The 278,211-nt window shown below is 50.0% G+C and overlaps 6 protein-coding genes across 12 annotated transcripts; 2 read left to right on the top strand and 4 right to left on the bottom strand.

Annotated features, from left to right (window-relative positions):
* Window positions 1-21,662: 21,662 nt before the first annotated feature.
* LOC122384697 (protein Star-like) lies at window positions 21,663-38,291 on the bottom strand. 7 transcript variants are annotated; one of them, XM_043372344.1, is made up of 8 exons: window positions 38,209-38,261; window positions 31,919-32,233; window positions 31,624-31,760; window positions 29,462-29,673; window positions 26,554-26,631; window positions 24,872-24,988; window positions 23,732-23,950; window positions 21,663-21,925 (listed from the first exon to the last, which is right to left on the bottom strand). In XM_043372344.1, the coding sequence occupies exons 3-8, from the start codon at window positions 31,715-31,717 to the stop codon at window positions 21,743-21,745; spliced, it is 903 nt and encodes a 300-aa protein (XP_043228279.1). In that variant the 5' UTR covers window positions 31,718-31,760; window positions 31,919-32,233; window positions 38,209-38,261; the 3' UTR covers window positions 21,663-21,742. The 7 variants fall into 7 exon arrangements, with proteins under 7 accessions (XP_043228279.1, XP_043228282.1, XP_043228281.1 ...); XM_043372347.1 differs by lacking the exon at window positions 38,209-38,261 and adding an exon at window positions 38,158-38,201; XM_043372346.1 differs by lacking the exon at window positions 38,209-38,261 and adding an exon at window positions 38,025-38,156.
* An 8,137-nt stretch (window positions 38,292-46,428) lies between these two features.
* On the bottom strand, window positions 46,429-164,748 carry LOC122384680 (protein Star-like). Its single transcript, XM_043372318.1, has 5 exons — window positions 164,743-164,748; window positions 53,839-53,847; window positions 48,485-48,601; window positions 48,018-48,236; window positions 46,429-46,620 (listed from the first exon to the last, which is right to left on the bottom strand). The coding sequence occupies exons 1-5, from the start codon at window positions 164,746-164,748 to the stop codon at window positions 46,447-46,449; spliced, it is 525 nt and encodes a 174-aa protein (XP_043228253.1). The 3' UTR covers window positions 46,429-46,446.
* Window positions 164,749-166,495: 1,747 nt separating this feature from the next.
* On the bottom strand, window positions 166,496-173,375 carry LOC122384693. Its single transcript, XM_043372336.1, has 4 exons — window positions 173,210-173,375; window positions 172,952-173,061; window positions 172,338-172,549; window positions 166,496-167,508 (listed from the first exon to the last, which is right to left on the bottom strand). The coding sequence occupies exons 2-4, from the start codon at window positions 173,049-173,051 to the stop codon at window positions 167,494-167,496; spliced, it is 327 nt and encodes a 108-aa protein (XP_043228271.1). The 5' UTR covers window positions 173,052-173,061; window positions 173,210-173,375; the 3' UTR covers window positions 166,496-167,493.
* A 9,567-nt stretch (window positions 173,376-182,942) lies between these two features.
* On the top strand, window positions 182,943-190,638 carry LOC122384692 (lysine-specific demethylase 3B-like). Its single transcript, XM_043372335.1, has 3 exons — window positions 182,943-183,090; window positions 183,328-183,415; window positions 184,221-190,638. Exons 1-3 carry the CDS (start codon window positions 182,992-182,994, stop codon window positions 189,689-189,691), a joined length of 5,658 nt encoding a protein of 1,885 aa, XP_043228270.1. The 5' UTR covers window positions 182,943-182,991; the 3' UTR covers window positions 189,692-190,638.
* A 242-nt stretch (window positions 190,639-190,880) lies between these two features.
* LOC122384679 (iporin-like) lies at window positions 190,881-208,747 on the bottom strand. Its single transcript, XM_043372317.1, has 9 exons — window positions 208,544-208,747; window positions 203,123-203,318; window positions 202,449-202,707; window positions 200,019-201,737; window positions 199,651-199,737; window positions 199,209-199,388; window positions 195,038-195,143; window positions 193,561-194,793; window positions 190,881-193,121 (listed from the first exon to the last, which is right to left on the bottom strand). Exons 1-9 carry the CDS (start codon window positions 208,672-208,674, stop codon window positions 192,956-192,958), a joined length of 4,077 nt encoding a protein of 1,358 aa, XP_043228252.1. The 5' UTR covers window positions 208,675-208,747; the 3' UTR covers window positions 190,881-192,955.
* LOC122384685 lies at window positions 207,257-231,196 on the top strand. Its single transcript, XM_043372323.1, has 5 exons — window positions 207,257-207,472; window positions 215,596-215,656; window positions 222,378-222,543; window positions 222,751-222,878; window positions 229,689-231,196. The coding sequence occupies exons 3-5, from the start codon at window positions 222,382-222,384 to the stop codon at window positions 229,999-230,001; spliced, it is 603 nt and encodes a 200-aa protein (XP_043228258.1). The 5' UTR covers window positions 207,257-207,472; window positions 215,596-215,656; window positions 222,378-222,381; the 3' UTR covers window positions 230,002-231,196.
* The last annotated feature ends 47,015 nt before the right edge of the window (window positions 231,197-278,211 follow it).

Raw genomic sequence — 278,211 nt, 5'->3', positions numbered from 1 at the left:
TGCCAGGGGCACACAGACCTGCCAGAGGCCCCACCGGCCTTGCAGGGCGCCACCTTGGGCCTGTCAGGGATACCACCACAGGCCGCCAGGGGCACCACAGGCCTGCCAGAGGCACCACAAGCCTAGCAAGGGTACCACGGACCTGTCAGCGACACCACGGGCTTGTCGGGGGCACCTCAAGCTTGTCAGGGCCAAGGGACACCACAGGCCTGTCAGGGGAACCAGAGGCCTAGCAGGGACACCACATGCCTGGCAGGGGCACCACCGGCCTCGCAGGGACATCTTGGGCCTGTAAGTGGCACCACGTGCCTGTCGGGGACACTCCAGGCTTGTCAGGAGCACCACAGTCCTCTCAGGGCCCAGAGGCACCAGCGGCCTAGCAGAGGCACCACCGGCCTAGCAGGGACACCAACGGCCTCGCAAGGGCATCATGGGCCTGTCAGGGGCACCACGGGCCTGTCGTTGGAACTTCAGGCTTGTCAGGGGCACCCACAGTTCTTTCAGATGCACCGGCGGCCTAGCACCATGGCACCATGTTTGGCCGGGATTGCGATTCGGCGCATGTCGCCTCGCATTAGCCGCTCGTTTGCAGTCTTTTCGTGATTTCAAACGTTCAAACATGGGATATGATGTTGCTCCCATGCATTAGGGTGGGTGTCAAGGTCACCGGAAGGTCAGGTCAGGTCATTTACCTTTGATGACCTCGGTTCACATTTTCGAGTTCTATAAGATTCTAGGCTAGTTTTTGGAGCTAAATTCGAATTTAGCAACCATTTGACCGTTTGCGAAGTAGTTTTGGTGCCTTCGTAACATGTTACGAGGCTGTCAGAGGCGGTTGCCACCTACTACGAACACCCGACAAAACCCTTACTGGTTGACCTGACCTGACCTGACCCGACCTGGCCTAAATGCATGAAGACATCATCTATTATCATAACTAACATGATATTCGTGATCATCACCCCGAAAAAACATAGCAGCCACCCTTTACGATGCTCTAACAGGTCTCGATTTTCCCGACTTTTGGGTCATTGACCTGACCTGGAAGGTCAAGTGATGACGACCTAGGACCTTAACACTCGCCGGCACAGGCCATTTTGCGTCCTTCGACGGCACAAGGGGGGGGGGGGGGTTGGTACGACCCCCCTCGCGTTTGGCCCCTGATCGAGCTAGAGCTTCGCGGAAAAAAACGAGCGTGCTGCCCGTCACGAGAGGAAGCCGATGATATCCAATTTTAATGTCCTAGGTCATCGGGTGACCTTCCAGGTCAGGTCAATGACCCGAAAATCGGGAAAATCGGGACCTGTTAGAACGTCGTAAAGTGTGGCTGCTATGGGGTTTTTCGGGGTGCTGATCCGAATGATATCATGTGAGTTTTGATCACAGATGAGTCTTCATGCATTTAGTCCAGGTCGGGTCAGGTCAGGTCAGGTCAACCAGTAGGGGTCCTGCCGGGTATTCCTAGAAGGTGTCAACCGCCTCTGACAGCTTCGTAACATGTTACAAAGGCACTAAAACTAGGCTTCGTAAATGTTCATCGGGTTGCTAAATTCGAATTCAGCTCCAAAAACTGGCCTAGAAACATGTAAAACTCGAAAAAGTGAACCGAGGTCATCAAAGGTCACTGACCTGACCTGACCTTCAGGTGACCTTGACATCCACCCTAATGCATGGGAGCAACATCAAATCACATGTTTGAACGTTTGAAAGCACGAAAAGCTTGCAAAAGCGCGGCTAATGCGAGTCGACATACGCCGAATCGTGATTCCGGCCAAACATGGTCTCGGAAAGTAGGTCACAGGTCAAAGGTCATTTGGGTCAGGGTCATGAAATTTTCAGGGTAGGTGTAAAATTGATAAATGCGAGGGTACTGAAAGTTTCGTTGCAATCGGCAGCTTTTTACGCGAGTTATTCGCGAAAAAAACCTTAGGGGGTTGCATCAACCTCAGGGGGTTGCCCCCTGTGTCGGCGAGGGTCGGCGAGGGTTAAAATTGGGTATCATCGGCTTCCTTTCATCACGGGCAACACGGTCGTTTTTCCACGAAGCTCTAGCTCGAGCAGGGTCGAAACGGCAAGGGGGAAGGTCCAACGGACCCCCCCCCCCCCCATATACGTGTACGTTCGCAGCTGGAAAATACCAATACGGGCGAGGGTCGATGGATTATTAGAGACAATTTTCCAGGTTGCCCCCCCCCCCAGTCAAATTCCCTTAAAATAGGCTCTGCGTTTCACACCATTCAATCAAAGTTTTTCTTTTCCTTCAGTCAAGCCACAAAATGCGGAGGGTAGGTACATTTACGCTTTGCACATGCACCATTTACACAGACTAGGTCGGGTCTGGTAGGGTAGACCGGGGCAAGTCGCGTCGGCGAGATAAAACGCCTCCCCAGTCCCCGGACCCCGATGTTTCTCGGAACTGGCAAAGTTCTGAGGAAGCATTCTTTGTTCTATAAACCGTATACTATATGATCATTCAATGAGCAGACTGGAAAGGCATTGTAGTACCTTTTTGCTAAGATATTGCCAAAAATGTGCATGTGGAGTGACTTTTATATTTTGTTGTCTGATTTTGCATCATAGCGTTCTTTCATGGTGCAATATCAGGCTAACGACTTTTGAGTATTTTAGACAACTATTGTTTAACGCTTATAATGCCGGGCTGGTTCACGCTTGATTATAGCTTGCTTGAGCGCACGACGTTGTTTTCTGACCGAGCTTCGTGGCGGAGCAAAACGCCCCAGTATGTCGCAATGCAAAAAGCCCCGTGGGCGTTTTACCTCCGGTGTTGTTCGAACCATCCACTTCCTAATGTTCGGCAGCTGGCGAACAGTAAGTTTCTATGCATTCATATATATATATATATATATATATATATATATATATATATATATATATATATATATATATATATATATATATATATATATATCAGCAACTGGATGGCAAAGGAATAATTTTATTAGCATTTGCTTTGCAATGATACATTATTTGGCCTTATAAGGCCGGTGAAAAAACCTGATCATACAAAAGTGTCACAGCTGAACAGCTGCTGGGATGGGCGGTGCTAACTTCAGTGACGTGCCTCCAGATATCTAACGGACACAGGGGTGTCGATTTTTCAAAATGGTTGGGGGTGCTCAACCGCTGCACCGGGTGACAGATTGGGCAGCTTTGCCATGCGGCACAACCGTACAAGGCGGGGTTGGTTATCCCCATAAGGTACTGATAATGCCGGGATTTCTATATACTAACATTTCCCAAGGGCAGAACGTTCTTCTTGAAAATCATTCTGCTCGTCCTAGTACTTGGCTACCTGATTACATAAACATCTTTCCGAAAAAATATATTTGCCGGCAGCATGGCAGCAGCCCCGACACCTCTGTAATAAGGTGACAGAAACCAATGACGGTGATTAGCACCGGTGCAGCAGCCGCTGCGGTCCGCAGGGGCGGACATTGCGCGGAGGCAACGGTAGCTACGAGGCTCTGGCGGTAATCAGACGATCCCAATATCGATGAAAAATGACAGGTGATCGCATTTGGATATTTACGGGTTTACGATTTTCCCCAGTGGCGTAGCCAGGTGGGCCGTGAAGCACGTGCCCCCCCCCCCCCATCAGGTTCGGGCCTCCGGGTCCCCTCGGGTTATTCGGGCCTGAGGGGCCCTGAGGCGCCAATTGGCCGCTAAGGGATGCTGGCCATATTTGGACATAGAAGGGATCCACGGGGCTCGTAAAAACCCCTCATGGGCCCACAAGTACCAACACTAAGATCTCCACAAGGGCCCCAAGCCAGTCTCTGAGGGCCACTTGGCGGCCTCTGAGGGCCCCTTACCGGCTTCGGAGGGCCACATGTCGGACTATGGGGGTCTTAACCGGCCTATTCCCAGCCAGCAAATTTGGTCCTGGCCGTAGCTGGTCTTACTCTGGCTAGCTCCGGCATTTGCTCCGGCTAAAGTACGGGCAAGGTCTGGGGCTCTACTGGAGCTGACACACGATACCGGAGCTCGCCCGCATCACAGCCGGACTTATGCCGCATCAGCCGTGCCGTACCTCCACCGTACTTCAGCAACAGTAAGCCAGAGCAGCTATGAGGTGCAGCCGGACCTGGTCGTAGGGAGCCGGACTTGAGCCGTAGCAGGGAGTCTGACTTGAGCCAGACTTGGTGGTTCGGAACCATAACAACCCGGGAGCGGTACGGCATATACTGGCTAGCCGGAATAGAGCCGTATCGACCCAAACCCCGGATCTGACGGCGATACCCTCGTCAGTTACCAGCGACCCTGACGGTCCCACACAGGTGACTCGGAGGGTCACAGCGGCGTCTGAGAGCACCATGTCCGGTCTCTGAGAACCCCACAAGGCTCCTGAAGGCACCGGTGACCTCTTGATATCTTCTTGTCGGCCTATGAAGGGTCCGTTCCGTAACAGCAGTTCTGAGGGCCACACGCGCGCCTGTGATGGCCCTAAACCAGTGTCTCTGAGAGCCCCCACAACGGCGCCTGTGAGGGCCATCACCGGCAACTGTGGAGCACCTACACCGGCGCCTCCGAGGGCCATACATTGCCATATCTGAGGGCCCCGCACTAGTGCCTCTTAAGGCCCTATATCGGCGGCTCTGAGGGCCCAACACCGTCGCTTCTGAAGGCCCCACAAGCAGGGATGCGGAGCCGGAGCCGGAGCTGGAGCCGGAGCCGCCGGAGCCGGTATATTTTGCCCGGAGCCGGAGCCGGAGCCGTGAAACAACACAGCCCGGAGCCGGAGCCGGAGCCGGAGCCGTCAAAAAAAGGGGCGACTCCGGCTCCGAGGAAAAAAATATTGACCTAACTCGGTTTGACAGTACAAAGCAGTAAAACATGTGGTATTCCAAATATCCTTGTTATGCAAATACAGAAACAACGTGTGCCAATCCAATCGCCTTTTTTCTTCCACCCGTATTTAATTAATCGCATAGGGTAGGGAATGTACTGAGTAGAAGCCGGAGCCGGAGCCGCCGGAGCCGGACCATTTTACTCGGAGCCGGAGCCGGAGCCGGAGCCGTATTGACATTTCACCCGGAGCCGGAGCCGGAGCTGGAGCGATTTTTTATCCGGAGCCGGAGCCGGAGCCGTCTGAAATTTCCACGGCTCCGCATTCCTGCCCACAAGTGCAAATATGACGGCCACCCACCGGTGACATTTGAAGGCCCCACACCGGCGACTCTGAGGGCCCCATCGGCGTCTGAGTCCGTGCCGGTCTCTAAAGACGACCCCACAGGGTTTCTGAAGGTACCACCGGCATCTGATGGCCCTTTGCCGGCCTCTGAGGGCCCGTCGCCGGTATCTGGAGCCCCCTGCCGGCTTGTAAAGGGTACGCGTTATCAGCTCTAAGGGTCAGACACTCGTGTACGACGGACCCACACCAGTGTCTCTGCAGTCAGCAACTTAACGTCTTTTTTCGCCCTTCTTCTTAAGACTAACTTTTCTTTTCTTTACATTTTTATTTCATGCATTGTAAATTGCGTAATTGTTTTATTTTTAGTAGTGAAAGACTGCGGAACCAATTATTTTCCTCAAGCAGAGTTAGTGGGAGTTATTGTCGAGGGACAAAATAATTGGGGGTGCTGACTGGAACATTTGGGGGTGCCCGGAAAACCATTGGGGGTGCTCATTTGAGCATTGGGGGTGCTGCAGCACCCCCAAAAGTATACAAATCGACACCCATGAACGGACATATCATATAAGATTTAGCCAAGATTTTTGAAGGTGGGAGGTTCCCTTTAATTTTTAATCTTGAGTATCGGGCTTCTTGCTTCAGGCTGTGGAGTGTTTTGCCCTTGGTTGGGCCAAAATGCCCCATTTGTAGTTGTTTCACAAATCACTTCCTAGCTGGGAATCCGATCACATGTCAAAGAATTTGAGGGATGAAATATAAAGTAAAATGTCCAAAGAACGCACTGAGCACAAATTTGACCTTGCAGGCGATGTGGGACATGGTTTATTTAGCAAAATAAATCATCTGGGGCGTCTTGCCCCACCCCACTGGTCCAGTCCACTGTGGTCCAGTCTGATAACGGTCCAATCCACTGTGGTCCAGTCTGATAACGGTCCAATCTACTGTGGCTCAGTCTGGTAACGGTCCAGTCCTCTGTGGTCCGGTCTGGTAACGGTCCAGTCCGCTGTGGTCCGGTCTGGTAACGGTCCAGTCCACTTTGGTCCGGTCTGGTAACGGTCCAGTCCGCTGTGGTCCGGTCTGATAAGGGTCCAGTCCACTGCGGTCCGGTGTTTGGGATTCGGTTCGACGGCGTTCCAGTCCAGTGGCCCGGGTGTCCTCTGCGGTGGCGGTCCGGTCCAGTCCGGTGGTGGTCCGGTCCAGTCCGCGGCGGGTAAGGAAGTGGTCATAATGACAGGTTTATTCCAACCGCCGACCGCGGGAATTGATTGTCTCAGTCTGGTGCCGGACCGACAGGCACCGGACAGGTCGGTGCTCGGCTCCATGTCACTGAACCCGCGGCACCGGTCATTGGTCACTGTCACCGTGTCACTGTTCCCGTGTCACTGACCCCGTGTCAGTGTCACGTGTCAGTGTCATGTGTCTCCGGTGACGGGTCACCGGTCACGGGTCATGCGCCATGGATATCGGTCCAACGATTTACGTCACTAGGGGGGGGGGGGGGGTCCAACGAGGCCGGCTCGATGACACGCAGGTAAAGACCTGGACTTGGGCCCGTATTTGGATGTGGGAGATCATTTGAGCGGATGGCCGCCACCCGATGACTGCGGTCGATAGGCAGAGGGCTCCGCTCCCACAGGCACGTTAATACGCCCGGTAACTGGTTCTTTGGAAGCGGCGTTTATTTCCCGACGGACCGGGTGCACGTCATTCTGTGTACGGTCGGTCGGAATACGGTTCATTGACTTAGCCGATTAACATCCCTGTATTTTTCGTGCGCAGTTAGTCTGGCTTTTGTTGACTTGACCCTCGCCGAGCCTATTGGTTTTCTATATGCGCCCTGTCGAGGGGTGCGACCTCCCCGCTGCTTCGCCCCTTATTGAGCTGGAGAGCCCCGAGGAAAGAAACGGGCGCTTACGCTGCTACAAGATGCAGCAGCCCGATTTTACCCGATTTTAAGGTTTCCAGTCAACCGGTGACCTCTGAGGTCAGGTAAAGTACCCCAAGGCACTGGTATTTTTTCGTAACTTCTTTGCCAGATAGGGTCGCAAAGTCACGAGTTTGACATTATCACGTTCTCCATGCTCAGGCACGTCGAATGATATACTTTTTGTTTGTATGAGGTCAATTTGAGGTGTTCGCTTCAGGTAAAGACCAGTTCAGAGTTACTCGGATCACAAAGCTGGCCGAGGCAGCCCATATATCGCAATATCGCATATGACAGTTCTTTTTCAGTCCATTGGTGACTTTCCCGACTCGCTAGCTCAGTGGATCGAAATTTATTGGCGAAGAACTCCTAAGACCTTATATGACGTCACGCAGGGTCAGCGATGCAAAAGTGAAACACTCATGTGAGATTTAGCCACGGATCACAGCCATCGTGCATTTCAAGGAGTGCATGAAATCACTATTTAAATTAATGGTGTGAAGTGCTTTTGCGAGGAACATAGCGAGTATCAAGATGTGCAGAATCACTGACCTCTTCCTCGAACAAATCGAAATCAAAGCCAAAAGTTATATTCAATACGGTGAGCTTTTGGCTTCAAGCCTTCGTCAAACCAAGAAAATGGCATAGTACAAGGTTGTATACAAGATTGTATCGCAATGCAAGAAAGCTTACCGTATTGAATATAAGTTTTGGCTTTGATTTCATTTGTTCGAGGAAAAGGTCAGTGATTCTGCACATACAGGGTGATCCAAAAAAATTGGAACCCCTAACGTAAAATGTCTGTAAGTCAGGAAATTTTCACTTGATTGATAAATTGCAAACACCATTAGAAAGAGCGTTCAATTCTCTATGAAACCAAGTTGATTGTACTTACTTATCGTTATGAATATTGCCCTAGACATATGCCTATAAAATTTGTGTCACGAAACTCAGTGAAACGGTTTTGAACATTATGCGCAAATCAGTGATTGACGGTTTGCTGTTCTGACCATGTCGCTTGTTGAAGGTTCATCAATAAAAATAGCTCATTCACGTGCCATTGTAAGGAAAGGAAAGGCTGACAGCCTCCTGGGACCAGTTGTCCCAGAGACTGCTGGCCCGCGCAGTCGGAGCTGTCCCCAAGCAACTGCAGGCCTGCGGGACGGCCCCCGGAGCTCGCGTTGAGCACATGCTGTGATGAACAGCGGAAGTTAGGACGCGTGTATCTGTTCTACTGTGTGCTTCTGTGTTAAATTTTATGAAATTAAATTGAATTTGGAAGTGGTGTTATTCACAAAAATGCAACAGAATATAGAGTGCTAACGGATTTCAGCGCATTGTTAAATTTGAAGATTTCGTTTCACTCAGTTTTCTGACGCTCATTCCAAAAGCTAATAGTGTGCAAATGCTTTACAACAAACATGCACCAATTTGACGTGAGTTTATAGAGAATTTAATGCTCTTTCTAATGGAGTTCGCAATTTGTCAATAAAGTGAATACTTTCGGACTTAAAGACATTTTAAGCCAGGGGTTCCAAATTTTTTGGATCACCCTGTATTTTGAATCACGATTTCATATGTTTGGGTACCTAGGTTTTGGATATTCTCGGCACCAAAATAACAGTTTCCATTTTCCTCATTAACTTACAATGGTGAGGTGTTATAACCGACCTGACCTCAGGTGACCCTGAAGAATAATCCGATATAAAAAGCTGTGAGACCTCTGAAAAAAAATGCTGGGTCCTGTAAGTTTTAACCCTGTGAAATCTCCTGCTTGCACTAAGGGCATTGCGAAGTTGTTATAGTCACTTGTCGACTGTCGTAGGTTCATGACCTGACTTGACCTGAAGATGCGGTTAGTGTCACCAGATCCGGTTTGAATCAAAGATCAGGTGTGCTGAGTTATCGTCAGAAAACGTAGGGGGATGCAGCAGTCCCCCCCCCCCATTCCCTCGGCCGACTGGGGCTAGAACCAGTGAAAATATATGATTCATATTGACTGAACAGTGGTAAATTCCTGACCCTCCTGATGAGTGAGCAATTCTTCGAATTTTGCCAGCCCAACTTAAATTGCATTTTTCGGCATAATCGTGTATTTTACCTCATATCACTTCGCTTGACCTTTCAAGTAAGCACTGGCCAGCAGCTTCCATGGTCATTTCAGTAAGAATGAGAATGTACGAGTATTTTCAGAATGACGATTAATGACATCATATATCGGCTCGTTATTCGAAGCAGGATGTATTTGCGCTTTGCATCGTTGCTTTATTACGGGCAGTTGACGGATCTGTCCTGACTTCAGTTCACAAATAAAAATTCGATACATTCGGAGGAATAATGCGAATACCCACATGCAATATGGCGTCTTTTCTTAATCTGACATTCATTACTTGACGTTGAATGGCCATGTTCGATATGGTAGGAAGTGCTTGTATTGGTGAAATACTGACCGTGTCACCATATTGGTGGCGTATTTTCCATCCAAGTTGTGCGAGCCGGCGTTCCGAGGCGCGGCGCGGCGACCTTCCCCCCGGCGCCGGACGTTCCCCTCCGCTGACGTCACAGACCAGCAGCGCGAAACGGGCCAGCTGATCGCCCAGCTGACGCGCGCCTGACGCGATATCGCCAGCACTCACACTCGAACACTCAACGAAACAGGTCATGTAAAGCTGCAGTGCAATGCAGCTATTTGTATTACACTTTCGAACCGTCAAACATATTTCCGTCTTGACAATTTAATACGGGACTGCGACGTTCCTGATTCCGCACACAGAGGCCCAAGCATTCGTTCATTGGGAGATGTGGAAGTGGTGTGCCGCAATGTAAGGAGTCCGAGATCGACAGCGTCATCCTGCAGACCAAACGGCCTACTGAGTGCCGATCCATCCGTTCAGGCAGATCCAGTCTCATTGGCTGACATGAGACGGGCAGCTCCCCAGTCCTGGGGTCGGCGCCCTCCCCAGCCTGGGAGGAGCACTCCCTATTCTTGTGCCCGGCACGAACCCACGGCACGAACCCATCCTGTGGGCCGGCTCGTGCCGCACCCTCCGAGCTCTGTGAACCGCCTCGTTCGGCAGTTACCGTGGACGGGCAGCTCCCAGCCGTCTGACCGGAGCTCCCGGCGTCTGACCGGCACCCCGCTGCCCCGGCCGAGCGGTCCGGTGGCGCCGCGCTGGCGCGTGCCCTCAGGTGAGCCTCTGCGGCGCGCCGCCGGGATAATTGGACCGGCCGACCGCTCCGCAGCCAGCGAGGGTCGGTGAAGAGAGGAGGGTTAGAGGTTGGACGCAGTTCTGTGGCGGCAGGCCCGGCCTGGTACGGGATTCTGCTCCACATTGGGCGCGGAAATAGGTTAGCGGCGCGCCAACATCTCATCTCCTCACGAGGCGGTTGCCACCCTAACGCCGTCCTCTCGTCTCCTCATGGGGTGGTGGCCACCCTAATGCCACCCTCATGGGGCGGTGGCCGCCCTGTCGTCTCATGGGGCGGTGGCCACCCTAACGCCGCCCTGTCGTCTTCTCACCAAAAGCTACCGAAACAAAGGTTCTCGATTCAAACCATAATTTATGTACAAAAGCGATAAATGCTTTAGAAATTCATGCCTATCTTATGACGACAGAGCGCGCAGCGCACGTGCCCCACCGTAAGTGCCAAATGCAAAATGAAGAGGCTTCAAGCTTGTTCCCGTTAAAATAGTTCACCAATTACTGCAGGGGCGATTGCACTGAAACTTGGCATGCATGTAGGCATTCACCGGGCAATGCATATCTATGTCACAGTTGGGGTGCTACTGAACGTGATCGCGTGCAGGGGTCGTTCCCAGATCTCGAGAACGGCTGGGCCAATAGCATTCAAATTTGAAATACGGTATGGACCGGCGAGAAGGGTGACATGCCAAAGTCAGATGGGACCCAGTTTGCACGAGCGCACGTGCAGGGCTCACCATCTCGCTCGCCCGTTTGTAGCCCAAAAGACGTCTTGCTGGTTTGTAGCTTTGTACTAATTGTTTTCTTGGGTTAGCCCCCCCCCCCCTCGGTCTGAGAAGACCCTGGTTAAGAGACAGTATGTGATGAGAGGAAAAGGTGAAGACATTTGGCGCGGTCGGCCATCCGCATCGGCTGGTAGCGGGCAAGCCTATCCCGCTGGGACGAGAGCCCCTCTGAGGCCAGGCACCCAGCCGCCCAAACGGTCACTCCGGAGGGGTATGCCCTTTTTGGTGTTTGTCTTTCGTCGGTTGTCTGGTTGGCACTCCGCCCGTGCGCGCGGCAGGCGCTTCACGGGTGCGCTGTGACGCAGTGTTGGCAGATACGATCGGCCGACGGTGTGAGTCATCCCTGATTCAGCCAGTTCTCTGTCGGGGCGCTGACGGCTCCCGGGATCGGGGCGTCGCGCGGTGAATCTGTAAAGAATGCCGCGCCGCCCGGGGAAAGGCCGCCTGCCTGGCCGCCAGCCAAGAAGGTCGCTGCGAACGGACCGACCCGGCCCGACCCGGCCGACGGGGTCGACACTGACAGCAGGGCGCGTCTCCTGCCGCCGCGACCCGGCGGCCCCTCCCAGCACAGGCGCACGTGGTTTGTCCTGCTCATTGAACACGGTATTCCACGCTAAATGGCCAATTCATAAGTGTTGGGATAGGTATATGCAGCTTTATTTGGCCCTAACATAAGCTCACGTATGCATAGAGCCAGTGTAGAGCATGCCCTTGAGGCTGTAGCCGTACGGCATACTAGCTCAATCTTTTGTTATGAGTGATTACCTTCATAACCGGACAATACCTGCAGAAGTAACTGGTCCATTATACCAATAATTTAATTCTTGGTTCAATTATATATCTCGAACCATATCTATGTTATCCTACCTAATTTCTGACAATGCTGTGTTAAATTACAAAAGAAGGCACTGTGTGGTTAATATAGGTCCAAATGTAAAGTGGTTGGTTAGCCTGTGTGCTTTTGGTGAAATAACTTTAAATGACAGAGACACTGCTGTAAAATGACTCAATAGAAATGAGAAGAGAGTTCGTGCACACATTTCGGCAGTGGTTTTCAACAGCCATTAGACGTATTCATCAATGCAGATCAATTATTGTGATGTTTGCAACCAACCACTTAACACGCGCAGTGCGCACTGCAGCGGGTCTGAGCCGAACACGAACTGCAGGGGGGGGGGGGTTGAAAACAACCCCCCCTGAGATCTCGAAAACGGCGCAACGTAGCGACAAGCGGTAAACGGCGTTGGATAGGTTGAGATGAGATCTACAAGAAATACAAAGATCATTTTTGGGTCAGGTCAAAAACGAGGTCACCAGAGGTCACCGAAGACAAAATGTTACGATTTTCACAACAGGAATTTCGCGGTAGTTTTTCTTGAATAACTTGTCTTGCACACAAGACAGAGGATCGATTCGAACGCCATCGTTCTTAGCTCGTCAAGGCGCATCGAATGATATATAATATGACCTCGAAAGGTCAAGTTGAAAATTTGACCTCAGGTCAAGGTCATGACCTGACCGAAATAGGTCATGTTGCATATCATTCGATCCGCATTGACGAGAAAAACACGATAAACGTCGAACGGAGTCTCTATCTCTATTCAATCTCAAGTTATTGAAGAAAAATCGCTGGTGACCTCAGGTGACCTAAGATGACCTGGAAATCACCTTCCAAAGGTCATAAGTGATATGTTTCGGTGAAATCACCAACAGGGACCTGTAATACTATGATCCTGAGCGTATTGAAGTCATAGGATGGCATTCAGAGTAAGTTGAAATTTCTCCCATTGACTTATAATGGGCCGGTCGCAAAAATGACCTGACCTTAGGTCATCGATATAAAAATTCCGAGATATACAAGTTGTAGCTCGTGATGACTTTACTATTTCCTGTGGGTTTCAAGATCATATCTCAACAACTGTGGGCTTGGTGGGATTGCAAACTTCGAAATTTACGTTTCGAGGTAGGGTCACTTGACCTGACCTGGTGACCTGACCATAGGTCACCTGGGGTCAAAATTTTTACTCAAGGTGTGCAAAAGTTGGGAGAACAGGTATGCAAAATTTGGCGGCGCTACGCGCCGCCGTTTTCTCGCGATTTGCGAAAAACCACAGAGGGGGGGGGGGGGGTTGAAAACAACCCCCCCCCTGCAGTGCGCGTGTTAATACCTGGAGGGCCGTACATACATAGGTTATCATGACGTGTATTTCTGAGTCACTTTGTGACTGTGTCTCGATTATTGCTGGTTCACTAATCCGTCGGCTTTGCACTGCGCTACGCACTAGATGCTGGCTCAAACGGTGCACTTCCAATTCCACTTCCGGAGTGGGGCCGCGGTGCACAGACCGCCCGGGCTCGGCTCCAGAAGCGTTCCACATGACTGGCCTGATGGCCGTCATTAGGCGAGCTGCAGACTGCCATTGTGAGCTCCTCTGCCCTGCGCTAATAAGCCGCCAGAAATGAATATGACGCCAGTCGGTCGCGCCAAGACCTCCCCGCGGCGGCGGCCGTGGCGCCGTGGCCGGGGGGGGGGGGGGGGAGGGCTGGATGACAGGTATCGAACACGGGCCTCTGAAGGCCACCACTTCCGGGCCGGGCCGCCGCGCCGGTGGCCGGCCCACCGATGATCCAGCGAGGGGGCACACACAGATGCCTGTTAGGTATGCCAATAATCGAGCTGTCAACGCGCCGAGTGACGTCGCCAGCAAAGCTCAAGGCCTCGGTCAAGGCAGTGAGCCAACAAAAGGCTGGGTCCACACGCAAAGCGCTTAGCACCTGGCACCTACCCACATGGGTTGGTAATTGGTATCATCTACGTGTTACGGGCCATGTGCTGATTTTGGCAGTATGCAAACTACCCAGGCAGTATGCAAAGTACCCAACCGCCCGGGCAATAGGTATGCATACCTCCCGGGTAGTATGCATACTACCCGACCCCTTGGGCAGTATGCATACAGTCCGGGCATTTCGCATACTGCCTGGGTTGTATGCATGCATGCTACCCACCTTTCATCTGACAGGCAAGATGTTCACTCACGTAATATGCTGACCGCGGATCGTCAGGCTATTTCATGCAATAACTCGCACACATATGTCAATGATAGACGTTTTAACCCGCGCCGGACCAGCGCTCGACGCCAACCCCGCCGGGCTGGGAAGAGTGGGGGGGGGGGGGTGTTCGAACACCCCTAACTCGGCTCCTGGGCCACGTACCGACATGCCTTAATTTTTTAGGTCAGTCAAAGGCCAGGTTACCAATAGGCGATCAAGGTCAAATTTCCCCTTTGTTCATTCATTCCCTTGGTCTCAGCGGACAGGCTGGTGTCCGCCGGGGGGGGGGGGCTGTGGGGTGCCAGTGGATCGGGTGGTGTCCGCCAGAGTGGGGGCTGTGGTTCTCAGTGGACAGGGTGGGGTTCGCCGGCCATTACTGGGAGGCTCCCCCGTTAATGGCCGCGTACGCCAGCACAGCGCCTATTGGAGAGGAGGCCGCCCGGCCGGCGGCCGCGGGCCCTGACCCGGCCCGGAGGTGCCCGCTCAGCACGGTGACCCGGCCGGCGGCCGCGGGCCCTGACCTGGCCCGGAGCTGCCCGCTCAGCACGGTGACCCGGCCGGCGGCCGCGGGCCCTGACCCGGTCCGGAGCTGCCCGCTCAGCACGGTGACCCGGCCGGCGGCCGCGCCATCAATGGCCTGCTGTGTCTGCCACTGACGGCGCCGACCTCGTTCCCCGTGTGTGGGCGTGGCGGCTGAATAGGGGGTCAGACGAGCTGCATGCCAGGCGAGCGGAACCCGGTGGACGGTCTCAATCGCTGATGCAACTTGCAAGTCCGGTATAAATCAATGCCTGTGTGGAGGCTGAGAGAGAAGAGTGGCTGCTCATGTCAACCCGGCACCGCCTGGGCCATTTCCCTACCCACGACAGCCGGATCGAGGGGGAAGTTCTGACACCCCCCCCCCTGCTATTATCTCGAGAACCAATGGTCGTTTCGATCGAGCCCTGCGATGCGGTGTTAACAAACTCTCCACAAGGCCTTTCCAAAGCGTTCAAGATTTAGGTCAGCTTTCTGGTACCTAAATATCAGGTCGAAGGTCAAATTCTCAGGTATGTACCTGCATGACGAGACCTATTAACGGCGGAATCAGTTCTATCTGACCGAAACTCAGCCAAAGTTACCTCAAGTGCTCTGTGAAGATACCCTTTGAGCATACCTATGTGTCATACTAACCACGATCCAAGGTCAAGGTCAGGCTGCCAAAGGCCAATTTGAGCAGTAATCAACAGAAGTGGCGATGCCCCTCTAGAAATAGATTTTTGCGCTTGTTTCATGGTAGTGCTTATTCTGCATCCTCATCTTAGTTATAGAAGCATTAATTTGAGGTCAACGTCAAGGTCAGGTCAGATAACGAAATGTCACCTTATGCTACATAAATATGCGATACATGACTTAGGAGTTATTTTTCACGCCTAATCCGATGGTCATACCTACTTATATCATCCCAAACCTCACCTCACTCGCCCGATGTTCCAACTTCTGCGAATATCTATGACGTCATCATACCACACACATACTGGAACAGTTTGTTCTATTTGGGGGTTAAAACCCGCGACCGCCTGGGGGGGGGGGTCGGATCCGACCCCCCCTCCGTTTTTCTTGAATAACTCATGAACAACTTTCGCTATCTACTTGAAACTTGGCATACCTTCTCCCCCATCAATTTGACGTCTCCTGTGCAATTTTTAAGAAAACATTTCTAAAACTTTTTGAGATATATCGATTTTAGTGATGTAACTACATGGCGTTTTTAGTCAAAAAGTGGTAAATGTTTAAAAAATCGCCAAAAATCAGGGTTTGAAGCAAATTGTAAATTAAGGACATGAAAAGTCGCAACTCAACGCGTTCTTTAAAATGGCTATCTCGGATTTTCCATAAAATGCGTTTTTACCCCAAAAATTCAAAAAACTATATTTTTTGGAAAACAGCTAATAAAATCCAAAACTTTGGGAATTTCCAAAAAAACCGGAATATATGTTGTAGAGCTCTATTAGAAAATTAGATGCCCCAAATTTCAACTTTCTATCTTGATTTTTGACCCCCAAATTGTAAAAAATAGCTCCAACATGCATAGGGCATGGTGACGTCATAAGCATTTTCGTGAATTAGAGGCACTTCTGAACATCGCATGTGAAAATAAATGGCACCACTAGATTCCTGGGACAAAGCTCGTCGAGAAAAGTGCATTTTTATGTCAAAAATAAAAAGTTGAAAAATTGACTTTTTTTCTTAGCCCTCGTTTAGTTATGTATAGTATAAACGATTTTTTATGCTTTCAGCTTTCAATGCACACTTATCACCAGCACAGTGACTTGGGGTCACATATACCCATTACCATCGGATTCGGCTTGAAAAATAAGCCATAAAACATGTGTCGCACGCCCATGTAGCAGAAAGTGAAAACCGTGACCTTTCGTGACCTGACCTGACCTTGACCTGTACTTATTATGACCCCTATACGCACATGGTACCTTCACTAGGCCTTTGAGGTCATTTTTGGTGAGTTTCGAGCAGCAGCTATCGATTCCGCTGTTTGTAAGCCGATTCATGCAAAACCCCTGAATTTGACCTTTGACCTGACCTTGACCCGAAAGTTGACCTCAATCTTAAAATCTTAAGAGTGCTTTGGGAAGGTCTCGTAGAGACCTTTCGAACGCCGCCTCGCGGGGCTCGATACGACCATTGGTTCTCGAGATAACAGGGGGGGGTCGGATTCGACCCCCCCCAGGCTGTCGTGGGTACGGAAATAGCCCAGGCGGTGCCGGGTTAAAACCCTTGAAAGGTGAAACTTAGCACACCCGATGTACAATTATGTACATACTCGTACGTAGGCACATTTTGTTAGTGTTTTTTTTTTTTTGAAAATTTGCAAATCTTATATTTTTTACATAAATCGAACAGCCGCTTTTTTGTTTTGGGGATGAATAAAACAATTTTGGGATATTCCGAGATAACCATTTATAAGAGATGATGTTGACGAGTCTTTTGACGTCTTTAGGTATATGCAATTTGCTTGTTAACTATTTTTCCTTCAAACATTTACCTTTTGTGACGAAAAAGTCCTGTAGTTGGGTCAATAAAATGAGTAGGTATATCTAAAAAGTTTTGGATCAACTTGCAAACCATTTCTACAAAAAACGTCAAGCCGATATATGTAGCTACGAGTACACGCCTAAGCTCGCTGGTCCAAGGCTACTCCATTACTCGATACCTATATTAGTCTCCCTGACCCGACTCGCTCGTGAGGTCGAGCGAGGAAGCCTTCCCAAACTCTGGAACCGCGCGCTCCACTGTTTGCGAAGTCTCCCTGACTCGACTGGCTCACTTAACCCTCGCCCGTAAACGGTGTTTTGCCACCTTCGCCCATGCAGGGGGGGGGTTGGTGCGACCCCCCTGGCGTTTGAAAACGGAGCGTCGTAGAGCTTAGCGGAAAAGACCAACGGATTGCTCTCAACGAGATTTCGCGATTGGTGGTATATTTTTTGGTCCTAGGTCAACATTTGACCTACTTATGACCGGTCAAAGGTCAAATTTTCGGAAAAATCTTAACTTTTTTCAGATTTCCGCGCCGATTGCGGCAAAACGGTAAGAGATATCGACTTGAAACCTTCACTATCGTGATCCTTGATCAATTCTCTATCGTTTGGTGTATAGTATATTTCGATGTCATAACTCTAAAAATGATGCGTTGGGAGCATCGGAAGTCTGCAAGGTTATTTGTGCATTGGGTCACGTCAGGCGTGTGACGTCACTGACCTGACCCTGACCCAAAATGAACTACAAGAAACAACCGACGATGCCTGAAATGGATAGCAAATTCGAATTCAGGGCATCAAAATACCCCGAAAAGGCATACAAGTGCAAGAAGTCATTACAGGTCAACTGAGGGCACTGACCTGACCTTGACCCTTAGTAACCTTCAAAATGTCAACGGACATTGTGCCAATGTCAAATCAGCCAGTTGTGATTCTAAAACAATCCATCAGTGTGTCAGGTCAGTCGGCATTTATACCAATGTGAAGCAATCTCCAATTTAGCGTAAATCTGGCCGGAGGTTGTTCCCTTTATGACGTCATAACTCCGTGACCTGACATGACCTTGACAAATTTTTTTTTACCAAAAGTTGCGCAAAGGATGCCCCAAAGGGTACTGAAAATTTGAGCAGGCTATCTGAAACGGTTCGGCGTGTAGCTAAGAAAAACCTCAGGGGGGGGGTTGCACCCCCCCCCCTACATGGGCGAGGGTTAAAGGAAATAGTTCACTTACCGGAAAATAGTTTTTGCTATGGATTTATGCTTTTTGTGCTTAAAATGATCAGAAAATAAAATGAAACTTTTTTACAAAAGGATTATTTTCTGTATTTTTAAAAGGATTTTTTCTATGTTCTATATAGAAAATATTTGACGCGGAAACTTCCTGTTCAAACCAACCTACGCATGCTGCATTGGCTGTGAGCAGCATGCTGATTGGCTGAAGATGACGTGGCTGCGTTCCTCAGCAAGGCACTCATTTTTCTGCAAGGCACTCTTTACGCGGAACGGGAAATGGAATACCTATTACCTATAGGGTGATCGTTTGCCCGATAAAAGCTCCTGATTTGTGCTATAGCCTCAGCTCAAGCTACGAAACTGCTATTCCAGTTCAAAACCCCATGTTAAAAGTGAACTATTTCCTTAAATCCACTCTGGGCCAGCGTGGCAACAAAAATTGCGCTAGAACCGGCGCGCTCAGTCGGCGACGCTCGGGTCGCCATTGGTGACCTCTGGTGTCGTCCTATCGGCCCCGTATAAGTAACGTGCATCAGGTGTCACGTGCCCGACTGGTAGCGAGGTGGCCTTGGGGACTCTCCTATGTCGGTCACCTGTGGGCCCGCAGATTATGTAATAAGGCTGCCCCTCGTACTGCCAGCCCATGTTCGCTCAAACCCTTCTGCTTTATACGCTCAGCATTATGACCATTTGCATTTTAAGATGACATGCAGCGCTGCTACATTTTAATGATTGGCTTGTGAAATCGTGGCTACGTAGAAGCTGGCAGGGATAAGCTACTAGTATGTTGAGATTTGAGCGATAGAGGGTCTTACTCTGAGAACAAAGTCTATTCGAAATGCTGTGTGGTTAGTCGGGCTGATGCGTTTCTTGTTCGCAGTGCTCATCTCATTTCCATCAGCACAGTGGGTATAAATGCATTTGTTTATGGGTCATTGGAAAGGCGAGCTAGCTGTCTGTCTGAGGGCTGTTCGAAAGGTAATATTGTGGTGCTCCAGGACCATTGAAAAAGCCATGGTGTGGTTCTCCAGGACCAATATATACGGACCAGTGTATGTTACGAAAGTCCGGGGTCCGAAGCGCGACGGGAGCTCGATAGTTCGATGTATGAGCCTCCTGTCGGGTATGGTGTCGGTTGGTGGCAGGCCGTATAGCCAGTCGAAGAGTGAGGGGATCGGCCGTGCGCAGCTACAGAGGACATACGTTAAACTTCGGACTCTAGATTCTGGCATAGACCAGGCATTGAGCGATCGGAGGGCAGTGGGCGAGGTCAACGCTGCCATCTGGTGCTGGTCGCTCGAACTGAGGTGAGACGGACAGTAGCTGTGTGCTCTTCGGCTAGGTGTCGCTCGACACACTGCTGTTGTCTTTTCGATGGTGCTAGTGCCTCATGTCTAAGGATTTTTATTTTATTTTTGTTGGGGGAGGTGAGGCGTAATGAGACCTAGATCTCCTTGCTTTGGTGCGAGAGCAGCCGAGCCACCGAAGCAGAGCAGGGTCCGGATAAGTGACCGACCCCCCCCCCCCCACCCCGCAGCGCTGCTCTAAAGCCCTTGTTACACTGCCGAATTTTGGTACACGAATGTGCACGAATATGCAAGTCATCCTATGTCGCGGACCCATTCGGGATCTTTCTTCCACGGTCTTGGCATTTCGCAGACCAGTCGTTGTCCACCGCGCGACTTTTACGGTACATCACGACCGCCACGAATATTTCATGAAAAATGAAAATTTCGTGGCCGTTCGCCGAACTTATAATAAACAAACATGATCGCCAAACAGTCGCCGAGTCGCCGCCGACATGTCGCAGCGTGCGCCGACTTGTTGCCAAGGTATCGCCGACTATTCGCAACAGATTCGCCATTCATTCGCGATGTTCGCCGAATCATGGATCAGCTTCGACCCGCGCACGATTAGGGGGGCCCCACACCCGTTTTCTGCAAATCGGGCTCTGTCGGCGAACTGTTCGCCTCTGTCGGTAAACTGTTCGCCGATTTCCTACACGACGTGATTCGGCGACAGGGTCGTGGCCAAAATTCGGCAGTGTAGACAGGATGTGAAACTTCTTCGCCCGCGATAACACATCTCGATACCCTGGAAACACCACAGGTATAGGAAATCTGCACTTGCTGGCAATTTGTGGCGTTATGAGCCTAACTGGTTGGGATCAACTTAGGCATACATTATTTGTTTAAAACCGATATGTTTCCTGATAGGTCCCTACCAACTACCTATTTTATTTTTATTTCCAAGATAAAATGTGTAGGTACGCATAACGCGCACCGACGGGGGGCGGATATCCGCCCCCCTGAGGTTTTTCGCGAATAGCGGGAAAACCGCGGCGCTACGCGCCGCGAAATTTGGTATGACAATCCTCTCATCAATTTTACACATGGTGTGCAAGTTTGAACCTCCTAACTTTTAAGGTCAGGTCACCAGGTCACTTTGAATGACCCGACCTCAAGTCACTTTTTTGCGAATTTGTTACCGTGGCTGGTGGCAGAGCTACAGTAGATGTCGGAGACCTTTGAAAGTCGCAGGATGTTATAAGCTCATTAGTAGCTACAATTTGTTTACCTCGGAATTTTGATATCGATGACCTAAGGTCAGGTCAATTTCTCGACCTCCCCATTATGTCAATGGGGGAAAAATCAACTCCCTGTTTTTACCACTAAAACGGGTCGGAATGGCCCCATAAACCATACATGACCTCATATACGATCAACCTTCACTACCTTGAGGTCTGTTTTGCTGTTGGGCAGCTGTAAGGTCATGTGACGTCATCAAAGGTCACCAGCGTTTTTTGACAATAACTCCGTACAGGAACAAGATACAGCCGCGCGGATGGTCTAATTGTGTTCAGCTCGTCAAGGCACATCGAATGATATACATGATGAGCTCGAGGTCACGTGACCTGAGGTCAACCTTTGACCTTGACCTTTCGAGGTCAACATTTATATAATTCGATGCGGATTGACGAGAGGATCACGATGCTGCCCTTAGTTTGCTCCTATATTGACTAATTCGAAAGTTATTCGAGAAAAAAAACTCCATACCTAGCGCCGCCATTTTGACTTTTTTGACCCCTGTGACGTCATCTTTGACCTGACCTGAAAATGACCTTAGTAAAAATTGTAGACCTTGTCCGTGCGTATCTTTTGCCGTTTACCGCTTGTCGCTATCTTGCTTCGTTCTCGAGATCTCAGGGGGGGGGGGGCGGTCATCCGCCCCCCCCCCCCGTCGGTACGAAGTTGGCGCAAACCCCCGTCGGTGCGAGTGTTAAGACTGCGTCGCAATATTTATTCGTCATACATGATAGAACATCGCATTTCACAAGCATACGAAATGCACACGAAACGTCAGGTATGGACAGTTGTGTCATATTCACTGCCGCTTTTAACAAATATAAGATCAGTATCTAGTCTGTGGACAAGGTGATATGAATTATCCGCCATAAGTTTGCGTATGGGTTCTTCCAATATGGGATCATAGGATCCATTTTCAAACTGAAAGTCTGGTTTCACGTAGTCCACCATCACGACCTGAAAGACAGCAGCACAGAGAATTGATGAGACGGATGTGATAAGCAGAGTCCTGCATGCCACAGCGAGACGCTTTGATCGCCAGCAGCTCGAAAGTCTACTCGAAAGCAGTGCGTTACCGCAGTCATCCGTTAGGCATTTATTATTCACGAGATACACGAGATAGATATGATTACCTAGACATGGCTGCGTTAGAATTATTGGCGTGCATACCTATTTATTATTTGATCCTGGCGTTAGAAGGGTAAGTACCCGAAGATCAAGAAAAAAAAAACAAATAACTTTAGGCTATAGGTAGAGCTTCAAATGACGAATGGTGCTAAAAATGGCCTTAAAAACAAAGGGAGAGTTATTGACGAATCAAGAGTGTAGGTACAGCCCTCAGCAGACTGCGTGGTTACGAGCGAGCGAGCGCAGCGAGCGAAGCGAAGTCTTTTCAATATAACGGAAAAATCTCAGTATGAGCGGCCCGGCCCGAACCGGCCTGTAACGCTTTTGAGAGGCTTATATCTCAGCAACCGCTGGACCGATTGGCCTGCGGTCTTTTTTGCTGGGTAGCCCCTTCCCTTCTACCCCGTAATTGACTACTTTTGATACATCTCAGACTCTCAGTGACCGTCGGGGCACGTGCCACGTGAAAAGTCAAGGATGTTCAAGCTGTTTTGCAAAAGTAGTGATTTTGAGAGGCCCATATCTCAGCAGCCGCTTGGGCGATTGTCTTGCGGTAATTTTTGTAGGGTAGCTGCATCCCTTCTACCAAAGGTCGGATACTCTTGATCTATGTGAGTGACCCCCACTGCACATGCAAATGCAAAAAGAAGAGGTGCCAAATTTGTTCCCATTTCAATAACTCGGTAATTACTGGGGCGATTTCGCTGAAACTTGGCATACAGGTAGGCACCCACCAGGCAATGCATTCCCATGTGTTACGGTTAGGGTGCTACTGCACGTGCGCACGTGCAGGGGGCGCTCCCAGATCTCGAGAACGGCTGGGCCGATTGCGCTCAAATTTGATACACGGTTGGGGACCAGTTAGTAGGGTGCCGTGCAAAAGTCAGTTTGGACCCCGTTTGCACGTGCGCACGTGCAGAATGCCGCTTCCAGATCTCAGGAACGGCTGGGCCGATTGCGTTCAAATTTGGCACACCGCTAGCGACCGGTTAGAAAGGTGCTTTGCACAAGCCCGTTGGAAGAACCCTCTCGTCTTTCCGCACGTGCGGGGCTCACTATCGCGCTCGCTCGTTCTTCGCCCAAAAAGCGTTTTACTGGTAGGCATTCTTTTTTTCGATAGAACCGATAATTACTCAAAGGCCCGGATGTCAACAGTCGGTCGGAACTCACTGCAAGTAGCTGCGCCATGCTCATCTCCTTCGATTGGGTCTATCATTAAACAAAGTATATGGCTTGTGTGGCAACAAAATGCAAAAGTTTGTTTTGGGGGCACATATAAACTTTTGGGTCGTGTTGCTAAACTGGATGGAAAATGAATACAATGATAATGCCAATCTAAGGTGCGGAGTCTCGCGCGTCTTGCTGTTACGATTTTCGAGTGACCGATAGCATAGTATTCGCGTTAATCTCGGTTTTGTCGAAAAAGAGAGAAAAAGAATAGCTACCAGTTACTACGCAGTTTGCAGAGGGCTGTACCTAAACATTTAATAGGTACCGATTTTAGACTTAGGGTAATGATGAATTTGCAAAAGAACGCCGCACATTGTTGTCGTGAACATCCCCTACTTCAACCCGTTTTCATTTAGCAGGTGTCATTTACTGTCGGTTTGAGTGGCGGGCGGTGTTGGGCTTCACCTTGATGTCGACCAGGTGCCAGGGCAGTGAGTGGAGCACCAGGTACTCGATGCCCTCCACGTCCAGCGCGAGCAGGTCCACGGTGGTGAGGCCGGCCGCCAGCAGCACCGAGTAGAGCGGGAAGCAGCGGCGCGGCCGCCGCTGCCGGTCCAGCTGCGCCTCCGCCGAGCCTGGCTCCACGTAGGACAGCGGAGAGCCGGGCATGCCCTCGAACCCCAGCTGCCACGGCCGGAAACACACCCACATCAGACCGTACCGGGCAGGCCCTCGAACCCCAGCTGGCACGGCCGGAAACACACCCACATCAGACCGTACCGGGCATGCCCTCGAACCCCAGCTGCCACGGCCGGAAACACACCCACATCAGACCGTACCGGGCAGGCCCTCGAACCCCAGCTGGCACGGCCGGAAACACACCCATATCAGACGCTACTGGAGCACTTAGGGCGGTGGAGCAATTCAAACATTCATATCGCACAGGTTCACCTGACAGTTGTGAGGTGGATGAGTAAGACTCACCTGACAGACGACACCAGCTCACCTGCTGGGGGGGGGGGGGGGGGGGGGGACGGCATCACCTGCTGGCGTACAACACCAGCCCACCTGCTGGGTACAACACCAGCTCACCTGCTGGGGGGGGGGGGACATAACCAGCTCACCTGCTGGGGGGACGACACCAGCTCACCTGCTGGGGGGACGACACCAGCTCACCTGCTGGGTACAACACCAGCTCACCTGCTGGGGGGGGGGGACATAACCAGCTCACCTGCTGGGGGGACGACACCAGCTCACCTGCTGGGGGGGGACATAACCAGCTCACCTGCTGGGGGGACGACACCAGCTCACCTGCTGGGGGGACGACACCAGCTCACCTGCTGGGTACAACACCAGCTCACCTGCTGGGGGGGGGGACATAACCAGTTCACCTGCTGGGGGGGACGACACCAGCTCACCTGCTGGGGGGGGGGGGACGACGACACCAGCTCACCTGCTGGGGGGGACGGCATCACCTGCTGGCGTACAACACCAGCTCACCTGCTGGGGAGGGACATCACCTGCTGGGGGGACATAACCAGCTCACCTGCTGGGAGGTACCTACAACACCAGCTCACCTGCTGGGGGTGGGCAGCACCAGCTCACCTGCTGGGGGTGGGCGGCGGGCGCCAGGCAGGCGTTCAGCGTCCGGGCCTTCCTGTGCGTCAGCAGCAGCTGGCGGTAGCTCCAGTTCTCTGCCTCCACCAGCAGGCCGGTCCAGTCCTGCTCGGCAGCCGCACGGCCCCTCCGGTCACCGAGCGGCGGCGCCCCCGGGGGGGGGGGGGGGCAGCGCCCGTGGCCCCTACGGCCGTTAATGGGCATGTACTATTGGTCTTAACCCGCGCCCCGCTGGGCTATTCAGCCATACGCGCCCTGCTGGGGGGGGGGGGGGGCAGATTCTGCCCCCCCTGTCTAACTTCCGAACCGATGGTCGTAGAAAGACGGGGAAAACGGCAATCGAAAGCTCTCAACAAGGCGGATCTCAAGAGCCCAATTTTTTTTGCTTAAGTAGGTCAGAGGTCAAGTCAAGGTCAGGTCAAGGGTACAAAATGCAAGTTTCTACAGTATCGGCCTTGCACCGTAGTTGCCGAAGAATGGACTGAGACTGATTGCCCAAAACGTGTTCTTAGACTACCAAGACAATATTCGTTGCATACAATGTCATTCAAAGGTCAAGGTCAAGGTCAGGTCAGGTCAGGTCAGGTCACCAAAAACAAAATATAGTAAAGGGCATGTGCGACACATGTTTTATGGGTCATTTTACTCATAGAATTCAATAGGCACACTCAATAAGTGATATGGACCACCTCTGGATGAATTTCAGGTCGAGGTCAGGTCAAGGTCAGGTCAAGTGAGGTCAAATTTTGAAGTTGGTTTTTAAGGCCTAAAAAGGTGTCTATCTGATGCAGTTTTTCACGGAGAATCGAATGGTGCTATTTTTGTTTCCGTACGAGGTCTAGAACTTCTAAAAAAAGTCATTTTTCAAAAAAATTGTGTGTCGTGACGTCATAAAATTTTGAATAACTCCCACATTTTTGAACCGATTCTTCTCAAAATTGGTATGTAGGTGCACATAGACCACTTCTCTGACATATATTCCGTTTTTTTCGATACACTCAAAATTTTGGATTTTATAATTATTTTCCCAAAAAAGTCAGTTTTTTGAAAAAATTTGGGCCAAAGTCCAAAATTTTCAAAAAACCGAGATAGCCATTTGATAGACAAAGTGGAATTACGCATAACCTTTTTTGTTACGTCTTGATTCCTTTAAAAATGAAGATGTTAGCGGCGTTTGAAATTTTGCCGTTTTTGAGGCGAAAATGGCGAACATGACGTCACTAAAACGTCAATTTCTCAAAAAATTTCCGACGGATTTCGCTCAAATTTTCAGGGAATGTGTCAAATTGATGTATGATAAGGTACCGAAAGTTTGACGTCGCTGGCGTAACGCGTTTAGAAGTTATTGGCGAAAAACGGGAGGGGGGCAGATTCTGCCCCCCCCCCCAGCGGGGCGCGGGTTAAGATAAGGGCCCAGGCGACCTGTAGTTCGGATGCGGTGAATACCCTCACCACAACTCGAGTGGGGGGGGGGGGGCACTGGGTGGGAGGAGGGATGCACTCGGCCCGAGCTGTGGCGAGGGTAAGGGTATTCACCGCATCAAAATTACAGGTCGCCTGGGCCCTTATCTTGAGACCAATAGTACGAGTAGGATCATTGCTTTCACAGAGACTAGTGGCCATCAAATGGCATGACAAACAGTATATCGCTGCCAGGATGTTGCTCGTACCATAAATCTTTCTAAGAAGAGTGTGGTGCTGTGCGTTTCCCCGTCAAATGCGCCGGCCTCCACGAACGTGCCTCCTGTCTGAAAAGAAGGGGATGATAGGCGCAACGTTAGTGGACCGTAATCCGTAATAGAACTCCCAATTATCCCATCAAACGCAAGTAACCCGCGCGGGGCCGGGGAATGTTTGAACATCCTCCCCTGCGGTTTTTCGCGGATTTGCGCCGCCGTTTTTAGCACACCTGTTTGTGCATCTTTTACGCACATGTTGTGAAAATTTCAGACCCAGGTCTCTCCAGGTCAGGTCACCAGGTCACGCCAAGTGACCTTACCTCATAAAAAATTAGAATGCTCGTCATAGCTACACCGATTGGTCGATTGCCTTGAAACTTTCAGAGATTGATAGAGTAACAGTATCTATAAAATGTATATCTCGGAATTTTGATATCGGTGACCTAAGGTCAGGTCAATTTTGCGGCCTCTCCATTATAAGTCAATGGGAGAAAATTGAAAAGCGTCTCTTTTGCACGAACGCCATTCTAGACACTCTCAAACATCGGGATGCAGGTAAAATTGACACACTGAACCGGAAAATGGCACCTGTGACTCCTCGTTATGTCCCCGAGGTCATCTCAGGTCATGATTAGGTACCTAGTATCTAACAGTTTTTCGCTAGTAACTTCTGATGGAGGCATGCTAGAGCATTGAAAACGCCTTAACCCTCGCCGGCCGAGGGGGCGGGTGCCGCCCCCATATGTTTTTTTTTCGCGATAGCTCCGAACACGCTGGAGATAGAGAGCTGAAACTTGCATACCTGACCTTTGATTCAAGCCGGATCTTTTGACACCAACCGCATTTTTGGGTCAGGTCAGGTCACTGACCTATGACGTCATAAGTGAACCTCTGCACGGTCTTCAGATGTCGCAATTTCGCAACGCCCTCACTGCCAGAGGAGATGTCACAGGGAAATGAAACTTGCAGGATCTAGTATCCATTATGAGTGTCACAACTTGTATATCTCGGATTTTTCCTTAAGGTCATATGAGGTCAGATAATTTTCGTGACCTCACCATTATAAGTCAATGGGGAAAAATGAAAACTGCTATTCTGGCGCCGGGAACGATCTCCAACTATCTCAAGCACACAGAATTGTGATTTGATGCACTCCTTGCAAGGTTAGACGCGTCACTTTTGCAATGTTGACCTTGTGTGACGTCATTTATGACGTCATCAAGGTCATATTAGTTTTTCGTCAATAACTCTTGATCAAATTGAGCTAGCGAGTCGCGAAAGCCACCAATGGACTCAGGAAGACCTGCCGAATCGAATGATATGCGACATGACCTCTTTTGGCCAACTATGTGACCTGGGGGTGCTGACCTGACCTTGACCTGAGGTCAACACCCTAAGTTGACCTGACCCGAACAAAAAGTATATCATTCGACGCGCCTGAGCAAGGCAAACACGATACTGTCAAAATCGCGGCTCTGCAGCCGTTTTTTACGAAGTTATTCACCAAAAACTGAACCGTGCCTTGGGGAACTTGACCTGACCTCAGAGGTCACCGGTTGATCTAGGACCTTAAAATCGGGTACCAATCTCTGCGTCTCGTAACGGCGCACACGTTCGTTTTTTCCGCGACGCGCTAGCTCCACCAGGGGCGAAACGGCGAGGGGGGTCTTACCCGCCCCCCACCCCCCTCGGCCGGCGCGTATGTAGAAAACCAATAGGTCCGGCGAGGTCTAAGGCTGAATCAGACTCTTTCCGCGTTCAGGAAATCGCATGCGAGAGCCCATTCAAATACAATATAATTTTCCCGCATCAATCGCACCGGGAGGTGCGTGCGATTGATGCGAGCGTGCTTCCATATATTTGGATAGGCTCTCGCATGCGATTTCCTGACTGCGGAAAGTCTGTTTCATGGCATAAGATGTGTTCGGCCTGACGATGCGGATCGACTGATATGCAACATGACCTTTTCCATCATATTTGGCCTATTTTACAATAAAAGTTTTACATTTCTGCCATGTTATTGATCATTTTCACATATTTATATCTATTCATCATGGCAAAAAGCACCATCTCACATATTAAAAGATGACCTTTTCCAGTCAGATCATGATCTTGACCTAAGCTCAAATTTTCAAGTTGACCTTTCAAGGTCAAATTATAGTTCATTCGAAGCGTCTCGACGAGAGGAACACGATGCTGGCAAAAGTAATGTCGTGGCTCTTTTGAGTCAAAAGTTATTGCCGAGAAAACACTTTTCGTAAATACGGCTATTTTTTTAGTTTTTGCCCTCTGGAGGCTAAACCATTAACCTGAGGTCAAATCTGAGGACATATTGGCGAAAAAGCGTTAAAAGAGCTACCGAATACGCCTTTCCGCGGCTCTGTAGCTCTATCGGTTCCCGAGTTAGCCGTTGGCAGTTTCCAAAGTGTTCAAATAGCCAGCATTTTACCTTTGGTGACCTCTGGTGACCTGACCTTTTGGCCTGACCCAAAAAATGACCCAGTGTTTTCGTCCTTATTATGGACGCTCTTTTCATTGCCGCTTACCGCGTGTCGCTACGTGGCCCAGGAGCCGAGTTAGAAGGGGGTGCTCAGACCCCCCCCCCCCCGGCCCGGCGCGGAAGTCTCGGAGAACCGCCCCGGCGCGGGATAAGAAATTGGTTGCAGTGAACAAAAAGATAATTGGTAAACTTTTAATATATTTCATACTGAATGTTCATGGCGAGTGTATATCAATGCTCTTCCATTGGTAGATGACCGCTACGTGTTGTATACTCGAAGATCCCTCGCAATAGAGCTGTAAGTGCCGATATGAGTGGACCACTAAGCGAGCTGTATGTATGTAGGTACTATAAACGACGATGCTCGGCTGTTTTTCCTTTTCGTGTGACGGTGCTGACCTTGCGGCCGACAATGTGCGTCAGGCTGGCGAGCTGCTCCAGCTGCGAGCTGTCGGCGGCCCCGGGCCGTCTGAGGCGGTACGGCTCTGCGGAGGGCCCGTCCAGCATGGCCCGCACGATGCTCACCACGGCCGGCTCGTCGGCGGCCAGCACCAGCGGGCCGCGCAGCAGGTCCCGGTACGTCCACGGCACCGGCCATGAGCCGGGCTCTCCTGGCCACACACACGGCGCCAATAGGCAGACCAGTGTCAGCAAACCCTCCCAATGGGCCATAGATCATAGCTCGTAGTTAGTTCATAGATCATAACCTATTAGTTCAATCTTAAACCAATAAAGATTATCAACTTTTTTGTTCTCTCTCATAACCTGCTTAATTATTTTGTTTTCTTTATTCAAATGATGTTTCACTTTAAATTCAATAATATGCTTTTATTTGAATTTATATAGGCACTTACCTACTGTTTAACTATTGCACCGCTCGATACCCAAACAAGATGCGTCAAGTTACCGTCGTATTCGTATTCGTTTTCAGCGTCGAGTTCAAAACTTCACAAAACTATGTGAACCGATAGATCTTCACACGCTGGTTCCCAAAATATCATTCATTTTGACCTAGGTCGAATACTTTGACCTCAAGGGGCTAAAAACTGTTTTTCGACGGGGTACGTATCATATAAAAAGTTTATTTACCGTCCGATCGCGCTCAAAATTTCACCAAACGACGCGCCGAGACGAAAGCTATCCGCAGTCCGCACACTCCACAAAATGGCCGATCGAGGTCAAAGGTCAAGGTCATATATGCAAAAAACCTTACTTTTAACCCTCGCATGTGTAGGGGGGTCGGATGGACCCCCCATGGTTTTTCGCGAATAACTCGCGCAAAAAGCGGCCGATCGCGATGAAACTTTCAGTACCCTCGAGTTGATCAATTTTACACCTACTCTGCAAATTTCATGACCCTGACCCAAGTGACCTTTGACCTGTGACCTATTTCTCGAGGCCATGTTTGGCCGGAATCGCGATTGGGCGTATGTCGGCTCGCATTAGCCGCTCGTTTGCAAGCTTTTCGTGGTTTCAAACGCTCAAACATGTGATTTGGCGTTGCTCCCATGCATTACGGTGGATGTCAAGGTCACCTGAAGGTCAGGTCAGGTCATTGATCTTTGGTGACCTCGGTTCACTTTTTCGAGTTTTACATGTTTATAGGCTAGTTTTTGGAGCTGAATTCGAATTTAGAAGCAATTTGAACATTTACGAAGTAGTTTTAGTGCCTTCGTAACATGTTACGAAGCTGTCGGAGGCGGTTGACACGTACTACGAATACCCGTCACGACCCCTACTGGTTGACCGGACCTGACCTGACCCGACCTGGTCTAAATGCTCAAATACATCATCTGTGATCAAAACTAACACGATATTCGTGATCAGCACCCCGAAAAAACCCATAGCAGCCACACTTTACGGCTTTCTAACTAGCTCGATCACGGGCGAAACGGCAGGGGGGTCCAACCGACCCCCCCCCCCCCTACACATTTGAAGCTGGCAAACGCCGCACACATGCGAGGGTTAAAAACCGAAGCTTTTTATCTGGTACCCCGTCAAAAATAACTGTTTTTGGCATACATGACCTTCACCTTTGACCTCGATTGGCCATTTTGTTGAGTTTGCGGCTAGCCGCTAGGTTTCGTCACGGCACGTCGTTTGGTGGCATTTTGAGCGTAATCAGACGGTAAATAAACTTTTTATCTGGTACTCCGTCGAAAAATAGACGTTTTCTTGCGATATTACCATGAACTTTTACCTCGATCAGCCATTTTGTTGGGTGTGCGGCTAGCTTTCGTCACGGCGCTTCGTTTGGTGGCGTTTCAAGCGCGATCGGACGGTGAATTAACTTTTTATCCGGTATCCCGTCGAAAAACGGTTTTTAGCCTATAGAGGTCAGGGTATTTGGCCAAGGCCAAAATGAATGATATTTTTGGAACCAGTGTGCCAAGATCTATGCGTTTACATAGTTTAATGAAGTTTTGAACTCGACACTGAAAACGAATACGAATGCCTACTGACTTGACGCACATACCCAAACAGCGATGTTTGGTACCAGTCACAAGACTAGTGGCTGGTAAGTCACCATGTTGAGACGATGGTGATTGAGCGAGGCCTACCTGAGCGGCTGTGCACCAGGAGCAGGGAACAGCCGAGCGATATCAGCACGGCGCCGCCGACCAGATGACGCCTGCTCCCGAGCGGCGGCGCCATCCCGAACCTGCACAGCTGAGAACTCCTGACCGTCTCACAGAATCTGCACACAAAAAATAGTCTAGTGAAACGCAGAGACATTCACCAACGTAAGAACATTTTTAGAGCTAATTGCGTGTCTTATAGGAATCTATTTTTATAGGAACGATGCCTGATTTAATCGTAACATACAAGTCTCTCCTCGAAGGTGAATGACCTTACCTAGTATAGGAGGGTGTCCCAGTCCGTCAGGCGTTCTGTCAGCATCTTCCACGCTCCATGAGCACTATAAGTGTCCTCTCACCCTTCCATCGTCGGGGCGCCCCGTGCGACTGCTAAGGTATGCACTACGCAGCGCGCGTCACGGCCGGCGCCGAGCCCTCCGCTCGGCCGCGGACCGGCCACCGACCCCGCCCTCGGCAGAACTGCAGCGGTGCACCGCCGCGCCGGCCACCAGTGCAGTGGCCGGGCCCGCCGCGCCGCCGCCGCACCGGCGGGGCTGACTGCCCACCTGTCACCTGGCTGCCCACCTGACTGCTGTCAGCGGCGACAGGAGAAAACGAATCTCTTTAGAACGGAACTGTTAGGATCTGGGGGATATTAAAGCCTGTCTTATCACTTTGAGAGCTTAATTCGCGAGTTGCTGGGGGGGGGGGGCACCTTTTAAGTGCCCCACCTTTTTCCGTCGTGTTCTAGCTTAAAAAAAAACGTATCGCCGCAAGCGCGCCAACTTTTTAGTACCTGTAGGGAATAGCTTGAAGTTAAGTATTATGAAAAGTTTCAAAAGAAATGGTTGGATTTTTTTAGATATCGAGGCTTTAGGACCGTCATGATTTCTTAGTTTTCGACCAAAATCGGCATATGATCAAATATCATATAAACTCACAACAGATGACAAACATGTCTTAAACGCCATCATACTGCCAATACCATAAACAATCAAATGGCTACATAGGCGGTGGAACGGGGGGGGGGGGCACCGGGGCACCGTGCCTCCCCTTGATTTTGCCATTTTAATATTAGCCCTATGGGCGTTGCATGGAAAGAATGGGACCAAAAGTCGGCAGTTCCCCCCCCCCCCTAATTGAAGGTGTTCTGCCGCTACTGATAATGGCTATCCTCGATTTTTTATTATCATTCCACCTTCTCCAAAGACTTGAATTGTTCCTTGGCAATTTCTCGTGACTACTTCAATACCATGATGCATGCGTTACTTTAAAGGCAGTGTGCCACCTTTGAAAGATTTCCCATTTTATTTTTCCTAGGATAAGATGCTTCTGTTTTTACCTAATATCGCAAAAAAAATCAAAAATGGGCCTGGAATAGTGCCTTTTTCGCCTAAAAGTTTATCGGTTTTTCGATATGTATAACAACTGTAGTGGGCTGACCTGCAAACATGCGTCGGCAACAATCGCGAATGCGGCGCACATATGACAATAAGCAAAGGTCATTATAGAGTTACGACGTACGGGAATGAGTTATCAGCTGTCTACTCGTAGACAACACAATGTCGAGCCTTAAACTGTAAGCCTGTATTGGTACCTATTGTTTCTTTTATTTGGCTGTCGAACATTATTTATGGTTTGAAATATGATTTTATGTAGAATAATTGATATGAAAAAGCCGTCTCTTAAGTTATGACCCCATTTCACCACACGCAAGTGGCAGAAATGACAATGATCAGCTGACGCATTTTTCTTGGCCGAAGCCAGAGCGCGCGGCCCGACGCACCACCACCGGACCACAAAGTATGAGCAGAAGCCGCGCCCAAAGCCAGGGCCCCGGTGACGTGAGGTAGCCGAATCGGGGCAGCGTGCGCTGACCCAAGCCGGGGCCGCAGCTTTGGGCGCGGTCTACCGCATCCCCGCGGGCAGCCCACAGTGATGCAAATGGGGTTCACGAGTGGCCATAAATACGAAAAAGGCCCAAAATTCAAGTTCACTAAATCGAATAAATCGTAATATGGTCAGTCAGGCAAATGTTTGGGGTGTCTGAAAAAGTATGATTTTAATGTTTTTGTCAAAACCGGCCTTGTGTAGGATTGTCAGAAGTCGAGACATTTTCGATGTCGTAAAATGACTGTCAGGTACTTGAAATTCAATTGCCGCTAGCGTGCGTTCATGTCATACCTACAAACTGCAAAAATTATACATGAAAATGATCCCCGAAACCTGCTGCTTCTAATGCCACGTCATAAAAAGCCGTATATATTTTGGTTTGGCGGTGAGCTAACTATTTGTAATCATGTTGCAACCGCAGTTTTTTACCAAAAATATTTGCTTTCAATTCACCTACAGCACTTCACACAGTGTGTGCCCGTTAGTGCACCATATCATAGCATTCCCTAATCATTTCTGAGTCGCATCGTGAAAGAATTAAGGCGCTAGCACAGGGCTGACCGGCGCTACAGAAGTTTTCGTCCGGCACGGTCGGGTGCCGCGGTGCAGCGGGCGGCCCGGGGGCCGCGCCGCCGCGCCGCCCGGACGTCACGCGGCGGCACCCACCCGCCCACTGCGCGCCCACTCCGGCACCCGACCGCCTGGACAAAAACCTCTGTAGCGCCGGTCAGCCCTGTGCTAGTGCCTTAACACGCGCAGTGGAAGGGTTGCGAGTACTACGCCCAGTGGAAGGGGGGGGGGCGGATGTCGCCCCCCCCCCCTAAGATCTCAGCTCCCACTGGAGCTAGAAAGACGAAATTTGGAGGGTAGGTGGGGGCCCAGGGGAACTCTGTTGTGTGTGAATTTCATGACCCTAGATCAATATCTTCAAGGTCAAATGAGGTCAAAAGTGGTCAAATCTGCCATATTAGCGACTTTTTTGCGTTTACACGCCGATAACTCAAAAAGTTACCGGCCGATTTTCTTTTTTCTTTCACTATACGAAAGAACATACATTTGTGAGTATGTATGATGAATTTCTTGTTAATCCAACAATAAATATGGCAGTTAGAAGCCTGCTAAGCGTAAGATGTCGCCGGCTGAAGCGGGATCGGCGGACGCGGAAAACGCGGCAATCACAATTTTGTGTTTACACACTCAAAACTCAAGTTGTTACCGGCCGATTTTCAAAATTCTTTGACCATAAGATTGCCTGTACATTTCTTAGTCTTCTCACAAAATTTGACGCGAATCGAATATAATCAGCGGTAAGGAGCGCGATGTAAAGACGGAACCGTCCCGCCCCGGCACAGTCTACAATTCAGGCGGCGCGTAACGGCTAGCGCCGGCCGCCGCGCCGCCGCGCCGCCGCGGCGGCAGGATGTTTGACTTTACACCGCTATTACTAGAAAAGTTGTGACCCGATTTTTTTATATCTTGCACGAGAAGATCCGCAGTTCAATTCTGGACAGGTAGCCAAAATTTCACTTTAATATCATGTTTGCAGCGCGAGTTATTGGCGAAAAACAGGAGGGGTGGGCGAAATCCGCCCCCCCTTCCACTGCGCGTGTTAATTCTTTCACGATGCGACTCAGAAATGATAAGGGAAGGCTATGGTATGGTGGACTAACGGGCACACACTGTGTTAAGTGCTGTAGGTGAAACGAAAGCATTTTTTTTCTTAGAAAAAAACTGCGATTGCAACATGATGATAAATAGTCAGATTACCGCCAAAGCGAATGAGATACGGCTTTCTGTGACCCGGCATTAGAAGCAGAATGCTTTGGGGATCATTCCCATGCATAATTTGTTCAATTTGTACGAAATGAACGCAAACCAGCGGCGTTTGAGCTTGCGAGCATCTGACCGTCATTTTACGACCTAGAAAATGTCACGACTTCTGACGGTTATACACGAGGCCGGTTTTGACAAAAACATGAAAACCATGTGATTTCAGATGCCCCAAACATTTGTCTACTCGGCCATATCGCAATTAACTCGATTTGGTAAACTTGACTTTTGGGTATTTATGGCCACTCGTGAACCCCATTTGCATCACTGTGCAGCCCCAGGCTATCACATGACACCGGGAGGACGCACGGCCCCGGCTTGGGTCAGCGCACGCTGCCCCTACTCGGCTACCTCACGTTACCGGGGCCCTGGCTTTGGGCGCGGTCTACCGCACCACCTAACAGGCGTGTTCGAAACCGCAGGAGATGATGATGAACGGGTTTATCGAAGCTTGATTGGATGAGCATATCGGTAATAGCGATTTCAGTGTGTGCATTTATTGTTCATAGTGGTGTGAAATGTGGTTGGGGTACGACCGACAACCCGTCGGGACGAATTTCGCACTGGGGTACTCAAAATTTGAAGAATTTAAGACGTTTCCATGAGTTTTGAAGGTATGGATAAGTTCTAAAAATCCGGTTCTCCTTATCTGGGCCATTAACTCCATACGGTCCAGGAAAGCTGGCACACTACCTTTAAGTGCTCTTTTCCGACCGAATACGTACCTACTCGTATAATAAAATGAATGTCACCATCATATTCTACACTAAAAAGTACCCGTAAAACATGTGTCATATGCCGCGAATGCCACTTTTGGTTTTCAGGGATACGTTCTTACCTGACTGACCTGAACTTGACCCGAACCTATACTTGACTGATCTTTACACAGATCTGGCACTCATGTAGCACTTATATGAAGGATTGCAGACTATATAAAGGACGAGAGACGCCCGGTACGAGGTTCAAGTCCATGCTACTGAAAGCCCAATTTCAGGTGTTTGACCTGACCTTGACCCGACCTGTGACCTCGAAGCTCAACTATCATTTACTCATCCGAAGCGTCTCGTCGCGTTCCTTCGTTTGTCACCTCGTGCATTGCGCTGCGCCAATTGGTTCTCGAGTTCTCAGCTGGGAACGCTTAATTCCCGCGCATGACTGGGGGGGGGGGGGCTTTACAGAGCCCCCTCCCATTTTCTGCAATATCTTTTAAACCGCTCGACGTACCAACATGAAACTTGCAGTTCCTTCAGCGGCATAAATTTGACATCTTGCACTCAAATCAAAACTTTCTAGCTACCATTGGTGGGCCGGAAATGACGTCACAGTGACGTCAGGTCGGCCGATTTTGCTACAAAACATTGAACTACGGTAATGCCTCTCAAAGGCTCAGTTTTTAAGCCACAACTGATTTCTTTGCGCGAGTGGACTGAGAATACACGTGGCTATCAAAATGCTATTTCGGACTTAAAAATTTTGAAAATTTTGTAAATAATACGTATAAAACTACATAAGAATAATTTTTTGATTTAACCCTCGCCCGTATAGGGGGGGGGGGGTCGAACGGACCCCCCCCCCATGGTTTTTCGCGAATAACTCGCGTAAAAAGTGGCCGATCGCGACGAAACTTTCAGTACCCTCGCGTTCATCAATTTCACACCTACCCTGAAAATTTCATGACCCTGACCCAAATGACCTTTGACCTGTGACCTACCTTTCGAGACCATGTTTGGCTGGAATCGCGATTCGGCGTATGTCGGCTCGTATTAGCCGCGCGTTTGCAGTCTTTTCGTGGTTTCAAGCGTTCAAACATGTGATATGATGTTGCCCCCATGCATTAGGGTGGGTGTCAAGGTCACCTAAAGGTCAGGTCAGGTCATTGACCTTTGATGACCTCGGTTCACTTTTTCGAGTTTTACATGTTTCTAGGCCAGTTTTTGGAGCTGAATTCGAATTTAGCAACCATATGAACATTTACGAAGTAGTTTTGGTGCCTTCGTAACATGTTACGAAGCTGTCAGAGACGGTTGCCACCTACTACGAATACCCTTACTGGTTGACCTGACCTGACCTGACCCGACCTGGCCTAAATACATGAAGACATCATCTGTGATCAAAACTAACATGATATTCGTGATCAGCACCCCGAAAAACCCCATAGCAGCCACACTTTACGACCTTCTAACAGGTCCCGATTTTCCCGCCTGTGGGGTCATTGACCTGACCTGCAAGGTCAACCAATGACCTAGGCAGACTTGTAAACGACTCTGAGTTGATTCGTGAATCGACTCAGAATCAAACCGTTTTTCGATGAGTCGTGAGTTGATTCGAATCACTTCATTGAGGAACTTGATGAGTCATGAGTTGATTCGAATCGATTAAATTTAGCATCATGAGTCATTTGATGAATCGATTCAAAATTTCCGACTCAAACAAAGAATCGACTCAAAAAAAATTTGAGTCGTTTACAAGTCACCATCAACACCCTAATAATCAATGCTAGATCAATCTCTCAGCTTTAGCCATCACTTAACTCCATATTTCAGACTTACAAGAGCCTCAGAGGCTCAGGCACAGGCGCCTAATGAGCCAAAAGCATTTGGCAGTTGGTAGGTACTTAGTCTTACCAAGCCAAGTGCCTGCTACACTACCTAGGTACCTACATTTTACATGTCAGAAGTCAGAATTGACACCTGCGGCTGCCTCCCCTTCTCCCAGTCCCAATTTGGTCCCAATAATCAATCAACAGCATAAGAGTTAGCCGGGTGTCTATAGAGTCAAATACGTCCAAACTACCTATAGCCTATAAACTACCTATAGGCTATGCTATAATATAAATAAACTCACCTAGGTCGGTAAAGCTTGCGTCACCGTCGCCTTCCCGCCAAGGTAGGCCGTAATGACCAAGGTCACGTATGTCAAACTAGTGACAGCTTCAGATCGCAGTTACCGTGCGATCGTACTAACTTACTGCAAATTTGTGCTAACCTGCTGCAGTGGAAAACAAGTAAGTATTATGTCCGTGAAGTTAGCGTCAGCAACAACAACGAATACAGCGTCGGATTCAGAATCGCTCAAAAAACTCTTATTCGGTCAATTGGGGGACGGGGAGCAAGAATATGACCTTTATTTGGCCCTAGCTTTTACCCCTTACCCCTGAATCGGCCCTTAAAGGAAGGGGCGCGTCAAAAGTGCCTCAAGGGTTCGTCTGATCGCCAAAATAAGGGTCGCAATCGATTCCCCGGGTTAATATCTAGCCGCAGCCTTGGGTTCCAGATGTGTGCAACTTACCCCTTACCCCTTAATCGGCCCTTAAAGGAAGGGGCGCGTCAAAAGTGCCTCAAGGGTTCGTCTGATCGCCAAAATAAGGGTCGCAATCGATTCTTCGGGTCAATATCTAGCCGCAGCCTCGGGTTCCAGATGTGTGCAACTTACCCCTTACCCCTTAATCGGCCCTTAAAGGAAGGGGCGCGTCAAAGTGCCTCAAGGGTTCGTCTGATCCAGGGTCGCAATCGATTCCTCGGGTCAATATCTAGCCGCAGCCTCGGGTTCCAGATGTGTGCAACTTACCCCTTACCCCTTAATCGGCCCTTAAAGGAAGGGGCGCGTCAAAAGTGCCTCAAGGGGTTAGGGGTAAGTTGCACACATCTGGAACCCGTGGCTGCGGCTAGATATTGACCCGAGGAATCGATTGCGACCCTTATTTTTGCGATCAGAGGAACCCTTGAGGCACTTTTGACGCGCCCCTTCCTTTAAGGGCCGATTAAGGGGTAAGGGGTAAGTTGCACACATCTGGAACCCGAGGCTGCGGCTAGGTATTGACCCGAAGAATCGATTACGACCCATATTTTGGCGATCAGACGAACCCTTGAGGCACTTTTGATGCGCCCCTTCCTTTAAGGGCCCATTAAGGGATAAGGGGTAAGTTGCTCACATCTGGAACCCGAGGCTGCGGCTAGATATTAACCCGAGGAATCGATTGCGACCCTTATTTATGCTATCAGACGAACCCTTGAGGCCCTTTTGACGCGCCCCTTCCTTTAAGGGCCGATTAAGGGGTAAGGGGTAAGTTGCACACATCTGGAACCCGAGGCGGCGGCTAGATATTGACCCGAGGAATCGATTGCGACCCTTATTTTTGCGATCAGACGAACCCTTGAGGCACTTTTGACGCGCCCCTTCCTTTAATGGCCGATTAAGGGGTAAGGGGTAAGTTGCACACATCTGGAACCCGAGGCTGCGGCTAGATATTGACCCAAAGAATCGATTGCGACCCTTATTTTGGCGATCAGACGAACCCTTGAGGCACTTTTGACGCGCCCCTTCCTTTAAGGGCCGATTAAGGGGTAAGGGGTAAGTTGCACACATCTGGAACCCAAGACTGCGGCTAGATATTAACCCGGGGAATCGATTGCGACCCTTATTTTGGCGATCAGACGAACCCTTGAGGCACTTTTGACGCGCCCCTTCCCTTAAGGGCCGATTAAGGGGTAAGGGGTAAAAGCTAGGGCCAAATAAAGGTCATATTCTTGCTCCCCGTCCCCCAATTGACCGAATATGAGTTTTTTGAGTGATTCTGAATCCGACGCTGTATTCGTTGTTGTTGCTGACGCTAACTTCACGGACATAATACTTACTTGTTTTCCACTGCAGCAGGTTAGCACAAATTTGCAGTAAGTTAGTACGATCGCACGGTAACTGCGATCTGAAGCTGCCACTAGTTTGACATACGTGACCTTGGTCATTATGGCCTACCTTGGCGGGAAGGCGACGGTGACGCCCAAGGTGACGCCACTTTCGAGTCTCAACTCAAGATCATATCTGATTCTGAGGCCTGAGCCACCCATGCAAGGTCATGGCCTCCTCGTTTGCTCCTCGTGGCCCATGGAGTCCCTGCTGATGCTGAATGTGTCACAGGTGGGATTAATCCTATTTTTGAGGTTGTACTGTTTGAATAATTTTATGTGATAAGTAAGAAGTAGTAACATTTGTTTCATTATCATGTAGAAAAAGTTTGATTAAAAAAAAACATGAATGCCTCTCGGAACTTGTGCTTTTGAATTTTCAAAAAGACTTTCTAGGTAATAATAAGAGATAGGTTACTATGCTACTCCTTAGTCCTCACTTATATTATAATTGTCTCTCAGAGTTACTTACAAATTTATCTGATATTGCACTGTTGACTGTTGAGTGTTGAAGATAGGTAGGTGTAAGGTAGGTACCTATGTACCTACTACCTAGTCCTACTAGGTAGCTGCTTGAATCTTTGGTCAAGGCTACTATGCTGCTTAATACAATTGTGGTATGCGGCATATTCATTTTGTCATAGCTTTGAGTCAAATAATCAACAAATGCCTATAGTGAGTCATGGGTTGAATGAAATAAGTTCAATAAAAAGGTCGTGTGAGTCATGAGTTGATTTGAATCGATTCATCAAAATGTGAGTCATGAGTTGATTCGAATCATTCCGTTGGCTAGTTGCTCGAGTCATGAGTTGATTCGAATCATTTTATCGAGGAACTTGATGAGTCATGAGTTGATTCGAATCAATTAAATTTAACATCATGAGTCGTTTGATGAATCGATTCAAATTTCCAGACTCAAACAAAGAATCGACTCAAAAAAAATTTGAGTCGTTTACAAGTCTGGACCTAGGACCTTAAAATTGGGTATCATCGGCTTCCTCTCGTCACGGGCAACACGCTCGTTTTTTTCCGCGAAGCTTTTTTCTTCCACCCGTATTTAATTGATCGCATAGGGGATGTACTGAGTAGAAGCCGGAGCCGGAGCCGCCGGAGCCGGATAATTTTACTCGGAGCCGGAGCCGGAGCCGGAGCCGCCATGACATTTCACCCGGAGCCGGAGCCGGAGCCGGAGCCGATTTTTTTCTCCGGAGCCGGAGCCGGAGCCGGAGCCGATTTTTTTCTCCGGAGCCGGAGCCGGAGCCGGAGCCGTCTGAAATTTCCACGGCTCTGCATCCCTGCTTAACTTTTTTGCTGGCGTTACCTTAGCTGCCACGCTGAAAGGACAAACAGTTGAGCATTTTATTGTGAATAATTTAGCCGGAAACGGGGTGGCCGGGCTTCCCCCGGCTTCCCCTACTTTCCATTTATTCCTATTGCCCGTCTCTTGCCGCACTTGTGCAATTACCTAAAGCGATCCGATGGACTTAAAATCTAAATATGGACTGAAAAATTAAAAAGATATCAAAATTAGGCTTCGTTGTGTCCTACATGAACAGTGCTGATATCTTCCGTACCCTAGAGAGGTAGCTCAGGTTGCGATTTTCAATAGAAAATCACAATTCTTAAGGATAGTGCCAGGGGCGTAATCACTCCTTAAAAATGGGCTGGAAATAACTCCCTGGGGGCGGCATCAAATGCGAAGGGAAGGGCGGCACTTATATTTTGGGCGCCAGAGGTGAGTGTTTGAGGGCCGTCGTGTTTGTGTATTAACCCTCGCCCGTATGGGGGGGGGGTCGAACAGACCACCCCTCGGTTTTTCGCGAATAACTCGCGTAAAAAGCGGCCGATCACGACGAAACTTTCAGTACCCTCGCGTTAATTAAGTTTACACCTGCCATGAAAATTTCATGACCCTGACCCTAATGACCTTTGACCTACTTTTCGAGCATGTTTGGCCGGAATCGCGATTCGGCGTATGTCGGCTCGCATTAGCCGCGCGTTTGCAGTCTTTCCGTGGTTTCATGCGTTCAAACATGGGATATGATGTTGCTCCCATGCATTAGGGTGGGTGTCAAGGTCACCGGAAGGTCAGGTCAGGTAAATGACCTTTGATGACCTCGGTTCACTTTTTCGAGTTTTACATGTTTCTAGGTTAGTTTTTGGAGCTAAATTCGAATTTAGCAACCATTTGAACATTTACGAAGTAGTTCTGCCGCCAGAAGTTGTCGACGCCAGTACACTCAACCAGTTCAAGACCCACCTAGACACCCACTGGGCAGACCTCGTACACGCGATACCTTACACAGACCAGTAAAACCCACACTAAGCAGCTCGACTGGAACGGACGTAAAGGCCAAGTAGCCTATCAAAATTCTGTACTTCTAAGTAGTTTTGGTGCCTTCGTAACATGTTACGAAGCTGTCAGAGGCGGTTGCCACCTACTACGAATACCCGACAAAACCCTTACTGTTTGACCTGACCTGACCTGACCCGACCTGGCCTAAATGCATGAAGACATCATCTATGATTATAATTAACATGATATGCGTGATCAGTACCCCGAAAACTCCATAGCAGCCACCCTTTACGACGTTCTAACAGGTCCCGATTTTCCCGACATTTGGGTCATTGACCTGGCCTGGAAGGTGACAAGGTCTACCGATGACCTAAGACCTTAAAATTTGGTAGCATCGGCTTGTTCTCGTCACGGGCAACATGGTCGTTTTTTTCCGCGAAGCTCTAGCTCGATCAGGGGCGGAACGGCAAGGCCCCCCCCCCCCCCCTATACGTTCGCGGCTGAAATAAAAACACCAATACGGGAAAGGGTTAAGAACTTTCGCTTTGGGAAATAAGAGCAATAATCAGCAGTCAACTGACTACACGTTATGAGGCGTAGACGTAGATAACCCGCCACTCCGCCACGGCTCTGGTGTTTGAGATATTGATACTTTATGAGGTAGATATGCATGCGTAAGATGGGCGGTCAGCCCGTTGCTAGCAGTTTGACTTTGCTACTACGCACCGGATTGATAAATGATAGGTACACTCTTAAATAGTTCACTTCATTCAGGGTAGTTTAATTGCAATGGGATCTGAGTTCTGACTGGTTGGCGTCAAACCCAGCTGACAATTCTAGGGCAGCCATGCAGGTAGTTAGCTATCCTAGTTAAAAGTTTACATAATAGACAGCGGCGTATTTAGAAAATTGCGAAGGGGGGGGGGCAAGGGTTAGGAAAGCGCCACCTCACCCAAGGAGGGCGCCATACGGTCACGAGATAAAAATCCGTAACGATCGCTCAGGAGGGGGAGGGGAGGCGTTTTTTTTTTTTACCACGCCACCAGTTTTTCTTCGCGTGTGTAAGGAAAGCCGCGACGCGCAGTGCTGCAAAACTTGGTAGGTATTGGGTTAATCTCACAGTGGCAAAAAGGTTGCAAGTGATTGGCATAAGTACTGAGTTCCTATTGACAAAGTGTTCTTGAAATGCTGCGCCGAAGGCACGCGATATTTTCGAAAACAAACCCTTTCTCCGCTTTTTAAGCACACCTGATTTGTTCTCTGTTCAAAGCTCTTCTCACTCTTTTAGCAAAGTTGCTGGGGCAAAAATAAAGATTGGTGGGGCCACTGCCACACCAACTGTACAGGAAGCTCCGCCCATGAGTGACGGTGTAGAAAAAGTTAATTGGTGGCGGCATCCACACCAGATCACCGTATCGGATTGATACCGGAGCACGAGATGCGTAAATACAAGCTCACAACAAGAAGCAGCAGCGCAGCAACAAGCATCAGAAACATAAACCGAAACGGGACTGCTCCTCATGAGAGCGGGTTAGCCTCTTCGGGCTTCTCACCTAAATTGCCTCAGACCAGCCCCTATAGCCTTCTCACAGATCCATCCAGTGTTAAGCACATAACACATAACCAATTTCAATCGCCGAAATTTCAAACGTTTGTTGTTGCGGCCGTGCCCATTGACTTCTTTATCGTGATCCCTGTACCTAAATGTCATTATTGTAAGATCAATCTGTTAAGACCAAGACGGGTTTCATGCATAGAGCGTGGAGTTTTGGTTTACTTCATTCATTGTGATGAATGCACGCTCATCTGTGGCAGTTTCGACAGGCAAGGCATCAAATATGTGAAAGAGAGCCGCTACGCTGGGAAACGTAGGTAAATGAAGGGCAGCGATCAACAGCGGTCGCCAATGAGTAGAAGGGCTGCGATCGACAGGAAGGCGCCAATGGCTGAGAGGGCGGCGATCATCAGGAGAGCGCCAAATAGGAGGACCCCCGATCAGCATGAAACAGGAGGGCGCCAAAAGATAGGAGAGCCCCGATCGACATTCGACAGGAGAGCACCAATAGGTAGGCTAGTGGCAAGCAGCAGCAGGGCGCCAATGGGTAGAAGGGCGGCAATTAACAGGAGGGTGCCAATAGGAAGGAGGGCCCCGGCCAACATTCACCTGGAAGGCGCCAGTAGGTGGGGGAGCACCGAAAAACAGAAGAATGTTAATTATCTGGAGGGCGGTGATCAGCAAGAGGGCGCCAATGAGTAGGAGGATGGCAATCAACAAAAGGTCGCCAATAGGTAGAAGGGCGGCGATCAACAGGAGGGCGCCAAAAGGTAGGAGGGCGGCGTTTAACAGGAGTTCACCAATAAGTAGAAGGGCGGCGATCAACAGGAGGGCTCCAATAGGACGGAGGGGCCCGATCGACAATCAACAGGTGGGTGCCACCAGGTAAGAGGGCGGCGAGGAACAGGAGGGCGCCAATAGATAGGAATGTGGCAATCAACAAGAGGTCGCCAATAGGCAGAATGACCATGCAATCAACAGCAGGTCGTCAATAGGTAGGAAGGCGATCATCAACAGGAAGTCGCCGATGGGCGCAAGGTTGACGATCAAAAGGAGGGCGGCAATGGTGAGGAGGGCGCCTTTGCCTAAGAGGGTGACATTGAACAGGAGGGCGCCTGCATGAGTAGGGCTGCGATCAACAGGAAGGTACCAGTGGGTAGGATGGCGCCGGCGGCGATCAACAGAAGGGCGCCAGTGGGTGGGAGGGAACACGAGGGTGCCAAAAGGTAGGAGGGTTCCGATCAACATTCAACAAGAGGAAGCCACGGAGGGCGCCAATGGGTAGGAGGGCGGCGATCAACAAGAGGATGCCAGAACGGAGGACGGCGGCAATCAAAATTCTACAGGAGGGCGCAGTTGGTAGGAGGGCGCCGACCAGTCGAAAGGCGCCAACGGATAGCGGGGCGGCGACCTACAGGAGGGCGCCTTTGGGTAAGGGCGCCGATTTATAGGAGGGCGCCAATAGGTAGGAGTATTCTGATCAGAATGAGGGCGCCAGTGGGTAGGACGGCTGCGGTCAACAGGCTTAACTTGGCGACTACCACTACGATAAGAGCGCTACAGCCTACACAGCGGTTGGAGGGCGCCTTCCAACCGCATTTTTCCTGTAAACATATTCGCGATTGGAGGGCGTCTTCGGCGCCCTCCAATCGCAAAGGAGGGGGGGGGGGGTGGGCATGATCCAGTGGCCCCCCTGCCTACGCCCCTGGATAATAGATATGTGAAATAATACAGCGTTATAGGGAGGGGCGAATCATAAAACAGGGGCGGCACGTAGCGGTGGCAAGGTGCCTTGGGAGGGCGACGCCGACTGCTGGATAGAGCATTGTGGGGAGGGGCGGCTTATTGAGGGCGGCGGGAAGCTGTGGCGAGGGCAGCACATAGAGAGCGCCGATGTACTCTGGGGAGGGGCGGCAAGTCATCTGGAGAGGGCGGCACAGACGGCGATAGAGCATTATGCGGAAGGGCGGCACATTGAGGGCGGTGGGGTTCTGTGAGGGGCGGCACATAGACAGCTCTGAGGAACTTGAGGGAGAGTCGGTGCGGAGGGGCGGCAGAGCATCTGGGAGGGGAGGCATGTATAGAGGTTGCCTAGGTATTTTAGTGAGGAACGGCACGTTGAGGCCAGGCGTATGTAGTGGACCGAGCAGTGCCGTTTCTTTTGCTTCGTTTTGAAGTCCCTAAACCCCCCAATTGCAGACTTCCTCTACCAGGGGCGGCATTTCAGCATCCAAAAAAAAAAAAATGGGCTGGAATTTCCAGCGTTCCAGCGCGGTGGTTACGCACATGGATAGTGCTTGTCTTAATTGAAAAGTCCCAACCTTCGGATACTCCGTATTCGCTTGTTGGGTTTCTCATTAAACATTCAATCGCTGAAAACCGTCTGCCCAGCTTGTCTGATAAGTGATTATCTCAAGAAGACAGAGTTCGTTCTCAAGAAAGAAAAAAAGATAAATTTCACTTTGTTTCATGCAAAATTATTTACAATGCAGTTCGTCAGAGCTTTACAAATACTCATGTAAATAGAGTCATGTACAAATTACTATGTATTATGATCTATCAAACACACTTCCATTCTTCACAAATATCATATCGGTAGGTAATTGTTTTGCCAGCACATAATCATTGGCGAACATAATGTCCTTGATGGGCTTCTCGAACTCTGGATTGAACGACCCGTTGGGAAAGACGGTCCCCGGAGTTACGTACTCGACCATCACCATCTGCAAAAGGGGGCCACCGTGAGGACAAACTGTCCAACAAATACATCATGGGGGATGGCACGGCGAGGATGAACTGTCCAACAAATAGGTACAACAGGGGGCCACCGTGAGGACAAACTGTCCAACAAATACATCATGGCGGGGGGGGGGGGGGGCACGGCGAGGATGAACTGTCCAACAAATACAACATGGGGGGGCACGGCGAGGATGAACTGTCCAACAAATACATCATGGGGGGCACGGCGAGGATGAACTGTCCAACAAATACAACAGGGGGCCACCGTGAGGACAAACTGTCCAACAAATACATCATGGGGGGGGGGGCACGGCGAGGATGAACTGTCCAACAAATACATCAGGGGGCCACCGTGAGGACATGCTGTTCAATAAATACATCAGGGGGCCACGGCGAGGATGAACTGTCCAACAAGTACATCAGGGGGCCACGGCGAGGACGGACTGTCCAACAAATACATCATGGGGGGGAGGCACGGTGAGGATGAACTGTCCAACAAATAGGTACAACAGGGGGCCACCGTGAGGACAAACTGTCCAACAAATACATCATGGGGGGGCACGGCGAGGATGAACTGTCCAACAAATACATCAGGGGGCCACCGTGAGGACATGCTGTTCAATAAATACATCAGGGGGCCACGGCGAGGATGAACTGTCCAACAAGTACATCAGGGGGCCATGGCGAGGACGGACTGTCCAACAAATACAACAGGGGGACACGGCGAGGGCAAGCTGGCCAACAAATACAACAGGGGGACACGGCGAGGGCAAGCTGGCCAACAGATACAACAGGGGGACGCGGCGAGGGCAAGCTGTCCAACAGATACAACAGGGGTGGTGATGAGGACAATACGGCCACCAATCTAAGGCCATCTACAATGCCACACACAATTCCGCCGCAGCAGCCGAGCCCGACGTACTCGTATGTACGGAGCCGACTCAGCTAGCTAATCATAGTTATTAGACAATTGATCTCTACCACCACCGTCATGTCGCCAACCAAGATCAAATCAAATTTACATATATTAGCCGCTTTCACGACGGCTATCTGGTACACATTTGGTGTATATTTTGTGCACATTTGGTGCACATTTGGGGCAGATTTGGTCAAATTAGGTTCATTCTACCTATTTCTCAGAAGTTATCAGCTTCCATCACACAGTTCCTTAATTCTTATATACCTGCTTTTCAAATTATCATGCATTATTTTGGATTCAAACACTGAAATTAGTGATATGAATATATGTGTTGTAAAAGAACTTTGGTGCAGATTTGGTCACATTTGGTACATTCTCCAGATAGCCCGTCGTGAAAACAGCTAATAGGTGACACTGAAGTCTTCAGACTGCGTTTTATATCCATTTTACATCACCAAGTACCTTTATATCGACCTTTTTCCATGGCAAGCTCTTGAGAACGAGGTGATCAATGCCCTCGATATCCAGACTGAGAAAGTCCAACGAAGTCAGTCCCGCAGCCGCCAAAATCGAGTAGAGCGGGTAACACTGCTTCAGACGCATTTTGTCATCCAAGTCTTCTCTGGTAAACCCGGGGAACACATATGATATTAATGTACCCGGGATATGTTCAAACGCCAGCTGTGGAGGGGTAGAGTATTGTTACCAGCAGAACACCCTTTCTGTTCAGCAAATTATACCTCGGTTACATCCACCAAACAAAAAGCAGGTACCGTTTTGTCCGTTTTGCCCAAGGTTCCGTTGGACATGCTTACAGTCGAGTGAAATGGTCATGCAGCAAAGTCCAAATTCTGTGCAAAACCGCTGAACCAATGCTTGGTTCAGCGGTCACCGAGCTGCCGCTGCGGTCAGCTCGGTGCGCCACTCGCCTGCTGCGGGTATGGCGTCGGTGCGAGGCAGGCGTTCAGGAGGCGGGCCCTCCTGTGCTTGGCCAGCAGGCGCTGATAGTTGGTGTCCTCCGCCTCCACAAGCACCCCGGTCCAATTCTGATGGCAAGACCGAGCCGCATTGAGCAAGCACCCATCAGCGGCCATCTGTGCTCTGGTAAAGATAGTCAAAGAGAAATCAGACAACAAAATATTAAAATCCCTCCAAAAACTATTATTGGCTATATCTCCATACAGAGGTATCACAATATACTTTCCAGTCTGCTCATATAATGATCATATAACTACAGTGTAGGTCTTATGGAAGTAGGTCTTATGGAAGAGAGGATGTTTCCTCAGAGCCTTGCCAGTTCCGAGAAATACATAGCCCGGTGAAGGACCGCTCCGGTTGTTTTTCAATAGAAAAACACAATTCTAACGAATAGTGTTTGTCTAATGAAGAAACAACCTGCGGTTATCGGTGAGGTGTTTTACCACGGTGGGGCGACTTGCCCCGGTGTGCCCTAATCAAGTGCTGGTGACATTGGGTCATGTCCACTGGACACAGAGGCAGCCACACAGGCGCCATCAAATCAAATGCTGTTTATGCAACCGTCCATTGCGCAGTTTTTCACCGATTCCTTTCGACCTGTAAGCATATTCTACACTCACCTATTTTCATAGCGCATTTCAATTTCGAATTTAGCAATTATTTGAACATTTACGAAGTAGTTTTGGTGCGTTCGTAGCATATTACGAAGCTTTCAGTGGTGGTTGACAGTGACACCTACTATGAATACCCGGCAGGACGCCTACCTACTGGTTGCCCTGACCTGACCTAACCCGATCTGACCTAAATGCATAAAGACATTATCTGTGATCAAAACTAACATGAAATTCGTGATCAGCACCCCGAGAAACCCTGAACATGCTCGCTTTACGACGTTCTGAGTTCTGACAGGTCCCAATTTTCCCGACTTTTGGGTCATTGACCTGACCTGGAAGGCCGTGCAATGACCTAGGACCTAAAAGCTGGATAGGTATCCTGGGCTTCCTCTCGCCACGTGCAACACGCTCGTTTTCTTTTCGCCGAAGCTCTAGCTCGATTAGGGGCCGAACGTAAAGTGAGGGGGTCCAACGGATCCCCCTCTCCTATTCGTTCGCCGTTCGCGGCTGGCAAAGCACCAATATACGGGCGAGGGTTAAATTAAAAGTGCCACAGATGTTGCGCGCAAGGCAGCATATAGGTACCTACCACCAAACCAACAATTGTCTTTTACCAAGATTTAGTAAAAGATTAAAAAATCTGAAAACTGCAGGCTTCGAAATAAAATATCGCCGAGTTAAAGCATTTCTCGATGTTGTGAGTGGCCAAACCGGTAATTGCAAGCCAGGGACCCCAATTTTGCTACCTCAACTCAAAACTAATAGTTGGGATACAAAATTAATAGTAAAACCTTCCAGGCGGTGGGGGGATTTTTGTCCCCCGTTTAGTTTTTTTTTTTTATATATCTCAAGAACCGCTGCGCCGATCGTCCCCAACCTTTCAGTACCCTCACGTGAATAGCTTTTACACATTGTGACCAAATATTTTTTCCAAATATTAAAAAAAAGATAGGCCGGCCGCTCATGACGTTGGAGTGACGTCATTTCTACCATTTTTGACCCCAAAAAGGTTTCCTGACCTGATGTCAAATCTGAGAACATTACTCAGAAAGGGGGCATTCACGATAGATCGACCAAAGCCGTACACCCTCATATTTTATTTTTTGCTTAAAATTGGTCTAATGGGTTGTTATGCGCGGGGAAGCCAGCTGTGCCAAGGATTTTTTCTTCGAACACCGGTTTCCGAGATATAGCCTCAGGCAATTCCTGGAGGTCACGCTGCAACCCTATGTTTGGCGGCTTATAACTCAGAAACTATTGGTTTTCAATGGTAAAAACTTCTTATGGTTCAACTTGCAATCAACCAGCAAACGTTTTGGCTATCTCGGATTTTCGATTTTTGAAAATTTTGATCACGTGACATCTTCATCTTTTTTCGAAGAGTGACCTTGATATTTTCCCAACTGAAAGTCGCAATTTTGTCTGATGACGATTAAAGCCTTATCAATTGTCATTCATATGCGACAATAAAAAAGTGGCTTTCGGCCTGCATTGACCTGAGATCAGGTCATTTTTATGACCTGTCCATTATTACGAGCGGGAACGACAGCGAGATCTCGAGACTAAAGCAAGGTAGCGACAAGTGGTAAACGATACAGGATTCACACGGATAAGGTCTACAATTTTTACTGAGGTCATTTTCAGGTCAGGTCAAAGATGACGTCACAGGGGTAAAAAGGAAGTCAAAATAGTTTTGGCTGTACCTTTTGATCTAATAAAGAAAGAGACGTAGAATAGGCACCAATCCGTTTGCTTTCGCCTAGCGCCAGTTCGTTTTGAATTTCGATACCGATAACCTGAGGTCAGGTCAATTTCTTGACCACCCCATTATAAGTCAATTGGGGAAAATCAGCTCCCTTAGTTATTTTTACACTAAAACGCGTCGGAATTGCCTAATATACCAGAAGTGACTCCATAAGCGACTAACTTTGACTACCTTCAGACCTTTTTTGCTCTTGGTCAACTGTGACGTTGCTCTTGGGTCATGTGACGTCATTAAAGGTCACCAAATGTTTTTTGCTAATAACTCCTTTCAGGTTTGAGATACAGCCGCGCGGATAGGCTCATTGTGTTCAGCTCGTCAGGGCCCATCGAATGATATAACGGGTTACAAATAAAAAATGAGACTTTTTTAAAAAGCGTATATTTCAGCATTCTGAAGCCGTGTCTCATCCGTAATAGCCTTGTTCGAAGCACCGAAGCTTTGCGTGTCAGCCTCAGAGACGAAGAAGCGTTTCGTGACCGCCGTCCGAGACGCGACGCACCTTGGTCTTGACACCTCTCATGAGGTTCTGGACGATGTTCAGGTCGAGCTTCTTCAGCTTGGCGCGGATCCGTCGCTTCAGGGCACCTGCTGTCTCAGCCTCCCAGTCGCCTTCGTACACAGCCTGCTTCAGGTGGCTCCAGAGCCTCTCAATTGGCCGGATCTGAGGCGCTGCTGGTGGGTTATGGGCACGTGCAACCGTTGGAATTTTGAGCTCCTTCAGCTTCTTGGTGACTGACGTCTTATAGTGAGCCGTGGCGAGGTCAGGCCAAAATATGACCTTTTTTCCACGATGGTGGGTTGTTATGAACTTCTTTACAATAGGTATGCAGTTCTTTTCGTAGAAATCTCCGTTCATGGCATTTCCTTCTACGAATACTGGTTCACTCATTCCTTCGCTTGAGATGGCCAGCCAGAGCATCACTTTTTTGGGGAACTTGCCTTTCTTCGCAAACCGGACTGCGGAGGGCGTGTTCTTCTTATCGCTTGTATAGAAGCCCTTATTGGCGACGCAGCTGTTGTTTTTTAATGAAAAATACGTCTCATCGTCCATGATAATAACCGTTTTTCCACTAGGTTTCATTGCAGTCTTTCGAAGGATAGTGCAAGCCGTCTTCTGGCGTTTTTTCTGCTTTTCAGTAACGTCCGGAACGGTCTGTCGCTTTCGGTACTTTAGTGATGTTTTACCCTTGAGTATCCATGACACATATTGCTGGCTGATACCGTATTTTCTTGCGGCACGTGGCAGTGACGCCCCTATTTTTTCCTTCATGTCTGTCTGGAGGCGTTGACATTTTGCAGGGGGCATTTTCTTTGCAGGACGACCATTCCCGCTCTTCCGCGACAATGGCACACCTTCATCACACTGTCGCATGATCCTGTATAGTGTTGATTTAGGAACGTGCATGTTTTTGAAGTGTTTGTATGTAAAAGCTTTGCCCTTACTCCAGTTCTCCATATAGAATTGTCCAACGACCTTTCGACGTAGGCCACATGATATTGCATCAAAGGGTGGCATGGCTGCACTGATATTTTTTTTAATTTCATATCATAAAAAACAACAATCACGCGCATCCACACATGCAAGATTTGCGGTTGCACGAGCTTTTCATGCGGAGAAATAACGCAAGCAAAAAAGTCTCATTTTTTATTTGTATGTCTATATATGATGACCTTAAGGTCACGTGACCTAAGGTCAACTTTTGACCTTGACCTTTCGAGGTCAACATACACATGTTTCGATGCGGATCGACGAGAGGATCACGATGGTGCTATTAGTTTGTTCCTAGCTGGAATACTTTGAAAGTTATTCGAGAAAAACTTCATATATATGTAGTGCCGCCATTTAGACTTTCTTTTTACCCCTGTGACGTCATCTTTGACCTGACCTGAAAATGACCTGAGTAAAAATTGTAGACCTTATCCATGTGTACCCTGTGCCGTTTACCGCTTGTCGCTATCTTGCTTTGTTCTCGAGATCTCGCTGTCGCTCCCGCTCGTAATCATGGGAAGGTCATAAAAATGACCTGAACTGAGGTCAACGCAGGCCGAAAGCCACTTTTATATTATCGCATATGAATGGAAATTGATAAGGCTTTAATCGTCATCAGACAAAATTGCGACTTTCCGTTGGGAAAATATCAAGGTCACTCTTCGAAAAAAAGGTCAAGATGTCACGTGATCAAAATTTTCAAAATTCGAAAATCCGAGATAGGCAAAACGTTTGTTGGTTGATTGCGAGTTGAACCACATCAAGTTTTTACCATAGAAAACCAATAGTTTCTGAGTTATAAGCCGCCAAACATAGGGTTGCAGCGTGACCTCCAGGAACTGCCCGAGGCTATATCTCGGAAACCGTTGTTCGAAGAAAAAAATCCTTGCCACAGCTGGGTTCCCCGCCCATCACAACCCATTAGACCAATTTTAAGCAAAAAATAAAATATGCGGGTGTAAATTTTAAGTTTTTTTTTGGTCGATCTATCGTGGAATGCCCCAAAGGTCTGTAAAAGGGCTATCGAATGCGCTTTTCCGCGGCGCTGTAGCTCTATCGGTTCCCGAGATAGCCTTTGGCAGTTTCCAAAATGTTGAAATAGTCAACATTTTACCTTTGGTGACCTCTGGTGACCTGACCTTTGACCTGACCCAAAAAATGACTGAAGTGTTTTCCTCCTTATTTTGGACGTTCTTTCGATTGCCGCTTACTGCGTGTCGCTACGTGGCCCAGGAGCCGAGTTAGAAGAGGGGTGTTCAGACACACCCCCCCCCCCCCGGCCCGGCGCGGAATCTCAGAGCACCGGCCCGGCGCGGGTTAAGAAATTACATTTATGACGGTAGCACACTAACCGTGTTACCGTCATAGATGGTGTTGGCTAGTGTTGGCTCGTTAAACCGTGTGTTGGCTCGTTAAAGATTAGGTGCCGAATCTTACCTTGTCTTCCTATGAAGGATCACCTTCGCAAAATGTGTGGCAAATTCTTTAACTGAACATTGAAGCAATCGCAGTGTATTAACGATTAAAAGTATTACCTTAATGCGTTATTCACTGCATTTTTAAATTATTCCTACCAGAAAACGTTCCAAGTAGAGGGTGTTGCTGTGTATTTCGCCATCGAAAGCTCCGGCTTCCAGAAACGTCCCGCCTCGCTGAAACAAGATAGGTAGTAACTAGTAGGTACGAACTACCTGTAACAAACGACACGAACAACTAGCGAATCAAACATCTTTTGCACATTATCAATTGAAATTATGATTTTAAGAAAGAGAGAGAGGAGGAGGAGGAGGAGGAGGAGGAGGAGGAGGAGGAGGAGGAGGAGGAGGAGGAGGAGGAGGAGGAGGAGGAAAGAAAAACAAAAGAAAAGAGCGCGAGAGGCCTGGCCCTCCCACCTTCAAAAAAGTTAATGAATTGGATGAATGATGTCGCTCGCTTCAGAAAGAGCGAAACCAAATAGGTATCTACCAAATTTCACCGAAAAATATTCACCGGTTTTCAAGAAATTATATTTTTACTTTTGTTTACTTTTTGGGATCTCCGCTGTTCCTAGAGACGTTATTTGGAAGCAATAGTTTGGCAGCTGAAAGTAAATTTAGGTCTTTTTAGCTTTTAACTTTAGTAAGTAACCGGCTGCTCTATAACATTAACCCGCGCCCCACTGGGGGGAGGCTATTTATAGCCCCCCTCCCGTTTTTCTGCAATAACTTCCAAACCGCTTGACGTATCAACGCCAAACTTTCAGTACCTTAGGCTGCATCAATTTGACACCTTGTGTCAAAATTTGAAATTCGTACCTACTATAGGTCGGCCGGAAATGACGTCAGAGTGACGTCATGTTCGGCCGATTTCGACGCAAAACATTGAACCACGGCAATCGCTCCCAAGAGCTCAGTTTTTAAGCTAGATCCAATTTCTTTGCATGAGAGGACTCAGAATAGACTGCGCTATCAAACTGCTATCTCGGATTTTCGAAATTTTGATAATTTTGAAAATTTTATATAATAATATCCAAAATTTATGTTTTTGCGCTTTTTTTCAAAAAAGTTTTTGACTTTTCGAAAAAAACCGGAATATATGTGATAGAACGCATTATCATGACTAACTCTAGCAAGTTTTAGCTAAATATCTTCAAAAATGGCCAAGTTTTACGCATTGTTGCAAAAAATTCACAATTATTAATTTTTCAAATCAATTTTTCAGCACGTATTTGATATCATACGCCAATATAAATAGCACCATCGTGTTCCTGAGCTCAAACTGCATCCAATAGACACCTTTTTTTGTTGAAAAATTTTAACTTCAAAATTTGACCTTTTTTGACCTGAAAGTGACCTAACATAAGCTAAATTCGACTCAAAATGACCTCGAATGACATAGACGACATCAAATTCGAAATCTCTGACCTAAATGGACCATAAAACATGTGTCACGTGACCGACGCATGATTTAATATTTTCGTGACCTGTGATGACCTGACCTTGACCTGAAAATCAAACTACAAGTTTGGTACCCTCAGGGTAACTACAGGGTGTCCCATAAGTTCCTTCTCACCTAAATTTTTCTTTTAGAGGCTCTCTTATTTAAAGCCACGCTTAATTTATTTTGTAACTGAGCTTTTGGGGTTGCCATGGCAACTGTGAATGTGCTCCACGGTAACTAGTTCGTCTAGACAAAATATTTTTTGTCAGAGAGTTCACTTCCTGTGGAGACGGCTTACGCCGCAACATAGAGGTCTCCAATACGGGTACGTCTCGGTATTTAGTCCGCACTGGGCCATTCACAACGGTTGAGGGTGATTGAGGCCATCCAGTATGTAGCCAATGTTTGTCGCTAACTGGACGCACAGTCAACAAGTGACGCCGATGATTTGTCGGGAGTCAATCGCTGCAAGTTTATGCTCTTTTTTGTGAGCTTTCACGAGTGAGCCATGTGGCCAAAACTGTGTGGCGCCAAAATGGCCGTCAAAAAGGTCTTAGCGTTAGAAAGTTGGTAAACATGCTTTTCAGGATGCATTAACAGCTGTCTAAGAGTATCATTTCAGGGTACCTAACTCAAGGTGACTTAAGCTCTACTTACCGGAGGGCTCAAAACAGTCAAAAACGTCTTAAAATGGCCAAGCATGTGTTTCGTTATGCCCGAGGCTAAAAAAACTGGAGGGCCGATGACATCAATGTGGTCATCTGGACTACCTAGTCCGTGCTCGAGATAAAACACCCGTCCAAACCCCAAAACGGTCCCATATGGGCGACGGAAAAGGCCTTTGTGTCATCCCGCTTTATTCCTATGCAAAAGGCGAGGGTCACGGTAATGTGGGGTAATATGCGTCCAGACACTGATCACGTTGCGATTGATACTCCAGAAACAGTCTTGGGACGCAGAATGCTTCTCCAAGAAGATCTAGGAAGAATTTCAGCTTTCTAGCTTAACTCGAACCGCAAGTATGGCCACATTTTTTTTAGGAGAAAATGGCATCCGGGAGGTCGTAGGCCCATCTTCAAGCAAGACAGTGCATCAGTGCACAGGTCAAGCAAAGCTTAGAAGCAGTGCCAGGAGACTGTGATAGGCGTCTGTGGCAAGATCACATCCCAGGCAACTCATCAGATCCAAATTTCATAAAAATGTGTTGGGAATCTTGAAATCGAGGCTCGTCGAAGCGAAGCGGTGTTCCAGCATTGAGGAGCTCACGGCCCATGCCAAGTCAGTCTGGGCTAACTTCAAGCCTGCTATGCTGCCAAACATGCCGGTTGGCATGTCGCAGCATGTATTCATGTGTTTGCCTATGAAATGGGGAGCACATTGAGGGATTATAAACATATCAAAACGCAATGTACTCTGTTTTACATGCAAATATAAGGTGAGAACGAACTTATGGGACACCCTGTAGAGCATCTGCTCCCGAGTGTGTGATCCAAAAATGAGCCTGATCTGACTTGTAAGGCGGCGGCCAGAGCCCAAAACGTGAACAAGCCAAAGTGCTAATAATTTTTACTTTGACCTGACCTGTGACGTCATCGGTGACCTCGAGGTCAATGAAATTAGGGTTCGCTCGACAGTTTTTCCGGGGCTATCAGACGCCGTTTGAATTTTGACGATCGGCCCAGTAGTTTCGGAGTTAGGAGGGGGGCTATGAATAGCCCCCCCCCCAGTAGGGCGTGTTATACGCAGACCCCAGTGGGGCGCGGGTTAACAATAGGTATACAATTTTTGTTAGCGTTAACTTCTACGTTGGCGTTACCTCAGCTGCCACGCTGAAAGGACAAACACTTAAACACTTAAGCATTTTATTATGAATAATTTAGCCGGAAACGGAGTGGCCGGGCTCCCCCCGCGCCCGGGGTTACCCCGGCTTCCCCTACCTAACTACCTACTCGTACATGTTCGAAGTGCTGATTAGCTTTCTCATGGCGCGGCTGCTTACATAGTAAGCTCGCGCCACTGTTTTCGCGAGTGATATACCTAACTGAATTTTGATTTTTAACCCCCCTGGAAAGCCGGGGGAGCAGCCGGTGTCGATGCAATAGATATAGGTATGAGGACGAGTCAATGTCATCTCTTCCTGCAACGTTTACGTCTGGTCATAGGCCCGGGCAGCGCTTGTCGAACAGCACTGCGGATCCGAAGGTTGGGACTTTAATTGTGAAAAACCGCCCGCCTGCGCAAAACCGCAAAACGCGCAAAACGCACGCCCAAAACGCCAACGCAATTCCGCAAAAAAAACGATCGCCCGCTCGCCGAAAACCGCAGAAAAAAACGCAAAAAACGCCGCCAAAAACCGCCCGTCCGCCGCAAAACGCAAACGCCGCAAAACGCAAACACCGTCGCCGCAAAAAGAAACCGCATCGCCCGCCTCCAACGGCGAAACGCCGCAAAAAACGGCCGCCCGCCGCAAACCGCAACACCGCAAATAATGCCCGGCCGCCGTCAACCGCAAAACGCCGCAAAAAACGGCCGCCCGCCGCAAACCACAAAAACGCCGCAAAAAACGGCCGCCCGCCGCAAACCGCCGCGAAAAAAACGGCCGCCCGCCGCCAAACGCAAACACCGCAAAAACACCCGCAACGCCCGCACGCCCGCCGCCAAACACAAACACCGCAAAAAACGCAAAACCCGCCGCAAAAAAACGCCCACATCGCACGCACGCCCGCCGCAAACCGCAAACCGCCGCAAAAAACGGCCGCCCGCCGCCAAACGCAAACACCGCAAACATGCAAAAACGGCCGCCCGCCGCCAAACACAAACACAAAAAAAAACGCAAACACCGCCGCAAAAAACGCCCGCCGTAGGCAAAACGCAAACACTGACGCATTCAGACAGATATGGCGCAGTGCGGCAAATGTGGTGCATTCATATCTGCCGTTTAAGCAGCCATCCCTCAATCAAAGCGCATCCTAATCGTCGCATGTTCGACAAAGTTACGCATTTTCTGCAATTTGCGGCAAAAATGGCGCTTTGAGACAAACATGGCGCACTGCAACAAACGTGGCGCACTCGTTTCTGTCGCTAAACGATTCATCCACCCACCAAATTCTAGCCCAATCGGACTTAAACTGACAAAGTTTTGTACATTTGAATATTTCACTATAAAATATATCCGCAACGGAGGTGCCCAATTTTGCACGTGTGCCACGTGAGCACCAGTGGTGAAATCAGGACTTGTCCCGTCACCGATTGCATTATTTCAGGCTTCTTGACTGGTGCTGTTTACGTGCTATAAGGCCACAAATCGGCAAACACACGACAATCTGGGAGGTACGCGACTCAAACACGTGGCCACGTGGCACGTGCCGGACCTCTGATAGCTAGACCGTTCACGCAAAGTGATGACCCATCGACGTGGCCATTAGCATGTAAAAGATGACCCCGGCCGGTGACTCCGTTGATAAACGGTGGGCAGCTTAACTTGAAAAATGGGAAAATTTAGGGAAATTTTACGTTTCGGAAATATAATGTCCCCAGAATTTTGAAATTTTCAAAATATAAAAAATCCGAGATAGCAGTTTCTTAGCCCCCTTCATTCTGTGTCCATACCCGTTTTCAGATCGACCCTATCATAAAAACTGACGGCCTGACGGATATTTCCCCCCTTCTTTGCATTTTACAATGTTGCAGCATTTAAGCACAAAAATTGACCCCGTGCCACGGCACGTGCAATAGCACGTGCGCCACGTGACCACCAGCGCTATAAGGTGGACTCATCTGCTCACCGGCTGCACTGATTTGGTGTCGCTAGGTGAAGTGGTTTCGGAGCCATAGGACCCCAAGTTGGCCAATGTCTGATTTTACACGAGGTTCCCCCATCAAACACGTTTGCACGTGGCACGTGCTTTTCAATCGCCCCATATCTGACCCATACCATGTGGTAGCCGACACCCCGGGGCACAATATATTGGAACGTTTTCAAAATCTAACGTGGAAATTTTTTGCAAAATCGATTTGAAAATAATTTTTCGAAATCGCCATAGGCTCAGCATGGGGTAACTGTCCGTCACGATTACCCGAAACTGTACCCTATGATTTTTAAATAATTACCCCCAGAAGGTGAGGTGCCAGCCGAAGAACTGACCCTAAAAAAGTGGACAAATATTACTGAACAGATTTTGCTCAAATCGAATTTTAAATTTTTCCCCATGTTAACCCTATGGGAAAATGCACGTGCCGATTACCCCAAAACGTGTCAATTATATTTTTTGTAACTTTGCCAGCAGGTAGCTCCCCCACACGGGACCAAACGCTGAAAATGACAAGAAAATCTAACTATCCGTTTTTGCCCCAATCAAAATGACCCAAATCGCGGCCGAAACGCTAAACACCCCCCTAGAGAGGTAGCTCAGGTTGGGATTTTCAATAGAAAATCACAATTCTAAAGAATAGTGATTGTTCTTAATTGAAAAGTCCCAACCTTCGGATAGGCCCGGGCAGCGCTTGTCGAACAGCTCTGCGGATCCGAAGGTTGGGACTTTAATTGTGAAAAACCGCCCGCCCGCCGCCAAACGCGAACACCGCCAAACGCACGCCCAAAACGCAAACGCAAACTTCGCAAAAAAGCAATCAACCGCCCGCCGAAAACCGCAGAAAAAAAACGCAAAAAAACGCCCGCAAAAAACGCCCGTCCGCCGCAAAACGCAAACACCGCAAAAAAACGCAAACACCGCCGCCACAAAAAACGCCCGCATCGCCCGCCGCCAACGGCGAAACGCCGCAACAAACGGCCGCCCGCCGCAAACCGCAACAACGCAAATAACGCCCGGCCGCCGGCAACCGCAAAGCGCCGTAAAAAACGGCCGCCCGCCGCAAACCACAAAAAACACTGCAAAAAACGGCCGCCCGCCGGAAACCGCAAAACGCCGCAAAAAACGACCGCTCGCCGCAAACCGCAAAACGCCGCAAAAAAAACGGCCGCCCACCGCAAACCGCCGCTAAAACGGCCGCCCGCCGCCAACCGCAAACACCGCAAAACACCCGCATCGCCCGCCCGCCCGCCGCCAAACACAAAAACCGCAAAAAAAACGCAAATACCGCCGTAAAAACGCCCGCACCGCACGCCCGCCCGCCGCCAACCGCCGCAAAAAACGGCCGCCCGCCGCGAAACGCAAACACCACAAAAAACGCAAAAACGGCAGCCCGCCGCCAAACGCAAACACAAAAAACGCGAACACCGCCGCAAAAAAACGCACGCCGTCCGCAAAACGCAAACACTGACGCATTAACCCGCGCCCTGCTGGGGGGGGGGTGTTTGAACACCCCCCCCTGTGGTTTTTCGCGGATATCTCAAAAACGGCGGCGCGGAGCGCCGCCGTTTTTGGTACACCTTATCATACATCAATTCTACACATGTTGTGAAAATTTCAGACCAAGGTCATTCAAGGTCAGGTCACCAGGTCACTTGAAGTGACCTCACCTCATAAAAAGTTTCAATGTCTGCCATAGCTACACCGAGTGACCGATCGCTTTGAAACTTTCAGCGATTACTAAGAGCAATAGCATGTACAAAATGTATATCTCAGAATTTTGATATCGATGACCTAAGGTCAGGTCAATTTTGCGACCTCCCCATTATAAGTCAATGGGAGAAAATTGAAATGCGCCTCTTTTGGACGAAAAGCATTATAAACACTCCCAAACACTGAATTACAAGTGGTTTAGACACACTGAACATGAAAATGGTGTCCGTGACCCCTGGTTATGCCCCTGAGGTCATCTTAGGTCACGAATGGTATCTAACAGTTTTTCGCAAATAACTTTTGATAGAGGCATGCTAGAGCGATGAAAACACCTTAGATGTGTTCAGCTCGACGATACGGATCGACTGATATGCAACATGACCCTTTCCGGTCAGGTCATGACCTTGACCTGAGGTCAAATTTTCAAGTTGACCTTTCAAGGTCAAGTTATAGTTCATTCGATGCGTCTTGACGAGAGGAACACGATGCCGGTAAAAGTAAGCTCGTACAAGGTTTGGGTCAAAAGTTATTGCAGAAAAACTGTTTCCGAAAAAATCGGCTATTTTTGCAGTTTTTGCCCCCTGCAGGCAAAACCGTTGACGCTAGGTCAAATCTGAGAGAATTACTCAGAAAGAGCGCTAATAGGGCTATCGAATGCGCTTTTCCGCAGCGCTGTAGCTCTATTGGTTCCCGAGTTATGCGTTGGCTTCTTGGAAATTGTCGACATTCGACCTGGAAATCGGCGAAATTTCGCCTTCAATGACCTCTGGTGACCTGACCTTTGACCTGACCAAAAAATTGACCGAAGTAATTTCGTCATTTTTTTTTATGCTCTTTCGAACGCCGCCTTCCGCGTATCGCTACGTGGCCCAGGAGCCGAGTTAGAAGGGGGGTGTTTGAACACCCCCCCCCAGCAGGGCGTGGAAATCCAGGACCCCCAGCAGGGCGCGGGTTAAGACAAATATGGCGCCTTGCGGCAAGTGTGGTGCATTCATATCTGCTGTTTAAGCAACCAACCCTCCATCAGCGCATCCTAATCGTCCCATGTTCGACAAAGTTACGCACATTCTGCGCTTTGCGGCAAAAATGGCGCTTTGAGACAAACGTGGCGCACTGCAACAAACTTGGCGCATTCGTTCCTGTCGCTTAACAATTCGTCCACCCATCAAATTCTAGCCCAATCGGACATAAACTGACAAAGTTATGTTTATTCGAATATTTCACTATAAAATATCTCCGCAATTGAGGTGCCCAGATTTGCACGTGTGCCACGTGTCCACCGGTGGTGTAAACAGGACTTGTCCCCTCACCGACTGACCCAATTTAGTGTTCTTGGCTGGTTCTGTTTCCACGCTATACGGCCACCAGTTGGCCAAAACACCAATATGTGGGAGGTACTTGGCTCAAACACGTGGCCACGTGGCACGTGCCGGACCTCTGACAGCTTAACGGCTCACGCCACGTCATGACCAATACAAGTGGCCATCGGCATGTAAAAGATGACCCCGGCCGGTGTCACCGTCCCTGAACAGTGGACGGCTAAACTCGAAAAACGGGAAAATTTAGGGAAATTTCACCTTTCGAATATATAATTTCCCTAGAATTTTAAATTTTTCATTTTACCAAAAATCCGAGATAGCAGTTTTTTAGCCCCCTTCATTCTGTGCCTATACCCGTTTTCAGATCGACCCTCTCATAAAAACTGACGGCCTGACGGCTATTTCCCCCATTCCTTGCATTTCACAATGCTAGTATATTTAAGCACCAAAATTGACCCCGTGCCACGGCACGTGCAATAGCACGTGCGCCACGTTACCACTAGTGCGACAAGCTGGACTCATCTGCTCACCGGCTGCGTTGATTTGGTGTCGCTAGGTGGAGTGGTTTCCACGCCATAGAACCCCGAGTAGGCCAATGTCGGATTTTCCCGGAGGTTACCCCATCAAACACGTTTGCACGTGGCACGTGCTTTTCAATCGCCCCATATCTGACCCATACCATGTGGTAGCCGACACCCCGGGGCACAACATATTGGAACATTTTCAAAATCTAACGTGGAATTTTTTTGCAAAATCGATTTGAAAATAATTTTTCGAATTCGCCATAGGCTCAACATGGGGTAACTGTCGGCGTTGATTACCCGAAATTTTGTCATTTATATTTTAAATAATTACCACCAGAAGGTGAGGTGCCAGCCCAAGAACTGACCCTAAAAATGTGGGCAACTATTACTGAACAGATTTTGCGCAAATCGCATTTTCAATTTTTCCCCATGTTAACCCTATGGGAAAATGCACGTGCCGATTACCCCAAAACGGGCCCATTATATTTTATGCAACTTTGCCAGAAGGTAGCTCCCCCATAGGGGACCAAACGCTGAAAATGGCAAGAAAGTTGACCGTGCCGTTTTTCTCGGAATCAAAATGTCCTAAATCGCGGCCGAAACGCTAAACACCCCCCTAGAGAGGTAGCTCAGGTTGGGATTTTCAATAGAAAATCACAATTCTAAAGAATAGTGATTGTCTAATTGAAAAGTCCCAACCTTCGGATAGGCCCGGGCAGCGCTTGTCGAACAGCACTGCGGATCCGAAGGTTGGGACTTTAATTGTGAAAAACCGTCCGCCCGCCGCCAAATGCAAACACCGCAAAACGCGCAAAACGCACGCCGAAAACGCCAACGCAAACTTCGCAAAAAAACAATCGCCCGCCCGCCGAAAACCGCAGAAAAAACGCACAAAATGCCGCAAAAAAACGCGCGTCCGCCGCAAAACAAAAAAACACCGCAAAAAACGCAAACACCGCCACCGCAAAAAAAAAAAACGCCCGCATCGCCCGCCGTCCCGCGAAACGCCGCAAAAAACGACCGCCCACCGCCCGCCGCTAACCGCAAATAACGGCCGGCCGCCGGCAACCGCTAAACGCCGTAAAAAACGGCCGCCCGCCGCAAACCACAAAACGCCGCAAAAAACGGCCGCCCGCTGCAAACCGCAAAACGCCGCAAAAAAACGGCCGCCCGCCGCAAATCGCAAAACGCCGCAAAAAACGGCCGCCCGCCGCAAACCGCCGCTAAAACGGCCGCCCGCCGTCAAACGCAAACACCGCAAAACACCCGCATCGCCCACCCGCCCGCCGCCAAACACAAAAACCGCAAAAAACGCAAACACCGCCGCAAAAAACGCACACACGCCCGCCGCCAACCGCAAAACGCTGCAAAAAACGTCCGCCCGCCGCCAAACGCAAACACCGAAAAACGCAAACACCGCCGCAAAAAACGCCCGCCGTAGGCAAAACGCAAACACTGACGCATTAAGACAAATATGGCGCCCTGAGGCAAATGTGGTGCATTCATATCTGCCGTTTAAGCAGCCATTCCTTAATTACAAATACAGCGCATCCTAATCGTCCAATGTTCGACAAAGTCACGCACATTCTGCGCTTTGCGGCAAAAATGGCGCTTTTAGACAAACGTGGCGCACTGCAACAAACATGGCGCATTCGGTTCTGTCGCTTAACAATTCGTCCACCCACCAAATTTTAGTCCAATCGGACATAAACTGACAAAGTTATGTTTATTTGAATATTTCACCATAAAATATCTCCGCAACGGAGGTGCCCGGAATTGCACGTGTGCCACTTGACCACCGGTGGTGTAAGCAGGACTTGTCCCCTCACCGATTGTGCCATTTCAGGCTTTTTATCTGGTGCAGTTTACGTGCTATAAGGCCACAAATCGGACAACACACGATAATCTGGGAGGTACGCGACTCAAACACGTGGCCACGTGGCACGTGCCGGACCTTTGATAGCTTCACCGTTCACGCCACGTGATGACCCATCGACGTGGCCATCAGCATATAAAGATGACCCCGGCCGGTGTCACCGTCCCTGAACAGTGGACGGCTAAACTCGAAAAACGGGAAAATTTAGGGAAATTTCACCTTTTGAATATATAATTTCCCCAGAATTTTAAATTTTTCATTTTACAAAAAATCCGAGATAGCAGTTTTTTAGCCCCCTTCATTCTGTGCCTCCACCCGTTTTCAGATCGACCCTATCATAAAATCTGACGGCCTGACGGCGATTTCCCCCATTCCTTGCATTTCACACTGTTGGTGTATTTAAGCACAAAAATTGACCCCGTGCCACGGCACGTGCATTAGCACGTGCGCCACGTGACCACTAGTGCGACAAGCTGGACTCATCTGCTCACCGGCTGCGTTGATTTGGTGTCGCTAGGTGGAGTGGTTTCCACGCCATAGGACCCCCAGTTGGCCAATGTCGGATTTTCCCGGAGGTTACCCCATCAAACATGTTTGCACGTGGCACGTGCTTTTCAATCGCCCCATATCTGACCCATACCACGTGGTAGCCGACACCCTGGTGCACAACATATTGGAACTTTTTCAAAATCTAACGTGGAAATTTTTTGCAAAATCGATTTGAAAATAATTTTTCGAAATCGCCATAGGCTCAACATGGGGTAACTGTCCGTCACGATTACCCGAAACTGTACCCTATGATTTTTAAATAATCACTCCCAGAAGGTGAGGTGCCAGCCCAAGAACTGACCCTAAAAATGTGGACAAATATTACTGAACAGATTTTGCGCAAATCGCATTTTCAATTTTTCCCCATGTTAACCCTATGGGAAAATGCACGTGCCGATTACCCCTAAACGGGTCAATTATATTTCTAGCGACCGGTACCAGCCGGTAGCTCCCCCATACGGGACCAAACGCTGAAAATGGTAAGAAAATCTAACGAGCCGTTTTCGAGGGTATCAAGATGTCCAAAATCGCGGCAGAAACGCTAAACACCCCCCTAGAGAGGTAGCTCAGGTTGGGATTTTCAATAGAAAATCACAATTCTAAAGAATAGTGATTTGTCTTTATTGAAAAGTCCCAACCTTCGGATAGGCCCGGGCAGCGCTTGTCGAACAGCACTGCGGATCCGAAGGTTGGGACTTTAATTGTGAAAAACCGCCCGCCGCCAAACGCAAACACCGCAAAACGCGCAAAACGCACGTCGAAAACGCCAACGCAAACTTCGCAAAAAAAACAATCGCCCCGCCCGCCGAAAACCGCAGAAAAAACGCACAAAATGCCGCAAAAAAAACGCGCGTCCGCCGCAAAACACAAACACCGCAAAAAACGCAAACCCCTCCGCCGCAAAAAAAAACGCCCGCATCGCCCGCCGCCAACCGCGAACCGCCGCAAAAAAAGGCCGCACGCCGCGAACCGCAGAACGCCGCAAAAACGGCCGCCCGCCGCAAACCGCTAAACGCCGCAAAAAACGACCGCCCGCCGCTAACCGCAAATAACGGCCGGCCGCCGGCAACCGCAAAACGCCGAAAAAAACGGCCGCCCGCCGCAAACCACAAAACGCCGCAAAAAACGGCCGCCCGCTGCAAACTGCAAAACGCCGCAAAAAACGGCCGCCCGCTGCAAACCGCAAAACGCCGCAAAAAACGGCCGCCCGCCGCAAACCGCCGCTAAAACGGCCGCCCGCCACCAAACGCAAGCAGCAAAAACACCCGCATCGCCCGCCCGCCCGCCGCCAAACACAAAAACCGCAAAAAACGCAAACACCGCCGCAAAAAAAACGCCCGCAACGCACGCACGCCCGCCGCCAACCGCAAAACGCCGCAAAAAACGGCCGCCCGCCGCCAAACGCAAACACCGCCAAAAACGCAAAAACGGCCGCCCGCCGTCAAACGCAAACCCCGAAAAAACGCAAACACCGCCGCAAAAAACAACCGCCGTAGGCAAAACGCTAACCCTGACGCATTAAGGCAAATATGGCGCCCTGCGGCATATGTGGTGCATTCATATCTGCCGTGTAAGCAGCCATCCCTTAATTACAGCGCATCCTAATCGTCCCATGTTCCACAAAGTTACGCACATTCTGCGATTTGCGGCAAAAATGGCGCTTTGAGACAAACGTGGCGCACTGCAACAAACATGGCGCATTCGTTCATGTCGCTTAACAATTCATCCACCCACCAAATTCTAGCCCAATCGGACTTAAACTTACAAAGTTATGTACATTTGAATATTTCACTATAAAATATCTCCGCAACTGAGGTGCCCAGATTTGGACGTGTGCCACGTGACCACCGGTCGTGCAAGCAGGGCTTGTCCCCTCACCGATTGTTCCATTTCAGGCTCCCTGACTGCTGCTGTTTTCGTGCTATAAGGCCACAAGTTGGCTTACACACGATAATCTGGGAGGTACTCGACTCAAACACGTGGCCACGTGGCACGTGCCGGACCTGTGACAGCTTCACCGTTCACGCCACGTGATGACCCATCGACGTAGCCATCAGCATGTAAAAGATGACCCCGGCCGGTGTCACCGTCTCTGAACAGTGGACGGCTAAACTCGAAAAAACGGGAAAATTTAGGGAAATTTCACCATTCGAATATATAATTTCCCCAAAACTTTTAATTTTTCATGTTACAAAAAATCCGAGATAGCAGTTTTTTAGGCCCCTTCATTCTGTGCCTATACCCGTTTTCAGATCGACCCTATCATAAAAACTGACGGCCTGACGGCTATTTCCCCTATTCCTTGCATTTCACAATGCTAGTATATCTAAGCACCAAAATTGACCCCGTGCCACGGCACGTGCAATAGCACGTGCGCCACGTGACCACTAGTGCGACAAGCTGGACTCATCTGCTCACCGGCTGCACTGATTTGGTGTCGCTAGTTGAAGTCGTTTCCACGCCATAGGACCCCCAGTTAGCCAATGTCGGATTTTCCCGGAGGTTACCCCATCAAACACGTTTGCACGTGGCACGTGCTTTTCAATCGCCCCATATCTGACCCATACAATGTGGTAGCCGACACCCCGGTGCACAACATATTGGAACATTTTCAAAATCTAACGTGGAAATTTTTGGCAAAATCGTTTTGAAAATAATTTTTCGAATTCGCCATAGGCTCAGCATGGGGTAACTGTCCGTTCCAATTACCCGAAACTGTACCCTATGATTTTTAAATAATTACCCCCAGAAGGTGAGGTGCCAGCCCAAGAACTGACCCTAAAAAAGTAGACAAATATTACTGAACAGATTTTGCGCAAATCGCATTTTCAATTTTTCCCCATGTTAACCCTATGGGAAAATGCACGTGCCGATTACCCCAAAACGGGTTAATTATATATCAAGCGACCGGTACCAGCCGGTAGCTCCCCCATACGGGACCAAACGGTGAAAATGGCAAGAAAATCTAACGAGCCGTTTTCGAGGGATTCAAAATGTCCAAAATCGCGGCAGAAACGCTAAACACCCCCCTAGAGAGGTAGCTCAGGTTGGGATTTTCAATAGAAAATCACAATTCTAAAGAATAGTGATTGTTCTTAATTGAAAAGTCCCAACCTTCGGATAGGCCCGGGCAGCGCTTGTCGAACAGCTCTGCGGATCCGAAGGTTGGGACTTTAATTGTGAAAAACCGCCCGCCCGCCGTCAAACGCGAGCACCGCAAAACGCACGCCCAAAACGCAAACGCAAACTTCGCAAAAAAATAATCGCCCGCACGCCGAAAAACGCAGAAAAAAACGCAAAAACGCCTCAAAAACGCCCGTCCGCCGCAAAACGCAAACAACGCAAACACCGCCGCCACGAAAACGCCCGCATCGCCCGCCGCAAACGGCGAAACGCCGCAAAAAAAACGGCCGCCCGCCGCAAACCGCAACAACGCAAATACCGCCCGGCCGCCGGCAACCGCAAAACCCCGCAAAAAACGGCCGCCCGCCGCAAACCACAAAAAACGCCGCAAAAAACGGCCGCCCGCCGCAAACCGCAAAACGCCGCAAAAACGGCCGCCCACCGCAAAACGCAAAACCCCGCAAAAAACGGCCGCCCACCGCAAACCGCCGCTAAAACGGCCGTCCGCCGCCAAACGCAAACACCGCAAAAACACCCGCATCGCCCGCCCGCCCGCCGCCAAACACAAAAACCGCAAAAAAAACGCAAACACCGCCGCAAAAAAAACGCCCGCAACGCCCGCACGCCCGCCGCCAATCGCAAAACGCCGCAAAAAACGGCCGCCCGCCGCTAAACGCAAACACCGCCAAAAACGCTGCGGCCGTCCGCCGTCAAACGCAAACACCGAAGAAACGCAAACACCGCCGCAAAAAAAACGCCCACCGTAGGCAAAACGCAAACACTGACGCAATAAGACAAATATGGCGCCCTGCGGCAAATGTGGTGCATTCATATCTGCCGTTTAAGCAGCCATTCCTTAATTACAGCGCATCCTAATCGTCCAATGTTCGACAAAGTTACGCACATTCTGCGCTTTGCGGCAAAAATGGCGCTTTGAGACAAACGTGGCGCACTGCAACAAACATGGCGCATTCGTTCATGTCGCTTAACAATTCATCCACCCACCAAATTCTAGCCCAATCGGACTTAAACTTACAAAGTTATGGACACTTGAATATTTCACTATAAAATATCTCCGCAACGGAGGTGCCCAGAATTGCACGTGTGCCACGTGACCACCGGTGGTGCAAGCAGGGCTTGTCCCCTTACCGATTGTTTCATTTCAGGCTTCCTGACTGGTGCTGTTTTCGTGCTATAAGGCCACAAGTCGGCAAACACACGATAATCTGGGAGGTACTTGACTCAAACACGTGGCCACGTGGCACGTGCCGGACCTGTGACAGCTTCACCGTTTACGCCACGTAATGACCCATCGACGTAGCCGTCAGCATGTAAAAGATGACCCCGGCCGGTGTCACCGTCACTGAACAGTGGACGGCTAAACTTAAAAAACGGGAAAATTTAGGGAAATTTCACCGTTCGAATATATAATTTCCCTAGAATTTTAAATTTTTCATTTTACAAAAAATCCGAGATAGCAGTTTTGTAGCCCCCTTCATTCTGTGTCTATACCCGTTTTCAGATCGACCCTATCATAAAAACTGACAACCTGACGGCTATTTCCCCCATTCCTTGCACTTCACAATGTTGGTGTATTTAAGCACAAAAATTAACCCCGTGCCACGGCACGTGCAATAGCACGTGCGCCACGTGACCACTAGTGCGACAAGCTGGACTCATCCGGTCACCGGCTGCACTGATTTGGTGTCGCTAGCTGAAGTCGTTTCCGCGCCATAGAACCACGAGTAGGCCAATGTCGGATTTTCCACGAGGTTACCCCATCAAACACGTTTGCACGTGGCACGTGCATTTCAATCGCCCCATATCTGACCCATACTACGTGGTAGCTGACACCCCGGGGCACAACATATTGGAACATTTTCAAAATCTAACGTGGAAATTTTTTGCAAAATCGATTTGAAAATAATTTTTCGAAATTGCCATAGGCTCAACATGGGGTAACTGTCCGTCACGATTACCCGAAACTGTACCCTATGATTTTTAAATAATTACCCCCAGAAGGTGAGGTGCCAGCCCAAGAACTGACCCAAAAAAAGTGGGCAAATATTACTGAACAGATTTTCAGTAAATCGCATTTTAAATTTTTCCCATGTTAACCCTATGGGAAAATGCACGTGCCGATTACCCCAAAACGGGTTAATTATATTTCAAGCGACCGGTACCAGCCGGTAGCTCCCCCACACGGGACCAAACGCTGAAAATGGCAAGAAAATCTACCGAGCCGTTTTTGCGGGAGTCAAAATGACCCAAATCGCGGCAGAAACGCTAAACACCCCCCTAGAGAGGTAGCTCAGGTTGGGATTTTCAATAGAAAATCACAATTCTAAAGAATAGTGATTGTCTAATTGAAAAGTCCCAACCTTCGGATAAGATCCGAAGGTTGGGACTTTAATTGTGAAAAACCGCCCGCCCGCCGCAAAACGCAAACACCGCAAACCGCGCAAAACGCACGCCCAAAACGCAAACGCAAATGCCGCAAAAAAAAACAAAAAATCGCCCGCCCGCCGAAAACCGCAGAAAAAAAAACTCAAAAAACGCCGCAAAAATAAACCGCCCGCATCGCACGCCAAAAAACGCCCGTCCGCCGCAAAACGCGAACACCGCAAAAAAAACGCAAACACCGCCGCCGCAAAAAAAACGCCCGCTGCCAACCGCAAAACGCCGCAAAAAAACGGCCGCCCGCCGCTAACCGCAAAACGCCGCAAAAAACGACCGCCCGCCGCAAACCGCCGCTAAAACGGCCGCCCGCCGCCAAACGCAAACACCGCAAAAACACCCGCATCGCCCGCCCGCCCACCGCCAAACACAAAAACCGCAAAAAACGCAAACACCGCCGCAAAAAACGCCCGCAACGCACGCCCGCCCGCCGCCAACCGCAAAACGCCGCAATAAAAACGGCCGCCCGCCGCCAAATGCAAACACCGAAAAAACGCAAACACCGCCGCAAAAAAACGCCCGCCGTAGGCAAAACGCAAACACTGACGCATTAAGACAAATATGGCGCCTTGCGGCAAATGTGGTGCATTCATATCTGCCGTTTAAGCAGTCATCCCTTAATTACAGCGCATCCTAATCGTCCAATGTTCGACAAAGTTACGCACATTCTGCGCTTTGCGGCAAAAATGGCGCTTTGAGACAAACGTGGCGCACTGCAACAAACATGGCGCATTCGTTTATGTCGCTTAACAATTCATCCACCCACGAAATTGTAGCCCAATCGGACTTAAACTTACAAAGTTATGTACATTTGAATATTACACTATAAAATATCTCCGCAACAGAGGTGCCCAGATTTGCACGTGTGCCACGTGACCACCGGTGGTGCAAGCAGGGCTTGTCCCCTCACTGATTGTTCCATTTCAGGCTTCCTGACTGGTGCTGTTTTCGTGCTATAAGGCCACAAATCGGACAACACACGATAATCTGGGAGGTACGCCACTCAAACACGTGGCCACGTGGCACGTGCCGGACCTTTGATAGCTTCACCGCTCACGCCACGTGATGACCCATCGACGTGGCCATCAGCATATAAAAGATGACCCCGCCCGGTGTCACCGTCCCTGAACAGTGGACGGCTAAACTCGAAAAACGGGAAAATTTAGGGAAATTTCACCTTTCGAATATATAATTTCCCCAGAATTTTAAATTTTTCATTTTACAAAAAATCCGAGATAGCAGTTTTTTAGATCCCTTCATTCTGTGCCCACACCCGTTTTCAGATCGACCCTATCATAAAATCTGATGGCCTGACGGCTATTTCCCCCATTCCTTGCATTTCACAATGCTAGTATATTTAAGCACCAAAATTGACCCCGTGCCACGGCACGTGCAATAGCACGTGCGCCACGTGACCACTGGTGCGACAAGCTGGACTCATCTGCTCACCGGCTGCACTTATTTGGTGTCACTAGGTGGAGCAGTTTTTGAGCCATAGGACCCCAAGTTGGTCAATGTCGGATTTTCCAAGAGGTTCCCCCATCAAACACGTTTGCACGTGGCACGTGCTTTTCAATCGCCCCATATCTGACCCATACCACGTGGTAGCCGACACCCCGGGGCACAACATATTGGAACATTTTTAAAATCTAACGTGGAAATTTTTTGCAAAATCGAATTGAAAATAATTTTTCGAAATTGCCATAGGCTCAACATGGGGTAACTGTCCGTCACGATTACCCGAAACTGTACCCTATGATTTTTAAATAATTACCCCCAGAAGGTGAGGTGCCAGCCCAAGAACTGACCCAAAAAAAGTGGGCAAATATTACTGAACAGATTTTCAGTAAATCGCATTTTAAATTTTTCCCCATGTTAACCCTATGGGAAAATGCACGTGCCGATTACCCCAAAACGGGTTAATTATATTTCAAGCGACCGGTACCAGCCGGTAGCTCTCCCACACGGGACCAAACGCTGAAAATGGCAAGAAAATCTACCGAGCCGTTTTTGCGGGAGTCAAAATGACCCAAATCGCGGCAGAAACGCTAAACACCCCCCTAGAGAGGTAGCTCAGGTTGGGATTTTCAATAGAAAATCACAATTCTAAAGAATAGTGATTGTCTGATTGAAAAGTCCCAACCTTCGGATAGGCCCGGGCAGCGCTTGTCGAACAGCACTGCGGATCCGAAGGTTGGGACTTTAATTGTGAAAAACCGCCCGCCCGCCGCCAAATGCAAACACCGCAAAACGCGCAAAACGCACGCCGAAAACGCCAACGCAAACTTCGCAAAAAAACAATCGCCCGCCCGCCGAAAACCGCAGAAAAAAAACGCACAAAATGCCGCAAAAAACCGCGTCCGCCGCAAAACAAAAAACACCGCAAAAAACGCAAACACCGCCACCGCAAAAAACGCCCGCATCGCCCGCCGTCAACCGCGAAACGCCGCAAACAAACGGCCGCACGCCGCGAACCGCCAATCGCCGCAAAAACGACCGCCCGCCGCAAACCGCTAAACGCCGCAAAAAACGACCGCCCGCCGCCCGCCGCTAACCGCAACTAACGGCCGGCCGCCGGCAACCGCAAAACGCCGTAAAAACGGCCGCCCGCCGCAAACCACAAAACGCCGCAAAAAACGGCCGCCCGCCGCAAACCGCAAAACGCCGCAAAAAACGGCCGCCCGCCGCAAACCGCAAAACGCCGCAAAAAACGGCCGCCCGCCACAAACTGCCGCTAAAACGGCCGCCCGCCGCCAAACGCAAACAGCAAAAACACCCGCATCGCCCGCCCGCCCGCCGCCAAACACAAAAACCGCAAAAAACGCATAATTACCCCCAGAAGGTGAGGTGCCAGCCCAAGAACTGACCCTAAAAAAGTAGACAAATATTACTGAACAGATTTTGCGCAAATCGCATTTTCAATTTTTCCCCATGTTAACCCTATGGGAAAATGCACGTGCCGATTACCCCAAAACGGGTTAATTATATATCAAGCGACCGGTACCAGCCGGTAGCTCCCCCATACGGGACCAAACGGTGAAAATGGCAAGAAAATCTAACGAGCCGTTTTCGAGGGATTCAAAATGTCCAAAATCGCGGCAGAAACGCTAAACACCCCCCTAGAGAGGTAGCTCAGGTTGGGATTTTCAATAGAAAATCACAATTCTAAAGAATAGTGATTGTTCTTAATTGAAAAGTCCCAACCTTCGGATAGGCCCGGGCAGCGCTTGTCGAACAGCACTGCGGATCCGAAGGTTGGGACTTTAATTGTGAAAAACCGCCCGCCCGCCGCCAAATGCAAACACCGCAAAACGCGCAAAACGCACGCCGAAAACGCCAACGCAAACTTCGCAAAAAAACAATCGCCCGCCCGCCGAAAACCGCAGAAAAAAAAACGCACAAAATGCCGCAAAAAACCGCGTCCGCCGCAAAACAAAAAACACCGCAAAAAACGCAAACACCGCCACCGCAAAAAACGCCCGCATCGCCCGCCGTCAACCGCGAAACGCCGCAAACAAACGGCCGCACGCCGCGAACCGCCAATCGCCGCAAAAACGACCGCCCGCCGCAAACCGCTAAACGCCGCAAAAAACGACCGCCCGCCGCCCGCCGCTAACCGCAACTAACGGCCGGCCGCCGGCAACCGCAAAACGCCGTAAAAACGGCCGCCCGCCGCAAACCACAAAACGCCGCAAAAAACGGCCGCCCGCCGCAAACCGCAAAACGCCGCAAAAAACGGCCGCCCGCCGCAAACCGCAAAACGCCGCAAAAAACGGCCGCCCGCCACAAACTGCCGCTAAAACGGCCGCCCGCCGCCAAACGCAAACAGCAAAAACACCCGCATCGCCCGCCCGCCCGCCGCCAAACACAAAAACCGCAAAAAACGCAAACACCGCCGCAAAAACGCCCGCAACGCACGCACGCCCGCCGCCAACCGCAAAACGCCGCAAAAAAACGGCCGCCCGCCACCAAACGCAAACACCACCAAAGACGCAAAAACGGCCGCAATAAACGCCCGCCGTAGGCAAAACGCTAACACTGACGCATTAAGACAAATATGGCGCCCTGCAGCATATGTGGTGCATTCATATCTGCCGTTTAAGCAGCCATCCCTTAATTACAGCGCATCCTAATCGTCCAATGTTCGACAAAGTTACGCACATTCTGCGCTTTGCGGCAAAAATGGCGCTTTGAGACAAACGTGGCGCACTGCAACAAACATGGCGCATTCGTTCATGTCGCTTAACAATTCATCCACCCACCAAATTCTAGCCCAATCGGACTTAAACTGAAAAAGTTATGTATATTTGAATATTTCACTATAAAATATCTCCGCAACGGAGGTGCCCAGATTTGCACGTGTGCCACGTGACCACCGGTGGTGCAGGTAGGACTTGTCCCCTCACGAATTGCACCATTTCAGTGTTCCTGGCTTGTGCTGTTTTGGTGCTATAAGGCCACAAATCGGCAAACACACGATAATCTGGGAGGTACTCGACTCAAACACGTGGCCACGTGACACGTGCCGGACCTTTGATAGCTTAACCGTTCACGCCACGTGATGACCCATGGACGTGGCCATCAGCATATAAAAGATGACCCCGGCCGGTGTCACCGTCATAGAACAGTGGACGGCTAAACTCGAAAAACGGGAAAATTTAGGGAAATTTCAACTTTCGAATATATAATTTCCCTAGAATTTTGAATTTTTCATTTTACAAAAAATCCGAGATAGCAGTTTTTTAGCCCCCTTCATTCTGTGCCTACACCCGTTTTCAGATCGACTCTATCATAAAAACTGACGGCCGGACGGCTATTTCCCCCATTCCTTTCATTTCACAATGTTGGTGTATTTAAGAACAAAAATTGACCCCGTGCCATGGCACGTGCAATAGCACGTGCGCCACGTGACCACTGGTGTGACAACCTGGACTCATCTGCTCACCGGCTGCACTGATTTGGTGTCGCTAGGTGGAGTGGTTTCTGAGCCATGGGACCCCAAGTTGGCCAATGTCGGATTTTCCCGGATGTTCCCCCATCAAACACGTTTGCACGTGGCACGTGCTTTTCAATCGCCCCATATACGACCTATGCCGTGTGGTAGCCGACACCCTGGTGCACAACATATTGGAACATTTTCAAAATCTAACGTGGAAATTTTTTGCAAAATCGATTTGAAAATAATTTTTCGAAATTGCCATAGGCTCAACATGGGGTAACTGTCCGTCACGATTACCCGAAACTGTACCCTATGATTTTTAAATAATTACCCCCAGAAGGTGAGGTGCCAGCCCAAGAACTGACCCTAAAAATGTGGGCAAATATTACTGAACAGATTTTGCGCAAATCGGATTTTAAATTTTTCCCCATGTTAACCCTATGGAAAAAAGCACGCGCCGATTACCCCAAAACGGGTTAATTATATTTCAAGCGACCGATGCCAGTCGGTAGCTCCCCCATAGGGGACCAAACGCTGAAAATGGCAAGAAATTCTACCGTGCCGTTTTCGAGGGTATCAAGATGACCCAATTTCCGGCAGAAACGGAAATGTCCCCCTAGAGAGGTAGCTCAGGTTGGGATTTTCAATAGAAAATCACAATTCTAAAGAATAGTGATTGTCTAATTGAAAAGTCCCAACCTTCGGATAGGCCCGGGCAGCGCTTATCGAACAGCACTGCGGATCCGAAGGTTGGGACTTTAATTGTGAAAAACCGCCCACCCGCCGCAAAACGCAAACACCGCAAAACGCGCAAAACGCACGCCCAAAACGCAAACGCAAATGCCGCAAAAAAACAAAAAATCGCCCGCCCGCCGAAAACCGCAGAAAAACTCAAAAAACGCCGCAAAAAATCAAACCGCCCGCATCGCACGCCAAAAAAACGCCCGTCCGCCGCAAAACGCGAACACCGCAAAAAAACGCAAACACCGCCGCCGCAAAAAACGCCCGCTGCCAACAGCAAAACGCCGCAAAAAAACGGCCGCCCGCCGCTAACCGCAAAACGCCGAAAAAAACGGCCGCCCGCCGGCAACCGCAAAACGCTGCAAAAAACGGCCGCCCGCCGGCAACCGCAAAACGCTGCAAAAAACGGCCGCCCGCCGCAAACCTCAATACGCCGCAAAAACACGGCCGCCCGCCGGCAGCCGCAAAACGCCGCAAACCGCAAAACGCCGCCCGCCTCAAACCGCCGCCCGCCGCAAACCACCGAACACAAACACCGCAAAAAACGCCCGCCCGCCGCCAACCGCAAAACGCCGCAAAAACGGCCGCCCGCCGCGAAACGCAAACACCACATAAAAACGGAAAAACGCCCGCCCCCACCAAACGCAAACACCGAAAAAACGCAAACACCGCCGCAAAAAACACACGCCGTCCGCAAAACGCAAACACTGACCTATTAAGACAAATATGGCGCCGTGCGGCAAGTGTGGTGCATTCATTTCTGCCGTTTAAGCAGCCACCCTCCATCAAAGCGCATCCTCGGATTTTCCACGAGGTTCCCCCATCAAACACGTTTCCACGTGGCACGTGCTTTTCAATCGCCCCATATCTGACCCATGCCATGTGCTAGCCGTATAAAAATGTCTGATTGTATTGCCCGGCAACGATCTGTCCTGGCACGTGGCATAATTTTGGAGATAGGTATATCCTGTATGCTATTTTCGTGTAGTAATGAATACAACAAACACTAAGAATAGCTTGAGATAGCGGGATACGTTTAGTGAGATGGTTGCGTGCGAAAGTTATTTTTAACAACAGTTAGCTGCTAGAAACGTGCTGGGTATCAACAATTATCAAGCGTCAAGAAGTCTCATTATACAGCGCAATACAAGTCGTACATTTATGATCGTATGAGACGTTCTGCATTGATCTTATAACCACTTTTCAAACAGACAAAATAGAAACTAAAAAAGTAACTATGCAGCGAACTAGGTGAACTTCATTCGACGTCAGGCAACCATCTCTCCGGGGGCGCCACGAGGAGGCATCCCACAGTGTGGCATATCGGCAAACACAGATCTGCTGTAGCAGGTGAATAATATTTACCCTGCCGATGGCATTGGCAGCAATAGCCGATATTCCCACTGTCCGCCCCCATAAATTTTGCCTGTGGCAATGCAAACCACTCCATTCATTATGAATGGTTTACCTTATTGTTCAACATCAAAACTAATAATGGGTCAGCTACTCAGGACGAGTCAGCACCACCTAGCCTTACGTAACATACATTGCTTTTTTGCGAATAGTTGATGAATGCGTCTATAGCTTCAATTTAAAATTGGACGTCATTTACCCCAAGAAAAACTTTTAAAAGAATATTACTCAATTAGATAGTGACTACTTCAAATTTGGCGAAAAGTTTGCTGAATGGATGCCAATGAGATAGGTCATTAGAACGCTTCTTTGAAGTTTCAGATTTAGACATTGCAGCCACTAAAAACAGTTATATCGGGGATCAGAACCCAAACGGAGCTAGGAATCTGATGCAACTCGCTTTTGTACCTTTCTTGACGTAATTACACTTAGTTTGCATAATACGCTCGTGGAACTGGTTAAGATAAACTTATTATATTACTGACACGTTTATATTGGGGGATCAAAAGCCGAACGGAGATAACAGCCTGATGCAGCTGGTCATTGTACGTTTCTTGAACGTAATTAGGATTAGCTTTCAAAAGAAATGGAACTGGTTCAAGTGTACATTTTTGCCCAAAGTCCAAGATATTGACGTCCCAAAACCTGCCATAACCAACAAATTTAACTAAAGAAGAAACGAGGTACATGCATTCTCAAATAGACCATGCGAGCACACATGCAGTACATGCAAGCACGTAAGTTTTTTTTTTGAGGGTGGCATGCAAGCACGGAAAGTTTTTTTTTGTGGAAAATGGCATGTGACTCAGGGCTGCGGAGTCGATGGATTTTCGGCGACTCTGACTCCAACTCCGACTTTCAAAAACCAACTCCGACCCCGACTCCGCGCAGAACTGTCGACTCCGACCGACTCCAACTCCCGACTCCGACTCCGCAGCACTGCCAGGACAGCGGAGTCGATTGATTTTCGGTGACTCCAACTCCGACTCCAGATCCGGTTTCCAAAATCGACTCCGACTCCGACTCGACTCCGGGCAGATCTATCGACTCCGACTCCGACTCCGCAGCCCTGCGAAGCACCAGGGCTGCGGAGTCGATGGATTTTCGGCGACTCTGACTCCGACTCCGACTTTCAAAAACCAACTCCAACCCAGACTCCAACTCCGCGCAGAACTGTCGACTCCGACCGACTCCAACTCCCGACTCCGACTCCGCAGCACTGCCAGGACAGCGGAGTCGATTGATTTTCGGTGACTCCAACTCCGACTCCAGATCCGGTTTCCAAAATCGACTCAGACTCCGACTCGACTAAGGGCAGATCTGTCGACTCCGACCGACTCCGACGCAGACTCCGCAGCCCTGCCGGAAGCACACATGCAATGGTACACGCAAGCACACATGCAAGACATGCAAGCACGGAAAGTTTTTTTTTGTTTTTTGTTTTTTTTTTATGGAAAATGACATGCAAGCACAAATGCAATCTCTGAGTGTTGGAATTGGAATAGATTGCTTCATGTCGTTTCGTTTTTAGCCTACCTAAGGTTCAGTAAACCCCCTCATTGGTTAAGTAAGGCGACAGGGTGGGGGATAGCAGTCTCCAGGCAGAGTTTAGTCACCTCCCCACTAACCGCCTACCTATTTCCGTTGACATGCCAGCACAAGCATCACCTGACACACTCGGCGGACCAAGCTGCTCGGCTAGCCAGCTGCATGTCACATCTAACGCACGTAGCGCCACCTAACGCATCTCCCACGCCTGGGCAAGGTTCCGTAAGCTCACACCTTGGAGACTGCTATGGGAGAAGAACAATGAGCGGGGACAGTGCAGCCTCGAGATTTTTCACCTATGTACTTATTTTCAGGCTCTTTACATCCTCCTACCTAGGTATAATAGAATGAACGCCTAGCGACCTAGTACCACTTTTTTGACAGCTTCCTACCAGTGACGCGTATTGACCAGCTGGTGCATACACCATGAGCGTTATTAATGGCACCGGACCAGCGTAAAAATGTGCAGTTGTGCACTGCTGATGGGTGTGTTAAGGAAAGAAACTCCGGAAGCTCCTACGGTAGAAAGGGCTAAGGGCAGAAAGAAAGAAATACCGGTTGGCCTAGGCCTCCCAGACCCCGAATTCAACACCGACCTAACTGTGTGATATTCTGCTTCCGAACACGTAACGTAACCACCTTGTGGAGCCCATTGACACGCGCGTGACATAGTGTCGGTCGTATTCTATCCGATGAAAAGATAGCATTACTGTGCAGGCCTACCAGTTTTGCGACCCCTCTTGGCGGGTCGTCCGCGACTAACTGAAGTGGACGCTGACCTTTTAGCCCCGGTTGAAGACCGCTTACGCTTGGGAACACTCATCTCTAGCTGTCTGTGTTTGGACTGAGTCAAATAGATGGGCCTGGCGAGTATCAGGCTTTCTTCTGTAGCTAACATTTTGTTTATAACCGCTACGACTTCCACCATTTCTACATGTCTGCCGGAAGCAGCGAGACATTGCAAAACAATTTCACCTACGTCCTGAACATGATGCTGTCTCCACGCCCTGTGTACGTAATCTGCAATCAAATTTTGCTCCCGTGACCATTCAGCTCCGCCCTCTATCTCAACGTATAGACGCCACGTTTTGGCGGCATTAATGCGCATTTGGCGCTCAAAAATTTCTGCTTCAATGACGTCATCATTAAGACGCTGAACATTTATTTCCTGCGCGGTGGGCCATTCTGTCTCAGGAATGTACATGTGCTTTGGATGTTTAACGCGCGAAACTACGACAGTCCAAAAGCCCGGATTGCCCACCCATTCCTTTACTTTAACTTCTACCCGAGACAAAGTGGCACCCTGACCTTTAAAGCCGGTAAACGCGCTGCCCCCCTCGAGCGGAAAACCTACGCGAAATTCAGAACAGTTACCTTCAGAAACAGCGCTACCCTTTTTGCGAGATGCGCGGCCGCGTTTCACTGCACGGATGGGAACAAGATCATCTGCGTCTTCTATGCCTAGAACGTTTTGACCACCGTTGGCGGTATAGCCAGGAACACGAACGACAATAAACTCGGGCAAATGAGGCGCACACTTTGGTGTGCGCAAAACTAGCTTAACAGGGTCCGCGGTGGCCACTAGTTCATCCAGACAGTTACCCTCTAAATCATTGCCATTTACTTTAACGATGACGCTTCCCACCGGCACCTGATAAACGTTTTCCCTATCTGAATGGGGCGTGTCGATAGGCTCCACAAGTGTCACACCTTCAACACGTACTTTTTCCGCAAAGTCGCGACGGCTAATAGTCACGAGCAAATCATCTTCTAGATATAGGGGACCCACAAACTCTACCTGAGACCCGTTAAATAGCCCGAAGCTGGGTGCTACATTTTCTAGCAGCATCAGCGGCAGACCCCTACACGCAAAGAGAACCGAAGGCACCGCGCGAAACTCTTTTGCCGATAATTTTTGTAATTTCTGAGCCTTCCTGGCTGGCATGTGCTGTGAATTTACGGCCATGACGTGAGCGCTCCTATCTGCAGCAAAATTAACCAGAGCACGAGCATTATCAGATTCTACTGTTGAACGGTTTGCAGCCCACTCACTAAACCAGTGATACCCATGTAACGTTATAGCACATTTCCACGCAGGATCAGCAGACAAATCCTCAGTTGTGGCACAGTTTTCCTTGAGCCACTGAATTTTCTCCGGGGTGGCCTTACCGTATCTCATAGACGGAAGAATCTCCTTAGTAAATTTTGCGGCTACCTCGTCATTTTCAACAGTACGACGCACCTCATTTAAATAAACAGTTTCATAGTCGCCGTCGTACGCGGCGGCGCGAAAACGAGCTACTTCCGCACGTACGCGGTCACTAAGATCAGCGCGGTTTACACCTAGCGTTTTTCTCCACGTTTCATACCCTGGCAAAGTGTCAAGCGCCGGCATTCTGAAAAGTTCACGGAAAGATGCCATACCCAAAATAGAGGCCTCACAGCATGCATTACCGTCGTCCGAGCGCTGACGCAAGCTCCAAATAGGAACATCCCCGATTGGAAAAATTTGCGCTGGATCACCGACAAACAGGACACCTATGTGATCCATGTTAACACCTGCCTGACCGAGACGCTGCATTACCCAACGTATCATGCGACGCTGAATCATTGAAAATTCGTCAAAAATTATCAAACCTAGCTCAGTACTAAGGCTATCACAAAGCTGCAAAAAGCGACGGCTATCCTCGGCCAGCGGCTCGTCCCCTGTTTGGCCCACGCTGATGGCGTATAAGCGGTGAATGGTAGTGGCGCCATGCGCCATGTGAAAAGACGCACATCCTGTCGGCGCCGACAATTTAACTACATCCGTCCACTTGGCAAAATCATCACCTAACATTTCACTGAGCTGATGCACGGCCGAACGCAAAGTAAAAGATTTGCCGGCACCGGGATCTCCTAGCAAGAACGCGCGCAGTGCCTTCGGCGGCGTTTGCCGCAAGTCTACGATATCCGGTCTGACGGGTGGGACCTGACGCGATGAGCCCGCCAGACGCCACTGTTTAACCTGCCTATCGTATGTATCCCACTGGCGACGCGAGGAAGCAAATTCCCTCTGTTGCGTTAAATAGCGCTTTAAAACCGCCGACAGCACGCGCTGACGCCCTGAGAGGGCAGCCAGCGGTGCGTGTGCGACGTCTCCTGTACCGCTAGCGACTAGCCTACGATAATTGCGACGCACTAGGTCGGGATTAACTGGCCTGTCTCCTAGCCAGTCTGCCTGAAAATCAAAACCAGCCGGATTGGCAATGCCGGCCGCGGCCACCCCTGGTACGCAATTTGCTTCCCCATCATCCGCCGACCTATCATCTCCCCGATTACCTAGCATGGCGTCTAGAGCCGTCTGATAAAAACGATCGGGCAAACGCGTCGCATTCGCCTCCGGCTCCACTGGTTCATTTTGTTCTAAAACAACTTGATCTTCGGGATCGGGGTCGTCGCTATCCGACGACTCGGACGCACTCGAATCGTCGTTGGCGTCAGACGGATGAAAATGATTATGATACCGCCGCACAAAAGCCGGAACGTCTAAGCCTGTTGACAGCAGACGATGGTACCTACAGATCCAATGGATGCACACCTCAGCCGGTGAAGCCTGCTGGGACGGCATCAGGTCCTCTGCGAGCAAGCAGGGTTCACACCAAAGAACAATATCGCGGGCGTATTTCCAGAAGCCCTGCCTGGACGGATTGGCGCTACTTTTACCGTAGTGTGGCGTCAGACGGACGCACACACGTGACCCGCAAACCTGGTGACGCCGACGGCCAATTGTCATTACCTTTTGATCACCTATCTTTTTCTCAGAGACTACAAAAGTATCAAAAAATTGACGAACCGACATAACGCGCTGAAACTCGTCGGCAGCTATGCCGCCATGATGCACATTATCATTTAGACGCGCGTTGAAATGCTCCAGACGGCTAGCAAACACATACTCTCCGGCATCTTCCGCAGAAATTGGCCGCAGAAGGCGAGTACCACTAAAGCCGAAACCGCGCGCGCGAATATTCCTATACAGCAGAGGCAGCTGCCAATTTTTGTGCATTGCCTGAAAGATTGATTGACACCTAGCCGACGAAACTGCATTATACATTCTCATAACTACGCCAGCGTCTATATTTGCGGTGGCGCCGCGCGTCTCCAGAGCCGTAAGAAGAACATCGGCCGGAGTTCGCACGGGAGCAACTGGCTTAAAGCCGTACTTTAGCGCGTATTCTACGTTAGCATCACCTGACCCAATTGCCAACTGCATTGTGAAAGAAAAGGCTACACCATCGTCTGTAGTTACGCTTTCCCAAACGACAGACGGCGGCCGCGCCAGCCACGCCGGCACGACCGCTTTATCGTCTACGTTATTCAAAATGTGCAAGACGGCGAATGGATCATGCCCTCCCATCCACACGTCATTGCACGCCGTTTCACACTGTTTTATACGCCTATCGTGAGAGTCTGACGCAACGACCGATTCAGTCCGAAGACGACGAGGCATCCGCCTTTTGCACCGAACAACCTCTTTCTTCACTGGTGCCGCGTTAGGATTTACTCTACGTGCTTCCGCGGTGGCTGCCTTGTCGACTTTCAGACGTTTAACTGCACATCCGTCTTTCAGCGACGGTGCTGTACCCCTACCGCTGTGACCCGTGTGGCGAAGTGTGCCGTTAATTACGCTCACATACAGCTGGTCAATATAAGCAAAGTCACCGGAGGACATGGCCCTATCGAGCTCGGCGGCCATTCGCGCGCGACAAACGGTTGTTTTCCTATCGTAGGCAAATTCAAATGTGCGCCGACCACCCTTAGTAAAGCCCGCGTTCCAATTTGTGTACATGTTCTCAATGCGCCTAATGTAGGACTGCTGACAAGACTGCCACGCCGCGCGCACCTGTGTCTCGACCGCGCTGCGGGACGTGTCCCGTGCCAGCGTTGGGTCCTCGTTGCGCGCCGCGCGGTCAATCCTTTCAGCCTCAATGCGAAGCTGAACCTGAAGACGATGCAAGAAAGTAGAAAACGATTCACTAATTATATTACGGTGAATGTGAGGATTGGCGTTCGCGCCCCACTCCGCACGCACAATATGGTACGTGGCGGAGTAACGCACGCGCGCCAACGCAAGGGTGTCCATTTCCCCAATGAACGCTGTGACCCACGAAACGATGCCCGGATGCTTAAGGGTGTTGGCAAATCGAGCGTGTAAATACTGCTCGTCACTAAGTGTTTCGCTGGCGGCTGCGCCGTCAGACAGACGATGAATAGCGGGATGGTGGTTATACGGGACGGCCCTAGTTTGCCAAAGATGAACTACGAGCGGAATGTCACCAACCCGCCATGACGGCGGGTCTTCTAGATCACGAATAGCGCCTATCATTTCGTGCTTGTGTGCACGCCAAAATGCATCCGAATCATCCAATTTTGTTTGAAAACAGAGCAGAGAGCGAGCCAGCGTGCGGCACAATTGGGGATCGTCTACTAGCTGCTGTTTTGTGGGGAGACCATCTGGAAAATCGGTCAGATTTAGAGCGACGGTGGCATCGCGATTTGAAGAGTCCCTACTCTTTTGGTTGCTTATTACAAATTGTAGCTCAATGTTACCCTCGGATTCTGGCTGCTGGGCTAGCCAGTGCAAATACGTCTGACGCCAAGTCGTTATCGGTTGGCGAATAAGAACAGGCCGCTCCTGAAACGGGTCGGCATCACCAGTTAAAAAGACGTCTGGAAAACAGAGCTGAAAATAGCCGGGCGTCCACTCCGGCAATGGATGTTCGCGGTCGGCCGGAGGCATGCTAATACGGTGCAAGGCTGTCTGTGCCAGTCCTCGCTGACGAATGTCCTCCGGCCGTTCACTTTCGGGTGCGGCAACGCCGCCTACCGCCACGCCGCTGGCTCCGCCCTCGTCATTACCAAATTCACGGCTTAGAATTTCGAGTTCCTCGCAGCACATCAGCAGAAGCGTAGAACCGCGAGGAACAGTGCCTGCCGCCTCGTCTTCGACGGACGGCGCTAACAACCAGTGACGCTCCACCGCGCACTGAACTACGTGTCGTATCGTTACGTTAACATCGTCATCGTCTTCCGACCCGTCGTCCCGTGACTCCCTGACAGCATTGCGAATTTCATCCCAAAGATTTTTCAAGCAAGTCTCGCTCGTGTCCGCGCCCTCACCCCCGTGCTCCAGTGAGTAGCTGGTGCGGAGTATGTCCGCCATCGGAAAGCCCGACTCTAGCCAGTTAACAAACTGATTAAAATGTAGAGTTTTACCGACGCGCGCGTGAACCTCATCTACGTTAAGTACGCGCAGACCGTGTGGCTGGCAGGGACGGTTGCGTTCGGGAAGGCGACTCTGAAGCTCCCGCAAATTTTCATTGGAAAATGGCACCCACTGCTCGGCCACGAAGCGATAGAAGGGCCGCGTGTTTCGCGGATTGTACTTACACGGCATTAGCCTTTCCATGAGGTGCCTAGCTTTTAGGATTGTCTCCATATTAACCATAGCCTCGCAATGGGTGCCGTCACGCCTATTTTGCTGAACGACAATGAACGGCAGCTGGGCAAAATCGTACCAAGGCAGACGCGCGGCTTGGACGGGACGCTTCATGGGATAGCAAATTGATCCGTGCTTTGAGAAAGGTACGTTATTGGCCCTGGATCTGAGCACGGCAACAGTAAGATGAACGGGGCGCAGAATCATGGTTTCCGCACGGGTCCAAGAATTAACAAAGAGACGGTACTCATCATCACCATAAACGTCAGTAGACATTAAATTTCGTGCAGAATAGGGGCAAATGTGAGTACGGGGACCATTTAGCTCCTCAGAATCCTGACTATCGCCGGCAACGTCTGCCATATCGGCAGACGCACCGGCCTGTGAAGACGGCAGCGACTGGTCCGTGTCGGACACAAGTGGTCGCGGCACGATGTTATTCAAAGGGTCAATTTGGAATGAGGGGGAACACGTTACGCAGACGCCTAAGGCGTCGCGGTCGGTTAAAACGGTGCCGTTGGCACCGAAGAATTCCGGATCTAACCTAACCGTACACTTGTTATCTCTACGCAAAATTTCTGAATTTGACAGCGCGTCGTCTACGATACCTCCCGGCACGAGCTGGACCATGTTGCCGCGTTCCGGGACACGAACTACCCAGCCCGGATGCGGCAGCCCTGGCGTTTGTTTTTTACAAATGATACAACGAACTTGACGAAGCGAATCATACACGGCATGCAAGTCTCTGAGCACCTGCAAAGAGCCTACGGTTAACTCTACCGACGGATCCTCGTGGTCAATGCCGTCCCCAATAGGATCGTGCCAAGCCTGACAACACTTGGCCTCGCGCGGAGTGGCCACCGTGAAGCGAGCGGCCGTGAAAGGTAAGTTCCGCATTGCCTGAAAACGTTTACGGCGCGACATTAAACCTACAGTTACTTTACCTACTGGTGAGGTCCGCGTCACGAGCGAGCCGCGGTCACGCCACACGACGGATCCCGAATCCCCGCGATGGCAGTAGGAGCCCATAATTTGATTTTCCTCCTTACAATCCCCAGAGTCCAGTACCCGCAATGTCTGTAGCCGGATGACGGCCGGCGGCAAATGGTCACCGAGCTCGCTGACAGCTAACGCTACCCATGTTGAGGGTTTCTCTTGGCGGCTGCACTGCGCAATGTCTATGGCTGTGCCGCAGGTAGTACCTACCAGACGGTCACAAGTGAACTTAATGGTTTGTTTCCCACCGGCGTACGTATAGGAGCCTAACGGATATTTGGCGGCGGCTCTGCCGTCTATCACGCGAAGTTTATCACATTCACAGCAGCGACGAATGAAAAAGGTTGGGAATTCACGACCTACATCGTCGCTGCTGACGTCTGCGGTCTGCTGAGAACCGGCGAGCGGCGGACGGTTGCGACCGCCGCCCGGCGCCCTACCCTGATGTGATGTGAATTTAACGTCATACTCTACGCGAGCACTGTAAGCCCTATCCTCATTGCATTGGGGACCCGCAAAAATTTCAAAGAGATGCGTGTGCCGGCCATGATTTTTCCCTATCTTTTCATGAACCTGCCTAAGCAGCTGCTCAAAGTGCTGCTCAGACACTGTGTCCGTCTGAGGATTGGCCTGAAATTGCTCCCACCCGTCCCGGCCGTACATATTAGAAAATTCTTCCTGGAGTGTAGTCTTTCTATAGTACATATACCACCCCCTACCGTAATAATGAAGTTTCAGCAAATTGTAGGCGTCCTCCCAACGTTGTGGACCTCTGTGCGGTTCAAGACCCTCCTGCTCCACATAGCGGGCGTGTACTGAATAGTAACGATTAACTTCATCAAGAATTTTCATGAAAAGATATTCGCTGTCAAGGACGTCTGCCACTGAGTGACCAGACTTCTTCACGAAATCTTTAAACCTCAACCATGAATAGAACCTAAAGGTAACAACACTACCATAAGACGGATCACAGAAGCCCCGCTTACAAAGGTTGCTCCACAAAGTCCGGCGTCGCTGACCCATCTCACCGGTTAGATAGGTGATAACCACCTTTTTACTGTCCTTATATGCCCAGGGACCGTTAAGATCGGATGTGGTACTTACGAGATCTGTCTGAACAGATTCTATGACAACGTCGCTAGCACTGCGCTCTTCCAGCTCTTCGAGCATGGCGCGCGTCAAGAATGATACTCTGTTTAGGTCTAAGGGGTTGATTTGCCTAGATGAGAAGAGACGATCTACATCCCGTTCACTGTGCACTGATGGTGCACTTTCCCCATCGGACCCTACCTCGGGGGGTGCCTGACACGCGCTGCTATTTGAACCCGTACCCTCCACGATTTTGTCTGCGGGTGTCTCCCTGGCAGCGGCCACCTCTTCATTTGAAGGAGCGCTGCCAGTCGAGGGGCGCCTAGTAAACCGCCCACGTTTCCTTCCCCCTCCCCTACCTCTAGCACGTGGGACGGTATCATGTGAGGCCGATTGTTTATCAGCCGGGGAAATAGTTAGAACGCTACCGTCGAAAATATCTGGACTTACACTACGCGACGGCGCCCGCTTTCCTGTTTTCCTACCCCTGTTTCCCCTACCGCGACCCCCGAAGACTCCACGGGCCCTTCCCCTACTCGGGGGCTTGGCTACACCACTCGATTCCGGCTGAATCACTACTGCCCGCGGGGGGAACTGGATCTGCGGGGCGCCGTCTTCAAGAATATCTACAGTTACAGCACGATTGGGAGAAAGTCCGCTTTGTTCAGCCCTCCCACCCCTGCCACGGCCACGCTTAACCCTACCAACCTCTACCCATGGTGCGTCAGCCGGCTTCTGAGCCTCGGAGCCGACAACGGTGCTAGCTTCTGGCTCTTCTACTGGCAAGGGTGACTGTGCACTGTGTGCAGACGGCATCGTCGGGACTGAGCTCGACACTTTTTTCTCTGGGACCGCTGAGGTGGAAACTACAGGGGAAGATGCGACAGGCTCAGATGGAGCCGGGGCCGCCTGACCGATACCTACACTACCTAGCACGAGATCGAACGCCTCCTTATGGGAAGCGAACGTTCTCTTGCCCCTACCACGCATCGTCTTACCCGTCTTTGAGCGTTTGGGACGGCGTGAGGCGGACACTGCGGGGGTCTGGGCGCTATCGGTGGGGGGTTTCTTGACCTGCGTTTTGCGGGTCACCTGGGACGGGTGAGGGGATGATGACCTAGGCGGCACAGCATAGAGGTCATAGTGACCACCGTCCATTACCCCCGTGTACCGCACATGAATTTCGGGGTGATCCGGGTTCCCATGGCGCTGCATAACCTGCCCATTGCGCCAGACGACGATGCGGCGCCTCACGACGGCAGCCGCCGCGGTCAGCTCCGGCTCCGCGCCCCACTCTGCCCTTGGAATCACCCTTCCATACAGGTACTCTTCAAAATCTCCTACGATGAACCCCTCAAAGTCTGCGCGGTTAGCCCACATGTACGTCACTACCATGAAACGCAACATTTCCGCGTCGATGACCCCACCTCCGACGCCGCGCGAGATAGCATGAAACATGCAATCCCCATCCATGGGCATGTTGACGATGTTTTGGCTTTGGGGCCCACCTCCCGTTTTAACAACCTCCGCATAGGTGCTTCCAGCCATGTTTTTTTTTTTGTGTGTGTGTGAGAGTGTAGAAATACAACCACAACAAAAGGCCAACTGGCTAACTGATCTGCGAACCAATGCAGATCCAAGCAAGGAGATGTTTAAACAAAAATCAAGATGCGTGCAGGAAAGGAACTACAAACTGGCGCAACAGGCGCAAACAACAAGAGGAAGTTGGCAGTTGTGTCTGGCCGTGTGCCGCTCAGAACTGCTCGGCAGACAGGACAGGACAGGCCTGGAAAAGGAAACATCCCATCAGATGTTAGGATCGCTGTGGGGCGACATCCGAGAAGGGACACGGGTGGGGACACTTATGAGTTGTAGGCACAACTGCAAGGTAGGAGGGGGGAGGAGCAGTGGAGGCGGAACACCTTCAATTAAGGGGGGCACTGCCGACCTTTGGTCCCATTCTTTCCATGCAACGCCCATAGGGCTAACGCCTCTAGGCCTAATGGCAGCGTGCTGCTAGCGCATTTCGACTCCAGACTGTGGCAGTGTTGGAGATACGAATCTGTTGATGTCTCCATAGCAGGGCTGCGGAGTCGATAGCGGCGTTTAAAATTTTGCCGTTTTTGAGGCGAAAATGGCGAACATGACGTCACTAAAACGTCAATTTTTCAAAAAAATTCCGACGGATTTCGCTCAAATTTTCAGGGAACGTGTCAAATTGATGTAAGAGAAGGTACTGAGAGATTGGCGGCGCTGCGCGCCGCCGTTTTTGAGTTTTTGCAAAAATTCGCGAGGGTGGGTAAAATTTACCCCCCAGCCCCGCGCGGGTTAAATACTGATAACCCCAGCTGGATACCCATGACATATCCATCTGGGTCTGTGGTGGGCAGCCCGGATGGCCCCACTTTCGTGCACACTTGGGGTCTCAAACAAATCACATTTTTTAAGAGCAGATACATGGCAAATTTAATAAATGCCATTTTCCATAACTCATATGGAAAAAAACTTTTGAATAGGTAATAGCAAAGATTTCAAATACTGCTTCACTTGACAGAGCTAATGCTAAACAGAAGTTGGGAGGTATTGTATCTGATGATTCAATGGCTAAACTTTTTTGTCAGACTCCAGCTGCAAAAGCCAACAAGGCTCTAAGATTATCAAGGATGACTTTCAGCAATTTTACCATAAGGAATTTTAAAATGCTATAGGGGAAGCGGGGGTAGCACCGCCATGTGGGAAACACCGCCATCCTCTCTATCGGCAAAACTCTGAATTGTAAATGTAAACACCCGCCATTTCGGTGTCCGAACGGAAACGGGACGCCGCGTGAGGTAGGTTTCGCTAAGACTTATTTGATTTTGAGATCGCAATTGCCCATTTTGTGAATTTCAAACCATCGTTGTAATCATTTGGCATGTTTGAGCAGCAAGTAAGTGGTCATTTCAAGTCAAAATGCCTTGATTTTTACGTTAAATTTGAGGGCATGAAGTGCTCTTTGTTGAGAAAGGAATTACAGAAGAATCGCATCCCGGCTTGTTTTGCTGTCGGGGCGTTGTCGGTCCTTGACTGTGAGTGGGGTAACACCGCCATACTCGGCGGTGCTACCCCAAGGGGTGGCAAAATGGATAAAGCCGCAATGATGATTCACTCAGCTCGGAGAAGAGCTTTAGTTAGGCCGCAAACGTCGTCTGTTTTTTAACCTCACGTTTGACTTCACTGGATGTTTCGAAATAAACGTGAATTTGTCATGCTTTGTATGCATATTGTCCGCAACAAACAGTCTGATCTGTGACAAACTAACAACCAACTCTTGTGTGTCTTATATGAGTTTGAGTTACTATTTCAGACAGCAGTAACGCTTCCAAGGGTGGCTGTCACCGTAAGGCCGATCTGTGGATAACATCGCCATCAGTGGCGGTGCTACCCGCACATTTTTTTGGAGGACGAAAAATGCAGGACTTGTTTTTGACGTCTGTAAAGTAGCGAAATTTTATAATGGAGCGCTGGAAACTATGCCAACATGTAGGAAAACATTCCTACTTTCACATGAATGCAAAAGAGCTTCGTTTTTACTACGCATATCAGCTCGGTGAGCAGAAATGCTTAAGGTGGCGGTGCTCCCCCCGCTTCCCCTACACAGCTTATGCTCGACCACATTTGGATTATTGCATACAGGCAGAGGGGCCACATATGGCACAAGGTGTACACAAATTTGAAAACGTGTAAAAAAAGTCAACAAAATTGTGCCAATCCATAGTCTCTCTTGCATCAAGAACCACACAAAACTGAGCCTATTGAGCCCAAACAATAGATTACAATGACAAGATCTAATTGAGGTGTACAATAGTATGACTGGCAATGCGAACATTGACAATCATCAAGTCTTTGAATAGGTAATGAATTACAAATACATCAAAAAACAATAGGTCAGCTGTTGAAACTTAGGAAAAGGAGAACTTTGTGCCAATGAAAAACCATGCACCATGGATTTGTCATGAATATATTATCTGTATCTGTATCTGTATCTTTGCATCATTTCAGAATATGTATTTCTGAACAGCTCTGGGAAATAAAAAATGGAAACCGAGGTCCATAAAATTTGTTGGCTTGAGGCGTAGCTGAGTGGTTACCAGATACTTTTTGAAAACCAAGGTTTCCATTTTTCTTCCAGAGCAAGTTCAGTAAGTTATTTCCAATACGTCATTTGGCTATCCATTCACAAACTCATAACTGTATTGTTTCCATCACCTTTAAAGGTATTTCATTATGAAATCACCAGTACTGTAGCCAGTTCATCAACCCTTTCCAGAAGACAGTGCGGGAAAGATCACTTGCAATGTTTCATGCATAGCTAGGATAATGCTTCAGGGATATCTCATCTCGGCATATAGGAAGCAAGTTTTTCACCAACAGAATTGTGGAATCACATCATGTGGTCAGTGTGGATGCATCTATCCATGCCGCTTGTGCTACACAGGGTTACAAAACTAAGCGTGGTTATACTACATCTTATATCATATCTATGCTGCAACCCACTTGTGAAAAATTGCTAGAGCCTTAACTCACCAATTCTTGAGACATTTATGTGAAGTTCATTGGTCAACTCACTGGCAGCTTGCAAGGCAGACATAGCACATGTGTTTATTTGGCATAAATTGCTACTCACCAACTCTTGAGAATTAAGATATTTACACAAAGTCCGCAAAGCCATGGCGCAAGCTACCATATGCACGGAATTGCATCTTTCCCACCAAACCAAAAAGGATGGTGTTTCACTGTTGATAGCAGCACGTTGCTATTACACACGTCAAATTTGGTTTCCATGGAGACGTCCACAAGCCCATTGCTCCAACACTACCATAAGTGTGACATCAGCTCGCAAAATGGAATGGCAGCATGCTGCTACCACCAGTGAAACACTACCAAGAAAACAAATCTAACCAAACCTAACAGTGAACTGCTACCTACAGCCTACTTTTTAGAACCTACAACCAACATATCACAAATGGCAGCTCGTGCCGTCTGCCCTGATACCAAATGCCTTACAAAAAGTTATGAGCCTAGAGCCCTTTCTCAAATCTATGACAGAACACGTGGACATGCCATGAGTACATGCTATAACAATACCCAGCCCTCCAGGTATTAAGTGGTTGGTTGCCAACATCACAATAATCGAGCTGCATTGATGAATACGTCTAATGGCTATTGAAAACCACTGCCAAAATGTGTGCACGAACCCACTTCTCATTTCTATTGAGTCAGTTTACAAGAGTGTCTTGTCATTCAAAGTTATTTCACCAAAAGCACATAGGCTAACCAACTCTTGCTGGAGGGCCGTACCTAGCCTTAAAATTTGTATTATATGGCAGCACCTGAAACACCCACTATGAAACTACCCTAAATGCTTTATCTCAGCATTTTACATCAGCATCCAGCATGTAGGCAGGAAAATGATTGTTTTCAGCTTCAAGCGCGTTATATATGCGTCGGAATTGCCGCATCATACACTCCTAGCCAGCCCATAAATAGCTTCAGCATGGGAGAAAAGTAAAAAACAACACTCTCCATATTTTCCACAACCAATACCATTAATTTTGGCAGTATACATACACTTCATAATGTCAAATTTCCACTTAATATCTATCCGAATAAAATGTCAACCACCTACCTTCTAGCTCATGCCAAAGCAGGCCGTTAGAAGTGGCGGGAACGCCGAGAACGATTACTTTACTGCGGGAACAAGTGTACTTTTTAATTATTCAAATTTTGGGCTGCAAACTGGAAGGACAGACCCTTATTTGTTTGTATAACTTCTTTAATTTTATTATATTTTTAATAACATGGCGGGAAATAAAAATCCTTCACATATTTTCAATGAAAGCTATGGTTGCAAATAATTATGTTATTATTTTAGTCACTTGATATAAATATGAGCTACAACTTGGCGCATATGTGTCAATAATGATTATTTGAAGCTTTTTGTAAACACTTTTGAAGTGTGCATATTTTTATCCCCACCAGAAATCACAAACAAGGTCTGCAAAACCGGGCGAGTATTCAACAAGCAGATGAGAAAAGCAGACATGCCGCTGCTCCGAAAAAGTTTGACCAATTTTAATAATTTCTGCACGATTCGATATAAATATGAGCTACAACTTGGCGCATATGTGTCAATAATGATTCATTTGAAGCTTTTTGTAAACACTTTTGAAGTGTGCATATTTTTATCCCCACCAAAAATCACAAACAAGGTCTGCAATACCGGGCGAGTATTCAACAAGCAGATGAGAAGAGCAGACATGCCACTGCTCCGAAAAAGTTTGACCAATTTTAATAATTTCTGCACGATTCGAGAGCGGAGACCGAGGATCGTTGCCGTTTTTCGGTGATAGATTACTCTGGGCGGACCAACAGGCAACAAGAGTTAGGACCAAATCGGTCAAGATTCCAGCCCCCCCCCCCCCGCTAAAAGCAGACGAGCCCATAGGACTGTTCGGGTCCCTGCAGCATAGATCTGTGTACTGCGTGCGTCATACTTGGGTAACTTCAGCCGCCCAGCTCCACCCACCCTCCGCCGGCACGCCGGGCCCCAGCGCCGCTGCAGCCTGCAGCCTATTCCAACCGTGGCGCTTCCCTAAGCGCCACGGTTGCGCCACGTTCCCTAAGCGCCAGTGGCGCCTTCCCTAAGCGCCACTTGTGATTGTCGTTCAAATAACGATTAAAATGCGTTCATATATGGTCAATACCAATGTGCCATTGAAAAGAGTGAAAATGAGTGGTAATGAGTAAAAGATGATAAAGAGTAAAAGAGTGATAATGAAAGGGCATGACTAACACATCTGAATCCACCAGGCCCAGTCTAGCTCTATAAATGTGGTAGCATATTTAACCCTCGCATGTGAGGGGGGTCCGATATGGACCCCCCCCCCCTCGGTTTTTCGCGAATAACTCGCGTAATAAGCGGTCGATCGCGACGAAACTTTCAGTACACTCGAGTTGATCAATTCTACACCTATCCTGAAAATTTCATGACCCTGACCTAAATGACCTTTGACATGTGACCTACTTTTCAAGACCAGGTTTGGCCGGAATCGCGATTCGGCGTACAGGGTGTCAGTGGCGGATCCAGGGGGGGGGGGGGCCAAATGGGCATTTGCCCCCCCCCCCAAACGGAATAATTTTAACATTACGCAATCGCTCCCAAGAGCTCAGTTTTTTGAGCTAGATCCAATTTCTTTGCATGAGAGGACTCAAAATGAACTGCGCTATTAAACTGCTATCTCGAATTTTCAAATTTTTGAAAATATCGAAAAGTATATACAAATGTTGTGCACGGTGGGATCCACTCAGATCATAGATCAATGTTCTTGGTTTATCGTCAGATCCTATGAGATCATAGATTCAGATTAAATTTTTCACGCTGAATCCGGTGGGACCATAGATCCTAACCTGCAGTTTCCTTCGAGGTTCACAAAGATCATAGATCCATCACTCGGACCCATGCACGTGTCTGATAGGGGGTCCCTTTGAAAAAGCGAAACGGGCACGTCAGTTCCCTTTTTAGTTCCTTTGTTTACTCCCATGTGTACCGACGGATCGGCCAAGTCTGGAACCAAGAACAGATGAGGTGAAGCGCTACTCCAGCTCCACTGAGATGGCCGCGAGCTGGAGACGACGTTGCCGGCGGGCGTGGTCTGCTGCCATAGAGCTGAACTGGCGGCGATGCTGGCCTCCCCCACGTCTGCCTGCGGCGAGCCGATCCGCATTGGTCGGACTCCCGCTCAGGAGTCCAGCTCCTGCAGCGCAGCCCGGATGCTCAGCAGCTCATCAGGGTCGCACCTTTGCAGTGATGATGATCGCGATGGAAAGGCATTCAAATATACATGTTTTAATCATAAAGCGTTTATTCACAGAAAGGATTTCGTAGACTGATCACAGTAGGTAATATTTGGACATTACTTTCCGAAATCGAACCGAGACAGGGCATCATCCCCCCGCGCCTCAGACACGTATGGCCAATGACCATGCATCCGCGCAGCTCTGCGCCGGCCGTTACTGGGGTCACCGGTAGACTGGGGAGGGAGCTGCCTCTGTTCAGGTGCATTGCAGGGGCGCAGCCAAAGGGGGGGGGGCACACTGGTCTTAACCCTCGCCCGCACATGGGGGGGGGGGGTGGTTGCCACCCCCTCCCCCCCCCAGGTAGTCTTTCTGCTCTGCGCTCAACATTTTTAGAGCTAGAAGGCTGATTTTCCGTATAGCTGCTCCTCTATCCTTTCTTGATGTCCACTGAAAATTTCAAGTTTCTGTGATTTTTGGTTTCGGAGATATGACCTTGTTTGTCAGGTCATGTCATGACCCAAATGGCCAATTCTCAACATATTGCGTTTGCCATGGGCCTTATGAGCTTTTGACACCCTGATTTCGGCCTTTTTTGCCAGTCTTACCTACCTCCCACCTATCATGGAACATGTTGTTCGACGATGTACAGGGGTCAAGGTCAGGGTCAAGGTCAACCTAGGTCATCTAAGATAATTGCGTTTTAGGCAAGCTGAATTTACTTTTTTGAAGTTTTTTGACTGCATTTTTGGTAAAAGCTTCTCAGATCATGATTGCATGTAATATGGACCCAAAAACAATCGGTGCACACATCAGTATACACACAGACACACACAGACATACAAACACATATAATTGACCTTGACCTAACTTGACCTGAAATGACCTCAGCAGCAAAATTCTGGTAGGGTAGTGTGACAAAGAGGTTCTAGCTGGCTTGGCACCAGAAAACAGCATCGTCATCGGTATTTGATAAGCAGCACACTTGATATCCAACGGTGACCCAAAACAGCAACATTTTTTAGTTTGACCTGACCTGGAAGGTCAATGACTGACCTGAGAAGGTAAAACTGGGTATCATTGGATTCGTCTCTTCCCAAAGAATCTTTTTGGTCTTTACCGCTAAGCTCTATCTCCAACAGGAACGAAATGGCGCGGGGGGGGGGTGGCACCCCCCCCCCCCCCATGTGCGTTCTAGGATGGGAAAATGGCATGTGCGGGCGAGGGTTAACCCGCGCCCCACTGGGGGGGGGGGGGCTATTTATAGCCCCCTCCCGTTTTTCTGCAATAACTTCCAAACCACTTGACGTATCGATGCCAAACTTTCAGTACCTCAGGCTGCATCAATTTGACACCTTGTGTCAAACTTTGAACTTCGTACCTACTATAGGTCGGCCGGAAATGACGTCAGAGTGACGTCATGTTCGGCCGATTTCGACGCAAAACATTGAACCACGGCAATCGCTCCCAAGAGCTCAGTTTTTAAGCTAGATCCAATTTCTTTGCATGAGAGGACTCAGAATAGACTGCGCTATCAAACTGAGACCTCGGATTTTCGAAATTTTGAAAATTTCGAAAATTTTATATAATAATATCCAAAATATATATTTTTACATTTTTTTCAAAAAGTTTTTGACTTGTCGAAAAAACCGGAATATATGTGATAGAACGCATTATTATGACTAACTCTAGCAAGTTTTAGCTAAATATCTTCAAAAATGGCCAAGTTTTACGCATTATTGCAAAAAAATCACAATTAGTAATTTTTCAAATCAATTTTTCAGCACGTATTTGACATCGTACGCCAATATAAATAGCACCATCGTGTTCCTGAACTCAAACTGCATCCAATAGACACCTTTTTTGTTAAAAAATTTTAACTTCAAAATTTGACCTTTTTTGACCTGAAAGTGACGTAACATAAGCTAAATTCGACTCAAAATGACCTCCAATAACACAGACGACATCAAATTCGAAATCTCTGACCTAAATGGACCATAAAACATGTGTCACGTGACCGACGCAGGATATAATATTTTCGTGACCTGTGATGACCTGACCTTGACCTGAAAATCAAAGTACAAGTTTGGTACCCTCAGGGTAACTAGAGCATCTGTTCCCGAGTGTGTGATCCAAAAATGAGCCTGGTCTGACTTGTAAGACGGCGGCCAGAGCCCAAAACGTGATCAAGCCAAAATGCTAATAATTTTTACTTTGACCTGACCTCTGACGTCATCGGTGACCTCGAGGTCAATGAAATTAGGTTTCGCTCGACAGTTTTTCCGGGGCTATCAGACGCCGTTTGAATTTTGACGATCGGCCCAGTAGTTTCGGAGTTAGGAGGGGGGCTATGAATAGCCCCCCCCCCCCCAGTAGGGCGTGTTATACGCAGACCCCAGTGGGGCGCGGGTTAAACCCCTCCCAAATCTAGCAGGCGCCCTCTGCGAAGACGATCATTTCCGGGCGCCGAAGGCGCCTTTCCAGTGTCCAACATCGACGGTAAGCCATTGCGGTACACCACGCGGCACTGGCGCTAAGGCTTGCAATTTTATATCTTTTATGAGTGAAGATGCGATATTGGCGCCCTTCCAACCCGAAATTGGCGCCCTACTGAGCCAAAATTGGCGCCCTCATCAATTCAAGCCCCCTCCGAATTTTTGCCCTGGCTGCGCCCCTGGCGCATTGATGTCCTTCGAGCCGATCAGAGGAGCCTCCAGCGCCAGCTGTCTTCCGCTTGTCAGCCAAGAACCCTGAGCAGACCATTTGAGTTTAACATTCCTTGGCTCGGATCAGGATGCCGTCAGCCCACTGCACCACCCTGATCGGCACAGCACCGGTCCTCTTTCCAGCTGCAGCAGCCGCCTCCTGCGGGCTGTGACAGCCAACCGACACCGCTGTCTGAGGAAGTTTTTGGAGCTGATTTCGAATTTAGCAACCATTTGAACATTAACGAAAAAGTGCTGGTGCCTACGTAACATGTTACGAAGCTGCAGTGACAGGTGACACCTATCCTAATCGGACCATATTTGGCAAAGTTGTTGACATATTGCGTTTTGCGGCATAAATGGCGCATTGGACAGGGGTGGTGCATTGCGGCAAACGCGGTGCATTGTTATTGTCGTTCCGCGCTCGACTCAGAGGGTGCTTCTCCCAATTTCCAGTAGGGAATTGGGACCTACCAATTAGTTCCAAATAATGTTGAACTCAATGGGCAGTGCCAATTGCAGTTTCAAATCAATCCCAAGTGATACCAAATGCATTGCCGCGCGTGTTAACATTTGGAACTATTTGGGCCGCATTTAGGACTCATTGGTACTCGATTGGGACTGCCGGCCAGAGCATGCATCATAACGCCAAATCGCATCCTAATCGGACCATGTTCGACTAAGTTATGGACACTTATCGACTTGCGGCGAAAATGGCGCATTGTGACAAATGTGGCGCATTGCGGCAAACGCGGTGCGGTTGTCCTTGTTGCTTAATAATGCATCCATCCACCAAAATCTACTCCAATCGGACTATATTTGACAAAGTTATGCATATTTAATATTTCGCTATGAAATATCTCCGCCACGAAGGTGCCCATCTTCGCACGTGTGCCACGTGACCACTGGTGGTGTAAGCAAGACTTGTCCCCTCACTGATTGCACCATTTCAGGCTTCTTAACTGGTGCAGTTTACGTGCTATAAGGCCACAAATCGGACAACACACGATAATCTGGGAGGTACGTGACTCAAACACGTGGCCACGTGGCACGTGCCGGACCTCTGATAGCTTCACCGTTCACGCCACGTGATGACCCATCGACGTGGCCATCAGCATGTAAAAGATGACCCCGGCCGGTGTCACCGTCTCTGAACAGTGGACGGCTAAACTCGAAAAACGGGAAAATTTAGGGAAATTTCACCTTTCGAACATATAATTCCCCCAGAATTTTTAATTTTTCATTTTAAGAAAAATCCGAGATAGCAGTTTTCTAGCCCCCTTCATTCTGTGCCTATACCCGTTTTCAGATCGACCCTATCATAAAAACTGACGGCCTGACGGCTATTTCCCCCATTCCTTGCATTTCACAATGCTAGTATATTTAAGCACCAAAATTGACCCCGTGCCACGGCACGTGCAATAGCACGTGCGCCACGTGACCACTAGTGCGACAAGCTGGACTCATCTGCTCACCGGCTGCGTTGATTTGGTGTCGCTAGGTGGAGTGGTTTCCACGCCATAGGACCCCCAGTTGGCCAATGTCGGATTTTCCCGGAGGTTACCCCATCAAACACGTTTGCACGTGGCACGTGCTTTTCAATCGCCCCATATCTGACCCATACCATGTGGTAGCCGACACCCCGGGGCACAACATATTGGAACATTTTCAAAATCTAACGTGGAAATTTTTGGCAAAATCGTTTTGAAAATAATTTTTCGAATTCGCCATAGGCTCAGCATGGGGTAACTGTCCGTCAAGATTACCCGAAATTGTACCCTATGATTTTTAAATAATGAACATCAAAAGGTGCGGTGCCAGGCCGAGATCCGATCCTAAAAATATCAGCAAATATAATTGACGAAATTTTTCGCAAATCGAATTTTAAATTTTTCCCCATGTTAACCCTATGGGAAAATGCACGTGCCGATTACCCCAAAACGGGTTAATTATATTTCAAGCGACCGATGCCAGCCGGTAGCTCCCCCATACAGGACCAAACGCTGAAAATAGCAACAAATTCTACCGTGCCGTTTTCGAGGGTATCAAGATGACCCAATTTCCGGCAGAAACGCAAATGTCCCCCTAGAGAGGTAGCTCAGGTTGGGATTTTCAATAGAAAATCACAATTCTAAAGAATAGTGATTTGTCTTAATTGAAAAGTCCCAACCTTCGGATAGCCCGGGCAGCGCTTGTCGAACAGCACTGCGGATCCGAAGGTTGGGACTTTAATTGTGAAAAACCGCCCGCCCGCCGCCAAATGCAAACACCGCAAAACGCGCAAAACGCACGCCGAAAACGCCAACGCAAACTTCGCAAAAAAACAATCGCCCGCCCGCCGAAAACCGCAGAAAAAAAACGCACAAAATGCCGCAAAAAACCGCGTCCGCCGCAAAACAAAAAACACCGCAAAAAACGCAAACACCGCCACCGCAAAAAACGCCCGCATCGCCCGCCGTCAACCGCGAAACGCCGCAAACAAACGGCCGCACGCCGCGAACCGCCAATCGCCGCAAAAACGACCGCCCGCCGCAAACCGCTAAACGCCGCAAAAAACGACCGCCCGCCGCCCGCCGCTAACCGCAACTAACGGCCGGCCGCCGGCAACCGCAAAACGCCGTAAAAACGGCCGCCCGCCGCAAACCACAAAACGCCGCAAAAAACGGCCGCCCGCCGCAAACCGCAAAACGCCGCAAAAAACGGCCGCCCGCCGCAAACCGCAAAACGCCGCAAAAAACGGCCGCCCGCCACAAACTGCCGCTAAAACGGCCGCCCGCCGCCAAACGCAAACAGCAAAAACACCCGCATCGCCCGCCCGCCCGCCGCCAAACACAAAAACCGCAAAAAACGCAAACACCGCCGCAAAAACGCCCGCAACGCACGCACGCCCGCCGCCAACCGCAAAACGCCGCAAAAAAACGGCCGCCCGCCACCAAACGCAAACACCACCAAAGACGCAAAAACGGCCGCAATAAACGCCCGCCGTAGGCAAAACGCTAACACTGACGCATTAAGACAAATATGGCGCCCTGCAGCATATGTGGTGCATTCATATCTGCCGTTTAAGCAGCCATCCCTTAATTACAGCGCATCCTAATCGTCCAATGTTCGACAAAGTTACGCACATTCTGCGCTTTGCGGCAAAAATGGCGCTTTGAGACAAACGTGGCGCACTGCAACAAACATGGCGCATTCGTTCATGTCGCTTAACAATTCATCCACCCACCAAATTCTAGCCCAATCGGACTTAAACTGAAAAAGTTATGTATATTTGAATATTTCACTATAAAATATCTCCGCAACGGAGGTGCCCAGATTTGCACGTGTGCCACGTGACCACCGGTGGTGCAGGTAGGACTTGTCCCCTCACGAATTGCACCATTTCAGTGTTCCTGGCTTGTGCTGTTTTGGTGCTATAAGGCCACAAATCGGCAAACACACGATAATCTGGGAGGTACTCGACTCAAACACGTGGCCACGTGACACGTGCCGGACCTTTGATAGCTTAACCGTTCACGCCACGTGATGACCCATGGACGTGGCCATCAGCATATAAAAGATGACCCCGGCCGGTGTCACCGTCATAGAACAGTGGACGGCTAAACTCGAAAAACGGGAAAATTTAGGGAAATTTCAACTTTCGAATATATAATTTCCCTAGAATTTTGAATTTTTCATTTTACAAAAAATCCGAGATAGCAGTTTTTTAGCCCCCTTCATTCTGTGCCTACACCCGTTTTCAGATCGACTCTATCATAAAAACTGACGGCCGGACGGCTATTTCCCCCATTCCTTTCATTTCACAATGTTGGTGTATTTAAGAACAAAAATTGACCCCGTGCCATGGCACGTGCAATAGCACGTGCGCCACGTGACCACTGGTGTGACAACCTGGACTCATCTGCTCACCGGCTGCACTGATTTGGTGTCGCTAGGTGGAGTGGTTTCTGAGCCATGGGACCCCAAGTTGGCCAATGTCGGATTTTCCCGGATGTTCCCCCATCAAACACGTTTGCACGTGGCACGTGCTTTTCAATCGCCCCATATACGACCTATGCCGTGTGGTAGCCGACACCCTGGTGCACAACATATTGGAACATTTTCAAAATCTAACGTGGAAATTTTTTGCAAAATCGATTTGAAAATAATTTTTCGAAATTGCCATAGGCTCAACATGGGGTAACTGTCCGTCACGATTACCCGAAACTGTACCCTATGATTTTTAAATAATTACCCCCAGAAGGTGAGGTGCCAGCCCAAGAACTGACCCTAAAAATGTGGGCAAATATTACTGAACAGATTTTGCGCAAATCGGATTTTAAATTTTTCCCCATGTTAACCCTATGGAAAAAAGCACGCGCCGATTACCCCAAAACGGGTTAATTATATTTCAAGCGACCGATGCCAGTCGGTAGCTCCCCCATAGGGGACCAAACGCTGAAAATGGCAAGAAATTCTACCGTGCCGTTTTCGAGGGTATCAAGATGACCCAATTTCCGGCAGAAACGGAAATGTCCCCCTAGAGAGGTAGCTCAGGTTGGGATTTTCAATAGAAAATCACAATTCTAAAGAATAGTGATTGTCTAATTGAAAAGTCCCAACCTTCGGATAGGCCCGGGCAGCGCTTGTCGAACAGCACTGCGGATCCGAAGGTTGGGACTTTAATTGTGAAAAACCGCCCGCCCGCCGCAAAACGTAAACACCGCAAAACGCGCAAAACGCACGCCCAAAACGCCAACGCAAATGCCGCAAAAAAACAAAAAATCGCCCGCCCGCCGAAAACCGCAGAAAAAAACTCAAAAAACGCCGCAAAAAATCAAACCGCCCGCATCGCACGCCAAAAAAACGCCCGTCCGCCGCAAAACGCGAACACCGCAAAAAAACGCAAACACCGCCGCCGCAAAAAACGCCCGCTGCCAACCGCAAAACGCCGCAAAAAACGGCCGCCGCCGGCAACCGCAAAACGCTGCAAAAAATGGCCGCCCGCCGGCAACCGCAAAACGCTGCAAAAAACGGCCGCCCGCCGCAAACCGCAAAACGCCGCAATAAAAACGGCCGCCCGCCAGCAACCGCAAAACGCCGCCCGCCTCAAACCGCCGCAAAAAACGGCCGCCCGCCGCAAACCGCCGCCCGCCTCAAACCGCCGCAAAAAACGGCCGCCCGCCGCAAACCGCCGCCCGCCGCCAAACACAAACACCGCAAAAAACGGAAATACCGCCGCAAAAAAAAACGCCCGCCCGCCGCCAACCGCAAAACGCCGCAGAAACGGCCGCCCGCCGCGAAACGCAAACACCACAAAAAAAACGGAAAAACGCCCGCCCGCCACCAGACGCAAACACCGCCGCAAAAAACACACGAAGTCCGCAAAACGCAATTACTGACCTATTAAGACAAATATGGCGCCGTGCGGCAAGTGTGGTGCATTCATTTCTGCCGTTTAAGCAGCCACCCTCAATCAAAGCGCTTCCTCGGATTTTCCACGAGGTTCCCCCTTCAAACACGTTTCCACGTGGCACGTGCTTTTCAATCGCCCCATATCTGATCCATACCATGTGGTAGCCGTATAAAAATGTCTTATTGTATTGCCCGGCAACGGTCTGTCCTGGCACGTGGCATAATTTTTGAGATAGGTATATCCTGTATGCTATTTTCGTGTAGTAATGAATACAACAAACACTAAGAATAGCTTGAGATAGCGGGATACGTTTAGTGAGATGGTTGCGTGCGAAAGTTATTTTTAACAACAGTTAGCTGCTAGAAACGTGCTGGGTATCAACAATTATCAAGCGTCAAGAAGTCTCATTATAAAGCGCAATACAAGTCGTACATTTATGATCGTATGAGACGTTCTGCATTGATCTTATAACCACTTTTCAAACAGACAAAATAGAAACTAAAAAAGTAATTATGCAGCGAACTACTATGTGAACTTCATTCGACGTCAGGCAACCATCTCTCCGGGGGCGCCACGAGGAGGCATCCCACAGTGTGGCATATCGGCAAACACAGATCTGCTGTAGCAGGTGAATATTATTTACCCTGCCGATGGCATTGGCAGCAATAGCCGATATTCCCACTGTCCGCCCCCATAAATTTTGCCTGTGGCAATGCAAGCCACTCCATTCATTATGAATGGTTTACCTTATTGTTCAACATCAAAACTAATAATGGGTCAGCTACTCAGGACGAGTCAGCATCACCTAGCCTTACGTAACATACATTGCTTTTTGCGAATAGTTGATGAATGCGTCTATAGCTTCAATTTAAAATTGGACGTCATTTACCCCAAGAAAAGCTTTTAAAAGAATTTTACTCAATTAGATAGTGACTACTTCAAATTTGGCGAATAGTTTGCTGAATGGATGCCAATGAGATAGGTCATTAGAACGCTTCTTTGAAGTTTCATATTTAGACATTGCAGCCACTACAAAACGGTTATATCGGGGATCAAAACCCAAACGGAGCTAGGAATCTGATGCAACTCGCTTTTGTACCTTTCTTGACGTAACTACACTTAGTTTGCATAATACGTTCGTGGAACTGGGATAAAACTTATTATATTACTGACACGTTTATATTGGGGGATCAAAAGCCGAACGGAGATACAGCCTGATGCAGCTGATGCATTGTACGTGTCTTGACGTAGTTAGGATTAGCTTTCAAAAGAAATGGAACTGGTTTAACCCGGCAGGCGGTGGGCCTACCAGCCACCTTCCGCGCGGTGGGGGGGGGGGCACTTTTTTGCCCCCCCCCGTATCTCCGAAACTACTGGACGGATCCGGAAAATTCAAACGGCGTTCGATAGCCCTGTCAAATTTGTCGAAGGAAACCAAATTTCATTGACCTCGGGGTCACCGATGACGTCACAGGTCAGGTCAAAGATAAAATGTTTCACCGTTCACGGGGCTTCTAGGGAAAGCGCTATAACACCGAGTAAAACGCATTTTGTCGAAAATCAGCGATAAGGCGCCAGTTGTCTAGTACATATGTTGCTATTAGAGGTCACTGGTCATACCAGGTCAGGTCACAGGTCAGGTCACCAAAGGTCACCAAGGGTCACCACATGAGCCCAACTTTACTAAGGTAATGCGATGCATGTTTCATGGCCAGTTTTTCATTTCCAACTCAATGGTGTTGGTTATAAGACCATCAGGTACGTTTTAGGTCACTTTCTGGTGGAGGTCAGGTCAAGGTCAGGTCAAAAAAGGTCAAATTTCAAAGTTGATATTTTTGCATAAAATGGGTATCGATTCGATGCAGCTCGTCACGGGGAGTCTAATGGTGGTCTTTGTTTTGCGCTACGAGGTCTAGAATTGCTAAAAATTGAGTTTGAAAATTTGACGTCATCAATTTTGAACAGTTTTTTCGCTATAACTTGGCCAAAAAAAGAGGTATCGATCTCAAATTTGGTATGTAGATAGAAGGCGGTAGGGGCTATCACATATATTCCGGTTTTTTCGAAATTCAAAAAACTTTTTGGATTTTTTGGCTATTATATTCAAAAAATCTATTTTTTTATTTTTGGGGGTCAAAATCCAAAAAATTCGAAAAACCGAGATAGCAGTTTTGTAGCCTTGTCAATTCCACACCTTTTATGTCAAAAACATTTTTCTGTATCTCTAAAGCTGTAGGCCTGACAGCTCTTCTCGCGAAACCTTTTTTTGGGTCGAAAATGGCAAAAATGACGTCACTCTGACGTCATTAGCGGCCAACCTATCGTAGCCTTTGGAAACATTTTTGGTCACCATGTGCGCTAGCTGCTCCCGGGAGGGTACTGAAAGTTTGGTGACGATCGGCGCAGTGGTTCTCGAGATATATCGAAAAAACTAAAGGGGGGGCAAAAAATTGCCCCCCCCCCACCGCCTGGAAGGTTAACTATACATTTTTGCCCAAAGTACAAGATAGTTATTGACGTCCCAAAACCTGCCATAACCAACAAATTTAACTAAAGAAGAAATGAGGTACATGCATTCTCAAATAGACCATGCTAGCACACAAGCAAGTCATGCAAGCACGTAAGTTTTTTTATTTATTTTTTTTAGGGTGGCATGCAAGCACAGAAAGTTTTTTTTGTGGAAAATGGCATGTGACTCAGGGCTGCGGAGTCGATGGATTTTCGGCGACTCTGACTCCAACTCCGACTTTCAAAAACCAACTCCGACCCCGACTCCGCGCAGAAATGTCGACTCCGACCGACTCCAACTCCCGACTCCGACTCCGCAGCACTGCCAGGACAGCGGAGTCGATTGATTTTCGGTGACTCCAACTCCGACTCCAAATCCGGTTTCCAAAATCGACTCCGACTCCGACTCGACTCCGGGCAGATCTGTCGACTCCGACTCCGACTCCGCAGCCCTGCGAAGCACCAGGGCTGCGGAGTCGATGGATTTTCGGCGACTCTGACTCCGACTCCGACTTTCAAAAACCAACTCCAACCCCGACTCCAACTCCGCGCAGAACTGTCGACTCCGACCGACTCCAACTCCCGACTCCGACTCCGCAGCACTGCCAGGACAGCGGAGTCGATTGATTTTCGGTGACTCCAACTCCGACTCCAGATCCGGTTTCCAAAATCGACTCAGACTCCGACTCGACTCAGGGCAGATCTGTCGACTCCGACCGACTCCGACTCCGACTCCGCAGCCCTGCCGGAAGCACACATGCAATCGTACAAGCAAGCACACATGCAAGACATGCAAGCACGGAAAGTTTTTTTTTTGTATTTTTTTTTTGTTTTTAATGGAAAATGACATGCAAGCACAAATGCAATCTCTGACTCTGAGTGTTGGAATTGGAATAGATTGCTTCATGTCGTTTCGTTTTTAGCCTACCTAAGGTTCAGTAAACCCCCTCATTGGTTAATTAAGGCGACAGGGTGGGGGATAGCAGTCTCCAGGCAGAGTTTAGTCACCTCCCCACTAACCGCCTACCTATTTCCGTTGACATGCCAGCACAAGCATCACCTGACACACTCGGCGGACCAAGCTGCTCGGCTAGCCAGCTGCATGTCACATCTAACGCACGTAGCGCCACCTAACGCATCTCCCACGCCTGGGCAAGGTTCCGTAAGCTCACACCTTGGAGACTGCTATGGGAGAAGAACAATGAGCGGGGACAGTGCAGCCTTTTTCACCTATGTACTTGTTTTAAGGCTCTTCACATCCTCCTACCTAAGTATAATAGAATGAACGCCTAGCGACCTAGTACCACTTTTTTGACAGCTTCCTACCAGTGACGCGTATTGACCAGCTGGTGCATACACCATGAGCGTTATTAATGGCACCGGACCAGCGTAAAAATGTGCAGTTGTGCACTGCTGATGGGTGTGTTAAGGAAAGAAACTCCGGAAGCTCCTACGGTAGAAAGGGCTAAGGGCAGAAGGAAAGAAATACCGGTTGGCCTAGGCCTCCCAGACCCCGAATTCAACACCGACCTAACTGTGTGATATTCTGCTTCCAAACACGTAACGTAACCACCTTGTGGAGCCCATTGACACGCGCGTGACATAGTGTCGGTCGTATTCTATCCGATGAAAAGATAGCATTACTGTGCAGGCCTACCAGTTTTGCGACCCCGCTTGGCGGGTCGTCCGCGACTAACTGAAGTGGACGCTGGCCTTTTAGCCCCGGTTGAAGACCGCTTACGCTTGGGAATACTCATCTCTAGCTGTCTGTGTTTGGACTGAGTCAAATAGATGGGCCTGGCGAGTATCAGGCTTTCTTCTGTAGCTAACATTTTGTTTATAACCGCTACGACTTCCACCATTTCTACATGTCTGCCGGAAGCAGCGAGACATTGCAAAACAATTTCACCTACGTCCTGAACATGATGCTGTCTCCACGCCCTGTGTACGTAATCTGCAATCAAATTTTGCTCCCGTGACCATTCAGCTCCGCCCTCTATCTCTACGTAAAGACGCCACGTTTTGGCGGCATTAATGCGCATTTGGCGCTCAAAAATTTCTGCTTCAATGACGTCATCATTAAGGCGCTGAACATTTATTTCCTGCGCGGTAGGCCATTCTGTCTCAGGAATGTACATGTGCTTTGGATGTTTAACGCGCGAAACTACAACAGTCCAAAAGCCCGGATTGCCCACCCATTCCTTTACTTTAACTTCTACCCGAGACAAAGTGGCACCCTGGCCTTTAAAGCCGGTAAACGCGCTGCCCCCCTCGAGCGGAAAACCTACGCGAAATTCAGAACAGTTATCTTCAGAAACAGCGCTGCCCTTTTTGCGAGATGCACGGCCGCGTTTCACTGCACGGATGGGAACAAGATCATCTGCGTCTTCTATGCCTAGAACGTTTTGACCACCGTTGGCGGTATAGCCAGGAACACGAACGACAATAAACTCGGGCAAATGAGGCGCACACTTTGGTGTGCGCAAAACTAGCTTAACAGGGTCCGCGGTGGCCACTAGTTCATCCAGACAGTTACCCTCTAAATCATTGCCATTTACTTTAACGATGACGCTTCCCACCGGCACCTGATAAACGTTTTCCCTATCTGAATGGGGCGTGTCGATAGGCTCCACAAGTGTCACACCTTCAACACGTACTTTTTCCGCAAAGTCGCGACGGCTAATAGTCACGAGCAAATCATCTTCTAGATATAGGGGACCCACAAACTCTACCTGAGACCCGTTAAATAGCCCGAAGCTGGGTGCTACATTTTCTAGCAGCATCAGCGGCAGACCCCTACACGCAAAGAGAACCGAAGGCACCGCGCGAAACTCTTTTGCCGATAATTTTTGTAATTTCTGAGCCTTCCTGGCTGGCATGTGCTGTGAATTTACGGCCATGACGTGAGCGCTCCTATCTGCAGCAAAATTAACCAGAGCACGAGCATTATCAGACTCTACTGTTGAGCGGTTTGCAGCCCACTCACTAAACCAGTGATACCCATGTAACGTTATAGCACATTTCCACGCAGGATCGGCAGATATGTCCTCAGTTGTGGCACAGTTTTCCTTGAGCCACTGAATTTTCTCCGGGGTGGCCTTACCGTACCTCATAGACGGAAGAATCTCCCTAGTAAATTTTGCGGCTACTTGGTCATTTTCAACAGTACGACGCACCTCGTTTAAATAAACAGTTTCATAGTCGCCGTCGTACGCGGCGGCGCGAAAACGAGCTACTTCCGCACGTACGCGGTCACTAAGATCAGCGCGGTTTACACCTAGCGTTTTTCTCCACGTTTCATACCCTGGCAAAGTGTCCAGCGCCGGCATTCTGAAAAGTTCACGGAAAGATGCCATACCCAAAATAGAGGCCTCACAGCATGCATTACCGTCGTCCGAGCGCTGACGCAAGCTCCAAATAGGAACATCCCCGATTGGAAAAATTTGCGCTGGATCACCGACAAACAGGACACCTATGTGATCCATGTTAACACCTGCCTGACCGAGACGCTGCATTACCCAACGTATCATGCGACGCTGAATCATTGAAAATTCGTCAAAAATTATCAAACCTAGCTCAGTACTAAGGCTATCACAAAGCTGCGAAAAGCGACGGCTATCCTCGGCCAGCGGCTCGTCCCCTGTTTGGCCCACGCTGATGGCGTATAAGCGGTGAATGGTAGTGGCGCCATGCGCCATGTGAAAAGACGCACATCCTGTCGGCGCCGACAATTTAACTACATCCGTCCACTTGGCAAAATCATCACCTAACATTTCACTGAGCTGATGCACGGCCGAACGCAAAGTAAAAGATTTGCCGGCACCGGGATCTCCTAGCAAGAACGCGCGCAGTGCCTTCGGCGGCGTTTGCCGCAAGTCTACAATATCCGGTCTGACGGGTGGGACCTGACGCGATGAGCCCGCCAGACGCCACTGTTTAACCTGCCTATCGTATGTATCCCACTGGCGACGCGAGCAAGCAAATTCCCTCTGTTGCGTTAAATAGCGCTTTAAAACCGCCGACAGCACGCGCTGACGCCCTGAGAGGGCAGCCAGCGGTGCGTGTGCGACGTCTCCTGTACCGCTAGCAGCTAGCCTACGATAATTGCGACGCACTAGGTCGGGATTAACTGGCCTGTCTCCTAGCCAGTCTGCCTGAAAATCAAAACCAGCCGGATTGGCAATGCCGGCCGCGGCCACCCCTGGTACGCAATTTGCTTCCCCATCATCCGCCGACCTATCATCCCCCCGATTACCTACCATGGCGTCTAGAGCCGTCTGATAAAAACGATCGGGCAAACGCGTCGCATTCGCCTCCGGCTCCACTGGTTCATTTTGTTCTAAAACAACTTGATCTTCGGGATCTGGGTCGTCGCTATCCGACGACTCGGACGCACTCGAATCGTCGTTGGCGTCAGACGGGTGAAAATGATTATAATACCGCCGCACAAAAGCCGGAACGTCTAAGCCTGTTGACAGCAGACGGTGGTACCTACAGATCCAATGGATGCACACCTCAGCCGGTGAAGCCTGCTGAGACGGCATCAGGTCCTCTGCAAGCAAGCAGGGTTCACACCAAAGAACAATATCGCGGGCGTATTTCCAGAAGCCCTGCCTGGACGGATTGGCGCTACTTTTACCGTAGTGTGGCGTCAGACGGACGCACACGCGTGACCCGCAAACCTGGTGACGCCGACGCCCAATTGTCATTACCTTTTGATCACCTATCTTTTTCTCAGAGACTACAAAAGTATCAAAAAATTGACGAACCGACATGACACGCTGAAACTCGTCGGCAGCTATGCCGCCATGATGCACATTATCATTTAGACGCGCGTTGAAATGCTCCAGACGGCTAGCAAACACATACTCTCCGGCATCTTCCGCAGAAATTGGCCGCAGAAGGCGAGTACCACTAAAGCCGAAACCGCGCGCGCGAATATTCCTATACAGCAGAGGCAGCTGCCAATTTTTGTGCATTGCCTGAAAGATTGATTGACACCTAGCCGACGAAACTGCATTATACATTCTCATAACTACGCCAGCGTCTATATTTGCGGTGGCGCCGCGCGTCTCCAGAGCCGTAAGAAGAACATCGGCCGGAGTTCGCACGGGAGCAACTGGCTTAAAGCCGTACTTTAGCGCGTATTCTACGTTAGCATCACCTGACCCAATTGCCAACTGCATTGTGAAAGAAAAGGCTACACCATCGTCTGTAGTTACGCTTTCCCAAACGACAGACGGCGGCCGCGCCAGCCACGCCGGCACGACCGCTTTATCGTCTACGTTATTCAAAATATGCAAGACGGCGAACGGATCATGCCCTCCCATCCATACGTCATTGCACGCCGTTTCACACTGTTTTATACGCCTATCGTGAGAGTCTGACGCAACGACCGATTCAGTCCGGAGACGACGAGGCATCCGCCTTTTGCACCGAACAACCTCTTTCTTCACTGGTGCCGCGTTAGGATTTACTCTACGTGCTTCCGCGGTGGCTGCCTTGTCGACTTTCAGACGTTTAACTGCACATCCGTCTTTCAGCGACGGTGCTGTACCCCTACCGCTGTGACCCGTGTGGCGAAGTGTGCCGTTAATTACGCTCACATACAGCTGGTCAATATAAGCAAAGTCACCGGAGGACATGGCCCTATCGAGCTCGGCGGCCATTCGCGCGCGACAAACGGTTGTTTTCCTATCGTAGGCAAATTCAAATGTGCGCCGACCACCCTTAGTAAAGCCCGCGTTCCAATTTGTGTACATGTTCTCAATGCGCCTAATGTAGGACTGCTGACAAGACTGCCACGCCGCGCGCACCTGCGTCTCGACCGCGCTGCGGGACGTGTCCCGTGCCAGCGTTGGGTCCTCGTTGCGCGCCGCGCGGTCAATCCTTTCAGCCTCAATGCGAAGCTGAACCTGAAGACGATGCAAGAAAGTAGAAAACGATTCACTAATTATATTACGGTGAATGTGAGGGTTGACGTTCGCGCCCCACTCCGCACGCACAATATGGTACGTGGCGGAGTAACGCACGCGCGCCAACGCAAGGGTGTCCATTTCCCCAATGAATGCTGTAACCCACGAAACGATGCCCGGGTGCTTAAGGGTGTTGGCAAATCGAGCGTGTAAATACTGCTCGTCACTAAGTGTTTCGCTGGCGGCTGCGCCGTCAGACAGACGATGAATAGCGGGATGGTGGTTATACGGGACGGCCCTAGTTTGCCAAAGATGAACTACGAGCGGAATGTTACCAACCCGCCATGACGGCGGGTCTTCTAGATCACGAATAGCGCCTATCATTTCGTGCTTGTGTGCACGCCAAAATGCATCCGAATCATCCAATTTTGTTTGAAAACAGAGCAGAGAGCGAGCCAGCGTGCGGCACAATAGGGGATCGTCTACTAGCTGCTGTTTTGTGGGGAGACCATCTGGAAAATCGGTCAGATTTAGAGCGACGGTGGCATCGCGATTTGAACAGTCCCTACTCTTTTGGTTGCTTATTACAAATTGTAGCTCAATGTTACCCTCGGATTCTGGCTGCTGGGCTAGCCAGTGCAAATATGTCTGACGCCAAGTCGTTATCGGTTGGCGAATAAGAACAGGCCGCTCCTGAAACGGGTCGGCATCACCAGTTAAAAAGACGTCTGGAAAACAGAGCTGAAAATAGCCGGGCGTCCACTCCGGCAATGGATGCTCGCGGTCGGCCGGAGGCATGCTAATACGGTGCAAGGCTGTCTGTGCCAGTCCTCGCTGACGAATGTCCTCCGGCCGTTCACTTTCGGGTGCGGCAACGCCGCCTACCGCCACGCCGCTGGCTCCGCCCTCGTCATTACCAAATTCACGGCTTAGAATTTCGAGTTCCTCGCAGCACATCAGCAGAAGCGTAGAACCGCGAGGAACAGTGCCTGCCGCCTCGTCTTCGACGGACGGCGCTAACAACCAATGACGCTCCACCGCGCACTGAACTACGTGTCGTATCGTTACGTTAACATCGTCATCGTCTTCCGACCCGTCGTCCCGTGACTCCCTGACAGCATTGCGAATTTCATCCCAAAGATTTTTCAAGGAAGTCTCGCTCGTGTCCGCGCCCTCACCCCCGTGCTCCAGTGAGTAGCTAGTGCGGAGTATGTCCGCCATCGGAAAGCCCGACTCTAGCCAGTTAACAAACTGATTAAAATGTAGAGTTTTACCGACGCGCGCGTGGACCTCATCTACGTTAAGTACGCGCAGACCGTGTGGCTGGCAGGGACGGTTGCGTTCGGGAAGGCGACTCTGAAGCTCCCGCAAATTTTCATTGGAAAATGGCACCCACTGCTCGGCCACGAAGCGATAGAACGGCCGCGTGTTTCGCGGATTGTACTTGCACGGCATCAGCCTTTCCATGAGGTGCCTAGCTTTTAGAATTGTCTCCATATTAACCATAGCCTCGCAATGGGTGCCGTCACGCCTGTTTTGCTGAACGACAATGAACGGCAGCTGGGCAAAATCGTACCAAGGCAGACGCGCGGCTTGGACGGGACGCTTCATGGGATAGCAAATTGATCCGTGCTTTGTGAAAGGTACGTTATTGGCCCTGGATCTGAGCACGGCAACAGTAAGATGAACGGGGCGCAGAATCATGGTTTCCGCACGGGTCCACGAATTAACAAAGAGACGGTACTCATCATCACCATAAACGTCAGTAGACATTAAATTTCGTGCAGAATAGGGGCAAATGTGAGTACGGGGACCATTTAGCTCCTCAGAATCCTGACTATCGCCGGCAACGTCTGCCATATCGGCAGACGCACCGGCCTGTGAAGACGGCAGCGACTGGTCCGTGTCGGACACGAGTGGTCGCGGCACGATGTTATTCAAAGGGTCAATTTGGAATGAGGGGGAACACGCTACGCAGACGCCTAAGGCCTCGCGGTCGGTTAAAACGGTGCCGTTGGCACCGAAGAATTCCGGGTCTAACCTAACCGTACACTTGTTATCTCTACGCAAAATTTCTGAATTTGACAGCGCGTCGTCTACGATACCTCCCGGCACGAGCTGGACCATGTTGCCGCGTTCCGGGACACGAACTACCCAGCCCGGATGCGGCAGCCCTGGCGTTTGTTTTTTACAAATGATACAACGAACTTGACGAAGCGAATCATATACGGCATGCAAGTCTCTGAGCACCTGCAAAGAGCCTACGGTTAACTCTACCGACGGATCCTCGTGGTCAATGCCGTCCCCAATAGGATCGTGCCAAGCCTGACAACACTTGGCCTCGCGCGGAGTGGCCACCGTGAAGCGAGCGGCCGTGAAAGGTAAGTTGCGCATGGGCTGAAAACGTTTACGGCGCGACATTAAACCTACAGTTACTTTACCTACCGGTGAGGTCCGCGTCACGAGCGAGCCGCGGTCAAGCCATTCGGCGGATCCCAAATCCCCGCGATGGCAGTAGGAGCCCACAATTTGATTTTCCTCCTTACAATCCCCAAAGTCCAGTACCCGCAATGCCTTTAGCCGGATGACGGCCGGCGGCAAATGGTCACCGAGCTCGCTGACAGCTAACGCTACCCATGTTGAGGGTTTTTCTTGGCGGCTGCACTGCACAATGTCTATGGCTGTGCCGCAGGTAGTACCTACCAGACGGTCACAAGTGAACTTTATGCTTTGTTTCCTACCGGCGTACGTGTAAGAGCCTAACGGATATTTGGCGGCAGCTCTGCCGTCTATCACGCGAAGTTTATCACATTCACAGCAGCGACGAATGAAAAAGGTTGGGAATTCACGGCCTACATCGTCGCTGCTGACGTCTGCGGTCTGCTGAGAACCGGCGAGCGGCGGACGGTTGCGACCGCCGCCCGGCGCCCTACCCTGATGTGATGTGAATTTAACGTCATACTCTACGCGAGCACTGTAAGCTCTATCCTCATTGCATTGGGGACCCGCAAAAGTTTCAAAGAGGTGTGTATACCGGGCATGATTTTTCCTAATTTTTTCATGAACCTGCCTAAGAAGCTGCTCAAAGTGCTGCTCAGACACTGTGTCCGTCTGCGGATTGGCCTGAAATTGCTCCCACCCGTCCCGGCCGTACATATTAGAAAATTCTTCCTGGAATGTAGTCTTTCTATAGTACACATACCACCCCCTACCGTAATAATGAAGTTTCAGCAAGTTGTACGCATCCTCCCAACGTTGCGGCCCTCTGTGCGGTTCTAGACCCTCCTGCTCCACACAGCGGGCGTGTACTGAATAGTAACGATTAACTTCACCAATAATTTTCATGAAAAGATATTCGCTGTCAAGTACGTCTGCCACTGAGTGACCAGACTTCTTTGCAAAATCTTTGAACCTCAACCACGAATAAAACCTGAAATTAACATGACTACCACGAGTCGGGTCGCAAAAGCCCCGCCTACAAAGATTGCACCAATTAGTCCGACGCCGCTCCCCTATCTCACCGGTTAGATAGGTGATAATCACCTTCGTACTATCCCTGTACGCCCATGGACCGTTAAGATTGGATGTTGCACCTAAAAGGTCAGTCTGAACGGATTCTATAACTATATCACTATTACTGCGCTCTTCCAGCTCTTCGAGCATGGCGCGCGTCAAGAATGAAACTCTGTTTAAGTCTAAGGGGTTGATTGGCTTAGATGAGAAGAGACGGTCTACATCCGGTTCACTGTGCACTGATGGTGCACTTTCCCTATCGGACCCTACCTCAGGGGGTGCCTGACACGCGCTGTTTTTTGAACCCGTACCCTCCACGATTTTGTCTGTGGGTGTCTCCCTGGCAGCGGCCACCTCATTTGAAGGAGCGCTGCCAGTCGAGGGGCGCCTAGTAAACCGCCCACGTTTCCCTCCTCCTCCCCTACCTCTAGCACGTGGGACGGTATCATGTAAGGCCGATTGTTTATCAGCCAGGGAAATAGTTAGAACGCTACTGTCGAAAATATCTGGACTTACACTACGCGACGGCGCCCGCTTTGCTGATTTCCTACCTCTGTTTCCCCTACCGCGACCACCGAAGACTCCACGGGCCCTTCCCCTACCCGCGGGCCTGCCTACACCACTCGATTCCGGCTGAATCACTACTACCCGCGGGGGGAACTGGATCTGCGGGGCGCCGTCTTCAAGAATATCTACAGTTACAGCACGATTGGGAGAAAGCCCGTTTTCAACCATCCCACCCCTTCCACGACCGCGCTTAGCCCTACCAACCTCCACCCACGGCTCATCAGCCGGCTTCTGAGCCTCGGAGCCGACTACGGTACTACCTACTGGTTCGTCTACTGTTAGCAGGGGTGACTGTACACTTTGTGCACAGTCACCGGCACTGAGCATCGGCACTGAGCTCGACACTTCGGTGACAATTTTCTTTGGGACCTCTACAGCTGTGGTGACCTCTACAGGGGAAGATACGACAGGCTCAGATGGAGCCGGGACCGCCTGACTAATACCTACACTACCTAGCACGAGATCGAACGCCTCCTTATGGGAAGCGAACGTTCTCTTGCCCCTGCCACGCATCGTCTTACCCTTTGAGCGTTTGGGACGGCGCGAGGCGGACACTGCGGGGGTCTGGGCGCTATCGGTGGGGGGTTTCTTGACCTGCGTTTCGCGGGTCACCTGGGACGGCTGGGGGGATGATGACCTAGGCGGCACAGCATACAGGTCATAATGACCACCGTCGATTACCCCAGTGTACCGCACATGAATTTCGGGGTGATCCGGGTTCCCATGGCGCTGCATAACTTGCCCATTGCGCCAGACGACGATGCGGCGCCTCACGACGGCAGCCGCCGCGGTCATCTCCGGCTCGGCGCCCCACTCTGCCCTAGGCACCACCCTCCTATTTAGGTAATTCTCAAAGTCTCCCACGATGAAGCCCTCAAAGTCGGCGCGGTTAGCCCACATGTAAGTAACCACCAAGAAACGCAACATTTCCGCGTCGATGACCCCACCCCCGACGCCGCGCGAGATAGCATGGAACATACAGTCCCCATCCATGGGCATGTTGATGATGTTTAGGTTCTGGGGGCCACTTCCCGTTTTGACTACCTCCGCATATGTGTTGAGCGCCATTTTGCTTTGTTGTTTAAGGAAATATAACTAGAACAAAAAGCCAACTGGCTAACTGATCTGCGAACAAATGCAAATCCAAGCAAGAAAACGTTCGAAAAATATAGATACGTGCAAGAAAGGAACTACAAACTGGCGCAACAGGCGCAAACAACAAGAGGAAGTCGGCAGTTGTGTGTGGCCGTGGACCTCTCAGAACTGCTCGGCAGACAGGACAGGACAGGCCTGGAAAAGGAAACATCCCATTAGATGTTGGGACCGCTGAGAAATACATTCTTGTGGGGCGACATCCGAGAAGGGACACGGGTGGGGACACTTATGAGTTGTAGCCACAACTGCAAGGTAGGAGGGGGAAGGAGCAGTGGAGGCGGAACACCTTCAATTAAGGGGGGCACTGCCGACCTTTGGTCCCATTCTTTCCATGCAGCGCCCATAGGGCTAACGCCCCTAGGCCTAATGGCAGCGTGCGTGGTCATCGGCGCCCATAAAAAGCAAGTTATGAAGTCTTGCATCCAAAACCAGTGTCCAACTCTGTTCATCTATGTACACGTACAATGTCCTCAAAAGCAAGTTACGAAGCATTACATCTAAAACCAGTGTCCAACCCTGTTCATCTGTGTGCCCTGGACTCTGGAGGACTTTGAAGCAAGTCTTCATTATGTTAAGATTGATTTTCGGAACTTGTCAAATTTCAAAACTCAATCATTTCAGTTTTTACAGATAATCATATAGATAATTCATGAATAAATCTTAATAAAATCAAATTAATGAAATGCTGGTTCAGTTTTTCCCTTTACCGGTCTCGCAGAGCATGGGCGTAGGAACCTCACAAAAAAGTGGAGAGGGGGCAGAGAAACTTCAATGTCACGTTATGGGAGCTCCAATACCCCTATGAAGTTCTTTTTAGTTTTGTGCTCATCTCACCTTCTGAACGATTTTCTGCTCTGAGTATTATGTTTAAATACAAAATAAAGGTCATACTTAATAATGGTTGAAAAGAGTGGCTATGAGTTGACCCCCACCCCCCTGTTCATACGCCTAGATCGCAGAGGGTTTCTGGGATTGCATGCCATGTGGGCCCCAAACGAGTCCCACCTGGGTCCCAGTTGATATTCATTTTGGCCCCAAGTGGGCTTTTAAGCGAATACCCGTGTAAGCCTGAGCTGGAAAAGCCCATATGGGCGAAATACAGGCCCCATCTGGGCCAAATATGAACCCCTCTGGGGTGCCCAGATGGGACCCAGATGGTTAAAAGTGTAGAAGTCTGAATGAAGATAAAAAACATAATCTGACCTGATTTAACCTTGCGTACTCACCTACCAACCTAAAACATACAGCCTGACAATCCATAAAATGCCAACCTACATCATATTTTCAGACCTTTTAAATACCAATAACCCCAGCTGGACTGGATACCCATGACATATCCATCTGACCATCTGAGTCTGTGGTGGGCAGCCCAGATGGCCCCACTTTGGTGCACAGTGCACACTAGGGGCCTCAAACAAATCACATTTTTTAGAGCAGATACATGGTAAATTTAATAAATGCCATTTTCCATAATTCATTATGGAAAAAAACTTTTGAATAATAGCAAAGATTTCAAATACTGCTTCACCTGACAACAGAGCTAATGCAAAACAGAAGTTGGGAGGCATTGAATCTGATGATTCAATGGCTACTTTTTTTGTCAGACTCCAGCTGCAAAAGCCAACAAGACTCTTAGATTATCAAGGATGGCTTTCAGCAAAGGAATTTTAAAGAGCTGTTGCAAAACAGAAGTTGAGAGGCATTGTATCTGATGATCCAATGCCTAAATTTTTTGTCCGACTCCAGCTGCATAAGCAACAAGGCTCTAAGATTATCAAAGATGGCTTTCAGCAATTTTACCATAAGGAATTTTAAAATGCTATACACAGCTTATCCAAAATGCTACGTGCCCTAACCCACAACTACACAGCTTATGCTTGACCACATTTGGATTATTGCATACAGGCAGAGGGGCCACATATAAGAACAACACAAAACTGAGCCTATTGGGCCCAAACAATAGATTACAATGACAAGATCTAATTGAGGTGTACAATATTATGACTGGCAATGTGAACATTGACCAACGTCAATTCTTTGAATAGGTAATGAATTACAAGTAGATCCAAGAACAATAGGTCAGCTGTTGAAACTTAGGAAAAGGAGAACTTTGCAACGTTTCAGAATATATATATTACTGAACAGCTCTGGGAAATAAAAAATGGAAACCGAGGTCCATAAAATTTGTTGGCATGAGGCGTAGCTGAGTGGTTACCAGATAATTTTTGAAAACCAAGGTTTCCATTTTTCTTCCAGAGCAAGTTCAGTAAGCTATTTCCAATACGTCATTTGGCTATCCATTCACAAACTCACAACTGTATTGTTTCCATCACCTTTAAAGGTATTTTATTATGAAATCACCAGTACTGTAGGCAGTGTTCTAAAATTGGATTTTGGTTGGGTGTGCTGATGAAGAAAAAAAAATATAGGATGAGAAAAAAGAATGTAAATATCTGAAGTATTTTTGCAAAATGATGTAATGCTAATTTTTATGCCAACTGATAAATAAAATAAGGATTTCATGTCAGGATCTTGACAGGGTGTGAAACAAAAGGATGTGGGTGCATCAACTGTCAAGTGACATGTAAACTGGCTGTTCGAATGCATGAAACCTTTTTCAGAGATGAAGTAAAGTCAGTCATTCATATTTTTGGGATGAAAATATTTTCCCTATCAGGTGTGCTTTGCCACCAAAAAGTCTGAGAAATGGAACACTGCCAGTTCATCAACCCTTGCCGGAAAACAGTGCGGGAAAGATCACTTGCAATGTTTCCTGCATGGCTAGGATAATGCTTCAGGGATATCTCATCTCGGCGTATAGGAAGCAAGTTTTTCACCAACAGAATTGTGGAATCACATCATGTGGTCAGTGTGGATGCATCTATCTGTGCTGCTTGTGCCACACAAGGTTACAAAACTAAGTGTGGTTAGGTTATCCTACATCTCATATCATATCATGCTGCAACCAACTTGTGAAAAATAGCTAGAGCCTTAACTCACCAATTCTTGAGACATTTATGTGAAGTTCATTGGTCAACTCACTGGCTGCTTGCAAGGCAGACATAGTACATGTGTTTATTTGGTATAAATTGCTTCTCACCAACTCTTGAGAATTGAGATATTTAAACAAAGTCCGCAAAGTCGTGGCGCAAGCTACCATATGCAAGGAATTGCATCTTTCTCACCAAACCAAAAAGGGTGGCGTTTCACTGTTGATAGCAGCACGTTGCTATTACACACATCAAATTGGGTCTCCATGGAGACGTCCACAAGCCCATTGCTCCAACACTACCATAAGTGTGACATCAGCTCGCAAAATGGAATAGCAGTATGCTGCCACCACCGGTGAAACACTACCAAGAAAAAAATCTAACCAAACCTCAACTGCTACCTACAGCCTACTTTTTAGAACCTACAACTAACATATGACAAATGGCAGCTCGTGCCGTCTGCCCTGTTACCAAATTCCTTACAAAAAGTTACGAGCCTAGAGCCCTTTCCCAAATCTATGACAGAACAGGTGGACATGCCACGAGTACCTTAAATGCTTTATCTCAGCATTTTACATCAACATTCTGCACACAATCCAGTGATCCAAGAAAACAAGAGCAGTCTCAAGAATGAGTAGGTAGGTACGGCCCTCCAGGTATTAAGTGGTTGGTTGCCAACATCACAATAATCGATCTGCCTTGATTAATACGTCTAATGGCTAATGAAAACCACTGTCGAAATGTGTGCACAAACTCTCTTCTCATTTCTATTGAGTCATTTTACAAGAGTGTCTGTCATTCAAAGTTATTTCACCAAAAGCACATGGGATAACCAACCACTCTTGCTGGAGGGCCGTACCTGGCCTTAAAATTTGAATTATATGGCAGCACCTGAAACACCCACTATGAAACTACCCTAAATGCTTTATCTCAGCATTTTACATCAGCACCCAGCATGTAGGCAGGAAAATGATCGTTTTCAGCTTCAAACGCGCTATATATGCGTCGAAATTGCCGCATCATTAACTTCTAGCCATAAATAGCTTCAGCATGGGAGAAAAGCAAAAAACAACACTATCCATATTTTCCACAACCAATACCATTAATATTGGCAGTATACATACACTTCATAATGTCAAATTTCCACTTAATATCTATCCGAATAAAATGTCAACCACCCACCTTCTAGCTCATGCCGAAGCAGGCCGTTGGCCGTTAGAAGTGGCGGGAACGCCGGGAACGATTACTTTACTGCGGGAACAAGTGTACTTTTTAATTATTCAAATTTTGGCCTGCAAACTGGAGCGACAGACCCTTATTTGTTTGTATAAGTTCTTTAATTTTATCATCTTATTAATAAAATGGCGCGAAATAAAAAATCCTTGACATATTATCAATGAAAGCTATGATTGCAAATAATTATGTTATTATTTAAGTCATTGATAGAAGTATGAGCTACAACTTGGCGCATATGTTTCAATAATGATTCATTTGAAGCTTTTTGTAAACACTTTTGAAGTGTGCTTATTTTTATCCCCAACAGAAACCACAAACAAGGTCTGCAATATCGGGCGAGTATTCAACAAGCAGATGAGAAGAGCAGACATGCCAATGCTGCTCTTGAAAATGAAAAGTTCGACCGATTTTAATAATTTCTGCACAATTCGATAGCGGAGACCGAGAAGCGTTGCCGTTTTTCGGTGATAGATTACTCTGGGCGGACCAACCGGCAACAAGAGTGAGGACCAAATCGGTCCAGATTCCAGAACCCCCCCCCCCCGCTAAAAGCAGACGAGCCCATATGGCTGTTCGGGTCCCTGCAGCATAGATCTGTGTACTGTGTGCGTCATACTTGGGTGACGTCAGCCGCCCGGCTCCACCCACCCTCCACCGGCACGCCGGGGCCGAGCGCCGCTGCAGCCTGCATCCTATTCCAATCGTGGCGCTGAGGAACTAGTGATTGTCGTTCAAATAACGGTTAAAATGCGTTCAAATGTGGTTAATAACCATGTAAAGACTTGCTCAGCTCAATCAGTTCACTCTATATTGACTCAAGCCATATCAAGCGAGCGCAATACAAACTATGTAGAGCACCAGATAGCGCAGAGGTCCCCAACTCACTGCTCGCCCAGTCCATCGGGGCCGGCGCCACGACGGCCCCCCGCAAGTAGGCAGCCCGCACTCTACCGGCAGCGCCCGAGCCGCGGGCAGCACGCTCGTCTTTTCCGCGAAGCTCTAGCTAGATCAGGGGCCAAACGCGAGGGGTTCGTACCTACCCCTACCTACCCCCTTAACCCCCTAGTGCCGTCGAAGGACGCAAAATGGCCTGTGCCGGCGAGGGTTAAGTTTGTCGAGAGATGCGTAGGGATGACAGACCCGAGTTTAATTTTTGCTTGAGATCCAGTGAGATCATAGATCCTCATTTACTTCTGTCAACTCAGAAATCCCAGCAAATCACTCGTTGCAACTTGCAAGTCACAAACGTTCAGTTTTAGAGCTTCTATGTGATTGCACGTCATATCCATAATTTTGTGGCACTTGACATAGAAACACTTGGAAACCCTGGTTTCAAATGCTGTGCATGGAAGGATCCACTCAGATCATAGATCAAAGTTCTTGGTTTATCGTCAGATCGTATCAGATCATAGATTCAGATTAAATTTTTCACGCTGAATCCCGTGGGACCATAGAATATAGATCCTAACCTGCAGTTTCCTTCGAGGTCCATAAAGATCATAGATCCATCACTCGGACCCATGCACGTGTCTGATAGGAGGGTCCCTTTGAAAAAGCGAAACGGGCACGTCAGTTCCCTTTTTGTTCCTTTGTTTACTCCCATGATTACCGACGGATCGGCCAAATCTGGCACCAAGAACAGATGAGGCGAAGCTCTACTCCAGCTGAACTGAGATGGCCGCGAGCTGGAGACGATGTTGCCGGCGGGCGTGCATCTGCTGCAGTAGAGCTGAACTGGTGGCGATGCTGGCCTCCCCCACCTGCCTGCGGAGAGCCGATCCGCATTGGTCGTACTCCCGCTCAGGAGTCCAGCTCCTGCAGCGCAGCCCGGATGCTCAGCAGCTCATCAGGGTCGCACCTTTGCAGTGATGATGATCGCGATGGAAAGTGTTTGTGAGTGTTCAGGCATTTGCATTCAAATATATATGTTTTAATCATAAAGCGTTTATTCACAGAAAGGATTTCGTAGACTGATCACAGTAGGTAATATTTGGACATTACTTTCCGAAATCGAACCGAGACAGGGCATCATCCCCCGCGCCTCAAACACGTATGGCCAATGACCATGCATCCGCGCAGCTCTGCGCCGGCCGTTACTGGGGGTCGCCGGTAGACTTGGGAGGGAGCCGCCTCTGTTCAGGCGCATTGCAGGGGCGCAGCCAGTCTATGGGCTGCTCGCCGAATGCGGTTTAGCGCCGAATGCGCGATGAATCGCAGTCAGCCGATTATTTGGCGGCTGTTGGGCGCCGAATCACGCGCCTCACGACTTAAGATCACTTTACGACTCCTGACGACCTGAAATACTTCAACTTTTCAGCGCGTTCTAGGCACTGGACGATTACACGGAAATTGCGCACCTAACCAGTGAACGGCGGCCTTAAAGGAAAAGGGCCACCTTCGTGAAATATGAAGATATCGTTGTTTTTCATTTCGACATTATTATTTTTCATTTTCTTTTTAAAACTGGTGCCAGAAGTGCACAATTCGCGAAAAAGTATTTAAAACTATTTAACGTATTGGTACTATGTTTGTACTCTCTACGGCACCTACTGTATGATGGCTTAGCGATGACGTCACACTCAAGCCAATCAGCGTTCAGAAGACAGACTCGTCGGATTGTGTCAGATAAGCTGATTGGTTAAAGCTGAGCTGATTGGAGCTGATTGGTAAAAAACCAAAGCCTCGCCGCGGGTGGCTGTATTACAGGGTAAGGACGCATTCCTGGGATAAGGACGCATTCCTCTTTTAAAATTGCCGATACCTACGAATGGAAGCCGAAATCGGCCGTAAGGAGTTAGACTGGAGGGTTTTCGGACACGGGCTACAAGATGGCTATCTCAGTTTCAATCCCCATGTTAAAGGTGGCCCTTTTCCTTTAAGGCTTACAATTTTATATCTTTTATGAGTGAAGACGCGAAATTGACGCCCTTCCAACCCGAAAATGGCGCCCTACTGAGCCAAAATTGGCGCCATCATCATTCAATTTCAAGCCCCCTCCAAATTTTTCCCTGGCTGCGCCCTGGCGCATTGATGTCCTCCTTCGAGCCGATTGGAGGAGCCTCCAGCGCCAGCTGTCTTCCGCTTGTCAGCCAAGAACCCTGAGCACACGTGTCACGTGAAAGATTGTGCGATGTGCGGCGAAAATGGCGCCTTGCGAGTTGCGACAAACGTAGCACATCTCGGCAAACGAGGCGCCTCTTTGCATCCCCCCTCCGCCAAATAATATCATAATCGGACCATATTTGGCAAAGTTGTGGACATATTGCGTTTTGCGGCATAAATGGCGCATTGGACAAAGGTGGTGCATTGCGGCAAACGCGGTGCATTGTTATTGTCGTTAGAGGATGCATCATAACGCCAAATCGCATCCTAATCGGACCATGTTCGACAAAGTTATGGACACTTATCGACTTGCGGCGAAAATGGCGCACTGTGACAAATGTGGCGCATTGCGGCAAACGCGGTGCAGTTGTCCTTGTTAATTAATAATGCATCCATCCACCAAAATCTAGTCCAATCGGACCATATTTGACAAAGTTATGCATATTTAGTATTTCGCTATGAAGTATCTCCGCCACGAAGGTGCCCATCTTCGCACGTGTGCCACGTGAGCACTGGTGGTGTAAGCAGGACTTGTCCCCTCACTGATTGCACCATTTCAGGCTTCTTAACTGGTGCAGTTTACGTGCTATAAGGCCACAAATCGGACAACACACGATAATCTGGGAGATACGTGACTCAAACACGTGGCCACGTGGCACGTGCCGGACCTCTGATAGCTTCACCGTTCACGCCACGTGATGACCCATCGACGTGGCCATCAGCATGTAAAAGATGACCCCGGCCGGTGTCACCGTCTCTGAACAGTGGACGGCTAAACTCGAAAAACGGGAAAATTTAGGGAAATTTCACCTTTCGAACATATAATTCCCCCAGAATTTTTAATTTTTCATTTTACGAAAAATCCGAGATAGCAGTTTTCTAGCCCCCTTCATTCTGTGTCTATACCCGTTTTCAGATCGACCCTATCATAAAAACTGACGGCCTGACGGCTATTTCCCCCATTCCTTGCATTTCACAATGCTAGTATATTTAAGCACCAAAATTGACCCCGTGCCACGGCACGTGCAATAGCACGTGCGCCACGTGACCACTAGTGCGACAAGCTGGACTCATCTGCTCACCGGCTGCACTGATTTGGTGTCGCTAGCTGAAGTCGTTTCCGCGCCATAGAACCCCAAATAGGCCAATGTCGGATTTTCCCGGAGGTTACCCCATCAAACACGTTTGCACGTGGCACGTGCTTTTCAATCGCCCCATATCTGACCCATACCATGTGGTAGCCGACACCCCGGGGCACAACATATTGGAACATTTTCAAAATCTAACGTGGAAATTTTTTGCAAAATCGATTTGAAAATAATTTTTCGAATTCGCCATAGGTTCAACATGGGGTAACTGTTTGTGACGATTACCCGAAATTTTGTCAATTATATTTTAAATAATTACCACCGTCAGTTGGGGTGCCAGCCCGAGATCCGACCCTAAAAATATCAGCAAATATAATTGACGAAATTTTTCGCAAATCGAATTTCCAATTTTCCCCCATGTTAACCCTATGGGAAAATGCACGTGCCGATTACCCCAAAACGGGTTAATTATATTTCAAGCGACCGATGCCAGCCGGTAGCTCCCCCACACGGGACCAAACGCTGAAAATGGCAAAAAATTCTACCGTGCCGTTTTGGCCCCAATCAAAATGACCCAAATCGCGGCCGAAACGCTAAACACCCCCCTAGAGAGATAGCTCAGGTTGGGATTTTCAATAGAAAATCACAATTCTAAAGAATTAGTGATTGTCTAATTGAAAAGTCCCAACCTTCGGATAGGCCCGGGCAGCGCTTATCGAACAGCACTGCGGATCCGAAGGTTGGGACTTTAATTGTGAAAAACCGCCCGCCCGCCGCAAAACGCAAACACCGCAAAACGCGCAAAACGCACGCCCAAAACGCAAACGCAAATGCCGCAAAAAAAAATCGCCCGCCCGCCGAAAACCGCAGAAACAAACTCAAAAAACGCCGCAAAAAATCAAACCGCCCGCATCGCACGCCAAGAAACGCCCGCCCGCCGCAAAACGCGAACACCGCAAAAAACGCAAACACCGCCGCCGCAAAAAAACGCCCGCTGTCAACCGCAAAACGCCGCAAAAAACGGCCGCCCGCCGCTAACCGCAAAACGCCGCAAAAAACGGCCGCCCGCCGGCAACCGCAAAACGCTGCAAAAAACGGCCGCCCGCCGGCAACCGCAAAACGCTGCAAAAAACGGCCGCCCGCCGGCAACCGGAAAACGCTGCAAAAAACGGCCGCCCGCCGCAAACCGCAATACGCCGCAAAAACACGGCCGCCCGCCGGCAGCCGCAAAACGCCGCAAACCGCAAAACGCCGCCCGCCGCAAACCGCAATACGCCGCAAAAACACGGCCGCCCGCCGGCAGCCGCAAAACGCCGCAAACCGCAAAACGCCGCCCGCCGCAAACCGCCGCCCGCCGCCGAACACAAACACCGCAAAAAACGCCCGCCCGCCGCCAACCGCAAAACGCCGCAAAAACGGCCGCCCGCCGCGAAACGCAAACACCACATAAAAACGGAAAAACGCCCGCCCGCCACCAAACGCAAACACCGAAAAAACGCAAACACCGCCGCAAAAACCACACGCCGTTCGCAAAACGCAAACACTGAACTATTAAGACAAATTTGGCGCCGTGCGGCAAGTGTGGTGCATTCATTTCTGCCGTTTAAGCAGCCACCCTCGATCAAAGCGCATCCTCGGATTTTCCACGAGGTTCCCCCATCAAACACGTTTCCACGTGGCACGTGCTTTTCAATCGCCCCATATCTGACCCATACCATGTGCTAGCCGTATAAAAATGTCTGATTGTATTGCCCGGCAACGATCTGTCCTGGCACGTGGCATAATTTTGGAGATAGGTATATCCTGTATGCTATTTTCGTGTAGTAATGAATACAACAAACACTAAGAATAGCTTGAGATAGCGGGATACGTTTAGTGAGATGGTTGCGTGCGAAAGTTATTTTTAACAACAGTTAGCTGCTAGAAACGTGCTGGGTATCAACAATTATCAAGCGTCAAGAAGTATTCATTATAAAGCGCAATACAAGTCGTACATTTATGATCGTATGAGACGTTCTGCATTGATCTTATAACCACTTTTCAAACAGACAAAATAGAAACTAAAAAAGTAATTATGCAGCGAACTAGGTGAACTTCATTCGACGTCAGGCAACCATCTCTCCGGGGGCGCCACGAGGAGGCATCCCACAGTGTGGCATATCGGCAAACACAGATCTGCTGTAGCAGGTGAATATTATTTACCCTGCCGATGGCATTGGCAGCCATAGCCGATATTCCCACTGTCCGCCCCCATAAATTTTGCCTGTGGCAATGCAAACCACTCCATTCATTATGAATGGTTTACCTTATTGTTCAACATCAAAACTAATAATGGGTCAGCTACTCAGGACGAGTCAGCACCACCTAGCCTTACGTAACATACATTGCTCTTTTGCGAATAGTTGATGAATGCGTCTATAGCTTCAATTTAAAATTGGACGTCATTTACCCCAAGAAAAACTTTTAAAAGAATATTACTCAATTAGATAGTGACTACTTCAAATTTGGCGAAAAGTTTGCTGAATGGATGCCAATGAGATAGGTCATTAGAACGCTTCTTTGAAGTTTCAGATTTAGACATTGCAGCCACTAAAAACAGTTATATCGGGGATCAGAACCCAAACGGAGCTAGGAATCTGATGCAACTCGCTTTTGTACCTTTCTTGACGTAATTACACTTAGTTTGCATAATACGTTCGTGGAACTGGGATAAAACTTATTATATTACTGACACGTTTATATTGGGGGATCAAAAGCCGAACGGAGATAACAGCCTGATGCAGCTGGTCATTGTACGTTTCTTGACGTAATTAGGATTAGCTTTCAAAAGAAATGGAACTGGTTTAACTATACATTTTTGCCCAAAGTCCAAGATATTGACGTCCCAAAACCTGCCATAACCAACAAATTTAACTAAAGAAGAAATGAGGTACATGCATTCTCAAATAGACCATGCGAGCACACAAGCAAGTCATGCAAGCACGTAAGTTTTTTTTTTTGAGGGTGGCATGCAAGCACGGAAAGTTTTTTTTTTGTGGAAAATGGCATGTGACTCAGGGCTGCGGAGTCGATGGATTTTCGGCGACTCTGACTCCAACTCCGACTTTCAAAAACCAACTCCGACCCCGACTCCGCGCAGAACTGTCGACTCCGACCGACTCCAACTCCCGACACCGACTCCGCAGCACTGCCAGGACAGCGGAGTCGATTGATTTTCGGTGACTCCAACTCCGACTCCAGATCCGGTTTCCAAAATCGACTCCGACTCCGACTCGACTCCAGGCAGATCTGTCGACTCCGACCGACTCCGACTCCGCAGCCCTGATGTGACTCAGGGCTGCGGAGTCGATGGATTTTCGGCGACTCTGACTCCGACTTTCAAAAACAACTCCGACCCCGACTCCGACTCCGCGCAGAACTGTCGACTCCGACCAACTCCAGCTCCCGACTCCGACTCCGCAGCGCTGCCAGGACTGCGGAGTCGATTGATTTTCGGTGACTCCAACTCCGACTCCAGATCCGGTTTCCAAAATCGACTCCGACTCGACTCCGGGCAGATCTGTCGACTCCGACCGACTCCGACTCCGCAGCCCTGAATTGTGCTCAGGGCTGCGGAGTCGATGGATTTTCGGCGACTCTCACTCCGACTCCGACTTTCAAAAACAACTCCGACCCCGACTCCGACTCCGCGCAGAAGTGTCGACTCCGACCGACTCCAACTCCCGACTCCGACGCCGCAGCACTGCCAGGACAGCGGAGTCGATTGATTTTCGGTGACTCAAACTCCGACTCCAGATCCGGTTTCCAAAATCGACTCCGACTCCGACTCCGCAGCCCTGCGAAGCACACATGCAATCGTACACGCAAGCACATATACATTTTTAAAAAATGAATTTAAGGTGGCATGCAAGCACACATGCAAGACACGCAAGCACGGCAAGTTCTTTTTTTTTGTTTTTTTTTTAATGGAAAATGACATGCAAGCACAAATGCAGTCTCTGAGTGTTGGAATTGGAATAGATTGCTTAATGTCGTTTCGTTTTTAGCCTACCTAAGGTTCAGTAAACCCCTCATTTAATTACGGCGACGGGGTGAGGGATAGCAGTCTCTAGGCAGAACTTACGTCACCTTCCCACTATCCGTATACCTACTTCATTCGATCTAACCTAATTTACCTAAGGGCCTCGCCTGCAATCTCCGGCGAACCGGAGAGCTGTGACTAGCCGTGACGATTCAAAGATCTAATATTCATCCCACGCCTGGGCAAGGTTCCGTAAGTTCATACCTTGGAGACTGCTATGGGAGAAGAACAATGAGCGGGGACAGTGCAGCCTCGAGATTTTTCACCTATGTACTTATTTTCAGGCTCTTTACATCTTCCTACCTAGGTATAATAGAATGAACGCCTAGCGACCTAGTACCACTTTTTTGACAGCTTCCTACCAGTGACGCGTATTGACCAGCTGGTGCATACACCATGAGCGTTATTAATGGCACCGGACCAGCGTAAAAATGTGCAGTTGTGCACTGCTGATGGGTGTGTTAAGGAAAGAAACTCCGGAAGCTCCTACGGTAGAAAGGGCTAAGGGCAGAAAGAAAGAAATACCGGTTGGCCTAGGCCTCCCAGACCCCGAATTCAACACCGACCTAACTGTGTGATATTCTGCTTCCGAACACGTAACGTAACCACCTTGTGGAGCCCATTGACAAGCGCGTGACAAAGTGTCGGTCGTATTCTATCCGATGAAAAGATAGCATTACTGTGCAGGCCTACCAGTTTTGCGACCGCGCTTGGCGGGTCGTCCGCGACTAACTGAAGTGGACGCTGGCCTTTTAGCCCCGGTTGAAGACCGCTTACGCTTGGGAACACTCATCTCTAGCTGTCTGTGTTTGGACTGAGTCAAATAGATGGGCCTGGCGAGTATCAGGCTTTCTTCTGTAGCTAACATTTTGTTTATAACCGCTACGACTTCCACCATTTCTACATGTCTGCCGGAAGCAGCGAGACATTGCAAAACAATTTCACCTACGTCCTGAACATGATGCTGTCTCCACGCCCTGTGTACGTAATCTGCAATCAAATTTTGCTCCCGTGACCATTCAGCTCCGCCCTCTATCTCTACGTAAAGACGCCACGTTTTGGCGGCATTAATGCGCATTTGGCGCTCAAAAATTTCTGCTTCAATGACGTCATCATTAAGACGCTGAACATTTATTTCCTGCGCGGTGGGCCATTCTGTCTCAGGAATGTACATGTGCTTTGGATGTTTAACGCGCGAAACTACGACAGTCCAAAAGCCCGGATTGCCCACCCATTCCTTTACTTTAACTTCTACCCGAGACAAAGTGGCACCCTGACCTTTAAAGCCGGTAAACGCGCTGCCCCCCTCGAGCGGAAAACCTACGCGAAATTCAGAACAGTTATCTTCAGAAACAGCGCTGCCCTTTTTGCGAGATGCACGACCGCGTTTCACTGCACGGATGGGAACAAGATCACCTGCGTCTTCTATGCCTAGAACGTTTTGACCGCCGTTGGCGGTATAGCCAGGAACACGGACGACAATAAACTCGGGCAAATGAGGCGCACACTTTGGTGTGCGCAAAACTAGCTTAACGGGGTCCGCGGTGGCCACTAATTCATCCAGACAGTTACCCTCTACATCATTGCCATTTACTTTAACGATGACGCTTCCCACCGGCACCTGATAGACGTTTTCCCTATCTGAATGGGGCGTGTCGATAGGCTCCACAAGTGTCACACCTTCAACACGTACTTTTTCCGCAAAGTCGCGACGGCTAATAGTCACGAGCAAATCATCTTCTAGATAAAGGGGACCCACAAACTCTACCTGAGACCCGTTAAATAGCCCGAAGCTGGGTGCTACATTTTCTAGCAACATCAGCGGCAGACCCCTACACGCAAAGAGAACCGAAGGCACCGCGCGAAACTCTTTTGCCGATAATTTTTGTAATTTCTGAGCCTTCCTGGCTGGAATGTGCTGCGAATTTACGGCCATGACGTGAGCGCTCCTATCTGCAGCAAAATTAACCAGAGCACGAGCATTATCGGACTCTACTGTTGAGCGGTTTGCGGCCCACTCACTAAACCAGTGATACCCATGTAACGTTATAGCACATTTCCACGCAGGATCGGCAGATATGTCCTCAGTTGTGGCACAGTTTTCCTTGAGCCACTGAATTTTCTCCGGGGTGGCCTTACCGTATCTCATAGACGGAAGAATCTCCTTAGTAAATTTTGCGGCTACTTGGTCATTTTCAACAGTACGACGCACCTCATTTAAATAAACAGTTTCATAGTCCCCGTCGTACGCGGCGGCGCGAAAACGAGCTACTTCCGCACGAACGCGGTCACTAAGATCAGCGCGGTTTACACCTAGCGTTTTTCTCCACGTTTCATACCCTGGCAAAGTGTCCAGCGCCGGCATTCTGAAAAGTTCACGGAAAGCTGCCATACCCAAAATAGAGGCCTCACAGCATGCATTACCGTCGTCCGAGCGCTGACGCAAGCTCCAAATAGGAACATCCCCGATTGGAAAAATTTGCGCTGGATCACCGACAAACAGGACACCTATGTGATCCATGTTAACACCTGCCTGACCGAGACGCTGCATTACCCAACGTATCATGCGACGCTGAATCATTGAAAATTCGTCAAAAATTATCAAACCTAGCTCAGTACTAAGGCTATCACAAAGCTGCAAAAAGCGACGGCTATCCTCGGCCAGCGGCTCGTCCCCTGTTTGGCCCACGCTGATGGCGTATAAGCGGTGAATGGTAGTGGCGCCATGCGCCATGTGAAAAGACGCACATCCTGTCGGCGCCGACAATTTAACTACATCCGTCCACTTGGCAAAATCATCACCTAACATTTCACTGAGCTGATGCACGGCCGAACGCAAAGTAAAAGATTTGCCGGCACCGGGATCTCCTAGCAAGAACGCGCGCAGTGCCTTCGGCGGCGTTTGCCGCAAGTCTACAATATCCGGTCTGACGGGTGGGACCTGACGCGATGAGCCCGCCAGACGCCACTGCTTAACCTGCCTATCGTATGTATCCCACTGGCGACGCGAGCAAGCAAATTCCCTCTGTTGCGTTAAATAGCGCTTTAAAACCGCCGACAGCACGCGCTGACGCCCTGAGAGGGCAGCCAGCGGTGCGTGTGCGACGTCTCCTGTACCGCTAGCGACTAGCCTACGATAATTGCGACGCACTAGGTCGGGATTAACTGGCCTGTCTCCTAGCCAGTCTGCCTGAAAATCAAAACCAGCCGGATTGGCAATGCCGGCCGCGGCCACCCCTGGTACGCAATTTGCTTCCCCATCATCCGCCGACCTATCATCTCCCCGATTACCTAGCATGGCGTCCAGAGCCGTCTGATAAAAACGATCGGGCAAACGCGTCGCATTCGCCTCCGGCTCCACTGGTTCATTTTGTTCTAAAAAAACTTGATCTTCGGGATCGGGGTCGTCGCTATCCGACGACTCGGACGCACTCGAATCGTCGTTGGCGTCAGACGGATGAAAATGATTATGATACCGCCGCACAAAAGCCGGAACGTCTAAGCCTGTTGACAGCAGACGATGGTACCTACAGATCCAATGGATGCACACCTCAGCCGGTGAAGCCTGCTGGGACGGCATCAGGTCCTCTGCGAGCAAGCAGGGTTCACACCAAAGAACAATATCGCGGGCGTATTTCCAGAAGCCCTGCCTGGACGGATTGGCGCTACTTTTACCGTAGTGTGGCGTCAGACGGACGCACACACGTGACCCGCAAACCTGGTGACGCCGACGGCCAATTGTCATTACCTTTTGATCACCTATCTTTTTCTCAGAGACTACAAAAGTATCAAAAAATTGACGAACCGACATAACGCGCTGAAACTCGTCGGCAGCTATGCCGCCATGATGCACATTATCATTTAGACGCGCGTTGAAATGCTCCAGACGGCTAGCAAACACATACTCTCCGGCATCTTCCGCAGAAATTGGCCGCAGAAGGCGAGTACCACTAAAGCCGAAACCGCGCGCGCGAATATTCCTATACAGCAGAGGCAGCTGCCAATTTTTGTGCATTGCCTGAAAGATTGATTGACACCTAGCCGACGAAACTGCATTATACATTCTCATAACTACGCCAGCGTCTATATTTGCGGTGGCGCCGCGCGTCTCCAGGGCCGTAAGAAGAACATCGGCCGGAGTTCGCACGGGAGCAACTGGCTTAAAGCCGTACTTTAGCGCGTATTCTACGTTAGCATCACCTGACCCAATTGCCAACTGCATTGTGAAAGAAAAGGCTACACCATCGTCTGTAGTTACGCTTTCCCAAACGACAGACGGCGGCCGCGCCAGCCACGCCGGCACGACCGCTTTATCGTCTACGTTATTCAAAATGTGCAAGACGGCGAATGGATCATGCCCTCCCATCCACACGTCATTGCACGCCGTTTCACACTGTTTTATACGCCTATCGTGAGAGTCTGACGCAACGACCGATTCAGTCCGAAGACGACGAGGCATCCGCCTTTTGCACCGAACAACCTCTTTCTTCACTGGTGCCGCGTTAGGATTTACTCTACGTGCTTCCGCGGTGGCTGCCTTGTCGACTTTCAGACGTTTAACTGCACATCCGTCTTTCAGCGACGGTGCTGTACCCCTACCGCTGTGACCCGTGTGGCGAAGTGTGCCGTTAATTACGCTCACATACAGCTGGTCAATATAAGCAAAGTCACCGGAGGACATGGCCCTATCGAGCTCGGCGGCCATTCGCGCGCGACAAACGGTTGTTTTCCTATCGTAGGCAAATTCAAATGTGCGCCGACCACCCTTAGTAAAGCCCGCGTTCCAATTTGTGTACATGTTCTCAATGCGCCTAATGTAGGACTGCTGACAAGACTGCCACGCCGCGCGCACCTGTGTCTCGACCGCGCTGCGGGACGTGTCCCGTGCCAGCGTTGGGTCCTCGTTGCGCGCCGCGCGGTCAATCCTTTCAGCCTCAATGCGAAGCTGAACCTGAAGACGATGCAAGAAAGTAGAAAACGATTCACTAATTATATTACGGTGAATGTGAGGATTGGCGTTCGCGCCCCACTCCGCACGCACAATATGGTACGTGGCGGAGTAACGCACGCGCGCCAACGCAAGGGTGTCCATTTCCCCAATGAACGCTGTGACCCACGAAACGATGCCCGGATGCTTAAGGGTGTTGGCAAATCGAGCGTGTAAATACTGCTCGTCACTAAGTGTTTCGCTGGCGGCTGCGCCGTCAGACAGACGATGAATAGCGGGATGGTGGTTATACGGGACGGCCCTAGTTTGCCAAAGATGAACTACGAGCGGAATGTCACCAACCCGCCATGACGGCGGGTCTTCTAGATCACGAATAGCGCCTATCATTTCGTGCTTGTGTGCACGCCAAAATGCATCCGAATCATCCAATTTTGTTTGAAAACAGAGCAGAGAGCGAGCCAGCGTGCGGCACAATTGGGGATCGTCTACTAGCTGCTGTTTTGTGGGGAGACCATCTGGAAAATCGGTCAGATTTAGAGCGACGGTGGCATCGCGATTTGAAGAGTCCCTACTCTTTTGGTTGCTTATTACAAATTGTAGCTCAATGTTACCCTCGGATTCTGGCTGCTGGGCTAGCCAGTGCAAATACGTCTGACGCCAAGTCGTTATCGGTTGGCGAATAAGAACAGGCCGCTCCTGAAACGGGTCGGCATCACCAGTTAAAAAGACGTCTGGAAAACAGAGCTGAAAATAGCCGGGCGTCCACTCCGGCAATGGATGTTCGCGGTCGGCCGGAGGCATGCTAATACGGTGCAAGGCTGTCTGTGCCAGTCCTCGCTGACGAATGTCCTCCGGCCGTTCACTTTCGGGTGCGGCAACGCCGCCTACCGCCACGCCGCTGGCTCCGCCCTCGTCATTACCAAATTCACGGCTTAGAATTTCGAGTTCCTCGCAGCACATCAGCAGAAGCGTAGAACCGCGAGGAACAGTGCCTGCCGCCTCGTCTTCGACGGACGGCGCTAACAACCAGTGACGCTCCACCGCGCACTGAACTACGTGACGTATCGTTACGTTAACATCGTCATCGTCTTCCGACCCGTCGTCCCGTGACTCCCTGACAGCATTGCGAATTTCATCCCAAAGATTTTTCAAGGAAGTCTCGCTCGTGTCCGCGCCCTCACCCCCGTGCTCCAGTGAGTAGCTAGTGCGGAGTATGTCCGCCATCGGAAAGCCCGACTCTAGCCAGTTAACAAACTGATTAAAATGTAGAGTTTTACCGACGCGCGCGTGAACCTCATCTACGTTAAGTACGCGCAGACCGTGTGGCTGGCAGGGACGGTTGCGTTCGGGAAGGCGACTCTGAAGCTCCCGCAAATTTTCATTGGAAAATGGCACCCACTGCTCGGCCACGAAGCGATAGAACGGCCGCGTGTTTCGCGGATTGTACTTGCACGGCATTAGCCTTTCCATGAGATGCCTAGCTTTTAGAATTGTCTCCATGTTAACCATAGCCTCGCAATGGGTGCCGTCATGCCTGTTTTGCTGGACGACAATGAACGGCAGCTGGGCAAAATCGTACCAAGGCAGACACGCGGCTTGGACGGGACGCTTCATGGGATAGCAAATTGATCCGTGCTTTGTGAAAGGTACGTTATTGGCCCTGGATCTGAGCACGGCAACAGTAAGATGAACGGGGCGCAGAATCATGGTTTCCGCACGGGTCCACGAATTAACAAAGAGACGGTACTCATCATCACCATAAACGTCAGTAGACATTAAATTTCGTGCAGAATAAGGGCAAATGTGAGTACGGGGACCATTTAGCTCCTCAGAATCCTGACTATCGCCGGCAACGTCTGCCATATCGGCAGAAGCACCGGCCTGTGAAGACGGCAGCGACTGGTCCGTGTCGGACACAAGTGGTCGCGGCACGATGTTATTCAAAGGGTCAATTTGGAATGAGGGGGAGCACGTTACGCAGACGCCTAAGGCTTCGCGGTCGGTTAAAACGGTGCCGTTGGCACCGAAGAATTCCGGATCTAACCTAACGGTACACTTGTTATCTCTACGCAAAATTTCTGAATTTGACAGCGCGTCGTCTACGATACCTCCCGGCACGAGCTGGACCATGTTGCCGCGTTCCGGGACACGAACTACCCAGCCCGGATGCGGCAGCCCTGGCGTTTGTTTTTTACAAATGATACAACGAACTTGACGAAGCGAATCATATACGGCATGCAAGTCTCTGAGCACCTGCAAAGAGCCTACGGTTAACTCTACCGACGGATCCTCGTGGTCAATGCCGTCCCCAATAGGATCGTGCCAAGCCTGACAACACTTGGCCTCGCGCGGAGTGGCCACCGTGAAGCGAGCGGCCGTGAAAGGTAAGTTCCGCATTGCCTGAAAACGTTTACGGCGCGACATTAAACCTACAGTTACTTTACCTACCGGTGAGGTCCGCGTCACGAGCGAGCCGCGGTCACGCCACACGACGGATCCCGAATCCCCGCGATGGCAGTAGGAGCCCATAATTTGATTTTCCTCCTTACAATCCCCAGAGTCCAGTACCCGCAATGTCTGCAGCCGGATGACGGCTGGCGGCAAATGGTCGCCGAGCTCGCTGACAGCTAACGCTACCCATGTTGAGGGTTTCTCTTGGCGGCTGCACTGCGCAATGTCTATGGCTGTGCCGCAGGTAGTACCTACCAGACGGTCACAAGTGAACTTTATGCTTTGTTTCCCACCGGCGTATGTATAGGAGCCTAACGGATATTTGGCGGCCGCTCTGCCGTCTATCACGCGAAGTTTATCACATTCACAGCAGCGACGAATGAAAAAGGTTGGGAATTCACGACCTACGTCGTCGCTGCTGACGTCTGCGGTCTGCTGCGAACCGGCGAGCGGCGGACGGTTACGACCGCCGCCCGGCGCCCTACCCTGATGTGATGTGAATTTAACGTCATAATCTACGCGAGCACTGTAAGCCCTATCCTCATGGCATTGGGGACCCGCAAAAGTTTCAAAGAGGTGTGTATACCGGGCATGATTTTTCCGAATTTTTTCATGAACCTGCCTAAGCAGCTGCTCAAAGTGTTGCTCGGACACTGTGTCCGTCTGAGGATTGGCCTGAAATTGCTCCCAACCGTCCCGGCCGTACATATTAGAAAATTCTTCCTGGAATGTAGTCTTTCTATAATACATATACCACCCCCTACCGTAATAGTGAAGCTTAAGCAAGTTGTAGGCGTCCTCCCAACACTGTGGACCTCTGTGAGGTTCTAGACCCTCCTGCTCTACACAGCGTGAGTGCATTGAATAATAACGATTAATGTCACCAAGAATTTTCATGAAAAGATACTCGCTGTCAAGGACGTCTGCCACTGAGTGACCAGACTTCTTCACGAAATCTTTAAACCTCAACCATGAATAAAACCTAAAGTTAACAAGGCTTCCCCGAGACGGATCACAAAAGCCCCGCTTACAAAGATTGCGCCAAATGGTCCGGCGCCGCTCTCCTATCTCCCCGGTTAGATAAGTGATAACCACCTTCGTACTATCCCTGTACGCCCATGGACCATTAAGATCGGATGTTGCGCCTAACAGATCAGTCTGAACGGATTCTATAACTATATCACTATTGCTGCGTTCTTCCAGCTCTTCGAGCATGGCGCGCGTCAAAAATGAAACTCTGTTCAAGTCTGAGGGGTTAGTTAGCCTAGATGACACGGGACGATTAATATCTGGTTCGCTGTGCACTGATGGTGCACTTTCCCTGTCGGACCCTATCTCAGGGGGTGTCTGACATGCATTGGTATCTAATCCCGCATCCTCCGCGAATGTGTCTGCGAGTGTATCACTGGCAGCGGTCATCTCTTCATTGGGAGCGCTGCCAGTCGAGGGACGCCCCGTTCGCCACCCACGATTCCTTCCCTTACCCCTCCCACGTCGAACCCTGTCAGATGAGGCCGATGGCTCAGAGGCCGGGGAGCGAATCGTTGAAAGGCTAACGTTCAAATCATTGGGACTCACACTACGCGATGGCGCTCGCTTTGCTAATTTCCTACCTCTGTTTCCCCTGCCGCGACCCCCGAAGACTCCACGGGCCCTTCCCCTACCCGCGGGCCTGGCTACACCACTCGATTCCGGCTGAATCACTACTAACCGCGGGGGGAACTGGATCTGCGGAGCGCCGTCTTCAAGAATATCTACAGTTACAGCACGATTGGGAGAAAGCCCGTTTTCAACCATCCCACCCCTGCCACGACCGCGCTTAGCCCTACCAACCTCGGCCCACGGCTCATCAGCCGGCTTCTGAGCCTCGGAGCCGACTACGGTACTACCTACTCGTTCGTCTACTGTTAGCAGGGGTGACTGTACACTGTGTGCACAGTCACCGGCACTGAGCATCGGCACTGAGCTCGACACTCCGGTGACAATTTTCTTTGGGACCTCTACAGCCGTGGTGACCTCTACAGGGGAAGATACCACAGGCTCAGATGGAGCCGGGACCGCTTGGCTGATGCCTACACTACCTATCACGAGATCGAACGCCTCCTTGTGGGAGGCGAACGTCCTTTTTCCCCTACCACGCACCGTTTTAGCTGTCTTGGCGCGTTTGGGACGGCGCGAGGCGGACACTGCGGGGGTCTGGGCGCTATCGGTGGGGAGTTTCTTGACCTGCGTTTCGCGGTTCACCTGGGATGGCTGGGGGGATGACCTAGGCGGCACAGCATAGAGGTCATAGTGACCACCGTCTATTACCCCCGTGTACCGCACATGAATTTCGGGGTGATCCGGGTTCCCATGGCGCTGCATAACTTGCCCATTGCGCCAGACGACGATGCGGCGCCTCACGACGGCAGCCGCCGCGGTCAGCTCCGGCTCGGCGCCCCACTCTGCCCTTGGAATCACCATTCTATACAGGTACTCTTCAAAATCTCCTACGATGAACCCCTCAAAGTCTGCGCGGTTAGCCCACATGTACGTCACTACCATGAAACGCAACATTTCCGCGTCGATGACCCCACCTCCGACGCCGCGCGAGATAGCATGGAACATACAATCCCCATCCATGGGCATGTTGATGATGTTTTGGCTTTGGGGCCCACCTCCCGTTTTAACAACCTCCGCATAGGTGCTTCCAGCCATGTTTTTGTGTGTGTGTAGAAATACAACCACAACAAAAGGCCAACTGGCTAACTGATCTGCGAACCAATGCAGATCCAAGCAAGAAGATGTTTAAACAAAAATCAAGATGCGTGCAGGAAAAAAGAACTACAAACTGGCGCAACAGGCGCAAACAACAAGAGGAAGTTGGCAGTTGTGTGTGGCCGTGTGCCTCTCAGAACTGCTCGGCAGACAGGACAGGACAGGCCTGGAAAAGGAAACATCCCATCAGATGTTAGGACCGCTGAGAGATACATTCTTGTGGGGCGACATCCGAGAAGGGACACGGGTGGGGACACTTGGGGTTGGGGGGTGGGAAGTTGTAGCCACAACTGCAAGGTAGGAGGGGGAGGAGCAGTGGAGGCGGAACACTTTCAATTAAGGGGGACACTGCCGACCTTTGGTCCCATTCTTTCCATGCAACGCCCATAGGGCTAATGCCCCTAGGCCTAATGGCAGCGTGCGTGGTCATCGGCGCCCATAAAAAGCAAGTTATGAAGTCTTGCATCCAAAACCAGTGTCCAACTCTGTTCATCTATGTACACGTACAATGTCCTCAAAAGCAAGTTACGAAGCATTACATCTAAAACCAGTGTCCAACCCTGTTCATCTGTGTGCCCTGGACTCTGGAGGACTTTGAAGCAAGTCTTCATTATGTTAAGATTGATTTTCGGAACTTGTCAAATTTCAAAACTCAATCATTTCAGTTTTTACAGATAATCATATAGATAATTCATGAATAAATCTTAATAAAATCAAATTAATGAAATGCTGGTTCAGTTTTTCCCTTTCCGGCCTTGCCTTTACCGGTCTCGCAGAGCATGGGCGTAGGAACCTCACAAAAAGTGGAGAGGGGGCAGAGGAACTTCAATGTCACGTTATGGGAGCTCCAATACCCCTATGAAGTTCTTTTTAGTTTTGTGCTCATCTCACCTTCTGAACGATTTTCTGCTCTGAGTATTGTGTTTAAATAAAAAAATAACGGTCATACGGTTGAAAAGAGTGGCTATGAGTTGACCCCCACCCCCCTGTTCATACGCCTAGATCGCAGAGGGTTTCTGGGATTGCATGCCATTTGGGCCCCAAACGAGTCCCACCTGGGTCCCAGTTGATATTCATTTTGGCCCCAAGTGGGCTTTTTAGCGAATACCCGTGTAAGCCTGAGCTGGAAAAGCCCATATGGGCTAAATACAGGCCCCATCTGGCCTCTGGGCCAAATATGGACCCCTCTGGGGTGCCCAGATGGGACCCAGATGGTTAAAAGTGTAGAAGTCTGAATGAAGATAAAAAACATAATCTGACCTGATTTAACCTAGCGTACTCACCTACCAACCTAAAAACTACAGCCTGACAATCCATAAAATGCCAACCTACAACATATTTTCAGACCTTTTAAATACCAATAACCCCAGCTGGATACCCATGACATATCCATCTGACAATCTGAGTCTGTGGTGGGCAGCCCGGATGGCCCCACTTTGGTGCAGTGCACACTAGGGGCCTCAAACAAATCACATTTTTTAGAGCAGATACATGGCAAATTTAATAAATGCCATTTTCCATAATTCATTATGGAAAAAACTTTTGCATAATAGCAAAGATTTCAAATACTGCTTCACCTGACAACAGAGCTAATGCAAAACAGAAGTTGGGAGGCATTGCATCTGATGATTCAATGGCTACTTTTTTTGTCAGTGATCTCTGCTATTTTTGTTCAGATCCGACTATTTTCAAGTTCATTATTTGAAAATAGTCGGATCTGAACAAAAATATCAGAGGACATTCTCAGCACTATTCTAATCATGAATGTGCCAGGCATTTGATGCGCATTTGCTTCAATTAGGGTGCAGATCTGCTTTTGTATGGGGCCGTACCCAAATCTGCTATATTTGGGTACGATGACGTCACATGCGTACCCATTTTTAGCAGATTTCTGCTAAAAATAGCAGACTGCTAAAAATAGCAGATTTTACCAGTTTCCCCAACTGTAGCGTGATGGACAGTGGCTCTGTCTTTTTCCCACTCACAAGGCCAAAGGGACAATTCTTAGTTTTAAGGTAACATTTTTTGCAAACCTACCACATTTTTCTACCTTTTTCAAGAAAAATCTCACCGTCATGGGCCTTTTTTCAACCGTAACGATACATTTGAAGTCAAAAGTGTACCCAAATGAATCAAAAAATTGATTCCATGCCCATATTTGGTCATGGCTCCTCCCACCAGAATAAAACTATTGATGCCTCCATATTTTTATTCCAAAAGTCTAGTTTGCCCAACTGATGTGTTTATTTTGTATAAATTGCTACTCATCAACTCTTGAGATATTTACACAAAAGTCCACTGCGTGCTGGTAACACAGACCTGGCACAAGCTACCATATGCACGGAATTGCATCTTTCTCACCAAACCAAAAGGGTGGTGTTTCACCATTGATAGCAACACGCTGCTATTACACATGTCAAATCGGTTTTCTATGGAGACGTCAACAAGCCCATTGCTCCAACCATAAGTGTGACATCAGCTCGCAAAATGGAATAGCAGCATGCTGCTACAACCGGTAAAACACTGACAAAAAAACAAATCAAATCAAACCTTACCTGCTACCTACAGCCTACTTTTTAGAACCTACAACCAACATATCACAAATGGCAGCTCGTGCCGTCTGCCCTGATACCAAATGCCTTACAAAAAGTTATGAGCTTAAAGCCCTTTCCAAAATATATAACAGAACAGGTGGACATGCCATGAGTACCTTAAATGTTTTATCTCAGCATTTTACATCAGCATCCAGCATGTAGGGAGGAAAATGATTGTTTTCAAATTTCAGCTCAAGCTTCAAGCGCGTTATATATGCGTCGGAATTGCCGCATCATAAACTTCTAGCCATAAATAGCTTCAGCATGGGAGAAAAGCAAAAAACAACACTATCCATATTTTCCACAACCAATAACATTAATTTTGGCATCATACATACACTTCGTAATGTCAAATTTCCACTTAATATCTATCCGAATAAAATGTCAACCACCCACCTTCTAGCTCATGCCCAAGCAGGCCGTTAGAAGTGGCGGGAACGCCGGGAACGATTACTTTACTGCGGGAACAAGTGTACTTTTTAATTATTCAAATTTTGGCCTGCAAACTGGAGCGACAGACCCTTATTTGTTTGTATAACTTCTTTAATTTGATCATATTATTAATAACATGGCAGCAAATGAAAAATACTTGAAATATTTTCAATGAAAGCTGTGGTTGCAAATAATTATGTTATTATTTAAGTCATTGATATAAATATGAGCTACAACTTGGCGCATATGTGGCACTAATGATTCATTTGAAGCTTTTTGTAAACACTTTTGAAGTGTGCATATTTTTATCCCCAACAGAAATCACAAACAAGGTCTGCAATACCGGGCGAGTATTCAACAAGCAGATGAGAAGAGCAGACGTGCCAATGCTGCTCTTGAAAATGAAAAGTTTGATCGATTTTAATAATTTCTGCACAATTCGATAGCGGAGACCGAGGATCGTTGCCGTTTTTCGGTGATAGATTACTCTGGGCGGACCAACAGGCAACAAGAGTGAGGACCAAATCGGTCCAGGTTCCAGAACCCCCCCCCCCCCCGCTAAAAGCAGACGAGCCCATATGGCTGTTCGGGTCCCTAGCCCTGATCGGCGGCCGGCTAGTACTCTTGCCCGCGCTCACATACGTGCACGTTGCCCCGGCAACGGGCTATTGACCAATGAGAAGCGAGAAAAGCGTTACGTCACTGCGATTTTTCATATACCTGTGCCCCCTGTAGCGAGCTTCTCATTGGTCAATAGCCCGTTGCCGGGGCAACGTGCACGTATGTGTGCGCGGGCTAGCGCGCTAGCCGGCCGCCGAACAGCGCTCCTGCAGCATAGATCTGTGTACTGTGTGCGTCATACTTGGGTGACGTCAGCCGCCCGGCTCCACCCACCCTCCACCGGCACGCCGGGGCCGAGCGCCGCTGCAGCCTGCAGCCTATTCCAATCGTGGCGCTGAGGAACTAGTGATTGTCGTTCAAATAACGGTTAAAATGCGTTCAAATGTGGTTAATAACCATGTAAAGACTTGCTCAGCTCAATCAGTTCACTCTATATTGACTCAAGCCATATCAAGCGAGCGCAATACAAACTATGTAGAGCACCAGATAGCGCAGAGGTCCCCAACTCACTGCTCGCCCAGTCCATCGGGGCCGGCGCCACGACGGCCCCCCGCAAGTAGGCAGCCCGCACTCTACCGGCAGCGCCCGAGCCGCGGGCAGCACGCTCGTCTTTTCCGCGAAGCTCTAGCTAGATCAGGGGCCAAACGCGAGGGGTTCGTACCTACCCCTACCTACCCCCTTAACCCCCTAGTGCCGTCGAAGGACGCAAAATGGCCTGTGCCGGCGAGGGTTAAGTTTGTCGAGAGATGCGTAGGGATGACAGACCCGAGTTTAATTTTTGCTTGAGATCCAGTGAGATCATAGATCCTCATTTACTTCTGTCAACTCAGAAATCCCAGCAAATCACTCGTTGCAACTTGCAAGTCACAAACGTTCAGTTTTAGAGCTTCTATGTGATTGCACGTCATATCCATAATTTTGTGGCACTTGACATAGAAACACTTGGAAACCCTGGTTTCAAATGCTGTGCATGGAAGGATCCACTCAGATCATAGATCAAAGTTCTTGGTTTATCGTCAGATCGTATCAGATCATAGATTCAGATTAAATTTTTCACGCTGAATCCCGTGGGACCATAGAATATAGATCCTAACCTGCAGTTTCCTTCGAGGTCCATAAAGATCATAGATCCATCACTCGGACCCATGCACGTGTCTGATAGGAGGGTCCCTTTGAAAAAGCGAAACGGGCACGTCAGTTCCCTTTTTGTTCCTTTGTTTACTCCCATGATTACCGACGGATCGGCCAAATCTGGCACCAAGAACAGATGAGGCGAAGCTCTACTCCAGCTGAACTGAGATGGCCGCGAGCTGGAGACGATGTTGCCGGCGGGCGTGCATCTGCTGCAGTAGAGCTGAACTGGTGGCGATGCTGGCCTCCCCCACCTGCCTGCGGAGAGCCGATCCGCATTGGTCGTACTCCCGCTCAGGAGTCCAGCTCCTGCAGCGCAGCCCGGATGCTCAGCAGCTCATCAGGGTCGCACCTTTGCAGTGATGATGATCGCGATGGAAAGTGTTTGTGAGTGTTCAGGCATTTGCATTCAAATATATATGTTTTAATCATAAAGCGTTTATTCACAGAAAGGATTTCGTAGACTGATCACAGTAGGTAATATTTGGACATTACTTTCCGAAATCGAACCGAGACAGGGCATCATCCCCCGCGCCTCAAACACGTATGGCCAATGACCATGCATCCGCGCAGCTCTGCGCCGGCCGTTACTGGGGGTCGCCGGTAGACTTGGGAGGGAGCCGCCTCTGTTCAGGCGCATTGCAGGGGCGCAGCCAGTCTATGGGCTGCTCGCCGAATGCGGTTTAGCGCCGAATGCGCGATGAATCGCAGTCAGCCGATTATTTGGCGGCTGTTGGGCGCCGAATCACGCGCCTCACGACTTAAGATCACTTTACGACTCCTGACGACCTGAAATACTTCAACTTTTCAGCGCGTTCTAGGCACTGGACGATTACACGGAAATTGCGCACCTAACCAGTGAACGGCGGCCTTAAAGGAAAAGGGCCACCTTCGTGAAATATGAAGATATCGTTGTTTTTCATTTCGACATTATTATTTTTCATTTTCTTTTTAAAACTGGTGCCAGAAGTGCACAATTCGCGAAAAAGTATTTAAAACTATTTAACGTATTGGTACTATGTTTGTACTCTCTACGGCACCTACTGTATGATGGCTTAGCGATGACGTCACACTCAAGCCAATCAGCGTTCAGAAGACAGACTCGTCGGATTGTGTCAGATAAGCTGATTGGTTAAAGCTGAGCTGATTGGAGCTGATTGGTAAAAAACCAAAGCCTCGCCGCGGGTGGCTGTATTACAGGGTAAGGACGCATTCCTGGGATAAGGACGCATTCCTCTTTTAAAATTGCCGATACCTACGAATGGAAGCCGAAATCGGCCGTAAGGAGTTAGACTGGAGGGTTTTCGGACACGGGCTACAAGATGGCTATCTCAGTTTCAATCCCCATGTTAAAGGTGGCCCTTTTCCTTTAAGGCTTACAATTTTATATCTTTTATGAGTGAAGACGCGAAATTGACGCCCTTCCAACCCGAAAATGGCGCCCTACTGAGCCAAAATTGGCGCCATCATCATTCAATTTCAAGCCCCCTCCAAATTTTTCCCTGGCTGCGCCCTGGCGCATTGATGTCCTCCTTCGAGCCGATTGGAGGAGCCTCCAGCGCCAGCTGTCTTCCGCTTGTCAGCCAAGAACCCTGAGCACACGTGTCACGTGAAAGATTGTGCGATGTGCGGCGAAAATGGCGCCTTGCGAGTTGCGACAAACGTAGCACATCTCGGCAAACGAGGCGCCTCTTTGCATCCCCCCTCCGCCAAATAATATCATAATCGGACCATATTTGGCAAAGTTGTGGACATATTGCGTTTTGCGGCATAAATGGCGCATTGGACAAAGGTGGTGCATTGCGGCAAACGCGGTGCATTGTTATTGTCGTTAGAGGATGCATCATAACGCCAAATCGCATCCTAATCGGACCATGTTCGACAAAGTTATGGACACTTATCGACTTGCGGCGAAAATGGCGCACTGTGACAAATGTGGCGCATTGCGGCAAACGCGGTGCAGTTGTCCTTGTTAATTAATAATGCATCCATCCACCAAAATCTAGTCCAATCGGACCATATTTGACAAAGTTATGCATATTTAGTATTTCGCTATGAAGTATCTCCGCCACGAAGGTGCCCATCTTCGCACGTGTGCCACGTGAGCACTGGTGGTGTAAGCAGGACTTGTCCCCTCACTGATTGCACCATTTCAGGCTTCTTAACTGGTGCAGTTTACGTGCTATAAGGCCACAAATCGGACAACACACGATAATCTGGGAGATACGTGACTCAAACACGTGGCCACGTGGCACGTGCCGGACCTCTGATAGCTTCACCGTTCACGCCACGTGATGACCCATCGACGTGGCCATCAGCATGTAAAAGATGACCCCGGCCGGTGTCACCGTCTCTGAACAGTGGACGGCTAAACTCGAAAAACGGGAAAATTTAGGGAAATTTCACCTTTCGAACATATAATTCCCCCAGAATTTTTAATTTTTCATTTTACGAAAAATCCGAGATAGCAGTTTTCTAGCCCCCTTCATTCTGTGTCTATACCCGTTTTCAGATCGACCCTATCATAAAAACTGACGGCCTGACGGCTATTTCCCCCATTCCTTGCATTTCACAATGCTAGTATATTTAAGCACCAAAATTGACCCCGTGCCACGGCACGTGCAATAGCACGTGCGCCACGTGACCACTAGTGCGACAAGCTGGACTCATCTGCTCACCGGCTGCACTGATTTGGTGTCGCTAGCTGAAGTCGTTTCCGCGCCATAGAACCCCAAATAGGCCAATGTCGGATTTTCCCGGAGGTTACCCCATCAAACACGTTTGCACGTGGCACGTGCTTTTCAATCGCCCCATATCTGACCCATACCATGTGGTAGCCGACACCCCGGGGCACAACATATTGGAACATTTTCAAAATCTAACGTGGAAATTTTTTGCAAAATCGATTTGAAAATAATTTTTCGAATTCGCCATAGGTTCAACATGGGGTAACTGTTTGTGACGATTACCCGAAATTTTGTCAATTATATTTTAAATAATTACCACCGTCAGTTGGGGTGCCAGCCCGAGATCCGACCCTAAAAATATCAGCAAATATAATTGACGAAATTTTTCGCAAATCGAATTTCCAATTTTCCCCCATGTTAACCCTATGGGAAAATGCACGTGCCGATTACCCCAAAACGGGTTAATTATATTTCAAGCGACCGATGCCAGCCGGTAGCTCCCCCACACGGGACCAAACGCTGAAAATGGCAAAAAATTCTACCGTGCCGTTTTGGCCCCAATCAAAATGACCCAAATCGCGGCCGAAACGCTAAACACCCCCCTAGAGAGATAGCTCAGGTTGGGATTTTCAATAGAAAATCACAATTCTAAAGAATTAGTGATTGTCTAATTGAAAAGTCCCAACCTTCGGATACTTATCGAACAGCACTGCGGATCCGAAGGTTGGGACTTTAATTGTGAAAAACCGCCCGCCCGCCGCAAAACGCAAACACCGCAAAACGCGCAAAACGCACGCCCAAAACGCAAACGCAAATGCCGCAAAAAAATCGCCCGCCCGCCGAAAACCGCAGAAACAAACTCAAAAAACGCCGCAAAAAATCAAACCGCCCGCATCGCACGCCAAGAAACGCCCGCCCGCCGCAAAACGCGAACACCGCAAAAAACGCAAACACCGCCGCCGCAAAAAAATACCCGCTGTCAACCGCAAAACGCCGCAAAAAACGGCCGCCCGCCGCTAACCGCAAAACGCCGCAAAAAACGGCCGCCCGCCGGCAACCGCAAAACGCTGCAAAAAACGGCCGCCCGCCGGCAACCGCAAAACGCTGCAAAAAACGGCCGCCCGCCGGCAACCGCAAAACGCTGCAAAAAACGGCCGCCCGCCGCAAACCGCAATACGCCGCAAAAACACGGCCGCCCGCCGGCAGCCGCAAAACGCCGCAAACCGCAAAACGCCGCCCGCCGCAAACCGCAATACGCCGCAAAAACACGGCCGCCCGCCGGCAGCCGCAAAACGCCGCAAACCGCAAAACGCCGCCCGCCGCAAACCGCCGCCCGCCGCCGAACACAAACACCGCAAAAAACGCCCGCCCGCCGCCAACCGCAAAACGCCGCAAAAACGGCCGCCCGCCGCGAAACGCAAACACCACATAAAAACGGAAAAACGCCCGCCCGCCACCAAACGCAAACACCGAAAAAACGCAAACACCGCCGCAAAAAACACACGCCGTCCGCAAAACGCAAACACTGACCTATTAAGACAAATATGGCGCCGTGCGGCAAGTGTGGTGCATTCATTTCTGCCGTTTAAGCAGCCACCCTCGATCAAAGCGCATCCTCGGATTTTCCACGAGGTTCCCCCATCAAACACGTTTCCACGTGGCACGTGCTTTTCAATCGCCCCATATCTGACCCATACCATGTGCTAGCCGTATAAAAATGTCTGATTGTATTGCCCGGCAACGATGTGTCCTGGCACTTGGCATAATTTTGGAGATAGGTATATCCTGTATGCTATTTTCGTGTAGTAATGAATACAACAAACACTAAGAATAGCTTGAGATAGCGGGATACGTTTAGTGAGATGGTTGCGTGCGAAAGTTATTTTTAACAACAGTTAGCTGCTAGAAACGTGCTGGGTATCAACAATTATCAAGCGTCAAGAAGTCTCATTATACAGCGCAATACAAGTCGTACATTTATGATCGTGTGAGACGTTCTGCATTGATCTTATAACCACTTTTCAAACAGACAAAATAGAAACCAAAAAAGTAATTATGCAGCGAACTAGGTGAACTTCATTCGACGTCAGGCAACCATCTCTCCGGGGGCGCCACGAGGAGGCATCCCACAGTGTGGCATATCGGCAAACACAGATCTGCTGTAGCAGGTGAATATTATTTACCCTGCCGAAGGCATTGGCAGCCATAGCCGATATTCCCACTGTCCGCCCCCATAAATTTTGCCTGTGGCAATGCAAACCACTCCATTCATTATGAATGGTTTACCTTATTGTTCAACATCAAAACTAATAATGGGTCAGCTACTCAGGACGAGTCAGCACCACCTAGCCTTACGTAACATACATTGCTTTTTTTGCGAATAGTTGATGAATGCGTCTATAGCTTCAATTTAAAATTGGACGTCATTTACCCCAAGAAAAACTTTTAAAAGAATATTACTCAATTAGATAGTGACTACTTCAAATTTGGCGAAAAGTTTGCTGAATAGATGCCAATGAGATAGGTCATTAGAACGCTTCTTTGAAGTTTCAGATTCAGACATTGCAGCCACTAAAAACAGTTATATCGGGGATCAGAACCCAAACGGAGCTAGGAATGTGATGCAACTCGCTTTTGTACCTTTCTTGACGTAATTACACTTAGTTTGCATAATACGTTCGTGGAACTGGGATAAAACTTATTGTATTACTGACACGTTTATATTGGGGGATCAAAAGCCGAACGGAGATAACAGCCTGATGCAGCTGGTCATTGTACGTTTCTTGACGTAATTAGGATTAGCTTTCAAAAGAAATGGAACTGGTTTAACTATACATTTTTGCCCAAAGTCCAAGATATTGACGTCCTAAAACCTGCCATTACCAACAAATTTAACTAAAGAAGAAATGAGGTACATGCATTCTCAAATAGACCATGCGAGCACACAAGCAAGTCATGCAAGCACGTAAGTTTTTTTTTTTTGAGGGTGGCATGCAAGCACGGAAAGTTTTTTTTGTGGAAAATGGCATGTGACTCAGGGCTGCGGAGTCGATGGATTTTCGGCGACCCTGACTCCAACTCCGACTTTCAAAAACCAACTCCGACCCCGACTCCGCGCAGAACTGTCGACTCCGACCGACTCCAACTCCCGACTCCGACTCCGCAGCACTGCCAGGACAGCGGAGTCGATTGATTTTCGGTGACTCCAACTCCGACTCCAGATCCGGTTTCCAAAATCGACTCCGACTCCGACTCGACTCCGGGCAGATCTGTCGACTCCGACTCCGACTCCGCAGCCCTGCGAAGCACCAGGGCTGCGGAGTCGATGGATTTTCGGCGACTCTGACTCCGACTTTCAAAAACCAACTCCAACCCCGACTCCAACTCCGCGCAGAACTGTCGACTCCGACCGACTCCAACTCCCGACTCCGACTCCGCAGCACTGCCAGGACAGCGGAGTCGATTGATTTTCGGTGACTCCAACTCCGACTCCAGATCCGGTTTCCAAAATAGACTCAGACTCCGACTCGACTCAGGGCAGATCTGTCGACTCCGACCGACTCCGACTCTGACTCCGCAGCCCTGCCGGAAGCACACATGCAATCGTACACGCAAGCACACATGCAAGACATGCAAGCACGGAAAGTTTTTTTTTGTTTTTTGTTTTTGTTTTTTTTTTGTTTTTAATGGAAAATGACATGCAAGCACAAATGCAATCTCTGAGTGTTGGAATTGGAATAGATTGCTTCATGTCGTTTCGTTTTTAGCCTACCTAAGGTTCAGTAAACCCCCTCATTGGTTAATTAAGGCGACAGGGTGGGGGATAGCAGTCTCCAGGCAGAGTTTAGTCACCTCCCCACTAACCGCCTACCTATTTCCGTTGACATGCCAGCACAAGCATCACCTGACACACTCGGCGGACCAAGCTGCTCGGCTAGCCAGCTGCATGTCACATCTAACGCACGTAGCGCCACCTAACGCATCTCCCACGCCTGGGCAAGGTTCCGTAAGCTCACACCTTGGAGACTGCTATGGGAGAAGAACAATGAGCGGGGACAGTGCAGCCTTTTTCACCTATGTACTTGTTTTAAGGCTCTTCACATCCTCCTACCTAAGTATAATAGAATGAACGCCTAGCGACCTAGCACCACTTTTTTCTAGCTTCCTACCAGTGACGCGTATTGACCAGCTGGTGCATACACCATGAGCGTTATTAATGGCAACGGACCAGCGTAAAAAATGTGCAGTTGTGCACTGCTGATGGGTGTGTTAAGGGAAGAAACTCCTGAAACTCCTAGGGTAGAAAGGGCTAAGGGCAGGAAGAAAGAAATACCGGTTGGCCTGGGCCTCCCAGACCGCGGATTCAACACCGACCCAAGTCTGTGATATTCTGTTTCCAAACACGTAACGTAACCTGCTTGTGGAGCCCATTGACACGCGCGTGACCAAGTGTCGGTCATCTTCTATCCGATGAACAGATAACATTACTGTGCAGGCCTACCAGTTTTGCGACCCCTCTTGGCGGGTCGTCCGCGATTAACTGAAGTGGACGCTGACCTTTTAGCCCCGGTTGAAGACCGCTTACGCTTGGGAACACTCATCTCTAGCTGTCTGTGTTTGGACTGAGTCAAATAGATGGGCTTGGCGAGTATCAGGCTTTCTTCTGTAGCTAACATTTTGTTTATAACCGCTACGACTTCCACCATTTCTACATGTCTGCCGGAAGCAGCGAGACATTGCAAAACAATTTCACCTACGTCCTGAACATGATGCTGCCTCCACGCCCTGTGTACGTAATCTGCAATCAAATTTTGCTCCCGTGACCATTCAGCTCCGCCCTCTATCTCTACGTAAAGACGCCACGTTTTGGCGGCATTAATGCGCATTTGGCGCTCAAAAATTTCTGCTTCAATGACGTCATCATTAAGACGCTGAACATTTATTTCCTGCGCGGTGGGCCATTCTGTCTCAGGAATGTACATGTGCTTTGGATGTTTAACGCGCGAAACTACGACAGTCCAAAAGCCCGGATTGCCCACCCATTCCTTTACTTTAACTTCTACCCGAGACAAAGTGGCACCCTGACCTTTAAAGCCGGTAAACGCGCTGCCCCCCTCGAGCGGAAAACCTACGCGAAATTCAGAACAGTTACCTTCAGAAACAGCGCTACCCTTTTTGCGAGATGCGCGGCCGCGTTTCACTGCACGGATGGGAACAAGATCATCTGCGTCTTCTATGCCTAGAACGTTTTGACCACCGTTGGCGGTATAGCCAGGAACACGAACGACAATAAACTCGGGCAAATGAGGCGCACACTTTGGTGTGCGCAAAACTAGCTTAACAGGGTCCGCGGTGGCCACTAGTTCATCCAGACAGTTACCCTCTAAATCATTGCCATTTACTTTAACGATGACGCTTCCCACCGGCACCTGATAAACGTTTTCCCTATCTGAATGGGGCGTGTCGATAGGCTCCACAAGTGTCACACCTTCAACTCGTACTTTTTCCGCAAAGTCGCGACGGCTAATAGTCACGAGCAAATCATCTTCTAGATATAGGGGACCCACAAACTCTACCTGAGACCCGTTAAATAGCCCGAAGCTGGGTGCTACATTTTCTAGCAACATCAGCGGCAGACCCCTACACGCAAAGAGAACCGAAGGCACCGCGCGAAACTCTTTTGCCGATAATTTTTGTAATTTCTGAGCCTTCCTGGCTGGAATGTGCTGCGAATTTACGGCCATGACGTGAGCGCTCCTATCTGCAGCAAAATTAACCAGAGCACGAGCATTATCGGACTCTACTGTTGAGCGGTTTGCGGCCCACTCACTAAACCAGTGATACCCATGTAACGTTATAGCACATTTCCACGCAGGATCAGCAGACATGTCCTCAGTTGTGGCACAGTTTTCCTTGAGCCACTGAATTTTCTCCGGGGTGGCCTTACCGTATCTCATAGAAGGAAGAATCTCCCTAGTAAATTTTGCGGCTACTTGGTCATTTTCAACAGTACGACGCACCTCATTTAAATAAACAGTTTCATAGTCGCCGTCGTACGCGGCGGCGCGAAAACGGGCTACTTCCGCACGAACGCGGTCACTAAGATCAGCGCGGTTTACACCTAGCGTTTTTCTCCACGTTTCATACCCTGGCAAAGTGTCCAGCGCCGGCATTCTGAAAAGTTCGCGGAAAGCTGCCATACCCAAAATAGAAGCCTCACAGCATGCATTACCGTCGTCCGAGCGCTGACGCAAGCTCCAGATAGGAACATCCCCGATTGGAAAAATTTGCGCTGGATCACCGACAAACAGGACACCTATGTGATCCATGTTAACACCTGCCTGACCGAGACGCTGCATTACCCAACGTATCATGCGACGCTGAATCATGGAAAACTCGTCAAAAATTATCAAACCTAGCTCAGTACTAAGGCTATCACAAAGCTGCGAAAAGCGACGGCTATCTTCGGCCAGCGGCTCGTCCCCTGTTTGGCCCACGCTGATGGCGTATAAACGATGAATGGTAGTGGCGCCGTGCGCCATGTGAAAAGACGCACATCCTGTCGGCGCCGACAATTTAACTACATCTGTCCACTTAGCAAAATCATCACCTAACATTTCACTGAGCTGATGCACGGCCGAACGCAAAGTAAAAGATTTGCCGGCACCAGGATCTCCTAGCAAGAACGCGCGCAGTGCCTTCGGCGGCGTTTGCCGCAAGTCTACAATATCCGGTCTGACGGGTGGGACCTGACGCGATGAGCCCGCCAGACGCCACTGCTTCACCTGCCTATCGTATGTATCCCACTGGCGACGCGAGCAAGCAAATTCCCTCTGTTGCGTTAAATAGCGCTTTAAAACCGCCGACAGCACGCGCTGACGCCCTGAGAGGGCAGCCAGCGGTGCGTGTGCGACGTCTCCTGTGCCGCTAGCAGCTAGCCTACGATAATTGCGACGCACTAGGTCGGGATTAACTGGCCTGTCTCCTAGCCAGTCTGCTTGAAAATCAAAGCCAGCCGGATTGGCAATGCCGGCCGCGGCCACCCCTGGTACGCAATTTGCTTCCCCATCATCCGCCGACCTATCATCCCCCCGATTACCTAGCATGGCGTCTAGAGCCGTCTGATAAAAACGATCGGGCAAACGCGTCGCATTCGCCTCCGGCTCCACTGGTTCATTTTGTTCTAAAACAACTTCATCTTCGGGATCCGGGTCGTCGCTATCCGACGACTCGGACGCACTCGAATCGTCGTTGGCGTCAGACGGGTGAAAGTGATTATAATACCGCCGCACAAAAGCCGGAACGTCTAAGCCTGTTGACAGCAGACGATGGTACCTACAGATCCAATGGATGCACACCTCAGCCGGTGAAGCCTGCTGAGACGGCATCAGGTCCTCTGCGAGCAAGCAGGGTTCACACCAAAGAACAATATCGCGGGCGTATTTCCAGAAGCCCTGCCTGGACGGATTGGCGCTACTTTTACCGTAGTGTGGCGTCAGACGGACGCACACACGTGACCCGCAAACCTGGTGACGCCGACGGCCAATTGTCATTACCTTTTGATCACCTATCTTTTTCTCAGAGACTACAAAAGTATCAAAAAATTGACGCACCGACATAACGCGCTGAAACTCGTCGGCAGCTATGCCGCCATGATGCACATTATCATTTAGACGCGCGTTGAAATGCTCCAGACGGCTAGCAAACACATACTCTCCGGCATCTTCCGCAGAAATTGGCCGCAGAAGGCGAGTACCACTAAAGCCGAAACCGCGCGCGCGAATATTCCTATACAGCAGAGGCAGCTGCCAATTTTTGTGCATTGCCTGAAAGATTGATTGACACCTAGCCGACGAAACTGCATTATACATTCTCATAACTACGCCAGCGTCTATATTTGCGGTGGCGCCGCGCGTCTCCAGAGCCGTAAGAAGAACATCGGCCGGAGTTCGCACGGGAGCAACTGGCTTAAAGCCGTACTTTAGCGCGTATTCTACGTTAGCATCACCTGACCCAATTGCCAACTGCATTGTGAAAGAAAAGGCTACACCATCGTCTGTAGTTACGCTTTCCCAAACGACAGACGGCGGCCGCGCCAGCCACGCCGGCACGACCGCCTTATCGTCTACGTTATTCAAAATGTGCAAGACGGCGAACGGATCATGCCCTCCCATCCACACGTCATTGCACGCCGTTTCACACTGTTTTATACGCCTATCGTGAGAGTCTGACGCAACGACCGATTCAGTCCGGAGACGACGAGGCATCCGCCTTTTGCACCGAACAACCTCTTTCTTCACTGGTGCCGCGTTAGGATTTACTCTACGTGCTTCCGCGGTGGCTGCCTTGTCGACTTTCAGACGTTTAACTGCACATCCGTCTTTCAGCGACGGTGCTGTACCCCTACCGCTGTGGCCCGTGTGGCGAAGTGTGCCGTTAATTACGCTCACATACAGCTGGTCAATATAAGCAAAGTCACCGGAGGACATGGCCCTATCGAGCTCGGCGGCCATTCGCGCGCGACAAACGGTTGTTTTCCTATCGTAGGCAAATTCAAATGTGCGCCGACCACCCTTAGTAAAGCCCGCGTTCCAATTTGTGTACATGTTCTCAATGCGCCTAATGTAGGACTGCTGACAAGACTGCCACGCCGCGCGCACCTGTGTCTCGACCGCGCTGCGGGACGTGCCCCGTGCCAGCGTTGGGTCCTCGTTGCGCGCCGCGCGGTCAATCCTTTCAGCCTCAATGCGAAGCTGAACCTGAAGACGATGCAAGAAAGTAGAAAACGATTCACTAATTATATTACGGTGAATGTGAGGATTGGCGTTCGCGCCCCACTCCGCACGCACAATATGGTACGTGGCGGAGTAACGCACGCGCGCCAACGCAAGGGTGTCCATTTCCCCAATGAATGCTGTAACCCACGAAACGATGCCCGGGTGCTTAAGGGTGTTGGCAAATCGAGCGTGTAAATACTGCTCGTCACTCAGTGTTTCGCTGGCGGCTGCGCCGTCAGACAGACGATGAATAGCGGGATGGTGATTATACGGGACGGCCCTAGTTTGCCAAAGATGAACTACGAGCGGAATGTCACCAACCCGCCATGACGGCGGATCTTCTAGATCACGAATAGCGCCTATCATTTCGTGCTTGTGTGCACGCCAAAATGCATCTGAATCATCCAATTTTGTTTGAAAACAGAGCAGAGAGCGAGCCAGCGTGCGGCACAATTGGGGATCGTCTACTAGCTGCTGTTTTGTGGGGAGACCATCTGGAAAATCGGTCAGATTTAGAGCGACGGTGGCATCGCGATTTGAACAGTCCCTACTCTTTTGGTTGCTTATTACAAATTGTAGCTCAATATTACCCTCGGATTCTGGCTGCTGAGCTAGCCAGTGCAAATATGTTTGACGCCAAGTCGTTATCGGTTGGCGAATAAGAACAGGCCGCTCCTGAAACGGGTCGGCATCACCAGTTAAAAAGACGTCTGGAAAACAGAGCTGAAAATAGCCGGGCGTCCACTCCGGCAATGGATGCTCGCGGTCGGCCGGAGGCATGCTAATACGGTGCAAGGCTGTCTGTGCCAGTCCTCGCTGACGAATGTCCTCCGGCCGTTCACTTTCGGGTGCGGCAACGCCGCCTACCGCCACGCCGCTGGCTCCGCCCTCGTCATTACCAAATTCACGGCTTAGAATTTCGAGTTCCTCGCAGCACATCAGCAGAAGCGTAGAACCGCGAGGAACAGTGCCTGCCGCCTCGTCTTCGACGGACGGCGCTAACAACCAATGACGCTCCACCGCGCACTGAACTACGTGTCGTATCGTTACGTTAACATCGTCATCGTCTTCCGACCCGTCGTCCCGTGACTCCCTGACAGCATTGCGAATTTCATCCCAAAGATTTTTCAAGGAAGTCTCGCTCGTGTCCGCGCCCTCACCCCCGTGCTCCAGTGAGTAGCTAGTGCGGAGTATGTCCGCCATCGGAAAGCCCGACTCTAGCCAGTTAACAAACTGATTAAAATGTAGAGTTTTACCGACGCGCGCGTGAACCTCATCTACGTTAAGTACGCGCAGACCGTGTGGCTGGCAGGGACGGTTGCGTTCGGGAAGGCGACTCTGAAGCTCCCGCAAATTTTCATTGGAAAATGGCACCCACTGCTCGGCCACGAAGCGATAGAACGGCCGCGTGTTTCGCGGATTGTACTTGCACGGCATTAGCCTTTCCATGAGGTGCCTAGCTTTTAGAATGGTCTCCATGTTAACCATAGCCTCGCAATGGGTGCCGTCACGCCTGTTTTGCTGAACGACAATGAACGGCAGCTGGGCAAAATCGTACCAAGGCAGACGCGCGGCTTGGACGGGACGCTTCATGGGATAGCAAATTGATCCGTGCTTTGTGAAAGGTACGTTATTGGCCCTGGATCTGAGCACGGCAACAGTAAGATGAACGGGGCGCAGAATCATGGTTTCCGCACGAGTCCACGAATTAACAAAGAGACGGTACTCATCATCACCATAAACGTCAGTAGACATTAAATTTTGTGCAGAATAGGGGCAAATGTGAGTACGGGGACCATTTAGCTCCTCAGAATCCTGACTATCGCCGGCAACGTCTGCCATATCGGCAGACGCACCGGCCTGTGAAGACGGCAGCGACTGGTCCGTGTCGGACACAAGTGGTCGCGGCACGATGTTATTCAAAGGGTCAATTTGGAATGATGGGGAGCACGTTACGCAGACGCCTAAGGCTTCGCGGTCGGTTAAAACGGTGCCGTTGGCACCGAAGAATTCCGGATCTAACCTAACCGTACACTTGTTATCTCTACGCAAAATTTCTGAATTTGACAGCGCGTCGTCTACGATTCCTCCCGGCACGAGCTGGACCATGTTGCCGCGTTCCGGGACACGAACTACCCAGCCCGGATGCGGCAGCCCTGGCGTTTGTTTTTTACAAATGATACAACGAACTTGACGAAGCGAATCATACACGGCATGCAAGTCTCTGAGCACCTGCAAAGAGCCTACGGTTAACTCTACCGACGGATCCTCGTGGTCAATGCCGTCCCCAATAGGATCGTGCCAAGCCTGACAACACTTGGCCTCGCGCGGAGTGGCCACCGTGAAGCGAGCGGCCGTGAAAGGTAAGTTCCGCATTGCCTGAAAACGTTTACGGCGCGACATTAAACCTACAGTTACTTTACCTACCGGTGAGGTCCGCGTCACGAGCGAGCCGCGGTCACGCCACACGACGGATCCCGAATCCCCGCGATGGCAGTAGGAGCCCATAATTTGATTTTCCTCCTTACAATCCCCAGAGTCCAGTACCCGCAATGTCTGCAGCCGGATGACGGCTGGCGGCAAATGGTCGCCGAGCTCGCTGACAGCTAACGCTACCCATGTTGAGGGTTTCTCTTGGCGGCTGCACTGCGCAATGTCTATGGCTGTGCCGCAGGTAGTACCTACCAGACGGTCACAAGTGAACTTTATGCTTTGTTTCCCACCGGCGTATGTATAGGAGCCTAACGGATATTTGGCGGCCGCTCTGCCGTCTATCACGCGAAGTTTATCACATTCACAGCAGCGACGAATGAAAAAGGTTGGGAATTCACGACCTACGTCGTCGCTGCTGACGTCTGCGGTCTGCTGCGAACCGGCGAGCGGCGGACGGTTACGACCGCCGCCCGGCGCCCTACCCTGATGTGATGTGAATTTAACGTCATAATCTACGCGAGCACTGTAAGCCCTATCCTCATGGCATTGGGGACCCGCAAAAGTTTCAAAGAGGTGTGTATACCGGGCATGATTTTTCCGAATTTTTTCATGAACCTGCCTAAGCAGCTGCTCAAAGTGTTGCTCGGACACTGTGTCCGTCTGAGGATTGGCCTGAAATTGCTCCCAACCGTCCCGGCCGTACATATTAGAAAATTCTTCCTGGAATGTAGTCTTTCTATAATACATATACCACCCCCTACCGTAATAGTGAAGCTTAAGCAAGTTGTAGGCGTCCTCCCAACACTGTGGACCTCTGTGAGGTTCTAGACCCTCCTGCTCTACACAGCGTGAGTGCATTGAATAATAACGATTAATGTCACCAAGAATTTTCATGAAAAGATACTCGCTGTCAAGGACGTCTGCCACTGAGTGACCAGACTTCTTCACGAAATCTTTAAACCTCAACCATGAATAAAACCTAAAGTTAACAAGGCTTCCCCGAGACGGATCACAAAAGCCCCGCTTACAAAGATTGCGCCAAATGGTCCGGCGCCGCTCTCCTATCTCCCCGGTTAGATAAGTGATAACCACCTTCGTACTATCCCTGTACGCCCATGGACCATTAAGATCGGATGTTGCGCCTAACAGATCAGTCTGAACGGATTCTATAACTATATCACTATTGCTGCGTTCTTCCAGCTCTTCGAGCATGGCGCGCGTCAAAAATGAAACTCTGTTCAAGTCTGAGGGGTTAGTTAGCCTAGATGACACGGGACGATTAATATCTGGTTCGCTGTGCACTGATGGTGCACTTTCCCTGTCGGACCCTATCTCAGGGGGCGTCTGACATGCATTGGTATCTAATCCCGCATCCTCCGCGAATGTGTCTGCGAGTGTATCACTGGCAGCGGTCATCTCTTCATTGGGAGCGCTGCCAGTCGAGGGACGCCCCGTTCGCCACCCACGATTCCTTCCCTTACCCCTCCCACGTCGAACCCTGTCAGATGAGGCCGATGGCTCAGAGGCCGGGGAGCGAATCGTTGAAAGGCTAACGTTCAAATCATTGGGACTCACACTACGCGATGGCGCTCGCTTTGCTGATTTCCTACCTCTGTTTCCCCTGCCGCGACCCCCGAAGACTCCACGGGCCCTTCCCCTACCCGCGGGCCTGGCTGCACCACTCGATTCCGGCTGAATCACTACTAACCGCGGGGGGAACTGGATCTGCGGAGCGCCGTCTTCAAGAATATCTACAGTTACAGCACGATTGGGAGAAAGCCCGTTTTCAACCATCCCACCCCTGCCACGACCGCGCTTAGCCCTACCAACCTCGGCCCACGGCTCATCAGCCGGCTTCTGAGCCTCGGAGCCGACTACGGTACTACCTACTCGTTCGTCTACTGTTAGCAGGGGTGACTGTACACTGTGTGCACAGTCACCGGCACTGAGCATCGGCACTGAGCTCGACACTCCGGTGACAATTTTCTTTGGGACCTCTACAGCCGTGGTGACCTCTACAGGGGAAGATACCACAGGCTCAGATGGAGCCGGGACCGCTTGGCTGATGCCTACACTACCTATCACGAGATCGAACGCCTCCTTGTGGGAGGCGAACGTCCTTTTTCCCCTACCACGCACCGTTTTAGCTGTCTTGGCGCGTTTGGGACGGCGCGAGGCGGACACTGCGGGGGTCTGGGCGCTATCGGTGGGGGGTTTCTTGACCTGCGTTTCGCGGGTCACCTGGGATGGCTGGGGGGATGACCTAGGCGGCACAGCATAGAGGTCATAGTGACCACCGTCTATTACCCCCGTGTACCGCACATGAATTTCGGGGTGATCCGGGTTCCCATGGCGCTGCATAACTTGCCCATTGCGCCAGACGACGATGCGGCGCCTCACGACGGCAGCCGCCGCGGTCAGCTCCGGCTCGGCGCCCCACTCTGCCCTTGGAATCACCATTCTATACAGGTACTCTTCAAAATCTCCTACGATGAACCCCTCAAAGTCTGCGCGGTTAGCCCACATGTACGTCACTACCATGAAACGCAACATTTCCGCGTCGATGACCCCACCTCCGACGCCGCGCGAGATAGCATGGAACATACAATCCCCATCCATGGGCATGTTGATGATGTTTTGGCTTTGGGGCCCACCTCCCGTTTTAACAACCTCCGCATAGGTGCTTCCAGCCATGTTTTTGTGTGTGTGTAGAAATACAACCACAACAAAAGGCCAACTGGCTAACTGATCTGCGAACCAATGCAGATCCAAGCAAGAAGATGTTTAAACAAAAATCAAGATGCGTGCAGGAAAAAAGAACTACAAACTGGCGCAACAGGCGCAAACAACAAGAGGAAGTTGGCAGTTGTGTGTGGCCGTGTGCCTCTCAGAACTGCTCGGCAGACAGGACAGGACAGGCCTGGAAAAGGAAACATCCCATCAGATGTTAGGACCGCTGAGAGATACATTCTTGTGGGGCGACATCCGAGAAGGGACACGGGTGGGGACACTTGGGGTTGGGGGGTGGGAAGTTGTAGCCACAACTGCAAGGTAGGAGGGGGAGGAGCAGTGGAGGCGGAACACTTTCAATTAAGGGGGGACACTGCCGACCTTTGGTCCCATTCTTTCCATGCAACGCCCATAGGGCTAATGCCCCTAGGCCTAATGGCAGCGTGCGTGGTCATCGGCGCCCATAAAAAGCAAGTTATGAAGTCTTGCATCCAAAACCAGTGTCCAACTCTGTTCATCTATGTACACGTACAATGTCCTCAAAAGCAAGTTACGAAGCATTACATCTAAAACCAGTGTCCAACCCTGTTCATCTGTGTGCCCTGGACTCTGGAGGACTTTGAAGCAAGTCTTCATTATGTTAAGATTGATTTTCGGAACTTGTCAAATTTCAAAACTCAATCATTTCAGTTTTTACAGATAATCATATAGATAATTCATGAATAAATCTTAATAAAATCAATTAATGAAATGCTGGTTCAGTTTTTCCCTTTACCGGTCTCGCAGAGCATGGGCGTAGGAACCTCACAAAAAGTGGAGAGGGGGCAGAGGAACTTCAATGTCACGTTATGGGAGCTCCAATACCCCTATGAAGTTCTTTTTAGTTTTGTGCTCATCTCACCTTCTGAACGATTTTCTGCTCTGAGTATTGTGTTTAAATAAAAAATAACGGTCATACTTAAAATGGTTGAAAAGTGGCTATGAGTTGACCCCCACCCCCTGTTCATACGCCTAGATCGCAGAGGGTTTCTGGGATTGCATGCCATTTGGGCCCCAAACGAGTCCCACCTGGGTCCCAGTTGATATTCATTTTGGCCCCAAGTGGGCTTTTTAGCGAATACCCGTGTAAGCCTGAGCTGGAAAAGCCCATATGGGCTAAATACAGGCCCCATCTGGGCCAAATATGGACCCCTCTGGGGTGCCCAGATGGGACCCAGATGGTTAAAAGTGTAGAAGTCTGAATGAAGATAAAAACATAATCTGACCTGATTTAACCTAGCGTACTCACCTACCAACCTAAAAACTACAGCCTGACAATCCATAAAATGCCAACCTACAACATATTTTCAGACCTTTTAAATACCAATAACCCCAGCTGGATACCCATGACATATCCATCTGACAATCTGAGTCTGTGGTGGGCAGCCCGGATGGCCCCACTTTGGTGCAGTGCACACTAGGGGCCTCAAACAAATCACATTTTTTAGAGCAGATACATGGCAAATTTAATAAATGCCATTTTCCATAATTCATTATGGAAAAAACTTTTGCATAATAGCAAAGATTTCAAATACCGTAAAATGGGGTGTTAAGGGACAGTGGGGTGTTAAGGGACAGCTGCATGGGAAAAACTTTGAGTCATATTAACTTCCTAATTTGAGAAGGTTCAATAAAAACTTCAGTGTGGTAGTTGACACTGTTTTGCTCTTGACCATAGGAGAAAATGGTATGGTTTTTCATGCAAGTGATTTGGTTCAAAAATGGATTTGAAAATCGTGCTACATTTTCACAAAATTGAAACATCTCCAAAACTCTGTGTGTACCACATAAACTAGTGGGTGTACAGGGAAAATGAATGCATAGGTGTATTGTCACATGTATTGCACATGTTTCCTGAAAAACTTGTGCAAATCCACCCATTCATTCATCATCCTCTTCCTCTTTTCCGGATACATGCATATTTTGAGGTGAATGTGGGGTGCTAAGGAACAGGGAAGAAAAAAATAAAAATAATATCTAAATATAATTTAATTAAGTAGGCATGGAAAACACTAAATTCCACATAAAATGCTGGCAAGTTCATGCTTTTATCTCTAACACATCTGAAGTTATGTAACAAAACATCTCAACACTCTCTTTTACAATGATGGGTCAATGGAGACTGATGTAAGTAAATGTGATGTCATCATAAAAAGGCTAAAACAAAGAGGGCAACATAATGACAAGTGACAAGCTTCAACATGGGTTTTTATTGATGACAGAAGATTACTTTTTGGTTCTGTTTACCTTATAATTAGCACATTTTCAACAAGCGTAAACTGCATTACACGTAATTGGCTAAAAAGGTCATTAGTGGTGAATGAACCTGACTTGTTTTGTGACAGAATATGCAAAACATTTCAATTAATAAATTGTGTGCCCTTCCACACCCCAATTGTGGGCATTTGATGACCATTTCTTGGAATAATATAGGTGTCCCTTAACACCCCACATTGGGGTGCTAAGGGACAGTGATGAAAAATAATAAAAAATAATATGCAGGTATAAATCTTAAAAACTTTAATGTGGCAGGCATGTAAAGCACCAAATTCCACATAAAATGCTGACAATTTGATGCTTCTATCTCCAACCCTTCTTGAGTTATGTAACAAAACACCTCAAAACTGTCCCTTAACACCCCATTTTACGGTACTGCTTCACCTGACAACAGAGCTAATGCAAAACAGAAGTTGGGAGGCATTGCATCTGATGATTCAATGGCTACTTTTTTTGTCAGTGATCTCTGCTATTTTTGTTCAGATCCGACTATTTTCAAGTTCATTATTTGAAAATAGTCGGATCTGAACAAAAATATCAGAGGACATTCTCAGCACTATTCTAATCATGAATGTGCCAGGCATTTGATGTGCATTTGCTTCAATTAGGGTGCAGATCTGCTTTTGTATGGGGCCGTACCCAAATCTGCTATATTTGGGTACGATGTCGTCACATGCGTACCCATTTTTAGCAGATTTCTGCTTAAAATAGCAGACTGCTAAAAATAGCAGATTTTACCATAGTTTCCCCAACTGTAGCGTGATGGACAGTGGCTCTGTCTTTTTCCCACTCACAAGGCCAAAGGGACAATTCTTAGTTTTAAGGTAACACTTTTTGCAAACCTACCACATTTATCTACCTTTTTCAAGAAAAATCTCACCGTCATGGGCCTTTTTTCAACCGTAACGATACATTTGAAGTCAAAAGTGTACCCAAATGAATCAAAAAATTGATTCCATGCCCATATTTGGTCATGGCTCCTCCCACCAGAATAAAACTATTGATGCCTCCATATTTTTATTCCAAAAGTCTAGTTTGCCCAACTGATGTGTTTATTTTGTATAAATTGCTACTCATCAACTCTTGAGATATTTACACAAAAGTCCACTGCGTGCTGGTAACACAGACCTGGCACAAGCTACCATATGCACGGAATTGCATCTTTCTCACCAAACCAAAAGGGTGGTGTTTCACCATTGATAGCAACACGCTGCTATTACACATGTCAAATCGGTTTTCTATGGAGACGTCAACAAGCCCATTGCTCCAACCATAAGTGTGACATCAGCTCGCAAAATGGAATAGCAGCATGCTGCTACAACCGGTAAAACACTGACAAAAAACAAATCAAATCAAACCTTACCTGCTACCTACAGCCTACTTTTTAGAACCTACAACCAACATATCACAAATGGCAGCTCGTGCCGTCTGCCCTGATACCAAATGCCTTACAAAAAGTTATGAGCTTAAAGCCCTTTCCAAAATATATAACAGAACAGGTGGACATGCCATGAGTACCTTAAATGTTTTATCTCAGCATTTTACATCAGCATCCAGCATGTAGGGAGGAAAATGATTGTTTTCAAATTTCAGCTCAAGCTTCAAGTGCGTTATATATGCGTCGGAATTGCCGCATCATAAACTTCTAGCCATTAATAGCTTCAGCATGGGAGAAAAGCAAAAAACAACACTATCCATATTTTCCACAACCAATAACATTAATTTTGGCATCATACATACACTTCGTAATGTCAAATTTCCACTTAATATCTATCCGAATAAAATGTCAACCACCCACCTTCTAGCTCATGCCCAAGCAGGCCGTTAGAAGTGGCGGGAACGCCGGGAACGATTACTTTACTGCGGGAACAAGTGTACTTTTTAATTATTCAAATTTTGGCCTGCAAACTGGAGCGACAGACCCTTATTTGTTTGTATAACTTCTTCAATTTGATCATATTATTAATAACATGGCAGCAAATGAAAAATACTTGAAATATTTTCAATGAAAGCTGTGGTTGCAAATAATTATGTTATTATTTAAGTCATTGATATAAATATGAGCTACAACTTGGCGCATATGTGGCACTAATGATTCATTTGAAGCTTTTTGTAAACACTTTTGAAGTGTGCATATTTTTATCCCCAACAGAAATCACAAACAAGGTCTGCAATACCGGGCGAGTATTCAACAAGCAGATGAGAAGAGCAGACGTGCCAATGCTGCTCTTGAAAATGAAAAGTTTGATCGATTTTAATAATTTCTGCACAATTCGATAGCGGAGACCGAGGATCGTTGCCGTTTTTCGGTGATAGATTACTCTGGGCGGACCAACAGGCAACAAGAGTGAGGACCAAATCGGTCCAGGTTCCAGAACCCCCCCCCCCCCGCTAAAAGCAGACGAGCCCATATGGCTGTTCGGGTCCCTGCAGCATAGATCTGTGTACTGTGTGCGTCATACTTGGGTGACGTCAGCCGCCCGGCTCCACCCACCCTCCACCGGCACGCCGGGGCCGAGCGCCGCTGCAGCCTGCAGCCTATTCCAACCGTGGCGCTGAGGAACTAGTGATTGTCGTTCAAATAACGGTTAAAATGCGTTCAAATGTGGTCAATAACCCATGTAAAGACTTGCTCACCTCAATCAGTTCACTCTATATTGACTCAAGCCATATCAAGCGAGCGCAATACAAACTATGTAGAGCACCAGACAGCGCAGAGGTCCCCAACTCACTGGCTCACTGCTCGCCCAGTCCATCGGGGCCGGCGCCACGACGGCCCCCCGCAAGTAGGCAGCCCGCACTCTACCGGCAGCCGCGGGCAGCACGCTCGTCTTTTCCGCGAAGCTCTAGCTAGATCAGGGGCCAAACGCGAGGGGGTCGTCCCTACCCCCTTAACCCCCTTGTGCCGTCGAAGGACGCAAACTGGCCTGTGCCGGCGAGGGTTAAGTTTGTCGAGAGATGCGTAGGGATGACAGACCCGAGTCTAATTTTTGCTTGAGATCCAGTGAGATCATAGATCCTCATTTACTTTTGTCAACTCAGAAATCCCAGCAAATCACTCGTTGCAACTTGCAAGTCACAAACGTTCAGTTTTAGAGCTTCTATGTGATTGCACGTCATATCCACAATTTTGTGGCACTTGACATAGAAACACTTGGAAACCCTGGTTTCAAATGCTGTGCATGGAAGGATCCACTCAGATCATAGATCAAAGTTCTTGGTTTATCGTCAGATCGTATCAGATCATAGATTCAGATTAAATTTTTCACGCTGAATCCCGTGGGGCCATAGATCCTAACCTGCAGTTTCCTTCGAGGTCCATAAAGATCATAGATCCATCACTCGGACCCATGCACGTGTCTGATAGGAGGGTCCCTTTGAAAAAGCGAAACGGGCACGTCAGTTCCCTTTTTAGTTCCTTTGTTTACTCCCATGTGTACCGACGGATCGGCCAAATCTGGCACCAAGAACAGATGAGGCGAAGCTCTACTCCAGCTGAACTGAGATGGCCGCGAGCTGGAGACGATGTTGCCGGCGGGCGTGCATCTGCTGCAGTAGAGCTGAACTGGTGGCGATGCTGGCCTCCCCCACCTGCCTGCGGAGAGCCGATCCGCATTGGTCGTACTCCCGCTCAGGAGTCCAGCTCCTGCAGCGCAGCCCGGATGCTCAGCAGCTCATCAGGGTCGCATCTTTGCAGTGATGATGATCGCGATGGAAAGTGTTTGTGAGTGTTCAGGCATTTGCATTCAAATATACATGTTTTAATCATAAAGCGTTTAATCACAGAAAGGATTTCGTAGACTGATCACAGTAGGTAATATTTGGACATTACTTTCCGAAATCGAACCGAGACAGGGCATTATCCCCCCGCGCCTCAGACACGTATGGCCAATGACCATGCATCCGCGCAGCTCTGCGCCGGCCGTTACTGGGGGTCGCCGGTAGACTGGGGAGGGAGCCGCCTCTGTTCAGGCGCATTGCAGGGGCGCAGCCAAAGGGGGGCACACTGGTCTTAAACCCCTCCCAAATCTAGCAGGCGCCCTCTTCGAAGACGATCATTTCCTTTCCAGTGTCCAACATCGACGGTAGCCAATGCGGTACACCACGCGGCACTGGCGCTAAAGGCAGCCGTCCACTGGTTAATCTCCGTCCACGCGCTGAATTTAGCATTGAAGTATATGGGCTGCGCGCCGAATGCCGTTCAGCGCCGAATGCGCGATGAATCGCAGTCAGCCGATTATTTGGCGGCTGTTGGGCGCCGAATCACGCGCCTCACGACTAAAAATCACTCTACGACTCCTGACGACCTGAAATACTTCAACTTTTCAGCGCGTTCTAGGCACTGGACGATTACGCGGAAATTGCGCACCTAACCAGTGGACGGCGGCCTTAAAGGAAAAGGGCCACCTTCGTGAAATATGAAGATATTGTTGTTTTTCATATCGACATTATTATTTTTCATTTTCTTTTTAAAACTGGTGCCAGAAGTGCATAATTCGCGAAAAAGTATTTAAAACTATTTAACATATTGGTACTATGTTGATACTCTCTACGGCAGGTCTACTGTATGATGGCATAGCGATGACGTCACACTCAAGCCAATCAGCGTTCAGCAGACAGACTCGTCGGATTGTGTCAGATAAGCTGATTGGTTAAAGCTGAGCTGATTGGAGCTGATTGGTAAAAAACCAAAGCCTCGCCGCGGGTGGCTGTATTACAGGGTAAGGACGCATTCCTGGGATAAGGACGCATTCCTCTTTTAAAATTGCCGATACCTACGAATGGAAGCCGATATCGGCCGTAAGGAGATAGACTGAAGGGTTTTCGGACACGGGCTACAAGATGGCTATCTCAGTTTCAATCCCCATGTTAAAGGTGGCCCTTTTCCTTTAAGGCTTACAATTTTATATCTTTTATGAGTGAAGACGCGAAATTGACGCCCTTCCAACCCGAAATTGGCGCCCTACTGAGCCAAAATTGGCGCCCTCATCAATTCAATTTCAAGCCCCCTCCGAATTTTTCCCTGGCTGTGCCCCTGGCGCATTGATGTCCTCCTTCGAGCCGATTGGAGGAGCCTCCAGCGCCAGCCTTCCGCTTGTCAGCCAAGAACCCTGAGCAGACCATTTGAGTTTAACATTCCTTGGCTCGGATCATCAGGATGCCGTCATTGTCTTTGATCAAAACTAACATGAAATTCGCGATCAGCACTCCGAAATAACTCGCAATGCCCCCACTTTACGTAGTTCCCAAAAGGTCCCGATTTTAGGTGATTACCTAAACTGACTTTGGAAAGTCCACTAATGACCTTGGACTTCCAAATTGGATATGTTCTGTCTTCTCTCGTCATGGGCAGCACGCTCGACGGCGACCAACTCTTCCAAAATGTGGCGGCCAACTCTGGCTGACACGTGTCACGTGAAAGATTGTGCGATGTGCGGCGAAAATGGCGCCTTGCGAGTTGCGACAAACGTAGCACATCTCGGCAAACGAGGCGCCTCTTTGCTTCTCGTTTAAGCGTGCATCCCTCCGCCAAATAATATCATAATCGGACCATATTTGGCAAAGTTGTGGACATATTGCGTTTTGCGGCATAAATGGCGCATTGGACAAAGGTGGTGCATTGCGGCAAACGCGGTGCATTGTTATTGTCGTTAGAGGATGCATCATAACGCCAAATCGCATCCTAATCGGACCATGTTCGACAAAGTTATGGACACTTATCGACTTGCGGCGAAAATGGCGCACTGTGACAAATGTGGCGCATTGCGACAAACGCGGTGCAGTTGTCCTTGTTAATTAATAATGCATCCATCCACCAAAATCTAGTCCAATCGGACCATATTTGACAAAGTTATGCATATTTAGTATTTCGCTATGAAGTATCTCCGCCACGAAGGTACCCATCTTCGCACGTGTGTCACGTGACCACTGGTGGTGTAAGCAGGACTTGTCCCCTCACTGATTGCACCATTTCAGGCTTCTTAACTGGTGCAGTTTACGTGCTATAAGGCCACAAATCGGACAACACACGATAATCTGGGAGGTACGTGACTCAAACACGTGGCCACGTGGCACGTGCCGGACCTCTGATAGCTTCACCGTTCACGCCACGTGATGACCCATCGACGTGGCCATCAGCATGTAAAAGATGACCCCGGCCGGTGTCATCGTCTCTGAACAGTGGACGGCTAAACTCGAAAAACGGGAAAATTTAGGGAAATTTCACCTTTCAAACATATAATTCCCCCATAATTTTTAATTTTTCATTTTAAGAAAAATCCGAGATAGCAGTTTTCTAGCCCCCTTCATTCTGTGCCTATACCCGTTTTCAGATCGACCCTATCATAAAAACTGACGGCCTGACGGCTATTTCCCCCATTCCTTGCATTTCACAATGCTAGTATATTTAAGCACCAAAATTGACCCCGTGCCACGGCACGTGCAATAGCACGTGCGCCACGTGACCACTAGTGCGACAAGCTGGACTCATCTGCTCACCGGCTGCGTTGATTTGGTGTCGCTAGGTGGAGTGGTTTCCACGCCATAGGACCCCCAGTTGGCCAATGTCGGATTTTCCCGGAGGTTACCCCATCAAACACGTTTGCACGTGGCACGTGCTTTTCAATCGCCCCATATCTGACCCATACCATGTGGTAGCCGACACTCCGGGGCACAACATATTGGAACATTTTCAAAATCTAACGTGGAAATTTTTTGCAAAATCGATTTGAAAATAATTTTTCAAATTCGCCATAGGCTCAACATGGGGTAACTGTTCGTGACGATTACCCGAAATTTTGTCAATTATATTTTAAATAATTACCACCGTCAGTTGGGGTGCCTGCCCGAGATCCGACCCTAAAAATATCAGCAAATATAATTGACGAAATTTTTCGCAAATCGAATTTCCAATTTTCCCCCATGTTAACCCTATGGGAAAATGCACGTGCCGATTACCCCAAAACGGGTTAATTATATTTCAAGCGACCGATGCCAGCCGGTAGCTCCCCGATACGGGACCAAACGCTGAAAAAAGCAAGAAAATCTACCGAGCCGTTTCGGCGGCGATCAAAATGTCCAAAATCGCGGCAGAAACGCTAAACACCCCCCTAGAGAGGTAGCTCAGGTTGGGATTTTCAATAGAAAATCACAATTCTAAAGAATAGTGATTGTCTAATTGAAAAGTCCCAACCTTCGGATATTCCCCCATGTTAACCCTATGGGAAAATGCACGTGCCGATTACCCCAAAACGGGTTAATTATATTTCAAGCGACCGATGCCAGCCGGTAGCTCCCCGATACGGGACCAAACGCTGAAAAAAGCAAGAAAATCTACCGAGCCGTTTCGGCGGCGATCAAAATGTCCAAAATCGCGGCAGAAACGCTAAACACCCCCCTAGAGAGGTAGCTCAGGTTGGGATTTTCAATAGAAAATCACAATTCTAAAGAATAGTGATTGTCTAATTGAAAAGTCCCAACCTTCGGATACAGACTACTCTCAGACATTTTATGGAGCATAATTAGAGCATTGACATGCATGTGCGCGCGGAATAAATTGATGATGGTTTGCTTGAGTCCACGTTCTGTGACCAGCCGACGCAAAATTACCACGCAACCTACATGTAACTTTGCCAGCCTGTAGCTCCCCCATACGGGACCAAACGCTGAAAATGGCAAGAAAATCTAACTATCCGTTTTCGAGGGATTCAAAATGTCCTAAATCGCGGCAGAAACGCTAAACACCCCCCTAGAGAGGTAGCTCAGGTTGGGATTTTCAATAGAAAATCACAATTCTAAAGAATAGTGATTTGTCTTAATTGAAAAGTCCCAACCTTCGGATACAGACTACTCTCAGACATTTTATGGAGCATAATTAGAGCATTGACATGCATGTGCGCGCGGAATAAATTGATGATGGTTTGCTTGAGTCCACGTTCTGTGACCAGCCGACGCAAAATTACCACGCAACCTACATGACATGGAAAAGTTTTTCATAGCCTATATGCATGTCCAGAAATTATCTTAATCACTCAAAAAACAGTCGGTTTAGAGGAAGTTGAAATTTGTCCCAATTTATCTGCCCCACCCTGTGGGCCCTGGAATAGAGCGAGAGGCTGAAGACGCTTTGTCTATATGATAACATGCTTATTTTCTAAATTTATATCTGGACTAGGTGTAAACCAAACCTCCCGTAACTACTCAGTACCTATTACCCCATGGAAAACAATGGTTTAGTGGCATTGATTCGGTTGGGGGTAAGCTCGGCCACTCGCCCGGGGTTACCAAAATGTGCCAATTTTATCCAGAATTGGAGGATCAAAAGCATGCGATAGCATTTATGCCTACCAGAGGGGATAGCATTTCCGTTGCGCCTCTGCTGTTCTCCATTGCTGGGCGGGGGACGTGTTCAGGGTTCACTGTTCCGCGGCGGAGGCCGGCCGGCGGGTGGGCCGGCGGGCGGGCGGGCGGGCTTACCCTGCTGCCGATGATGTCCAGCAGGTGGGCCTGCTGGCCGCTCTGCGAGCTGTCCCGCTGCTCGGGGAAGCGGAGCTGGTACGGCTCCGAGGAGGGCCCGTCGAGTACGTCCCGCACGGCCGCGATCAGCACCGGGTCGTCCTGACCCAGCACCAGCGGCCCGCGCAGCAGGTCGCCGTAGGTGCGCGGCACCGGCCGCAACAGAGGGTCGCCTGCGGCCGCCACCCGTGCCCGGTGAACGGGGAGTTCACACGACGGGAAACGGCCGCCACCCGTGCCCGGTGAACGGGGAGCACACGACGGGAAACGGCCGCCACCCGTGCCCGGTGAACGGGGAGCACACGACGGGAAACGGCCGCCACCCGTGCCCGGTGAACGGGGAGCACACGACGGGAAACGGCCGCCACCCGTGCCCGGTGAACGGGGGGCACACGACGGGAAACGGCCGCCGACAGCGGCGGGCAACATGCACGTCTGCTAAGGGACGCATGGTGTTCAACGAACCAGTTCTGATTAACAGAAGAATCCTGGTGTAATACTGAATGTCTTTGGAATGAATATGAAATGATCTTTTACATACTCGCGAATTACATAGGTAACGTAAAACCACAAACCTGGCAGGATTACGGCGAAGCACAAAATGACTGCCGAGGCGATTAAAAACATCAATACGAGGCGGCCTTTGCTCGCTTTGAGGCGTAACCTTCCCTCCATTTTCTTTTTTTCTGTGGAAAAAAAATGTAGGTAGGTAGGTAATAATGACCATGTAACGGGCAGGCCACTCTACAGATACCTACTTGCATTGGAGATCAACTCTGTACACACCACTCGCCGACCACCGTGTGCGGCGGACCGGCTGTTGCATTACTTACCTGTGTGAGCGCTGCTGCGGTCGGTGGTCGGCCGCCGTCTCGGTCTGCTCTGCCGGCGTCTGCTGCGGGCCGTCCGCGGCCCTCTCCGGCCGCCGCTGCGCCCCGCCCCGGTCAGCGACCCCGCTCGGCAGCGCTGCTGCAGCGCTGCACCGCCGCCCGCCGCGGCAGGAGCCCGCCGTCCGGCCACGGAGCCCGCTACCCGGCCACCTATCCGGCCACGGGAGCCCGTCAACCGGCCTCGGCAGCCAGTAGCGGCGGAACACCTTCAATTAAGGGGGGGGGGGGCACTGCCGACTTTTGGTCCCATTCTTTCCATGCAACGCCCATAGGGCTTAGGGCTAATGGTAAAATTATAAAATCAAAGGGGGCACGGTGCCCCGGTGCCCTCCCCGTTCCGCCGCCTATGTCGGGAGCCCGCTACCCAGTCATGGGAGCCTGCCGCCCGGCCACACTCCAGTCGGTGGTTAAAACTAAATTAAAACTGCTCCTTTTGCGCGGCCTAGCTTCCATGCCTACATGTATACGGCGCGGCGAGTCGATTCCATGCGCTCGCAATATTATAGGTACATACGCCGTGGGCGAGTCTGGCCACAGCTGATGGCGCGGGATCAGACCGTCACCGACCTCTACAGCTGTCTGTACAGCTGTCTGTACTCGCAGCGGTGATGTCAGGAGATCAGGAGCGGCGTCGGGGCGTCCTCGTATCTGAACTGCTTGTAATATAGACATAGTACAATAATTACGGAGCGAGCGAAGCGAGCGTAGTCTTTCCTTAGATTAACGGAAACTCCAGATCTCGAGAACGGCTGGCCCGATGGCGCTCAAATTTGGCACATGGTTAGGGACCGGTTAGTAGGGTGCCGTGCAAGAGTCAGTTGGGACCCATTTTGCACGTGCGCACGTGCAGGGTGCCGCTTCCAGATCTCGAGAACGGCTGGGCCGATTGTGCTCAAATTTGGCACATCGCTAGAGACCGGTTAGTAGGGTGCCATGCACAAGTCAGCTGGAGGTACCCCTTCGAAATTTCGCACGTGCAAGGCTCACCCTCTCGCTCGCTCCGTTAGTCGCCCCAAAAGGCGTTATACTGGTGTATTGTAGGTACACCTACCTTAGCTTACTCTAGGGTAAGGTGCCTAATTAGCGACCCCCTTAATTTGAACCGTCATTGCTCACGCTCTGTGGGTATCACTGTGTTACTGGCTTGATTTTCGGAGAAATCGTTCATTTTTCTATTAAAATATAGTCAGTTTCTGCCCCAATATTCACTAACTTATTTGTAGTAAGCATTTTGGCAAACCATTGCAAAAAAACGTTAGGTAATGGGGAACTCTTCCCGATTAGCGACCGGGAAGGGTCGCTAATAAGTCTATGGATTTCCCCATATTAAAAATGGCAAAAAATGCGACGCCTGAAAAGATGAAATATGATCTCAAAGAGGTAACCTTTACGTAAAGCACTCAATAACTCGAACAGGAACATTTATCCAACACATTTACGTAAGTAAAAACTGATCACGTGATCCACCGAAGGCGAAAAGAAGGCGGAAACCCAAATTTTGCAGGCTATCTTGCATGATATTCGAGGTCCGCGCTGAATTCGGCACCCCTGCAGTCGGTGACGACATTTGGCATCCCCTGCCACACATTGCAAGCTTCAGCAACACCTCATTTTCATTTCTCTCTTTTCCCCTTTCTTTCCCTTCTTGAGCTATTTGCGACCATGCCAGGCGCAAATAGGAAATATGAGTTGCGACACATTTTTAACCGCCATGCTGTGCACAGTTGAGCGATTCACTATGGAAAAACGGCAATCAGTTAAAAAAGGAATGTCGATTCAGAATAAAAAGGGTGCATCATCCTAATGTGCATCGCTTTTCATCAGAGAGGGCCCAAACACATGCACGTTTTGGATAAAAACTCGTCATTTTTATTTAAACTCACCTGAAACGTCCCACCAGCCACCACTCACCAGAAACATCGACGACTGTCACCGTGCGTATCAGTAAGTCGAAAGCATAGGATTCCTTGCAAGTGTTGCATGGGTTAATTAGAACTATGTTTTGTGAAGGCTCATCGTTTCAGTTCCATCTGTTCTCTCGCAGCCCTGAGCCAGGTGCGGGATATGAAGGTCCGCTTGTTGTCATCTGTTTTTGGCAGTGTTTTAGTGTTGTAGATGGTATGCTCAAGTAAACAAGCATCCTTGAAGAAAGGTTGCGTCATTATTGTGCATTATATTTTCTCGGCAATCGACCACACCGACCACACGCCGAGGGCAAGAAGCAAGCAAGAAGTTGAAGTGGCCCAAGAAGTGAACCAAGGCTGCTTATAAAACCCAATAAATATAACCACAAGATAAAACCGATAGAGCTTGGCAAGCAAGAACCACGCTTATTAGAGGAGATTTGTGTGGAAAGGCGAGCACGTTGATTATTGGGTTTCTTTGTGATAAGCTTATATGGAGACAGGACTTCATTAACTGGGTTAGGAGTTAGGAAATGACCAGAATCGACGTCTGTATACTTAGCGAATTATTGACATTGACGTTCAGCGACAGATTCGCGGACCCCTAGGATTCCGCTGAAAATCACTTCATTGACAGGGGTAACTTGGGGCGTAGAGTTGCGTGGTGTCGCGTGGTCTGGTTTGACTAGAAAGCATCCTCTGGGTATAGTGGCTCTCCTTGGGGCTTGGTTGCAAAGAAAAAAAACAAAAAAAAAACAAGTGTGATGCCTGCTTTAGACTAAACTCACCTGTTAACTCACCTGTTGGGTTTCCTCAGCCTTGCTCTTAGGAGAGGAGTGAGAAGGAGGGAAACCCAAGTCGTTCAGAGACGCGCCAATTCCAAAGAATATAGTTGGACACAAGCTGGGGCCAGTGGGTGGGCCTTGAGTCAGGGAACTGGTGTTGTGCGTCTGCGTGTGAATTGTTGTGGAAACTCGACAAGTCGACAAACTCGACTCGTAGTTGGTGCTAATGCTTCACAAAGAAAGAAAGAAAGAGAGAGAAACGGCTGTGAAGTGTAATGCAAATGCTGTCTCACCCGCAAACCAAATGGGTGAATGACATGTGAAGGAAGGCCAGGCATGGTGGGAATGCAGAAATCAGGAGGCAAGTGGTGAATGACCGATTGGAGCTCCATGGCGCATCTGACCCTGTCCTTGCTTGTTAAGAACAGGGCGCATACCATGGAGGGGGGGGGGGGGTCCAATGGTTTGACATTATACCGATCGTAATCTGTCATATAACGTAGCAACATTAGACTGAGTAATCGTAAAGTTTCGCGCCCAACACCTCTGCGAGTCCTCCTTTGAATTTCTGCAGGGAGGTTTCTTGCACTAGCCACCCCGGGAGGCTATTCCATTCTTTGACGACTCTGTGTGTGAAGTATCTGGACCTCGCGTCAACATGCGCGCGGATGACTTTGATCTTGTGTCTGTGACCACGTGTTCTTCCATTTACTTCCAGACTCCACAAATCCTCCGGCGAGATGTGACAGTGTCCATGAAATATTTTCCAGCACTTCAAAATATCAGCACGAAGAAGGCGACCCTGCACAGAAAAAAGATCAAGTGTTTTGAGCCTGTCACCATAGCACGTATCTTTGAGGCCCAGAGTGTTACGCGTCCATAGTCTCTGGATTTTCTCTAACTTCTTGAGATCTTGAACATATCCACTGTTCCACACAGATGAAGCGTACTCAATAATGGGCCGTATGTGTGTCTTCCAAATGAACATCATGAAGTCAGGTGATCGGCAGCGAGTAGATCTAAGAAAGTTATGGACAACGCCCCCAGCCTTTCTCGCAGCAAGGGCACAGTGCTCGTGGAATTTTAAACTGTCATCCACGGCGACGCCCAGATCAGTGTAGGCCGAAACGTGCGGTATTTCGGTGCCATTCAATGTGTATGAAATGATGGACTGGGCGTGATATCGGCGCCGAAAATGAAGCACAGCGCACTTTCGTAGGTTAAGCGCCAGCCCCCACGATGTGGCTGTGTCGTACAGTAGGTCGATGTCCCTCTGGAGATCTTCCGCTGTAGTCAGAGGGGCTTCTCTGTCCATCTTCATATACACTTTCAAATCATCCGCGAATATCTTGTAGCTACTCGTCAAAGTTGAAGCGATGTTATTTATGTACAATAGGAACAAAATCGGTCCTAGAACGGAGCCCTGTGGTACACCACTCAGCACCTCTGTTGGCTTGCTTGTCGTGTCTTTAACCAGCACTTGCATTTCTCTTCCCACCAAGAAATCATACAGCCAGTCAAGAAGCCTTCCCTGCACACCGATCTGTCTTAGCTTCTCGAGGAGGATGGCATGACAAACCACGTCGAATGCTTTCGAGAAATCGAACATGATGAGGTCGACAGGATGGCCACAGTCAAGCGCGCTAGTGATTTCATCATAAGTGAGAATCAGCTGGTCCTCCGTGGAGCGACCTGGACGGAAACCAAACTGTTCCTCAGAGAGAATCGCATTTTCGCAGAAGTAATCATAAAGTCCACGGAAGATCAATCTCTCAAGACTCTTACAAGCAACTGACGTCAGTGCAACCGGCCTGTAGTTCTGAGGGTCGTGACGGGAACCTTTCTTAAAGATAGGCACAATCAGTGATGACTTCCAGGCTCGAGGAAGCTTCCCCTCTAGAAGGGACCGACGGAAGATAATATACAAGGGACTGGTGAGGGTATTGGCACAAGACCTCAACAGTCTTGGGTGCAGCCCGTCCAGTCCCATGGCTGAGTTTGGATCTAGACCGGTGAGTAGTGTGCGTACGTCAGAGGGGCCGAACTCGATCTCGCTAAGTGCGGCCTCGCAACGCTGATGAGGAGCCGGCTCCTCCGGCACCGCAGCAGTGTGAATGTCAGCAAAAGCACGAAGAAGACAGTCTGCCATTTCCCCCGGATCATCAGAAATGGTGTTTGGGTCCATGCGCAGTGGACCCACGGAGGAGCGGAATTGCTTTTTATGTCTCATGTAAGAGTGAAGAAGTTTCGGATTTGCTTTGGATCTTGCTATCAATGACCTTTCGTACTCTATCTGGGACCTATGAGCGTAGGATCGTATGTTATTGTTGGTCTCGAGAAATGTTTTCAGTGCCAAGCACGTCTCAGGCGACTTTCTGCCAAGCATGGATCTGATATCCTTGTAAGCTTGCCATGCTTCCCTACGCAGGCGCTTCAAAGACGATGGAGGGTTTGACTTCCAGGGGGGTTTCATTGGTCTAGTGTCGTGCATCCTTCTTGGAACGTGTCGGTCTATGAGTGGGTTCATGATGGACAGCAATTTTGTGAATGCTTCGTGCGAGGAAAGCTGTGAGAATTCTGTTCCCCAGTCAATGCCCTCCAGCTCCGCATTGATCACTCCATAGTGGCCACGATGCCACAGCACTCTGCAGTGGCCCTTCAAGGCTGCCTCTCTGTCTACATCAAAGACATAATCACAGTGGATGCTACAATGATCACAGCCTGGTGGAGGCGCGTGGACTTGAACCGCTCCTAACCTATCCACCTCAGAAGTTAACAACAGATCGAGTATGTTGCCTGATCTTGGAAAGGTGCTCTCAAATATCCATTGTGTGAGACCTATTGTGTTAAATGTGTCAATAAACATTCTCTCGACTGCTGAATGTGTGGTTTCAGAATGTGTTGGGGACCATGTGATGGAAGGCAGGTTGAAATCCCCAAGTATGACAACCTCCTTGTCTGCACAACTGTGGAGAATAAAGTCTGCCAGAATCTGATTCTGAGCGTGAGAGTTAGAAGGGGGCCTGTACACCACATATACATAGATATCACAATCTGCTAGTCTCAGCAAAAGACAGTTGTCTTGGGAGGAATCTACCTGGTCAACCTTGAAAGATTCTCGGACATACATGCACACTCCATGCTTAGGCGTGCTTCCTGAGTCATTACGGAAAAGCAAATAACCAGGGATAGCTATAGTGGCATCCGATACTAGTGGTGTAAGATGGGTTTCAGTTATCAGTAAAAGATCGGTCTGAAATGGATCAATAAGAAAGTCTGGCAGTAGTCCGACCTTACTGCTTAAGCCATTCACATTGCAACATGCTATTTGTACTGTATATGTCCGCGGAGCTTCACCTTTCCAAATCAGTTTCCCTCGCGTTCTGGAAGGGGGAACCTTTGCCCATCAACACGGTTCCCCGGGTCGGCGCCCGGCGCTGCACAAGCTGCATGCGAGGGGTCGGCCGTGGCTGGAACAGGTGATGTCCCCAAGCGAGACATCACCTGCTTAGGAACTGTCTCCTGGTACCGAGGAGCAATGGGCCCCGGACGTGGAGAACGAGGAGGGTATCTGGCCCTCAGCTCCTGTCTCTGGAGGAAGGTAAGATCACGCTTAATGAAAATGTGTGAGTACTGAGAGTCCTTCAGAGTTTTTGCTTTTTCCAGGATCAGCCTCCTCATGCGATTGTCGCGGACATTTCCCCTGAACAGATCTGTGTCGGTCCTGATTCGGCACACCTCAGTCCAGGTTGTGCGCTCCCCAGTGAGAGCATAGATTACCTCCCCAAACTTTGTGGCTGCCTCACCAGCCGATCCAACACGCAAACCTCGTACTACCAAAGATGATACCCTCTTTTTCCTCTCCTCCATCTCTTTGAGTTCTAACCTCATGATCTGTCTGTAGTCAGTATGAGTCTGTGGGACTGGATCTTGATCTTGACCCCCAGCCCCGCCAGAGATTTGCAGGGTCCTTCCCTCTTGTCTCTTTACGACCTCTGCAAAGGTGGCCCTCTGTTGACCCTGTTCCTGTGCCACAGTTTCAAGAGTCTTTTTGGACTCAACTAGTAACTTTGCATGATCCTCAATCATTGACTGGATTGACTGTACTGCGATGGTAAGTCGAGAGAGCATGTCATTATTGGTGTTCTGTGTCAGTGGTGTAGTTGGGAGCTGGATTGCATCTATCCTAGCTGCAACCTGCTTGACCATGTCATTGCAAGTACCTTTTACGTCCTGCGCATATGTGTTCTCTTGGAGTTCTACTGCCTGGATTGCCTGCTCGACTTGCTTTGACTGGGCACTGGCTGTTTCGGCATGCCTAACCATTGATGCATGTATCTCCTGGAGAGACTCTTTGATGACAACCTCAAGGTGTTCGACCTTTGTTTCTAGGTGTGCAATCTTACTCGCACTTGCCTGCTCCGAACCCTTCTGCACTCCTCCTTTAACGAACGATTGCTTACATGCAGCGCAGATCCAAGAAAGGATTTTGAACCTCTTCAACGCGGAATGTGCTGCCTTGGGAATCGATTGACACTCCGGATGAAACCAGCCCAAGCATACATCACATTGCACGCCCGGACCCCCATCTTTGACCTCTTCTCCACATGTCATTTTACCCGGTCCACCCTTGCATGTAGCATCTCCATCTTCCCCGTTACTGCATGTCCCGCTGTTGGATCTGGAACGTGAACCCCATGGTTTGTAGACATCACTGTCCAGGCGCTTTATGTCCCTACCTTTTTCCCCAGCACAACTCACCACTTCCTCCTGCGCCGACGAGGTTTCCTCACTCTCGGGCACACCACCACTTGCAATATCCGTGGCAATATCAACCTCACAAATCGGCTGCGTGGATTGCAAACTCGCCATACTTCCCGTGTTATCAACCGACGACAATTGCGCCGAAGCCCCAGATACCGCAGACGCCGACGACCCTAGTGGTTGAGTTAAGTGTTTCTTTTTTGGTGGTGGTGAATGTTGCAAAGTCATTGTTTTTCACGCAATGAACTATGTAAAAAAATTGTGTCCTGTTTGTGGGGGTGGCCGCTGGAAATGCTTGAGGATGGGGATGAGCAAGAGAAGAGCAATACCCAGCAACGCCGCAGGAGCTCGCGAGGCACGTCCGCACTGGTTCAGTCTTGAAAGCCAAGTCCTGAGTATTGTATCCACTACTGAAAGCCACTACTGAGTATCCTGCTGTGTTTGATTATTATTTATTACTATTGCTCAAAATAAGATATATATCTGTTATTACTGCTGTTTTTTTTCTAAACACCTTTAATCTTTGCATTTCTGGGTGGTAAAAAACATCATAAAATTATCTTATCAGATAAGTGTTTGATAAAAATATACCTGCACTGCATGCAACAATAAAGAAATATATTGCGATTATTGGCATATCATCTACAGTTCATGTTCCAATCTGATGAAGTGTTCTCATTGCCTATTTATGGTTTTGAGCACCATGTATTATGATATTGGCATTCACAGATGTGCAGGTATCAGAGTAAATAAAGCATTTGCTGGGAGTGTCTCTCTCTCCCTGTCTCTTGTTTGTCGATCAGTCTCATTCTTGTTTACATAAATTTAGCTTAATTGTAACGGTGGACAGACTGGCGGAGCCAAGGCCCACAAAAGGAGAGCTTGTTGCATGGGCCCCAACCCCTAGGTACCATGTAATTGCACCATGCCCTGTACCAACTTAGCTATGGGACAGAGCTGTCCTTCGCTGTCTTTGTCTGCCTCCTGACTTGTCTGTCTGTCTGTCTGCCTGTATGTGTGTGTGTGTGTGTTCTCTCTCTCTCTCTCTCTCTCTCTCCTTTCTGATATTTAATATAAAATGTGCTTGTCCTCTTTTCATTATTTTGCTTACTCATAAAAAGAAAATCAGTAACTTGTAATGCTTTTGGAAATATGGCTGAATAATTTAGTAGGTTAAATAAAACAGGTGTACTATTGATGAGCTGGCTATGTTCAGTTATGATGCTTTATGCAGTGGCTTTGTCTCTGTTTCAGTGTTACTGTCACTGAGCTGCTGAGCTGTGGTCGGACTGGCCCGAGTCTCGGCACCCAGCGGCTGCTGGCCGGAGGAGCTGCGATGGCTGACGAGAACCAGCGTCCGGCGGCGGCGCGGCCGGCGCCCGGCTCCCAGCAGGAGCTGCCGCCGCCGCCACGGCTGGTCCGGTACGGCGTGCCGCCCGGCCGGCGACCACCCAGGTACGGCGCCGGACAGACGGCTAGGGGCGCCGGACAGACGGATAGGGGCGCCGGACAGACGGGTAGGGGCGCCGGACAGACGGGTAGGATTGCGAGGCGGATCGTCACCAGTCAGGTGGGGAAACGGGTCACTTAATGGTCAAAAGTAAAAATAAAGAGAATATCGCACCACGTGAGTCATGTTCCCAGATCTGGGATATAGCTGCTTTTCCTAAATTCGTTTTAACAGCCCTTATATACACATTCACGTTGTCTATCTCAGTACCTGAGGGATAGGCAAATCAGATTAGATTATGTCTGTTTTTGCACTGGACTTATTTTCAGTTATCTGGATGCTTTCATTGGGTGCTTGCCATTGTTCTCGCTCACCTGCCTGTGGAAATCGCTGAGACATGGACGGCTGCCAGCGGGATGAACACACTACCGGCAGATCGCCGGGCCGGGGTGGGGCCTCCGTCCCGTCACTGGCCACCGGCCGGGGTGGGGCCTCCGTCCCGTCACTGCCCACCGGGCGGGCCGGGGAGGTGTTATCGTCCCGTCAGTGACCGCCGGGCCGGGGGGGGGGGGGGGGGTCTCCGTCCCGTCACTTCCCACTGAGCCGAGACGCTGACCTGTGCTGTGGTTGACCTGTGCTGTGCTCATTAACGCTGACCGGCGCCGTGCCCAGTGCTCACTGGCGCTGACCGGTGCCGCGCCCCGTCGCCACTGGCGCTGACCTGTGCACTGCCCAGTCGCCGCTGACGCGCCCGCCTCCCTCCTCAGCCGGGAGTCGGCCGGCCGCGGCGGTGTGTCTGCGCTGCTGGCAGTCTCCAGTCGGATGCCCCGCGAGGACATCCGACTGGAGACGGAGCGGCGGCAGCAGCTGGCGCACTCCATCCAGCTGCTGCAGCAGAAGGCGGCCCGCCAGCAGCGCGAGGTGGGTGCCGGAGGGGAGCGAGCGGTGGCGCGGCTCAGGGCCTCGTGTTCTCTGCGTCACCCATTGTGTCATTGCCGTTTGCTGATTAGTCACATTCATTACGTCGCCGCCGGCAATAACACTGGCGGACCATGTCACCATAGGCAGTCGGTTTCCCTGAGCTTCGTGTCGCCGGTCCGGGAGAGAGAGCGCAAGGTCACCTTTCCTGAGCTCTGACCGGCGGTGGGTGTACCGCAGGCTCGGCAGGGGATGGCGCTACCGACCGGTCGGCCGCCGCCATCGGCTCGGACTCTGCCCGTCAGCCGTCAGCCGCCGGCCGCGCCAGGTACGACCACCGAGCGGAGGGGCCGATAGACCAGCAGTGGTACTGGTAGACCGGCAGTGGGGACTGGTAGTCCGGCAGTGGGACTGGTAGACCGGCAGTGGGACTGGTAGTCCGGCAGTGGGGAGTGTTAGACCGGCAGTGGGGAGTGTTAGACCGGCAGTGGGGACTGGTAGACCGGCAGTGGGGACTGGTAGTCCGGCAGTGGGGACTGGTAGTCCGGCAATGGGGACTGGTAGACCGGCAGTGGGGACTGGTAGTCCGGCAGTGGGGACTGGTAGTCCGGCAGTGGGGACTGGTAGTCCGGCAGTGGGGACTGGTAGACCGGCAATGGGGAGTGGTAGACCGGCAATGGGGACTGGTAGACCGGCAGTGGGGACTGGTAGTCCGGCAGTGGGGACTGGTAGTCCGGCAGTGGGGACTGGTAGACCGGCAATGGGGACTGGTAGACCGGCAGTGGGGACTGGTAGTCCGGCAGTGGGGACTGCATGAGGTCATTAGGGACTGATAGACAGACGGAGGGCTGTTAGTTCAGCAGATGGACTGATGGACAGCAGAGGAGGCTGTCGGGAGGGTATTGGGGACCGGTAGACCGGCTGGGTGGTTCTCTGCATGCAGCAATACTGGTGCCATGTATAATTGCATACCTTGTTTGCTGCTTGGAGAAAAGTCATGTTTTTTGTAACGCCTCTACGCTTCCTGTTCTGTCGGACGCATTTTTGCGCGTAACATCGCGTTGCCACGTTCTCTCAGTAGTATCGGCTTTATTTCTTCTGCGATGCTGACCGTGCCGTTCCACCTCCGTCAGGTTCAGTGCCGCCCGGCACGGGTCCTCCCTCGGCTGTTGGGAAGGCCCCCAGGGCGAGGCCGGGCCCTCCGAGTCTCCGCGGCCCGCCGGCGGCGGCAAACTCGGTCCGGGCGCCGGCGGCGGAGCTCGGTCCGCTGGACAGTAGCGCCGCTCCTCGCCAGAGCGGCCCTGTCGACCAGGCGGCCACTAAGCGGCCCGCCGGCCAGCCGACCGACCGACCGGCGGCCAAGCGCGCCTGTGTGCGGACCGGTCCGGGGAGCACAGTGCCGGTGAGCCCCACCGGCCCCGCGCCGGCCCCTCCAGTCTCCGGCCCCGCACTCGCCGACCCAGCCGCCGCGGGGCGCAGTGCCGCGCCCTCTGCCGTACACGTGCCGCCCGTAGCCGCCGATCCGGTGAACGGTGACAGCGCTGCCCGTTACTCTCCCGCGTCAGCCGTCAGTGGCTGCCGCACAAGTGCCCCCTCGGCCGCATTCAACCCCACCCGCTCAGCTGCGTCCACGGCTGCCACCTTCTCCACCCCCAGCCCCAGCCCCAGCCCTGCACCTGTCCCTGGCCCTACGGCATCGTCCGACGCCATCCCCACAGCTGCCGACCCCGTACCCACAGCCGCGACAGACACCGTCCCTACAGCCGCGACAGACACCGCCCCTGCAGCTGCTCCCGACGCCATCCATGCAGCTGCCGACCCCGTACCCACAGCCGCGACAGACACCGTCCCTGCAGCCCCTCCCGACGCCATCCCTGCAGCTGCCGACCCCGTCCCCACAGCCGCGACCGACCCCGTCCCTGCAGCTGCTCCCGACGCCATCCCCACAGCTGCCGACCCCGTCCCCACAGCCGCGACAGACACCGTCCCTGCAGCCCCTCCCGACGCCATCCCTGCAGCTGCCTACCCCGTCCCCACAGCCGTGACCGACCCCGTCCCTGCAGCCGCGACAGACACTATTCCTGTAACTGCTCCCAACCCCGTCCCCACAGCTGCCGACCCCATCCATACAGCTGCAGCCGACGCCATCCCTGTAGCTGCTGAACCCGTCCCAACAGCTGTAGCCGAACCTATCCCTGCAGCTGCCGACCCTATCTTTACAACTGCCCTCGATCCCGCTCCTGCAAGTGTTACTAATCCCATCCCTACAGCTGTCTCCCAGTCCATCCCTATAGCTGCCGACCCCATACCTACAGCCGCCAAAGACCCCATCCCTACAGCCGCCAAAGAGCCCGTCCCTACAGCTGCGGCCAACGCGATCCTTGGAGCTCCCGACCCAGTCCCCACAGGTGTGGCCGAACCCATCCCTGCGGCTGCCGACACCATCTTTACAACTGCTCCCAACCGCATCCCTGCAGCTGCCCTCGACCTTGACCGTACAGCTGTCGACCCCATCCCTACTGCTGCCGACCACATCCCTGCAGCTGCTGACCGCATCCCCACTGATGGCGCCCCCATCCCTATAGCTGCCCCCGACGCCATCCCTGCAGCTGCCGCTCTCGACGCCATCCCTACAGCTGTGGCCGACCCCATCCCTACAGGTGCCGATCCCGTCTTCGCAGCTTCTCCCGACTGTATCCCTGCAGCCGCCAAAAACACCATCTCTTTAGCTGCCCCCGACGCCATTACTACAGCTGGCGCTCCCATCCCTATAACTGCCGCTCCCGACGCTATCCCTACAGCTGTGGCTGACCCCATCCCTACGGCTGCTCCCGATGCCATCCCTGTAGCTGCCGACCCCGTCAATACAGCTGCGGCCGACCCCATCCTAACAGCTGCCGATCCCATCTTTACAACTGCTCCCGACCCCATCCCCACAGTTGCCGACCCCATCCCTGCAGCTGCCGACGCCAATCCTACAGCGGCCTATGAAGCCATCCCTGCAGCTGTTACCGATCCCATATCCGCAGCTGTGCCCGACCCAATCCCTGCAGCTGTCCGCGACCCCGTCCGTGTGGCTGCCGACCCCGTTCCTGCAGCTGCCGACCCAATCCTTGCAGCTGCTCCCGACCCAATCCCTGCGGCTGTCCCCGACCCAATCCCTGCGGCTGTCCTCGATCCCGTCCCTGCAGCTGTTCCCGACCCCTTCCCTGCAGCTGCTGACCCCGTTCCTGCAGCTGCGGCCATTCCTTTCCCGTCCACCGCTGCCAGTCCCACTCATAAGGGCAAGAAGGCGTGGCTGAGTCGCTTGGCGAGCTGTGAGGTGGCGGACGGTCCGCGGGAGGGTGGTGTGCACGGCGCCCCCGTCCCGGCAAACACCTCTCCTCAGGGACCGGCGGACGGCACACCGGCCGAGACCGACGGAAAAACGCCGAACGGAGCGGCTGGAACGACAGAGACAGAGACGGCTGGTGCAGCATGGACCGAGCCTGTTGGTGCAGCAGAGACTGAGACGGTCGGAACGACGGCAACCGAGATGGTTGAAACGGCAGCGGAAAAGCCGGCTGGCACAGCGGGGACAGAGCCGGCTGGTACAGCGGGGACAGAGCCGGCTGGTACAGTGGGGACAGAGCCGGCTGGTACAGCGGGAACAGAGCCGGCTGGTACAGCGGGGACAGAGCCGGCTGGTACAGCGGGGACAGAGGCGGCTGGAACGGTACCGACAGAGGCGCCGGGGGCAGAAGGGACTGGATCGATCAGATCAGTACGGACGGAGGCGGCTGGTACAGCAGGAACAGAGGCGGCTGGTACAGCAGGAATGGAGGCGGCTGGTACAGCAGGAACGGAGGCGGCTGGTACAGCGGGGACAGAGGCCAGTGACGCCGCTGAGACAGCTCCGGGTGCTGCGGGAGGGCCGGAGGCGGACGGCACAGCGCCGGCTGAGCCGGCCGGGGCGGGTGGCTGGCCGGAGCAGACCGGGACGGAGACGGAGGGCTCCTCGCCGGCCGAGGTGGACGGCTCGCCGCCAACGAACGGCGACCGGACGCCGCCGGCGGCGGGAGACAGTTCCTCGGGCGACGGCGACGCGGCCGCGTCCAACGGTGTGCTGGCGCCGCGCGCCGCCGCCGCCGCCACCAAGGCGGCCGCCGCCATCAAGAAGAGCCCCGGCAAACCGAGGAAGAGGTCGGCCGCTAGCCCGGGCGGGGAGGCCGTGAAGCGGCCCTCCGTGATGGCACTGAAAAAGTCGGGCGAAAAGTTCACGCAGACCAACTTTTGCTGTCAGATCACGTACAAGCTGCCTCGGTGCCGCGAGTGCCGCGCGGTGCCCACCCAGCGACACAACAAGCCGTCGGGCATCTACTGCCGGTTCACAGCGTTCCGCAAGGTGCGTTACACGCGCACCGGTCAGCTGGCCGTTGCCGGCTTCTGCGACCCGTTCACCGACTCTGGCGGCGAGAGCGACCGGCTGTGGCGCGCCAGCGCGGCCGGCCCGCCCACCATGCAGCCTGAGATCGCCAAGTTTCTGCTGGCGCACGTCGGTAACCAGTTCTGTGACCTGGTGTCCGAGGAGGAGGCTGCGCGTCGCGCGCACATGGGCGACGACCAGACGGTCGCCTGGAAGCGGGTCGTGCAGGGCTGCCGCGAGATGTGTGACGTGTGCGAGACGACGCTGTTCAACGTGCACTGGGTGTGCTCGCGGTGCGGTTTCGCCGTCTGCGTGGACTGCTACCGGGGCCGGCGAGACGGCACGGCGCGCAGCTTCGGCGACCCGCCGCCGGAGCGCGACCAGTTCCGGTGGCTACTGTGCGGCGCGCGGCCGCACCAGCAGGAGCGGCTGATGCTGACGCAGATTGTGGCCGGTGACGCACTGCAGACACTGAACCGACAGGTGCACGAGGCGCGCCAGCTGGCCGGCCTGCCGCTCAGCTGCGACTGCGAGCTGGCCAAAAAGCTGCAGGCCGAGGCGGCCGAGACCGCCGCCAAAGCCGATGCCGTGAAGGCGGAGCCGGCGCCGGGCGGCGCGGCGCGCCCGCCGGCCGGCGGCACGCTCTCGCTGCTGGCCGACGTGGCGCTCTCCCGGCTGTCCTCGGACGACAGTGACAGCGACTCGGACGGCTCGGACGGCGGCGGCGGCTCGCTGGCGCTGCGGAGGCTGCTCGTACCGGGCGCGTCGGCAGACGCCAGGCCGCGGCCGGCGCGCAAGGAGCGGCCGCGCCGCCCCGGCTGGTCCATGGGCGACTTGCTGGACGAGCTGCTGGACAAGGTGTCGGCGCGCTGCGGGGCGGCCGCGCCGGCCAGCCACGCGGCCGCCGGCCCGGCGGCACTGCAGCACTTTGTGCGGCGCGCCACCAGCCGGCGCGGCTTCCGCGAGCGGCTTCCGATCCGGATCATGACGCTGGGTGAGTCGACCCGGCTGTACCCGAACGTGCGCCACGCGTGGCTCTGCGACGGGAAGCTGCTGCGGCTGCACGAGTCCACGGCGCCGGACAGCGAGCGCCTGTTCCGCGACCAGTGGAAGCGCGGCCAGCCGGTGCTGTGCTCCAACATCGGCGGCGGCCTGGACCGCTCGCTGTGGTCGGTGGACGCCTTCATCCGCGACTTTGGCGACGTGCGCAACGACCTCATCAACTGTCGCACGGGCAACATCGTGCCCAACCAGCCGATGCGTCGCTTCTGGGAGGGCTTCGAGAGCGTGACGCGCCGGCTGCGCGACGACAAGGGCCAGCCTATGATCCTGAAGCTGAAGGACTGGCCGCCGGGCGAGGACTTTGCTGACATGATGCCGCGCCGCTTCTCTGACCTGATGTCGGTGCTGCCGATGACCGAGTACACGCGCCGGGACGGTCGGCTCAACCTCGCCTCCTGTCTGCCGGACATCTTCGTGCGGCCCGACCTGGGGCCCAAGATGTACATCGCCTACGGGTGCGCGCTGCACCCGAGCAAGGCCTCCACCAACCTGCACCTGGACGTGTCTGACGCCGTCAACATCATGGTGTACGTGGGCATCCCGGCCGACGGCGACGCCGACAACGCCGAGGCGCTGCGGGCCATCGACGAGGCCGGCTGCGACCAGCTGACCAAGCGCCGCGTGCGCGACGAGCTGCCGGGCGCGCTGTGGCACATCTACCACGCCGCCGACGCTGACAAAATCCGAGACCTGCTCAACAAGGTGGCCATTGAGCGCGGGGACCAGCTGGAGCCGCACCACGACCCGATCCACGACCAGAGCTGGTACTTGGACGGCCCGCTGCGCCGCCGACTCTACGAGGAGTACCGCGTCGAGGGCTACCCGATCGTGCAGTGTGCCGGCGACGCCGTGTTCATCCCTGCTGGCGCGCCGCACCAGGTGCGCAACCTGCACTCGTGCATCAAGGTGGCCGAGGACTTTGTCTCGCCGGAGAACATCGGCCACTGCTTCGACCTGACGCAGGAGTTCCGCTCCCTCTCCGACACGCACACCAACCACGAGGACAAGCTGCAGATCAAGAACATCATCTACCACGCCATGAAGGACGCTGTCTCCTGCCTGCTGGGCGCCGCGCGCGCCGACAGCGCGGCGCCCACCGTGAAGGGGGAGCGCGGCGCGGACGACGCTCTCAGCTGAGCTGCCGGCTGCTGGCGGCGGTCCCGGCTCTTCTCGCCGAGCGGCGCCGCGGCAGTGAGGTGCGGGCCGCCAGCTGCCGGCGGTCAGGACGGGTTTGGGGTGTGACCCCGGCACCGGCGATTATGGTGGGTCGGAGGTGCCAGGTCCCCGACCCCGGGACCCGGCACCAGCGGTCGGACGGACGGACGGGTCGCAGGTGCCTGGTCCCGGCAGGGACGGTGTCCGTGTGTGTGCCGTGGGACGGGATGGCCGGAGTCTGTCTCGGCCGGGACGGGGCGAGTTCGGGCGATCTCTGCAGACCGTGGTGGCGCCGACAGTCGCACAGCACAGCACGCCTGGCTGTTATAGGAGCGGTGTTTTGGACGCCAGCGTCCGTCCCTGAACTTCCTTCAGCGCTCCCCTCCCTCCCTCCCTCCCTCCCTGCCTGCCTCTGGTACCAAACACTGCCAGGTCCGCTTACAAGTCAATAAGACACGCTGAATGCAAGGAAACACTTCTGCAGTCTCCCTGGGACATTGTCGACTGCCTGTTTGTGCCAGGTATCGCCGTGTCTTTGTCTCTATCTCAGACGAGTTGGAGCAATCGAAACATAGTGAAACGACTGGTGGGATGCTCCATTCAGTCCATGAGCTTGAATGTGATTGACATATTTTCGGCCAGAAAGTCGGATGCTGTGAACCTTTGAGTGCAAAAAGCATCTGCCATTTTCGTCACACCGCGTGTTAATGCACTGTCATTATCACTCTGTTGGCAGACCTGTTCTTAGCGCTGTGTACATTGTGTGTATTTGAAGTGGCGTATTGTGCGGTAGCGGGGCGCGCAGTAGCTCTGTCGGACTAGCGCCGGCTGTCTGACAGGGCCCTGGCCAGGCCTTGTCCGTTTTATGCGACTGAAGGGGCGCCGGGTGCTCCGCCGCCTTTCGGTACGCAATATAAAATCGTTCTTATTATGTGGGTCTGCGATGACCAGTGTGGAGGCGTTGCTGCCATTTAAATGCGCGTGGTCGCTGGTCGCTGGCTCGTGCGCGGTAAAGTCAGCCAGCTTCGGAAACGTCGGGTTAAAGCATCGCTCCTTGTCGCTCCCAGCGTATTACCGACCCATTGGGCCGCTGTAGAAGAGTAACTGGGATGACTTGTACGTGAATCTGCCCAGTCGTCGGCCATATCACACCACAGTCAATACTGGAACGTAGTGCCGCTTTGTTTATTTGATTTCACCACGCACACATGTTGACAACTTGATAGCATATTGGCGAACAAAATATAGATATTGCAGGGCTGCACTACCCAGCTGCGCAACAATAACTGCATAGTTATCTATCTGTATCTGCATGCACAGCCTTCGATCCCGGGCCTCCCTGCGGCGGGGGCTCGCTGTCCCGGGCCTCCCTCTGGTCTGAGCTCGCTGTCCCCGGGCCTCCCTGCGGCGGGGGCTCGCTGTCCCGGGCCTCCCTCTGGTCTGAGCTCGCTGTCCCCGGGCCTCCCTGCGGCGGGGGCTCGCTGTCCCGGGCCTCCCTCTGGTCTGAGCTCGCTGTCCCCGGGCCTCCCTGCGGCGGGGGCTCGCTGTCCCGGATCGGTGGGGCTCCTCCAGTCCCCCCCCCCCCCGCAGCGGATCCACAGCCACCCAACAGGCACGCCAAGGCTAGACCACAGAAAGCAGGACAAGCACTGACTACATACACACGGGGTACACCGAGCGATCGGCGGCGCGCGGCGGCGTCACATGGGTCACAGGTGCGCCATGCTCGCGACGCTGACCTACAGTCGGCCATTCAGAGAGCGTCGCGACCAGCGCGGGCGGCGATATGCGACAGCGGCACAGCACGGTACGGGGACAGGGCGGCGGCCAGCCGCACACTACGCCGACAACGCCGGCTTTGGCACGGGCTTGGCACGCCGGACAGGGCACACGGGGCCTCTGAGAGCCGGGGGAGGGCGGACAGCTACCTCGCAGAGCGGCCGAGGGCGCGGCGCCGCGGGTGTCCTGCTGTTACGGGACGGGCTCTGCGAAGGTCGGGATCTGTCATCTCTGATTCTTCACAGGATCGCACAACTAGGGAGGGAAGGGAACATGGCACTCGGCGACTCCGAGCGGACAGTTTCTTTGCGGACCCGCTAAAGGACAATCGGATAAGTAGCGTGGGACGCGGGCACGTTTTACTGACTGCAGGCTTTTGACTGCTTATTTGGGATGAGACAATAGCTAGGAATTTGCCACCACTATGATGCCTGACGGTGGTCTCAAATGGGACTCTAGATATAGCTTGATCCACCCCGTTTCGTCCGTTTCGGTCTCCCTTCGCCTACCAGTTACCACACAAGAGTCCCTTCAGTATCGGCGCTTGTTCGGTCCGCCAACATATCGGCATTGCCTTTTTGCCACCGTATACAATCTATGACACCCCTTACGGCCTGAAGCCCCACCTATTCACTGGTAAGCCCAATAATTCGGTCCAACCTATGCTCAACAGCCAAGTCACATCCCACAGCCCGTATTGGTATAGTCTCGGACTCCGCTCAGCGGCGGTCGTCACAAACAGCGAACGGCGCTGAGGAACGCTTTACCATAGGCAACTATCCAAACGTATCACATTATTAGCACCGGGCAACGCTCGTAGGTGCTCAAAGTGAGTGGATCATCCAGGTAAAAGCAAACCTTAGCCCATCAAACCCGCAAAACTGACCCTCAGTCCCGTAGAACAACTACAGCTATGGGTGCTAACCAGTAACTACTTCACCTACAGAGACGTTATAGGGGGTATGGTCGACATCGCCTGCCGTTCGGTAGGTTACAGAATATAGCCAGAGCAGCCGTCTGCCAGCTGTTTGACCACATCGACCGGTGGGACAGAGACGTAAGCGAAAGGCTGGCTCCGGTGCCTACACGAGATAACTCTTCGCATATGGAAATGTTTTCAGTCGGTGAAAAACCGCGGTGCCGCCAGCTGCCCAGGTGCTGACTAGCCGACTCTGGGTGGACTTGGCCTCCCTCCGCCGGGCTTCACGTTTACGAGATTTACGGAGGTTGCATTAAATTAAAATGACATTATTACACAAATGAAGCCTGAAGTACGGCAAAGTATACATGATTGATCCTGCATGGCGAAACCTAGCGTAGGCGCTGGACTGCCGCACAAAGCGTAATCGGCGAGGCCAAGGTGTCTGGCCGCTCGCAGCAGTTTGGCCGCTGGGGCGCCTCGTGCGCCGGTGTCGGCGTTCACCTCACCCGCGGACGGTCGGGGTCAGCTGACATGGCGCCGCCGCGTCAGCTGACGTTGGTGACGTGGTGGCGCGTCACCAGGCCGACGCGCTGGTGGCGCGCGCAGAGCAGCCAGTGACTGTCCGTGGTGCCCACCACGGTCAGCGTGTCGTCGCGGTCGTACGAGAGGAACTGGCGGTTCGGCGTGTGGTACGGGACCAGCGAGCGAACCCTGCGCGACACACAGCGGCGCGTCACGGGCCGGCGCACTGGCGGCGAGCGGACAGCACAGCAGACAGCACAGCGAACAGCACAGCGGACCGGGCAGCGAACAGCACAGCGGACCGAGCAGCGGACAGCACAGCGGACCGAGCAGCCAGCTGCCCATGCACGCACAGACAGCGCTGAGGCAACATGTGGGCGGCGTCTAAGTCTATACCAAAGTTAGGCGTGGCATCCCTCTGCAAAAGAAAAAATCACAGACGAAATGTTTAACGTGCAAACTGCGTTACTTTGTGGTCAAGCGGTCCGATGAGTATTGATGCCCCTTTGAATAAGTATCGGAACTTCCGGAACCCAGGTTTTCAGGTGAAGCTAATTGCAAACAAAGTTAAAGGCAAGTCATTACCCAGACCAGTTTCTTGTTGGGACACAGTTTGACCGAGACGCACCTTTTTCCCTGCCTGCTCTCGGCGGTGGCGGCTCCGGTGTGGCGGGCCGCTGCGGTCCCGGTGCCGGTGCCGGCGGCCGGCCGCAGCGGCCCGCTCCGCGCCGCCTCCCGGCTCTGGTTCGCCTGCTCCTGGTCCCGCTTCAGCACGCGCTGCCGCAGACTGGCCTCCGAGGCTGTCCGGAGGCGTCTGGAGCCGCCAGTGGCCGCCAGCGCCGGCTGGCGGCCGCCGTCCGTGTCCGGGCTCTGCGGGCCCCCGCCGGGGACGGCGCGGCGCCCGGCCGCCGGCTGGGGGTAGCCGCTGTCCGAACTGGGGCGGCGCCCGGCCGGCGCCCCGGACACTCTGCGCGGGATGCGCGACTCGGCCGGCGGGGAGGCGCGGCCGGCCGGCGGCTGCTGCGGCTGGCGCTCCCACCAGGGCTGGCTCGAGCTCTGGTCCCTGGTCACCCGCTGCCACCACTCGTCCAGCTGCCGGGCCCGGGCCCTGCTCACCGGCGGCTCCGGCTCCGGCTGCCGCTCCGGATCATAGTCGGGTCCATTCTGCCGGTCTGGGACGTTCTCCCGGCTCTGTTTCGTCGGCTGTGGCTTCTTTTTAGTATCGTTCTCCACTTTCGTGTCCTGTTTCGGTTCCGGCCTCAGTTGGGTGTTGAATTTTGGCCCCGGTTGGCTCGGGTTCGGCTGCACGGCCGTCCGCGCTGGGTCGCGTCCTCTGCCTCTGGGCTTAGTCTTTGGCTCGGTGGCGGTCTGCCTCTGGCCGGCCGGTGCCAGTGCCGGCTCTGCGCGCGGCGCGGCTCCGCGCCCGGACGCCGCGGCGCTGTTGTCATTCTCGTCTGTGTCGAGCGGCACACACCCGGCCAGGGTCTCGGTGAGCGCGGCCAGCAGCCGCCGGTCCAGGTCGCGTCCCGTCCAGCGCCGCTCCAGCTTGCCGCGGATGGCGGCGGCGGTGACGCGCGCCTGCCGGGCCGGGGGGCCGGCGCCGGCGGTCCGGCCGCCGGCCGGGTCGGCGCCCAGCTCCATCAGCCGCCGGCCGAGCCGCCACAGGCTCTGGCGCAGCAGCTGGCTCTCGAAGGTAAGTTCGATGGCGAATCCGGGCCGCGCCAGCCGGCGGAGTTGCAGCAGCAGCCGGTCGGTGTCGGCGGCGCCGAGCTGCCGGACCAGCGCCTCGGCAGAGTAGTGCTTCAGCAGCGCCGGCGGCCGGCCGAGCAGCCAGCCGAACCACCGGTCCAGCGACTGTGTGCTGCCGGCAGCGGACGGGAGTCAGTGGGCAGCCAGCCGAACCACCCGTCCACCAATAGATGCTTGGCGTGATATAGGTACAGAAGAAACTTTTGAGGTAGGGCCAGGGGTAAGGCAATGTGCCGCCGACTGGACCAGCAGTTTAACCGTGGGTAGGTAGAATATGGCGGCATCCGCATGAATAACGTGTGCTTTTTTTTAACTTAAGTTGAAATAAATCGCATAAAAGTGAGCCACTTTCTTACTTTAGTAGTCCGAACACGAATGCGTTGAACTTGAGGACGCTTTCGGAGAGCTCCTCTTCATTGTTCACCTTCAGCACGAGATCACTGAGCGGCTGAGGACATATGCCTGGAATGCGAGGCGCGGTTTCAGAATCAGCTGCTGCATACCTACCGCTCATCATATGTTCATAAATTGTTGGTACATACAATCAAGGTACAATCTTCCACAATGAGCAATATAGCAAACTACCTACCTACCCAGTAGGTACCCGCTGGTCAGCTGCCGCCTGATGAGCCTTTTATGGCGATTATAGATTGCTCTATGCCAGGGTACATCGAGCTGTCTGCTCTGTAAGCCCAGCAGAGACGTATTTGCACCGAGGCCGTCTATTACGCTCCCTCCATGCTCCGATTTGAGAGCCGCATATCGTAGATTAGTTTATTCTGTAGCCGCTAGATGTCGCTAGTAGTCTGCGCCTGAGGTGGTATACTGTTCCGCCTGACATGGAACCGCAACGGCTATCGACATATAACCCTGGGATAGAGTCCGAGGGACAAGCTCCCACAGTTCATGTAAAATAGCAGCTGAATATTCACGATTTGATTTATGTAGCTATTATATTTCTCATGGAAGACAATTTATTCTCTGTGAGCCGGAGGTGGGAGCCCCAGATAGCCCATTTATCCTGGACGCCATTGTAACACAGGAAGTCGTATTTCAGGAAATCGTAAATGAGAAGGCCGCCGTAGGTATTAATAAGAAGGGGATTGTCAGCGAGATTAGCCCCTTCTCTGCGTATTCCTAACGCATGCAATATCAGAGCAGTGTAATGTGACAGTTTATTTTTGAAAGACTTTTAGTCGTTCTTCTATAGGAACTTTCCCACCTACAGGCGCGCACACAGGATTTTTTAATGGAGGGGGCGCGACCTGCAAACTGGGTCCCCATGCCAAAAGGCCCCAGGTCCCAGCCGAAAAAGTTGCCCTACATGGACTCGTATGGGCCTGCTGGGGCCCGAGACGGGCCCTCCTGGTCTTTTCAATCATCATTTCAGCTCATTTTTAGACGGTCTTCGGCGGTCTAAAGATTAGGGGCCCATTTCAGGAGCATTTGAGGCTGCCTTCGGCCGCCTCAAATGGGCCCCTCAATTTGAATGGGGAGGGCGCGGGCCCGTGTGCCTCTCCACCCCTTATGTGCGCCCTTGCCTACCTATTGATATTTGCTATGGCTCTGGTCACAGACTGACTTGGACATACGAGGGGGTATCGAAAAGTTCTGATCATCACCATGAATTAGATGTGATAGAAATTTGATTTTTTTACATGATGTTCATTACTCCTTCAAAAGTCACCACACATGACCGCTAACTTATTGCATCGTTTCTTGAGCTGCCTCAGGCGATCATTGTAGGACCTTCGCACTCTCCCGGAAATCACTGCTCCACCTCATCAATGACGTCATTTCTGTACTTAAATCACCGGTCATACTGTGGATTCTTCATCTCTCGTAACAATCAAGAGTCAGTTAATACCCGGTCAGGTGAATTTCTTAGATGTGGTAGGATTTAATATCCACATCATGTTGTTTCTTCAATCGCAGCTCAGGCCGAATGGGCGGGGGTGCTGTCGGTGAGGATAAAACATCTTTCTTGAGCTTTTTTGCGGCGGATTCTGCTCGAGGCCATCTCGCAACTTCTTCAAAAGTGTGCAGTAGTGCTTGCTTATCATTATCCGACCATCATCAAGACAGTTGGTAATGACTAACCCACGCCAGATCTAAAACACTGATAGCATTGACCTTCCATATCGGCTTCTGCATCTTCGCCTTTTAAGAAGGACAGATGTGCCGTGCCTCAACTTCTTGATCATCTTTTGTCTCTGGATCATACGCATAGACCCAGCATTCGTCACAAGTCATCAAATGATCGAAGATGTCTTCCATTCCCTAAAAAATGCCTTGTTTTCGTTTCCAAAGGCCAAGACGCATTTTTCTCTTGAACAAAGTAGACACACGAGCTTCTAAGCGGGCTGACTCCTTTATCGTCTGTAGTTCTTCGCTGATAATATTTTCAGGCACTGCCAGCATGGAGACTTTTCTGTTGCACAATCATCTGAAAGGTCACACGACGATCCATGTAAGGATGAGGTCCTCCACTTCCTTCACAGTCACCACCTTATCAATCACTGGTAGTCACTCACTTCTTGACTTCCTTGCAAGGACCATGCAACCGAGTTGAAAATTATTTCCTCATTTTCGGTAAGTGCATGAGATGGGCTTTCCTCGCCATAAACTAATTTCACGTTCTTGATGTATTTTCTCAGTGTGATACCGTTTCAAATGCATTTGTTGGATGACGGTTCGGTCCTCAATGGGCCCAATACTCATCTTTTTTACTTCTAGGTCTCTCCTACATAAGATAAAACCACTTCTCAGGATTTTCTTTGCGGGAACATTGTTCTTGAGAACCAAATATAATACCGACCAAAAATCATCAAAATCGGTCTATAACTTCTATGTGATGATCAGAACTTTTCGATACCCCCTCGTACGCATACCTATTGAGAAGGGAGGAAAACAGAAAGACTGACTTGTGGCAGGGGTGTCCGACCACGGTAAGGGTGGACCCAAAGGAATATCGACTGGCCGGGAGGACAGGCCCACTGACCGGGAGGACAGGTCCACTGACCGGGAGGACAGGCGCACTGACCGCGAGGACAGGCCCACTGACCGGGAGGACAGGTCCACTGACCGGGAGGGCAGGCCCACTGACCGGGAGGACAGGTCCGGGAGGACAGACCCACTGACCGGGAGGACAGGTCCGGGAGGACAGGCCCACTGACCGTGAGGACAGGCCCACTGACCGGGAGGACAGGCCGACTGACCGGGAGGACAGGCCCACTGACCGGGAGGACAGACCGACTGACCGTGAGGACAGGCCCACTGACCGTGAGGACAGGCCCACTGACCGTGAGGACAGGCCCACTGACCGGTAGGACAGGCCCACTGACCGGGAGGACAGGTCCGGGAGGACAGGCCCACTGACCGGGAGGACAGGCCCACTGACCGGGAGGACAGGCCCACTGACCGGGAGGACAGGCCGACTGACCGGGAGGACAGGCCCACTGACCGGGAGGACAGGTCCACTGACCGGGAGGACAGGTCCGGGAGGACAGGCCCACTGACCGGGAGGACAGGCCCACTGACCGGGAGGACAGGCCCACTGACCGTGAGGACAGGTCCACTGACCGGGAGGACAGGCCGACTGACCGCGAGGACAGGCCCACTGACCGGGAGGACAGGCCCACTGACCGGGAGGACAGGCCCACTGACCGGGAGGACAGGCGCACTGACCGGGAGGACAGGCCCACTGACCAGGAGGACAGGCCCACTGACCGGGAGGACAGGCCCACTGACCGGGAGGACAGGTCCGGGAGGACAGGCCCACTGACCGGGAGGACAGGCCCACTGACCGGGAGGACAGGCGCACTGACCGGGAGGACAGGCCGACTGACCGGGTGGACAGGCCCACTGACCGGGAGGACAGGCCCACTGACCGGGAGGACAGGCCCACTGACCGGGAGGACAGGCCCACTGACCGGGAGGACAGGCCCACTGACCGGGAGGACAGGCCCACTGACCGGGAGGACAGGCCCACTGACCGGGAGGACAGGCCCACTGACCGGGAGGACAGGCCCACTGGCCGGGAGGACAGGCCCACTGACCGGGAGGGCAGGCCCACTGACCGTGAGGACAGGCCCACTGACCAGGAGGACAGGCCCACTGACCGGGAGGACAGGCCCACTGACCGGGAGGACAGGTCCGGGAGGACAGGCCCACTGACCGGGAGGACAGGCCCACTGACCGGGAGGACAGGCGCACTGACCGGGAGGACAGGCCGACTGACCGGGAGGACAGGCCCACTGACCGGGAGGACAGGCCCACTGACCGGGAGGACAGGCCCACTGACCGGGAGGACAGGCCCACTGACCGGGAGGACAGGCCCACTGACCGGGAGGACAGGCCCACTGACCGGGAGGACAGGCCCACTGGCCGGGAGGACAGGCCCACTGACCGGGAGGACAGGCCCACTGGCCGGGAGGACAGGCCCACTGACCGGGAGGGCAGGCCCACTGACCGGGAGGACAGGTCCGGGAGGACAGGCCCACTGACCGGGAGGACAGGCCCACTGACCGGGAGGACAGGCCGACTCCACCAGGCGCCAGACGCTGTTGTGCACCGGCCCGAAGGCGGTGTCGAGCCGCGTGAGGAGGCCGTCACCGAGCAGCGCGTACAGAGCTGGACAGAGCCGGTCCAGCACCAGGTAGCCGATGGCCGGGCTGCGCCGACTGTCCCCGAGCAGTTGGCCGCCGACTGTGGCACACAACACACGGCCAGTGAACCAACTCGGCACCTGTGTACCTACCTAACACAATGGCACCGATCTGAAATATCCAGAACTGCAGGACGTGGTGTTTTACCAGTCTAAGAATGAAATAAAATAAGATAAGCGCCTAACGTGGAAATATTACTTTCAGTAGGTGTAACTCTTAATCGTAAAAGAATGTCTTATCTTATTGGTATGGAAGGTGTGAACAGCGCAATGTATGTGAGTGTGTAAGCAGGTATGTCTTACCTGGATCATTTGATGACAGGGATATTGCACTTGATTGGAAGTAGGCCACGATCGACGCCACACTTTCAGTGATAAGACTCAGGGCCTCTGTAAGGTGACATTTATCGGTTAGTGTACGATATGCGTAGATACCTCTACAAACGAATAAGGAAAGAGTAACTAATCGTATGCTTGCACACTCTAGACATGTATTTCATCACATTGGGATATAACTTAGCCGTAGTAACTTATATTTGGTGAATTAAGCTGGATAGGCGCTAAAGCTTAGGTAAATATTTCTTACGAGCATAATCTAGCAAAAATGCAAGACGAGTGATCGGCTGCAAAAGCTGGGTCAGTAGCACACAGTGACCGTCTGGGCAGCCTACCTTCGAAGCCGTCCCGGTGGAGCACGATGACGCGCCTGGCGTGCGAGTCGGACTCGGAGCGCGAACTGTCGCTGCCGGCCGACTGGGCGCCGAACGAGCCCGGCATCCGCAGCTCGATGCCCGAGTCCACGGACGGGTGCTGGCGCCGGCGCTCCGGGCCCGCCTTCCCGGCGCCGCCCGGCGCAGACGGCGGGTGGGAGACGGTGTCGGCGGCGTCCTCGGGGCCCGTGAACGGCCGCAGCTCCCGCTCACTGACCGCTGCGAACTGGGCGGCGTCCGTGAACCAGTGGCTCAGCGAGCGGCCCGAGCTGGTCGACGAGCCGCTGGCGGCCGCCAGTCGCGCCGAGCGCGGCGTGCACCGACCGTCGCGCTCGTCGTCGGTGGCGGCGTCAGAGTCGCGCCGGCCGCTGCCCGCCGAGCTCTGCCGACTGGCCGACCGGCACTGGCCCACGTGCAGGCCGCCAGAGGGGCCGTCCGGCGATCGGGGGTCGCGCGAGGGGCCGTCCGGCGACAGGGCGTCACCGGCCAGCCGGTCCATCTCGCGGCGGAACTCCTGCGGCAGCAGCATGCGCAGCGAGCGCCAGTCCTGGATGGCGGACATGTTGCCGCGGATCGCCGTCCGGATGTCGTTACAGGAGTAGGGCCGGCGCTGCGGCGAGCCCGTCGCCGTCGGCGTCAGACGGCCCGGCGGCACCGGCGAGCCGACCCGGCACCCGGCCAGAGCCGGTGAGCCGACCCGCGGCCGGACGAGCGGCGCCCGTGAGCCCGCGCCCCGGCCGCTCAGGACCGGCGACGCCGGACCACGGGAGCCAGTAGGAACCGGTGAGGCCGGACCACGGGAGCCAGTAGGAACCGGTGAGGCCGGACCACGGGAGCCAGTAGGGACCGGTGAGGCCGGACCACGGGAGCCAGTAGGGACCGGTGAGGCCGGACCACGGGAGTCAGTCAGAGAGGGTGGCCCCGGAGCGCGGCGGGTGGGCGGTGCCGGCGACTCCGGCAGCGGGGCGCGGTGAGCGCCGGCGGCGGCCTCCCCCGGCCCGTGTCGGCACGGCGCGCTGATAGGACTCTGCTCCAGGAAGGGCAGGCAGGGCAGAGTGTAGTGCGGAAACACGCACAGACCGCCGCCGGCCGGCGCTGTCTGGCTGCTGCGCTCGGCCACAGCGGCGGTGGCGGCGACGGAGCGCGGCTCGGAGCCGGTCACCGGCCGCACGGCGCGGTCAGGGGCCCGCTCTCCCCCGCGGCGGTCACCGGCCAGGTCAGGCCGGGGGCGCCGGCCGCCGCACCGACACTCGGCAGGCGCCGGCCTCTCCGGGAGGGCCAGCTCGCCGCGCCTGTCCAGCAGACGCTGCCGCGGGTCGGCGCTGAGCAGGTACCGCCGGAGGTCGTTGCGGCGCGGCTGAGCCTTGTCTCTCATCCGGACTGGCGTCGTCTCTTCGTCCGACCTCGGCTCGTCCTCGCGCGGTTCCACCTGGCAGGTCCCGGCTCGGTCCGCCGCGGCGCGGTGCTGGTCCGGCCGCGGCTGCGGACTCTGCGGCGCCGACGGCGGCAGACACTGCTCCCGCCAGGTGGTGGTCTCGGTCCGCGGCGCCGGTGGGACCGGCGGCGACTGGCGCTGCCCCACCCAGGTGGTGTGCTGGTGCGGGGACGGCGTGCGGCGCCGCTCCGACCAGCAGGTGAGGCCCGGCCGGGACCGGCCGGCCGCCGGCCACTGACGAAACTCTGCCCGAGAGCGGACACTGCGTCACAGCCGACCAGACGCTGATGGGCGCAGAGTCAGCAGCTGAGCGAACACACATAAATCGTAACAGGTGCCTAAGCTCTCAGCCGAACGATCGTGGACGATCGAGTAGGGGTATCAATCGCTTCGTATATTGATGCGGGACCTACATTATTATTTTGCAGTATAATATGACGTGATGTGTTACGTTCAACGCTTTAGGTACTCACATTTGCGAGTTTGTCACGCCATAGGAAGGTTACAAGCTAAATCGACTGGGCAGCTTTCATTTCAAAGTCCATAACGGTTTCTCCAGCGACCGGCTCGACCGTTCTAGCAAATAGCGATGCCGAACGTCGGCCAGGCCGAATAATAAGAGGCAGAACGCCAGTCAAGAAATTGGCGCCGGCTCACGGTGACACGGCCTGATGTTTTACACTTACCGCCAAACGATCGGCCTGGAAATGCGGCTATGCAAATGGAGGTCGTTTCTGCCGCTGCATCGATGTTATAACAGCCGCTGATATCGTCAGCCCTGATTTACCCGGCCTTAGCCCAGCTTTGGGACACATAAGACAACGAACTCTCGCTGCACAAAGGCCAATATGGATAGCAGTCTCCGGCTGAATCCGTTTGGCGTTATCCATGGGCCATTTGGCCGACACTCTCTGTGTGTTGCTGACGCCGGCTCAGGCTGGGGAACAAACACCCACCGTGGGGCGCTGATGACGGGTCTGTGGCGTCATCGCTGGTGACGAGAGCAGCCTCGCCGCTGGTGGTCACGGCTGCGGCGTCGCTGCTCATCTGGTCGACGGCCCGGTCGCTGCCGGTCGTGCCGCCGTCCTCGGTGGTCGCCAGCGCTCCGCTGCTGCTGTCGTCGGCCTCCAGACTCAGAGACGGCAGCATCTCGTCCGCCTCGAACGACGAGCAGTCCAGCGAGTCCATCGAGATGTTACTGAACAGGCCCTGCTCCTGTGGAGAGCGGCAGACCCAAACTCTGAGCGCACTGAACTCTGAAAACGCCCTGCTCCTGTGGAGAGCGGCAGACCCAAACTCTGAGCGCACTGAACTCTGAAAACGCCCTGCTCCTGTGGAGAGCGGCAGACCCAAACTCTGAGCGCACTGAACTCTGAAAACGCCCTGCTCCTGTGGAGAGCGGCAGACCTAAACTCTAAGCACACTGCTACTGTGGGCTGTAGTGTACTGCAGTTAAAACAAGCCAAAGCTTTAGGCGAGCCCTGTTCCCGTTGAGCGCAACGTGAGCCATGGCGCGGGTGTGACCTGCACTCTTCTAAATGAAGATGAACGTTTCGGGGGTACCACTTCGGACTCACTCGATGCAAGTAGCAGACCCCGAGCTGCTGCCTGCCCTTTGCACCGCTCTCACCCCATACAGGTCGTTGCTGTAGGCCGATATCTCCAGGATTTTGTCGATGTCGGCCCGGCAGAACTGGTCCATGTCGATCTCTGCCAGTGTGGCGTCCACGTGGCACGAGAGCTGGTTGTAGCTGTGCGAGCCCATCAGCTCTGGACAGCGCTGCTGACCGGGGGTGGTCGTACCGCCGCCCTCACCTCCCTCGTACCTGCAGTGGCACCAGAACACGCCGCATCACGGGCAGTCAGAGTCCGAGGGTCAGAGATCAGAGGCCACAGTTCATAGGTCATAGTTTTTGTGCCGCGCTCAAGATATTTTGATTCAGAGTCCGGAGGAGTAAAAGTCCCCAGTGACAACTCAGACGGTCAGTGTCCCGATGCTAGGTACGATCGACAGTTTCTTAAAGAGAGCGACCACGCAACCTCACCTCGAGAAACATGCTGCTCACCCTGGATATCTACACCTACACCGTCTGAGTGATTGTAGGCATTGAAACTCTCAGCGATTGAAATGAGTGTTGGAATGAAATCACATTTTGGCTTTTTGTGATTGCTATCAGTACTTAACCTAGGGATATGTGATCTCTTTATTACACGAACCAATGCTAAACGGAATAACAACGGCGTCTTCTAGGGATGAAGGTCATTCTATGTAAACACTGGGTTTGGCTTTTCGACCCTGTGATCTAGGGGTCTGTGGTGTCACAGTGCAGCTACCGTCTGGTCAATGATAGGATGAGGCGCCGCGCCGTCTTGTGAGGTGAGCTGAGCCGCCGTCTGTGTGAGGTGTGAACATATGAGCCGCCGTCTGTGTGAGATCGAGATGTGAACATATGAGCCGCCGTCTGTGTGAGATGTGAACATATGACTTGAGCCCCCGTCTGTGTGAGTTGAACCGCCGCGCCGTTTGTGTGAGCTTAGAGATAATCCGCCACCTGTGAGAGATGAGCCGCCGCTGTGTGAGATGTGATGCAGCTGAGCCGCCGCTGTGTGAGATGTGACGCAGCTGAACCGCTCTCCGAGGTCGGTCGATACCCGTCCGCGGCAGAGTAGAGGAGGCAGCCTCCGACCTCCGCCGACTCTACCCCGGCAGAATTGGGCGCTCAGCCTCGCATGAGCACGGCTCATTTGTAACCGTTCCCTTTTACATCTGCGCCTCGGTTCGCCGGCTGCCGCAGTAAGTTAGCACAGTAGTCGGCCAGCTTCCAAATTACTTTTGACCGCAGCGAGAAACGAGACTTCCTACAATTCTCACCCTCTATGTTCGTGTACCTACATTTTTCAAGTCAACTTTTAATTTTAGTCAACTAATGAATTTATTAACTACTACGCTAGCCTTGCGCAATTACCTACCTGTGAAGACGCTCGATCACTTTTGTTCCATAAGATGTTGTCCACGAAACATTCGATGCATTCATTACTGGCATTCTATTCCGTTACATCATTTCGCTGCAACAGTGGCTTCGTATGAATTATGCTAATTGTATGTTTTGGCAGACATCTTTCGAATGCTAAAGGCGAGGTATTTCAAACAGTTACTTCACATAACTACAATACCTACCAGACTTGTAAACGACTCAAATTTTTTTTGAGTCGATTCTTTGTTTGAGTCTGGAAATTTGAATCGATTCATCAAACGACTCATGATGTTAAATTTAATTGATTCGAATCAACTCATGACTCATCAAGTTCCTCGATAAAATGATTCGAATCAACTCATGACTCGAGCAACTAGCCAACGGAATGATTCGAATCAACTCATGACTCACATTTTGATGAATCGATTCAAATCAACTCATGACTCACACGACCTTTTTATTGAACTTATTTCATTCAACCCATGACTCACTATAGGCATTTGTTGATTATTTGACTCAAAGCTATGACAAAATGAATATGCCGCATACCACAATTGTATTAAGCAGCATAGTAGCCTTGACCAAAGATTCAAGCAGCTACCTAGTAGGACTAGGTAGTAGGTACATAGGTACCTACCTTACACCTACCTATCTTCAACACTCAACAGTCAACAGTGCAATATCAGATAAATTTGTAAGTAACTCTGAGAGACAATTATAATATAAGTGAGGACTAAGGAGTAGCATAGTAACCTATCTCTTATTATTACCTAGAAAGTCTTTTTGAAAATTCAAAAGCACAAGTTCCGAGAGGCATTCATGTTTTTTTTTAATCAAACTTTTTCTACATGATAATGAAACAAATGTTACTACTTCTTACTTATCACATAAAATTATTCAAACAGTACAACCTCAAAAATAGGATTAATCCCACCTGTGACACATTCAGCATCAGCAGGGACTCCATGGGCCACGAGGAGCAAACGAGGAGGCCATGACCTTGCATGGGTGGCTCAGGCCTCAGAATCAGATATGATCTTGAGTTGAGACTCGAAAGTGGCGTCACCTTGGGCGTCACCGTCGCCTTCCCGCCAAGGTAGGCCATAATGACCAAGGTCACGTATGTCAAACTAGTGGCAGCTTCAGATCGCAGTTACCGTGCGATCGTACTAACTTACTGCAAATTTGTGCTAACCTGCTGCAGTGGAAAACAAGTAAGTATTATGTCCGTGAAGTTAGCGTCAGCAACAACAACGAATACAGCGTCGGATTCAGAATCACTCAAAAAACTCATATTCGGTCAATTGGGGGACGGGGAGCAAGAATATGACCTTTATTTGGCCCTAGCTTTTACCCCTTACCCCTTAATCGGCCCTTAAGGGAAGGGGCGCGTCAAAAGTGCCTCAAGGGTTCGTCTGATCGCCAAAATAAGGGTCGCAATCGATTCCCCGGGTTAATATCTAGCCGCAGTCTTGGGTTCCAGATGTGTGCAACTTACCCCTTACCCCTTAATCGGCCCTTAAAGGAAGGGGCGCGTCAAAAGTGCCTCAAGGGTTCGTCTGATCGCCAAAATAAGGGTCGCAATCGATTCTTTGGGTCAATATCTAGCCGCAGCCTCGGGTTCCAGATGTGTGCAACTTACCCCTTACCCCTTAATCGGCCATTAAAGGAAGGGGCGCGTCAAAAGTGCCTCAAGGGTTCGTCTGATCGCAAAAATAAGGGTCGCAATCGATTCCTCGGGTCAATATCTAGCCGCCGCCTCGGGTTCCAGATGTGTGCAACTTACCCCTTACCCCTTAATCGGCCCTTAAAGGAAGGGGCGCGTCAAAAGGGCCTCAAGGGTTCGTCTGATAGCATAAATAAGGGTCGCAATCGATTCCTCGGGTTAATATCTAGCCGCAGCCTCGGGTTCCAGATGTGAGCAACTTACCCCTTATCCCTTAATGGGCCCTTAAAGGAAGGGGCGCATCAAAAGTGCCTCAAGGGTTCGTCTGATCGCCAAAATATGGGTCGTAATCGATTCTTCGGGTCAATACCTAGCCGCAGCCTCGGGTTCCAGATGTGTGCAACTTACCCCTTACCCCTTAATCGGCCCTTAAAGGAAGGGGCGCGTCAAAAGTGCCTCAAGGGTTCCTCTGATCGCAAAAATAAGGGTCGCAATCGATTCCTCGGGTCAATATCTAGCCGCAGCCACGGGTTCCAGATGTGTGCAACTTACCCCTAACCCCTTGAGGCACTTTTGACGCGCCCCTTCCTTTAAGGGCCGATTAAGGGGTAAGGGGTAAGTTGCACACATCTGGAACCCGAGGCTGCGGCTAGATATTGACCCGAGGAATCGATTGCGACCCTGGATCAGACGAACCCTTGAGGCACTTTTGACGCGCCCCTTCCTTTAAGGGCCGATTAAGGGGTAAGGGGTAAGTTGCACACATCTGGAACCCGAGGCTGCGGCTAGATATTGACCCGAAGAATCGATTGCGACCCTTATTTTGGCGATCAGACGAACCCTTGAGGCACTTTTGACGCGCCCCTTCCTTTAAGGGCCGATTAAGGGGTAAGGGGTAAGTTGCACACATCTGGAACCCAAGGCTGCGGCTAGATATTAACCCGGGGAATCGATTGCGACCCTTATTTTGGCGATCAGACGAACCCTTGAGGCACTTTTGACGCGCCCCTTCCTTTAAGGGCCGATTCAGGGGTAAGGGGTAAAAGCTAGGGCCAAATAAAGGTCATATTCTTGCTCCCCGTCCCCCAATTGACCGAATAAGAGTTTTTTGAGCGATTCTGAATCCGACGCTGTATTCGTTGTTGTTGCTGACGCTAACTTCACGGACATAATACTTACTTGTTTTCCACTGCAGCAGGTTAGCACAAATTTGCAGTAAGTTAGTACGATCGCACGGTAACTGCGATCTGAAGCTGTCACTAGTTTGACATACGTGACCTTGGTCATTACGGCCTACCTTGGCGGGAAGGCGACGGTGACGCAAGCTTTACCGACCTAGGTGAGTTTATTTATATTATAGCATAGCCTATAGGTAGTTTATAGGCTATAGGTAGTTTGGACGTATTTGACTCTATAGACACCCGGCTAACTCTTATGCTGTTGATTGATTATTGGGACCAAATTGGGACTGGGAGAAGGGGAGGCAGCCGCAGGTGTCAATTCTGACTTCTGACATGTAAAATGTAGGTACCTAGGTAGTGTAGCAGGCACTTGGCTTGGTAAGACTAAGTACCTACCAACTGCCAAATGCTTTTGGCTCATTAGGCGCCTGTGCCTGAGCCTCTGAGGCTCTTGTAAGTCTGAAATATGGAGTTAAGTGATGGCTAAAGCTGAGAGATTGATCTAGCATTGATTATTAGGGTGTTGATGGTGACTTGTAAACGACTCAAATTTTTTTTGAGTCGATTCTTTGTTTGAGTCGGAAATTTTGAATCGATTCATCAAATGACTCATGATGCTAAATTTAATCGATTCGAATCAACTCATGACTCATCAAGTTCCTCAATGAAGTGATTCGAATCAACTCACGACTCATCGAAAAACGGTTTGATTCTGAGTCGATTCACGAATCAACTCAGAGTCGTTTACAAGTCTGATACCTACAGTCTAAAAAGTACCTAAACCACCTGAAACTTTTCTTGGAAGCCTCAGTCGCTCGATGCTAAACGGAGCTGGCCAGAGACACTGAGTTCTCCGGTAGTCCAGTTTAGGGTTCTCAGAGCTCAGACATAGACGGGTTTATGTGGCGGGCTCGAAGCAATCACGAAAGTAGCTATGTGATATTGTTGGTCCAGTAATCTCTCATTAGATTTTTAACAACATTCTAGAAAAAAAGCTTAGTGATGATGTGACTGTAGTCGTCTTGTCCACATCAGTTGGGAATTTAAAAGTTACCTTCTTCCTACCGGCATATGTCGCTGCATCGACACCTTTTGAAGCGACACATACCTATAGATATGCGAGTAGGTGTTTAATATTATTTGAGGTCGGGACCTGATCACAGACCCAGCTGAGGTCGCGGTCGGTGACCTACCCGCAGAGCCAGTTGAGGTGGCGGTCGGTGACCTACCCGCAGAGCCAGTTGAGGTCGCGGTCGGTGATGAAGTCGGCCTCGTCCAGCGACTGTTGGCTGCCGACCAGGCCGGCCAGACCGGCCGGCCTGTCGCCGTTGGCGTTAGCGTCCGGCAGCGTCTCCATCATGCCGCTCCGGCTGCTGGGACCTCCTCGATGTGAATTATGGCTGTGTCCTATGCCCGCACTCGGATCATCGGTAGCACAAAGTGTCGGGCTCACATGGCTGAAAATTAGAAAGGGTGGTCAACGCGCTACCAGATATCTATGCCAACGGATATTTCCAACGCATATTGCATAACGTTATGATTAAACAAAGGACGTTTCGGTTGCGAGATTAGTCGAGTGGTTATTCTCACCGCTATTGCTCCCCTCCTCCACCCGCACCAGGTCACCCAACGTCATTTTACATCCCAGGTCATCTGCTCACGTTGAACCAGGCTATCTTAGTTTTCACTTTCTCCTGTTTCATTTAACTCATAAATAATTGCTCGTTTATTATTCAGTAATAGTCAAAGGCACGGAGACGGACCCATGGATAAAAACATTGTAATTCTTATGACAAGTGCCGACTCAAAAGTCGACATTTTCCAGCAATATCAGGTGCAGCATATTAGAAAGGGTGGCTGAAAATTAGCAAATACCTATATAGGCGTTCTTTGGCTTGGGTAGGTACATGTTATTTCTTTTGATGAAAATGAGCAAAAAATGCAAATCGCATTTTGCTCGAACTATATGATAAAAAGCGCTTTGGGTGCGTCAGAGCCCGCCCATAAACACGCCGTGTTGCGCAGGCCACGATATCCGCCATTTATCTATGCCACCATCTTATGGATCAATTCCTGTTTGTCAGGCTAAACGTCAACGTGCCAACAAACCGATACAGTCCACCCTGCGGGCCTTAACTTTCCGCGACTGTTTCCATAAACCCAATATAAACTGCAGGTCATCCTTCATAGTATAGTTGCGCATAACTGTAGCACAGCAGTCTATTGCAATACAGTACGTACCTATGTACATATTGCACATCCCAGTGTGCATCAAAATCCGTTTTCTTGTACGGAACAATAGAGAAAATAAGACTGTTTTGTCACTCACCTGTTGTGTTTCGAGTAACCGCTGTGCCGGACGACTGCGGCCAGGGTCTGGGCGCTGCCGGCGCGCCGGTGTCGGGCAGCGGGCGCGGCGCCTGGTCACTGGCGGAGGTGCGGCTGGCAGGGCCGTGTGGGCCGCGGAGGCAGGGCGCCGCCGCCGTCCAGCATTGATCGCTGGTCGAGGCCCGCCGGCGCGGCGCCGCAGAACCCCCATCCCCCCCCCCCCCGACCGGCCGGCAAGACCCCTCCCCGACCCCTTCACCGCCCTCCGACCGACCGTCCATGTCGACCCCGCGCCTGAGACCCTCGTAGCCGTCCCGGTACAGTTATTGCAGTCCACCGCCCCAGTCCTACCAAGTCCCATTGCCCTTACCTAATCCCTCCACCATCCGGCCCTCTCGTGTGTCTCATCTCCACTCTCTAGTCTTGAGTCTTCTCAACTCCCCTTCCTTACTCTCGAGTCCGTCACCATCCATTCTTCTCCAATCCTTCCTCTTCTCCAGACCGTCCCCAGCCTTTTTCCCTCCTCTTGGGTGGTCCTCCCAGCTGTCCCGCGGCGCTCTCCGGACGGGCCCCAGCCGTCTGGTCCGCCGCGTCCCCGCCCTTGACCGCCGATTCCCTCCCTCCCTGCCTCTCCCCGCCCGTTCAGCCATCCCGGGGAGCGGCGCCAACGGGCGATTTTCCGTCCGAGCCGGTCCATAGAGGCTGTTGCCGTGATTGGGCGCAGGCCGAGACGGCGCCGGAAGGCAGTCGCGCGGCCGACAGAGCCGCGCAGAGACAGCTCCCAGTCGAGGGAGGAGGGAATCCAAGGGAAATGGGCGGTGATGGCCGGGAGGAACTCGGACGGCCGAGTATAGCGGCCCTCTTGTATTGTGTATACCTACAGGATGTATATCGGCATTCGGCACAACGGCCGTATTGCAACCGCATTTACTAAAGAACCTCACAGCAGCTTACAAAAAGACCTCGCTCCGACTTCGCAGCTTCTTCATTTTCTTTTTTGTTTTAACACGGGCGGTAAAAATGTTACCCAAATACAATGTAACTCGCAAGACAAGCTCGATTTGATTCGATTGTTTAAACCTGGACGATAATGAGCATTAAAACATGGAACGTCTTAGCCAACCACACCGTCGAAAGTTATAACGGCCCATTTCGACGGTCCACTGTAGGCCGGCAGCCCGAAAAAGCGCTAGAAATTCCCCCAAACTGACTGTCCGCAATATGAACAAAATAGGTATCATTTAATCCCAAATTGATCGAAGAATACGATTCCGATGCCATTTTTGCCCTAAGGTCGAAATTGAGGTGGTCAGTTGTCACCAAACACAAGACTATTTAGACTCGCTAGTGGCCACCACATTTGCCGATTTTAATGCTAATCTTTAGTTGATATTTATTAGTTGACCAGTTGTCATTTTGAACGCAATTTTCTGTCAGACTAGTTCAGGGCACTGTTGTTCACTGTACCAACAACATTCTTACATATTGCATCGCTTTTCTGCAACATAAGCTAGTTTTTTTGCAAGCAGCTGCAAGACCTAAATAAAAATCATATCTAAATTTTTAAATAGACTTTTAAAAAAACGTTATTTCGAGCAGCTAAAAATAAACATATTATACTAGCCGCTGATTACTCATCTTTCGTTCCATATAGGTACTTTGCTGCTTTTCCCTGCTACTTTTCGAGATATGCGCCAGTAAACCACATGATGTAGGGGCAATTGTCACCTCGCCGCTCTACTGAATGCCCGGCGCTTTTTATAGCGCTGGAAGTTGTGAAAAACTAAGGCTTATAATCTGAATAAAATATATGTCCCTGAGCTCAGAATTGATTAACGCACACAATGCTGTCAAAATTTTTGGGCCAAACTAAAAAATTCAGTCATTATTAACCCCCAAACACAAGTAAGTGATAATCAACAACAACTTGCTCTTAAGTTAGACTTTTTGAGAAATGTTATTTCGAGCCGCTAAAAATGACCGTGCCATACAAACCACTAATCATCTTTCTGTCATGCCCTACTCGCAATTTTTGCTAATGCCTGCTACTCTTCGAGGTCACGTGACATCACCATTAAAAGTAAATGGGGAGATAAGGAAACTGTTGTTTTTGCGCATGGAATGATCTCAAACTATCTCAAGCACACGGAATCGTGATTTCATGCACTCCTTGCAAGATCCGATGCTTTACTTTTGCATTTTTGACCTTCCGTGACGTCATTTATGACGTCACTACGGTCATAGGAGTTTCTTGTCAATAACTCATGATCAAATTGAGCCAGCGACTCGGGAAAGCCACCAATGGACTCGGGAAGACCTCCCGAATCGAATGATATGCGACATGACCTCTTTCGACCAACTTCGTGACCTGGGGATGCTGACCTGACCTTGACCTGAGGTCAACACCTTAAGTTGACCTCACCCGAACAAAAAGTATACCATTCGACGCGCCTGAGCCAGGCAAACACGATGGTGCCAAAATCGCTGCTCTGCGACCATTTTATGCGAAATTATTTACCAAAAACCAAACCCTACCTTGGGCTTTTTGACCTCACCTCAGAGGTTACCGGTTGACATGGGACCTTGAAATCGGGTATCAATCGTTCCGTCTTGAAACGGCGCACACGCTTGTTTTTTCCGCGAGGCTCTAGCTCCATTAGGGGCGAAACGGCGAAAAGGGGTCGTACCAACCCTCCCCCCTCGGCCGGCCGAGGGGGTGGGGGGTCCGACAACAGGTCCGGCGAGGGTTAAGCAGCCCCACTTCGTTTTTAGCATGTTTGCTTGTCGCTGAGATCAACAACTCAATCACAAATAATTTCTAGCACTTTTCCGGGCCCCCGGCCCAGTGTGCGGTCCCGCCGCTGTCCGTATCACAGCTCGGAGGGCCAATTGTCCAGAAAAGGGCCCTTGGTGTGGCACTTGACGTCTGTGTCGGCACCCCCGGCCTCTCTCGGAGCTCGGCGTTAGGAAGCAAGGTGATTGGTTCTCCGCCTCCCCCTCCCGACCGGCTGGACCGGGCTGCGTCCACTGACCAAGCTGGTCCTTTCCACAGCCGCGCCGGGCAGCAACTGGCTCGTCGGCACTTCTGCAGAGCTCGGTTATACCATCCGCTGCTGCGTGAGACCCATCAGAGACGTGGCAGCAGCAAGCGCAGCTGTTGATCCACCTTCGGCCGGTTATTGACCGCTGCTCGACGGGTTTATATGCATTTACATAGCTACACGGATTTATACGGGATCGTCGGGATGCATGCATACCTAACGACCCCTCCAATGGCAGTTTGTGATCCCAAACCAACGAACACATTGAACACATTATGCTTTATGGTGTTACGGTGTTAGTAATCCCGGGCATAAGCCTCGTCAGTCGCCACAAAAAAATCTTACTCGAATATAGCGTCAGGTCAGGTCAGGTCACATCAGGTCAAGTCTGTTCAATGTTAGTCCGTGAATGGGGTCAAGCTGAGTCCTTAGGTCGTATCAGTTTGGTAAATTATGTTCTGTCTGGTCGTGTTGGGTCCGGACGAATCAGGTCTGTCTCTGGTCTGGTTGAGTCGGGCCGGGTCAGGTCGGGTCTGATCGTGTTCGGACAGGTCGAATTTGCTCGGATCGGGTCCGCTGGTAAGGTCGGCCTAAGATCGGCCCAGATTTAGTTAAGTCGGATCGGGTCAGGTCTGGTCAGCTGAGGTCAAGTGAGGTCTGTTCAAGGGTTAATCTGTTCAATCGGGTCAGGTTGAGTCCTTCGGCCAGAGCATTGTGTTGAGTTATGTTCTGTCAGATCGGGTCGGATGCTGAAGAGTCAGGTCGGTTTAGGTCTGGTCGAGTCAGGTCGGGTCCGGACCAGTCGGGTTAGGCTGGGCCCAGGTCGGGTCGGGTCAGGATCAGTCGGGTCAGGCTGGGCCCAGGTCGGGTCGGGTCAGGACCAGTCGGGTCAGGCTGGGCCCAGGTCGGGTCAGGTCGGGTCCAGACCAGTCGGGTCAGGATGGGCCCAGGTCGGGTCAGGACCAGTCGGGTCAGGCTGGGCCCAGGTCGGGTCAGGTCGGGTCAGGACTAGTCGGGTCAGGCTGGGCCCAGGTCGGGTCGGGTCAGGACCAGTGGGGTCAGGCTGGGCCCAGGTCGGGTCGGGTCCGGACCAGTCGGGTCAGGCTGGGCCCAGGTCGGGTCGGGTCGGGTCCGGACGGTCAGCGGTTCTCGGCCCAGTCGGTCGGACTGGTCTGGGGCGGTCACGTGCGCCGCCGACGGTCCAGTCTGCGCTATCGACCGCCGCCAGCCGGCTCCACAGCCCTCTGACAGACAGCCCCGGCGCGGCCGCGCGGCCCGCTGCCCGTCCGCCACCCAGCGTCCTCCGTCCGCCGCCGCCGGCGCCGCGACTGCAGCCTCCAGGTGGGTGTCCGCCGCCGCGCTGTCCTCCCCCCCAGACCCCTCCCTCCCGCCTCCCGTCCTGCCGCAGGACGCCGCTGGGCGTCGCATCGACGGCTTCGACCCCGTCATCGTCGGCGGCGGCGCGGCGCTCCCCAGTCGAGCGGGCACCGGCGGCAGTGGGCGCGCCCCGGGCGGCGGAGCGGCGCTCTCGGCGGCGGGGTGCTCTGTGACCGGGTGCTCCCAGCGGCGGGAGTGCTCCCAGTGGCCGTCAGTGACCAGGGTGCTCTCAGTGACAGAGCACGGTGCTCTCAATAGCCATGTTGCGCTGTTTTGACTGTAACACAGCGGCGGAAGACGCTCGAACGCTGGTGGAAAATGGTCAGTAGGTACCTGTCGGCTAGGGAGTACTTTTCTCGTTCTTGGTGTGACAGTGTACCTAGTACGCACTAGCAGGTAAAGTGCTCAACAGGAGTGACGTAGAACCTTGTGTATGGTCATAAGACATTTATCCTCGTTCCCAAACAACAATAGCAGTGTGTGGCACACAAATCTGCCTGTACGTTACGTTCATCGGCAGCATGACAATAACATACATTTTTATCCTAGTAACATATAGGCCCTACTAATCAGTATCAGCTTTTAGAGCTCATTCAAGCAACCAAATAGGTATACGTCCTAGATTTAAGTCGTAGCTCTCGGGGGATTTGTATTTACATTTTACAGCGTAAAGACCCCAACTAAATGAAGGCGTCTTATTTTTTATTTGAAACTAGCGTTCATATAGGTACTCAATTACAGTAGCGGCGGAACACCTTCAACTAAGGGGGGGGGGGGGGCACTGCCGACTTTTGGCCCCATTCTTTCCATGTAACGCCCATAGGGCTAATGTTAAAATGCCAAAATCAAAGGGGGGCACGGTGCCCCGGTGCCCTCTCCGTTCCGCCGCCTATGCTCAATTACATGTTATTCATGCACTCAAGTATTCAAGTCCATACCTATACCGTTATGGTAAATCTACCTGCATTGATCTTCCATATCCCACGAACACGGAAAAGGTATGTCATTCTCACAGGCCAGTCGTCCACTAATTGCCCTTGACCTTTCCAAAGGTGTGAGCATTTCGTTACAAATGCATGAACATACCGCGCGCGAGCACAGCTTGCAATGAGTCGTTAGCGCCTCCTGGATGCGAGATTCTCATGTGTACCTGCCCAAATAATATCGTTGAAGTGTAGCACGAAAGAAACTGTGAACATGGAGAACATGAGGCGAGCTGTACAAGTTGTGAACCTGAGAACAGTGGTCAGTGAACATCGTGTGGCGCGCGACAAACGGTTCAACTCAAATCGTTTACCTACGTGGAGTGGATCTTTCGAACCTTATCGTTAGCGTGAATAGCTCGGGACAAATTGGCTCGGGACAGACGGTAGGGTGTGGATAGCCCGATACGTACGGTGGACTCTTTCTACATATTGCCTTGTGATTGTCACACACCAAAGGCGAATATTGTTATGGTATCTTATTGTTTGCTACAGGAAAGAAATGATGGATCGGATCGGACTGATTTAAGTAATTCACCTTATATGTTTCAGGAACCTGGACGAGCAGCTCGGGCCCTGCATCTTTGCAGCAAACCGTCGTCACTGAAGAAAGGTATGTGCCCCTTGCCGTTTGGCCCCTGATCGAGCTAGGGCTTCGTAGAAGGAACGAGCGCTTTGCCCGTGACGAGAGGAAGCCGATAATACCCAATTTTAAGGGCTATGTGATTGGTCAACCTTCCATGTCAGGTCAATGACACAATAGTCGAGAAAGTTGGGACCTATTAGAACTTTATAAAGTGAGATTCAAGATTGTTATGGGGTGTAATGAGGTGCTGGGTCAGACTCAGGTCAGGTCAGGTCAACTAGTAGGCGTCCTGCCGGCTATCCATAGTAGGTGTCAACCACCACTGACAGCCTCGTTACATGTTACGAAGCCCGAAGGCACCAAAATACTTCGTAAATGCTCAAATGAGCGCCAAATTCGAAATCAGCAGCTAAAAACTGCCCTAGAAACATGTACCTTAAGTTCTCAAAAGTGAGCCGATGACATCAAAGGTCAATGAATTTGAACTGTTACGGGGTTTTGCGGGGTGCTGATCACGAAATTCATGTTGGTGTTGATCACAGATGATGTATTCATGCATTTAAGCCAGGTTAGGTCAGGTCAGGCCAGGTCAAGCCAGGTCAGGTCAGGTCAGGTCAGGTCAGGTCAGGAATGTCAGCCACCACTGACAGCTTCGTTATTCGTAATATGTTATGAAGGCACCAAAACCAATCCGTAAATGTTCAGATGGGTGCAAATTCTAAATCAGCTAAAAAATTACCCTGGAAACGTAAAACTCGCAAAAGTGAACAGCGAACCGAGGTCATCCAAGGTCAATGACCTTGACCTGACCTTTGCATGAGCTTGACACCACCATAATGTATGGGGCCAACAGCATGTCACATGTTTGAACGTTTAAAACCACAAACATACCGGAAACAAGCGGACAATGTAAGCCGACATACGCTAAATCGCGATTCCGGCCAAACTTGGTCTCGAGAAACATATCACAGGTCAAAGGTGAAAGTTTCTTGTTGTAGCACGTGCTGTAGGTAAGACATAGGAAGGTACTAGGGTTACCCGCGTGCTCCGCAACGCGAGGGGGGATTTTTTGACCCGTGGGTATTGGGTTGGTCTGTGTCGATTTGGTTGGTAGATATCCATTTCGTTCGATTGCTTTTTGACGGCCAAGCATTTTGTAAGAAAACAAAAAGATACATCGCATCGAGGTGCCCGTGTCGTATTATCATGCGTTCTACTTTAGAATGATTCGAAAACTGGCGTGAAGTCTTTTGAGGGCCATCGATGAATTTCGCTAAAAATGACAATGTAAGGGTTTGGAACATTTACATTTTTAAGGATACTGTTGCTAATCATGCAAAAATGAAGAGTGAATATTGGACAGAATTGAATGCTCTTTCCAACGGTGCCATTTTTAATTGCCAGATATATCAGGTCAAGGAGCAAAACCCGTGTGATTAATAAAGTGGCACAAAATTGACAAACACCATTTTCTCCTGTGATTTGCACCACCTTGATTTGGATCAATCAGCTTTTCATAATTTTTATATGAGAGGCGGTACCTTTCTCTTGCAAATAGGCGTTGATTCAACTCGCTCCATTTAACGGTCACCTAAAAATAAAATTAATTCCAAAATCCCTCAAAAACCGCAATTTTTCAAATAAAAGTGCCCTCTCCGGTGCACGTGGCGCGTGCTATCCTCTGCATTGCACACCATTCAATAGCCCGTTCAATTCTGTACACGATGCTGTTTTCCCCGTGCCGGTCGGATCCCTGGTCACCAAGATATTGCACGGGAACTGGACCCGTGTCGGCCAAAATTAGCCATTTTCGCCCGATTTCGCACGCCGATTTATACATGTAAAGTCTATGACGCGAATTTGCACTTTTTGAGCACGCACCACGCGCTCCCTATCGACCCGATCGAGCTGAGACCCCTCAAAGGCACGTCGCGCATCCTTGATCTATGAGTTGTGCAAATTTCACCGGGCTAGGTGCAACGGTCTGGCCTGCAGTCCACGCAAAGCACCACCAAGTCGGGACCTCGGTAACGGACAGACGCACCCTCCTCAAATAGTAATATAGACTAGGGGATCCTGGCTTGCTTCGCGGCGCAAAAGGTTATAAAATGATGGGGCATAAAATTTGGGATCGAATGGTGTTTGTCCCGTGTCGATCGGCTTTCTAGAAGCTAAGATAATCGCAAAAAAACCTGTTCGACTTGCAAAAGTACTTGGTACTTGCTTGGTACTTGCAAAAGTACTTGGTACTTGCTTGGTATTGGCAAAAGTACTTGGTACTTGCTTGGTATCTGGAACATGCAAAAAGTACTTGGTACTGGCTTGGTACTTGCAAAGGTACTTGGTACTTGCTTGGTACCGGGTTCGCCGGGTAGGAAAACTTGCCACTCTTCTCCCGCCCCCCCCCCCCCAGTTCCCCCCAGATTTTGTATCGATCGGTGTTTGTCCGGTGTGAATCGGTCGTGAATAAGTCGAGATACGCACGGTGAATTATTACCATCGGCGCTGATCAGAATCTTCAAAACGGAGGACCCCACGCTCATTAACTGCACGTCAATCGGCCGTGTTTCACTTTTCCCAGATCTACGTCAAACTATACGTATTTAAAACTACATATTCTACAGCCGAATCTTCAAACTGGGGGTACCCTCGCTCATTACTGCGCGAGAATTCAGCCGCATTCCTGTGTCTTTCTGCTTATGTTAAGTGAATGCGTTTGTCCGAGCCTATCTCGCAAGCCCCAACAGAAAAACCTCGCTGCAAAAACTGACCACTTCAAAAAACCCGCAATCCTACTCAAATAGTATATTAACAAGCGGCTGCGCCACTTGCTTTGCTGCGTGGTCATAAAATGCGGCACCAGCCAATTTGCTTTCGAATGGTGTTCGATTCAAATCGATGCGTCGTCTAGAAGCATAAATATGGACAGAAATGTGAAGAGAATTTAAAAAAGAACTGTTCTGAGGACTTCGTTGGATGAAATTTGGGTGATGCGGGGTCAAGACGGGTCGAGGGGGTCACCCCCGGTCACTTTGGGTCAGGCCAGGTCACATAGGTCACCTCCCGTCCCATGGGATCAGCCCGGGCCACACTTCTATTTTTGCCTCCACCACTACCCCTACCCCTACCACTGCCCCTACCCCTACCCCTACCACTACCCCTACCACTAACCCTACCCCTACCCCTACCACTACCCCTACCCCTACATCTACCACTACCACTACCCCTACCACTACTACTACCCATACTCCTACCCCTACCACTACCCCTACCACTACCACTACCCCTACTACTACCCCTACTACTACCCCTACTACTACCCCTACTACTACCCCTACCACTACCACTACACCTACCCCTACCACTACTCCTACCACTACCACTACCACTACCCCTACCCCTACTACTACTCCTACCACTACCCCTGCCCTACCCCTACCACTACCACTACCCCTACCACTACCCCTACCCCTACCCCTACCAACACCGCCGGGTCATGTCAGGTCACAGAATAATTGGATCCAATCAGTACTAAAATATCAGACTTAAAGTGTCCCCAGCCCTGCCCCTATTCGTGCCAACCCATTACGCTTAATCGTATTTGTCGGAAATGGCGCTTTGTTACAACTGTGGCGCATTGCGACAAACGCGGCGCATTTCCATCCGGCGATTTACCATGCATCTTGGCACCAAATTGCACCCATATCGGACCATATTTGACAAAACTGTGCGATTTGCGGCAAAAATGACGCCCTGTGACCAATGTGACGCATTGCGGCAAACGCGGTGCATTTGTAAACTCGTATCACAAACTGTTTCCATCGAACGAAAATTAACACATTTTTTCGCCACTTTTCATTCAAATTAATAACTTGCCGATCCGCCAATGCGAGGCACTCGCCACCGATCGGCATGCATTTAGCTCACAAAGTTTGTCGACCCCGGCTCTCAATGAAGATCTACGAACCGATCAAAATTTCAGTGGCGTTCTTCCGGCGCGCCCCACGCGCGAACCGTGCACCCCAGCGAGCCGAAACCTAGAAAAGGCGCTGACCCACTCTGTCACCTAGAAGGTGTGCAAATTTCAACCCCTTACGATATACCGTCTGCCCTGTAGGCCGGCTAAATTGAACCCACTACACGGCGTGGCGGACAGACAAACAGACAGATGGATCCTGTTCAAATAGTAAGATAGACAAGCGGCTGCGCCACTTGCTTTGCTGCGTGGTAGGAAAAATTGCGGCACCAGCCAATTTGCTTTCGAATGGTGTTTGATTCATGTCGATGTGTCGTCTAGAAGCATAGATATGGACGGAAATGTGAAGAGAATTTAAAAAATACTGCTCTGAGGACTTCGTTGGATGAAAGTTGGGTGATACGGGGTCAAGACGGGTCATAGGGGTCAGCCCTGGTCACTCTGGGTCAGGCCAGGTCACATAGGTCACCTCTCGTCTGATGGGATCAGCCCGGACCCCTGTTCTACTTTTGCCTCCACCACTACCCCTACTCCTACCACTACCCCTACCACTACCCCTACCACTACCCTTACTACTACCCCTACCCCTACTACTACCCCTACCACTACCACTACCCCTACCATTACCCCTACCATTACCACTACCCCTACCAATACCCCTACCACTACCCCTACCACTACCCCTACCCCTACCCTACCCCTACCCCTACTACTACCCCTACCCCTACTACTACTCCTACCACTACCCCTACCCCTACCACTACCACTACCCCTACTACTACCCCTACCCCTACTACTACCCCTACTACTACCCCTACCACTACCCCTACCACTACTCCTGCCACTACCCCTACTACTACCCCTACCACTACTCCTACTACTACCCCTACCACTACCCCTACCACTACTCCTACTACTACCCCTACCACTACCCCTACCACTACCCCTACCACTACCCCTACCCCTACTACTACCCCTACCACTACCCCTACCCCTACTACTACCCCTACCACTACCACTACCCTACCCCTACCACTACCCCTACCCCTACCCCTACCAATACCGCTGGGTCATGTCAGGTCACAGACCAATTGGATCCAATAAGTATTAAAACCATACTTAAAGTGTTCCCAGCCCAGCCCCTATTCGTGCCATTCCATTACGCTTAATCGTATTTGTCGGAAATGGCTCTTTGTGGCATATGTGGCGCACTGCGACAAACGCGGCGCATCTGAACCTGTTGGCTGAGCATGTATCCTGGCAACAAATTGTACCCTTATCGGACCATATTTGACAAAACTGTGCGATTTGCGGCAAAAATGACGCCTTGTCACCAATGTGACGCATTGCGGCAAACACGGTGCATTTGTATACTCGTATCGCAAACTGTTCCCATTGAACGCAACTCAACACATTCTCTCGCCACTTTTCATTCAAATTAATAACTTCCCTATCCGCCAATGCGAGGCACCCGCCACCGATCGGCATGCATTTAGCTCACAAAGTTTGTCGACCCCGGCTCTCAATGAAGATCTACGAACCGATCAAAATTTCATTGGCGTTCTTCCGGCGCGCCCCACGCGCGAACCGTGCACCCCAGCGAGCCGAAACCTAGAAAAGGCGCTGACCCGCTCTGTCACCTAGAAGGTGTGCAAATTTCAACCCCCTACGATATACCGTCTGCCCTGTAGGCCGGCTAAATTGAACCCACTACACGGCGTGGCGGACAGACAGACAAACAGATGGATCCTGTTTAAATAGTAATATAGATAAGTTGTATGAGAAAAACGCTCTTCAAATGACCTTACAATGAAATACCAAATGATTAAAGAATGAAATAATTGTTGATGATTTAATTCTCTCATCATTTGGTGTTTCATTGTGAGGAGGCCATTTATAAAGAGTTTTTCTTTTATCATACAGTCATTGGAAGTTACCGAGTGTGTATTCTATGCATAAGCAATGGCTTCAGACCATACTTGCGATATAAATCGCATGGACTCACTCTGCGGTCTCGGGTGGCAAATATTGCTGGAACGTGGCCCGTGGTACGTCTGAGGGAGCCGGATCGCGACCAATCCGGGACTCATAACGGCCACTGACGAACTCTGAGATCGGCCCGAATTGGCCATTATCGCCCGAGTAACGGCCTCGTCAGACACGCCTAAAATACTGCGATATTGCCCGTGGCCTCGCCCTCATTGCTCGATCATCTACCCTTAACGTAACGGTCCGGCCTCAGACCGTTTGTCCCCGCCGCACACCGTCATACGAGTACAGCCTGTCCCCGCCTTACACCGTCTGTCAGTGTCCCCGCCTCACACCGTCTGTCCCCGCCTCAGACTGTCGTACAGTCTGTCCCCGCCTTACGCCGTCTATCCCCGCCTCATACCGTCCTTCCCCGCCTCACACCGTCTGTTGCCGCCTCAGACTGTCCGTCCCCGCCTCACACCGTTCCTACCGTCTCGGACCGGTCATTTACCGTCCCTCCCGTCTCAGTCCGGCGCGGCGGCGGTCCGTCCCTTCTGTCTCAGATCGGTGTGGCAGTGGTTCGGTGTCAGTAACTAGTTCGGTATGGTCCTCGGTGTTCTGTGGCAGTGGTTCGGTATGGTCCTCGGTGTTCTGTGGCAGTGGTTCGGTATGGTCCTCGGTGTTCTGTGGCAGTGGTTCGGTATGGTCCTCGGTGTTCTGTGGCAGTGGTTCGGTATGGTCCTCCGTGTTCTGTGGGTGCGTCTCTCGGTATCCGTGCTCTGAGTGTGGTCTGGCCGGCAGATCCATGCTGAGCACCGAGTACCGGCTCAAGTTTCAGGACTTCAGCGGCGGCTCTGCGCCGCCGTCCGACGCCAGCTGCCCGGATGGCGGCGTTCGCGGCCTGGGCAGGGCCAAGACCTGGTACTCGGACCTCCTCGAGTCGCGCCGCAAGGCCGTCACCTATAAGGTGGGTGTCGGAACGGCCACAGGCTGCCGCAGAGACGGGCCGGGCACGCGGAGCGCACCGCCCGGGACATTACACGCAGTCACACATAATGAGCAAACGCATCGTAAAACTGCAGTAGCTATCAGTTAATTCAACATGTGCTTTTAATGATAGCCTCTCACACACAGTCTCTACATTCCACTCACTGCTCTCGGTTGGTGCGGGCAGGTTCGAGGATGGGGTAAGGAGTCGGCGCCTTCCCACCTGGTATATCTATACGACCAGGCAGAGGACCCCAGCCGGCCGCCCGAGAAGAAAATCATCTCGGCGCTCTACCTGGAGACGCTCCAGCCAGGGTCAGTGTCTTACGAGTGGGAGGGTGTGACGGTATCGGAGAACGTTTAAATGCAGTGAGTGTCCTTGGAATGAGAGGGTGTGTAAATGTATCCGATGAACGCTTCACTTCTGGCATTTCAGCCATGGGTTTTACTTCTTTTGATGTAATTTCAAGGCTCAAGCATAACGTTTCATGTATTGTCTTACTTTTAATCTTTGTTTTACTGGAACTCATCGATTCAATCAATGTCATTTTAGCTTTTCTCATCTAAGTCGATATTGAAGGTTCATAATTAAATGTCGCTTATACCAATGTCCCAAAATTTGTATATTTGGGTGGGAAACGACATCCAAATGAAATTCATTTTCCACTCTCACCACCATTTTTAAGAACAATTTTCCACTCCCAAGTCCCAACCAAGAAAACATAGATTGTTTACCTGTAGAAAGACAGTTGTGTGGATGCCCAGTTAGCATCAAACATTCTACACCCTAGAATAAAATGCATGCTTTTTGTCATTTCTCACTCCTTTTTGATCTAATCGAATCAGCAGTTTTCCACTCTCTCTCCTCTTTTTGGTGGGTAATTTTCCCCTCTGACACCCAAGACAAAACTCAATTTTGGGACACTGGCTTATACTGTTAGTGGCCTATTCATTCTCATGGACAGTATGAATTGAATGGATGACCACAGTAGTGATGTCATTTTCCAAAAAATGTCTGACCGATACCGACCGAAACCAAAATTTGGGGAAAATTTCCGACCGAATACCGACCGATTACATCCCAAGCCAAAATTTGACCGAAATTTGACCGAACTTCTATTTGCTATTACTCTACCCCAAAATTAAAATATTTGGTAAATTCTGATGGAAAATAATGGGAAATGGCATTTCAGTCCAAGTTCAGTCAATTCTTAGCCACTGCAAAATACATATTGTGATAGAAGTTACATTGCTGAGGGTATAGCAACACATGGACCTCAGCATTTCACAGATTTAGTTGATAAGAATTGTCAAGAATCTACTGTGGTCTATGTAAGGAAGAATGTTCATTCATGTTGCAAAAGCACGATCAATTAGTATAGTCAAATGGTTGGTAATAGGTATGTTCATGACAACATTCCCTAGGAGAAAAGGCGGAATCAAAACACCACAAAACACATCAAAACTGCTTGGAAACTTGCCTTGAGTCTTGAGATGTGGTCTGAGATACTCTACAAATAATTTGACACTGAAAATCTAGCTGAAAAGGCAGCTATTAGGTAGCTCTGAGCTTGAATTTTGTCCCAAAAATGAAATGAAAATTCATTACACAGGCACTTTGTCTTATCTCTTGTTTGTCTTATCTTTACAAGAAAACAAAATATGCAGACAAAATTAATACCTACAAAGTGGCAAGGCCATATAACCAGGTATGGTCATCCGGTTTTTTTTTTACCGTCCCCCTACCGGGCCCGAATGACGTCACTGGGATGGTAACTCGCCGGCCGCCGTCCGCAGCCATTATGGAGGACGGATGTTCAAATACGTTTTTAGCGGATTTTAGTGTAGTTTCGATGTCCGATACAAGGCAGAACGGTGTCATGTTTCCTCAGTGAAGCAAATTAGGACCAGCTGTTACTCGAACTAAAAGATTTGGCGGAATTATTCGGATCGGACCGAGCCAACGTGCGCCCCGCCGGTGATCCGGCCAACACATCGGCGGCTTTCTCTTAGATGAAAATCGCCATTGTTTTACGCGGGGATTCGGAGTCAATGGACTTCTGGTGACTCTGACTCCAATCCCCACTTCCAAAAACCAACTCCGACTCCGACTCCGGGCTGAGTAATCAACTCCGACCGACTCCAACTCCGACTCCGCAGCCATGCCAGGTCTGCGACGCCGATGGATTTTCGGTGACCCCGACTCCGACTCGGTTTCCAAAATCGACTCCGAGTCTGGTCAGAACTGTCTACTCTGACTCCGACTCCGCAGCCCTGGTTTTGCGTCTATTTCGCCCCGTAATTTAGAGGTTGTGTCCAGGGCTGCGGAGTCGGAGTCGGAGTCGGTCGGAGTCGACAGTTGTGACCGGAGTCGGAGTCGGAGTCGATTTTAGAAACCCAAGCCGGAGTCGGAGTCGGAGTCACCGAAAATCTGTCGACTCCGCAGCCCTGCTAGGTCTGCGGAGTCGGAGTCGGGAGTTGGAGTCGGTCGGAGTCGACAATTCTGCCCGGAGTCGGAGTCGGAGTCGCCGAAAATCCATCGACTCCGCAGCCCTGGTTGTGTCAACTGCACAAACCGAAATTGTACCGTAATACAAGCATGCACATTGCTCATTCCAAAGTTCTGACCGGAACGGACAAAATGCGTATACCATATGCCGGCTCATGTCATACCATAATTGTAGTTATACGTTAAAAACCATATTGGACAGATTGGTAGAGGACACATAAGGCACAAGCCCGATCTATTGCGACTCAAACTGAGGTACAATAAAATGTTCCGAACTGTCGGAAAGCTGTACAAGATGTCGCCTCTTCAAACACAGTGCCGACTGACCACGCGACAGCCAGGAACTGGACAACATCACACGTGAAGCAGAGCGGTGGCACCGCAGCACAGGCTCCCCAAGCTCGTCAAGGCGGCGAGAAAGGTCCAACAGGTCGGTAGCAGGTTCACCACGGCAGCGACAGGTCAGGCAGGTCGGCAGCAGATTCACTAGGGCGGTAGCAGGTGCGACAGGTCGGCAGCAGGTTTACCAGGGCGGCGACAGGTCCGACAGGGCGACCGCAGTTTCACCAGGGCGGCAGCGTAGACGCAGCGGTAGGTCCGCCGGGGTGGCAGCAGGTCCCAGGGCGGCCGCAAGCTGACCAGGGCGGCGACGGGTCCGGCAAGGCGACGGCAATTTCACCAGGGCGGCAGCGTAGACGCGGCGGCAAGCCCGCCGGGCTGGCAGCAGGTCCCAGGGCGTCTGCACAGGGCGGCGACAGGTCGGCAGGTCCGTCGGGGCGGCGACAGGCTCGGCAGGTCGGCCTCAACAGCAGGCAGCCAGCAGATTCTCGGGGCAGCCCTGGTTGAGGTGGGATGTCATCAGAAACTGCACGTCTGGGTGCCGGTGTCGGATGTCGTACAGACCACGCAGCGATGCTTTACTGCGCAGCACGCCCTGCTGGCAGCGCAGGAGTGTCGGCAGCCCAGGGGGTGCTTTCGGGTCGCCTTCAACTTCATTTCTGAACTACTGGCGCTCGCCACTCAGGGACTCGGGTGACGTCTCCAAAGCTGGGAGACAGATGCTGAAGTCGATATCAATGTGATTTTATGCCCTCAGCTCGGTGCCAGTCATTGTGCAGTTATGTGCAGGTAGCCACTCCTCGCTCTCCTGCACGCCGTCAAGAGGACCAGCCCCGGACCTGCAAAACACATTACCAAATTTATCAACACAATGCAACATGAAAAAAAAAATTCACTAGGCGATGGGAATTGGGAAGCAAAAATAATCAATGCCCCAAAGGTGACTTTTCTTTGATTGCCTTTTCCATGTGCTGACATGAAGCCTCCTCAAAACATGTACCTATTTTATATTTATGTATTGAATGCAGGCCTGACTCAGATTTCAGAATTCAGGTGAAACAAGCAAATAACACAATTTATTTCATTAATATTTTGAATTTGAGTCTGGCATTACTGTTCCATGCACAGGTGTGGCTGTGTATAAAATCACATGAAGCAAATGCATTAGGTTAAAAGTCTCAACAAATATAAATTAGTAGTAGCACAGGTGGTATAAATAGAAACCAATATATAGAAAAGGAAAAGCTTGTTTAGTTAGCAAATGTCAATTACATAACTTTTACATAAACAAGAATGGGATTTTCAGCAAACAGCATGTCAGTAACCCTTTTAAATTCAAAATTTTCGCCCAAAATTTGAAAGTTTAGATACAGATGATAAAATCTAGCAACAACTAATATTGAAAAGAAGTAACAATAAGCGTCAACTTTGCACGCAAGATGTGCCAAAATTTTGGTGAGAAATCGATTGCGCTGAATTTTGAGAAATGAAAGCCCCTGACGCATCTAACAGTGTGTGAATTTTTTCATGTCTGGGAGGTAAGCATAGATTGAATTGTTATTTGATGCTATTTTATTTTACAAGTAAGTAGTTATTTTCACAAACTATTAATATTTACAGAAGCTAGCCACTTCCGAAACAATTTACAACTATTCCATCTCCTTCTCATTATCTTTTCAACAATGTTAAGACATTTTACAACTTAATATGAGTTTATCATGCTCCCTTTGAAAGCCAAAAATGACAAAAAATGGTTAAACCGGCTTGAAATGAAACGTGGCTGATCTGTCTATACTCTATGATACTCATGCTTTATATACCGTTGAATTGAATACCTGAGCTGAACTGCTGAAGCTGGTCATTCTTCATGATCTCTGAGACGACAAGTGTGTGAATGCCACTTATGTGTATGCTTTTCCGATCTTCAAACACATAAAAAGTGATATTATTATCAAATAAACAATATTCAAACTCTGTATAACAATACACGCAACGGCTTGAAAACACTGCGCCGGTGCGCCAGAATTGACAGCATCGCATGAATCTCAGCGACCAATCAGCTTTCGACCATCCCAGTGACGTCACATTGGCAGCATTTGGAAGCAATTTCCCTCCTGTGGCCCGGTAAAGGGACGGACCCCCCCTGCAAAGTGGCGCCAAAGTGGCGCAAAAAGTAATAGAAGAACCAAGGATTGACTTTTAAGATCCTCTCTTCTGTAACGAAAGGATGTATGTTGATGACGTAATACTTATTTATATGCCCTTTTGGTCGAATTATTGAAGGGAAATTAATTTTCTTGTAGTGAATTACACTCACAATGTTGATTTCATTAGAATTCAATATCGTGTTGGATCATTTACATCAATAAAATAATTCACGAGGCAGCATGTAACAATCCAAAACTTTTTTCAGCAACTTTATCAGCTGGTTTAAAGTCTCTGTTATGGCGCATCTGTTTCGAAATCCTTCCTTGTGTTTGGAATCTGAAAGATTCCAGAAATCGGACATGGGCCGATGTAGTTTTTGTCAAGATTCCTATGTTTTTATGTTGTGGTCATCTAGATTTCAAACATTTGGTTGGTACCTGCAATATTTAAGGAGAATGTGGGATAGTAGAACACCTGTGAAATGTAAATGTGATCACTGCTAAGTGCTAAGTGCTAACTGTCCAGTCTTCAGAAACACATTTCAGTAATTCCAATTCAATGTATTTTTGTCCTTGCATTTTTGATGACTGTATAATGATTTTTGTAGGCAATACTTCTTTGATTACAGGTGAAATTTTAACAGTTAGACTGGAATAGAGTTTCAAAATTGTGTGTACTTGTGGGGCCAACTGAGTCAAAATCAGCCTGTTTGTCGTTGTGCTTGGACAATGGGTGGCTGCTGCCTGCTGGGTGGGTTGGCTAATGAGGTTGCCAAAATGTGGCATTTGGCATTTGGGGGAAATTTTGCAACTCTATCATTAACATCCCAATAAATTTCATTTTAACTAGGCAAAAATGGAATACTTTCTCTTTTTGAAAATGGTTTCACTGGCAGGGTGACCGAAAGTGTCCGATTTTTGGGGGGCCTGACCGACCGATTACCAAATCGGTCAGCATATCTTTTCGGTAACCGAAATTTTCGGTAACCGATTGACACCACTAGACCACAGGTTCACTTCCTGCTAAGCAGAATTGTATGCTCGCTGTCAAACATAACGACAAATTCGCCCGTCCATGCTTGCGTCTAGACATACATAGTGGTGGTGTGGCCGTTTTTAACCGATTTATGTTGAGCCCAGAAGGCCCTGGTGCTGCCGACAGTCGGTGGTTCGGGTCTGCAGTCAGTGTCTCTGTGACGGCTGTATGGGTTCACTCAGTATCCCCCTGGGCTCTGACCGCGGTCTCAGCCGGGCGGGGCGGTCGCTGACGGCGGGTCCAATCCGGCTCCGGCCGCGGCGGGCCGCTCTGCCGCTCGATCCGCGGCAATCAGACCCGGCCCAATCGGGGCTCCGCTACTGGCCTGGCGGTCGCACGGCGCCGGCATGCCAAGCTCTGACGGAGCGGCTTCCCACCCGGGCCGACTGCCGAGCGGGCCGCCAAAGTTGCCTGGTTAATGCTAACACATGGCTGTCAGAAACGAGATGGCTGTCCGCGAGAGACATCGAGCCTTTATTACAGCGGGCTGAGGCATGAGAAGTGTTGCCTGCTGTATGGAAATATGGTGTGCTTCCTTTTTTATGTTTTTACAGCTGCCTTCTTTTCTCGGATTGGCCAAATCGTCATCTGTCACTCGATTGTTAATTACTTGACAACCGGGAGGCGGTAAAATGCATACTTAAAGTTAAAAAGGCATTCAGCACTCAACGATGCACCCTGGAACTAAAAACGGACCCTAATTCTGTGCAGTATGCATCAGCATTGGGGATCTGCAGGCAATAGACAACAATTCTATTCCCTGGCAACCGTCCCTCCAAATCGCTTTGCGTGTCAGCATAAAACGTTGGCTATTTACAGCCTGTCTCGCCGTTGGATTGTGCCTCTGACTGTCTCGCCGTGTGAGTGCGCCTCTGACTGCCCCGCCGTGGGATTGTGCCTCTACCTGCCCCGCCGTGTGATTGTGCCTCTACCTGCCCCGCCGTGGGATTGTGCCTCTACCCGCCCCGCCGTGGGATTGTGCCTCTACCTGCCCCGCCGTGCTCCGCCGTGTCCATGTCCCGCCAGCTGCTCCCCACCGTGTCGCCGCGCTCGGGTGGCGTCTCACCCCTGTCTGCGGCGCTCTCGGCTGTCAGATTATCCCGCGGCCGGACGCCGGTGCCGGACCGGAGTCGGGCCGGCACCGCCGACAGCACTGACGGCCGCGGCCGGACCGCCGCCGCAGTTAGCCGGCCTCTGCCGCCGCACGCCGCCGCCGCCGCCGCCGCCAGGAAGGCCTCCGCCAAGGTACGGTCACTCTCCTCCGGGCGAGTCTGTGCTCTCTCGACCAGTCCGGAGCGGAACTTGTCGCCGTCGACGGGCAGACAACTTCCAAAGGGCGTGGCGCGCCGCAGCTGGCGCCTCGACGGCCCGTGTTACCAGGGGTCCGCAAGGCGCCGTCGCATCTGACACGCCCTGAATGATAGGACAAATCGCTGGAGGAGAATTATCGATGTTTTGATCCTTTGGCCCCATGATTAAGAAAATGCTTTTAAGAATGCATATTATGAAAACAATGAAGCCAACTGACTAAAATATACCTACCGTAGTCAGAAACGGCACATCGATATTATTTCTTTTGTCACTTTATTTGGCTTCCTTTTATCGCATGTGTCCTTGTTTCTTTGGTTATTTTTTTATAATATATTTCTTAATTGCTCAAAATTTTCATTTCTTACCCCGTTTTTCTCCCGTGCTGTTTTTATAAGGCGATTCCCGATTCGTTTCTTTTGTGTGTCACGTTTCGTCTTCAGCTGTTCGAATGTGCATATAAGGACCCGGAGTCCCAACAGTCATAATAGCGATATACCTAACTACGAGCTTGGGAGAACGAGAGGAACTCGCCAGATGCTGCCATTCGGGAGAGTGGGGCTATGCGTTACACTTTTTGGTCTTCTGCACGTAGTGGCCAAGCTATTCAATGAAATTGCACCAAATTTGGTCACATGCTAGCTGAATCAATTTGGAAAGCACATGTAAGCTTTCACTTCTTTACGACAATTCACTTTTATGTGAAATTCAGAAAGCCAAAGCAAGATTTTTGTGGTAAGTTGAAAAATTGTGGGGCAGCTTGATACACGATATGGGGTAACATGTTACAAGTTTCTTTTTTCGCAGTTTCTTCATCAGTATAACAGTCATTGGCCGTCCTATCGGAACCGATCGTAAGCCTCCCTAATGGATAATACTAAACATGCTTTCCTTTCTCATTGAAAGGCAAGAACAATAAAGCATAAACCATTACTGTACTCCACACGCATGAAAAGGCTCATCAAACATGGCTCAATCTCTGATTTGCCTTTACTGCGACGCCAAGGGCACCATGCATTGCCATACTGACCGGAGTTTGATTTTCTGCACGAAATTTACGCCCAGGTGAAATGGAGCGCGCTATAAGCAGTCTTGGGTAGCCATCTTTAACATGCCCTGGCCCTGCGGCGGCCGACTTTCACAGGACTGAACTCAAATGTTTGTTTACATGAAGAGGCTAGTGCGTTTTACTTGGTGATCTTACAAAAGAAATCATCGCTTAATTTTGTGAACATACATTCAACATTCTTACACAAATAACCTTGACAAAAAACGACCCAAAGTGTTGGCCAGCAAAAAATAGGTACTTTTGCTGCCACAACTTACCCCAGTGCGCCTACAGGGCGACATGGCGTTCCACCAGGTCTGAGCCTGCAGTGACATGTAGAATGTGCGTAACTTTCTGCAAGCGTAAATATTGGCGCCATATCAAGAGTATTTTTAAAAATATTTCCTTTTTAACAATCAATCAATCAATCAATCATGTATTCTTATAACACTCCACGTGGTGGCTCTTCCGGTTACGCGTCACATTTTACAATGGTACTCACATTCATGCACATTCACATTCATAATAAAAGGTAGGTATAAAAATAAAAAGTAGAAATAGGTACAAATAAAATGAGACATCAGATATTGGCTGGCTGGTGGTGCGATCATTGCGCCCGCCGAGTACAAGTCCGCGAGCTCGCCGAGTCGCGCGATACCGACTTGCTGCTGTTCCATGCGGAAACAGCACGGAATGCAAAGCAGCGACGAGCAATCTCTGTACGGACCCTGGGCAGCTCCAAGAGTCTGTCGGCTGTGCCTCGAGTGACACGGCTTGACACGGTCTCACGGTAAGTCACACGCTCTCTCAGGCACACAGGCGAACGAGGCGAGTGCAGAATCATGTGCATCGCCGCCAAATCACGCTGATTTAACAGATCGTCAAATCGCTGCCAGCCCAGCTCCGTCAGGAGGGGGGTCACGTGATCATACCGGCGAGCACCCTTCACAATACGAACACAATGGTTTATCACCTTCTGGATGCGGTGCCGCTGGGCCCTGCTGCAGCTCCCCCACACAGTCAAACAGTACATTAAATGAGGAAACACAAGTGCTTCAAGAAGTCTCTTTTTCACAGGCTCGGTCAGTCTTTGCGAAAATTTTGATAGACCACAGATGCATGCATAACAGCGCTTGATTACAGCTGACACGTGTGCCTCCCAGGTCAAGTTTTTGTCGACAACGACGCCTAATGTTTTAATAGACTGGGAGGGTTGAATAGTGGATGAGTCAAAGTCGATGGAAAACGTGCCTACCGAGCGCCGCTGGTGGGCATGCACCAGCATGAAATCTGTTTTGGTGGGATTGATTTTTAAACTGTTCTGCGAGAACCAGGCGTCAGCTATCCTTAAACTTTCCTCAATGCGCTCTTTCAACTTAGTAAAATCTTTTGGGTGACATGTGTGGATGAACTGCACATCGTCCGCGTACATTATGAGCCTACAACCAGTGATGTGAGATGAAAGGTCGTTTGTAAATAATAAAAATAAAATTGGTCCTAAAATTGATCCCTGGATCACACCATGACTCAGCGCAGTGGCGGCGCCACGAATTTTCGCCAGTGGGGGCAAGCTTCAGGTGACCCGACTGTTGCCTGATAACCCGATCTGCAAAATCCATGAGCTCCTTGCCCCTAGATGTTGCCAATTAGAAATTATCATGGTTTCAGGTTTCATGCATACGTATTGAGCTTCAGCATCAACCCTCCCGGGTCCGGAACGGGGGGGGCGTTTTTCGCCTCCCCTGGCGAATATTTGCGATACCACATGAACGTTTAGGAGTAGAAATACAAAACTTGCTGTACCTTATCCCCCCTTAATTTGAAATCTTTTGAAGCAAAACAAATTGGACCTAGCCTTCTTGATAACGTCTCAAGGCCGATTTTTTCTAGACTCCTGCACGGCAAACTTCGGCGTCACAGACGTGAACTTCAACCAGCTGCCAAAATAGAGTTTTAGAGGTAAAGACAAATAACGAGCACCGTTGTGTAGCATTTGACCTAGAAAAAATACGTAAGTAACTTTGGTGAACTGAGGTCAGAGGTCAGGTCAACGACCCCGAGCTAAGGCTTTAGTTTTTTTTTCGCAAATAACGTCAACAAAAATAGTCCTAGAGCTACGGCAGCGGTAGATACCTTCGCATTCGTCTCGTCGAGACGCGTCGAATGACATATATATTGTTTGGAAAAGGTCAAGTTTTATGTTGACCTCATGTAACCTCGAATGACGTCTGGTTGACTTTGACACATGAAAGGTTGTTACTGATGATTTCGTAGCCGCGGATCACGATTCTGGCATCCATTTTGCTTTAAGCATTAATTTAGAGCCTCAGGATGGCAAAACACGTCTTAATTATTTTGCCTGACTTAAATAAGTGAAATAGCCTCTAGCAAGGATACTCTCTTGTGACTTTGACCTTTTAGCAGCCTTGTATCGTAAGCTAAAGCACAAATAGGGGCCCGTTAAGCTTCAAAACATTTCAAAACATCTCTGAATTTAGTATACAAGGTAAAAGAAAAAGTGCAAAGTTTGTGGTCAATTTTGATCACGACCGTGACCGTGAATTTGAATGTTATGCACTGCACGTCATCGGAATCCCCAGACTCTCTTCTTTCGTTTAACATCCATTTTAGCCGGTTTTATGCACCATGTCGTCCTCTGGAACACGTACTTTGAGACCACTACAAAAGTGCCGGTTTTTGCCTGGGACCTTGACTTTTGACCTTGAAAATTGAGCTGAGGTCAAAAACTTTGGGTGTTATAAAATCTTATCGTAGATACCTTTCGTTTGGTACCATTTTTGTTTCCGTAGCTGCCTTATTTCCTTATTTAAGTACGGAGTTAGACAGGTGTGGGGGGTACCCCGGGCTGCGGTGGTTGGGAATACCCCCGGGCCCGGGCAGGTTAAGGTCGCGAGCAAATAAAACTATAAAACTAAATTACGAGACAGAAACCTGTGAAAACGTTATGTTGAGATGTAAAATGGTGTATTCCTCAAAACAGTTATCAGTACCTAGTTCTCTTTTTTACCGTAGTGCGAATATATGCGATTCTCTCACACACGATTGATACCAGAATAAGCTCTATTAGGGCGATCCACATAGGTACATTTCCAGATAACCCAGATATACATACCTACCTATCACATTTTGTCATACCTCCCTGAGCTCAGTCTCAGTCTGAGGGTTCCCAAAAGAGGGTGAACTCTTCTCTGGCCGATTTTGACAAGCTGCCTCTCAACCTCCTCGAGGTCAAGCTCGATGGCAGCCTTCTGGTGAATGAAAATAAGTAGGAGAATGAGTGGGGGTAGGAGATATGCGACAGACGGTCTGAGAACGAACGTTCTGCTGATGCACTTGATACGGGGATCGTCAAAAACAGGCGTACTATTATAACCGCCTATCATGAATGTTGCACCGGTCTTCTGTTCCCATTTCAACATCAGCCAAATTTTGTGGGGGCAAAAACATAGTCTTGCCCCCACGGCCTCCTGCCAGTAGGGGCAGTCTGCCCCCACTGCCCCCACGGTGGCGCCGCCCTTGACTCAGCGGCAAAACATCATGACCATCCCGCACACGCTGTCTGCGGCCACTCAGCCAATCACAGAACCAGTGCTGCTCAATACCATACCACGCGAGTTTTTCCAGGAGCCGGCCATGCTCGACGCTGTCAAAGGCTTTAGAGGTGTCAATCGCCGAAAGAGATGCAATTTGCCCTTTGTCCAAAGACTCAGTCAGATACATCACAGCATCGAGCATGGCCGTCTCCGTGGAGTGGCCGGGTCTAAATCCGTGCTGCTGCTCACACAGCACAGAGTTCACAGACAGGTACTCCATTAGCTGGTCGCACACAACACGTTCAGCTAATTTTGCGACAGTCGGCAAGATAGAAATAGGTCTGTAATTGTTTGGATCAGTTTTACTACCGGACTTATGAAGCGGTAAGACAGTAGCTAATTTCCAGTCAGGCGGTACGATACCAGACACAATGGAGGCGTTGATCACATGCAGCAAGTGGGGCCCGACAACCGAGAAAGTGTTGCGCAGCATAGAGACGGTGATGCCGTCCTCACCACAGGCCTTGGAAGCGCTCATGCCACTCAGCGCCCGGCTGAGCTCGGGTAGAGTTGCCGGCTTCACTCGGTAGGGGGCGCTGCACACCCGCGGCGGGCGAGGGCCGAGCGGCCGCGCGCCCGCCCGCCTCGCAGTAGCAGCGGCTGCAACGCTCTGACCCACGGTGGCGAAGTGTGCGTTCAGACGGTCCGCCAGCGCTGTCACATGTTCAGTAGGAAGAGGAGCCGGTCTCGTCTTGTTGGAAGATATCATGAAGCGTCGAATGTCCCTCCATGTTGTTTTCCTGGAATGACGGTAAGAGGTCTCGAAGAAGGTCGCACGGGCTCTGTACTGAGCACTCTTTGCTGCATTGCGACACGCACGGTATCTATCACGTGTGTCAGTGTCAGCAGCTCGGTCACACTCAGCACGCGCCTCGTCCCGCTCACGCATCGCATTTCGGACCTGCTCATCGTCAAGCCACGGACAGGGCCGGTGTCGCGTCTTGATTTTCACCAGCGGCATGTGACGATCGATGCAGGGAGACCACACCGACAGCCACGCTGACCACTTGTCACAGACGTCGGCCGAGTCGTACACCGAGCTCCAGTCGGCCACCAGCAGGTCGTAGCACAGCGCATCGACACTCAGCCGGCGCGTGGAGCGCAAGATCAGCTCGGCAGGCCGTCGTCTGTCGCGGCGCACCAGAACGTCGGCGGCGACGAGGTCATGGTCACTGGCGGAGCTCGGCACGACGCGTGCCACAGTAGTGACGTCAGAGCTCCGCACGATGACGTGGTCCAGGAGAGAGCCGGCCCTTGTCGGACGGTCGATCAGCTGCTTCAGCTGCAGGTCCTGCAACAGCTGAGTGTACCGCAGGACTCCGGGCTTAGCCGGGGACAACTGGTCAAAATTCAGGTCACCAAGCAGGTAGAGTGGTTTGCCGGTCTCCAGGACGTGCAACAGCTGATGCTCCAGGTCGTCTAGAGCGGCAGCAATGGGGCCACTGGGCGGACGGTAGGCCACGCCCATCACGTGGGACTCTCCCCTGGAGACTGTCACCCAGAGACTCTCCAGCGACGATCCCGCTGACGGCACACTCAGTCGCTCGACTCGATAGTCGTCTCGGTAAATAATAGCGACACCGCCTCCCCTCGCTGTGCGATCAAGGCGGACTATGCGGTAGCCCGGAAATACGAGGAAGTTGTCGGTCAGGTTAGCCGACAACCACGTCTCCGTCACACCTAGGAGGTCCAACCTCTGGTCGCGCAGGAGCACGGTGACGTCATCGAGTGATGGCATCAGGGACCGTACAACTTACAACTTACCCCTGTAAAAACTAGCCCCACTCTCCCCTACTAGAGTGCCTCGCACATATCCGCTGGTCGATGGTGTCATGTTGTTGCGAGACCGTGGACAACAATATTGTTATATATAGGAAAGCGAAAGTTTATGTGAGGCAACAGACAGCCAACAGTCTCGTCTCGATTTACATTTAACAAGCGGCTGCGCCACTTGCTCTGCTGCGTGGTAGAAAAAAGCGGCACCAGCCAATTTGCTTTCGAATGGTGTTTGATTCAAATCGATGTGTCGTCTAGAAGCATAGATATGGACGGAAATGTAAAGAGAATTTAAAGAACTGTTCTGAGGGCTTTGTTGGATGAAATTTGGATGATATGGGGTCAAGACGGGTCAAAGGGGTCAGCCCCGGTCACTTTGGGTGAGGCCAGGTCACAAAGGTCACCTCTCGTCCAATGGGATCAGCCCGGGCCACTGTTCAACTTTTGCGTCAACTACTACCCCTTCCCCTACCACTACCACTACCCCTACCCCTACCACTACCCCCCCCCCCTACCACTACATCTACCACTACCCCTACCCCTTCCCCTACTACTACCCCTGCCACTACCCATACCACTACCCCTACCCCTACCCCTACCCCAGCCACTACTCATACCCATACTCCTACCCCTACCACTACCCTACCACTACCCCTACCACTACCCCTACTACTACCCCTACTACTACCCCTACCACGACCCTACCCCTACCACTACCCCTACCCCTACCCCTACCAACACCGCTGGGTCATGTCAGGTCACATAATAATTGGATCCAATCAGTACTAAAATATCAGACTTAAAGTGTTCCCAGCCCTGCCCCTATTCGTGCCATTCCATTACGTTTAATCGTATTTGTCGGAAATGACGCCTTGTGGCATATGTGGCGCATTGCGACAAACGCGGCGCATCTGAACCTGTTGGTTGAGCGTGCATCCTGGCACCAAATTGCACCCATATCGGACCATATTTGACAAAACTGTGCGATTTGCGGCAAAAATGACGCCCTGAGACAAATGTGACGCATTGCGGCAAACACGGTGCATTTGTATACTCGTATCACAAACTGTTTCCATTGAACGAAAATCAACACATTTTTTCGCCACTTTTCATTCAAATTAATAACTTGCCGATCCGCCAATGCGAGGCACCCGCCACCGATCGGCATGCATTTAGTCCACAAAGTTCTTCGACCCCGGCTCTCAATGAAGATCTACGAACCGATCAAAATTTCAGTGGCGTTCTTCCGGCGCGCCCCACGCGCGAACCGTGCACCCCAGCGAGTCGGAACCTAGAAAAGGCGCTGACCCGCTCTGTCACCTAGAAGGTGTGCAAATTTCAACCCCCTACGATATACCGTCTGCCCTGTAGGCCGGCTAAATTGAACCCACTACACGGCGTGGCGGACAGACAGACAAACAGATGGATCCTGTTCAAATAGTAGTATAGACAAGCGGCTTCGCCGCTCGCTTTGCGTCGCGGAGATTTGGTTTGCGCAAAATTGGCCAGTTCGAAAAGTGAAGGTTTCACGTTAGAGTGACTTCTAGAAGTCTAGATATGCGCAAAAGAGTGTTTAAGTGGTTAATTTAAAGTCGAAGGGGTCATTTGAGGTCACAGGGGTCAAATAAGGTCACCTTGGGTCATGTCAGGTCAGGTCAGGTCACGATAGGTCATGCCAGGTCACAGGGGTAGCTTAGGTAACGATAGGTCACCCCAGGTCACGATAGGTCAGGTCAGGTCACGAAAGGTCACCCCAGGTCACGATAGGTCAGGTCATGTCACGATAGGTCACCCCAGGTCACGAAAGGTCAGGTCAGGTCACGATAGGTCATGCCAGGTCACAGGGGTTGCTTAGGTCACCCCAGGTCACGATAGGTCACGTTAGGTCACCATAGGTCATGCCAGGTCACGATGGGTCAGGTCAGGTCTCCGGTCAACTCGGATCATGCAAGGTCACAGGGGTCGCTTAGGTCACAATAGGTCACCCCAGGTCACGGGTCACGATGGGTCAGGCCAGGTCACAGGTCACCTAAGGTCATGATAGGTAAATGCAGGTCAAACTGGTCACATTAGGTTAGGGCAGGTCAATTAGGTCACGACGGGCCAGGTCAGGTCACTGGGTTGACCTCAGGTCACGGTGGTTCAGGCCACGGCACAGAGGTCACCTAGGGTCACGATAGGTCAAGTCCAGATCAAGCTGGTCACGTTAGGCACGGTCAGGCCATTTGGGTCATATGAGGTCACGATGGGTCAGGGTAGGTCACAAAGGTTTCATGAGTTGGGCATTGAATCTGGAATCCATCACTTTTTGTTCCATGCCGATCTGACGTTCAGAAGTTGAGATATTGGAGAAACACTGCATAAGTACTTGGTAGGTACTTTGTATAAGTACTTGGTAATTGTCAGAGTACTTGGTACTTGGAACTTGGCAGGCCATAAGATTTGGAATCGATTAGTGTTGGTCCCGTGTAAATCCGACTTTTGTGTCCCCGCCCGCTGCTTGCAAACTCAGGCCAGCCTCCAATGACGTCACTCGAGGCCGCTGGACAAACCGCCTATGGAGATTCGTGGCGTTACGCTGTGCAGCAATTGAAAACAAATCAAAGAGTCAATATGCGCTGAAAATAAGCCTTACTCGCTACTTATCTTTTCAATTCAAGAAAACATAAGCTGCTACCACAGGCCCACACTTAAAACCTTGTCCTAACCACCTGTCTAGTACTCGCGCCACTTACTGCTAAGTAGGTACCTACCTAACCATGCTGAGAAATGAATTCAGATTGCATTCGGCTTATTTCAGCACAATTTCTTCGGCTTCGGCTTCGGCTTCGGCTTCGGCTTCGGCTTCGTCTTCGTCTTCGTCTTCGTCTTCGTCTTCGTCTTCGTCTTCGTCTTCGTCTTCGTCTTCGTCTTCGTCTTCGTCTTCGTCTTCGTCTTCGTCTTCGTCTTCGTCTTCGTCTTCGTCTTCGTCTTCGTCTTCGTCTTCGTCTTCGTCTTCGTCTCGGCTCGGCTCGGATTTCTACAATTATATTTATATAAATTTATACGTATATATAGACAATTTTGAGCTTACCCCGAAAAAATGATGTAGGTATACATTTAAAAGCATTTCAGAACAATAAGCTTCTCAGTTTGGAATGTTTTATAACCAAGCTCAATTTAGCATCATTTTAAGATAATATTTTCAAAAATCTTGCCCACATACCTTTCTATATCCATGTGCAACAATATTTGAAAACTTGGGAACACCGGCGCTTGATTTTCTACTTAAATACTAAAACTGCGACGTTGGAGCCAGTCATCATCAGAGCCAGATATCAACTGTCATAGTAAAAAGAGGACAAACGCCATACTTGAAAGTTAAATAATTAATTAAAGCAAAATATAATCTACATTTCATCTCCTTACCGCACGAAAATCTTGAAAACTTTATCCTATCCACAGTGTACTGATCTTCTATTTATGTCCTTTCCGAGATCAACATTGCACAAAACAAACAACCGCGTCGCCATGACAACCATATCAAAGTGATAATTTTATTGCACGAAAAAGCCATACCCAATTATTCAAACTTGATAATTAAATTACAGAAATGTTTTCAACTACATTTAACATTGTTTTTACTTTGAAAAGTATTAATTTCGCTCTTTATAAGTCTCGTCCCCTTCATGACGGCCAATCAGCGCGCTTGGACGAATGACGTCACATGTGCAGCCCGCCTATGCCGGCGGCGCGCTTTGGCTGTGGCGACACCAGTGGCGGTACACGACTCTCTTACCAATGAATTTCTGTCAATTTCAACGAACCGATTTTCACGAAAACAACCCCACAGCATTCACGACACTCACTTTTACGTCGTCGATTACTTTTCTGGACACTTGCACTTGATTTTCTATTTATTTGCGAATTTTCAAAATCGCGTACCTTCAATCGCCCGTACCATTCGCCGGCCGCGCCTCTCAATCACATCGAAATGATTACTTTACTGCACAAATTGGCCTGCACATGTAATTTAAACTTGATAATTTAATTAGAGGAATGTTTTAAACTACATTTAACGTGGTTGCAAACGTGAAAAGTATTAATTTCGTTCACATCTAGTGCCTTTGGCTATAATGGCGGCCGTTTCGGACATCGATGGCCGGCGCGGAGCGGGGATCTAGTCACAACTAACGGCCTTGGGATGAATTCTGGTATGGATTTTCCTAAATTGAAAAGTATCATGTATCGCGTTATTTCTTCTTTACAGATGTTTTAGAATTAATTTGTTGATTTGAATAAAAGAGTTTAGCTAGGCAAAATATATGTGTTTGTCGTACTTTTTTTCGCAACCTAGTATATACCAACGTTGGTAGCTACCAAATCGAGAGAGGGGGAGAAGAGGGAGATTTGAAATTTTCGTTTTTTCGACGGTGGCAAACAACTTGCAAAAATCGTCTCGTTTGATTCCATCACATCGGACATGGTCATACGGCTTTATTTCAGCCACACTCGTTTCTACTAACCTGCACGTCTGGTCGTTTCTGCGCCGCTGACGGAGCCCCAGTCGATTCCGCACGTGCCGTAGGACGTCTGTCCAAGTAATGCAAAGTGAATGCGTCTGTCCGAGCCTATCTCGCAAGCCCCAAGAGAAAAAGCTCGCTGGAAAAACTGACCGCTTCAAAAAACCCGCAAAGCTACTCAAATAGTATTTAGACAAGCGGCTTCGCCGCTCGCTTTGCGTCGCGGAGATTTGGTTTGCGCAAAATTGGCCAGTTCGAAAAGTGAAGGTTTCACGTTAGAGTGACTTCTAGAAGTCTAGATATGCGCAAAAGAGTGTTTAAGTGGTTAATTTAAAGTCGAAGGGGTCATTTGAGGTCACAGGGGTCAAATAAGGTCACCTTGGGTCATGTCAGGTCAGGTCAGGTCACGATAGGTCATGCCAGGTCACAGGGGTAGCTTAGGTAACGATAGGTCACCCCAGGTCACGATAGGTCAGGTCAGGTCACGAAAGGTCACCCCAGGTCACGATAGGTCAGGTCATGTCACGATAGGTCACCCCAGGTCACGAAAGGTCAGGTCAGGTCACGATAGGTCATGCCAGGTCACAGGGGTTGCTTAGGTCACCCCAGGTCACGATAGGTCACGTTAGGTCACCATAGGTCATGCCAGGTCACGATGGGTCAGGTCAGGTCTCCGGTCAACTCGGATCATGCAAGGTCACAGGGGTCGCTTAGGTCACAATAGGTCACCCCAGGTCACGGGTCACGATGGGTCAGGCCAGGTCACAGGTCACCTAAGGTCATGATAGGTAAATGCAGGTCAAACTGGTCACATTAGGTTAGGGCAGGTCAATTAGGTCACGACGGGCCAGGTCAGGTCACTGGGTTGACCTCAGGTCACGGTGGTTCAGGCCACGGCACAGAGGTCACCTAGGGTCACGATAGGTCAAGTCCAGATCAAGCTGGTCACGTTAGGCACGGTCAGGCCATTTGGGTCATATGAGGTCACGATGGGTCAGGGTAGGTCACAAAGGTTTCATGAGTTGGGCATTGAATCTGGAATCCATCACTTTTTGTTCCATGCCGATCTGACGTTCAGAAGTTGAGATATTGGAGAAACACTGCATAAGTACTTGGTAGGTACTTTGTATAAGTACTTGGTAATTGTCAGAGTACTTGGTACTTGGAACTTGGCAGGCCATAAGATTTGGAATCGATTAGTGTTGGTCCCGTGTAAATCCGACTTTTGTGTCCCCGCCCGCTGCTTGCAAACTCAGGCCAGCCTCCAATGACGTCACTCGAGGCCGCTGGACAAACCGCCTATGGAGATTCGTGGCGTTACGCTGTGCAGCAATTGAAAACAAATCAAAGAGTCAATATGCGCTGAAAATAAGCCTTACTCGCTACTTATCTTTTCAATTCAAGAAAACATAAGCTGCTACCACAGGCCCACACTTAAAACCTTGTCCTAACCACCTGTCTAGTACTCGCGCCACTTACTGCTAAGTAGGTACCTACCTAACCATGCTGAGAAATGAATTCAGATTGCATTCGGCTTATTTCAGCACAATTTCTTCGGCTTCGGCTTCGGCTTCGGCTTCGGCTTCGGCTTCGTCTTCGTCTTCGTCTTCGTCTTCGTCTTCGTCTTCGTCTTCGTCTTCGTCTTCGTCTTCGTCTTCGTCTTCGTCTTCGTCTTCGTCTTCGTCTTCGTCTTCGTCTTCGTCTTCGTCTTCGTCTTCGTCTTCGTCTTCGTCTTCGTCTTCGTCTTCGTCTTCGTCTTCGTCTTCGTCTTCGTCTTCGTCTCGGCTCGGCTCGGATTTCTACAATTATATTTATATAAATTTATACGTATATATAGACAATTTTGAGCTTACCCCGAAAAAATGATGTAGGTATACATTTAAAAGCATTTCAGAACAATAAGCTTCTCAGTTTGGAATGTTTTATAACCAAGCTCAATTTAGCATCATTTTAAGATAATATTTTCAAAAATCTTGCCCACATACCTTTCTATATCCATGTGCAACAATATTTGAAAACTTGGGAACACCGGCGCTTGATTTTCTACTTAAATACTAAAACTGCGACGTTGGAGCCAGTCATCATCAGAGCCAGATATCAACTGTCATAGTAAAAAGAGGACAAACGCCATACTTGAAAGTTAAATAATTAATTAAAGCAAAATATAATCTACATTTCATCTCCTTACCGCACGAAAATCTTGAAAACTTTATCCTATCCACAGTGTACTGATCTTCTATTTATGTCCTTTCCGAGATCAACATTGCACAAAACAAACAACCGCGTCGCCATGACAACCATATCAAAGTGATAATTTTATTGCACGAAAAAGCCATACCCAATTATTCAAACTTGATAATTAAATTACAGAAATGTTTTCAACTACATTTAACATTGTTTTTACTTTGAAAAGTATTAATTTCGCTCTTTATAAGTCTCGTCCCCTTCATGACGGCCAATCAGCGCGCTTGGACGAATGACGTCACATGTGCAGCCCGCCTATGCCGGCGGCGCGCTTTGGCTGTGGCGACACCAGTGGCGGTACACGACTCTCTTACCAATGAATTTCTGTCAATTTCAACGAACCGATTTTCACGAAAACAACCCCACAGCATTCACGACACTCACTTTTACGTCGTCGATTACTTTTCTGGACACTTGCACTTGATTTTCTATTTATTTGCGAATTTTCAAAATCGCGTACCTTCAATCGCCCGTACCATTCGCCGGCCGCGCCTCTCAATCACATCGAAATGATTACTTTACTGCACAAATTGGCCTGCACATGTAATTTAAACTTGATAATTTAATTAGAGGAATGTTTTAAACTACATTTAACGTGGTTGCAAACGTGAAAAGTATTAATTTCGTTCACATCTAGTGCCTTTGGCTATAATGGCGGCCGTTTCGGACATCGATGGCCGGCGCGGAGCGGGGATCTAGTCACAACTAACGGCCTTGGGATGAATTCTGGTATGGATTTTCCTAAATTGAAAAGTATCATGTATCGCGTTATTTCTTCTTTACAGATGTTTTAGAATTAATTTGTTGATTTGAATAAAAGAGTTTAGCTAGGCAAAATATATGTGTTTGTCGTACTTTTTTTCGCAACCTAGTATATACCAACGTTGGTAGCTACCAAATCGAGAGAGGGGGAGAAGAGGGAGATTTGAAATTTTCGTTTTTTCGACGGTGGCAAACAACTTGCAAAAATCGTCTCGTTTGATTCCATCACATCGGACATGGTCATACGGCTTTATTTCAGCCACACTCGTTTCTACTAACCTGCACGTCTGGTCGTTTCTGCGCCGCTGACGGAGCCCCAGTCGATTCCGCACGTGCCGTAGGACGTCTGTCCAAGTAATGCAAAGTGAATGCGTCTGTCCGAGCCTATCTCGCAAGCCCCAAGAGAAAAAGCTCGCTGGAAAAACTGACCGCTTCAAAAAACCCGCAAAGCTACTCAAATAGTATTTAGACAAGCGGCTTCGCCGCTCGCTTTGCGTCGCGGAGATTTGGTTTGCGCAAAATTGGCCAGTTCGAAAAGTGAAGGTTTCACGTTAGAGTGACTTCTAGAAGTCTAGATATGCGCAAAAGAGTGTTTAAGTGGTTAATTTAAAGTCGAAGGGGTCATTTGAGGTCACAGGGGTCAAATAAGGTCACCTTGGGTCATGTCAGGTCAGGTCAGGTCACGATAGGTCATGCCAGGTCACAGGGGTAGCTTAGGTAACGATAGGTCACCCCAGGTCACGATAGGTCAGGTCAGGTCACGAAAGGTCACCCCAGGTCACGATAGGTCAGGTCATGTCACGATAGGTCACCCCAGGTCACGAAAGGTCAGGTCAGGTCACGATAGGTCATGCCAGGTCACAGGGGTTGCTTAGGTCACCCCAGGTCACGATAGGTCACGTTAGGTCACCATAGGTCATGCCAGGTCACGATGGGTCAGGTCAGGTCTCCGGTCAACTCGGATCATGCAAGGTCACAGGGGTCGCTTAGGTCACAATAGGTCACCCCAGGTCACGGGTCACGATGGGTCAGGCCAGGTCACAGGTCACCTAAGGTCATGATAGGTAAATGCAGGTCAAACTGGTCACATTAGGTTAGGGCAGGTCAATTAGGTCACGACGGGCCAGGTCAGGTCACTGGGTTGACCTCAGGTCACGGTGGTTCAGGCCACGGCACAGAGGTCACCTAGGGTCACGATAGGTCAAGTCCAGATCAAGCTGGTCACGTTAGGCACGGTCAGGCCATTTGGGTCATATGAGGTCACGATGGGTCAGGGTAGGTCACAAAGGTTTCATGAGTTGGGCATTGAATCTGGAATCCATCACTTTTTGTTCCATGCCGATCTGACGTTCAGAAGTTGAGATATTGGAGAAACACTGCATAAGTACTTGGTAGGTACTTTGTATAAGTACTTGGTAATTGTCAGAGTACTTGGTACTTGGAACTTGGCAGGGCATAAGATTTGGAATCGATTAGTGTTGGTCCCGTGTAAATCCGACTTTTGTGTCCCCGCCCGCTGCTTGCAAACTCAGGCCAGCCTCCAATGACGTCACTCGAGGCCGCTGGACAAACCGCCTATGGAGATTCGTGGCGTTACGCTGTGCAGCAATTGAAAACAAATCAAAGAGTCAATATGCGCTGAAAATAAGCCTTACTCGCTACTTATCTTTTCAATTCAAGAAAACATAAGCTGCTACCACAGGCCCACACTTAAAACCTTGTCCTAACCACCTGTCTAGTACTCGCGCCACTTACTGCTAAGTAGGTACCTACCTAACCATGCTGAGAAATGAATTCAGATTGCATTCGGCTTATTTCAGCACAATTTCTTCGGCTTCGGCTTCGGCTTCGGCTTCGGCTTCGGCTTCGGCTTCGTCTTCGTCTTCGTCTTCGTCTTCGTCTTCGTCTTCGTCTTCGTCTTCGTCTTCGTCTTCGTCTTCGTCTTCGTCTTCGTCTTCGTCTTCGTCTTCGTCTTCGTCTTCGTCTTCGTCTTCGTCTTCGTCTTCGTCTTCGTCTTCGTCTTCGTCTTCGTCTTCGTCTCGGCTCGGCTCGGATTTCTACAATTATATTTATATAAATTTATACGTATATATAGACAATTTTGAGCTTACCCCGAAAAAACGATGTAGGTATACATTTAAAAGCATTTCAGAACAATAAGCTTCTCAGTTTGGAATGTTTTATAACCAAGCTCAATTTAGCATCATTTTAAGATAATATTTTCAAAAATCTTGCCCACATACCTTTCTATATCCATGTGCAACAATATTTGAAAACTTGGGAACACCGGCGCTTGATTTTCTACTTAAATACTAAAACTGCGACGTTGGAGCCAGTCATCATCAGAGCCAGATATCAACTGTCATAGTAAAAAGAGGACAAACGCCATACTTGAAAGTTAAATAATTAATTAAAGCAAAATATAATCTACATTTCATCTCCTTACCGCACGAAAATCTTGAAAACTTTATCCTATCCACAGTGTACTGATCTTCTATTTATGTCCTTTCCGAGATCAACATTGCACAAAACAAACAACCGCGTCGCCATGACAACCATATCAAAGTGATAATTTTATTGCACGAAAAAGCCATACCCAATTATTCAAACTTGATAATTAAATTACAGAAATGTTTTCAACTACATTTAACATTGTTTTTACTTTGAAAAGTATTAATTTCGCTCTTTATAAGTCTCGTCCCCTTCATGACGGCCAATCAGCGCGCTTGGACGAATGACGTCACATGTGCAGCCCGCCTATGCCGGCGGCGCGCTTTGGCTGTGGCGACACCAGTGGCGGTACACGACTCTCTTACCAATGAATTTCTGTCAATTTCAACGAACCGATTTTCACGAAAACAACCCCACAGCATTCACGACACTCACTTTTACGTCGTCGATTACTTTTCTGGACACTTGCACTTGATTTTCTATTTATTTGCGAATTTTCAAAATCGCGTACCTTCAATCGCCCGTACCATTCGCCGGCCGCGCCTCTCAATCACATCGAAATGATTACTGCACAAATTGGCCTGCACATGTAATTTAAACTTGATAATTTAATTAGAGGAATGTTTTAAACTACATTTAACGTGGTTGCAAACGTGAAAAGTATTAATTTCGTTCACATCTAGTGCCTTTGGCTATAATGGCGGCCGTTTCGGACATCGATGGCCGGCGCGGAGCGGGGATCTAGTCACAACTAACGGCCTTGGGATGAATTCAGAGGGCTGTTCACGGACCCTGTGTGCGGTCGGACCGCACACAGCCTCCAAGCTCCGCCCACTGCGTCCCTACGTCAGCCTTGCGTCACCGCACACAGCGACCGCTGTGGCCGGTCGGGACTGGCCACAGCGGACCGTCCACCGCACGCAGCCGTGACGTCAGAGCCGCCTACCCATCCCCTACCCCCACGCCTGCTGGACGTACCGCACACACCGCACGCAGCAGTGTGCGGTGCCCGTGAACACCCCTCTGGTATGGATTTTCCTAAATTGAAAAGTATCATGTATCGCGTTATTTCTTCTTTACAGATGTTTTAGAATTAATTTGTTGATTTGAATAAAAGAGTTTAGCTAGGCAAAATATATGTGTTTGTCGTACTTTTTTCGCAACCTAGTATATACCAACGTTGGTAGCTACCAAATCGAGAGAGGGGGAGAAGAGGGAGATTTGAAATTTTCGTTTTTTCGACGGTGGCAAACAACTTGCAAAAATCGTCTCGTTTGATTCCATCACATCGGACATGGTCATACGGCTTTATTTCAGCCACACTCGTTTCTACTAACCTGCGTACGTCTGGTCGTTTCTGCGCCGCTGACGGAGCCCCAGTCGATTCCGCACGTGCCGTAGGACGTCTGTCACGGTAATGCTGAGTGAATGTGTTGGTGCGGTCCCATCTCGCAAGCCCCAAGAGAAAAACCTCGCTGGAAAAACTGACCGCTTCAAAAAACCCGCAAAGCTACTCAAATAGTATTTAGACAAGCGGCTTCGCCGCTCGCTTTGCGTCGCGGAGATTTGGTTTGCGCAAAATTGGCCAGTTCGAAAAGTGAAGGTTTCACGTTAGAGTGACTTCTAGAAGTCTAGATATGCGCAAAAGAGTGTTTAAGTGGTTAATTTAAAGTCGAAGGGGTCATTTGAGGTCACAGGGGTCAAATAAGGTCACCTTGGGTCATGTCAGGTCAGGTCAGGTCACGATAGGTCATGCCAGGTCACAGGGGTAGCTTAGGTAACGATAGGTCACCCCAGGTCACGATAGGTCAGGTCAGGTCACGAAAGGTCACCCCAGGTCACGATAGGTCAGGTCATGTCACGATAGGTCACCCCAGGTCACGAAAGGTCAGGTCAGGTCACGATAGGTCATGCCAGGTCACAGGGGTTGCTTAGGTCACCCCAGGTCACGATAGGTCACGTTAGGTCACCATAGGTCATGCCAGGTCACGATGGGTCAGGTCAGGTCTCCGGTCAACTCGGATCATGCAAGGTCACAGGGGTCGCTTAGGTCACAATAGGTCACCCCAGGTCACGGGTCACGATGGGTCAGGCCAGGTCACAGGTCACCTAAGGTCATGATAGGTAAATGCAGGTCAAACTGGTCACATTAGGTTAGGGCAGGTCAATTAGGTCACGACGGGCCAGGTCAGGTCACTGGGTTGACCTCAGGTCACGGTGGTTCAGGCCACGGCACAGAGGTCACCTAGGGTCACGATAGGTCAAGTCCAGATCAAGCTGGTCACGTTAGGCACGGTCAGGCCATTTGGGTCATATGAGGTCACGATGGGTCAGGGTAGGTCACAAAGGTTTCATGAGTTGGGCATTGAATCTGGAATCCATCACTTTTTGTTCCATGCCGATCTGACGTTCAGAAGTTGAGATATTGGAGAAACACTGCATAAGTACTTGGTAGGTACTTTGTATAAGTACTTGGTAATTGTCAGAGTACTTGGTACTTGGAACTTGGCAGGGCATAAGATTTGGAATCGATTAGTGTTGGTCCCGTGTAAATCCGACTTTTGTGTCCCCGCCCGCTGCTTGCAAACTCAGGCCAGCCTCCAATGACGTCACTCGAGGCCGCTGGACAAACCGCCTATGGAGATTCGTGGCGTTACGCTGTGCAGCAATTGAAAACAAATCAAAGAGTCAATATGCGCTGAAAATAAGCCTTACTCGCTACTTATCTTTTCAATTCAAGAAAACATAAGCTGCTACCACAGGCCCACACTTAAAACCTTGTCCTAACCACCTGTCTAGTACTCGCGCCACTTACTGCTAAGTAGGTACCTACCTAACCATGCTGAGAAATGAATTCAGATTGCATTCGGCTTATTTCAGCACAATTTCTTCGGCTTCGGCTTCGGCTTCGGCTTCGGCTTCGGCTTCGGCTTCGTCTTCGTCTTCGTCTTCGTCTTCGTCTTCGTCTTCGTCTTCGTCTTCGTCTTCGTCTTCGTCTTCGTCTTCGTCTTCGTCTTCGTCTTCGTCTTCGTCTTCGTCTTCGTCTTCGTCTTCGTCTTCGTCTTCGTCTTCGTCTTCGTCTCGGCTCGGCTCGGATTTCTACAATTATATTTATATAAATTTATACGTATATATAGACAATTTTGAGCTTACCCCGAAAAAATGATGTAGGTATACATTTAAAAGCATTTCAGAACAATAAGCTTCTCAGTTTGGAATGTTTTATAACCAAGCTCAATTTAGCATCATTTTAAGATAATATTTTCAAAAATCTTGCCCACATACCTTTCTATATCCATGTGCAACAATATTTGAAAACTTGGGAACACCGGCGCTTGATTTTCTACTTAAATACTAAAACTGCGACGTTGGAGCCAGTCATCATCAGAGCCAGATATCAACTGTCATAGTAAAAAGAGGACAAACGCCATACTTGAAAGTTAAATAATTAATTAAAGCAAAATATAATCTACATTTCATCTCCTTACCGCACGAAAATCTTGAAAACTTTATCCTATCCACAGTGTACTGATCTTCTATTTATGTCCTTTCCGAGATCAACATTGCACAAAACAAACAACCGCGTCGCCATGACAACCATATCAAAGTGATAATTTTATTGCACGAAAAAGCCATACCCAATTATTCAAACTTGATAATTAAATTACAGAAATGTTTTCAACTACATTTAACATTGTTTTTACTTTGAAAAGTATTAATTTCGCTCTTTATAAGTCTCGTCCCCTTCATGACGGCCAATCAGCGCGCTTGGACGAATGACGTCACATGTGCAGCCCGCCTATGCCGGCGGCGCGCTTTGGCTGTGGCGACACCAGTGGCGGTACACGACTCTCTTACCAATGAATTTCTGTCAATTTCAACGAACCGATTTTCACGAAAACAACCCCACAGCATTCACGACACTCACTTTTACGTCGTCGATTACTTTTCTGGACACTTGCACTTGATTTTCTATTTATTTGCGAATTTTCAAAATCGCGTACCTTCAATCGCCCGTACCATTCGCCGGCCGCGCCTCTCAATCACATCGAAATGATTACTGCACAAATTGGCCTGCACATGTAATTTAAACTTGATAATTTAATTAGAGGAATGTTTTAAACTACATTTAACGTGGTTGCAAACGTGAAAAGTATTAATTTCGTTCACATCTAGTGCCTTTGGCTATAATGGCGGCCGTTTCGGACATCGATGGCCGGCGCGGAGCGGGGATCTAGTCACAACTAACGGCCTTGGGATGAATTCAGAGGGCTGTTCACGGACCCTGTGTGCGGTCGGACCGCACACAGCCTCCAAGCTCCGCCCACTGCGTCCCTACGTCAGCCTTGCGTCACCGCACACAGCGACCGCTGTGGCCGGTCGGGACTGGCCACAGCGGACCGTCCACCGCACGCAGCCGTGACGTCAGAGCCGCCTACCCATCCCCTACCCCCACGCCTGCTGGACGTACCGCACACACCGCACGCAGCAGTGTGCGGTGCCCGTGAACACCCCTCTGGTATGGATTTTCCTAAATTGAAAAGTATCATGTATCGCGTTATTTCTTCTTTACAGATGTTTTAGAATTAATTTGTTGATTTGAATAAAAGAGTTTAGCTAGGCAAAATATATGTGTTTGTCGTACTTTTTTCGCAACCTAGTATATACCAACGTTGGTAGCTACCAAATCGAGAGAGGGGGAGAAGAGGGAGATTTGAAATTTTCGTTTTTTCGACGGTGGCAAACAACTTGCAAAAATCGTCTCGTTTGATTCCATCACATCGGACATGGTCATACGGCTTTATTTCAGCCACACTCGTTTCTACTAACCTGCGTACGTCTGGTCGTTTCTGCGCCGCTGACGGAGCCCCAGTCGATTCCGCACGTGCCGTAGGACGTCTGTCACGGTAATGCTGAGTGAATGTGTTGGTGCGGTCCCATCTCGCAAGCCCCAAGAGAAAAACCTCGCTGGAAAAACTGACCGCTTCAAAAAACCCGCAAAGCTACTCAAATAGTATTTAGACAAGCGGCTTCGCCGCTCGCTTTGCGTCGCGGAGATTTGGTTTGCGCAAAATTGGCCAGTTCGAAAAGTGAAGGTTTCACGTTAGAGTGACTTCTAGAAGTCTAGATATGCGCAAAAGAGTGTTTAAGTGGTTAATTTGAGGTCGAAGGGGTCATTTGAGGTCACAGGGGTCAAATAAGGTCACCTTGGGTCATGTCAGGTCAGGTCAGGTCACGATAGGTCATGCCAGGTCACAGGGGTAGCTTAGGTAACGATAGGTCACCCCAGGTCACGATAGACCAGGTCAGGTCACGAAAGGTCACCCCAGGTCACGATAGGTCACCCCAGGTCACGAAAGGTCAGGTCAGGTCACGATAGGTCATGCCAGGTCACAGGGGTTGCTTAGGTCACAACAGGTCACCCCAGGTCACGATAGGTCACGTCAGGTCACCATGGGTCATGCCAGGTCACGATGGGTCAGGTCAGGTCTCCGGTCAACTCGGATCATGCAAGGTCACAGGGGTCGCTTAGGTCACAATAGGTCACCCCAGGTCACGGGTCACGATGGGTCAGGCCAGGTCACAGGTCACCTAAGGTCATGATAGGTAAATGCAGGTCAAACTGGTCACATTAGGTTAGGGCAGGTCGATTAGGTCACGATGGGCCAGGTCAGGTCACTGGGTTGACCTCAGGTCACGATGGGTATGGCCACGGCACAGAGGTCACCTAGGGTCACGATAGGTCAAGTCCAGATCAAGCTGGTCACGTTAGGCACGGTCAGGCCATTTGGGTCATATGAGGTCACGATGGGTCAGGGTAGGTCACAAAGGTTTCATGAGTTGGGCATTGAATCTGGAATCCAGCACTGTTTGTTCCAGGCCGATCTGACGTTTAGAAGTTGAGATATTGGAGAAACACCGCATAAGTACTTGGTAGGTACTTTGTATAAGTACTTGGTAATTGTCAGAGTACTTGGTACTTGGAACTTGGCAGGGCATAAGATTTGGAATCGATTAGTGTTGGTCCCGTGTAAATCGGACTTATGTGTCCCCGCCCGCTGCTTACAAACTCAGGCCAGCCTCCAATGACGTCACTCGAGGCCGCTGGACAAACCGCCTATGGAGATTCGTGGCGTTACGCTGTGCAGCAATTAAAACAAATCAAAGAGTCAATATGCGCTGAAAATAAGCCTAACTCGCTACTTTATCTTTTCAATTCAAGAAAACATAAGCTGCTACCACAGGCCCACAGCACTCTTGCCATTCGCACACAAATCTTAAAAACTTTGTCCTAACCACCTGTCTAGTACTCGCGCCACTTACTGCTAAGTAGGTACCTAACCATGCTGAGAAATGAATTCAGATTCCATTCAGCTTATTTCAGCACAATTTCTTCGTCTTCGTCTTCGTCTTCGTCTTCGTCTTCGTCTTCGTCTTCGTCTTCGTCTTCGTCTTCGTCTTCGTCTTCGTCTTCGTCTTCGTCTTCGTCTTCGTCTTCGTCTTCGTCTTCGTCTTCGTCTTCGTCTTCGTCTTCGTCTTCGTCTTCGTCTTCGTCTTCGTCTTCGTCTTCGTCTTCGTCTTCGTCTTCGTCTTCGTCTTCGTCTTCGTCTTCGTCTTCGTCTTCGTCTTCGTCTTCGTCTTCGTCTTCGTCTTCGTCTTCGTCTTCGTCTTCGTCTTCGTCTTCGTCTTCGTCTTCGTCTTCGTCTTCGTCTTCGTCTTCGTCTTCGTCTTCGTCTTCGTCTTCGTCTTCGTCTTCGTCTTCGTCTTCGGCTCGGCTCGGCTCGGATTTCTACAATTATATTTATATAAATTTATACGTATATAGACAATTTTGAGCTTACCCCGAAAAAATGATGTACCTAGGTATCCATTTAAAAGCATTTCAGAACAATAAGCTTCTCAGTTTGGAATGTTTTATAACCAAGCTCAATTTAGCATCATTTTATGATAATATTTTCAAAAATCTTGCCCACATACCTTTCTATATCCATGTGCAATAATATTTGAAAACTTGGGAACACCGGCGCTTGATTTTCTACTTAAATACTAAAACTGCGACGTTGGAGCCAGTCATCATCGGAGCCAGATATCAACTGTCATAGTAAAAAGAGGACAAACGCCATACTTGAAAGTTAAATAATTAATTAAAGCAAAATATAATCTACATTTCATCTCCTTACCGCACGAAAATCTTGAAAACTTTATCCTATCCACAGTGTACTGATCTTCTATTTATGTCCTTTCCGAGATCAACATTGCACAAAACAAACAACCGCGTCGCCATGACAACCATATCAAAGTGATAATTCTATTGCACGAAAAAGCCATACCCAGTTATTCAAACTTGATAATTAAATTACAGAAATGTTTTCAACTACATTTAACAGTTTTTTTACTTTGAAAAGTATTAATTTCGCTCTTTATAAGTCTCGTCCCCTTCATGACGGCCAATCAGCGCGCTTGGACGAATGACGTCACATGTGCAGCCCGCCTATGCCGGCGGCGCGCTTTGGCTGTGGCGACACCAGTGGCGGTACACGACTCTCTTACCAATGAATTTCTGTCAATTTCAACGAACCGATTTTCACGAAAACTATCCCACAGCATTCACGACACTCACTTTTACGTCTTCGATTACTTTTCTGGACACTTGCACTTGATTTTCTATTTATTTGCGAATTTTCAAAATCGCGTACCTTCAATCGCGTACCATTCGCCGGCCGCGCGAATGGCCGGCCGGCCGTGCCTCTCAATCACATCGAAATGATTACTTTACTGCACAAATCGGCCTGGCCCGTTAATTTAAACTTGATTATTTAATTAGAGGAATGTTTTAAACTACATTTAACGTGGTTGCAAGCGTGAAAAGTATTAATTTCGTTCACATCTAGTGCCGTTGGCTATAATGGCGGCCGTTTCGGACATCGATGGCATCGATGGCCGGCGCGGAGCGGGGATCCAGTCACAACTAACGGCCTTGGGATGAATTCTGGTATGGATTTTGCTAAATTGAAAAGTATGATGTATGGCGCCATTTCTTCTTTACAGATGTTTTAGAATTAATTTGTTGATTTGAATAAAAGAGTTGTGCTAGGCAAAATATACGTGTTTGTCGTACTTTTTTTTCGCAACCTAGTATATACCAACGTTGGTAGCTACCAAATCGAGAGAGGGGGAGAAGAGGGAGATTTGAAATTTTCGTTTATTCGACGGTGGCAAACAACTTGCAAAAATCGTCTCGTTTGATTCCATCACATCGGACATGGTCATACGGCTTTATTTCAGCCACACTCGTTTCTACTAACCTGCACGTCTGGTCGTTTCTGCGCCGCTGACGGAGCCCCAGTCGATTCCGCACGTGCCGTAGGACGTCTTTCTGCGTAATGCAAAGTGAATGCGTCTGTCACGTCCTATCTCGCAAGCCCCAAGAGAAAAAGCTCGCTTAAAAAACTGAGCCCTTCAAAAAACCCGCAATCCTACTCAAATAGTATTTAGACAAGCGGCTTCGCCGCTCGCTTTGCGTCGCGGAGATTTGGTTTGCGCAAAATTGGCCAGTTCGAAAAGTGAAGGTTTCACGTTAGAGTGACTTCTAGAAGTCTAGATATGCGCAAAAGAGTGTTTAAGTGGTTAATTTAAAGTCGAAGGGGTCATTTGAGGTCACAGGGGTCAAATAAGGTCACCTTGGGTCATGTCAGGTCAGGTCAGGTCACGATAGGTCATGCCAGGTCACAGGGGTAGCTTAGGTAACGATAGGTCACCCCAGGTCACGATAGGTCAGGTCAGGTCACGAAAGGTCACCCCAGGTCACGATAGGTCAGGTCATGTCACGATAGGTCACCCCAGGTCACGAAAGGTCAGGTCAGGTCACGATAGGTCATGCCAGGTCACAGGGGTTGCTTAGGTCACCCCAGGTCACGATAGGTCACGTTAGGTCACCATAGGTCATGCCAGGTCACGATGGGTCAGGTCAGGTCTCCGGTCAACTCGGATCATGCAAGGTCACAGGGGTCGCTTAGGTCACAATAGGTCACCCCAGGTCACGGGTCACGATGGGTCAGGCCAGGTCACAGGTCACCTAAGGTCATGATAGGTAAATGCAGGTCAAACTGGTCACATTAGGTTAGGGCAGGTCAATTAGGTCACGACGGGCCAGGTCAGGTCACTGGGTTGACCTCAGGTCACGGTGGTTCAGGCCACGGCACAGAGGTCACCTAGGGTCACGATAGGTCAAGTCCAGATCAAGCTGGTCACGTTAGGCACGGTCAGGCCATTTGGGTCATATGAGGTCACGATGGGTCAGGGTAGGTCACAAAGGTTTCATGAGTTGGGCATTGAATCTGGAATCCATCACTTTTTGTTCCATGCCGATCTGACGTTCAGAAGTTGAGATATTGGAGAAACACTGCATAAGTACTTGGTAGGTACTTTGTATAAGTACTTGGTAATTGTCAGAGTACTTGGTACTTGGAACTTGGCAGGGCATAAGATTTGGAATCGATTAGTGTTGGTCCCGTGTAAATCCGACTTTTGTGTCCCCGCCCGCTGCTTGCAAACTCAGGCCAGCCTCCAATGACGTCACTCGAGGCCGCTGGACAAACCGCCTATGGAGATTCGTGGCGTTACGCTGTGCAGCAATTGAAAACAAATCAAAGAGTCAATATGCGCTGAAAATAAGCCTTACTCGCTACTTATCTTTTCAATTCAAGAAAACATAAGCTGCTACCACAGGCCCACACTTAAAACCTTGTCCTAACCACCTGTCTAGTACTCGCGCCACTTACTGCTAAGTAGGTACCTACCTAACCATGCTGAGAAATGAATTCAGATTGCATTCGGCTTATTTCAGCACAATTTCTTCGGCTTCGGCTTCGGCTTCGGCTTCGTCTTCGTCTTCGTCTTCGTCTTCGTCTTCGTCTTCGTCTTCGTCTTCGTCTTCGTCTTCGTCTTCGTCTTCGTCTTCGTCTTCGTCTTCGTCTTCGTCTTCGTCTTCGTCTTCGTCTTCGTCTTCGTCTTCGTCTTCGTCTTCGTCTTCGTCTTCGTCTTCGTCTTCGTCTTCGTCTTCGTCTTCGTCTTCGTCTTCGTCTTCGTCTTCGTCTTCGTCTCGGCTCGGCTCGGCTCGGATTTCTACAATTATATTTATATAAATTTATACGTATATATAGACAATTTTGAGCTTACCCCGAAAAAATGATGTAGGTATACATTTAAAAGCATTTCAGAACAATAAGCTTCTCAGTTTGGAATGTTTTATAACCAAGCTCAATTTAGCATCATTTTAAGATAATATTTTCAAAAATCTTGCCCACATACCTTTCTATATCCATGTGCAACAATATTTGAAAACTTGGGAACACCGGCGCTTGATTTTCTACTTAAATACTAAAACTGCGACGTTGGAGCCAGTCATCATCAGAGCCAGATATCAACTGTCATAGTAAAAAGAGGACAAACGCCATACTTGAAAGTTAAATAATTAATTAAAGCAAAATATAATCTACATTTCATCTCCTTACCGCACGAAAATCTTGAAAACTTTATCCTATCCACAGTGTACTGATCTTCTATTTATGTCCTTTCCGAGATCAACATTGCACAAAACAAACAACCGCGTCGCCATGACAACCATATCAAAGTGATAATTTTATTGCACGAAAAAGCCATACCCAATTATTCAAACTTGATAATTAAATTACAGAAATGTTTTCAACTACATTTAACATTGTTTTTACTTTGAAAAGTATTAATTTCGCTCTTTATAAGTCTCGTCCCCTTCATGACGGCCAATCAGCGCGCTTGGACGAATGACGTCACATGTGCAGCCCGCCTATGCCGGCGGCGCGCTTTGGCTGTGGCGACACCAGTGGCGGTACACGACTCTCTTACCAATGAATTTCTGTCAATTTCAACGAACCGATTTTCACGAAAACAACCCCACAGCATTCACGACACTCACTTTTACGTCGTCGATTACTTTTCTGGACACTTGCACTTGATTTTCTATTTATTTGCGAATTTTCAAAATCGCGTACCTTCAATCGCCCGTACCATTCGCCGGCCGCGCCTCTCAATCACATCGAAATGATTACTTTACTGCACAAATTGGCCTGCACATGTAATTTAAACTTGATAATTTAATTAGAGGAATGTTTTAAACTACATTTAACGTGGTTGCAAACGTGAAAAGTATTAATTTCGTTCACATCTAGTGCCTTTGGCTATAATGTCGGCCGTTTCGGACATCGATGGCCGGCGCGGAGCGGGGATCTAGTCACAACTAACGGCCTTGGGATGAATTCTGGTATGGATTTTCCTAAATTGAAAAGTATCATGTATCGCGTTATTTCTTCTTTACAGATGTTTTAGAATTAATTTGTTGATTTGAATAAAAGAGTTTAGCTAGGCAAAATATATGTGTTTGTCGTACTTTTTTCGCAACCTAGTATATACCAACGTTGGTAGCTACCAAATCGAGAGAGGGGGAGAAGAGGGAGATTTGAAATTTTCGTTTTTTCGACGGTGGCAAACAACTTGCAAAAATCGTCTCGTTTGATTCCATCACATCGGACATGGTCATACGGCTTTATTTCAGCCACACTCGTTTCTACTAACCTGCGTACGTCTGGTCGTTTCTGCGCCGCTGACGGAGCCCCAGTCGATTCCGCACGTGCCGTAGGACGTCTGTCACGGTAATGCTGAGTGAATGTGTTGGTGCGGTCCCATCTCGCAAGCCCCAAGAGAAAAACCTCGCTGGAAAAACTGACCGCTTCAAAAAACCCGCAAAGCTACTCAAATAGTATTTAGACAAGCGGCTTCGCCGCTCGCTTTGCGTCGCGGAGATTTGGTTTGCGCAAAATTGGCCAGTTCGAAAAGTGAAGGTTTCACGTTAGAGTGACTTCTAGAAGTCTAGATATGCGCAAAAGAGTGTTTAAGTGGTTAATTTAAAGTCGAAGGGGTCATTTGAGGTCACAGGGGTCAAATAAGGTCACCTTGGGTCATGTCAGGTCAGGTCAGGTCACGATAGGTCATGCCAGGTCACAGGGGTAGCTTAGGTAACGATAGGTCACCCCAGGTCACGATAGGTCAGGTCAGGTCACGAAAGGTCACCCCAGGTCACGATAGGTCAGGTCATGTCACGATAGGTCACCCCAGGTCACGAAAGGTCAGGTCAGGTCACGATAGGTCATGCCAGGTCACAGGGGTTGCTTAGGTCACCCCAGGTCACGATAGGTCACGTTAGGTCACCATAGGTCATGCCAGGTCACGATGGGTCAGGTCAGGTCTCCGGTCAACTCGGATCATGCAAGGTCACAGGGGTCGCTTAGGTCACAATAGGTCACCCCAGGTCACGGGTCACGATGGGTCAGGCCAGGTCACAGGTCACCTAAGGTCATGATAGGTAAATGCAGGTCAAACTGGTCACATTAGGTTAGGGCAGGTCAATTAGGTCACGACGGGCCAGGTCAGGTCACTGGGTTGACCTCAGGTCACGGTGGTTCAGGCCACGGCACAGAGGTCACCTAGGGTCACGATAGGTCAAGTCCAGATCAAGCTGGTCACGTTAGGCACGGTCAGGCCATTTGGGTCATATGAGGTCACGATGGGTCAGGGTAGGTCACAAAGGTTTCATGAGTTGGGCATTGAATCTGGAATCCATCACTTTTTGTTCCATGCCGATCTGACGTTCAGAAGTTGAGATATTGGAGAAACACTGCATAAGTACTTGGTAGGTACTTTGTATAAGTACTTGGTAATTGTCAGAGTACTTGGTACTTGGAACTTGGCAGGGCATAAGATTTGGAATCGATTAGTGTTGGTCCCGTGTAAATCCGACTTTTGTGTCCCCGCCCGCTGCTTGCAAACTCAGGCCAGCCTCCAATGACGTCACTCGAGGCCGCTGGACAAACCGCCTATGGAGATTCGTGGCGTTACGCTGTGCAGCAATTGAAAACAAATCAAAGAGTCAATATGCGCTGAAAATAAGCCTTACTCGCTACTTATCTTTTCAATTCAAGAAAACATAAGCTGCTACCACAGGCCCACACTTAAAACCTTGTCCTAACCACCTGTCTAGTACTCGCGCCACTTACTGCTAAGTAGGTACCTACCTAACCATGCTGAGAAATGAATTCAGATTGCATTCGGCTTATTTCAGCACAATTTCTTCGGCTTCGGCTTCGGCTTCGGCTTCGTCTTCGTCTTCGTCTTCGTCTTCGTCTTCGTCTTCGTCTTCGTCTTCGTCTTCGTCTTCGTCTTCGTCTTCGTCTTCGTCTTCGTCTTCGTCTTCGTCTTCGTCTTCGTCTTCGTCTTCGTCTTCGTCTTCGTCTTCGTCTTCGTCTTCGTCTTCGTCTTCGTCTTCGTCTTCGTCTTCGTCTTCGTCTCGGCTCGGCTCGGATTTCTACAATTATATTTATATAAATTTATACGTATATATAGACAATTTTGAGCTTACCCCGAAAAAATGATGTAGGTATACATTTAAAAGCATTTCAGAACAATAAGCTTCTCAGTTTGGAATGTTTTATAACCAAGCTCAATTTAGCATCATTTTAAGATAATATTTTCAAAAATCTTGCCCACATACCTTTCTATATCCATGTGCAACAATATTTGAAAACTTGGGAACACCGGCGCTTGATTTTCTACTTAAATACTAAAACTGCGACGTTGGAGCCAGTCATCATCAGAGCCAGATATCAACTGTCATAGTAAAAAGAGGACAAACGCCATACTTGAAAGTTAAATAATTAATTAAAGCAAAATATAATCTACATTTCATCTCCTTACCGCACGAAAATCTTGAAAACTTTATCCTATCCACAGTGTACTGATCTTCTATTTATGTCCTTTCCGAGATCAACATTGCACAAAACAAACAACCGCGTCGCCATGACAACCATATCAAAGTGATAATTTTATTGCACGAAAAAGCCATACCCAATTATTCAAACTTGATAATTAAATTACAGAAATGTTTTCAACTACATTTAACATTGTTTTTACTTTGAAAAGTATTAATTTCGCTCTTTATAAGTCTCGTCCCCTTCATGACGGCCAATCAGCGCGCTTGGACGAATGACGTCACATGTGCAGCCCGCCTATGCCGGCGGCGCGCTTTGGCTGTGGCGACACCAGTGGCGGTACACGACTCTCTTACCAATGAATTTCTGTCAATTTCAACGAACCGATTTTCACGAAAACAACCCCACAGCATTCACGACACTCACTTTTACGTCGTCGATTACTTTTCTGGACACTTGCACTTGATTTTCTATTTATTTGCGAATTTTCAAAATCGCGTACCTTCAATCGCCCGTACCATTCGCCGGCCGCGCCTCTCAATCACATCGAAATGATTACTTTACTGCACAAATTGGCCTGCACATGTAATTTAAACTTGATAATTTAATTAGAGGAATGTTTTAAACTACATTTAACGTGGTTGCAAACGTGAAAAGTATTAATTTCGTTCACATCTAGTGCCTTTGGCTATAATGTCGGCCGTTTCGGACATCGATGGCCGGCGCGGAGCGGGGATCTAGTCACAACTAACGGCCTTGGGATGAATTCTGGTATGGATTTTCCTAAATTGAAAAGTATCATGTATCGCGTTATTTCTTCTTTACAGATGTTTTAGAATTAATTTGTTGATTTGAATAAAAGAGTTTAGCTAGGCAAAATATATGTGTTTGTCGTACTTTTTTCGCAACCTAGTATATACCAACGTTGGTAGCTACCAAATCGAGAGAGGGGGAGAAGAGGGAGATTTGAAATTTTCGTTTTTTCGACGGTGGCAAACAACTTGCAAAAATCGTCTCGTTTGATTCCATCACATCGGACATGGTCATACGGCTTTATTTCAGCCACACTCGTTTCTACTAACCTGCGTACGTCTGGTCGTTTCTGCGCCGCTGACGGAGCCCCAGTCGATTCCGCACGTGCCGTAGGACGTCTGTCACGGTAATGCTGAGTGAATGTGTTGGTGCGGTCCCATCTCGCAAGCCCCAAGAGAAAAACCTCGCTGGAAAAACTGACCGCTTCAAAAAACCCGCAAAGCTACTCAAATAGTATTTAGACAAGCGGCTTCGCCGCTCGCTTTGCGTCGCGGAGATTTGGTTTGCGCAAAATTGGCCAGTTCGAAAAGTGAAGGTTTCACGTTAGAGTGACTTCTAGAAGTCTAGATATGCGCAAAAGAGTGTTTAAGTGGTTAATTTGAGGTCGTAGGGGTCATTTGAGGTCACAGGGGTCAAATAAGGTCACCTTGGGTCGTGTCAGGTCAGTTCAGGTCACGATAGGTCATGCCAGGTCACAGGGGTAGCTTAGGTAACGATAGGTCACCCAAGGTCACGATAGGTCAGGTCAGGTCACGAAAGGTCACCCCAGGTCACGAAAGGTCAGGTCAGGTCACGATAGGTCATGCCAGGTCACAGGGGTTGCTTAGGTCACAACAGGTCACCCCAGGTCACGATAGGTCACGTCAGGTCACCATGGGTCATGCCAGGTCACGATGGGTCAGGTCAGGTCTCCGGTTAACTCGGAGCATGCAAGGTCACAGGGGTCGCTTAGGTCACAATAGGTCACCCCAGGTCACGGGTCACGATGGGTCAGGCCAGGTCACAGGTCACCTTAGGTCATGATAGGTAAATGCAGGTCAAACTGGTCACATTAGGTTAGGGCAGGTCAATTAGGTCACGATGGGCCAGGTCAGGTCACTGGGTTGACCTCAGGTCACGATGGGTATGGCCACGGCACAGAGGTCACCTAGGGTCACGATATGTCGAGTCCAGATCAAGCTGGTCACGTTAGGCACGGTCAGGCCATTTGGGTCATATGAGGTCACGATGGGTCAGGGTAGGTCACAAAGGTTTCATGAGTTGGGCATTGAATCTGGAATGCATCACTTTTTGTTCCATGCCGATCTGACGTTCAGAAGTTGAGATATTGGAGAAACACCGCATAAGTACTTGGTAGGTACTTTGTATAAGTACTTGGTAATTGTCAGAGTACTTTAATTGTCAGAGTACTTGGTACTTGGAACTTGGCAGGGCATAAGATTTGGAATCGATTAGTGTTGGTCCCGTGTAAATCCGACTTTGTGTCCCCGCCCGCTGCTTGCAAACCTAGGCCAGCCTCCAATGACGTCACTCGAGGCCGCTGGACAAACCGCCTATGGAGATTCGTGGCGTTACGCTGTGCAGCAATTGAAAACAAATCAAAGAGTCAATATGCGCTGAAAATAAGCCTTACTCGCTTTATCTTTTCAATTCAAGAAAACATAAGCTGCTACCACAGGCCCACACTTAAAACCTTGTCCTAACCACCTGTCTAGTACTCGCGCCACTTACTGCTAAGTAGGTACCTACCTAACCATGCTGAGAAATGAATTCAGATTGCATTCGGCTTATTTCAGCACAATTTCTTCGTCTTCGTCTTCGTCTTCGTCTTCGTCTTCGTCTTCGTCTTCGTCTTCGTCTTCGTCTTCGTCTTCGTCTTCGTCTTCGTCTTCGTCTTCGTCTTCGTCTTCGTCTTCGTCTTCGTCTTCGTCTTCGTCTTCGTCTTCGTCTTCGTCTTCGTCTTCGTCTTCGTCTTCGTCTTCGGCTTCGGCTTCGGCTTCGGCTTCGGCTTCGGCTTCGGCTTCGGCTTCGGCTTCGGCTTCGGCTTCGGCTTCGGCTTCGGCTTCGGCTCGGCTCGGCTCGGCTCGGATTTCTACAATTATATTTATATAAATTTATACGTATATATAGACAATTTTGAGCTTACCCCGAAAAAATGATGTAGGTATCCATTTAAAAGCATTTCAGAAAAATACGCTTCTCAGTTTGGAATGTTTTATAACCAAGCTCAATTTAGCATCATTTTATGATAATATTTTCAAAAATCTTGCCCACATACCTTTCTATATCCACGTGCAACAATATTTGAAAACTTGGGAACACCGGCGCTTGATTTTCTACTTAAATACTAAAACTGCGACGTTGGAGCCAGTCATCATCGGAGCCAAATATCAACTGTCATAGTAAAAAGAGGACAAACGCCATACTTGAAAGTTAAATAATTAATTAAAGCAAAATATAATCTACATTTCATCTCCTTACCGCACGAAAATCTTGAAAACTTTATCCTATCCACAGTGTACTGATCTTCTATTTATGTCCTTTCCGAGATCAACATTGCACAAAACAAACAACCGCGTCGCCATGACAACCATATCAAAGTGATAATTTTATTGCACGAAAAAGCCATACCCAATTATTCAAACTTGATAATTAAATTACAGAAATGTTTTCAACTACATTTCACATTTTTTTTACTTTGAAAAGTATTAATTTCGCTCTTTATAAGTCTCGTCCCCTTCATGACGGCCAATCAGCGCGCTTGGACGAATGACGTCACATGTGCAGCCCGCCTATGCCGGCGGCGCGCTTTGGCTGTGGCGACACCAGTGGCGGTACACGACTCTCTTACCAACGAATTTCTGTCAATTTCAACGAACCGATTTTTACGAAAACTATACCACAGCATTCACAACACTCACTTTTACGTCGTCGATTACTTTTCTGGACACTTGCACTTGATTTTCTATTCATTTGCGAATTTTCAAAATCGCGCACCTTCCTCTAGATTCCCCGGCCGCAATGGTGGCCGGCCGGCCGTGCCTCTCAATCACATCGAAATGATTACTTTACTGCACAAATCGGCCTGGCCCGTTAATTTAAACTTGATTATTTAATTAGAGGAATGTATTTAACTACATTTAACGTGGTTGCAAGCGTGAAAAGTATTAATTTCGTTCACATCTAGTGCCGTTGGCTGTAATGGCGGCCGTTTCAGACGCGTATGGCCGGCGCGGAGCGGGGATCTAGTCACAACTAACGGCCTTGGGATGAATTTTGGTATGGATTTTGCTAAATTGAAAAGTATCATGTATGGCGCCATTTCTTCTTTACAGATGTTTTAGAATTAATTTGTTGATTTGAATAAAAGAGTTTAGCTAGGCAAAATATATGTGTTTGTCGTACTTTTTTTCGCAACCTAGTATATACCAACGTTGGTAGCTACCAAATCGAGAGAGGGGGAGAAGAGGGAGATTTGAAATTTTCGTTTTTTCGACGGTGGCAAACAACTTTTAAAAATCGTCTCGTTTGATTCCATCACATCGGACATGGTCATACGGCTTTATTTCAGCCACACTCGTTTCTACTAACCTGCGTACGTCTGGTCGTTTCTGCGCCGCTGATGGTGCCCCAGAAGATTCTCCTCGTGCCGTAGGACGTCTGTCACGGTAATGCTGAGTGAATGTGTTGGTGCGGTCCCATCTCGCAGGCCCCAAGAGAAAAAGCTCGCTTGAAAAACTGAACGCTTCAAAAATCCCGCAAAGCTACTCAAATAGTATTTAGACTAGTGGATCCTGGCTTGCTTCGCGGCGCAAAAGGTTATGGAATGATGAGGCATTAAATTTGGGATCGAATGGTGTTTGTCCCGTGTCGATCGGCTTTCTAGAAGCTAAGATAATCGCAAAAAACCTTTTCGACGTGCAAAAGTACTTGGTACTTGCTTGGCATTGGCAAAAGTACTTGGTACTTGCTTGGTATCTGGAACATGCAAGAAGTACTTGGTACTGGCTTGGTACTTGCAAAGGTACTTGGTACTTGCTTGGTACCGGGTTCGCCGGGTAGGAAAACTTGCCACTCTACTCCCCCCCCCATTTCCCAGTTCCCCCCCCCGCCCCCTAGATTTGGTATCGATCGGTGTTGGTCCGGTGTGAATCGGTCGTGAATAGGCCTTGTTTGTCAGTCTTCGTCTTCGTCTTCGTCTTCGTCTTCGTCTTCGTCTACGTCTACGTCTACGTCTACGTCTACGTCTACGTCTACGTCTACGTCTACGTCTACGTCTACGTCTACGTCTACGTCTACGTCTACGTCTACGTCTACGTCTACGTCTACGTCTACGTCTACGTCTACGTCTACGTCTACGTCTACGTCTACGTCTACGTCTACGTCTACGTCTTCGTCTTCGTCTTCGTCTTCGTCTTCGTCTTCGTCTTCGTCTTCGTCTTCGTCTTCGTCTTCGGCTTCGGCTTCGGCTTCGGCTTCGGCTTCGGCTTCGGCTTCGGCTTCGGCTCGGCTCGGCTCGGCTCGGCTCGGCTCGGATTTCTACAATTATATTTATATAAATTTATACGTATATATAGACAATTTTGAGCTTACCGCGAAAAAATGATGTAGGCATCCATTTAAAAGCATTTCAGAAAAATACGCTTCTCAGTTTGGAATGTTTTATAACCAAGCTCAATTTAGCATCATTTTATGATAATATTTTCAAAAATCTTGCCCACATACCTTTCTATATCCACGTGCAACAATATTTGAAAACTTGGGAACACCGGCGCTTGATTTTCTACTTAAATACTAAAACTGCGACGTTGGAGCCAGTCATCATCGGAGCCAAATATCAACTGTCATAGTAAAAAGAGGACAAACGCCATACTTGACAGTTAAATAATTAATTAAAGCAAAATAAAATCTACATTTCATCTCCTTACCGCATGAAAATCTTGAAAACTTTATCCTATCCACAGTGTACTGATCTTCTATTTATCTCCTTTCCGAGATCAACATTGCACAAAACAAACAACCGCGTCGCCATGACAACCATATCAAAGTGATAATTTTATTGCACGAAAAAGCCATACCCAATTATTCAAACTTGATAATTAAATTACAGAAATGTTTTCAACTACATTTCACATCTTTTTTACTTTGAAAAGTATTAATTTCGCTCTTTATAAGTCTCGTCCCCTTCATGACGGCCAATCAGCGCGCTTGGACGAATGACGTCACATGTGCAGCCCGCCTATGCCGGCGGCGCGCTTTGACTGTGGCGACACCAGTGGCGGTACACGACTCTCTTACCAACGAATTTCTGTCAACTTCAACGAACCGATTTTCACGAAAACTATCCCACAGCATTCACAACACTCACTTTTACGTCGTCGATTACTTTTCTGGACACTTGCACTTGATTTTCTATTTATTTGCGAATTTTCAAAATCGCGTACCTTCAATCGCGTACCATTCGCCGGCCGCGCGAATGGCCGGCCGGCCGTGCCTCTCAATCACATCGAAATGATTACTTTACTGCACAAATTGGCCTGGCCCGGTAGTTTAAACTTGATTATTTAATTAGAGGAATGTTTTAAACTACATTTAACGTGGTTGCAAGCGTGAAAAGTATTAATTTCGTTCACATCTAGTGCCGTTGGCTATAATGGCGGCCGTTTCGGATGCGTATGGCCGGCGCGGAGCGGGGATCTAGTCACAACTAACGGCCTTGGGATGAATTCTGGTATGGATTTTGCTAAATTGAAAAGTATCATGTATGGCGCCATTTCTTCTTTTCAGATGTTTTAGAATTAATTTGTTGATTTGAATAAAAGAGTTTAGCTAGGCAAAATATATGTGTTTGTCGTACTTTTTTTCGCAACCTAGTATATACCAACGTTGGTAGCTACCAAATCGAGAGAGGGGGAGAAGAGGGAGATTTGAAATTTTCGTTTTTTTGACGGTGGCAAACAACTTGCAAAAATCGTCTCGTTTGATTCCATCACATCGGACATGGTCATACGGCTTTATTTCAGCCACACTCGTTTCTACTAACCTGCACGTCTGGTCGTTTCTGCGCCGCTGACGGAGCCCCAGTCGATTCCGCACGTGCCGTAGGACGTCTGTCCAAGTAATGCAAAGTGAATGCGTCTGTCCGAGCCTATCTCGCAAGCCCCAAGAGAAAAAGCTCGCTGGAAAAACTGAGCCCTTCAAAAAACCCGCAAAGCTACTCAAATAGTATTTAGACTAGGGGATCCTGGCTTGCTTCGCGGCGCTAAAGGTTATGAAAAGATGAGACATAAAATTTGGGATCGAATGGTATTTGTCCCGTGTCGATCGGCTTTCTAGAACCTAAGATAATCGCAAAAAACCTGTTCGACTTGCAAAAGTACTTGGTACTTGCTTGGTACTTGCAAAAGTACTTGGTACTTGCTTGGTATTGGCAAAAGTACTTGGTACTTGCTTGGTATCTGGAACTTGCAAAAAGTACTTGGTACTTGCAAAGGTACTTGGTACTTGCTTGGTACCGGGTTCGCCGGGTAGGAAAACTTTCCACTCTACTCCCCCCATTTCCCAGTCCCCCCCCCCCCCCCGCCCCCCAGATTTGGTATCGATCGGTGCTTGTCCGGTGTGAATCGGTCGTGAATAGGCCTTGTTTGTCATTTCTTCCTGGGATTAAAAACGTCTCTGGCATGGCCGGCACTCGGCGATGACGTCACGGTCACTTCTGTCTTCATTGTCCTTGTTTGTCATTTCTGGTTTGGATTAAAAAACTCAGCTTTGTGTCATTTCTTGCTGGGATAAAGAAATGGACAGACACCTCGCAGTCAGATGCGCACCAACACAGGTGCTGCCATCTGCCCCGGGCGCCGTCTCCGCGCTGTGATCGGCTATATTTCTTTCGGGACGCGTAAATGGCGAAAGTTTATTGGTCTCACCGGGGCTATTGAAGACGCTCTTTGTCACGGTATCATTCGTTTTTATAAACGTGCTTTGAGTGCGCCGTATCGAAGGATAATATCGGTAGGCCGAAGGTAGAGCTTCAAATCCTACCGATAGATGGCGCAAACTACAGTTGGTAAAATCGGGACCTGTTTTTCACGAATGGCTGGTGCATGTTTGGAGCTAAGGCAAAAGCGTGCATAGCGTAGAGTGGCCAACTATGTCACGATGGTATCTAGACTGATTACAGTGTCGTACGTTGGTCGTGCTCACTACAGGGCGCCGCAGAGCGTCGAACGGAGAGAGGAACTCCTCACCCGGTTAAAATATAGTCTGAGATTCTCGTTCCGCAACCATCATCTCCTCACCAAGTAGTATTTGGACAAGCGGCTCCGCCACTTGCTTTGCTGCGTGGTAGGAAAAAATTGCGGCACCAGCCAATTTGCTTTCGAATGGTGTTCGATTCAAACAGTGGCGGCGCCACGAATTTTCGCCAGTGGGGGCAAGCTTCAGGTGACCCGACTGTTGCCTGATAACCCGATCTGCAAAATCCATGAGCTCCTTGCCCCTAGATGTTGCCAATTAGAAATTATCATGGTTTCAGGTTTCATGCATACGTATTGAGCTTCAGCATCAACCCTCCCGGGTCCGGAACGGGGGGGGCGTTTTTCGCCTCCCCTGGCGAATATTTGCGATACCACATGAACGTTTAGGAGTAGAAATACAAAACTTGCTGTACCTTATCCCCCCTTAATTTGAAATCTTTTGAAGCAAAACAAATTGGACCTAGCCTTCTTGATAACGTCTCAAGGCCGATTTTTTCTAGACTCCTGCACGGCAAACTTCGGCGTCACAGACGTGAACTTCAACCAGCTGCCAAAATAGAGTTTTAGAGGTAAAGACAAATAACGAGCACCGTTGTGTAGCATTTGACCTAGAAAAAATACGTAAGTAACTTTGGTGAACTGAGGTCAGAGGTCAGGTCAACGACCCCGAGCTAAGGCTTTAGTTTTTTTTTCGCAAATAACGTCAACAAAAATAGTCCTAGAGCTACGGCAGCGGTAGATACCTTCGCATTCGTCTCGTCGAGACGCGTCGAATGACATATATATTGTTTGGAAAAGGTCAAGTTTTATGTTGACCTCATGTAACCTCGAATGACGTCTGGTTGACTTTGACACATGAAAGGTTGTTACTGATGATTTCGTAGCCGCGGATCACGATTCTGGCATCCATTTTGCTTTAAGCATTAATTTAGAGCCTCAGGATGGCAAAACACGTCTTAATTATTTTGCCTGACTTAAATAAGTGAAATAGCCTCTAGCAAGGATACTCTCTTGTGACTTTGACCTTTTAGCAGCCTTGTATCGTAAGCTAAAGCACAAATAGGGGCCCGTTAAGCTTCAAAACATTTCAAAACATCTCTGAATTTAGTATACAAGGTAAAAGAAAAAGTGCAAAGTTTGTGGTCAATTTTGATCACGACCGTGACCGTGAATTTGAATGTTATGCACTGCACGTCATCGGAATCCCCAGACTCTCTTCTTTCGTTTAACATCCATTTTAGCCGGTTTTATGCACCATGTCGTCCTCTGGAACACGTACTTTGAGACCACTACAAAAGTGCCGGTTTTTGCCTGGGACCTTGACTTTTGACCTTGAAAATTGAGCTGAGGTCAAAAACTTTGGGTGTTATAAAATCTTATCGTAGATACCTTTCGTTTGGTACCATTTTTGTTTCCGTAGCTGCCTTATTTCCTTATTTAAGTACGGAGTTAGACAGGTGTGGGGGGTACCCCGGGCTGCGGTGGTTGGGAATACCCCCGGGCCCGGGCAGGTTAAGGTCGCGAGCAAATAAAACTATAAAACTAAATTACGAGACAGAAACCTGTGAAAACGTTATGTTGAGATGTAAAATGGTGTATTCCTCAAAACAGTTATCAGTACCTAGTTCTCTTTTTTACCGTAGTGCGAATATATGCGATTCTCTCACACACGATTGATACCAGAATAAGCTCTATTAGGGCGATCCACATAGGTACATTTCCAGATAACCCAGATATACATACCTACCTATCACATTTTGTCATACCTCCCTGAGCTCAGTCTCAGTCTGAGGGTTCCCAAAAGAGGGTGAACTCTTCTCTGGCCGATTTTGACAAGCTGCCTCTCAACCTCCTCGAGGTCAAGCTCGATGGCAGCCTTCTGGTGAATGAAAATAAGTAGGAGAATGAGTGGGGGTAGGAGATATGCGACAGACGGTCTGAGAACGAACGTTCTGCTGATGCACTTGATACGGGGATCGTCAAAAACAGGCGTACTATTATAACCGCCTATCATGAATGTTGCACCGGTCTTCTGTTCCCATTTCAACATCAGCCAAATTTTGTGGGGGCAAAAACATAGTCTTGCCCCCACGGCCTCCTGCCAGTAGGGGCAGTCTGCCCCCACTGCCCCCACGGTGGCGCCGCCCTTGGATTCAAATCGATGTGTCGTCTAGAAGCATAGATATGGACGGAAATGTGAAGAGAATTAAAAAAGAACTGTTCTGGGGGCTTTGTTGGATAAAATTTGGCTGATACGGGGTCAAGACGGGTCAAAGGGGTCAGCCCCGGTCACTTTGGGTGAGGCCAGGTCACAAAGGTCACCTCTCGTCCGATGGGATCAGCCCGGGCCACTGTTCAACTTTTGGCTCCACCACTACCCCTTCCCCAACCACTACCTCCACCACTACCCCTACCCCTACCCCTACCACTGCCCCTAACACTACCCCTACCCCTACCCCTACCCCTACCACTGCATCTACCACTACCACTACCCCTACCCCTAACACTACTACTACCCATACTCTTACCCCTACCACTACCCCAACCACTACCCCTACCACTACCCCTACCACTACCCCTACCACTACCCCTACCACTACCCCTACTACTACCCCTACTACTACCCCTACCACTACTACTACCCCTACCACTACCCCTACCCCTACTACTACTCCTACCACTACCCCTACCCCTACCCCTACTACTACTCCTACCACTACCCATACCCCTACCTCCTACCACTACCACTACCCATACCCCTACCCCTACCAATACCGCTGGGTAATGTCAGGTCACATAATAATTGGATCCAATAAACATTTTTTTTTAAATCAGACTTTAAAAGTGCTCCTAGTCCTGCTCCTAATCGTGCCATTCCATTACGCTTAATCGTATTTGTTGCAAATGGCGCTTTGCGACAAATGTGGCGCATTGCGGCAAACGTGGCGCATTTTCAACCGGCGATTGAGTATGCACCCTTGCACCAAATTGCACCCGTATCGGACCATATTTGACAAAACTGTGCGATTTGCGGCAAAAATGACGCCCTGACATAATTGTGGCGCATTGCGGCAAACGCGGTGCATTTGTAAACTCGTATCACAAACTGTTCTCATTGAATGAAAATCAAGACATTCTCTAGCCACTTTTTATTCAAATTAAAAACTTGCCCATCCGCCAATGCGAGGCACCCGCCACCGATCCGCATGCATTTAGTTCACAAAGTTTGTCGACCCCGGCTCTCAATGAAGATCTACGAACCGATCAAAATTTCATTGGCGTTGTTCCAGGGCGCGCCACGTGCCAACCATGCACCCCAGCGAGTCGAAACCTAGAAAAGGCGTTGACCCGCTCTGTCACCTAGAAGGTGTGCAAATTTCAACCTCCTACCCCGTACCGTCTGCCATGTAGCCGTAACAAATTGAACCCACTACACGGTGTGGCGGACACACACACTCACACACTCACAGACAGACGGATTCTGTTTGAATAGTAAGTTAGACAAGCGGCTGCGCCACTTGCTTTGCTGCGTGGTAGGAAAAGATTGCGGCACCAGCCAATTTGCTTTCGAATGGTGTTCGTTTCAAATCGATGTGTTGGCTAGAAGCATAGATATTGGACGGAAATGTAAAGAGAATTATAAAAGAGCTGTTCTGGGGGCTTAGTTGGATGAAATTTGGCTGATAGGGGGTCAAGACGGGCCAAAGGGGTCAGCCCCGGTCACTTTGGGTCAGGCCAGGTCACATAGGCCACCTCTCGTCCGGTGGGATCAGCCCGGGCCACTGTTCTACTTTTGCCTCCACCACTACCCCTACCCCTACCACTACCCCTACCACTACCCCTACCTCTACCACTACCCCTACCACTACTCCTACCACTACCCCTACTACTACCCCTACCCCTGCCCCTACCACTACATCTGCCACTACCACTACCCCTACCACTACCCCTACCACTACCCCTACCACTACCCCTACTACTACCCCTACTACTACCCCTACCCCTACTACTACTCCTACCACTACCCCTACCCCTACCACTACACTACCCCTACCACTACTCCTACCACTACCCCTACTACTACCCCTACCCCTACTACTACCCCTACCCCTGCCCCTACCACTACATCTGCCACTACCACTACCCCTACCACTACCCCTACCACTACCCCTACCACTACCCCTACTACTACCCCTACTACTACCCCTACCCCTACTACTACTCCTACCACTACCCCTACCCCTACCCCTACCACTACACTACCCCTACCACTACCCCTACCACTACCCCTACTACTACTCCTACCACTACCCCTACCCCTACCCCTACCACTACACTACCCCTACCACTACCCCTACCCCTACCCCTACCAACACCGCTGGGTCATGTCAGGTCACAGAATAATTGGATCCAATCAGTACTAAAATATCAGACTTAAAGTGTTCCCAGCCCTGCCCCTGTTCGTACCATTCCATTACCCTTACTCGATTTTGTCGGAAATGGCGCTTTGTGGCAAATGTGGCGCATTGCGGCAAATGCGGCGCATCTGTACCTTTCGTTTGAGCATGCACTCTTGCACCAAATTGTACCCTTCTCGGGCCATATTTGACAAAACTGTGCGAGCTGCGGCAAAAATGGCGCCTTGTGACCAATGTGACGCATTGCGGCAAACGCGGTGCGTTTTTATACTTCTATCACAAAATCTTCCCATTGAACGAAAATCAACACATTCTCTCGCCACTTTTTATTCAAATTAGAACTTGCCCATCCGCCAATGCGAGGCACCCGCCGCCGATCGGCATGCATTTAGTTCACAAAGTTTGTCGACCCCGGCTCTCAATGAAGATCTACGAACCGATCAAAATTTCATTGGCGTTCTTACGGCGCGCCCCACGTGCCAACCGTGGACCCCAGCGAGTCAAAACCTAGAAAAGGCGTTGACCCGCTCTTTCACCTATAAGGTGTGCAAATTTCAATCTCCTACGACAAACCGTCTGCCCTGTAGCCGTAACAAATTGAACCCACTACACGATGTGCGGACACACACACTCACACACTCACAGACAGACGGATTCTGTTTGAATAGTAAGTTAGATACTAGGGCTTGTGGTCTCATCTAACTTACTATTCAAACAGAATCCGTCTGTCTGTGAGTTTGTGTGTCCGCACATCGTGTAGTGGGTTCAATTTGTTACGGCTACAGGGCAGACGGTACGACGTAGGGGGCTGAAATTTGCACACCTTATAGGTGACAGAACGGGTCAGCGCCTTTTCTAGGTTCCGACTCGCTGGGGTGCACGGTTCGCGCGTGAGGCGCGCTGGAAGGACACCAATGAAATTTTGATCGTTTCGTAGATCTTCATTGAGAGCCGGGGTCGACAAACTTTGTGAGCTAAATGCATGCCGATCGGTGGCGGGTGCCTCGCATTGGCGGATGGGCAGGTTTTTAATTTGAATAAAAAGTGGCGAGAGAATGTGTTGATTTTCGTTCAATGGGAAGAGTTTGTGATACAAGTATAAAAACGCACCGCGTTTGCCGCAATGCGTCACATTGGTCACAAGGCGTCATTTTTGCCGCAAATTGCACAACTTTATCTAATATGCTGCAATAAGGGTACAACTTGGTGCCAGGATGCATGCTCAACCAACAGGTACAGATGCGCCGCGTTTGCCGGAATGCGCAACAATTATCTCAGGGCGTCATTTTTGCCGCAAATCGCACAGTTTTGTCAAATATGGTCCGATATGGGTGTAATTTGGTGCAAAGATGCATGCTCAATCACCGGGTGAATATGCACCGCGTTTGCCGTAACACGCCACATTTGTCACAAAGCGCTATTCCCGACAAAATCGATTAAGGGTAATGGAATGGAACGAATAGGAGCGGTGCTAGAAGATCTTTTAAATTCTGATTTTTTAAAAATATTTATTGGATCCAATTAGTATGTGACCTGACATGACCCAGTGGTAGGTAGTGGTAGTGGTAGTGGTAGGGGTAGTAGTAGTGCTAGGAGGTAGGGGTAGGGGTAGGGGTAGGGGTAGTGGTAGGAGTAGTAGTAGGGGTAGGGGTAGGGGTAGTGGTAGGAGTAGTAGTAGGGGTAGGGGTAGGGGTAGTGGTAGGGGTAGTAGTGGTAGGGGTAGTAGTAGGGGTAGTAGTAGGGGTAGTAGTAGGGGTAGTGGTAGGGGTAGTGGTATGGGTAGGAACATGGGTAGTAGTAGTGGTAGGTAGGGGTAGGGGTAGTGGTAGTGGTAGATGCAGTGGTAGGGGTAGTGCTAGGGGCAGTGGTAGGGGTAGTGGTAGAGGTAGTGGTAGGGGTAGGAGTATGGGTAGTAGTAGTGGTAGGGGTAGTGGTAGTGGTAGTGGTAGGGGTAGTGGTAGGGGAAGGGGTAGTGGTGGAGGCAAAAGTTGAACAGTGGCCCGGGCTGATCCCATCGGACGCGAGGTGACCTTTGTGACCTGGCCTCACCCAAAGTGACCGGGGCTGACCCCTTTGACCCGTCTTGACCCCGTATCAGCCAATTTCATCCAACAAAGGCCTCAGAACAGTTCTTTTTTAAATTCTCTTCACATTTCCGTCCATATCTATGCTTCTAGACGACACATCGATTTGAATCGAACATCATTCGAAAGCAAATTGGCTGGTGCCGCAATTTTTTCCTACCACGCAGCAAAGCAAGTGGCGCAGCCGCTTGTCTAAATACTATTTGAGTAGGATTGCGGGTTTTTTGAAGGGCTCAGTTTTTTAAGCGAGCTTTTTCTCTTGGGGCTTGCGAGATAGGACGTGACAGACGCATTCACTTTGCATTACGCAGAAAGACGTCCTACGGCACGTGCGGAATCGACTGGGGCTCCGTCAGCGGCGCAGAAACGACCAGACGTGCAGGTTAGTAGAAACGAGTGTGGCTGAAATAAAGCCGTATGACCATGTCCGATGTGATGGAATCAAACGAGACGATTTTTGCAAGTTGTTTGCCACCGTCGAATAAACGAAAATTTCAAATCTCCCTCTTCTCCCCCTCTCTCGATTTGGTAGCTACCAACGTTGGTATATACTAGGTTGCGAAAAAAAAGTACGACAAACACGTATATTTTGCCTAGCACAACTCTTTTATTCAAATCAACAAATTAATTCTAAAACATCTGTAAAGAAGAAATGGCGCCATACATCATACTTTTCAATTTAGCAAAATCCATACCAGAATTCATCCCAAGGCCGTTAGTTGTGACTGGATCCCCGCTCCGCGCCGGCCATCGATGCCATCGATGTCCGAAACGGCCGCCATTATAGCCAACGGCACTAGATGTGAACGAAATTAATACTTTTCACGCTTGCAACCACGTTAAATGTAGTTTAAAACATTCCTCTAATTAAATAATCAAGTTTAAATTAACGGGCCAGGCCGATTTGTGCAGTAAAGTAATCATTTCGATGTGATTGAGAGGCACGGCCGGCCGGCCATTCGCGCGGCCGGCGAATGGTACGCGATTGAAGGTACGCGATTTTGAAAATTCGCAAATAAATAGAAAATCAAGTGCAAGTGTCCAGAAAAGTAATCGAAGACGTAAAAGTGAGTGTCGTGAATGCTGTGGGATAGTTTTCGTGAAAATCGGTTCGTTGAAATTGACAGAAATTCATTGGTAAGAGAGTCGTGTACCGCCACTGGTGTCGCCACAGCCAAAGCGCGCCGCCGGCATAGGCGGGCTGCACATGTGACGTCATTCGTCCAAGCGCGCTGATTGGCCGTCATGAAGGGGACGAGACTTATAAAGAGCGAAATTAATACTTTTCAAAGTAAAAAAACTGTTAAATGTAGTTGAAAACATTTCTGTAATTTAATTATCAAGTTTGAATAACTGGGTATGGCTTTTTCGTGCAATAGAATTATCACTTTGATATGGTTGTCATGGCGACGCGGTTGTTTGTTTTGTGCAATGTTGATCTCGGAAAGGACATAAATAGAAGATCAGTACACTGTGGATAGGATAAAGTTTTCAAGATTTTCGTGCGGTAAGGAGATGAAATGTAGATTATATTTTGCTTTAATTAATTATTTAACTTTCAAGTATGGCGTTTGTCCTCTTTTTACTATGACAGTTGATATCTGGCTCCGATGATGACTGGCTCCAACGTCGCAGTTTTAGTATTTAAGTAGAAAATCAAGCGCCGGTGTTCCCAAGTTTTCAAATATTATTGCACATGGATATAGAAAGGTATGTGGGCAAGATTTTTGAAAATATTATCATAAAATGATGCTAAATTGAGCTTGGTTATAAAACATTCCAAACTGAGAAGCTTATTGTTCTGAAATGCTTTTAAATGGATACCTAGGTACATCATTTTTTCGGGGTAAGCTCAAAATTGTCTATATACGTATAAATTTATATAAATATAATTGTAGAAATCCGAGCCGAGCCGAGCCGAAGACGAAGACGAAGACGAAGACGAAGACGAAGACGAAGACGAAGACGAAGACGAAGACGAAGACGAAGACGAAGACGAAGACGAAGACGAAGACGAAGACGAAGACGAAGACGAAGACGAAGACGAAGACGAAGACGAAGACGAAGACGAAGACGAAGACGAAGACGAAGACGAAGACGAAGACGAAGACGAAGACGAAGACGAAGACGAAGACGAAGACGAAGACGAAGACGAAGACGAAGACGAAGACGAAGACGAAGACGAAGACGAAGACGAAGACGAAGACGAAGACGAAGACGAAGACGAAGACGAAGACGAAGACGAAGAAATTGTGCTGAAATAAGCTGAATGGAATCTGAATTCATTTCTCAGCATGGTTAGGTACCTACTTAGCAGTAAGTGGCGCGAGTACTAGACAGGTGGTTAGGACAAAGTTTTTAAGATTTGTGTGCGAATGGCAAGAGTGCTGTGGGCCTGTGGTAGCAGCTTATGTTTTCTTGAATTGAAAAGATAAAGTAGCGAGTTAGGCTTATTTTCAGCGCATATTGACTCTTTGATTTGTTTTAATTGCTGCACAGCGTAACGCCACGAATCTCCATAGGCGGTTTGTCCAGCGGCCTCGAGTGACGTCATTGGAGGCTGGCCTGAGTTTGTAAGCAGCGGGCGGGGACACATAAGTCCGATTTACACGGGACCAACACTAATCGATTCCAAATCTTATGCCCTGCCAAGTTCCAAGTACCAAGTACTCTGACAATTACCAAGTACTTATACAAAGTACCTACCAAGTACTTATGCGGTGTTTCTCCAATATCTCAACTTCTAAACGTCAGATCGGCCTGGAACAAACAGTGCTGGATTCCAGATTCAATGCCCAACTCATGAAACCTTTGTGACCTACCCTGACCCATCGTGACCTCATATGACCCAAATGGCCTGACCGTGCCTAACGTGACCAGCTTGATCTGGACTTGACCTATCGTGACCCTAGGTGACCTCTGTGCCGTGGCCATACCCATCGTGACCTGAGGTCAACCCAGTGACCTGACCTGGCCCATCGTGACCTAATCGACCTGCCCTAACCTAATGTGACCAGTTTGACCTGCATTTACCTATCATGACCTTAGGTGACCTGTGACCTGGCCTGACCCATCGTGACCCGTGACCTGGGGTGACCTATTGTGACCTAAGCGACCCCTGTGACCTTGCATGATCCGAGTTGACCGGAGACCTGACCTGACCCATCGTGACCTGGCATGACCCATGGTGACCTGACGTGACCTATCGTGACCTGGGGTGACCTGTTGTGACCTAAGCAACCCCTGTGACCTGGCATGACCTATCGTGACCTGACCTGACCTTTCGTGACCTGGGGTGACCTATCGTGACCTGGGGTGACCTTTCGTGACCTGACCTGGTCTATCGTGACCTGGGGTGACCTATCGTTACCTAAGCTACCCCTGTGACCTGGCATGACCTATCGTGACCTGACCTGACCTGACATGACCCAAGGTGACCTTATTTGACCCCTGTGACCTCAAATGACCCCTTCGACCTCAAATTAACCACTTAAACACTCTTTTGCGCATATCTAGACTTCTAGAAGTCACTCTAACGTGAA

Source organism: Amphibalanus amphitrite, unplaced genomic scaffold, assembly GCF_019059575.1.
Source record: "Amphibalanus amphitrite isolate SeventyFive unplaced genomic scaffold, NRLGWU_Aamphi_draft 000196F_arrow, whole genome shotgun sequence".
Taxonomy (NCBI): Eukaryota; Metazoa; Arthropoda; class Thecostraca; order Balanomorpha; family Balanidae; genus Amphibalanus; species Amphibalanus amphitrite.
The sequence above is the reverse complement of the archived record's forward strand: the minus strand, read 5'-3'. Positions and strand labels throughout refer to the sequence as shown.

What these genes read in the sequence shown, in the direction of transcription:
- LOC122384697 (XM_043372345.1), bottom strand. Translation starts at nt 31,717, where the DNA reads ATGGCGCCGCCGCTCGGGAGCAGGCGTCATCTGGTCGGCGGCGCCGTG. An exon ending in CCTGGTGCACAGCCGCTCAG is followed by an intron (nt 29,674 to 31,623) that starts GTAGGCCTCGCT and finishes GTGTGTGGCCAG; the next exon opens with GAGAGCCCGGCTCATGGCCG. An exon ending in CCGCCGCCCACCCCCAGCAG is followed by an intron (nt 23,951 to 24,871) that starts GTGAGCTGGTGC and finishes CGGCCGTGGCAG; the next exon opens with CTGGGGTTCGAGGGCATGCC.
- LOC122384680 (XM_043372318.1), bottom strand. An exon ending in CGACGCCATACCCGCAGCAG is followed by an intron (nt 48,237 to 48,484) that starts GCGAGTGGCGCA and finishes ACCCCTCCACAG; the next exon opens with CTGGCGTTTGAACATATCCC. An exon ending in GGAAAAAGGTCGATATAAAG is followed by an intron (nt 46,621 to 48,017) that starts GTACTTGGTGAT and finishes CCCCTTTTGCAG; the next exon opens with ATGGTGATGGTCGAGTACGT.
- LOC122384693 (XM_043372336.1), bottom strand. Translation starts at nt 173,051, where the DNA reads ATGGAGGGAAGGTTACGCCTCAAAGCGAGCAAAGGCCGCCTCGTATTG. An exon ending in CTTCGCCGTAATCCTGCCAG is followed by an intron (nt 172,550 to 172,951) that starts GTTTGTGGTTTT and finishes TGGCGGCCGCAG; the next exon opens with GCGACCCTCTGTTGCGGCCG.
- LOC122384692 (XM_043372335.1), top strand. Translation starts at nt 182,992, where the DNA reads ATGCCCCGCGAGGACATCCGACTGGAGACGGAGCGGCGGCAGCAGCTG. An exon ending in CGGCCCGCCAGCAGCGCGAG is followed by an intron (nt 183,091 to 183,327) that starts GTGGGTGCCGGA and finishes GGTGTACCGCAG; the next exon opens with GCTCGGCAGGGGATGGCGCT. An exon ending in TCAGCCGCCGGCCGCGCCAG is followed by an intron (nt 183,416 to 184,220) that starts GTACGACCACCG and finishes CACCTCCGTCAG; the next exon opens with GTTCAGTGCCGCCCGGCACG.
- LOC122384679 (XM_043372317.1), bottom strand. Translation starts at nt 208,674, where the DNA reads ATGATGGAGACGCTGCCGGACGCTAACGCCAACGGCGACAGGCCGGCC. An exon ending in CCCGTCATCAGCGCCCCACG is followed by an intron (nt 201,738 to 202,448) that starts GTGGGTGTTTGT and finishes GCTCTCGGGCAG; the next exon opens with AGTTTCGTCAGTGGCCGGCG. An exon ending in CCTGTCATCAAATGATCCAG is followed by an intron (nt 199,389 to 199,650) that starts GTAAGACATACC and finishes TGTGTGCCACAG; the next exon opens with TCGGCGGCCAACTGCTCGGG.
- LOC122384685 (XM_043372323.1), top strand. Translation starts at nt 222,382, where the DNA reads ATGCTGAGCACCGAGTACCGGCTCAAGTTTCAGGACTTCAGCGGCGGC. An exon ending in GCAAGGCCGTCACCTATAAG is followed by an intron (nt 222,544 to 222,750) that starts GTGGGTGTCGGA and finishes TGGTGCGGGCAG; the next exon opens with GTTCGAGGATGGGGTAAGGA. An exon ending in CTGGAGACGCTCCAGCCAGG is followed by an intron (nt 222,879 to 229,688) that starts GTCAGTGTCTTA and finishes CTCGGCTGTCAG; the next exon opens with ATTATCCCGCGGCCGGACGC.